Below are 288,358 nucleotides of genomic sequence, written 5' to 3' on the forward strand. Positions count from 1 at the left end.
ACAGATTAGATATATAAAAATTTGTTGTTAGTTTAGTGGGCATTACTTTATATTTTTATTAGTTTGCTCACACTTTTTATACCGCAAAACCGCCCTAGCTTAGTTTGTTTTAGTTTTATCTTTAGAATGAAATGGCTTTTCCCTTAGACACAGTTATACCAAAAATATTAATAAATTTTGCCGCCATACTATTTACTTTATAGCGTAAAAATAAAATTATGAGCCAGTTTAACAGCTTATGGATGACTGTCAGATTACCTAACTGCTAGATAAAGTGACTGTTTGACAACACCTGTCAAAATTCTTGACAATTATTTCGTACTTGTGAAATAGGACCATATCATTGGGCAGTATAACTCAGTAGTGCAATTGTGTATAGTCTGTGCCATCGAGTACCAAAAGTTTGACATTTAAATTGTTCTGCCATAATAGTTCCTGCGACGCCCGCTAGGGGCGCTGATCGGATTTTCATACAAAATTTATCGATAGCTGGCTAGTTGACTCTGGTTGATAATGGTAGAAAATCGAGCCACAGTAACGCGATTTTCTACATTCGGCACTGTCGAGTTTCGAAAGTTCGAAATTTAAAATGTACTGTCAAAATAGTTCTTACGGAGCCCGGCAGAGGCGCTAAACAGATTTTAGTGTACAATTTCTCGATAGCTAGCCGGTTGTCGGTAGTCGATAGTGGTAGAGAATCTAGCTACAGTTGTAGGTATTTAGGTGAATAAGTTAGCAACTGTATGCGACTGATACAAAACTTTAGTCGCGCCGAGTACGTTTCCATTTATCATTGTTGCTAACTTCGCCACGTTCGGTTATCGCGCTCAAGAGCTTTTGAATCGACGGCGAAAACCTAGTCAGTTGTGTGAGAACTCGTGGAAACTAAAAAAAAGAAACGGAAGGTAGATAACGCAATATCCAGTGCGACTTTCCCTAGTCACTACTACTGCACAAGAGGGGCACTGGGAACAAAAATTTGTATTAGCCACAATGTTGATGTTTTTTTGTAAGAGAAAAGGGACGACTTGTTTAGGGTATCCAAGGTACTATTCTACATTTTCCAGTTTTGTGTGTATGAATATGAAATTGAGGGAGTTTTGAAGCCGTGAGTCCAAAGACTTTTCAGTCGGTGAATCTTTGTGCTTGGAAGTTTTGCAAAAGACGCACTTGAAACACTGTGAAGGATGAGAATTTATTATACTAAGCAGAGAGTTGGTTAACTGTGAGATGAAAAGTTAGTATATTAGGCAAAGATATTCAGTGTGCACGAGCCTGGGTTTAGAACTATAGTATACTTATAGTACTGAAACTAGAGCATATTGGCAGTCATCATTGTTTACAGCACCCTGTACATTGGTAGTTGGCACAGCTGTTGCTCAGAGGGGTCATTAATTCCCATCTACCTTCATACTTTACGAATATCTATGCACAGTCTACTTACTAAAGACAAGAATTATCAATTAGTTTATAGTTACCGTTACTTCGTTTTCTCTAACACCATATTATGGATAGCGATCTCTACCGTTACCAATTGCACAATTTTCTGCCACAAATTTTGTATGAACATCTGATCAGCACCTCTAGCGGGCGCCCTAGGAACTATTCTTGCAGATTGTTTTTAATGTCAAACTCTCAATACTCGATGGTACTGTAAAGAATCATAGGTCAGATTGATGTAAGACCTATTTTAAGATAGCTATCTATCTGCAATCTTTGACAGAACATTGCAAATAGTTGAAAGTTATAATATTGTGTTGCTGTAATAGCAGTATAAATAAGGATGTTTATACTAAAATACAGACATGCTTTTTATTTTCCAATAAATCTTCTAGTTTACCTGGACTTTCAAAATTAGCCTTGTATTGATCGACTGACTAGATTGAAAATAAATTTATGAGCGTACTTACGTTTGTTTATATCGTAACTAATATCTCCACTTTATGTTATTTCAAAATATTTTTAGGAATTATGTGTGTGTAATGCAACTGTAAATACTTTGGTGTTCCAATGGTATTTTGACGTTTCGTAGGTGTAGGCGGTAAAAGTAGATCATCATTATTTTATAGTTCTGGACATTGAAGATTTTTTGGGCCTACGTGTAGATTGGACAGTTTTTTTTTATTATTGTGAAATAAATTACAAAGTGAAATGTAAAAAAAATTGCCTCCGTGGCGCAGTGGTTTAGGTCGCCACGCCGCTACCATTGCGTCGGGAGGTCGTGGGTTCGATTTCCACACGAAACTATTTGTGCGGTCCATAAGTAATTGTTTCGGGTCTGGTTGTACTTTGTGTCCGTTGTTTGTATGTTTGTAAAAGTCCCCGCGACAAAAGAAATTCTTAGTGCGGTAGTTGTCTTTAAAAAGAAAAAATGTCGAATGTCGATAATGGTTTTAGTTCTGGTGGTTTTAAAATATTGGACTTTTTAATATTGTTGTTTGAAAGCAGCTATCTGTAAAGTAGATACCTACTAAAATGATTGGAATTCTGTGAGTGTCGAGAAAAGTACAAATAAAACTCAAAACATAAAATATCCATAAATTTTATTTTTCAATTTCACATAGAGCTCTAAACGTTCATTACAAGATGGCATACATTTCAACATAAAAAAATATTTACACATAGCTGTATTATTTACATTATATACGTATACAAGTATTATGGTACCACTTAATTATACTTATTGACTAAGTACACTGGTTAATTAGAATTCTTATATAAATATGTACAGTTTTAGGTTATATTAGGCTCGTGAGTACAGAGACGAATGGTCCTGTTATATCAGTCAGGCATTATAAATCACGTTGCCTTAGGATACGGATAACAAATTATAATAAGTATATTTATATTCTTGTACGAATTCTCAAAGACAAACATTTTGACCGAAATCTTGAAAAGTAAAAATATTCGTATAATTTTCTATTAGCTTCAGCCCAGTCCTTGCGACTACTTTTTTCGGCTTTAAAATGTCAGACAATCTGAGAAAGATTCCGTAGAATATTAGATATATAAGAAATGCAACCCATAAGTTTGAAAGTTATGAAGTACAGTTCTATTCTAAAGAAGCGATTTATGCAGCATCACATTTCAAACACATTGTTTCGTAGACGAAGGCAGGCAACTATTTCGGAGTATGACGAAAATTGAACTTAGTAAACAAATATTCTGTCTCGAAGGCGTAATATTCTTTGATAGAAGTTCTAGCTTGTAACATAGAGGCCTCATTGTGTTGTATACGCGTATCGGGAAACAATGAAGGAAGATATTACGCGAGCCTCGTCCTTGTCGATATATTGGCTTCAATATCGATGGCGTACGCTCAACACTCGCGCTTTGAGCTTCAAATACGACTCGTATCCGTCGCAGTTATTTGTTTAAGGTCTGATGCACATTGCATACGAAATTCTCGTTTGACTGTGAGAATGTCTTTATGAAGTTGCATGATAGAAGTAGAGTATATTTGTCACATACTTTTGAAGTCGTCGAAATAAGTTGCATTGGGCATCATTGACTCAAATTCAAAATATCTCTCATTTTGTACGTACAAATTATTTGAAACTGTCATTTATTATATTTTTTTTAACGTTTCGGAAAAGTTACTGGTTGTTCGTGATAAGAAACGATGAGAAACTCACGTCATGCTCTATTTATTTACTCTTTTTATTGATTTCAGAGCACGTTACTGACTTAAAAAGATACGTCAATTGACAACGGTAACCTAATGCCATATAAACAAATTGCGATGCTCAAACATGCAAAAGAATTCGCAAAGAAAAAGAAAATTTGAGATAAAGCGGGAAACTTTTCACACTGTAGTACCGACTACTTGTTCACATAGTTCACGAGCAAACTTTTTAAAATATGCACGTTGTAAAAATCTAGTTTAAGTGACTTGCGATGACCGTAAAACAATTTCTAACAACTTTTACACTTAACACGTTGTAGTTTCGTTCCTTCGCAAGCTGCTGAAGATTTTCAACTTTAAAACTAACTTACAAATAAGACTTTAAAAAGCGTGAGAACTTAGCCGGAACAAAATTTCAAATATAACATGTGACAAAACGGGAGACTCACTTAAAATTCTGAATGCACACGACTGAGACCATTTTTAGTCGTGGAAAATTTCATGAATTGTGAACGTCGTAAAATGTTAGTACGTGTAGTCGTGTACCAATTACTACGAAAATGCAGTCTTTTTGAAGTGAAATTGTAAAAGATAGACGGTGAAGTCCGTTTAGGTTGCATTTCAATACCATTATAAAATTACAAAAAGTAACTTCCAACTTTTTTTTTTAAAGATGGCCGAGCGATCTATAAATAAACGGAAAAGAACTGACAGTAATAGACCAAAGAAGGAGTTTGAAAGTCTATGGGAAGATCAGCTTTGCCGAGATGGTGACAAGAGATAAATAAAGATATTATTATACTTTTCTTTTAAATTGTCACTAAGATTAATCTTCAAAAAAAAAAGCAAGTGAGAACAAGTCCCAATCTGGTGAATTTAGCCGTTACTTTTCTCATTTGGTTCATTTTATACAAAACGGCTGCCGGCTATCGGCTACGCGTCGTGTAATCTGGCACAATTAGGAGCATCCGTGTTCATTAGTATTATACTCGGGTGTATTCCAAATGAGCTCAAATTATCTTTTATAAGGTTTCTGCCGGATAGCCGTAGATAATTTTCTGTAAAAGGGGTTTTAGATAGAAATGCAGAATAAAGCAGACTGAATTACTACCTGATAAAATAGTTTGGAGTTTTATGCACTTCGTTTAAAAGGCTGTGTTGTGAGTTTGCTACATTTTTTCTCAGAAATTGACGAACTGATTTTGACAACATAAACATTTGCCTTGGTGGGATGATATTGGTCTTTGGTCAAATGGGCGTGTTACAAAAATATTGAATCGGAAAAAAGTTTTTAAATTAGGGAAGTATCTTATAACAATTCTGTACATTACAGTTATTCTATGACTTTATTTACAATCTTTACAGTTTCGAGTTAGACAAAATAAAAAGGATATTTATTTATATTAACAGTAGGCGTTTCGTGAAAGTAAATGTTTTTACTGAAAACAAGTAAATAATCCGTATACAATTTATAAAAACCTGTGACTTTTCAGTCAGTACAATAAAATACATAATTAACTTATAATATAACAGATCGTTTAGTAACAAACATTAATACTTTTAGTTATACAACATTAATATAATTTTTTCAGGTAATCCTATATACACGTATAAAACATTTACATTATGACTACAAAATACTCTGACTAGTACGTCGGTACACCACTGTTCACGAGAGTCAGTTTACTGTAGCGGTGGTGTTGCGCGGGCGCAGGGGGCGCGGGGAGGCTAGGCGTACAGGTCGTGCGGGGTGCGGGGCGGGCGGGGCGCGCGCTCGCGTCAGATCCACGTGCGCTCGACGGCGCCGGGCGCGTCACTGGCGCACGCCGCGCCGCCCGCCGCTCCGCCGCGCCGCTGTCAGGCCGTACTCACCAGCGTCTGGTTGTAAGTGCTATGCATCGAAATTCGAATGGTGCCTGCGAAAAGGTTCCCCGATCAGATTGCGACTCTCCACGGACTCTCACTCCGGTCGTTAACGGTATTAGAGTTGCGTGAAACGGATTAAAATGTAGTCTGGTCTGTAGAGACGATGGGGAAGCCGTTCATAAGTTAGGGAGAAGCGGGCGACGGGGAGGCAAATCAAGACAGTAGGATACGATGAACATAATATTATGCTTAACTACGGAGAGGTTGAAGCGATCGCGAGTGCGTCATGTCTGATCGTTTTATAACATCGATAAAAATAACAGAACACGGCTCCTTAGTTCTTACTTGTGTATTTTATTTGCATGAAGCAAGTGGGGAGAGCCAGGTGGATTTTTGATGAATTTTGTCGTCTTGAATAAACCTACGAAGAAGAAATACTCATCTATGAATTATATAATTTTTCGAAGTCGTCTATCTGAAGCTATAGAGGAAAACCAGGGTAGCAAACTCTAGAGGTTTAAGATAAGAAGATATTAGAAAGAAAAAAGGGAGCAGTAACTAATTAATTAAGTTCAGACTAATAGCTAGAGGGATAAACGGTACATAGCTATACTTAAGAAAAAAGAAGGTGTTATAAAAAGTCATGACCCAGCCTCCTTACGGTGCACGTTAGTTGAATAATGATCAATATTTACATAATGTCGACGACTGATGTTGCTAAAATTACAAGAAAATATGTTAATGCATGTTTTAGTGACAAGTTTACGATCACACGATGATTAAAATCGAAGTATTAGTGATGAGTATCTACATAAGCAGAATCCGGAACTAAAAAAGTATTATGAGCTTACTGGTACCATTCTTCCGACTCGGTGAAAGTGAGCGAACGGACCGATCCATGCGGTCTGTGCCAAAGGCTCTGCGCCTGTCCAAGCCGCCGTGACCAAACGCACCACAACACCAAAAGAACTGCTTGAAACCTCTTCTAAACCTAAAAGAACATCTCACTTGAAATCAGACCTCAGAGTATTTCAACAATGTTTTTGCAAAAGTTGTTCAAAGTTCGTTAAACATTTCATAAGCATCAATTTACGAATTAGACACCAAATTATTGTTCGTAAACTGTGTTTAGCGAGGGCCATTACATAAATGAGCATAACTTCCAGGTATCTTTAACGCTGACCTTAATACCTATAAAGTTTGCTAAAGTTTCGAATCGCGGGTCATTTATCTTAGTCACCTGAACATTTGATATCTCTATTGATTTATAGTCTTACGATTTTCGATGACAAAGACTAAAAAATATTTTTCTTAAGATATTTCAGACAGTTTTGACAAGGAAGAATCAATCGGCCTTGTCTTGAAGGTAAAATTTTACAAGCCGTTTATTCACGGTTGGAAAGATTTAATTGTGCTGAGATGATAAAAGTTTAACTGTAGCGCGATTTTCTACGGTCGGCACTGTCGAGTATCGATACTTTGACATTTAAAATTTACTGCAAATATAGTTACTACGACATCCGCTAGAGGCGCTGATCAGATTGTCATATAAAATTTCTCGATAACTAGCCGGTTGTCGATACTCGATAGTAGTTAGACAATCGGACTAGTGGTTGCGAACTTACTTGGAGTTCATCCAGCAGTAAATGATGGGGTTGTACATAGAGTTGCTCATGGCGAGCCAGTAGATGGCCAGGTATATCTCTTGTATGTGCGAGTAGTTCACTACGTCGGGATAGTACGAGGTGACGAGGAAGTACACGTGGAATGGCAACCAGCATACTGCGAATATCACTACCACCACTATCATCATTTTCACTACCTGTGGACAGAAAAATATACTTTCAATACAAAAAAAAAATATTGGAATTTAGTCATAAAATAGAAAGTTAGTTCAAAACTATAGTCTTTCAAACTAACAACTGAATGCTAATTTCTAGGCTAATGGGTAAGTTTCGGATTACTATTATTATGACAGTGTACTTAAAAAAATACAACATTTCTGATAAGCTAACTTATCTTGGAGTAGTGAAACCGGCTATAAGACATTCAAGCTCTAATGTCATCGTACATTAAGGTTAAGTATTCAATAAAATATCTAGGCATCCAATAAACCCCACTAAGAAATTCACCGCCTCGTTATCGTCTTTAAATTATTACTGTAATTCACGAACTAGTTCGATGAATAATATTTCATCGGCAACTTGAACAAGCCGACAGTAGGTAAGTGTAAGTTGCTTTTAGTTCCAGAAGCCTGTCAGTAGCAACTTTCACCTTTGTCAGAGTTTAACACATTATTTGTACCGACCTTATTATGGATTATTCCTTACAACTTCCAATAACTTTCAAGTCACGATTTGATGTATGGGTAGTCCCACAATATGTTGCCAACTTTGTCCACGCAACATAAACAAATCATCGCGATCTGATCACGAACACTACAGAAGGATGTGTTGTCCTTTGGGAAATCAATTCTTTAAAAAGGAAATAAGGAAGGTACGAATGAAATATCCCAATCCCATAATAGGAACGGGAGATAATGAACACGGATTGGATGTTTAATTTACTTCGGATATAATATTTCAATACGGCTCTAAGTGGATACTGGGCCCTTGAATGCGGTCGTCGTAAGCGCTCCAGAGTTTAGGAGTGTTTTAATAAAACGAGGATGAAATGTATTCCCCGAAGAAATTTTAATAAGCTTTGAAACTTTTAAGGGTGCCGCCAGAATTGATCACGGAGGTATTGGAAATTTATTCTATTAGGAGTTTTATTTACTGATGTGTTATAGGCTTCCGTAACCTGGAAACAGGCACGACATTTACTAGATTTTCTCTGATCAGTTAAATCAAAGTTTTTATTTTGTGATTACATTTACATTTTTCTACATTCAATGAAGCCTTTCTTCATTATGATTGGCTTTTCAATATTTTGATTGTTTGTTTGTTTTCCTTTCCCTAATTTGAGTTTTATTCAAGTTTATGATTAGTCACAAGCTACTACCTCTGCTAGGTATATATTTATTTTTCTGTAAATGCGTGCGAAGTAATTTACGGCCATTATTCTATCTGTCCGCATGCAGACAATGAGGTCGAGGTGAGAGCAGGATATAATATGGCGTCGAGCTCATAGCTTAAGCGAAATTGCTTTTATCGTTATGGGAATCCTATGCATTTATAAATGGGAGCTTTAGGAGTTTTGAGTTACGTACGTCGTATTTTATATTTATATGCGTTTGGAATTTATGCTATTTTATGCAAAGAATTGTGAATTCTGTGGACTACTTAGTGAATAATACGAATATTTCATTTTATAGTTTGTATCTTAAGTAAATGGAAATAGTTATATGTATAGACTCAGAACTTGACAAGTTATTTATAAAAATCATATTCGATTTTAATTTAAAAAGAGCTAATTGAGTATTATCTAAATATATTATTTTATCAAAAGGAAACAAGGATGATTAGAGATGCTATATGTACAAACAAATCCTGTATGCATATTATTATGTAGTTTCACAAATCATTTCTAAAGACATCACGCTCACGCGATGTTTAGTAGTTTATTTTCTTAACTGAATTTCCTATAAACGAATCCGTTATAGAACGAGTTCTTACCCTCCGTTTACTCTTAACATTGTCAAGTTGCCTCTGCGTGCATTCTCCGATGGACTGCGAGCCCCACAGTTCGATGCCGACCCTCGAATAAGTGTACGTCATCGACATGATCGGCAGAAAGTACGTCAGCACCATGAAACACACGTTGTACCTGAAAACACATTACTTAATTACTTACAAACACATTAATTAGGTATTGTTTGATTTTAGGGAGCTCGCCGTTTGACGTCCCGCCCTCTGCCGTTTTGTAGTTATTCTAGTTTACTTGTGTACATTGGGGATCTTAAACTTCTTAAAATATTTAAGAAGTTTTTTAAAACTTTTTTTTTCTATGTTGTCACGAAGTAGGCAGTTGGCTAAATATGATAATTTTAATCCTTGTACTATATCTCGCCCGAAAAATAACTGATAGAATTGCGTTAAGAAACAAATGAAAGAAACGGCCTCTTGTCTTGGGTGACAGACATTCAATTGAGTCATAGTTTCGTCTCGGTTCCGCAAAGTGTTACTTCGAACTTAAATATTACCTTACTTGTATCGTCATTGGGAGAATGTGTTTATGTTATATAATTTGTACTTGAAATAAAAAGGCCTTTATCTTTTGTTTTTATGTGTATAAGTCGCGATAGTTTTAATCTTAAAAATATATTAGCTAATTTAAGTACACTAACAATTAATCAGTTTCTCATTTATATTATAACGAGACATAATTAGAAATAATTCTTGAAACAAGCATCAAATTAAACGACTACAACACTAACGAGATAGACAATATTTGTATTACTTAATTATTCTACAATTAATTCTAAATATCAGATATCCTCATTAGTACTAACGAAATACTTAGTTAGGGTCAAGCAAAGTGCCTTTGGGTCTTATAGTCTTTATATTAAAATATTAGAATAGTCCGAAGTTTGATAATGTACCCATTGTACCCAATAAGTGATAATAAGCTCGCCCCCTATTACATGGGACTATGAAAATTGCGATACGCGGGTGTACCTAATTCATACTCCTCTGTCTCATACACTTTTGTGTATAACAGGCTTACATTTAACGGTAGTTTATCTATTCAATAGCGTCAAAATTCATTCAAACAAAACGCTATTGATTAGATAAACTACCGCTAAATGTACTCAGAAACCGGTGGTTAATGTAATAAATAAATATGTTGTATACTCAGTACTCACCAGTATTCAAGTTTGGACCTCGTGGTCATACCGTCAGGCCATTCAGAGAAGCACACCCTCCTAAAACATAATTAAAACTAATTGTAAAGTATAAGTACACGATACGTTCCGTTCCAGATTTACAGAAAAAGGCAGTCATTTTAGAAGTTTTTTTGGTGGCAAGGGAGGTTCATTTGTAAGCCTCGCGTTCCGGTTTTGTTACTTCATTGAGGTTGTTTGTGCTAAGAATTATGATTTGAATATTTTTATTGGAATGGAAATTGACGTCTTTAGATGTAGAATTGTGGTCGGTGGGAATAATACTTTCTAATTTGAAGCAAATTTTATTGTGAATTCAAACTTGTAACTCAATTTGAACCGTATTTATTGATTTGAATTGGGAATTGGGAATATCAATAATCCTTATTTATTCCCAAATGTTATTTGGTTTTGCAATTTTGTTGGACTTAGTGCTATTTTAATGTAGCAGTTTATTGTATAAAGCTTTATAAAAATACATATATTATATGAAAAACCACCGTAATATCGTTGCTGTTACATCGGTGAGCCAATTCGAGGTTGATGACTAAAGCTATCTATAAATCTCATAGAGCAGTTCAAATACTATTTGGCGGTCATCCATCTATAGACCTGAGTTATTGTTCACCCATGTATCATTAGGATTTGTGATGACAACCTTGAGTATTTACAAATCATTGCAATCGCGTTGGCTATAGAGTAGGTTTTATTTATTGAAGTTTTACTGTTGCATTGCATACATTGCAGCTAACAGATTTTGTTTGCTATAAGTCTCTCATAGTTCTATGTCACATCGTCCCATATTTTGTAAAAGTTTAGACTGAGCAATGGCTAAATTTACATACGACAAACAGCCGAGTATGCAAACAAAAATAACTAAATGAAATGAACTCAACATTAGAATATTTCAGCAGTTTGTTAACATAGTTGCATCTTTATTTTCTCTCTTTAAAACGACAGCTCCCGCATTGTAAATTGCTCTTGTGTCGCAGGGATTTTTCCAAACATACAAACAACGGACACGAAGTACAACCAGACAACAAACAGCTGTTTGTTGATCACACAAATATTTGCCGTGTGTGAATCGAACCCACGACCTCTCGAGGCGATAACAATAAAATTAACCACTGCGCCACGGAGGCCGTCGTTATATTTTTAAAAGTTAAAATTGTGAAATTGTGCATACCTTACAGTTCCGTCGGGTAAATCATAGCTTTCAGTAGAAAAGTATATAAGGTTCGGACTGCTAAGTATACAGCTTAGCACCCAGATAGCCGCGGTGATGCCCAGAGTCGCTCGCTTGCCCAGCCGTGGCCTTAGCGGGCTCATGATGGCCACAAACCTGTGAAAAGACAGCAGATTTAAAGTTTCAACAGTAAAGATTGAAGTATTACTATGTTTTTTGTCTATAGATATAGTCTTTACGGCGCCGTAATGGTGAATAACGGCTATTAGCAGAAGTTTTGTATCGAATCCGGGGTCAGGCAAAAATAGTGATTCAAGTTTTTCACTCAATTTTCCGAAATATGAAAGTAGGTAGTTCGTAGAACATGTAGATAGTTTAATGTTTACCGTGACTTGTAATATAATGGTTTAATTAATGGTTGCTCAATTTAATTTCGTAATGATATAGGCATCTGTACCTCGATTCTCTACCACTATCGACTACCGACAACCGGCTAGCTATCGTATCTTGACATTTAGAATGTACTGCCAAAATGTTTCCTACGACACCCGTTAGAGGCGCTGATCAGATTTTCATACAAATTTTCTCGATGACAGTTCGGTTGTCAGTAGTCGATAGTAGTATAGAATCGAGGCACTGTAGCGCGATTTTGTACAGTTGGTACTGTCGAGTACCGAAAGTTTGACGTTTAGAATGTACTGCCAAAATAATTCCTACGACGCCCGTCAGAGGCGCTGATCTCGTTATCATAAAATATTTCTTGATGACAAGTCAGTTGTCGGTAGTCGATAGTAGTAGAGAATCGAGCTACTGATATGGCTACAGACGCCCGAAAACATTCTGGTATTAATGGTTGCTCGATTTAATTTCGCATCTAGTATCGCTAAATACGCCCGAAAATATTTTGGTTATTTCTCTTATGTGCAGTGTTAGCACCACGATGATGTTTTCTTCCATTAATTAATTCTCATATCCATTTCCTGATACCATGACCTCTATCTACTCTTGCCATATCTTGGGCATGCTTCCAAAACTGGATGCTAGGAGGTATTATCATAATAGCAATACCACGAAGCGCAGTTATTTATGAGCCTAATAAAACCAGGATGTAATGTTACCTTGGACAAGAAAAATACACATACTGACTGCGTTTGTTCTACAAGTTGTCTTAGATTTGAGATAGTCAAGATTAACGAGCATGAACAAAATTATTGAACATTTTTAGCAGACTTGAAGTGGCTTTTTGAATAATAAGTAGTAATAAATAAGTTTCTTTGCCACGGATTGTAATATATACTGCAAAGTTTACTGGTCTTAGCACTAAGTCCCTATCTGATGTGATATATTAAACTTGAACGTTTGTGCCTTTGTGAGCAACCAAGACAAAAATCTGGCCACTCTATTATTGAGCAAAATTGTAACGGCATTAATTACGCCTATTATACTTTTTAGAGTACAAAACAGCAAAATCATGTATTAAAAATAAATATCGTTATTATTCGTATTACATATTATTATGTCGGTAATAAGCAACTAATACAATGCTATATATATATAGGTCGCCCATTTGAACATAAGTCTATTGTCAGAAAAAGATGAGAAGTCAGACTAGAATTTGATATATATGTAACAATAGAAGGGTCCAATAGAAAAGGCTTTACGATGTGAGGGAATCCTAAACGGCCTTAGAAATGGTCGGAAAATCTCGGACGTTTCATGGCAATAACTTTTAATATTTGATTTTAACGACTTGCGTACGAAAATAAAATTCATGAATACAAAATTGTTCAGATTATTTACGAAAGATTTATTTCGTCGCAAATGGTGAAGAATGGTTTATTATTAAAAAAGGTTTTAATGTTTTTTTGTTTTGTGTTCCGAAATAGTAATTGGCGAAAGAAAAAATAAAAATGTAAGTCGTAGCGTAAGTAAAATAAAAATATTTTAAAATGTTGCTTCGTACTTTTTTGCTTAATAACTATGAAACAATTTTATCATTAGGCTATAATGGTAACTTACAAAGTTAATATGTGTATCACGTTTATAGTTATAGTAGATTGTTGCTTTAAGATACTTATATGTACCATAAATGTGGTCAACAAAGTAATCAATCATCCCATCAAAAGTTCCATAAACTGGTAAGAAAGGACAAAGTCTATACAAGACATGACCACCTCACAAACCGGTAATGGAGTTTCTATGTCATGGTTTATAGTGAGAAAAGCCGGACAATGTTAAGTGATAGCCTAATGTAATGGACACGATATACTAGGAACGGGCGTAAGATGGAACTGTTGTTTAAAACTTCACAAGATGTCATTTCCGCGAACGCGAATACACAGAAACTTCTGTAATAGATTTTATGTATGTGCCGGTGATTTATTGAACTCCCAGTTACTAAGTACACTTAATGTTTAGTTTATTTAGTGAAATAATAGTATTGTTATGTTAGCAATAGTCCTAGTGAATAATATTAACATTAAGGAACATATTTTAAGGAACATAATTAGGTACATAAGTCGTGCATGTCGAAACTCTTTATAAAGTTGTCGGACTATATCGTATTGATTGCATAAAGCGATTTTAACACTTGAAATTAAGCAATAGTCCTAGTGAATAATATTAACATTAAGACACATATTTGTGGGATTTTGTTTCATTAGTGTCGTACTTTGGTCTCTGCCAATCCCTAGGACAGTAAGGCTCAAATTTAAGTATTAGTTAGTTAATTAAAAAAGTTAACACACCACACAAATATATATCTTGATCTATATTTCTTCTTAGATATATTATTGAAAAGTGCTTCGCAAAATAGCAAAGTAGAGAAAAACTAAAAGTGTTTTATAGCTTTTATCACACAACTAAGTCTTCCAATAAAATATTGTGTATATCTTAAAATAAATACAAATGCCAATAGTGACAGATACAAAGCCTTATCTAGTTGTTTACGTCTGGTGTATTGTGTCGGCAATATAAAGTACTTATGAGAGAAAAAAACTAGACGGCTATATGACTTATTACGTATTCTTAACGTCTACCTAAAAACCTTTTATTTTATTTCAATTTCATACGTTATTTCGCATTATTTATGCAAACGTTAAAATGATCTTGGTAAATGATATTTCGTTGTAAGTTTTTCTTTTATGTGTAGAAAAGTCATATTACTTTCTTTTTTCTTTTGTTGTGATGGGATGTGTGTATTTATTTATTTTTTAGGCTTACGTTAAATTGATGTAATATTTAGAATGCGCTTATAAAGATATTTGTAAAAGAAAAAAAAATCACTAGTAACACAAATTCTATTTAATTTTAAATGTGCATACATTAAACTGTCTTTAGGGTCAAATTTTTCATACTCTTAGGCCGCTAGCTTGAAGATATCATTACTATGATCTAAATATAAGGCATCGTGACTGATTTCAGACTGACTGCTCTTATACAAAATATATACATACATATATTAAACGGGAATGAAACCAACGAAATATAATTGTAGTATACCAGGCTTATTACGTATCTCAATTGACAACGAGTGTACGTCAAATTGATGATAACTGTCTTAGACGTAACCTGTTACTCACTATAATTTAAGGTAGAAAACAATGTACGGCATAGTGGCTTTCAAATAGTTGTCAACTGAGAGCCCTCCGGTCGTAGTAGTGCAAGTCCTATAGTCCGATAATCACAACTCACCTGTCTACACTGATTGCCAGTAGCGTAAACACAGAAGCAGATATACTAAGCACGGCGATGAACTGACAAAACTTGCAGTAGAAGTGACCGAACGGCCAGTCGGAGTTCAGCATGTAGGTGAAGTTGAAGGTCACGTTCAAGGTCGACACCATCGCGTCTGCTACTGACAGGTTCACTGGAACAGAAAGGATGTTGTTCATTGTTTTGTTATAGCAGTTTGTTGATTTGGGTTAGGATTTTGTTGCGTCATTTGTTGATCTTGGTGCTGTCCAACAACTTAGGAGAAAGCTAGTCCACGGTTGGCGGAGGTATACAAAATTCAGAATTTGGTTTCGATGACAGGAACTTTTTTTTAGAAACTAGCTTTTGCACGCGATTTCGTCTGCGTTGTTTGTGACTAAGGACAGAATTTTCATACAAATTTAGACCCCTATTTTATCTTTTTCGGGGAAGAATTTAACAAAATCTCTTCTAGTGTTTTTTTTAAATTAGTTCCATTAGAAGACGCCAGGGGCGGCTTTTCAGTCAATACAATAGTTTCCGATACTCGATGGTGAAAATTGTAGTTTTCTGAAGTATCAATGTTTTGTGTTAGTATATTAAAGTAGAATTTTGTTATTATGTTTTTTCTTGTAAGTATTTAGAGGTCAGCAAATATTCTCTACAGTGCCAGTGCTGCCTCTGCAGGCAGGAGAAAATTTGCATTTGGTTGAAGCTTAAAATTATGGGTAGAAGACAAATTCTTATTATTGATTGCAGTAACATAAATTTAGAAAATGGTGACACATAAGAGCATACAGTTATCATAAACTTCACCTTACTACTGCATTGCCGATAAAACCGAATGGGGAATATAAATTATAGTCTTTTAAAACTACGTGTTATTGCTCGAATTTCATTTTAAATCGGTCGTATACTTCTGCATTTATGATATAAAGCTATACTAATGTTATACATGTGAATGTTTGTGAGTCTGTTACGAACTGCCTAACAAATTTTGAAGCAATTTTATTTTTATTACTTTTCATATTTACTACATTTTTCAAAAATTAAAGCCTCAGCCTAAGCTGCAGAAAAAAGGCATGAAACTTTATATGCCGTGTATGCCGAGTAGAGCCGCACGTGTAAAATATAAAAAAAAAAACAATTGTCATGCTAAAACATCAAAAAAACCAACAACACTTTGCCAGGATCAGAAATCTACTAAAATTTCGTTGTACATCTCCTATTTTTCCTCTTTTTAAAAGTCATCCACAGCTAAAAAGGGTATGAACTTTTGGGCTAGTTTGTAAGCAAAACCGCATAGTTTCACAGTATCATAATAAACAGTAAAACTGTTGTTTTGAACAGTTTCTGTTAATGCGTGGGAGTTCGATGTTCTAAGTGCCAATACATCAGCGCTACGAGTTTTCAAGTATGCAAGAAATAGTCGATGAAACATGGAGAGTGCTACAATACTTCCAGGTAGAAAAGTACCGCTATTTCTCCTGGAATTGTGCCTGCAATTGACACTAAACTACAAGGTCTTGAAAGTAGAGTAAGAAGTTAAAATATTTCGAACACAGTAGTGAATAGGTAGCTAATTTTTTGAAATTTGACCTGTGTTTTTATTATCAAGCTAAATTACAAGCAATGCTTGTGACTTTTCGCAAATCTATACTTCTATACTAATATTATAAAGCTGAAGAGTTTGTTTGTTTGATTGATTGTTTGTTTGTTTGAACGCGCTAATCTCAGGAACTACTGGTCCGATTTGAAAAATTCTAATATAACATCACGTTAGGAGCGGAGTAGCAACGAAAAATGTTACAAAAACGGGGAAAAATTTGTCTCATTCTCTTAGGTGACGCAAGCGAAGTTGCGTGGGTCAGCTAGTGATGTATACATATAAAGAGTTATTTTAATTATATCTGTTCGTTTTTAATTGCATTGCATTTGAATAGATTTATTACTTTTTTGTCGTTATTCACTGCTTTTTTGTAGATTTTATTTGCGATTTAGATTTTATTTTATAGATATTTTGCGGCAGTAGTAGACACAGTGAATCTTACGGAAGGTATGTCATTTGACTTTGATTATGAGTAAAAATTCTTTACTCTATTTTTAGATATAGAAAAAAAACGTACAGTTAAGTAGTAAATAGTAATTTGGAAAAATCGAAAGTTCATCAGCAACTAGAGTTTTGTAATTAAACAAGATGTGAATTTAACAAAACTAGAGCTGTAATTATTATATTCAGTCAAGTCACGAGCGCAAAAGTTTTTGAAAATTTAATGAAAAACTTTTTTTAATTCAGACAAGTTTCCTTCTTGATGTCTCTCATTTCTCAGTAGTTTTGTTTAAGAGCTAAAAGCGTTCTGGCTATTAGCAAAGGTGTATAAAATTGGACTTTCAAAATGAGAGCCAAGCCTTGTAGTCAAACGAGATATAGTAGTTTGTTACAATTAGTTCAGCCTTGCATGTTATTATTATAAATATTTAATACTCCGTCAGAATTATGCTTTTAGCTACTCTAAATTATGCAACACACTAAATTCAAATTTACTGAATGCAGGAAGTATGTTCAATTAAACTGGCATCTAGGGCCAAATGTTGGTGAGAAGGATGTTGTCATATAATAAAATTATGATGATTAATTTACGTACTAAAAAACAGCTGTAACATTGTTTGTTACTCAGTTGATAAAAAATCTGTTAGTTCTATCTTTTACTGAACTATTAGTTATTATTGCATCCGTTCGACAGTGAAAGCAAGGGGTTGTTTTTCACTCAACATGGTTAGAAGGTAAATTTTGGTTTTTCTGCTTTTCAAAAAATGTTATGTATGTTTATTGAAATACCAAAGTAAAAAAAACTTCATATATTTAAGTCAGGTATAGAAATCTAGTTTTATAAGATTTAAGGTAAAACAAAGGTTTGTAAATCTCACCCAAGAAGTAATTGGTGACGCTCCTCATGCGTTTGTTGGCGAGTACTATCCATATGACGACGAGGTTGCCGACGGTGGCGACGACCACCATGCCCGCGAACAACACCGTCCATAGCACTTGCCGCCACCATGGTAGGATGAATGACTGGTATACCTGTGTACAGGGAAATAATTTATCCATTTTTAATTATTAAACTGTTTTCCTAATCTTGTGGCATTTTTGGGTTGCTATATTTGTCTATTACTTTTTCTCTACATTAAAATGTTCCTTTCTAAATAAATAAATATAAATATATATCATTGGACAACTCACACACGGTCATTTGATTCCAAACTAAGTAGAGCTTGTACTATGGCAACCAAATAACTACATATATAGAAAACGGATTAAGTTAGGATCAACATAACTTAAGCTGTCACGTTTCGACACTTTGGCAAAGTCCTGTAAAATAATTAGCAAATTTAACGAAATTTTCTGTGAGATTATTTCACAGTAAAGTGTGTTCATTTCGTTCAGCTTCAGCGAGAACTCAAATTACTTTGACAGTAAATAATACAATTTATACAATCAGAATAACAAAAATACTAAACAAAATGTATTAGATTTGTGACTACACATTACGGTTCGTACAGATCGTAGGTACTGAATTGTTGTTATTTCTGTATAATGTTGATCCTATTGGAGGCACAACTTTTTGGCTATGTTTTTGTAGACCCTTGTTTGGCTTGAACAATAAAACATCTCAAATTCTATGTTCGTGGAATTAAAATGAAAGAAAAATATACCAACACTCTGTTCGATAGCGGAATCGAACTTAAGTCCACGATTATTACCAAACAAAATCTATTTTTTTATTCAATTTTACCAAACTAGTTTCTCACTTGGGTAAGTGTCAAATACCTTATCAGAATTTTACAGTTGTTTTTTGTTGTCACTTTATCAATTACACAATCTATGAAACTATGTCCAAAAAGTGGTAAAAGCAATAGTTCTTTTTAACAATCCTGTGGTCTATAAAGATACTCTGAAAACACAAAAAATGTATAAAAATAAAACCACCTTTTATAAAACCGGCAAAATGTTCCGGTTTCCTTCCAAAGTTTTTAAATGTAGTAGCCCTTTACGTTTCTTATAAAGTAAGGTGAAGGGTTAAAGGTAAAATCCGTAGTGTAAGTAAGCGGAAGATGGCGGCTCGTGGGGCACCGATCTGTTATTACGTAAAGGTCCAACAAACCTATTGTGTACAGCTTACACTATCTGTTTTCCTTATACGTTGAGAAAAATATTGCTTCTTTTCTTGGGAAAATTGTGCTCTTGTTATAGCATTTTGGATTCTTAGTAATTTTGTATGCAATGAACTTTTGAAGCATATTCTAATCTATAAGATAAATAAAAAATGTAAATATAACACCTGTCTTTTCAATTCATTACTTGTCTATAATTTTCAGACAAACAACTGTAATTCAGATTTCAGAAAATTATAGCTTCCGGGGCGCTGGATTCGTTTCCTACTCATCATTATGATTCATTTGTGTCAGTAATTTAAATTGCGACAAAAGAACAATTCATCGTACGGGAGTTAACTTCTTCAAGATAGTAATGTATTTAATACGTTACCTCAGTGTTATTATGTGAGTTGTTGACATATTTAGTGCTGGCCTCATAGTCGAAGGTGACATAGAAGTTGTGCTCGAAGCCCGGAGCAGTGGTCCTGTTGGCCGCTACCGTAGGCACTAGGTCGTCGAGCATCCTCGCATCTGTGACAACCTGGGAACGAAAACACATCTCATTAGATCAAGTTAGAATTAAACAAATATGTTTCGTAAAAGAAGTGTTAAGATTGTTTAATATTTTGGGTTGTTTTCAAAAGTGAAGATATTTACTTATGTATCATGAATTTGGGTTAATTATTAATGTCTAATTATTATTATTGATTGTATTTAGGTCATCAGTACACGATGCATTAATACAAAAATAATTAGGCATAATTTAAAATGGGTGATATGGGTAGATATGATTATATCGCTAATTAAATTAGTTTTCAAACGCAATATGTATTTCTATACTAATATATGTACGTACTGTGAGTGTTTTTATTAATAATTCGTCAATATACTCTAAAATATCGAACACTTTATAATTTGAAAGCATAGACACAAAATGGTTTTGTACTGGTACTTTATCTGTGTGAGCTATTATTGCTTATTGGGAAAAAATATGTAATAAAAGTAATTTTTTTTATTAAGTAAAAATGGCTTTTCTGTACTATTTGAGTTAGTCGAAGTCGAAGGCTTTACGTATTCCCATTGGAATGAAGCGTGTTTCTATATTTATTAAAGGGATCTTACAACGCATCCGGTGGGTAAATAAATAGCATTCCGCAGTACAAAATGTTAAGGTTCGTTGTAAAATCGAACGGTACATAAAACTTGATGTCTAGTACTTGGCCGGTAACGACGGGACCACAACAATTTTTGAGTGTACCTTAACATTCGGGCGACAGTAAATGTACGACATAAAATAAACCATTAGAGTGTACACACGGGCACAATCGTAGTCACTGAACAAAGGATAAAGCATAAGGAAAAGAAATAAAAGAACTCGTAGCTAACTGCTACGAGAGGCTACGGCGTAGTGTCGTAGTTGCGCGTAGCAGATAGCGTAGCCTTTTCACGTGTGACTATTTGTCACGTGTAGAGCTTCACTTTCTCATTAGGTCAAACGTTTATTTCTAATGCTGTTAGTTTATAGAACCTCATTGCAGATATAGGTCTTACAGAAAATATAAATACGTACATTAAATTAAATAGGTAGTGTGAGCTCTTAATGTACTTTTTATCTCTTATCTTATAAATATTAATACAAAAATGAGGGCTCAGTAATTAGGACCTGTATCTTGAAAATTTGGATTAAAATATTTTATATGGAAGAGTTTAAAACATAGTAAGTTAGAAAAGGTATTTTAAAAATGTATGACGATATTTATGAAACATTTTAAAAGGCGGTTTACAAAGGCAGTTGGTTTTATAGGACGACAGTATCCGTCGGATGGCGCGGACGTTTAATAGATAAACGGACAAAGGGTAGGCCCCATTATCTATATACGAGAGGGTTATGTCTATCCGTGTCACTTGGACACACAACAGTGAAAAGAGCAGTACACAAACTCTGCGAGGTCTTCTAATAAATAACCTTCCTGCCTTCAAACTAGTAAGTTTTGCCATTTATGAATGCAATATCCACTGCAAAACAATGTAAAAATCTATTCAGCTATCGCGGTACTTCTTTAATACACACGGGATGTATATATTTTTTTATCATGCTCTCATGAAATTAGGTTGTAAATATTGCTCATTAATAATTTTTTCCTTATTACATAGACCCGACCATAGACTTACATATTCATATTTTTAAACGTAAGTACATTAAAGAAAAGCCCGTTTTAAATTCTTTACTTGCAAGTTTTTGTATTATACAGAATGTGTGTAGCCGGATTGGTTAACACAATCGACCGGTATTACTGTCCCTTAACTTCCTTATGTCAATGTATCGAGCCCTTTGCGATCGACCCTTGATAATATCGATACACGCGCGACTTACGCCGTTCACAAGAATTCGGACGAGCCTCCAATAAGGTTTATTTTCCTTGAATATAAGGAGTTAGAGAAAGGCGTTAGGTTTTTTATAGTGTGGGCTTCCACGAGTTTATATTGAGAAACACATGTTTTAGTTTTGGAGTGTCTGTAAAATTTGACCTTCTGATACGATTGTTATTTTAGACTAGCTGACCCGCGCAGCTCCGCTTACGCTTTCTTGTTTTTATTTAATACCGTGCATTTTCAAATTTATTCACCTTTTACACCTTCTCTGGACTTCCACAAATAATTCAAGACCAAAATTAGTCAAATCGGTCGAGGCGTTCTCGAGTTTTAGCGAGACTAACAAACAGCAATTCATTTTTAGATATATATATATATATATATATATATATATAGATTTAAAATAAGGATTACAGTAAGTACTCTTTTTTAAGGATATTGGGATTATGATTTATGTGTAAATGGTCAACGGAAATAAAGCAATGTGTACAATGAACAAAATATTCTAATATCGTATTGACAGAAAATCTCACTTCTTTATATGTCACGCCGAACTTTGATCAAATTTCGAGTTATATGTAAATTAGTGTATCTATTGGTTATTAACTGTCACTTACAGAAATGAGTTTAAAAATAACGTTTGGTCTTATCATCAAATTAGAAAGGTTTCCGAGAATCTGTTTTTGTATAAAAAGGTTTTGAGGACTAATTTGGACTAATTGAACTGTGAACATTAGCCTAATTGTGTGAACACACACATTGTTGATGTATCACTTACTGAAATTCAGCAAACGTTTTTATACAACGGAACCAAGCTCTTTCTTTCTTTTTTTTTAAGTATGTTTTAATACTAAATATTTATTTTTCATTAGTATACTTTACTTTTTTACTTTGGATTAGTTACATCGTTATATTTTATAGTAGGTTGTGTTTACTAATTCGAAATTTCAGTTTGTTCCTCAAAGGATCCCTTTATAAAACCTGTTATGGGAATCGCACTTGAAACTTGTGATACAAACATTGATTCCATAATATAAAAGCTCGTTATGTAAAAAAACAAAGTGACATAAACTTCCCTAAACATCAAAAAGCTACTTTAATATAGTTAGGTGTCATAGTTAACCTATAGATAATCGCTACTCGATACAATGTTTCCATGCAAATCGTAGTGACATAAATCTGATCCTCACAAATTGATGACCCGACCAACTGTTGCGCTACTTTGTTTAAACTGTCCATGTATGTTTACCTGATACTGAAGTTTGATTACGTTTTACGTCTCTGTTGATTTCGGATAAGCATTAGTTAAATACACGGGTTGAGTCTTGAACGATATCTTTTTAGATAAGTGATTGTCACTTGTTGTTTTGGATAGGCTGTAAACAATAAGATAATATGCTTACTTTATTTATAGCATTATTATAAGCATTCTGTTTATTTTTAAAAGCTTTTTACGTCTTGAATATAGGAACGTGTCCCAGTTGTAATACTTATATTGATATTCTTTTTTACTTAAGTAAACTACTCAAAATAAATTGGTAAAACTACAAACTACGTTATTGCATTCGCGATACATTTTATTAGTAAAACTACATCAAAATTCAAATTTAACCATTAGTTCAATTGATCAAATATAATTTATGTAAATACTTGGAAATACTTCTATCATTTAGCGAAATTTCAGTTCTATTGTTGCGGATATTGCGAATTGTTAATACATTTGAACATTTTCGACAGATTGAACTGGAATTGTGTACAAACAATTCAAATTACTATTAAGCGAAATAGTAAGTAGAAAAGGTTTTGAGTTAAAAAATAGGCAACTGTATTTAGTATAGTAATTTTTAATTTTATAGTCATATAATGTACATAAATGTATGTCTATGATTGACTATTTTTCGCGCTTAAAGTTATTATATTTAGCGAAATAACTTTTAGACATTCCTAATGCATGATTGTCAACTAATAATGTAATTATTAAAAGTGATTACGCGCTCACCCACTTATCTTTGAATTGATAGGTTATGACTCCTGAAAAAGTTTACCTTTCGTTTTCAAGAACTGTAGTAGTTTCAAAGCTTTTTCAACAGACAAACAGCATTACCGTTGAATCAGTTTGCGTGCGTCGCCATTGTATCGCGACTTGACTTCTGTTGTGTGGAAAACGAACAAGTAGCGCGTTATGTGATTCTAATGTTTCATTCGCATGCAATACCTAGGACTAAGCGGAAAATGTTAATGGAAATACTGAATTAGATTCCTAGATTTAGTCAGATTGTATTTGTGTCGCATTGTGTGTTATTTCCAAGTAAAATGTAGTGCTATTTTTAAAGTCTAGTGTGCTTTTCTACAAGCTACTGCATTTAAACTGGCCTACAATTTTGCAGTGATATAAATTTATAAATTGCGAAAGTGTAACAGTAAACTATAAGATATCTAGAATAATAATGATTTAAGTTATTTAAAGTCGTAGTAAGTGTCGTAACGACCTGATCAAACATGTAAAGTAGGAATGATGTTACGGAATAAGTCTCGCGAAAAGTTAAATAATTGGATATTTTAAATAACATAAAACCATTTGTAAGCTTACAACTGACCGCAAACAAATCCAGGAGATAAAAATGAACCCCGGGACTGCACTCGAGCACAAATCACTTGCTCGCTTATTCACAAGCGGATTAAAATGGACTTGCAACACAAAATTAAAAACCTAAAAATTGTTTCGTGAACATGAGCATAGTTTCTATCTAGCATTGTACTCAGTACACACTATAAAATTTTACGACCACAACTACAGCAGCAAATTTATACTAATATTATAAATTTGTAGATTTTGTTTGTTTGTTTGTTTGGTTGAACGCGCTAATCTTAGGAATTATTGGTGCGAATTGCAAATATTATTTTTTCTGTTAGAAAGCCTATTTGTTGAGGAAGGCTATATGCTATATGATATTACGCTACGAGTGCTAGGAGCGATGTAGGAACGAAAAATGTTAGAAAAACGGGGAAAATATTAATTAATTCTTTAAAAATTTAATTCTTTAAAAAGACAACTCCCGCACTAAGAACTGCTCTTGTGTTGCGGGGACTTTTACAAACATACAAACAAGCAATTATTTGTGGATCGCACAAATAATTGCTCCGTGTGGCAATCGAACCCACGACCTCCCGTTGCAGTGGTATCGGCGTGGCGACCTAAACCACTGCGCCACGGAGGCAGTCATATTATATGACGCAAGCAAAGTTGTACGAGTCAGCTAGTGTTTATATAAAAAGATCGTACAAAATAAATTACATTTAATAAATATAAATTTTGTGTAACGAAGGCTTATTATTACAAAAACTTTTCATTACCAAAATGAAACGTGTAATTAATATCATCACGAAATAAACTTAATGAAAGGATAAATGTATATTTGGCGCCTTTCTTCATCAATCCGCCATATTGAATTCGTTTGACAGTTATTTTATCGTCCAGTAATTTACAAGGGTAATACTTACAAAGACCAGCCTAGCCTTTCTTCCAACTATGTTGAAGTCGGCTCCCAGTCTCAGCAGATGCAGCTGAATACCAGTATTTTACATGGAACAATTGCCTGTCGGACCTCTACAACTCAGATACCTGAGTATAACAGCATACCTTTCGGTAAGACTGGTTGTCAGACTTTCAAGCTTCTGACTGCTATTAACGACTGTCAAAGATTTTCGAAAATGACAGCCGAGACGCACAATTTAACGTGCTTCCCGAAATATGAAGAAACTCGATATGTCATCCAATCAATAACCTAGGCAAGCGTAGCTTATCCTTAGAGATCAATCCGCGCGGCTTTTGTTACTAAGCCACGAGTTTATCGAGGGTAATGCTTACAATGCCTATGAAAAACCTTTTACAAAAATTAAAATAAAGGTTAGATACACAAATGAATAATCGTTATTGAGCCTAAGTACATGCTCGTGCGTTAATTTGCGCGTGTCGTTTTTGTGTGCGGATAAAACAACGGATCGATGATGTGTAGATAGCCTAATGGAAGAAATTTAAGCCGTTAATGAAATAGCTGGGCGTGTCAACGTGCCGCTTGTCTAAACACATCTGACGGGCGATTTAGTTATTAACAGCTGTTGGTGTTTAAACGTTTTTGTACTATAATAACGCGAAAAGTAAGTGACAGTCTCTCTCTGTCTTTTAAAAATTATATGTCTTCTAAGAAAGATAAAAACGACACACTGTAAATTAGAAAACTTAGGTTTTACAGGTTATGAATAAGTGACAGATAACTTATAATAATGTCCTCCTAGCCGACATACGGCTACGGCGGTCAGTTTCATTGAAACTGACCATCTGTGCAGGACTTTGTTTATAGTGTCCAAGTGTGTGCACAATACACAGGTACACTCTCTATTCCATCACTCTCATAGTTTGGTGGGACGGATAACCGACACGACCAGTGAGAGGTCAGGCGCAGGACCGACGGCTTTACGTGCTCTCCGAGGCACGGACAGATAACTTACTGGATAAATAACGTGACATAAGTAAAATTGCATATAATGTGATGACTGATATTGATTTGTAGAGGGTTTTATAAATAACATGTTTGTTAGGTACCTTAGCAAAGTGAAGGATAATCTCTAGCTAAAAGAGATTTGTGGATATCCTCCAGTTACTTGCAAGAGATCTCTTCATCGCGATAAGCCTAATGGTACACGGCAGTAAAATTTTCTTTTCTCGTGTACTTCTTGGTTTAAAGTCCAGTGTTTATTATAAGGCGAATCTTGGGCTTCGAATATATTATAAGGGTACCTACTTTTCTAGGTACCTTATTACCTGTCTAGGTACAAGGTACCTACTTTTGAAAATTAATACGCAAACATGGGATTTCTTTCTCTACATTAAACATATATCATACTATAATTATGAATAAGAAATCAGATAAACATATTGTGATCTAAACAGATGATCCCGGAAGGCTGTTCTATTGTTAATAAGATTTACAACCAAGCATTCTGCCAAGAAAATGATTTCCATCGTCATACTGACTTGCAGTTTTGTAGATCATAAGATATTAAACATACTGACGCCTGGCAAAGTTGGCAATCGTAATCCCATTATGGTAATGTAAGCCTAGTTCAGGCGAAGAGCCTTCAGCGAAATAAAAAAAATGTACAATCATTGATTTTGTTAGATAATGTTTTTTATACGAATTATTTGTTTATCTGTGCTTTAATTATGTAAACACGTCTAACATTAAGAATACTATGTAAGTCGAATTTACATAAATATAGTTTAGTTAATATACCTTTTATTAATTGTAAATTTACTTGTGTAATTAATGTATAGTTAAATATAGTCTAAATGAAATGAATACAATAATTAAAATCAATATTTTAAAGTTTGTTTTATCCTTTTTTAAAATCACCGTATACTTAATAAAATGACAGGTACTGCTGCTAGTTATTTAAAGACAATTCTATGAAACATATGAATTACAAGTATAACACAAAAAGTAATTAAATTGAAATTAAGTAGTCAAAGTAATGTTCCTAGAAAACTGTTATGAATTTGCCAGAATTTTCATCTCTGTGGCAGTTTCAAAGGGATCACTGAACCTCATCTTAAATCCGCTTTTTATCATGAATAGAGAACGCACGTACAGTCATAAGCAAAAATATGTATATAATGTCCCATTTTCAGTTTTACTTTTCTATCTGAACGTGTGATTTAATTATTGCTATCAATCAAAAATAAATTCACTTCGATTCAAAGACTACTTGCAAATTATGGTGTAAATGTGATAGTAAATAAGTACATATTGACGTTTTTAAACTATCGCGGCTAGTACATATAATACTAAGATAAGAGTCAGCCCGTGACCCCGGTCGATGTAATTCGTGTAAAACGTCGGACAGTAAATATCCGTAACCTTCAAAATATTCACCCGCGTAACACCCGTTTTGCATCTTAATATTAAGTGGACACATATTTTTGCTTTTGACTGTACGTTGTGACAAAATTCTAACATGCGGTGAACCCGTGCGTCCGGCGAAGGTCCGGTCCGGCGCGGGCCCATGTGGCCGGCTTCCGTAGTTCATTAGTGTGTCTATCTGAAAATTGCGACCGGCTTAATTATATTTCACGTTTACTGAATATTGTCAAAGGAATGGGATTCCATATATTTTGGTTTGGTTCTTTATTTGTAATGAAAAACAGGTCCTTGCAAGCTTAGCTTGATTATCTGATATATCAAATAATATTATCAATCAAATCAATATCAAGTTTTTCGACCCAGGCTTAAAACTTTGTTTATTGAAATTTATTAAACGTTATGCACCTATTGAGTACGTATTCATTTTTTAAATATCCGTGGAAAAATAATTTTGGAAATGTTGGCAATAACATCAGCATTCGTTTTTAATGTAAATTTAACTGACGGAAATCAAAAGTGCCTGTGAGTTTCTTGCTAGTTATTTTCATAATTTTCCCTCTTTCCGAGCTAGTAGAGCTAGAATAAGTAATTGTAACGACTATCATAAGTGTCAATATTTGACCTAAATGAATAAATGATTTCATTTTGATTTGATTTCGACTAGTTAGCTAGAGTGACCAATTAGCAAATATCTAAACAGAGTACAGTAAATAATTGTAATAAAACCATAACTTTTACGATACATAATAGTTATTAGGCAACTGTCATGGCCGCCTACTGGGCACAACTACTTACTCCATATAGCATTTATATTAGCCTTCGTATTTATTATTTACTAGCCGCCACCCGCCGGTTTGTTCGCGTGGTATGTTGTCATAAAGTGTCGTGAGTTCATCTCCATTAAACAGGCTGACTTTCATGACAAGCTGAGCTGTTAGGCCTTGAATACAGAAGTTACTTATGTATTGACGCAAATGTTGTGTTATGTACTTTTTGCGTTGTTTACATTTGTTTTCATGTGAAGCAGTTTGAGTTAATTAATGACCTCAATTGTTAAAAATAAAAATACTAATTAGTCCACTTAATTATAGGAGTAAGACAAAAATATCTTCAAATGGATGAAAATACGGAAGTAAATGAGTGGCAAATAAGGTATATTAAGGTGAGTTTCCACTGTACGTACGAATTGTGGAGGAAATACGTCAATAATTTTTGATCAGCCAGTAGTTTTACCTATAGACTGAAAGCTTAAAGTAATCCGGTATTTACGACTTCAATCGACATTCACGAATCACAACACATAAAGCGAAGTTAAGTTCAGTTAAAACCAAAATTTGGGACTAAAACCTTGGCGTTTTCAAATTTTCTTAAACGATTAAGGCCTTCAGTTAATAGGTATCTAAAGATAGCTTAGCTTTAGGTACCAATAACTATTTCTAGATAACCTAAATTATTTCACGTCTGAACTATAAATAACTAAATTTCCGTTATATAATCTTCCAAACTAAGGGTTTACCAGTCACGTGAAATTCGAACTTATAAAATAGGTTTTCGTTTAAGGCCTGAGGAAATTGGTTATCATGTTGCGAGCAAGCTGTTGCTACTTAAATCTGAAAGTCTTTACGTAATAGTCCTACGTGATTCCTAGAGATAATATTACTATTATAACTTAGTATATACTTAGGTGTTAAAAATAATGACCTATAATATAATAATATGTTGTAATGTGAAAATGTAGAGGAAATAACAATAAGAAGTGGAATAAAGTTTGAAATGAGTTCATTGAACTTTATTTTTAAGGTACTTCAGAATGTCTTAAGAAATTGATTATAGGGGTAATTAATTTCGTAATGTGTAGTAGCAAAATAAGTAGTCATTCCTTCATACATATATTATATATTATTATTTAAATAATTACCTTTAGTCTGGGTCTTCCTAATTATACTATTTACTTATCTAAGTAATAGTAAAAAAAAATCAGTAGCAAGTGTAGTATCAAAAGTAACTTACTTTAGACGGCTAGTATTTAGATAAAAAGACCTTAATTAAAATTAAATATGTTACCTGGATTTTAACCACCATGTTCTTTTAAACCATTTACTTACAAACTACTTACGTTATTAAAATATCTAAGTACCAACACAAATGGATAAGAGTAATAGATATCTATGGACAATTCGCCACCATTTTTCTCTTCCTAATCCCTTGTATTGATGTTACGTCACATCACGTAACAGAAACAATATAATAACATCAGTATGCATTGAAGGCTATTCATAAAGACATCGGTTATCCTCATCCGAACATTGTATTAAGATAATGTGTGGCGCTTAATGAGGATACAGCCTTATTTCTTAGGCTGTGTACGTATTTGGGCAATATAACGATTGGAACGACTTTTTTTAAGTTGTAGTGTTATATTCATATAAAAGATAAAATAAAGATATTTTTCATAACATTGCATTTCTTGTGTTTATGGGTTGTGGTCGCTTTTTGTCACTTTGGGCCCATGTAACAGTAACCTGATTTTCTATAGTCAGTACTATCAAGTATCGGGAGTATTTCACATTAAATGTACTTAACAATTTCTTTCTACGGTATTAGTTAGGGGTGATGATCACGCTGGCGCTGGTTTTCTAATAAAATTTGTTGGAAACTAGTCGGTTGATGATTTTCCGCGGTGGTATGGAATTGTCAAAAATCCTTATTATCATTACCAGGGACACAAAGTAAAGGCTGCTGATATTCTAATAATCATAAAATCTCAGTACTATTTTGTACGATCAGAGATTAGAACCACATGACTCGTGCACTGAACTGCACGTTTGGCGCAGTGGTTTAAGCGGTCACCTCGCCGCAACAACCGTAGCGCCGCGTCTGGTGGGTTCGAATCCCAATCGGGACAAATCTTTGTGTGATGAGCACGAGTATTTGTTCTGAGCCAGGATGTTAATGTATCTATTTAAATATGTATTTAGAAGTATATAAGTATGTTTATCAGTTATTTGGTTGCCATAGTACAAGCTCTGCTTAGTTTGGAATCAAATGACCGTGTGTGAGTTGTCCAATAATATTTATTTATTATTTATTTATTTTTATTCAATACTTTACGAATTATAAGTGCAATTAAATCTTTTACTGCCCTTTGTTTACTGCGTTACATGTATTATTTCACAACATGTTACTACGCAACGATTTCTAATCTACAAGTGTGTTTTTCGCCGTAGTTGTAGTACAACGACCCGTTAACGCCCACGTATATGACACGAGTAAATACAAAAACAGTATTAGTGTTATTCTATGTCGTATAACACGTCTTTATGTGACTGAACGGCCATCAATAAGGAAAGTAAATCTATACTAGTAGTATAAAGCTGAAGAGTTTGTTTGTATAAATGGGCTGATTGCAGGAACTATTGGTTTGAATTCAAATAATAATATGTTTGTGTAGAGTAGGCCATTAATTGAGGAAAGATATAGGTTATAAAGCATCTCGCTATGACTATAGACTGACAAATGCCAATTTAGTAAAGAGCCTTGACATACACTTTATCTGGATTAAAATCAAATATTTGTTTTCTGTGTATTTCCTAAATAAAATAGGTGTATCAAGCAGACTACCGTCAGCTGCATAAGCCTGTGAAGTCATTGGTGATCTAAAATCTGAATTTCGTATACGTCCGCTAGCCGCAAAACTTGCTCGCAGGCTTACCTCTAAGTGAGGTAGTCCATCTAAAGCACCCGTTCGAATAACACCTAGCCTTGCTCACCTATATTTGCCAGGTTATCTCGTGGACTAAGCAGTTTGGACTATAGCAAGAGTAGAGTATCAACATAAAAGGCTGCAAAAACGTGAAATATCTACGCAGACGTAGTCGCGGGCGACCGCTAGTAAAATACGCGAAGGCTTAAGTTATGACGCGATGTATTGAGGACTTAGTTGATCGGAAAATACACGTTTTGTTCCCAACCCCCTTCTTTTTGCTCCATTGAACATTTGAGCATGTATTCTGATATTGGTAGTTCCGGGAAACCTTTTGTTGGTGTACTTTATACCGTTTATAGGCCTTTGATGGTATTATGTTTTAAAAAGGTTAAGTGTAGGGTAGGGTTAATATACTCGATATCTAAATGCTTAAGATTTTCCTTATTTACATACTTATATTGAAAAACATGATTTGGTATGGTAAATATAATAAGAAAAGTACTTACTATTAATGGGTTACTTGAAAAACATCCCAGTAAACATTTGTATAGTTCGTCCACAACTTTATAATTATATACTTTTTTATTCCGTGTATTTAGATGTGTATTGTATCCTTTGTTGGAGATTCATAACAAATGAATGAATATATAATATTATGCGCATGACAATAAACTGGCCTCCTATTACATTGGACTAACATTGGTTAAGGGAAACTGTGGGTTTATTTCATACACATCAGTAGCTCAATTCTCTGCTACTATCGACTACCGACAACCGATCTGTCATCGAGAAATTTTGTATGAAAATCTGATCAGCACCTCTGACGGGTGTCGTAGGCAATATTTTGGCAGTACAGAATCGCACTACAGCTTACACCTTCAGGTAAAACAGGCGTAATGCTCTATAAACTGTATGTTATATTGTATTTCCTCCAAAACCTTGATCAGTGTCGGTATCCATTGTTTTTTATGCATGAAGGGATAAAGCAACACTTACCCCATGTCTATGCAAAATGTATTACGAATGTACAGGATACTGTTTCCAAAACAGTTGTGCGTGTCTCTATGTGGAAATAAAATAGTAGGATTTATTATAACGTGTGTTATATGGAAAATAAATAGTTTCGAAACGGTTTGTTGTGGTTTTAGGCAATGTTTTTTTCCTAAAAAGTATGGTAGCCTTTCGCATGTTTCATCAAAATAAAAAGTAACATTGATTTAAAATTAACTTGTTCACGATAAATTAAAAATACTTACTCATATAGCTTTCAATATTTTAAAAAGCTTATAAAAATAGTTGTTGTTTGTTTGTCGTATGGTTAGTGGTCAACCCAGTGTCAAAGTTGTTCAAGCCGCCCGAGAGGCCTTTGACGTGGCTTAACGACTGTTATCTTAGTAGACAACAACCGGGACCGACTTTTAACGTGCCCTCCGAAGCACGGAGACGCCCAGTTCAAATACCACTATGCGGTCACCCATCTATGGAATGACCGCGCCAATGGTTGCTTAACCCACAGATCGTTTACCGACCGGTGAGCGCAACTGGCTATGGGCGCCAATAGTAAATCTAACCCATAATTTATTTGTTCCACTGCTGGGCAAGGGTCTCTTCCAGAATTAAACGAGGGACTACTGTCGAAATTCCTAGAGTAAGTATATAGCTGTAGGTATATTATGCCTACATCACACTAAGGTTTACAGATTAACTTTGTCACACACTAAGTTCAACCCTGTCTTCTTTTGATCCGAATAAAAATAGCTCTTATAGAACCTTTTGAACGAAATTTATGAAAACAATTCTGGACTCCGGGCAGTTTGATATATAAAATGGTAGTAAAGTTAATGGTTATACATAGCTTCAGGCGTTCGCATTCACTTCGCTTCTCATATCTATACTAATATTATAATTAGTTTTATGTTTTCTTGTCATTGAATATGGCTTTTCGTATTTCACTATTTGTGGAAGAATTTGACTTAAAAAGACTGATCACATCTATACTTATCTATACTTACTTATATTATAAAGCTGAAGAGTTTGTTTGTTTGATTGTGTGTTTGTTTGTTTGAACGCGCTAATCTCAGGAACTACTGGTCCGATTTGAAAAATTATTTCAGTGTTAGATAGCTCATTTATCGAGGAAGGCTATAGGCTATATATCATCACGTTACGACCAATAGGAGCAGAGTATCAGTAAAAAATCTTACAAAAACGGGGAAAAATTTCACCCATTCTCTTTAATATGACGCAAGCGAAGTTGCGCGGGTCAGCTAGTGAAAAATATTATCGGAATTATGCCGCTTTTTAAACACAAAATAATAATGTTGTGTCCATTCAATCATCTTGCTAATGTTCTAACAAATCTGTATTGCGATTTTCTATAGCAGGTGCTACCGACTAGCGAGTGTTAAACGTTGAAATGTTTTTAAGGAAGTTAACAAACAAAACAGTTTTTTTCCGGTAGCTAAGTAATCGGTTGTCAACAGTCCATAGTGGTAGGAATATTTCACAAAAGATTAATAGAATATTGTAACTTCAGCTTTCATAATATAAGTATTAAAATCATCTTAAGATAAATTGCCTCTGTGACTTAATTGTTCCCTCAGTTGGGATTGGAGTAATAACATAAAATTCTCTTGTCAGTTTTCATTAACATTGACAATACTGAAAGTACCGAGACTAATATATCTAAAACTTTATCACCTAGATAACGTCAACTAGAACTAAGTTAGACACTAAACTAGCTAAGTTTATCAGCTAAATTATTTAATTCAGTCATTGCCAATTAGGCTAAGGACGTATACACATTTGGCGTACATACTGTGAACATTCGAAACTATACACTTACGAGTAACATACGTAACACATATCGCACTAATAATACAATAATGTAGTAACTCAAATACATCGTCACAACTGCAACTAGACTTATCACTATAACCATACCGTATTTATTATATTTACTACTATCAAAATTAGTATCTATTTCATTTTTAAAACACAAAGAGCATTTAGTTTTTTTTGTACCCATAATAGGGAGTGATAAACTAGTTATTCGTCGATTCTGATAAAATTTATATTTTGAGTACTATTGTATTATTAGTGCGATATAATATATCTCGGTGTCTGATAAATTGTAACTCTCCAATTAAACACAAATATCTTTGTATCAACTACACTGTCCTATTGGGGGGCAATGATATCCCAAAATTTACTCTGACTTTACATGCCTCACGTCATAGAATTTAGATAGTAAACAAATAATTTGTTTTTAAAATATAACAAAATCTGCAAAATCGTCTGATATGCACAAGCTCTTAAAGCAAATTTTGTCAGCACAAACAAGAGCCATAAGCGTCAGAAAGATGAGTCAGTAGTTGATGCAAGGCAACTTTAACTATCGCTTTGTTCCAAGTGGCCTGGAAACTTTATAACCGCGACTGTCAGCGGGTTTACGAATTGCATAAGTTTATTCGCTTATTTGCTTTATTTTAATATCTTTATTTACTTGGTGTTAAAACTTGGAGGATTAAGTAAAGTAGCGTGGGGCGGCTGTTTGTAGCGAAGGTCGGTACTATGCAAGTTCAGCTTGAAAATAGTTGTAGTCTGCTCTGCTGACGCTTTAAATAAGCTGCGTAAGCTTATTGTACCTACTCTGTATTTACTAGAGTTGCATTGGAGCATTATTATGTAAGTAAAATGTAGTGAGTTAAAATACATAATAATTTACCAATAATTTAAAATATATATTCAATTTTTTTTTATTTATTGTTTCTAAAACAATAAAAACAAATAGCTTATAAAAATTGTATCTCTACTAGTTAAACAATTAAGAAACCTTGTCAGGACAGACAGATTTATTATTTGGTATGAGTTTTGTGATCACATATACAACGTGTTATAAATAATAGCATTTACAAATGTAGCAATTAAATTCTTGGTCATGCAATCACACAATTGGTATTTGAAATATTCTAATAATTCTAAGCAAACTTCCATTAACCGTGTAAAGCTACACTTAAGAGCAAGTAAGTTGTACACCACAGCAGACAGTCGCTATGTGTCACGGCGGGCTAATTAGCGAGGCATTCAGTCTGTGGCGACAACACGCCTCGTTTGTCATCACATGCCATTGATATGTGATCTCTGTAACACACCGAGTTACCAGTTATAGATACATAACGCTTTTTTACCAAAAGGTGTATGACATACACCCTTATGCCCGGTTTCTGAGGTACATTTAGCGATAGTTAATCTAAAACTCCTATAAAAAACGCTATTGAATAGATAAACTATCGCTAAATGTACTCATAAACCCGGGGGATGGAGCCATTGATATGTGATCTCCGTTACACACCGAGTTACCAGTTATATATACATAACGCTTTTCATAACCGAAGGAGCAGGCAGAGGTGTATGAATTACACGCATGTTTTGCCGTTTATAATGTTAGTCTTATGTACATCCGATGCGCGTTACCAAACTACTATCGATGAATATTCTAATAGATTTATACATAGCATACTTTTTACTACGGGAAACCTATTCGCGTGGACAAAGTCGCGGGCGGAAACTAGTTCTAATATAAATCAGAAAATAATAATAGCTTTTTGCTTCACCTGGAAATTGTAAATTGTGATTAGCAGTTGTATACACTGCTGTTTGGACCACAGAGACAAATTATATATTATTATGTACCAGTCTTAAAATAAGTGAAAAACAATTGCTTTACTCCTTTTTTCAGTGAGTGATCACCATCGTCACTGGCCTATGTTTATCCACTGCGGATGATTTAGGTGACATCAGATAAAGGATAGTTTGTAGTGAAGGTATATCTTCGTTGGTAGCTAAAAAGGCCTACTCTAAGTAAGAGATACGACCGCATTTTTGGCAAATGTAAAAGATTAAAGTCAACGAATACTGTGTTAATGTACAGTTTTTTAAAAAGGATTCGTATTATAAAACATTCTAAGTTAACTCTAAAATTAAAACATACCTACGACTATTTTGTCGTTTAACTTTTAACACGGCACGTGTACTTAATGTTCTGTATTTGCGTTGTTGAAAACATGTATAAAACGTTGTTTGTTGTTTCAATTTGTATAATTTACCAGCCGGAAGACTCACAAAGAACTATGAATCTTCCAGTCTTGGGTATTTTTGTTATGAAATGAAATATAAAGATTTATATGTTGGAATCATGAACAGTGATTCAAATTATGCGGTTAATTAGTATTGTTCATATACAATTACAATCTTAAACGAAAATCTACATCAACAATGATTTCTTGTTCTTTTTACGTCCCTATTTATTTATTTTACAGTATTTTCGTAGCACTTTGCCCAACTCAGGAATTAAACCCGAGTCCTCGTGATCGTCAGTCGTAAACGCTGCTGTTTAGACTGCAGTGACAGTAAACTATGATATAATACTCAAAATGTTAACTCCTTCATACACTTATCGTTTCAATAAATTAAAACTTCTGTATCTCAATTGTATGTAAGAAAGTTAACATCTTAAACAGAAACTAATGTTTGCAATTATCTTAAAAGATGTGGTCATTAAAATTAAACACAATGTGGATTCAGATGTTTGTAATTTGAAATAACATCCATACCCTTTATTTCCTTCAAGCGCAAAATAATTTACTGGAAATGATATGCTAGAGTCTTTCTCTGTTGCTCAATTCATAAACTGTCAAGTATATGTGAATATATTGTTATGAGACGAAAAGATGGGAAAATAAAATTAAGATGGCGAAAAGGAATTTATAAGGAAAATTGTTTGTAGGTCGTTATAGAAGTTATTGTGAAGGTGCGTGACGGGAACACGTTTAACTTTTTTCCTGTATGCGACGCATTTGTACCTAATACATTTTGAATTCTATATCCGGTCACAATTTACAAACATGGTGAATACATGGCATATGTGAATTTCACGGCTTTGTAGTATGAAAATTTGCGTCACAGCAGAGAGTAGAGGAAGATTACTAATTGACGACAGTTGTTGCAACGAAAATTATTGACGTCCATGTTTAATAAGTTTAATTGGTACGTTTACCATAACACAATATACTAACATTTTTAGGCTCTAGGATCAAAATTATTAAGATTTTTAACGAGAGAGATAGAAAAAAGTAATAAAACAAAACCAGACCATAAATAAATATTGAACGACAAGCGCTCTCGCCAAAAGTGACAATCGTGTTATCATCTGACACTCAATTTATCACCCAATGTCCGTTTTTCATTAAATCACTGTACTATAAGTCAGATCGATTCCGGAAAGAGGAAAAAAAGGATAATAGGATTTGCTTATCAAAACCCAATTTACGAACCGTCGATAGATTTAATTAAAAAATGCGATAAGGATGTGAAGACGAAGCTGTTTTTTTGTAAATTAATAAACGCCGATAGCTTCGAACAGGAAATATGGTTTCTGTTTGATGAGAATTTCTTGTTTGATTAATGCTCACGAAGATAGAATAGTTTTTAATAAAACACTTTTTACGCTTCCGTAGCGTATTTCTCATTTTTTTCGCGACTGATGTATATCTTTCATCTGACTTGTTTTAGAATCTTGAGAGCGTTGCCTGAAGTCACAAATGATGTAATCCTTGCAATTAAGAATCATACCTGCCATACCTAGTACTTTATGATGAAAAGGTTTAATTAAAAACACAGCATATTTTTTAAGGCAATCGATGACTTCAAAATGTTATTAGACACCTTAAAGACGATTCTTTACTTACACTAATTTACTACAATCTGAACGACCAATCACTATAACATCTGCAAAGTGTGATATAGGATTCAGACATGTATATTGTAGTACCCAATCATCCCAGTGATAAATAATCCAATCCCTACGGGCCGACCTTAATTTATTTTCCTCACTAATCGCCTAAACCTAGGCCATTGTGTAAAAGTTACTTTTAACCTCATGTTACGTGATAACTAAGTTTGAGTCTTTACCCTATTAACGCTTAATTGATATATTAGAGGCGACAACAAAAGCTTGGACCTAAACCCGGGTACTAAGATAAACGGAGCGAGTAATGCGAAAACATTTTTGTTTGGAAATACACGTGTATGTCGAACAATTCATGCAATGATAAAGTTTCCTAGTTCGTATGTGTTCGTATAAAGTTGGTATGTGTATAAGCTTAAGAGTGCTCCGCTTCCCGCTCCGTATTACAAAGTCCTCAGTCTGTACCTTAGAGAGTTGAATCCAAACCAAAACTATTGTATCGCTAGAACAAGTTAATTAACTTTAGGGTCGGGACTTTTACCCCGACATGTTCGCACATCGATAGAATGCTTTCTAAGATAATAACGTTATGTTGTTTTAATAAGTCAATTTTAGAATTTTGATTAACTTAATATGGAGAATAAATGTGGTAATTTATTTAGAGATAGGTTGTGGAGTTTTTAGATTAGAAACAATTAGGTCCGGTTTAGTTTTGAATACTCGGGACAATGTCCTAGCTTTAACTAGTTCTGAAACTAATTGCCGTATAATTGTGTCTGCTGAGACGTCCTTCTAGCGCAGCGATAGTATTTAGTTCAATAATTTTAAATTGTTATCTTGTTGGCAGTATTAGAAATTATTATATGCTACTAATATTGTAAAGGCAATAGTTTGCGAGGCTGGCTGTATGTACGTATCTATGTTTATTACTTTTTCATGGAAAAACTACTGAGCAGATTTTAAATAAATTTTATACCTATAGGTATAGTTCATTACCACATGAGATATGGACCAAGATCCCAGAGCTGCCAGACCTACGTCATTTTAGCAAAGCTGGAATTTTGAGGATTGTTAGTATAAAGGGTCTGTTAAGAGGTATGCACATCCACTACCTTGAAAGCGGGGCCGTTTCGGAGGTAGCGCGGAGTGAAGGTGCGTAAAAAACGACCCAACCTACGTCATAGTAGCAAAGTTGGTTTTCAGATATGTTTTTAATGATATTATGTAGAATTAAAATTTACTATTGCCAGACCGTTTCCCGGGGCCATTACTTCTGCCAGACGTCTTAAATGTTTCAAAAAATTAGGTAAACTACGTTATAGTTACAAGCGTTAATTTTATATGTTATTTTAGGTATAATTTTAAGACCCTTTGTATGCGGACAGACCAATCCGAAGGGCCATTCGTCTTTAAACTTTCCGTTTTATATGATTTCCAGCAAATGTCCAAACGTCAGCGCTAACCCTTTATACTAACAATCCTCAAAATTCCAGCTTTGCTAAAATGACGTAGGTCTGGCAGCTCTGGGATCTTACTCTAATACTTACTGCCACTGTAAATAATTTTGGGGTGTATCAAATCTTATATTAACGTAAACAATAACTATCCGAATTATAGCTAAGTACGTGTATTTAAAGCTGAGACCTTGCTTTGTTCTAATCACTTTAGACTCTTTATTAAGATACATTTGTACGTAAAATCAAATTCTGAAGCACAAACGAACGCATTAGCGACTGTACACAAAGAAATACAAACAGAAACGTACACAAATTCAATAAAGTGAAAAAAGTGCTCGCACTACAACAAATGTATTTCGCTATGTCAATTTAATAAATGCGCCTAAAGCCGGGGTTACACGAGTGATGGAATAAGTCGGCCGTTGACACGTCACATGTTTACCTTCGTAGGCTTTATGAGATTGGTGGCTGGAAAAATATGGCAACAGTTTTGCATAGAAACTACAATACTAAACTACAACAATTCTTTTTTTTTAGGGTGAAGTTTAGCGTATCGTTCTGCAAAGAGAAGAAGCGTTAGGACTTCGATATGGATATTTCAATGATTTTTCACTCTTGGAGTAGAACTGGCGGTACCTTTATCTGTATGTTAACATGACTGACCCGTGATGTCATCAACAGTTTAGCTTTTCTTCCAACTATGTTGAAGTCGGCTTCCCTACTGCTGGATGGAACTGAATATCAGTATTTTACATGGAGCGACTGCGTATCGGACCTCCACTACCCACTTACTAGGGTTATATCACGATAACTCTTTAAGTACAATATGGTCACCCATCCGTTGACCAACCTCAGCAAGCGTAACTTAACCCGAGAGGTCGATCCGCGCCTGTGTACTTACTTAGTTACGAACTCCTCGCCATAAGCTTCTCGACGACTCATGTAGGCCCACAAAATTACTTCGTTTCTATATATAGATTCGAGCATATTAGACCGCGTCACTGAATTTCCAACACTTCGATACCTACCAGAGTTAGTGGTATGTGTTCATTATGATAATGAACAGTGATATCAAAACTGTATTAATTAATATGTATGTAAATGACAAGATGAGAAGTCACACCATGTTCAAAGCGTTGGCTTGAAGCGCAGTGGGCATGACAACACGCTCATTATCCAACATTGTGGCATTGTTTGTGGAATTTGAGAGCCCATTACGTGTTTAAATCAGTTTCGTTTGAATTAGTTGGCTATTTTAATGACACAATGATCCCATTCATGGTTATTGTTGATAAAGTATGAAAATAGAACAATGATAAATTTGATAGAATTGGAAACGTGCAAATTCTTTATACTATTCTGTATTGGACCTGCCCTTATCATAATTTCTTAGAACGGACTAAGATTCGGTCCTAGGTGCCACAGGAACTCTTAATTCTCCACAAATTTTTTCATGTAAAATTTGTCGTACTGACTGTATAACACATAGCTATTGGAAGATGGACCAGATTTAATAGCTACCTTGGCATCACTCTATGTGTTAGGTCGGGGAAAAAGTCTTTTCGCATTATAGTATGTATGAACCTGTAATAAAATCTTTTCTCTACACAAAAAAGTTCGATATTTGGGTACCTCACGAGCTCACTGAAAGAAACCTAATGAACCGTTTACTCACTCCCACTTTGTACAAAGTAAGGAAGCCTTATCAAAACAAAATCACTTACGTCATTCTCCTCTTGAAAGTGCAAGTCACCTGTTCAAGTAAATAGTGTAGTAGAAAAAGGTGTAAGAGGAAATTAACATAAGATTATACTTATGCAAGGTGCGATAAAGCTTCGAATAGCTTAGTGTGGATCTTTGCGCGGGGCTTAGCGAGGAATTAAAGCGGATCATCGCACGGGGTTTACGCGGCGTGTTGACGTAACGCGTTAACTTCCTGACACTTGAAATGTTTTGTTACGTTTTCTATTTAGTGTCATGTGATAAAGTTTTGGTAAGTAAGTTTCTGGCACACTATGTGGAATAGTTACCCTTTTGAATCCACCGAATAATGATATAATAATATATAAGTATAGTTAGAATTGGATTAAACGATAACCTACCCCCAGTTTCTGAGGTACATTTAGCGATAGTTTGTCTATTCTAATTAATAAACTTAATAAAAAATGCTCAGTTTGATTTCCTTATGGTGTTTTCCTTGGTCATGACACGTGGTAATAAATTTAATGATACACATAAAACTTTGAAAAGTTTAAGCTTGAAAACTAACTTTTCGACGCACATAGATATTACCGTTTTTAAATATCTATCTTAATAGTAGTAAGCAAATAAACCTATAAAGTGATATGCTTATTATTTCATGCATAAAATAAGATAGCAATTATCCCTCTCTACTCCACATCTCCACGATAGTATCAAATTAGTATAAGCTTCAGTTTCAATTATTTCAATGCGATCGTTTACCGATATTTCTGTCCGCAAATCCTAGGTTTACAAATTCGATTTTAATTTTATTTCGAGCAAGGATTTACTTTCTCGTTCTCTCAGCTGTTCGTGTCTCTGATCGGTTTATTCGATAGAGTTTTGAGATGCTTCAAGTTAATGAGTGTATTGGAAATCGATTGGTTCGCCCCGGTTCTTGTTCTGGAAGATAGTTCTTCGTAAATTACGTAATTACTATAAAATTATGAAGAGGATCAAGATAATTTTAACCCTATTTCGTAAAATTGCGAATTGCTAAATGGGTCTTAAGTGCTTAATACCATATTTGTTACCCGACGTTTTGAACGAAACGTGTGGGTTATGTGACGTATGAGGCGAACTTATAAAAGTAGAAATGATAAATAAATTACCCTTAATGTAGAACCATTTTGAAGAATAATGTGTAAAGGGAAATGTATATAAAATCTTTCAAGATATATTTTTAAAGAGGAATCACGTGACAATTTAAACGTTCAGTATAAAAATACAGAATTTGTGTAGACTTTTAAATTTAATATTCATCCACTTTGTTGATACTATCGTAATTCTACCATCAGTAATATCAGATTCAGCAATATTTTACAATTCAAATTCAATATCACTTAAAGTTGTAAATGTATAAACCTTATTTCTTTAACAGCTGTTATTTTTATAGAACCATATTTTTACAAGAACTTTATTGGACATCTATGACGCCAATTTAATTTTTAATTCTATGAATTTATTCGGGAAAGCATTCAGCGCGATTTTCTTGAAAAAAACCCGGTTTGTACCTTTTGTAGAAAACTGTACTTTTGTTAAAGATCAGAAAGCTTCGTGGTAGTACGAAATGATTTGTGGAAAAAACATCTCAGAATGCTATCTCAACCTAGATTCACTCACTTTTGAATGTAAATTTGTCCTCGTTGCAGGCTAATTAGCTTAGCCTGACTTTCAAAATTAAGGCCTTTTCATTTTCCGTGCCAGCATTGAAACAATATGCGTCATCGCATCTACTCAGCAACAGCTACATAGTTTTTTGATAGATATAGTGATAGTAAATGTATTAAAATACATAACACGCTTTTTTATCAGTTAAACAGAGACCAAAGAACACCAAATGGTACATTACAAACAATAAAATAAGTATTTTTTTAAACCCATTAAAGTCCCACTGCTGGGCAAGGGTCTCCTCCCGTAATAAGGGAGGGGTAAGGCCTTGAGTGCAACACGCTGGCCAAGTGCGGGTTGGGGATTTCGCATGCCCTCAATAAATGTATAAAAAAAAATTTAGGCATGCAAGGTTTCCTCACGATGATTTTCTTCACTGTCTGACCATGTGATAATTATTTCGAATACACACATAACTTCAAAAAGTCATTGGTGTGTTGCCTGCTGGGGACACACCTGAACACCTTGCCTTGGGTTCGAACCTGCGACCACTTGCGTGGGAGGTATCAACTTACACCACTCAACTATCACTACAAATAATGTCTACCAATATTTCTAGTGATAAGCTTACCAAAACTTATCCGTAACTCCAAAACTGGCCCTTAACATAACATCATTCTTATACCAGCACTCGTAAACCCAATAACCCTATATTTACATTCCATTACTCACATTGAATTTGCGTCAAAAGATCCGTTATTTTTCGTGTTAAAGACGTTGGTGAACCATCCTTGAAGATAGTCTTGCTTTAGGAGTAATCCAATTGGATTCGTTTCTTATATAACTGAGATAAAATTTGCAAATGCTTCCATTCACTGCGAGAATTAATGGTGGTTTCTGTGATCCCGGGCGCGTATTGAGAAAACGGAGCGGAATTATATTGCGAACAATCCTTGCTTTTATATGAATAAAGTAAAGGAAGTTTTTTTTGTATGTATCAAAACATAACACGTATGATGATGTTATGATTCATATCTTGCAATACCTACATAGTTACGAATTGATAATTAAGACAGGAGTTGGTTTTTCGTCATCGTTAGGAAAAGTTCTTTTTCGGCATTGCGTTCTTTTAAACAGAAAAAGTATTTCAGAATCCTACTAAGTTTTAAGCTTTCACCTCTCATGTTTATTATTTAATACTTGCTTGAGTAGTGTAATGTGCCTAAACGTCCCTTATCCTTTATATTATTACATATCTATAATATTACACAATAAATAGATTTAAAAGCATGACTATTTAGAATTTCAATGCCATTTTTATTTTGTACATAGAAATGGCTATTTTCATATGACATAGACACAAAACATTGTTGATATTTGTCTCCCAACCACATCAAACGAGTACATTCGTTTCTCGTTTACTACAAAGCGATTTAAACTCAAAATTGCTAGAACTTTTAACAAATAATCGTTGTGTACAAAAAGTTTCGAACAAATACAATTTTTAAAAATATTTCTATTCTGTGCATTTTCTGCATGTTAGTTTCAAAACTATTTTTCATATAATATTTTGAAGAGTTTTATTTGTAGCTGGATTTGAGTCTTCGTAACGTTTATTGCATATACAGTAGTGCTATAGATTGGTCAGCTTAATACCGCTTCGATATTTGTATGGGTGAATATAGCGCTAGCGAGTATAGTGCGATATTCTATGCCCAGTATTTGTTTCGCTCAAAATAGATATATACAGGCAGTGTATTGCGATTTATTCGATGCTAACGTATCGCTTTTGTATGAAGAGTTTATAAAAAATGGGAAGCCGTGGGAAATCCTACGGATATCATAAATGAGAAAAAATGTGAGTTGTCAACTGAGAAATGTACATGAGAGCCGAAGCTAGAAACTCCGCGCCGGTGAATGTGAATGGACACTTAGGAGAGCAGCAGGTCGGTGATAAATCACTTATGGCCTGTTTCATATTAATAATACTCCCTATACACAGGTTACACGTAAATATTATTAATATTCACCTAAAAGCCCACATGCAGGAATTTCAGCAATTGAGCAATTAATTATATTAAAGGTCTCCGCCCACTAAAGTGTATCGTGTTCGCGATTGTTACGACGTGCACTGTACTGCTAGGTTCCCGTGATAAATGATCGCGGATGACACTTGTAGGTCATATCGTGTATTAGCAAGGGTTACTTTTGATAAATGGTACCGTGCATTCTAATGGTGTATTTTTGTTGGTGAATAAAATTAGTTTTGAAGTTACGTAACGGGAATGACATGAAAAATTACGAAGAATTGTGTTTGAGGATAGTGGAACAAATTCTAAATGTATGTTTTTTAAATATATTTTGCGTGAGTAATGGCCTTTCAGTAACATTTATATTTGATAGTATTTTAAAATAGATTGGTGTTGACGTCCATGATCCTAATATATGACTTCTGACTAGTAGCGAATACTTAAAATTCATACCATTGAAACTAATAAGCTTTTAGCAAATTATTAATACAGTTTTTTAAAATTGTGGCTGGTAGTCACAAGATAACTTTACTTCTTCACCCCATCCACTAAAACAAACCATACGATTGCAATTTTTTAGCATTTCGCTCCTAAATTTTCATTTGCTAACGACTTCGTTTCTCTACACAAATCATTATTACTTCACCTAAAAAAAATACCCAAAATCTAGTCGAACAAAAGCGTCAAAAGTAGACAGAATTCATCCAGTGATTTGACTCTTCACAAAAAAATCTACTTCTTATTCTTATTAGTCAGTTAAGTGGGGTGTATCATTACATCAACGACGTCGTTTTACTTAACAAAAGAGCCTTTGGTACTCACAGCCTGTTATCGGAAGCTTTCCACACTATTGCCCAGAGTTTCACCGGTATTTTTATACTATTTGTTAATAAAGATGATTAATTTTAAGGGTGACAGTTTTAGTAGTCCGGAGTTTTGTGTTGCGGGTTGGCTTAGTTATGTTTTTTGTAAATGCTTTGGTGTAGAAGAGTTAATAGTTAATGGGGAAACAAGTGAATAAATTCTACATGTCTTACTTGCTTCTTTGAACTTTTAAATAAAAATAAATAAATATTTTTGGACAACTCACACACGGTCATCTGATTCCAAACTAAGCAGAGCTTGTACTATGGTAACCAGACAACTGATAAACATACTTAAATACTTCTAAATACATACTTATATAGATAAATTAACATCCAGGCTCAGAACAAATACTCGTGCTCATCACACAAATATTTGTCCCGGGTGGGATTCGAACCCGCCACACTGCTAAATGTTAAACTGCTCTATCAATTTTTTTTCACGTAAATGTGTCGATGTACAGCTTTGCTTTTTAGGGTACGATGGGATTGTAGTAATCATGTAAGATTTAATCTCGAAATATAAATGAAGATTTTAACATTGCTGTATTACGAACGAATCTGATAATAAGAAATAAGTAACGTAATTACTATTTTGAGGAGTAACATAGTATCGTTACGAAAGAAAACATGTACGGCAGCTGGGTAAGCTAAAGCATGAATATAAATTACTATTTTTTGTATTAAATAGAGAGGCAATATGTAAAACTATGTATGACCCAGTGACTGGCGGTGACACACCTCATTCTACATATAATCCCTTTACAACATGAATGAGTAACAAAACTAAATTTAACAATATAATATCTAGTTTTCATTTGGCGCATAAATCAAGCTTTATGTGCCCACAGCGCCTATTCCGCGCTCGCATTTCCGCATGAATACTTTAGTCACTGGTGTTTATCAACAAAATGTTCACTAGTTATTAACTGTTGTACCCTTGTAAAATGACCTTGGGTTTGTACACTCTCACGCCAAATGTGGGCAGAAAAGTTGCTTTTACAAATATAGTATAGTAGGAGATAAATAAATAAGCATTAAAAATGTGAAGATGCTTTAAAAGTCTAATTACTTTCCACAAAATATTTTGTAGTGGTTTTTGTGACTGTCTATCTCTATGGGAAGATGATAAAGTTATTAAGTATGAGTACATATTTTACTTGTATGAATTCAAATGGATTTTTAATAATTACTTATTACTTATCGACGTCGAAAGGCGAAACGAGACGACCGAAAAATTAAAGGAGCATGCAAGGTAATTATATTGAATCCATACCCTAAAGCCTATAAATTAAAGTAAGTTCCGAGAACAATTAAAATGTGTATTTAAACCAAATTATGAATTCATTTAACCTTCATTTTATTTCAATTAATTCGGTCACACCAACTAATTTAACATTAAAATCTGCAATAATAATCCGACCGAAAACGGCTAACGGGAAGGCGGCATCGGGTTGAATTTTAATACGTTTTATGAAGGATTTAAAGTTAATCCACGAAGCGAGGGAAGTAATTAACAAAACTGGAAAAGGCTAAATGATTTACATGAGAAAATTTGCGTGTGTTCTTAGTTTTCGTAAAACATATTAGGGCGTTAAATGTGGCTTACTGTTACTTCATTAAGATTTATTAAACTGTTTAAGGCACTTTGTAATTCCTAGCTTTATACTTTATTAAATTAATTTTGAATATTATAATGATATTAATTGATATTATATAAATATTAATATGGTATTTTCTTAAAACAACAAAACAAATTAAAATTCTTAAAACTTAGAAAGCTTATTGCTTTTCAAATCAAAATGCAACTAATCCTTCTAAAATTCGAATTTCGAATGTCATTTATTTTTATTCTTTCAACAAAAAACGGCCAGTACCTACAAGAAAGTCATTCGCGTTTTTGCTCGTCAAACGAAAGAAAAATAAAGTGGTCTTGCAAACAACAAATGTAGTGTACACCGAACCTAATCCACAGGAACACGCTCACTCGACTTTGATAAATGAAACACTTTTCTACTTTAAAAAAAATCTCTAAGAAAACAGTTTCCTAATTTTTCGCTGTAATTTGTATGTTCTATGCGCGAACAAAGGTCTATGAGGAATTTTTCTTTAAGAACCATTTACGGAACTTCGGTCGGGTGCTCATTGATGGTATACTTAAATCCACTCGCATATTGAACGATATCAGTTTGTTTGAAGGGTCTCTTTTGTATCTGGATCAATTTGTAATGCTTTCCTGGTTGGAGGGACTACCAAGGATTATGGGCCCTCTAGTTAAATATTCAAGGCTTAAAAATATATTTAATTTAAATGTGGAAAGGCTAGTGTGATTTCAGTGCAAGTTTAGCTTCTTCTTCCCATAAAAACAAATTATAATTGATCCCAGAATTCGTTCGGAAAACAATCGAAAGTATTCTTATTTCTCACGGATATCGTTGATCGTTAAGACATTCCTACATACGTCGAACGACAGCTCTTATTATATAGAATTCAATATCTGTACATTCCAGTAAGCGCGGAAAATTCCAATGTACGCAATAATGCTCGGTTTGATTGTTGTGGGTAATCTTAAATAAGCCATATTCAACAATATAGAAGGAGGGGAGCGTAATAAATAGGCGTGCTTCACGATTTTTTGCGTGAAACGGATCGGATCGCCTGTTTTTCGGGAAACGCTGCTTTCGTGATTACAATTTGTGTTCGATATTCAAATTGAGATGAGACTTAGGAACGAGTACCTACAAAAGAAGATTGGTTATCAGAAAACCGGTGTTGCCATTTACTGTGATAATTTAGCATAAATATAACCTCATTTTACTTAAATGTCAAAATTAAGCCGCCATGTTTTTGTTTTACATCACAATATTTGTTGCCTTGTTAGTAATTTTGTTAGTCTTTGGAGTTAATTATACGAGTTTTGAACTACAAATAGTTTAAAAGGTGAACAAGAATGACACAGTCGTGTTTAGGCGCTAGTTTCAACTTGTTTTCTAACTAAATAATTTAAGTTGTTCAAAGTTAGTCTGTTTACAATCTGAAATTAATTTGGTGTTTATTGTCTGTTAATTCTTTATTGAAGTGGAAAACTAGGTACGCTTTAGAAAATTTGTGTAAACAGCTAATTTCAAGTATTGTTTACTGTACCGTTCCGTGACTATATTTGGAGTAATTAATTCTCTTAATGATCTTTATCTAAGTATATGTAAAACGTCGACGAAAGGATTATCTCAAATCTAGACTTAATACTTTGTTTATTTGATCACACTCACCTCAGAAACTAAAGGTTCGGATTGAAAAAATGTTTTTATACTCAATTATCTATACTAATATTATAAAGCTAAAGAGTTTGTTTGTTTGTTTGTTTGTTTTGTTTGTTTGAACGCGCTAATCTCAGGAACTACTGGTCCGATTTGAAAAATTCTTTCAGTGTTAGATAGCCCATTTATCGAGGAAAGCTATAGGCTATATATCATCACGCTACGACCAATAGGAGCAGAGTACCAGTGAAAAATGTTACAAAAACGGGGAAAATTATGATTCTCTTATGGGACGCAAGCGAAGTTGCGCGTGTCAGCTAGTTATTACTAAAGGGAGATTGATGTATGTATAACGCCTCTAGCGTTTTCCGAAGCAACTAATTTTTCATGTAGATTTGTGCGTCGATTATCGATAGAACTAGGTCTAAGAAAGTAACAATAAAAATTGTTTTACCTCTACAAGAAAGTTTGCAGTAACAAACATCTATTAATAACTTTATCTAGTAATCTGTGGTTTAATCAAGATCTTAGTACACCGTGAAGAAAGAATAAAAGCGTAATTGTGTTTTTCTATTACTTTTACTGTCTCTGAACAGCCATTATGTAGGGAACAAGCTTTGCTTCGTAAGTGGCAATAACATCATCTGATATTACTTACCTACTTAAACACTTGGATGTGGAAAATACGTTTTGCTTTTATCCGACTGTGGAAAGATAGTAATGTTTTTTTTATAGTTTGTGTGTTTTGCATTTTCTAAAAATAATTATGGAATGTGTAAAAGTCTGTTGATTACAAGATCTCGGGTTCATTTCCTAGGTCGGAAAAAATCCTATTGGGCTCTTATAATTTTACAAAAGAATAAACATCTCAAAAGCTCGGAGTTCGGTAAAAAACGGTTCCAACTACTATCGCCAACCAACTGGCTATCGTGAAATCTATACTATTAATATTATAAAGCTGAAGAGTTTGTTCGTTTGTTTGTTTGAACGCGCTTTTCTCAGTAACTACTGGTCCGATTCGAAAAATTATTTCAGTGTTAGATAGCCCTTTTATCGAGGAAGGCTATAGGCTATATATCAGTACGCTAAGACCAAAAGGAGCAGAGTACCAATAAAAAAGTTACAAAAATGGGGAAAATTATGAGCCATTCTCTCTTCTGTGACGCAAGCGAAGTTGCGCGGGTCAGCTAGTTTTCTATAAAAATCTAAATAGCGCCCCTGGCGGGCACCGTAATAACTGATTGTCTAGTACATTTTAAAAGTCAACGGAACATAAAGTATCAGTTCCCTGACCTCACAATTCATCAATTGATTAGTAAGACTAGCAGTTTATGTAATAAATGAATATCAATCAATCAAGAAGTGTTGATATTGTCGTCATCATCCATTATCATCCATCGTGCGGTCGACGCCAATAAGCATCGTGTCCGTAGTAAAAGCCTAGTCTGTAATATACTAGCTAATTACTACTTTATTTTTTTCATAGCTTAGCTTTTTTTAGCTTTCACTATAATTTTGGTATAACAGGGCATTTAAAACAACAACATCATGATCTATTTACGTTTAAACTTGTCGCAACTCAAACGCGATCGAAAATTAAAGGTTTTAATTTCGATCGTAACCTTTGATTTTCGATCGCGTTTAGGCAGAGGTGTAAGAAATACGCAATCACGAAAACATCTATATATTTTTCACCATAAAACATAAAATGGACGACAAGTTAATACAACAGACCTCCAATAAACCAGGATGAACTTTTATTTACCATCGTATTGGGTTTTAAAATGCGGATTCAATAGAATGGAGTGGGCAAGTTTACGAGTCCGACCGCAATGAAACAGAGCGTTCCAGACGCGCTTTAAAATACCTATAACGTGCTGTGTGCCAATAGGATTTATCCTGTAGGGAATACTGCCAATGTCAATATGTACCAAACGTGTAAACAATTGGTTTTAAACATGATTGTTTTCAATTTTGTTCCTGGTTAACTGTTTACGGAACGCATGAAAACATTAAGGTCAGGTGTTTCCAAATATTATATACCATTTCTAAATATCTACATTCATCATCTTATCAGGTATATAAAATGTTCTTGTTAAAAAAGTTTTAAGTTTATTTAATATGTAAGTGGATTATATTGCTAAGCTATGCTACACCCAAGATTTAATTATCCTTCCTTTTTTTTGGTTTCCGACACCGATTTATAAACTGTGGAACTTCATGAACAATGGATCTTCGTTATTTGTTAAAATAATGTCGAAAAAATACTGTTAACCTTTTTTCGTGAAAGAGTAACAAACATACATCCTTCTTCACATATTTTCGCATTTACGAAATCAGTGGGACTGTAACAACTTCCATTATTTTGAGACTATTTTTGCTTATCCACGCCAACCGCTTAAATCGTTTTCGCGGTTAAACAAAACGTGATTATAATGAATTATGTAATGAGGTAGAGTGATAACGGTGGTCATAACAGTATCTGTAGTTAATATCACTGTGTGGTCACGGTGATTATGGCTCAACACAACTGAAAGTGAGCGTAATTGAAAATGAATATTTAATGCGATATTCATTTAGCATTATTCATCGGTATTGGACCGCTAAATGGGATATACAATTTTAAAAAAAGCCAACATAAGGGCGATTTACTGGGTTTGTGGTGGGTGCCTCTAGGAACTAATTTAGAACGACACCCTAAATGTCTATTCGTATAAATACTTGATAGTACCGCCTGTAGAAAATCGCGCCTCGGCAGTGCTTAGCAAAGATAGTGCCTTTTATAGTAGTCTAAAAATAATAATAATATGCTTATCTATGAATACAATAGTAAATACGCTGTACCATCGGATAGTATTTCCATTTCTTGATAAGTAGTAATTATGTCAGATTTTTTTGCACATTTATTTGCTTTACTTAAACGATAGGAAAATAAGTGCAAACAACGTTGTTCTCCCTTACATCGAAAGCCTCAATTTCATGCGTTTTTCAATATGTTTAATGTACCCCTATAAAACAGCGAGGGATAGTATTATCGTTATATTTACGACGGCTAGACCGATTCGCGTGCGAGCGGCCATTATCAACATGATTTTAATTCCGTTAACGCATACTATTTATACAACGTTGGGTAAATAATTTGAATTTCGACGCTCATTAATTGTTGATTGTAATTAATGCGTTTTGGGTCAGTGAAAAATATTTGTGCATTTCACTAATATGTTTGTGGTTGGACAAATAAATAATGGTTAAAAAGGCTATTGTTTACCTAATGATATATAATACCGACATTATACGATACGTAATAAGACACGGGCTTGTTTTACTTTTGTAGAGAGCACTTACTACTTAACCGGATATACCTACTAATTGCTATTCATAAATGCAAAACTTGGGTTTTCGAATACAGATCAATGAGATATTATGAACTTTATTAATTGTGAACTATAACCAAGACTTCGCTTTTCTTAGAATAGAGTTTTTTATATTTAATTGTACATAGTTTGAGTTTCCATAAGAGGCTGACATAGCCTCTTGCTGGCTAAAAGCCTTGCCAATAAATTTTAATAAAATGAATTAGCCTCGACCTCAACAGTTTACATTTGATTGTCTGTTAAACTAGATTTCCTTCATTTGCTTTTTGAGTTACTAACTTAACTTTGCACTGTGAATTAGATACAACATAAAAGAGAAGAAGGGAGTACAAGTATTTTGCGGCAACAATTCAATATTAGTAACAAAACTAATGACATTATAGCAGAACATAATCTAGTAAAGTTACCCACTACCTATAGAACATGTGTGATGTAGATTAACAAAGTAAATTGAGGTTTTGTCTCCCACACGCGGCCCGTTGCAACGCTTTCAACCATTTTTATCTGCCAATATGAAGCCTGAAATTTATTAAACCTTTTAAAAGAGATTACAAGGTTTTGAGCAGTTTTATTGGAAATCTGCTTTAGTTATTGAAATATCTGAAATGCTAGTGTGTAAAATGTGACGTGGTAGATAGAAACTGTCTTAATTGAAAATCTTTTTATTTTTGAGATGCGAAAGACAAATAGATGCATATGATCGAATATCATGCTAAAGCATGTTTGAGCGAAATGAAATATTATTATTTAAAACGAAAACTTTAAACTACCTACTTAAATGATTTGGATAAATTAGTTACACAGATTCGATATATAGTTAAAACATTAACAAGTTTTAGAGGTTTTAACTTGGCTTAAGACACAGGATACTTTTTATGCCGGGAAATCTTTCAATGTGGACGAAGTCGCGAGTCGAGCCTACTAGATATACACCAGAAAAGATACGTAAAGTGACTTGCGGTCATTCGTATAAAGCTAGATTTAACCACGTTTGACATGCGTATGAATATTCTCTGGGTCAATGTAAATACATTAATCAGAGTTTCAAAGGAAAGAAACGTCCAATATATTATAACTAGCTGACCCGCGCAACTTCGCTTGCGTCACATAAGAGAGAATGGGTAATATTTTTCAACGTTTTTGTAACATTTTTCACTGCCACTCTGCTCCTATTGGTCGTAGCGTAATGATATATAGCCTATAACCTTCCTCGATACATGGACTATCTAACATTGAAAGAATTTTTCAAATCGGACCAGTAGTTCCTGAGATTAGCGCGTTCAAACAAACAAACAAACAAACAAACAAACAAACAAACAAACAAACAAACAAACAAACAAACAAACAAACTCTTCAGCTTTATAATATTAGTATAGATTTATAGTCGGAACCATTCCTTTACTAATTGACGAATTATACTTTTTGAATTAACTAGCATGCTCTCCGACCTCACCGTTTAACTTTAATTAAACGTATTGGACTTTCACCATGTACTAATATCGCATTTTCTACAGTCGCTAGGTACTGTCGAGTATCAAGAGTTTGACATTTAAAATGTACTGACAGTCCTCAACCCGCACTAGGTCAGCGTAGTGTACCTACTCAAGGCCTAACCATTCCCTCGTTCCTAGGCTATTACCCAGCAGTGGGACAGTAACGGGTTACACAAAAATTTAAAATTGCGTGTAAATCGTAAATGGGTATATTTAGGATATTTGCTCTCCAAAATAGTTTAAAGCTATGCATCAAACATGCGGCATTTGAGTGAATTGTTCACACAATTTTCGGAAATTTACGTCACAACATTGCATGCAGCGAATTAGAAATATTCTGAATGCAATAATATTCATAATTCAACAATTTTGTATCTAAATGAATAATCATTGGTATTTGGTGGGCAAATGTTGTCGAAATTAATGAATGGCGTTTTTGGGTAGGGCCCTAGTTCTATTTTTGTTATTTCTGTTGCGTGTTGTCACGTAATGTGAACTGTCTATTTGGATATGTGTTAATTATATAAGTTTGTTAGAATATACGGGGAATATGTTAGAATATATATACATACAAAGAATGTCAAATGTTTTTTTGCTATTCATCACATCACTCTAAATGATGATAGTAGATACGCGGCTTGAATAATATAACTTGTTAATTTTCTATGCAACTAATCATTTATCGTATAATATAACGATGCCTTTTACGAACTGATTAAGCGACTTCAAGCAAATTGAAATCCTTATACGCTTGGAAAAATATATTTTCTGTTCATAAATGTTATACGTGACGACTAAGGAAGGTGTTATTTTCTCAAATTTGAAGTATCTAATTGAAGTAAGTGCTTTTAAATTGTTCGCATAAAACAAAAGTTTCTTCGTTGTACAACTCAGACATTCACGTCTGACCTATTCATTTCTTAAACTCACCCGTCCGTTGGACATCCTACGTAGCTTTTACAATTTATTAGCCGAGCTTCCTTCCAACTGGCTTCACTTCTATGAAGAAACTATTTCCGACACTGAATTTCAATCCATAAAGTTTTGAAGTATGAATTGTTTAAAATGGTGTATAAATCTAAGGTCTTACTATTTGCAATATGCTATAATTGTAGTCAAGTAAAAAAAAACGATACTTTAATAATTGTTATGTTTAGTTATACCATATAAAAAACAGTTCAATTGTGCCGTTTTTTAACAACACACCTATTTTTAGTTTTCTATATAGTTATGTACGCATTTAGTTCTAATCTAGTATAGATTAAGCTGAAGAGTTTGTTTGTTTGTTTGTTTGAACGCGCTAATCTCAGGAACTACTGGTCCGATTTGAAAAATTCTTTCAGTGTTAGATAGCCCATTTATCGAGGAACGTTAAATCATCACGCTACAACCAATAGAAGCAGAGTACCAGTAAAAAATGTTACAAAAACGGGATAAAATTTCACCCATTCTCTCTTATGTGACGCAAGCGAAGTTGCGCGGGTCGGCTAGTAAACTTATATCGATCTAACATCTGGATTGAAAGAAGTGATTAGCATTTAAGTAACTGCTCCAAACCTGGGAGCCACAAATAATATTAGAGACAGACCAATAATAAATGCTTCAATAGACTTCTTCAGATACATTCCTAAATTAGTATGTATGCAAATATTGTTGAATAAACAGAAGTGAGTACAAAGACTGAGCTCAAAGGACCACTCTCTCAGGTTTGAAGTAACAAACAATGTCGTTACAGACTGATACATTTATATTAGGACTGTTGCTCTAAATACGAACTGACCCTCATAGTTTTGCTCATGTGGAATGATATACTATACCTAGTAGTGTTTACTATTTTTTTTTATTAAAAATGCAACTCCCGCACTAGGAATAGCTTTTGTTTCGCGGGGATTTTTGCAAAAATACAAACAACGGACACAAAGTACAACCAGACCCGATCATTTGTGGATCGCACAAATAATTGTTCCGGGTGGGAATCGAACTCAAGACCTCCCGACGCAGTGGTATCGACGTGGCGACCTAGACCACTGCGCCACAGAGGCAGTCAAATTTGAGAATAAGTTATGGGTGTCATATAAAATATTTACCTAAGTTTTCTAGATGTTTCAATATGTGCTGTATTCTGGATACACGAATGGTCTGAAACAAAAAGACAAGAGATTAAGAATATATTTCACCACCACAAAATTTTCATCTGTCAATTTAGTCTAACAAAAATAGTTTATCTATACTAATATTATAAAACTTTAAAGTTTGAAGTTTGTTTGTTTGAACGCGCTAATCTCAGGAACTACTGGTGCGAATTGAAGTATTATTTTACTTTATAATAATATCTTGTTACATACTAAGTTAATACATCAAGAAAAATTGGTAATGCCATGAATCTATTCACACGCTTGTAATATATTTGGAAATATTAAAAAAATACATCTATACATATCCACCCTTATGTGCAAAAGCAAGTGCTATTATGCCAAGACAGGCTAATAACCCACATGACTTAACTTGATCGCTTGCTCATCAGGCTAAGGTTAAATCGAGCAATCAACAATAGTCGAGGCAATTGAGGCGATTGCCTGTACACTCCACGTATATAATTGCTGCTCTGTTGGACATTCCCAGATATAATTGAGCCTCTATTAGGTTTATAGTATCGGAGCATGGCTCCGAGAAATTCGTAAGAGGCTGCTTTGAGGGTGGCATTAGGATGGAGTATGGTTGGCTTATTTGTGTCTAATTAAGGCAAATTTTATGTTAATCGGTTGCTAAATAATCAAAAACACATAGAATCTTTTATAATTTGATTTAATCCGATACAACGTTTAAGTAGGTATTAATTCGAGCAAGTATCAAAAAGTAAGGTGTTTGAGTTACCGGACTATAGTTTTAAATATATAGCTTTTAAGTCAAAATTACGAACCCTATAGCTTAATAACGGTCTGTTTTAATTAAATTAAAAAATCTCAATCTTTCACAAAAACCTACACACTACCAGCCCACACGGTTTCTTTATTCGAAATAGTAAATTAGCTTTTACATCGCTAGAAATTCAGCACAGTTTCAAGGATATCGTACAAGAACAGTCATTTATCAGTGGGTACCTAACAATAGATCTCGGTGAACACAATATGTTGAATTATTTAACGCGTATAATATTCCAACAAGGGGTTTGTACCACCTGTCGCGACGGAATGAATTATGAACACGTTCAGAATACATGTTACAATTAGAACAGATTAGAAACGGCACTGACCGAGATTGCCTTGTTCCTTAGGCCTGTTTTCCACTAAAACGAAGACAGAACGAGAGGAGATGAGATGTGTTTGAAACAACCATTACTGATTTTGTTATTTACTTGTATTGCTTTTTTGTGTTATTTCGAACTTTCCTCCGGCGTTAAAATTACTGAAAAAAATTCGCTTTAATTTTAGTGTTTAAATTTAATTATTTACTTGATTTAAGGTCAGAGGACGGCCCAAAACTAGATGGGAAACTGTAGTTCAGAAAGATATGAGTGAGTGTGAGGTTACCGAAGACGATGTCCAGGATAGAGCGAAGTGGAGGAGAAAGACCAGGAAGGCTGACCCCACTACCATATGGGACTCATAGCATGGAAGAGAGAGAGAGAGAGAGATTTAAGGTCAGAGCTTATGGATTTAGGGCTGAGCATGTAGCGTTAGAATTGTCGATAACTATTTAGTAGTTGGTAGTACTGTATGTAGAAAACCATTTTAAAGCTTCAGCCAAAATGGTAGAGCAAAACTGAGAAAGCATTTCAATACAAAGTCACTCTCTGTGTGTCTGTGTTTCTGCGGATATTGTAACGCTCATCTCTCATTTGATGGAAAACTGCCCTTACAAAGGTGTCGTAGGTGAAAAGTGATTATGGGGTTTACTAAGTAAATTAATTCATTAAGGGACTACGTAAAGCCGTTAAATGAGGGATCAAAGAGATACGGAAGATAAAATGTAACTGTTTAGGTCTTGAACAAACACATTATGATTATTGCCGTGTTCTAGCAAAGGTTACGAAAATAGACATTACTTAACCGTAGTTCTCAAATGTCGTCTTAGCAAAAAGTGCGCAGTTCAATCACAATTTGATGAAAAATCACATAATCGGTAGAGGTGATAGTTTAGTTTATGATTAAGAAAACGATTAATCCGTTTCTTTTGCAATTGTAGCACTTTTCTGTTATAACTGTCATCAAGTTATCACAGTAATCTGATTGATAATCTGAACTAAAAGTTCTAAGAGGTTATGTCAAACTTAGGTTCACATTTTCTAGAATACAGTGAAGTTTCCAACGTTTGGGACATAATTTTCGAATCCTCCGCCTCGACGGTTATTCTTACATCGGAAAATGTTGGAGCGAACAAAACGGGTTATTATAATGTAATCCCTAAGGACAGCCTGAAAATACTCTACTTATCTGATACTCGAGGCTTAATCGAGAGGAAACTTTCCAAGTGTTATGGATATTGCTTTCTTTTTAATTTTTATTTTGGTTAAGTGTCGTTTAGCTGAAAGAAAATTTACTGGGAAAGGTTTTTGTGTACCTTTTTTAACTTTTGTCGTGACCAAAATTGAGCAGAGAGTATCGTTTAATTTTATAATTCAATAAAATGTATTCATTTCGAAACAACACGCAGTAAAGTTTTAAATAGATTGAGAATTAAAAGAAGTGATTGAACTGGTAGTTTATGGCAAGAGTTCATTTATACTAAGATCTATCTTTATATATTTTTAGAGGTTTTCGTTCTACAGAAAGCAGCAGTTGAAGGTTGGCATTTAATTTAATTAAACCATCAACACACAATTATTATTAATTTAGCATACCAATCACTATAACATCATTAAAAATTCATTCAATATTCTAAACGAACATAATTATCGTAATAGTGTTTCATAATACATGTATAACATCCGTAGCCATAAAGCCACGAACAATTTGCTTGTATTGTGCCGTGAAATACATACAGTTTAATTGATTCAGTGGAGCAACAGGCACATGACAATATGCGGTCGTTGAAGCGTTCGTTCCTATGACATGTATTAACAAGGATTATGGGGTTGATGCTATTGATTAGGATGTGTTTGTTTCGATGTCAATAAGGCAGTAATGTATTTCGGTCGCTCGGTATCGTGTACCCCTGTGTTTAAATGTTTTAGGTTTTAAATTACTTAATACTGGCGTCTTCGGCGATTTCGTTAGCGTATAGTTAAGTGTAAGTTTGTGTTATGTTACGGACAAGACCACGGGTAAAACCTAGTATTTGTGTAGTTCAAAAAATATCCTGCACTAAGAATTGCTCTTGTAACTCGGGGGCTTTTATAAAGATACAAACAACGGACACATAATAAAACCAGGCCCGAAACAACTATTTGTAGATCGCATAAATATTTGTTCCGTGGGGGAATCGAACCCACGACCTCCCGACGCACTGGTGGTGACGTGGGGCCACCTTAACCACTGTGCCACGGAGCCCGCAGTCTATGAGTTATTTGAATACATAAGCTAAAACATTGCTAAGATTCATGAAAATGTGTTCAATCCTTTTGGTGTGATTGAGTAACTAATATCGAAACATTAAACCTTTTTCATTTTGTATTATAAGTATAATAACTGCTGAATTCTTTTGTCTGGCAAAGGATAAGACGAAATATCCAGAGCTGATTGCCAACTTTCGTTAGTTGGAGAGGCACTATAAGAAGAAGAAGAAGAAGAATTATTAGTACCTATAGATTGACTTTGATGTTTCAAAATACTCAATTGATTCAAATCAATCTCAAATTTCTACATGCATTCGAGAATTCAATAATTGTGCATGTTTACCGTTATACAAATTAAATTCCTCTTATTTCTAAAATGTTCCAGAAGAACAACAAATGCGCTCTATGTGTTTTAATTTCCGGTTTGTGTAACGGATTTTTGGAAAGGTTTTTATTATCTTTTCAGGTTGTGCTGTAACAGGGAAGTGTGAGGAAGTAAAGCATGTAAGACACGTTAAAAATCGTATTATGAAGGACGATTTTTAATATATTTTTTGGTATAATTATATACTCTACCCTACCTGCATGTCCAATGTATGATATAAATAGATGTTTGTAAGTCTTACACTTAAAAACAGCTTTACCTCTTTTGAAGAAACATGACAGCAGTAATTAATTGTAAGAACGTTAGATTGGCACATATTATTCTTATAGGTAGGCCATGATTTATATAGTGGGAACGAAAGCAAGGAAAGTATCTAGTAATTTTGAAATGAAAATGAAATAAATAAATGTTAATTTATTACACAAAACAAAATGACAACTTTACTTATATTTTTTACTTGAATTTGAAAGGAATATAACTGTTCTATATCATAACCAAAAGTCAACCTTACTGTTACCTATCACACTTTGTTTCCCTTCTAGACAGATTTATAGCAGATACATAGATACATACAAACAAACATAATATATGTAAATAGTGGGTCGTTTGTCAAGTTGTGTGGAGTACAAACAAAATATTTTCATAGCCTACAGGTGTTTGTTTGACGTTCAGATGTTTACGTAAATTTATTTTTGTTTCTGTTTCGGCTACGTTTGAAGTGCCTTGATGTTTGGTAATATAACTAGCCTTCGTGGTACTTGTGTGAATAAATGTATTTACAGGTTCTGAAATAATATCTCTTGTATAAAGTGAGTTTTGTTTGTAATTATTTTATTACGCATGTTTTTATTATATCTTTGCTATAAAATTAATTATTATATTCACTACTTCTTTATGGGTGACAGTTGGTTGTATAATTTTTGCTAAACCCATTTTTGTATAGCTACAATAATTGCTTATCAACTCGAAAGCGGGCTTGAAGGTTGGTGACAATAATGTAGCATATGAAATAAATTATTTTGGAGAGTAAGGTCCGGTGTGGCCACTTCTGGATAAATGGCATTTATTTATAAACTGTGAAATTTTCAATAGATAGATTTAAAATTTCCACCGCGAAAGGAAGCGCTACTGTACTACAAAACTTTTTAACCACACTTACTGTACGATATTAAGCGAAAATTCCCATACAGAAACTCCACGCATTTAAAATGAAACAGAAAAATAAAAGCAGCAAAGTGCAGCAGCTTCTCTCAAGTGCACGTGAGGTATTCCAGGTCACCTGTTGAGTGTGAACAGGCAAATATATGAGCGTATCAACTACTTGCCACTATTTTTATCTTTTATTACGGCTTTAGAAAGGTAAAAATGAGGTAAGGAGCTATTTTAAACTTGTTATGGACGCTCTTGAATTGCTTTGAAGTTTAAGGTTGAGTTTGTATTTGGATCCTTTGGTCTCTACTTATCCCTTTGTTTTGGTGCAGTGGTTAAAGTGGTCACCTCGCCGCAATAACCATAGCGCCCCGTGTGGCGGGTTCGAATCCCACCCGGGACAAATATTTGTGTGATGAGCACGAGTATTTGTTCTGAGCCTGGTTGTTAATTTATCTTTATAAGTATGTATTTAAAAGTATATAAGGGGGTTTATCAGTTGTTTGGTTACCATAGTAGCTTAGTTTGGAATCAGATGACCGTATTTGAATTGTCCAGAAATATTTATACTTTATTTATTTATTTTATTCCAAAAGTATATACGTGTAAGTATTAGGGTTGACCGTCGACCGCATTTGATGATGGAAAATTTACCAACGTAGTGAAAACCATCAATCAATATCAATTATAAACTTATGGTACCATCAATTGATTGATGTGATGCCGTCCTGGCAGAGATAGTAATTTGGCAATTCGAAAGTGAATATTTTACTCTTATGGTCCCAGTAGTCAATAGAAAGCCGTGCATGCCGAAAATAAAGTAGCTGATGCAAACAGGACACCGACAGCTGCATTAGACTGCGTAACACATATGTCGAAAATAAAAAATTCTGTACAGCTTTCCTAGCTACAAACCTTTCATCAATGTCTCTCTACTAAGTCAGATTATGGTAAGACACGTAAAAAATCCATTAAAAGATTTGTAAATTAGCACAGCTGCCTCTACAAATAACTGTATTAATTATGATTGTACCTCTATATTCTACTTGGTATTTAACTTCTTTGCTACAAACTAACTAGACGCTGACCTTCGAAATATCCGAACCGAACTTTTAAATGAGAAATTCCTACTAAAAGCGAAAATAGCTCTAATCTTCTGAACTACGGCAGTCGAAGACTAAGTAAACCGCAACTTTAAGTTGAGTAAAACATTATCAATCAATTAAGAAAACTAATATATTAGGTAACTAGGTTCTAGAATTACCACATACATTTATATTTATTGCTACGGTAATCAGCCCATATTTTTATTACTATCGAGTACCGGGCGCTTGACATTTTAAATAACTCAAAAACATAGTTCTTGCGCACCCCGCTAGAGGCGCTGGCGCTGATCAACGCAACAGCCACTCGTTTGGCAATAGTCGATAGTGTGTCTATAAGCCGTGGTTAAAATCTAATTAAATTCAGTCGCAGTAAAATTAAAGTGTTTGTGTGTGAATCGTGTAAATTCTCGTATAATTATAACTCCAAACTTTCGCGTTGTATGTTTATTATATAATAGAATACAGAAATTAACGCGAACACGCATTTTACCTAAAAAAACCTTACGGTTCGGCTCCGTTTTTCATGAGCCGTGATCTTAGGCTGGCTATATGTCCTATAATTAGTCGATAATCAAGCAACACAGCTATATTTTAGAAATAATGTAAATTACTATATTTTAAGAACAATTTGAGACGGCAGCTATCACATAATGGATATTTTATTGTGATTGACTGCGCAGTATTCAGTCCCAATTGTTCAATAGTACACGCCAATCACAGTTAGCTGGCGTCGCGGTGCCGATGCTAATGAGTCGCCGTGACTGACAAACGGAAATTAACTTAACTTTTAAACGGCTTTTGATGGTTAAAATTTCATTTTTTATGGTGACGGTCGTAGTGGAAAATTTAATTTAATTGCTATGAATGTAATTTTTTTGGTTCTGTTCACTGGTCGGTAAAAGATCAAGTCGGTTAAGTGACTTTTGACACGAATTGCATAGACGGATATTAGTAGTTTGTAAGCCGATAACAATCGTTAAGCCATGTTAAAACCTGGCACACCAACAAATAAATATTGCAAGCCGTTTGACAATTTACAGCAGCAGAAAGCATTTTTTATAGATTGTAGTATCAATCACATTTTAAAGGTGAGAAAATTAAATAATAGTCTTCAATTATGTTTAAATTTCTTTTTCATGACCAACACGTACATATTGAAAACCATTCTTTACTTAAGAATTTCTTGTAAGATCGTTCTATGTTTGCAATTGCTGGCTTGCTTTCTTCCGGCGTATATTTGTTGTGTTGTTAGTTAATTAATCTTTATTCTAGTTTTTACCATTTCCTATTTGTCTACTTTTTACGTTTCTTTTCCACATTGCTGCAGGAAGTCGGTTCTCTTAGACTTATATTTAATGAAAAAACCTTACTTTTAATTAAAAGTTGTGGTGCCACAAGCCGACATTCGAAAGTGCAAGAAAGCGTGCTTGAAAACTTGGAAGATTGACTAGTGATTACAAAGTACTCATTCCTGTACATATAAATCGAAGAGGGATTTAAGGACCTATAGTAATACAAGAAGAAACAAGAAATAGAAATTAATATTTTTGAGCAAAATTTGCGTGCTCTAATATTATATGTTATATAATTAAATTTAAAATAGTTTTATTGTATTCTCTATATTTGCTACAGTACGTCATTTATGTTAGCGTTGCTTTCCTCTCTCCATAAAATTAGTATTGTAAATTGCTCTGTCCTAAAGAATCAACTAACATGTTCTTTTTTTCGTCTTTTTACTATCCTAACACACTTGTGCTCTTATTTTCACGTAAGTAAACACGACATTCTGCGCTCTATCGATTTTCCATCAAAACAAACCACATCTGTGCATCCAAAACTTCGTTTCCCTTCAGTACATTTATGAAATAAACTTATGAAAAAGTAAACAAGCAAGTTGGGCCGTAAATCTGGTGAATCTTTACGGCTCCATCAACTTCTGAGTTAGTAACATCTTCGTGGTTCAATGTTCGCTGTTTTATCGCTTTTCAAAGTAATTCGCGGTGAGTTTAAAAAATGGGGTTTGAGTGTTTCTTACAAAAAGTTCTTTGGTGTTGTTTGTGCGCTATGAGAGTGTTTTCTTTGTGATCCCGAAGAAATGAGGTGCATTGAACTTGTATGCTTTTAACTAAGTGCTTTTGACAGTAATTATTATTTGTATTCTTACAAAAGTAACCGAATTTATCTTTATCGAACGTTTTGTTCAATAATACTACGACGCCGGATTTATTGCGCATTCTTATGTATAATTTTGTGTTGTCATACGAAAACATTGCATTAATATCTACACGTTTTTAGACATCTTTATCATCATTATTAGGTAGTAACCCAACTTTCTTTGCCCTCCCAGGTCAGCCTAACATTTTATAAAGGTCTTACAATAGTTCATTAACTTTTTTGCTATAGGTATAAAGTATATAAATTCTACGACACAATAAAGAAAGTCATTACGTAAATCCTCTTCGCTATTTTTCCTATTCAAATTAGGTACTTATTATCTTCCAGAATGCCTGTTTTGGGAATTTATGAAGTGTTTATATAAAGAGAAATGACTATCATGGGACGAACTGAGGTTGACACGTTTATGTCCTGTATCCAGGATAATATTTTATATACCTACTTACATACACCCGGGAATGTACGATGTTATCATAGAAAATGTTATGAAAACGAAATAGCTAATTTATTTTGGTTATGAAACAGTTTATTACAGCTCTTTGTGAATTGCGAGTCTTGAAATATTTTACGAGCGAGCACTTTTAGTGCTGAGAGTAAAATGAGTGTATTGTGAACTAATCTAAATCTAATTTGGTATTTTGTGCTATACAAATATTGAATCGAGAGATTTTTTATTTAATTTATTTGATCCTATCTTGGTTATAATATTCTAGTTATCTTTTGCAAGACAACATGTATGGGTGTTAATGAAGCAAAGAAAATTGGAAGGACACTTACGGCAAAAAAGCGTGATTTTATGTATGCAGATATACTTTGATATTTAATATTCTATAATTGCTATAACATTTAATTTCATATAATTTTAGATGAACCTTTTACGAGTACAATTTTAAAAATTATCGTTAACACAGAATACCATAGATTTATTCGTGTTATATGAATCATATGTGCAACAGTAAACTCGAGCTATTCATACAAAAACCAGGGAAGTAAAGTATTTCCCATCTGTATAAAGAATTAATCTGATAAAAGTGCATTAAAATATTTCTAACTACGTAAACCAGAGCAAAGCGAATCGTGCTAAGCTTGGAAACTATCTTAATCATACTACACGTATCTATTTTCTTTCTCTCCACATTTTTCATTGAATTTCTTCATCCAGTTATTAACATCGTAGCTATGCGGTGTGCTTGCGAGCCATTACTACTGATGAGGCAGGGGAATTCTCGGTTGGCAAGTTCAACAGCTTGTTCTAAGTGTAACACAGCTTTAGTTTATTAGTTCATCGAAGTTCACACGAGTATGGGTGAACGTTATGTGTGAATAAACGGTATATTAGCTAGCTCACGTGATAGTTTCATTCAGTTTGTGTATCCTTAGGAAAATTATTGGATAATTATTGTATTATGGAGTTCAATTCTGAGTTCGAAAAAGATGCAGTTGAGAGAAATAAAGACAAACTGAACCTCCTTTCTGTCTGTCAATAAATAGTGCTGTAAAAACAAACGTCGAAACTTCATCCTGTTTATGATGTTTGTTATTGACGGCTATAGCAGGTGGCACAAAAGTTAGGTAAAATCTAGTGAGAGTAGGTGTACAGCTATAATTTTTATAATCCTTTACAGCGGAGATTGGAAATCACTTACGTCTGCGTTATTAAAAAGACTCCTACAGTAGACACTTGTCAAAATATCATCATTTCATGTAAATTCAAATGTCAAACGTTTGCCTAAGACACGATAGTATTTTAACTATGTAATAACTTCACGGCTGGTGCTTTCGTTTAATTTGATTTCATAGACTAATATTCGTCTACCACGTTTTTACAATATGAAAATGGAAATTGGTGGAAAAGCTGCGAAAGGCTATAAAAAGAATAAAACGATGAAGCATTGATTGGCTAGGGAGTAATAAATTCGAATGGACCAATTAAAAGGGATCACGTGTCCCAAATATAGAATTGATACGTCATAAAAATATATTGTAAATGGACTGGATGTCGGTCAATGTGTAAGCTTTTAAATTGAGGTGTCGTAAGAGATCAGCGGTAGTCTTGGGTGGGATTGATCTTACGCAACATATTGTGTTGTTTTACAACGTAGTAACGTCAAAGAAACTGCATTTTGAAAATATTATATAAATTACCTATTATCCTATTGTATTCTCCATGTTCTTCAATTTCAAGTTTACTTGCATTGTTTTACGATTTGACAGTTAGTTAAATTGCAATCTCTCTGAAGAAAACTGCCTTTGCAGTTGCAGCCTGCGCCGAAAGGTCAGCAATTCTAAAGCAAAATGGGTATTCGTGTTTATCTCCGTATTCTATAGATAATATAAACAACTTGCAACGCTAAAAAATAAAACTTATCACTCTCAGAAAAAGCTTATATTTTTGGCGGGTATTGTAGATGGTTACATTTAAGATATCAAGATTTTTGAGGCTATATTTTAGAAATATTTACCCTTATTGACTTGAGATAACGGATACAACATACACAGCAATAAATTGTCACAGCATAAAACGTAAAGAGTCAGGTGAGTTAGATATTATCGTAAACTCATTTCGTATAATGTGATCCCGAGGGATCGATAGCATGTCGAATATGAGCCCAGCCCTATACAAGGGACGTACGATAAAATCATTTTCACATGTAATTATACGAAAAATGTTTGGAGTTAATTAGATTCTCAAAAAATATGTCGAAGTATTTTAAAGTACACGTAAATGTAGATAGAACGTTACTCGATTAGTCTTTTAATTATCTTGATTTTAGATAGCTGTATTTTTTTCCTCTTATATTGGAAAATATCAGCTTTAAATTAAGTCTTTGAGCAAATTAAAAACCATTAGCTTTTATTCGCGGAGTATATTTCATAATGACTATCAGGCCAGTCTGCTATCTAATTAGCTATGGACAAATTTGAAAGCGAAAATTAATCTTAACTTTTACAACGAATTTTAAATGACAAATTTTAATTATTTCCTAAACTAAAATACCTAATTTTCGGAATTATGCGACATACTGCTAATTTAATTACTTACTTTGAAGTTTTGTACAAGAAAATGTTTTACAACACATAGAAAGAACATGCTTCAACGTTTAACAATATTTGTTAGTGCAATACAAAGTTATCAGTGCAATACATCAATATCAGGATCATAATTAAGTTTATCGTAGCCTTAACAATATGAACGACACTTCACTAGATTTAATAATTTTGTTTCACAAAACAAATCGAGTGTAAGCAAACTACATAATGAGACTAGCATTCTTTAATTTGGTAATCATCAATTCCTACTTCCGATACTACACACTAACATACATACTATCACACCTCGCTCCTTGAATACAAAAGGGCCACAAATCGAAAACTATAAATTTTACAGGACAGCCAAAACAAATTTTTGAAACAGTTTTTTTATAATATTTTATATATTTATTAATTAAATATAAGATGTTAATATATCATTAGATGCGTATTTTTTAGCTCTATCTGTCTACAATATAAACTTTGTAATAGCTGTTACCTATTAAGAAAAAAAAGCATATAAGTCCGTTTTGCATTCAAAATTTGAACCAATATCATGAAAAATATGTCAAAAATTAAACACAGTTTTGCAAATAAAAATGGTATATTGTAATTTTTTTGGTAAAAAACCGTATCAAAAAGTTAAATCTTATTAGTAAATAAAACCATAAGTGAATAGACACCAGGAAAACATTGTATTAAACAATCTTAATTAAAAAATCTTTACTTATTATTAAGTAAGTAATATAATAGAGATCAACTTTGTGCGTAACTTTCATTATTTAGTCAAATTAAACATCAATCATCATCATCAATCAATGGGTAACGTGACGGGTAGACTGAGTGGGTTAGTCCCGCTATGGTATGGTCCCGGTATGGCACCCTCTTAAAATACCTATCAAAAAGTCCCGCTATGGTACCCTTCAGTTTTTGGTACTGTTGTAAAGAAAAGTTATACAATGCGTTAAGAAAAAAATAGTATTAATAAAAAATATCTTTTCTTAAACGATTATAGTTAAGCAAGATAATATTTATTGATACTATTTTTTAAACAAATCACGCTCGGTAATTGTCGTTTCACTTCAGGTAGTTACCTGACCAACCGGTTTTTTCGTAAAACAATAGAGACGAGCCCTTCCTCGAATTCGTATCTAGCTCTTCCCTTTTGTTTTTATGAAAATAGAGAGAGACAGTATTATTCCGGGTTTAGTTTGCTATTTAAAGAACAACAATATCAGTAAGGACCTGTTAATTTCATTGCTTTACAAGTACGAACGTTTAATAAGTATTTTTTTCAGTTTCGACGATGAAGCTATGACCAAATTCAATGACTATTTTGTGACTCAGTGGCTTGAATATCCAGACCTCATTTGGTGTTGCCATAATGAACGCCATAGAACAACTAACTTGGCGGAATCATGGAATGGCAGATTCAACAAAATTATTGGAAAAAATCCCAGTTTATTATTGTTTCTGCAAACAATTGGCAACGACACATGTCACTTTGATATAAAACAAGCCAAGTAAGTTGTATTTTTTAGACAATATTTTTAAGCAGATATAATATTTTTAAAAGCAGATATATATTTTTTTACGTAATACGAGTACATAGAAGAATTTGAAAATGGATTTGATTTTATTTATTTTGGTAGATATTATTGGTTGTCGCCTTCTATTACAGACGATTACTGAAAAAAATATAGCTTAACTTAAATAACTGATGATTTTTGTTATAGCTTTCGACTAAAAAGATCACCTATAAATTCAAGAAAAAGAACAAGTATAGAAATCGACCGCCAGATTCAAAAGCTAACAAAAAGTTACGAAAATAAAGCTATCTCCATTGGTGATTTTCTGATTAACATATCAAAGTCAACATTTCGATCAGAACATTTAAAAAAATAGTTTATTTTAATTTTGTTTTTAGCCTATTAAAATGTTTAATACTTTTCTCGATGTTGATTATTTTTTGTAGTTTATGTTTACAATTTGCGCCTTTTTCTCCATGTTGATTATTTGTAATTAATATATTTGTCTAGTTGGTTGTTGATTATTTTTGTAGTTTATATAAATTTACAATTACTGCCTTTTCTCAATGTTGATTATTTGTAACTAATATTTATGTCTGGATGTTGTTTTTATTTGTAGTTTATAATATTTACAGTAATACTTTTCTGAGATGTGGATTTTTTATATATTTTTTATTGTTGATTATTGGTAATTAATATTGTTGATTATTTTAAAAATTACATTGCAATTAATATTTCGTTTTACTGTTTGATATTTTTTTATAAATATTTTGAATTAATAAAAGACTGATTTAATATCGCAAACAGACGTTTTATTGATGCACTCCTAAAAGTATTTATTTATAGATACACTTTTCTTTTCAGTTGTACCTTCTATTGTCTAACGTAGATCTAAAAGATGGGTACCATAGCGGGACTTTTTGGTAGGTATTTTAAGAGGGTGCCATACCGGGACCATACCATAGCGGGACTAACCGGACTGAGTGCAGCAGGAGTATTAAAGAAATAAGATAATAGAAAAGTTTTATGAGTTTAATAAACCTTTATATTTAGCATTCGTGGATTATTCCAAAGCTTTTGGCAGCATCAGTCATTCCGCCATAGAATCATCACTCCATAACCAAGACCTTCTTAAAGATACTATGAAGAATCGAAGCTACATACATCAAACTCATCAAAGCAATATACAACAATCTCTCTAAATCCAAAGAAGCGTGAAACAGGGAGACCCACTATCTCCAAAATTACTTACTAGCACCCTCGAAAAAATTTCAGGAGCCTAGCGGCAATCAAAAGGCATTGTTGTTAGTGGCAAACAGTTAACAAACCTTCGTCTTGCAGACGACGACATTGTCCTATTCTCTTCCTTTGCATTGGAACTCGAATCAATGCTCAAAGATCTGAGCACGGCAAGCCTTCAGATTGGACTAAGTAAGAACCGTACAAAAACCCAGGTTATGACCAACAACACAAAACGTAGGGTCGAGGTAGGCTGACACGTCATACACTATGTCGACGAATACACTTACTTGAGCCAGATAACCTCTTTTAACAACCGACGGGACAAAGAGTTGGACAAACGTGTCACAAGTGCCTGGAAGAGCTCCTGGTCCATGAAAGAGCTAATGAAAGGTAACCTTCCACTGTCACTAAAGCGGAAGCTCGTCGAAATGTTTATACTACCCGTCCTAACCTACGGTGCCCAAACATGGTCCTTTACGGAAAACCAAAAGTAGAAACCGAAGGTTTGCCAGAGAGAAATGGAGCGTAGTATATCAGATGTAAGAAGAACAGATCACGTCCAAAATTCTATACTGCGCTCCCAAACTCGCATAGCCGATTTAGGGAAGAAGACCGCCAGGTTGAAATGGAACTGGGCCGGCCACATTATCCGCATGCAGCCGGAAAGGTGGGCCCGCATATCTACCAACTGGATGCCAGAGGATAGTCATCGCAGACACGGGAGATCTAAACGGAGATGGCGGGATGACCTAGACGCATTTGAAAAGGACTAGTCGGATCTTGCCGCTAAAAGGGCGATTTGAAAGGGAAGGGTCCCCCCTTGCCTTTCCCTGCATCAAAATGTTAAATTTTATTTCGAAAATTTTAACGAAAACTAAAATTTTTATCATGCCAAACGGTCATATTTATGGCCTTCCCATTGTAGCATGCTAAAAATAATTATTTATTCCACAATAATTTATTGCAAAAAGGACGTATTTCAAAATATGCTACTGTTATATTACAAAATATAATAACAAATACTAGTGTTTGAATGCAAAACGGTCGTTTTCAGAAATATGGCATTTTTGTATTACAAAATATGGTAATAAATACTATAATTAGAATGCAAAAAGGACGTTTTCCAAAATATGGCAGTTTTGTATTGTGAAATATAATCACATGAACTTGAAATTATGCACCCAACACAGACGTATTTTGGATTGTGGCACTTTTTCACGCAACTGACGAGCATTTGCGTTGAATCTCCGGGCGCAACTCACAAAGTGGCTGTTTTGCACTGACATTACCTGTGAAAGTGAGCTAATGCAAAAAGGGCAGTAAGTCAGTGCAGCCATAAAATAAGCAAAAATGATGGGGGTTTTTTTTTACTATAAAATATAGTCGGTTCAGGTGTCATTTTTGCAATAAAACGATTTTCATTTTTTTTTGAGTTGTGGCCCTTTTGCATTGAAGGAGCGACCTAATAAACCCGAATGTGTAGGCAGAGGTATATGGAGTATACACACGCTTTGCCATTAATAAAGTAAGTACCATATGATAGGGAGGTGAGCCTATTGCCATTTACCGAGCATACTATCAAAATAGGGTCTACTGTTGATACGTATTGTAGTATAAATTAGAAAAGACCAACTTACTTAGTACTTTGCGCGACCCGGATATTGAAACCCAGACCTCACAATCAGCGGTCGGGTACACTACCGAGGCAGACTGTCTTATATGCATTGATATACATAGATGAAAAACTGGCATCAAACGTAGGTTACTTTTCTTTCATGAATCAACCATTAACGAGCTTTTTATAAATGTGACCATCTTCCGCTCGCGATTTCATCCGCGTGAAAATGTATCCCGTTGTAAAAACAAAGTTTCATACGAAATTTCATCCCCTATTTTATCTCTTTAAGGGTAGAATTTGTCAAAATCCTTTCTTAGCAGATGCCTACGTCATATTAGCTGTGCGTTGATAAATCACTATGTCAGTCAGCCACCACTGAGTTTAAAACATACATAGATGAAAGGAACCGCGAAACCGGGAGTAATTAAACGTATTAATAAGTCTTAACAGGTCAATTAGTCTTAAATAATAAAACACGTATCATCTCCCGCCCACGCGCGTGAAGAACGTATGTAATTGTACATTGTTATAATGTCGCAGGGCGTAGGCAGATGGATACAATGATTAACTTCTAAATACTTTCATTTGACATCTTAACGTGGGACGTTATAAGATTGATCATGTCTTAATTAATATAGCCGGGAACTGTTAAAGATTTCTTTGCTAAACTTAACTAGGCTTGTCACAATTTAATTTGTTCATTAATTATACAATTTTATGTCAGTTTGTGCTTCTTTAACGTCAAAACGATCAAGTTAACTTTAATAAAATTATAGCCTGGTGGATAGATTGTGAAGAAGAAAATAGGTTGTATTATTTTTAACAACAAAACGCTGGTACAAACTATAATTTCTTTTTGCCCAACATTAAATAGGTTTTTTATGAAGTTTGTACTTATTGTTTAGGTAACAAGAGGTACCAACTGCTTATTTTCAACCAGAGAAATTATTTATTCACCAGGAACAGTTACTACAAATATATATTTATTACGTAAGAGGCCAGGAGCAACTATAACTAAGCTGAATTGATGACCATTCTAGTATCACAAATACCCAGGCTTCATATTCTCATGTTTTTACTAAAAACAAACGAGGAAAAATTATATTCAATTTGTATAACTTAGGAAAAGAAGTCACTTTAGTAAATAAAAGCATATTTGATAAATTATTACCATATTTTAGGTCTTTAATTAATAAAATTAGGTGCCATTTTCATTATTTTGCTTAGTCAAATTATGTGAATTAGGTAATAAATAAAATATATTAACAGACAACTCACACATGGTCATTTGATATGGTAACCAAAAATCTTACTTCTATCGATAAATTTATTAGTTTAATCATTGTTAAAAATGCAGGCAAAAGATTTGTTTTAGTATTAGATATTTTGTTTTAAAACCTACTCCTAAGATGCTTAACATGGAATGAAAATATGCTCATAAGCGAAGTCCTACAGGCAGATATTGTGGGGTTAAAACATTTAATTCCTTTAGTAATAATATTTAGGCGCCATACAGCTTATCAAGTTATTTAGAACAACTTGCCAGAACACATTTTACACCTAATACATCCTTAATTATGGATCTCAAGATAAGATTAAACTGTACTAACTACAGTGACCCTAAACTTAGCGTTTCCTTGTTTTGAATTACTTTGGGGTCAATTACTGAGACAAAATGACCGAACTCTAAGTGACTAGTCATTTGTGTCTGTTTTGATTTAGAAGAAAATGTTTTGCATCGCTAAATTATCTTTCGTCATCACTACATATTTAACATTTATTTTTTTTGGTTTTCTCACAAAGTACTGGAAAGACTTTCTGGAGGTTTTTACTAATAGACACAGTGATTAATTAGTAAAATTTTAGTTTATAATTTGTTTATGTTTCATGAAAATTTGCTGTAATATAATGCCAACTGTTGAAGATGTCGAAAAATATCACTGCGATTTGCAAAACATTAAGAAATAATTGAGTGAAAGTACGAACTGTAATAATAAAAACCTGGCAGAATTTGCTGATATAATATCTTTTTATTGACGCATAAACTTTCTAGTCGCCTTATGGAATGAGTAAAGAGTTAAAGTTTGAATTACGAGAGCGATGACGTCACCAAAAGATGTGGGTAGTAGCAAATTTAAGTAATTTCATAGATATTTTAAGCCACGTTACGTAACTAGCCCGAAGATAAATTGGTGATCGGAGAATATCGGTAGTACGGCATTTTATCAAGTTATTACTTAATACCGGTCGGTAGCCAATTTTAAGATAAATTTCGTACCGATATTACCGACAACTTTTTTGCTTTTTTACGTTTTTGAAAGGAAAGTGGTCATTTTACTAGAACATCATAAATTGGCTGCGCTCAGATTGCAGGAAACTATCATCATTATAGATGCGCAGAAGAATTTAAATGTTCATGATTTAAATTATTCTGCGCAAGTGTTAGGTACTTTGACCACTTATAGCACAATTTGAATAGTTTTAGTTTTTTTAAGATTAGTAATGAACTAAAGCATATTTTAACAAAATAGCTCCTTGCACTCTAAAAGGTTTTCACTGAGAAAAGGCGCCCAATAATTTGAATATATAATATCTTATTATTATAACAAAAGTTTGGAAATGGAAAAACGCACAAACAGATTTGATAAAATTTTATACACACAAAGTTTTGACCCTCGGCTAACGTATACTTTAAAATCCAGGAATTTCTTTTCACACAGTCAAAGCCACAAACAGAAGTTAGTATCAGTAAATACGAATTAAAACAACTTCACATTTCTCCACAAAATTGCTCCCGCACTCTAAAAGCTTTTCACAAAGAAAAGTCCCGACAGTTTTATAAATATCAAAAAGTATACAAATCTTAATATTAAAAGGACGTATAAGTTGTTGTCATTCCTTCGTTATTATTAGAAAGCTAATAGCTATGTCAATAATATTACTAATTCATTGTGTTTGTCTAGACTGGAGACGTCTCTTTATTAAACACTAGCTGACCCGCGCAACTTCGCTTGCGTCACATAAGGGAGAACAAAATTTTCCCCGTTTTTGTAACATTTTTCACCCGTACTCTGCTCCTATTGGTAGTAGCGTGATGATATATAGCCTATAACCTCCCTCGATAAATGGACTATCTAACACTGAAAGAATTTTTCAAATCGGACCAGTAGTTCCTGAGATTAGCGCGTTCAAACAAACAAACAAACAAACAAACAAACTCTTCAGCTTTATAATATTAGTATAGATGTTACTATCAACGTCACAACTTCAATGTGATATCTTAATTTTAGATGAGACATTTTTGCTGCTTTATTTTTGTAAGAGTCGCTTAGAAAGTATTAGTTTTAGCTCGCAACTCTGTCCGTTATTATAGTTCTAAGGCTAACTTTCTTCTGCTTGTGTCTTTGTCCGGTTAGAAAGATTTTACGGGGTAAATACAGTGATATTTCAGGTTGTAAAATATCTACGAAAATACGAAGGTTCTTCAAAAACCGTTCAGACGTTTTTGCGTTAAAAAGTATGAAATATACCCGGCATACTTTGACATTTATATATCGTAGGATGTTATTTTTTAACGTCACGTCTATAATGTAATAGTATGTTATTTTTAGATAAGACATTTTTTGCTGCTTTATTTTTAGAACAGTGATTTATTAAACACTTTTTAAACCACTGGAATAAACTTTCTAATATATTTGGTTGCAAATAAGTGACCTTTCCTGCATTTAAGATAATTAATTAGTAACTGTTTTAAATCTAATATTGGTCCTTAAAATTAAAATTTAAATTAGGCTCTATTTTAATTTCAGATTTAGTAACAGCACGGATTCATTTATGTAACAAATATTGTTGTAATATTATTCAAATTTTTATAAAAGTATTGTTAAAATATAAATAAATAATTCATGGAAATGTAGTTAAACTTTAAAATTAATAAGTTTCAGTTTACATGTTTTTGATTATTTTATTTGTAGCAACAAATAATGTTTGCTCACTTAAACATATTAGCTTATGTTTTCAATGTTTAATACTTTACTCACATATATTTTAAAGAGCTCCAAATAATAATATTCCATTTAAATAAAATGTAATTCATTAAACTCGTGAAAAAGCTCCATACTTTACTAATTAGTCAGTTCATTAAATTTATAGAAAAGTATAAAAAATCTCAGCAACTTTCAAACTAAATCAATGATTTTGAAATCGAATGAGCCTTAACTGTGTTCGCTTCAATTACGCCAATGTTCGCTTTTATCTTACTTATAATAAACTTAGAATTATTCATAAAGTCTCAAGCAATTTCTTTGTTATAAAATGATTTCCAATAAGCGAAAAATAAAGATTTTCGTCGTTAGCCCCGTAAAATATGATCTGATTAAAAATAAATATGATTAAGTATTCCTTTCAGGGACTTTGTTATTACCGCTATCGGAGAAAATGGACAGTAATCAAGGACAATTTAGCTTTTTTCTACTTTTTTGCTATTAGCTAGTTGAGCTCACCGGTCAGTAAAAGATGAGTGGGTTTAACCCTTTGACCGCCACGGTCGGCTATACTCGACAAACCAGAACGTGCTCACGACGCTATATTTTTGTCCACATTAGCCGATGAAAGCGTTGTGAGCAATATCTGATTTGTCAAGTATAGCCGACCGAGGCGGTCAAAGGGTTAGTAATGATAGCGTAGATATTCTACAGATGAGTGGCCACATATTGTATTGTGTGCAGAGTATCTCTTTGCTTCGAAGGCATTTAAAAAGTAGTTGGACCACGTCTAGGTCTTCGGGCGGCTTAAGCAACTATGACATTGGGTGGACCAATAACCGTACGATTAATGAATGTATGAATTTCACTCTGTTATCGTACAAGTAAAACAGTGTGGTATTTATTAATATATATGAGTAAAGTTATGCACATTAGAGTTTGACACTCCATTAACTTTAGCGAACAATTTCGTTGAACGCGTTCAAAGTTTATCAATGCACAATTGTTTATAGAATATTAAGTATCTCTACACTCGACACTCGAAAGGTGTTTGGTAAAGTAATGTGCAAGCTGCCAAGAGCCTACAACGACGAATCAAAAATGTATTAATCAACATTTAGGTATGTAGGTTTAATCACGATGAATTCGTTCACTGGTTTTCTGTGTTCTGGTAGCCAGTAGCACGAGTCTGTCAACAGTCGGTACTATCGAGTACCATAGGTTTCACATTTAAAAAGTACTACAAAAATAGTTCCTACGACGCCAGCTAGAGGCACTTATTAGATTTTCATACAAAATTTATCGATAACTAACCATCTGTCGATACTCGATAGTTGTACAGAATCGCGCTACAGTTCAAATGTAGTAACATTACAGTTGTGTAGTATACAACAGTTTATGAAACTATTGTGCATACGAGATACGCTATAATAACATGTAAGAGCAAATGTTTTCACTAACTAACTCGATAAAAACGAATTCACTTGAAGCACTTAGCTATCGTGGAAAACAGACAAATTTGATCAACATCGCAGAGTTAGAATATTGCTCCTCTCGCGTGTAGTCGCGGTACCGTGATGGAATCAATTTTGTTGCGTAAACCGAACCGCTGAGACAATTTAGTCGATAGGCGTTTAGCAAATTGACCCAGACTGCGAACAAACCCGTGTTATTGAGGCACCACGTGAAACGGAACGTTGTTTTATTTGGACTATACTGAGCTATTGCTTGCTTTGGTGGATTGCATTTGTTTAACCATTCTACGACTATTCCGGGATTATAATGATATATGCTAAGATTATTTGTGATTTACAACGATGACGTCACAATAAGCAGGACTTTGTAGCTTTTAAATTATTAACGCTTTTTATTTTACTTACTCCAGACATGTTTCCCGTTCTTGAAATTGTCAAGTTATTTAAAAATTCATCAGAAGTAATAACAAATTCCTAAGGATACGATACACCTTATTTATTCACGTGTCAATTAAAAACCTTGTGAAACTGGGACGATACTACGACATGTTTACTTTTGCCGAAGACGGAACTTCCGAGCGCTTCAACGTCCATCTACCATCTTCTATCAACGGACTATTCCGCTTAGCGAATGTAAACAGCAGTGTATGTAAATAAATAGCATCAGGACTTTGGATGCACGCCAGGAAATGGGTCTTCTTTGTTGTGTTTTAGATAGTGTAAACTTACAACTGTAGTTCTTGTATTACGGGTGCTATGAGTTGGCAAGATAAATACAAATAATAGATGTAGAAAAACTCAGTAAAGGCCGGAATATCACATTTAAACGCGGAAAAAGTTGGGGATAAATGATGACGTGGCGCGTGGTTACTATGTTGTTTTCTTCCACTTATAACAAATGCGTAAGGGCATAATTTGATATTTTTGTGTGTTCCACAAATAGTTGTTTCAGATTTTGTTGTTATTTGTCTCCCTAAAATTTTTGTTTTTCATGGAGCATGAGCCGACAGCAATTTTTTTCTTCTAAAAACGCGTTCGAAGGTCCTAAGTCAGACCACACTGCACAAATTTCTGCTCGGCGAGTACTCGGCTCTTCTAACATAAACGCAGCTCAAGAGAGATATATATATATATATATATATATATAATATATGTACAACTTAAAGGTTATACGAACATTCTAAAGTTCATACATCTTTAGATAACAGTAGGTCTTCATATCATATCGTTGTCAAGTTTCGTCTTTATTCTAGTTACTGAAATGATATTTGATACTATATGTTTGGTAACTGAGAGTCCTATTGTTAATCTTATTACGAAGACATATGTGTTTGTGATATGTACTGAATTTAGGATTTAACTAAAATAAAGGGGTATTGTCTGCTCTGTGTCGAGATTTAAAGACGTATTTTAGTACAGAGATATACTAAGTCATAGTAACTTAAAGTTCATATTATATTTATCGTTTGACTGCTTCATTTGAATGTAAAGAAAATGTTTTATGATGAACGGTTTATAAATTGTCTACAAGAACTTTTCAAACACATCTCTTAAAATCTGCCAAAAAACAGAAAAAGTTTTATTAAAAAAGGATTCTCCCTAAATTATAATTAGTTGTATCAACTATGATTCAAATACATCCTCACTGAAAAATTATAAGGTGTTTATTTTTTTTAACGTCTCACTTGACATCTTTGCAATCATCTTCTTTATAATGGGGAATCAAAACAAGTAGCAATAAAAGAACGAAGTAACTTTTCCTTCACAGACACTCTTGGCTGGTACCATTATCTGTTCTATGTCTTGGCAGTCCACGACACATTAATCTACTTCAACAAAGCACTGCATTTATTTATTTTTCCGATGTCGTTGCCAAATTGTCTGTTTTACAAAAACACGCGGAGTTTTCTTTTAGTATTTTCTACTGGTACAAAGCGTACAAAATGTGCCAAATAGTTTTATAGTTTGGAATACTGTACAAATGGCACCTGATAAGATTTCTAAAAGTCTCTTTAATGGTTACTATTATAAACACTGGTAAGCGTAGCAAAATAATTTTTAACAGTTGCTTTTCTATCGTCAGAAAACTTACGTTTAAGAATAAAATTATTAAATTCTTGACAAAAAAGGTTTGGAAAAATTGTTAAAAACTAACGCATTTTTCTTCAAAGAAAGTTATCTAACTGTGGAAAAATCGACCCAAAGACCACTTAAGCTAAAGAACAAACACTTAATACTAACTTCGACACACTTTATAAAACCGATCACCATAGTTTTTTCTTTGTTTAAATGAATAAGATATAAGATAATGTTCTGTATGACAAGATGTATGAATGTGAATGAGGCAAGGTAAGTTTGTAAAGATCGTACTAAGTGGCGTTTTTTGGACTCTGCCTACCCGTATAGGAAAAACGCCTGATATTATGTATGTATGTAGATGGAAGAGTATGTAGATAGAGTTGGTTTCTTTCTATGAATCTATTTTCAAGTTTCATCTTCATAAGCAGCTTCAACGAAAATAGCGTGTAGTAGAAGTAATCGATGTATAGTAAACACAGTTTTTGGCACGTGTACATCACAGAACAAATGGTGGTAGTTATAAAATATATGTACGTAATACATTATGTGTATGAAAGTTTACCAAACTGCCAAAGCAGATGCGTGGCTTTACGTAGAGCTGTGGAATAAAAATAACCAACACATACATTTGTCAGTATGTATTTTAGGTAAATCCAGGATCCGGTTCAAAGCCTTTTTTGTGGTAAAGAAAATAATACGTCATGCAGCTGTGAGCTCAAACAATTGTAAGTCTTTGGAAATAGTAAAGTAAAGTTAACTGCGATCGCCATATACTTCTTAGGCCCACGGTAGCGATATGCTTTATGGTTCATTTTAATGAACAAATACTAATAAATACTCAAGTTACCCCGCGGTACATAACACTTAAGAAATCATAAAAAGTCCCTCAAACTACTTTCTAACTAAAAGCTCATTGTCACCAAAAGAATCTCCAAAAAAAACCCTTCACTTATATGTAACAAAAATCATCAAAATTTATAATCAGTTTTCACCAACTTTAAGGGCCAGTGGAAAAGTCATTTGGCCATTTGTCTGCTCAAATCGTCATCACTTTTATAATATTCTACGCTGTCATCAAATTTACAAATCATTACTGGCATTAAGCATTCTCATGCTCCTAATGTTGCTCAACCTTGCGTACCTGAAAATTGAACTTTTTAAAACCGTCTAACCTAGACATATCCTAGACCTACATAAACCCGGAATAACTTTAAAACATCCAAATACATTACGAAACATATGATAAATAGCACTATAACTTAAAACCTGTATAATATTTGATAGGAATAGATTTAGAGTAAACAGAATAGAAATTATTGACCGGTGAGCTTCGTATAATTCAAAGTTATATCTGATAGCTTTTAGATGATCGCGTTAATGCTCTGTTGATGTGTTTATAGTTGATTTGAGTTACTTGGGCCTTGATTTGGAATTCATAGTATCGTTTTATTGTTTGCACTAATGGTATATCGGAATTTCATAAGTTATAAGATTCCGTTACGTACTAGAATAGATAATAATCGATTCTATAACTATGTATCTATTTGCTGTTACAATGCTATCAATGTTTTTTTTATACTTTACCCAAAGGCTAAGTTACTAGGTAAACACAAACTTGGCCACATAAAAGTTCGCATCACTTTCGTCCTATTTCCTTACAAAACCATTTTCAAACTCATGTTATATCTATACTAATATTATGAAGCTGAAGAGTTTGTTTGTTTGTTTGAACGCGCTAATCTCAGGAACTACTGGTCCGATTTGAATATTCCAATAGAAACAGAGTACCAGTATAAAATGTAACAAAAACGGTAAAAATTTTGACCCATTCTCTCTCATGTTACGTAAGCAAAGTTGCGCGGGTCAGCTAGTATAACATATTTGTACATTATATTATACCATTCTTTATGATATTACAGTCTTATGTCGACCACAACAACAAGCATAAAAGCATGTTCGTTCTTGTTATTTAAACAATATTTTTCTCTGGAATTTTACAGTAACATTAAAATTACAGAAAATTTCTTGTTGTAGAATATTTTATAAATTCTAAAATAAAGGAAATGATCTTTTTACACAAAATGTACAATCTCTAATGTTGTTTTTAGTAAACGAGTTTCCGTGTTTATATAAAATTCTATCATACCAAACCAAATCTTTGGACATTATTATCAATATTTGTCAAAAAGAGGTCTTGTTAATTGAAAAATTAAAGCTTACAGCTAACTAAATGACAATCTCATTTCCGTTTAAAATGTACGCAAACTCTTCCCTGAATTTATAATAATCACTGACATATTTTTTGAATTAATACAAAGAGATACCTATACAATCTATCGACTTTTTTCTTGGATAAAATATGTATTAAAATTTTGTGAAGTAATGAGTAAAATTTACTTTTTCTTGGAAATAAACCCGGGGGAAGAAAAACATCTTTGTAAAAAACACGACATAAAAATCTCGGTTAACCAAGCCGAGTTAATTACTTACTTATTCATTACTTTCGGTAGGAAGTTTTAAAAAGAATCTTATCTGGGAGATTGATTAAATTTACCAAGAAAAGGATTAAAATTCCCTTAGAAACGGCGAACAAAACCACCGTTGATCAATTTATTATAGAGCAATTGAAGGAAAACAGACGTGTTCTCATTTTGCGAGGAATACATCATCCATACTAATGCTTGAACCAGGAAGAAAGTCGGTCTGTTACGTACTTGCGATCACATTTCTGATTTTGATAGTGATATATTTATTTGGTTGATCTTTGGTGCACGGCTGCAACAACAGGCTCAAAATTATTACTTGAAGTGTACTTTACGTTTTTAAGAAGTGAATTGCTTTATTATTTCACCTGAAACAAAGGGTGACGACAGACTCAGACTATAAGTAATGTGTACTTAGATTTTTTATAGAACAGAAACTCAAGTTTGCACCAAGAACGTACTACAATATAATCTTTTACAATAACAAAAGACGCTCAGTTGTCACTCATATTGAGGTTTGAAACTTGAGTTCGATTTAGATTAAGTAAAGATTGTTTGCTACGTTTCCGAACGAAGTCGTGGGCAAAACTACTGGAGTCTAGCTCTGTAATCTAGTGTTCGCAAATCCGATGACGCTTGAAGCAATAATAATTAATAATAGTTATAAATCAATCTACGCTTATATTTCTCCATACTTGTAACACTTCAGTGTTGCCATTAATTTCCTGCGAATAAAGTTTATTTGCTTACTATGATTAATGGTTTTACTAATCGTTTTTAGGCCTATTGAAAATATAGTAACAGTTGTTATTAAATGGAGAAAAATAATGTTTTATTATTTAATTCTAAAGAATCACGTGCTTTTTGCACGTGCAATATACAACGTACAAGGCCGAATTTTCATCGTCATTTTATACTATCAATTTCTTACACAGCTTTAGGCAGATATAGGTCTACCTTAGAAAAAGTGGAGTGCGTCTGCCGTCTATGCTATCTTGCATTTGGACTACTTGTCTTAATAATACTTTTACATAATTTTATTCGGAAAAAATCTATAAACTATCAATTATTCCTTCATAAGATTAATTTTTCAGTAAAAAATTGATTGTATAATTAGTCGTAGTAAAGTCACAAAAGGTACAATGAAAACAAACAACTTCTACCTGTCTGTCATAGTAATAACTAAATACGTGTACATTTTCGAAAATACATCTCGATAGAAGTTTCACTATAGTTTATACAGCATAAACTTTGTTCATGCGCATATCTCTAAGTTCCTTGACATTGACGAATAAACCCACTAACTATCGGATCCGGCCCACGCGGCGTCTGGCCAATATGCTTACGTCATAACTGAATAACAACATTCATATTGTATAATATCGTTCCCGTATTCTTTATGATGGGTATCAGTTTTTGAGATTGTTGTAGTATTTTTACATTTCCATTTACTCAGAAGTAAACAAGTGAAAAGTAGCCCAAAAACCTATCAGTGATTTCGTTGGCGCAGTGGTTTAAGCGGTCACCTCGCCGCAACAACCGTAGCCGAGGTTTGACATTTAAAATGTTCTGCCAAAATATTTTCTACGACGCCCGTTAAAAGCGCTAATCAGATTTTTATGCAAAATTTCTCTATAGTTGGCCGGTTGTCGGTAGTCGATAGTGGTAGAAAATTGAGCTACTGGCCGCTTGCCGGTAGTCTTTAGTAAGAGGAAATCCCCCCTTTATAGCAATGATTGTTACCAACAAAAGCGCAATTTTTATCATTCACTTTACAACTGCAGAAAGCACTTAAACGTTACAGCTTACATCTAATTTACTTTGCGCAATCATTTACTATTCTCTCAGAAAAATCCAATGACTGTAATAAGAAGGAATTTTACAACGGCGACCCACAGTTTATGGCGAGATATTCCTCAATTTATTACGTTCAAACTTTTATACCGCTTCGTGGTTATAAAGATTCAAATACCTGTTTACTTGTTATTCAAATTGGTTATTGTTATTAGTCAATCTCAGTTACGCTATTGTTTGATGGAGTATAATGAAATTGCTATAACAAGTTATTAAGTGGCCTGATATAAAAAGGCGGTACTCGTAATTGTTTGAATTTTGTTGATGTTCTGAAATGGTTATTGGTGCATGTATTTGTAAAAGGTTATTTGGTTGGTTTACTCTTAAATTTGAACATGGTTAATGAAAATAAATAATATGATGAACTTTAGGGCATTTTATGACTTTACTGGCTTTGCTTTACTATTCATAAATACTAAAAAATAAAAGACCTTGAAACAATTTTCTGTTTTTGAAGCATTAGATTATGGAACAAATTTAAAAAAGTTGTTACAACTTATTGCGATGCTCAAAAATTAAATCTGTTGTTTAATTTTCTATAAAAAAAATAACAGAATCAAATATATATGTAGCTACATACTCAATTGCAAGTTTGCTAACTAAATCAGTGCAGTTAAACTGTCACTTGAAATGCCTAGACTACGAGAACTTTGCTGTCTGAATCGGATTCCGGGCAAATTCCTAAAGCATCAATATTCATAGAATAGAGAGGCAATCACGAATAACTTGCGACTCAGTTATCGAGTCGCTGTCGACAAAATTTGTATGAAAAATGTAACCTCCAGTGAACTTTATAGGAACTAATTTAGTTCGTGTAAAAGCCTGTCTAGAGTATGAACTAGAAATAGGTTTATTTTTTTTCTATAAATCTTATTTTGTATATTTGTAAAATTACCGGTGTCATACTTGTAATTTTACAAACATTCAAAACTAATTATGTAAATTTTATAGTCAATATTATAGTCAATTAAACCGGTGTTGGTTCAGAGCGACTAAAATACGAATAATAGGATACAAATTACATCTAAGTAAATCCAAAACAATGCAAATAGTTGCGACCAATACCTAGACATTTTGCCAATATTTTCTCCGTGAAGAAGAAACGGATTCATGAAATCAGTCTCTAGTCTCTCGCGCCATGGCAAATCGTCCATATTGAATTGAAAATTATAAACTACGTCACGTCCCATCCATTCATAAAGTGAGACAATTTGAGCAAAGTTCTGTTCATAAAGTGACAGAATTATTTCACCCTTGAATATGAATAATGTTAATTTCAGGAAGCAAATAAACAAATAAATGACCGGTTGTTTGAATTAAAACTTTTGTAATGTGAAACGTTAAAACAATAATTGTATGACATTATACTCAATATCACTACACTGCATATTATAAAAGGTTACCTCGCTGCGTCCGTCTGCCTGTTCGCGATAAACTCGAAATCTACTGAACAGATTTTCATGAGGTTTCCAAAAATAGTTGGAATAATCCTCAGGTAGGTTTTGAAGAATAATTTGTTAAAATTTTGTTTAAAAAAACTTTTAAAATAAAGTGCCGTGCATGAAATACATGTATCCAAGTTGAATCAACATTATCGTCGTAATATAAGGGACACTAAGTCCTCAAACCCGCATTTGGCCACCGCGGTCAAGATGTTGTCCTTCGCTCATTTCGGGTGAAACCTTTCTCCAGCAGTAGTACTTTAATAGCAATAATCGAATTTGATCCGGTGGATTAAATTAGTTTCTGTACTGAACTTTAAAGACAATAGGTTACGATTACTATTATATGAACGAGGGAATTCTTGTATTTCATATCCCTCTGCCTTCACATTCGGATATATCAAACGTGAACAAATAATAATAATTATGAAAGTACCTAAGCGTCTCCAAGTTCCATTTCTTCAGCCCAATTACGCTTTGTTCAAAACATTTTCATAATAATATGTTATTTGATAGCACATTACGCGTACAACATGTTATAGATTGTTAATTATGCCTAACTTTTGTTTGCAATTAAAATTTGACACGTGTTTTATTACATATTTAATGATACCTGGAAACGACGACTAACAATCTATACATCTATACCATTTTATCATAATAAATGCGAGTGTTTGTGTGCTACTTACGCCTTTATGGCTAAATCACTCAACTTATTTTGATTATGTTGATCATAGAGATAGAAAACCAGGGTCCAGCAAAAACCACTTAAAAACCGTACTGAAATGTCTGTTTTATCTGAATTTAAGAAATATAGTGAAAGTGGAAATTCGCTTATTATGTACGTTTATATCACTGTCTAAACCGTTGCACTTCTCTAAAATTTTATATAGTTACCGTCGAAAATCAGGGGTAAAACTAAAACTACTTTATGACTGATTTTTAACAACTTTATTTTCAAACATTCACGCGAACAAATTCCCAAGCACAGCTAGAAACATCACCATTTTAAAAAGTGACTTCAGCAAAAAATCCCAACTCAGTACAGTCGAAATCATTATTATAATGTTCGTAGCACATCGAAATTGAAGAGCCCTTAGCTTGATATTGACGTCACGGTACAAGGGCCCTCGTATTTATTGCCTGTTGAGTTCTGCTTTATACCCGACTGTGACGACTCAAAAGAATGGTAATTTATACGGTGTGTTTGTTTTTTATAGCGAGGGGACACCGTTCCTGATTGTAAATGAATTTTGAAAATCGTTTGACCAAAGTTTTCCCGGAGTTTTATGTCTTTTGCAGATATCAAAGAAGTCAGTTTAAGGAGGTATTAGAATTAGTTATTTGATTATTTTTACATCTACATTTTCAGGTTCTTCTTTGTTTTATTTGTTAAGGCATTTTGGCATTAAAAATTGATTTCACGTGTACAATTTTGTTTATCAATAAATACTACAGCAAAAATATGTTTTAATTAAACAATGAAATGAACACTCAAAGATGATTTTTTCTGACTCTATCGTATTGTATGACAGTTTACTATTTTTTTTTATAGCTCATTCCGTATTTCACCAAAACAATTTTTACGCTAGTTATTTAATTGTGATGTTTCTTTATGTGTTACAAAAATAAATGGTTTAAATGGTTTTAAATGATGGCTACTATCTATACTAATATTATCAAACTGAGGAGTTTGTTTGTTTGTTTGAGCGCGCTAACCTCGGGAACTACTGGTCCGATTTGAAAAAAATTTCATCATCGAGGAAGGCTATATTTCATCACCCTACGACCAATAGGAGCAGAGTACCAGTGAAAAATGTTACAAAAACGGGGAAAATTATGATTCTCTTATGTGACGCAAGCGAAGTTGCGCGGGTCAGCTAGTATTAAATAAAGCTATTTAGCTAAAGAATATACGAAAATCATTACGTAGAAACCAAATATACCTTCAACTAGGAATGCGAATAGAAATGTAGTGACATTCTAAGATAATAGAAACAAGATCTACCGGGTTGTTGAGACGTTACCGATGAAGATGCTGCATTCAGATTCTACGAAGCATTCTGATAATTTACAATTCAGTAGACGGAAAGCTGGGTATAATATATCTAACAATTAATTAATTATTAAAGGTTTCCATGTGTATTAAGACACTAGCTTAGTGTCTGCGGCTTCACCCGCGTTAAGATTGATTAAATGTTATAAAAAGAATATGTTGAGTTGACAAATTCAAGTAGAAACCGAAAATAAACATTTTCATATGGGCATATGCATGAAAATGTATTATTTCGGTTTCAAATTCGGTTTAATTATTACTACGAAAACATTAAATCCGTTTTTTCACTTCGACAAAGCCCATAGCAACATAACTACTACAGATTTACAGTAGCCCTATCTTCTACCACTATCGGCTATCGTCAACCGCTTAGCTATCAAAAAATGTAGTATGGAAATCGGATAAGCCCCTCTAGCGGGCGCCAAAGGAACTACTTTAGCAGTACATTTTAAATGTCAAACTCTCGATACTCGACAGTACCGACTGTACAGAATTGCGCTACTGATGTTGATTCTACAGTGCGAGTCTTTACAGTCCGTACCATCGAGTATCAAAATTTTGACATTTAGAATGTACTGCCAAAATTTTCCTACGACACCCGTCAGAGGCGCTGATCAAATTTTCTTACAAAATTTCTTGATGACAGTTCGGTTGTCGGTAGTCGATAGTAAAAGAGAATCGAGCTACTGAATATAAAAAAAAAAACAATACAGAACATTTAACTAAGTACCTTTATACAATAAAACGTGCCGCAGGTGGTTTATGTCCAGTATAAATAATTCAAAGTTGGTGAAATCCGTATCGTATGAAAACGGTTCCGTTTGGCCGTGTGCCTGCAAACGTCCATTTGCAAGAGATCAAACACATTAAGCGGTTATCTCTACTCCTCACATATAAATTCCATCGAGCTATAAAGATAAAACCGTCAATAAACAAAACGTAGATTTGGAATGCTTTTCACAAAAATAATAATAAAATCTTAAGAACATTCTCAAAAATATAAAAGACTGACTACAGTGACTACCTTTGTGGCGCAGTAGGTAGTGTATGCGAAGTCATTGGTGTTGGTTGATCATGAGTTCTTGGGTTCGATTCTCAGTTCGGGCAAAGTGTTTAATTTTAATCTAATTTATACTAAAATATTTATCTACCTTAACCCAGAGTATATGTCAATAGGCAAACCGCCGATTTCATGAACGTCGAAAATGCGTAAAGTGGGTGTATTCATACACCTCTGCTTACAGCTTCGCGAACAGGCGTGATTTACGTATGAAAATTTTGAAAAGAACGTGATCATAAATTTTTAAATAGTGCTAGTATCTATTCATCAATTTTACGACTAGTTTTTGAAGCTCTCTTAAAAGAACAATTTATATTAACGACTCTGTTAATCGCACTATTTTGAAAGTACTTCGTAACTCTTTGAATGACTCATTGTTCAATCTCGTGAAAAATGTAGAATATATTTCGGTATTTTGATACTGAATCTTATTATTAAAACATATTAGATAATCGACTTTGTTTGTTTAGCTGATTTTTGAACGGTTAACATGTATTTTTCAGACCTACGTACTTTTTCACTGATTGATGTTGTCTAATGACGAACATTTAAAAGTGATGCGAATTCCATTACCCCCTAGTCAACCGTGCAAACATAGTTTCATTACGAACCTAAGAATGGACTTAGGATTACAGAGTTTTTATCTTTGAAAATTCCATGGGAACGAGATCTATGCGGTTAATGAAATTATAATAAGCTATATTACTACTTACAGTTATTAATGCGGACGGATTGGCGGGCAAAAAGCAGTGTTCTAATAAATGTATTGCACCATTTTTGCTTCTTAAATTACTCTTAAATGAACTGTGAAACTGATAAAATGTGGATATATCAAAACTAAAATGTCTGCTCTATATTAATAAATTATAATTTTTATTTTATATAAACCACAATTTATTAATACGATTCCACGTAAAACGTTGGTTCACGAAGAGAGTTATTTGAGTTATTTCAAATATCAAGGCTGATCGCTTGACAGAGTACGGTTGTACTTGGTCGAACGTTAACTTGCAATATTTGATATTTTACTGCAATATCAGCTTATATTTTGTTTAAGAAATCTCAGTTATACAGTTTATTGGAATTGTAAGGTTTTACGGAAGATGAGTCATTGACCCTACACACTTTATAGTATCATTTACCGATGCATAAATATACCTGAAGTTAATGTAACATGTATTAGAAACAGTATAATTTTTAAATAATTAAATCTGTAGCTCAATTCTCTACTACTATCGACTACCGACAACCGAACTGTAATCGAAAAAATAATGTTGTATGAAAATTTGATCAGCGCCTCTGACGGGTGTCGTACGAAACATTTTGGCAGTACATTCTAAATGTCAAAATTTCGATAGCTAGCCGGTTGACGGTAGTCGATAGTGGCAGGGAATCGAGGTACTGGTCAATTCTCACTAATCATAGCTTATATAAAATTGTAGCTCAATTCTCTATTACTATCGACTATTAACGTTGTAGTAAGTAACTTATTCCGACTGATCTTAATTGTTTAGATTAATCCTATAGTCTTAACAATATATATTTCTTCATTAAGCGCATTAAAACTATTCCTTCCCCTAGATTTGTTCCCGGATACCTCATTTTTCTCTTTGTATTAGAGGGTAATCAAAGTTTTCTTCCGTGGAGTAATTAATCTCTCAAGTTTGTCACGTCCATTAATTTCTTCTAAGTGACTTGTGATCCTAACACCGGTTGGCTCTTCGTATAAAACCATTAATTGAGAAAGGAGATACATACGTATATTGCAATTGGTTTAGGTACAGGCTTTAGGAGCAATATTCCTATTAGTTTATTAGGTCTATAGTCTACAATAACTTTATTATACGAAAAATCTGCCCTTACAAAAACTCTAGTTATATTATTATTATTATTCATTCGTAATCATCTGTAATCTGAACTGAAGAGAAATGGAGGGCTTGTGGAAGAACGAGGTGATCATGTTCCTCCAGCACAAAGGGAGGATCTTCCGACCAGGCGAGGTGATCATGCCTGGTGGGCCTAGGCTGCCCGACTGTTGTAGTCGGGAACTTGTATATATAGTCAGTTGCAGTGCAAACTTCGATAGCGCGATCTAGGACTTGTGACGTCAGTCACACTGCGCGTGGTGGTTGGTTGCGCGCTGGTCCCAGTAGATGTCGCTGTATCTAGCGAGCCGCTACAGGCTTTTAAAAAAGTTGAATTAGGTAGGTACTCATTTTTTGTAGGTATTAAACAGTTAAAAATTCAATTTGTTTGTGGTCTAAAAACAGGAAATAAGATCTTTCGATTGGGATTTAAACTACTACAATTATGACTTAGAGTGGTCACACAATGCTAAGCGCAAATCGCGTGACTGCTATTATTAACAGTGAGTGAGTGAGTGAATTGCGACCACATAACAACCTGCTATTTAACGACTAATCGCAACCGCAGCAACTAGCTAGAGCGAGTGGAATAAGCAGTTACTATTTAGCATAAATAGCGTTAATATTATGCAAATAGTGCTTAGTTTGAGTGAAAAGTAGTGACCGGGGGCTTGTGACTGCACGTGTGGTTCTGGCAAAATGGTTGAAGTTTTCCCGCGATATTTCCTACCGTAAATTTTTTGTATGATGGTTGAAAAGGAACTGTCAATAATTATAAACTTGGTTTTATACATATAACTATATCAATAAAATTATATCTATTCGAAGTTTCGATATAAAGTTTGAGTTTATAAGTGTAATGCAAAAGTCAATGCAAGTAGTTTTTACGACTAGAAGTAGAAACGATTCTACATACATTGCATCACGCCCTTTTTCCTGTAAGTGTAAGCAGCTAGGCAGATACCAAAAAACAAACTTGATTTAATTATATTCACGCTGGTCAATATAATGCTTATTCTCATTTCCAGAACATTAAGTTAAGCTGTTTATATCCATCTACACTAGCGTGATTCTCTACAGTCGCTATTATCAAATGTCAAGAATTTTATATTTTAAAATGTACTGCAAAAATAGTTCCTATTGCTGATTGAATTTCAATAGCTAGCCGGCTGTCGATAGTCGATAGTGGAAATCGCCTCTATATATTTGGTACAAATTCCATCCAAACGTTTAGGAGTTAAATCCATTGCCGGGAGTGTTCATAACGATTCACGGATTATGTGCGAATCGTATTCGATGAGCTCCACACCTGAATATCGATTGAGCATTGATGAGCCACGCTAATACTACCACTTAGGAAATTGATACTGTGTGAGTACATTGTTTAAACATTGGTAAAGTTTTCTTGTTCCAATGGATTCCACGTGTACGAATATTTTTACAATTTCAATCATTTTGGTGATAAAATACACTTCTGTGCGGAAAATGCATAGAGTTTTACATTTATGTTTCAAGTTTTTATTGCGAACGGCCCAATAAAAGCAGAGCAAGTTACTCAGTTCCTGTTAAGGATTAGCACAGTTTTACATAGTCATATAGTCCAAACAAAAATGCAACGACTACGTCACTGAAGGGTAAAGGCATAGAAGTTTGTCGTTTACAAACAGTCTCTTATTTCAGCTATTATTTTCTATCTATGACTTTACTTTAAAAAGTATGTTACTCGCAATCAGTTAGCTGATTTTAAAATAAAAAACCAAAGATTTTTGCCAAAAAATATTACAAAAAAAATGCCCCACAACGCTAAAATTTTGATACTAAAATACATTTTAACTACAAGAGCTGTCGTAAAAAAGATTTGTCATTTTCCTCCAAACTAGGGTTATGATCTAGCTTCATTAAGGTCACGAAAACATTTAGCGAAGCTCGAATCGAACGATGACTTTCTTCTTACAACGAGAGTGACTTTTGAGCTGTTGGTAAATGAAGTGTGTGGTGTGGGCGGGACTGATCGATGTAACATTAATCATGTCGACGACGTATCAACGCTGACCTAATATCTCGCGGAATATTTTCCGAAGTCGCTAAGAAAGTAGCTGTGTATTTTGAGTGACAAAATGCATCCATAGTGGAGAGATAGACAGGCAAATAGGAAAATTTATTTGTTGATATTTTGTGTTAGTTTTTTGCCGATTTGTTGCTTTTGTTGTTTAAGAGACTTGTCTTGAAATTATTTCATTGACACTAGTTTGAAACTAATTTGTTGCAGCAGATGAAATCGATTAAATTTATTTATTTTGTGCTTAAACTTCGGTTATATTTGCTGGCCCAAAAGACAAAAGATTTTCGCTTTCAAAACGTGACACCATCTCATATAATATTATACTGTGTTTATATCAAATAATTTCTCTAATAAAAGCGTTTATATTGTTATTATCTTCTCATATCAAAACAAACAAGACACGTTTCAACGACGTAGAATATTCTTAACAATAGCTGACACTGCTGACACTTCACAGTCTAGACACTATAGAAGTCCCATCAAATAATTGACACGAAATAAAACAATACCCGCCTACTACGTTGCTTTAACTCGAAGTTTCGTTACAATTTCGAATACAGTAGATTCAGTAACACTATCGACCTGCGACACTCGGCTAGCTATCGAGAAAATTGGTATAAAAATTTGATCAGCACCGCTAGCGGGCGTCGCAGGAATTATTTTGGCAGTACATTTTAATTGTCAAACTTTCATGGTGTACATTATCGCGATTCGCAACTGTACAGAATAGCGCTACTGTTATGCGTGTTATTGAATTTTTGGTTTTGTATTTTCGTGAAGAGTTTCAATGTCAAACTAATTTCGTTCGAATGAGACTTAGAAATGAATGCAATCATGGTAAGAAACGTCCAGGCATCTAACATTCCCGTCTTCATTGTCACTTTCCATCAGAAGCGATGGGAGTCAAATGCCAAAAGTTGTCCAATAATAAATTATTTAATATTTATCCATAATTTCGTGCCATAAATTACTGAATTATAGTAGTAGGCCTCCAGGAACAATGATGTCAATAGCACTTGTAATATTTTGTGAAAGCGACACGATATTTACCCTCTATTACATTATTGGCTCGGTAGTAATGTTTGCGATAAAATGGCCGACATTTGATGGGATATTCGTTGACGTCAGCTTTCTATCATTTGCAAAAGCGTATGATCGAGGAGGCTTTGTTTGCATTGACTTAGGCTTTTGCTGTGTTGAAATATATGAAAAAACAACGGTGATTTTCTACCACCATCGATCAGGTATTCAAAATGAATAATAAATCAGCGCCTCTAGCGTATTCCGAAGTAACTAATTTTCAAGTAAAATTTAATGTCAAACTTTCGATATGAAACTTACTTGGCTCTTTGGCAATCTCATTAATGATTAAAAATTTCGTAATTAAATGTGAAATTAAAAAGTATTTTATATTGGTTTATAGAATGTCGACTTCATACACCATCCATCGTATATATTATACAGTTTACTCATATACAGTATACTTGTATTATTATAGCAGTGAAATCAATGTCTAAAACACGGTTTCCGTATATTTATTTATCCTTGACCGTTGGCAGCTAGACAGAATATCATGTAAACAGCAACACTCATAGTTTCGTAATATAAGATCATACAATATATTGCCAATATGTGTTCAGGCAGACTGCATTCTGAACCAAATATAAATATTTTGTTACAAATGCTATAATGTAAAGCAAAATACTTCTTTATGCAATACAAAAAATCTCGTTAAAACCACTTTAGTGTAGTGGCTAAGGTGATAAAACCGCTACTAATGTGTGCGAAACTATGCCCGGTCTGCAACCAAACATACAACACGAAGAACTTTTTGTGTCCGTAGTTTGTATGTTTGTGAAAATCTTAACAACATATTAAGAGCCAGCTTTACAGATTATATATAAGTGTCAGGTAGCTTATCTCCCTGATAAAGTGACAGCAAAAGGTATGGAAAAAACTCTTAAAATTCAGTTCAATAATTAACTGTAATTGGTCAAACCGGGCATAATAAGTGAGATAAATTCTTTATAGAGAGAGAGAGAGAGATAGGTTTGTTGTCTTTAAAACAATTTGAATCATTTTCAAATAACAAAGTCACGTGTATATTGTGTTGTATTTTTATAATATGATTAGTCAGAATGCAAGTTGTAAATTCTATTAGTTTAAACTGTGAAGGAAAATATACAGTCGGTGTACTATTTTCAATAGAGCTGAGTGTGTTTGGATACAGATATTTGTGTGAAGATGTAACTATCATAATTTTTGTGTACTTTTAGATTATCTGGGGGCACGGAAGTGCCCCCGCAAGTCGAGCAAAAAAAAAGCGGCACGGCCGTAACATCCTTTTCTCGAAGCAATTCGGGCTATTTTTGACACCCCTATAATTTCGTTGTGGATAAAACAAGAAGCCTGGATTTTCAGCAACTAATCAGTCATTGTATAAACACGGTATATTTAAAATTTTAGTCAATTTGAACCAGTAGTTTACGAATGACAACTTGTTAAAATTTTGAATTTTGTCACTCACTGATTCACTGACTCACTGACTCACTGACTCACCGATCATCAAAAGTCTAAGGTACTTCTAGCAGACTTAGAAGCTTAAAATTTATAATACAAATAGGGTTTAGTGTCTTAATCATGGGAAAAATTTAATATTTTCTAATTTCGGTCCAGTTTTCTAAATACACCAACTGCAACAATAACTTTGTAATCCCATATAAATGTATAAGATTACAAGGTTATATTTGCAGTTAATGAATTATTATTATTGTAGAAAATAAAATAAATAGGTGTAAATAGGTACCTACTATATGAAGCATAACGGGAGGGGGTATAGGGTGGGTAAGGGTATTTAGACCATGAAACTTAACAACATTCCCATAGGAAAATATGTTGAATTATGAAAAAAAAACGTCTTTCCATACGAATTGGACTTATGCTCGCTCTACAAAAAGAAGTGAGATGCCATCAAAAACATTCTGTAAAAACCTCAAGTCTCGCCGTAAAAAGTTGTGAGATCTATATAATACCAAGTCGATTAATCTATTTAGTCTCTACTTAAAGGACCTTCTGTCTTAAGTTATTACGTATGTTATTATCATGCAAATTTAAAAAAAAAACCTTTAAAACAAATAGATCGACTTGGTCATCGCAAGAAAACACAAATTCGCCATTAACATTTCAGGAGCATTAACTTCTTGTCGTGCTGTGTAGTGTGATACATACTAATAATCAAATCATGCGATGGCCAGGTCGGTCTATTTGTTTTAAAGGTATTTTTTTTAAAATTTGCATGATAATAACATACGTAATAACTTAAGACAGAAGGTCCTTTAAGTAGAGACTAAATAGATTAATCGACTTGGTATTATATAGATCTCACAACTTTTTACGGCGAGACTTGAGGTTTTTACAGAATGTTTTTGATGGCATTGTATATACAAGAAGAAGGTGGGGTTTAAGGAAATGTTATGACTCATGAAGTTTTAGTTAAAAGTAATATTTGATGTTACTTTAGATTCTGCATTACCAATTTAAAGAAACGTGTAAATGTGTAGTGTAGTTCTATCTTATTTTACCCGCTACTAATAGCAATTTTTATAGTTTTCAGTGTAATACATGATGAAAATGGTGATAAGTTATTCCGGTACAGGCTAGCTTTATAAATATACAAAATTATCTTAAAAATGTTAATACTTTGACAAAATATACAGTGTAAACTATAAAATAATTAACCTCTAGTACGAGAATTGCCGCAAATCGTCCATTTTACCTTTACCATTTCCTTTAACGTTTCAGTACAAGTTGCAGAGGCGGTATTTGCAAACAGACTATCATGCATAGGTCGGCGTTCTATCAATATTTCTGCGACAAGATTTCCGAAATACCAATCGGAATTTCGAGCCCAAAATACCTCCATCTAGTTTTTAAATAACCCTTTGCGTGTGGACCCGGATTACTGCAAACGTTTTTAGTTTGGATACAAGCCCGTAGCACTCCGGAATAACCACAAACCCATTTTAAATTGCACAAAACATTCAACTCGTCGTTTTCGTAAACATTTTATAGCAGCTGTTACCATACGAGTACTTTTTATCTGTATGTATTTCACAACTGTTGAAAATAAAGTACCTAATGGCGGTTGAGTAAAGTTGATAGTTACATCATTTACGCAAAACACATCAAGGAGAACAAATTTAAAAAAAAAAGTGTTTTTTTTTATCAATATGCGTTTTCATTAAAAAAAGCACTGTGAATTATTTCAGTAAAAGTTGAAAAATAAAATAGAAATTAGTAAAAATAGTAAAAACAACTAGGTTAAGCGATCAGATTACAACATTTTTGTAATAAAACATAATTTAAAAATAGAATAGTAATAAAAAAACAAACACTTCATAATGGAGGCAGCTCATATTTTTCCGTAATATGCTTTTAAATTACGTTTTAAATTTGGAATGTTTTAATTAAACTTTTTCCGCATTACGTTCCGTATCCATGGCAGCTGTTGTAGTTATTCGAAAAATTAAATATTTATAAAAGTGTGGTTTAATGGCGTCGCTTAAATATCATGTGAATTTGATCATTAACTAGCGTCGGTAATACAGGTGTAATCGTCTGGTAAATAAATGTGGCGAATCAATTACTTTATCGCACGTGCAATAATCTGTTTGGTTATTCATTTTTGTAATTTGTGCTTGTGATTGGTATTGTTTTACATATTTAGTGCGTAACCATTTATTTTGAAATCAACCATTATTTACAATTCAATTTTGAAATGGTTAATGATTTTTACATCAGATGAATACTGCTCGCTATACTATGTTCTATTGTATTGCTATCGCTTACAAATTAAAAGAATCAACATTTAAATCTACTTAAAAAGTATTTTTTTCGCAATATATAATTAAGTAATACTTTTCTCGATTACTACTCGTTAGTTGATAGAGATACAAACTATAGTTATAAATGAAATCTATACTAATATTATAAAGCTGAAGAGTTTGTTTGATTGTTTGTTTGTTTGAACGCGCTAATCTCGGGAACTACTGGTTCGATTTGAAAAATTATTTCAGTTATAGATGGCCCATTTATCAAGGAAGGCTATAGGCTATATGTCATCACGCTACGACCAAAAGGAGCAGAGTACCAGTGAAAAATATTACAAAAACGGTAAAAATTATGATTCTCTTATGTGACGCAAACGAAGTTGCTCGATTCAGCTATAAAGTATAAAATCTTCATACTTAAATAGAAAAAAACTAAACAATGTTTCTTTTCTATTTTATTCACTACAATCTATTCATAGAACAAGTTAGTTCTATAGTTGTTACGTAGGTAAGTAATGAGATGCTTTCTTAGAAAGGCAGACGAACAAGGCATTTCAATGTAAGACCGGACGGGAAACACGATTGTTATTTAAAACGGATTTGCGTACATCTGTGCCACTGTAAATATATTATTTGTGTATTTGTATAGTTTTCTTTTAAAGGTTAAAGTCTGCTTGTTACTTTTAAGTATCAAGGAAGTTTTTGTTACTGAAATATTTCAGTTTTCTGCAACTTAAAATTGTATTAACAAATAAAATCGATTAGCAGCTTCTGTTAAGAATGTTCCTTTTTATTTTAAAGGTCGTTAGTATCTAATACGTAACATCACATCTTTCACGGCAAATAATCAAAAATGTAAGGAGATAATGTGTAGTAAATAATAAAAGAATACGTAGGTATTGTTATTGATTTTATTTATGTATGTTATTGTAGTACCGAACAGCTTTTCTGAAATACATTGTAACGTTCAACGAAATTTTTATCTTTTCAACCTTACAAAGTAATAAAGAACTGTTATATACCAGTTACATCTGTTGACGATAGTTCGATTGTTGTAAGAGCGTCCGAGTTGTACAACTTTTACCCAGCTTGCTATTGAAAATACTGTTTGTTACAAAGTAGCATGCACCTGTATCTGAACTGTAGTTTACTACATTATTGCAGTTCTTGATTCTATGGAGAAAAACTGAACTATGAAATAAAAGAACATTTAAACTATTAAGTCGGGGAAAAAGTCTTTTCGCATTATAGTATGTATGAACTTGTAATAAAATCTTTTCTCTACACAACAAAGCTCGATATTTCGGTAACTCACGAGCTTACTGAAAGAAACCTAATGAACCGTGTACTAATTTGTGATTCTTGAAGCCAAAGAGATTTTATTACAAGTTCATACATACTATAATGCGAAAAGACTTTTTCCCCGCTCTAATATGTTTAAAGAATAGAGATTAGGCCTTGAGTCTCAATAGACAGCTGAATGTGACAAGACAATCATATGATAACAAAGCATGTACTAAAATATTGGCCTATTACGAGCAAAGTTGATATAACATTGAGGTAGTTGCTACATTTCCCTTAGATTAAAATTGTTATCCACACATTTTATTACTAAACGTTAATATGTTTGTCATAAAATCATCATGTTCTCATACACCAAACAACAAATTGTAATCACATAACAGATGTACAAACCGCCATTTAATCGAATCCATTTCCACCTGCATCCGAAACTTCGGTTAGACGGTAAATGGAATTGTGTCAAAGTTTGCCTCCAACATACTCCCAAAGAAACTCCGACTGCCTATCAACTGATAACTTAGTTGGTTAGTGCTCAAGTGAGTTGTGGCTTTAAATAGAGCTACGACTATGTCGCGGCTTTTTAGACATGTTATTGGTAGCTGATAAATTGGTACGTCAAACCATGTGAGTATTGACTTACGTACTTCGAAGAATAAGAGAAGCTTGTGCTTTGCAGTCATCGTATATTTCTTGTTTTTTCTTATTGATAGAAGATCTGTAGTGCGATTCTCTACTTCTGGTGGCTATCAGCTATCAGAGTTTGTATCAAAATCTGATCAGCGCCTCTAGCGGGTACCGTAAGAACTATTTTTGCAGCACGTATTAAATGTCCAACTCTCGAAACTGGTAGTAGCGACTGTAGAGAATAGCGTTAAGAGGACATCATATATTTGTAGCAAGGTTTTTTTTGGTACGTTTGAACTATCTATACCTCTTGTAGATGGAAAGAAAACTAATTATGTAGAGCTACCAAATTCTTGAGACTTCGACAGAGCAATGAATTTTGTTGATTTCAAACTAATTTTTAATAATAATTAGGTTGGTGGTAGAAATTCCTAGTATCGGGGAATGCTCTTTTGGTGTGTATAAAAGTTCAATTCACTTCAAAGCATCGTAATTCTAAAATATGAAATATAAAATTCAATAAATATTTTACAAGAAAACTCTCTTTGAGTGATAAAACTAGTTTTATAGTGGCTACTTCACTCTCGTCTCTTTTTATTGGCCACGTATTTGGAATGGTTTCAGAAATTTCTTGAAATAATATAACGTAATAAAATATTTCAGGTTAAAGCTCTGTGTTCTTATATTTCCAGGAAACTTGAGTAATTCTTGCGAATTTACGGGTAAGCAAAGTTTGACGTGCTTTGAGGTGCTGATTAAATAATTATAAGAAATTTCTCGATAGCTAGCCGGTTGTCGATAGCAATTCACTCAACAAAGACTACATTACCTCGATTCTCTACTATTATCGACTACCGACAACCGATCTGTCATCGAGAAATTTTGTATGAAAATCTGATCAGCGCCTCTGACGGGTGTCGTAGGAAATATTTTGGCAGTACATTCTAAATGTCAAAATTTCGATAGCTAGCCGGTTGTCGGTGGTCGATAGTGGTAGAGAATCGAGGTACAGAAGCTCGATTCTCTACCACTATCGACTACCGACAACCGAACTGTCATCGAGAAATTTTGTATGAAAATCTGATCAGCGCCTCTGACGGACGCCGTAAGAACTATTTTGTGCAGTACATTTTCAGTGGTAGAGAATCGAGGTATTGTTCTAAGTACTTTCCAAACTATCAATAAACATTGAATCCATTTCTATCAGTCTCCAATAGAAATGTGCGTAATTTTATAGCTTTTTAACGACCTTTGTTCGTTCATGATGAACATAAAGTGACTGTAATGGACTATCTTTATTAACTTACTATTTGATGTGGTAAATCATTTGGGTGTTTAGGTGCAGATGTCATGAATTTTGTCAGAAGATTTGAAGTCAAAGAGCTGTGATAGCTTTTACTTAAACCAGCCATACGTCTTCCTAACTCTATCTGCTACACTTCTCTATTTTTAATCACAATAAAGTAAGAAACTACAAAGTTCATAGCCTAATGTATCGATGCCATTGTATTACTAGGTTTCGACCAAAATAACGTCCAGATGAAACCTTCAAAGGATCTTACTATATTGAGGAGTCAAAGACACAATAGCTTTAGTCCTTTCCTTTCATCAGACGTATTGAATCTTATTTATAGTACAAAATCAACCGAAAATAAAGTAGAGCAAACTGTACTAAATAGTGTCGGACTAAAGGTTAACAAAGTTATGAAAGTGTGGATTCTGTAGCCCTTTCAGATCATCCCCTAGCTGCCCTTACAATTGGATTGAGGGGAACTTGTAACGATCTTGTGCTATTTTCCAGTGGCTCGATAAAGTCTTCGATGTATGTTGGAAAGAAACTTTTATCGTAGTTTACACGTATAAGCAGTTGTTGACGAGCAAAAACGGTGTTCAGATTGTATAAAGATCACAAAGATATCTCCTTACAAGTTTTTATCGAGACTTTTGTAGATCAAATCTTTTATGTTCGGCCTTACTTGCTGATAGTAGTGTTGTAAATTTGAATAAGTTTGGTGACCCAGTTGCTTAACCCTCATTTGGTCAGCGAGGTCTTATACTACTCTTAATTAAGGGCGAAGCTTTAGTTTGTAATCCTCTGCTATATAATAATATTCTGTCCTCTCCTTGTAAATGTTTTTCGGCAGTTCTTTTGCTTGGTTCGTTCGTAAACAGTAATTCATTACTTAATACAATATTTGTTCAATGCTTTCCAAGAATATATCATTTTAACTCAACAGCGGAAATCGATCTGAAAATTTTCCAAATCATTTTATTTGTACAAATGTCAATATTCCTTTGAAATCATTTATAGATGGGTGCCGTTTTATAATTGATTCTAAGAATCACTTACACTTGCAAATTCACATTCGGTTCTTAAAATAACCACACACGGTTTTCTCGTAAGCGAGTATATTAAGGAAATTTGTTATGGGACATAAAATCATCTCTCGTGATGGTAATAGCCAATTTTATTAGGTTTGGTTGAAGGACATTAATTTGTTATGTTGATATCAACCTCCATATAGCGAAGATCAGTTAATATCTTTATAGAACATGTCTTATACGAGGAACCTTGCAAAGGTAGTAAAAATTTACACAGCACACTGAAATTTTAATACTGCACATATAATTTTAAAACCTAGACTAGACTGCCTCCGTGGCGCAGTGGTTTAGGTCACCACGCCGCTACCATTGCATCGGAGGTCGTGGGTTAGATTCCCACACGGGACAATTATTTGTGCGATCCACACATAATGGTTTCGAGTCTACTTGTACGTTGTTTGTATGTTTGTAAAAGTCCCCGCGAAACAAGAGTAATAATTCATGTCATTCAGAAATGTCATTTAATAAAAAAAAAACAAATCTAAAGTAATTTGCAATACAGCAAAGATATGGCGTTAAATCTAAAGGTATAGAATAAATTACATCAATGGATGATATAAAGTTAAAACTCTCTGTAGGTATATCTCTTTAGAACTATAAGCTATTATTATTTGGGGCTCTAGGGCATATAGATCGAATCTCAGTGATGCACAGATATTTATGTTATATTACGGCTTATTTATTTACATTATATTATCATACACAAGGGATGTTTTTATTATCTTTATATTTCTTTTGTAACTCATTAATAATCATCCATTAATTAAGATTGTTTTTCGAGATTAAAACAGATTTTATTACAACTTTTCAAATTAGAATTTAGATAAAGGCTTCTCCATTATTCTCTTGAGAATGTGAAATTAGTAAAACAGATGAATCATTTTGTTAATTACAACAAAAATGTATTCATTTTTGTTACTTAATAATGTACTTTTGAAAGCCCGTATTCCGTATGGGGCTTGCGAAACCTTCTCCTGTTATAATCTTAAAAATAAACTGTAGTTACGCATACTACTTTTTATTCAATCGTTTGTGTTATTGTATTTTTATGCATTTTTTCTTTTTTAATTTTTATTAGGTAGGCTAAATCTCAAGCTATTTTTCGCATGCAATAAATGAGAGTATAAATACTTTTTACTCCTATAATTGTACTGTTTTCAATATGTGCATTAGTTTCCGCATTTTCGTCCGTGTGAGAAGATTTCCTAAGGTAAAAAGTATTTTATGTGTTAATCCAGGTTGTAAACTACTAGTATCAAATTTCGTCAAGAGCCGTGGAGTAGTTTTTTCTTGAATCGTCATCCATTGTTACAAACTTTCGCTTTTCTAATATTAGTCGACACGAAAATGCAAGAAAAAATCTCATCACAAGCTTACTCAGCCTGTTTTACTGCTAAGTATGCAAGAAGTGGAGATGTAAAGATAGCGAGTTGTCGCCATGGTGGCATTTAAGACGAAACAACAATGGCGTTTCACGTGGTAGATAAAATAATTACCGTAGATTCAAGTCTTAAGAGATTGCGGGAATTAAAATATGTTTCGCTGATTTTAGTTCTGGTTATTTATATTACTGGATACTTATCGAGATAATGCCTTAGGAATTAGATAATCCTGTTTGATGGAGAAGTAAAGTATTTGCTATATAGTCATTTTAGCATTTGATAAAGTAGAAATGGATTTCTAAATTAGTACATGGATAAAATTTACTGTAGGGCAATTCTTCATGGTCGGTACTATGGAACATCGAGAGTTTGACATTTAAAAAGTAGTTTCTATGCGCCAGCTAGAGGCGATTTCCACACCGATTTTTTCTCGATAGCTAACCGGTTGTCGATAGTCGATATTGGTTGAAAATGGCGCTACAGCTCTACTTCAAGAATATCTAGTCATACTACGTACAATTTTATAAACAGTAGCGCAATTCTGTATAGTCCATTCTGTTGAGTATCGATAGTTTGATATTTAAAATGTATTGCCATAATGGTTCTTACGGAGCCCGCTAGAGGCGGTAAACAAATTTTCTTGTAAAATTTCTCGATAGCTAGCCGGTTGCTGGTAGTCGATAATAGTAGAGAATCGAGCTACAGTTTCATTATTAAAAAGGTATAAAAAATATTTTCTCACAAATGATTTCAGAGGAGTTTTTAGACATTATTTATTACTGTGACAGTTTAGATATCGAATCGATTACATTATTAACGAGGCGGCCCGGCGTCACGGAGAAGTAACTTCATATTTAGGTAGTCATGTCATTTATCATTTTTATTTTGACAGTTTCGTAAACACAAATGTTTATAATTTTATTTTTCCGATCCATTTGCTTTTGTTTTGATTTTGGATACTCAATTGTTAGATTTTTTGTTTTATATTGTGTTAAATTTAAAAATGTTATCCATGGTATAGCCTACACATATTCTTTGATTGAAGTCATTGCTTGTCATAAAAAAAACTATCATTTGTTTACTAACTTTTTATAATGAACATAACAGTTTTTATATAATAGTTTTGTTTGTTTGCCGTATGGTCAGTGGTCAACCTAGTATCAAAGTTGCTCAAGCCGCCCGAGAGGCCTTTGACATGGCTTAACGACTGTTATCTTAGTAGACAACAGCCGGGACCGACTTTTTACGTGCCCTCCGAAGCACGGAGACGCCCAGCTCAAATACCACTATGCGGTCACCCATCTATGGAATGACCGCGCCAAGGGATGCTTAACCCACAGATCGTTTACCAACCGGCGAGCGCAACTGGCTATGGGCGCCTAATAGTTTTTGTATCCTAAGGTTAAGAAAATCAACATTTAGTCGGCTTTTACAAATAATGTTGTCTATTTGTCTATATTGCTTGCCTGTTACGTCACGTATTTGTTTGTATGCCCCGCTCATATCTTTCCCCTTGCACCTTATTAGGAAGTTAACGTACATTTTATAAGCGGGCTTTATTAAGACGTAACGCGGTGACGAGACCCCGTCACGCATAACTTACGTAAACAATTAAACGTTGACAATGTTATCGTTATATCGTTATAACACACGACGACTGCTTTAATTATTATATTGTTCATCTCAGTATGGTGGTTCCGGGTAACAGCTTGTGTGACCAGTAGGGCAATTCTGTACAGTCAGACGCCACCTTAATCATCTGCAATAGATGTATTCAGGCCAATGATGAATAGTACTATAGAGTATCGAGAAATTGACATTTCAATAATTGTACTGCATAAATTGTTCCTATGGCTCCCGCTAGAGGCTCTGATCAGATGTTCGTATAATATTTTTTGTTGGCTAGTCGGTTCTCAATAGTCGGTAGTAGGATGAAATCGCCGTTCAGTTCATGATTTTCTAAAGTTATCGAGTATCCAGAGTTTGACGATTAAGGTGTCAAGCAGAAATATTTTTTGTAGCGCCAGCTAGAGGCGCTGATGGAATTTTCAAACAAAATTTGTCTATAGATAACCATAAAGGTCGTTGGTAGTAGATAGTAGTAGGAAATCGCCCTTTAAGTCATTCAGCGAACGCTAGGTTGGCTGATTTAGTGTTCATACACATTAGCATTGATTGCACTTGTGGCTCCGTTGGAGTTGTTAAGTTCTACTTGCGACGTCGTTCTGCGAGTTAGACGTAAGTCTTAACTGATTATGTAAACTATCTTGTGGAAAATCGAAATGTTTTCAGTATTTTCCGGTCAGTTGTTATCATTGATTATTTTACATTGTCGTCATCATTGGCTAGTGTCTATTGTATACTATTATAATTCACGTGGTGTCAGGTAAAGGAATATATCTCGCGAAGAAACTTCTTTGTTCTGTATATGTATATTAAACCAGAATACATTAATTTAATAAAACCGTTTATTCATTCTATAGTTATCAAATACCACTCCAATAATAAGCACTATATTAGTATCTGCAGTTTCAAATGTCAAGGATAGATATCAAAGAGTCCTACAACTAATTGGGTCATCACACAGCCTCAGAGTACCAGACAACAAACATCCTCGCCAACTATGAACCGGATGTCCCTCTCAATTTACCGACACTACAAACATGGAACTTTAATGTCACCTCTTTGATATTAGATAGTACATTACTCGAGTGTCCTTTTGTCACCCTTGAAAATGTGTTCATAGATTATACGGGTGAATGGAGGTATTTAGTGGCTTGTGTTTGTGTTTACAGGATTTGAGTCGATTCTCTGTTGGTTAGAGTCGTGTCTCAGTTTTTAAAGCAGACTAGGAAAGCATTTCAACTTGTACAAAAGCATGTACCTAGAATGGTGGTAGTTAGTGGCGTGGAATCTTATCTCGATTTCCTAAAGCAGACTAGAAAAGCATTACAACCTGTAGAAAAGCATGTGGTTATGTTTTTACATTTTAACTCTCTAATTGTTGAAATATCTAAATATAGAGTTACTTATTTAATATTATTTTATTTTTATAAATCCTACTATAAACCTTAGAAATATTCCGTTTTTAAACCAATGTTGTTCCACTGCTGGGCAAGGGTCACGAATTTTATATTAATTTATTAAAAATCATTTTATGTATACAGTTTTGTGCCTATAACTGTATCATCCTGTTAAAAATAACATACGCAAGTCGTTTATTTAAATTGTGCGATTTTGGCTACGAACGATAAGTTTAATATTATTAAAATCACACGTAATATCGAAAAAATGTTGATTAGAATAACCTTACGTTTGTAAAAATCTTCAAGAAACATTAATTGCTCCAATATTACGAGTATTACGAGAGATTCATAACATATTCTTGTAATAACTATTCAGAAATACGTAAATCATAATCTACGTAATGTGGGCGCTGGCAATCTTAAAATAAATTGTTTTGCGAATTTTATAAAGTGAGGTTAAAAGCCGTGCATAGGTTTGCTAGCATCGGATTGAATACCACCGAAGTACCTGATAAAATAATCGTAAAGTAGATTCCTATGTTTCTAGGCTTCAACGTTTTGTAAAAACATTCATCGTTAGACATTTTTACAAATGCAAGCAAAGAAAGGACCATCTCGTAGCACATTTTAGGGTACTGCAATTCATGTTTCTGTACCCATTATTAACTGTACACTTTACAAAAAAACATCGTTTATAAAAAACATCGAGACATTGGATTAATATACATAGTTAATTGATTGTTTTGTAAAAATCCTGCATTCCGACTTTGATTATAGCATATTTACATTCCCATGGTACTGTTACGTAGTTTCTTTGTATTTGTGTAAACCTTTAAACACCATTATGTACGTAGGCGATTGATTTAGAAGAAGCAACAGGTGTGCGAATAATAAAATGGTAGTAGGCGGAATATATTTTTTCTTTCATTTAAATCCGCTTCTACTGTTTCATTCTGTAACTATGAAATAGATTTTAGAAGCAAGCTTTTGTCCGAGACTTCATCCACGTGGTAACATTTCCTGAGGAAAAGAGTATCCTATGTGTTAATTCGGTTTATGTACTATTTGTCTACCAAATGACATAAAAATCTATTTATATTTGGCGAGACATAGATAGACGAATATCCATCATTACAATCTCTCGGATTTATGATATTAATAGGATTCGTTTGTAAGCACTAAAACTACAAATATATCGTAAAAATATTTACCTAATACACTTATTTACTGCTTTTAGTTTCCTGGAAAATACTAAAAGCAAACTACGATAATATGTAATTAAGATTATTTCGTCGTGAATTCTATCTAAATATACACACATTACGTTTCATAAAATTGAAAATTCCGTTAAAACGATCAAATAAGACTGAATACAGTATGCAATGGAGGGTTTATAATATTATAATAACTACATCTATTAATTATATGTTTGTGTAAATGATCACATTTACATGATAATTAATTGATATTGGTTTAAGCCAACGATTTCGTATTCAGTGCACAGTTGCCGATAACACTGCGACTTGACTCTGCTTAATGATAAATAAAGCTCAATAAATATAGGGAAAGGACAGTTTATATAGTTCTATTATTTGTTTCAATGGATTATATGAAAATTACTGTTATAGTCACCTAATCATACAAAATATTTAGTTTAAAGATACCATTAGAAACCATTACCGGGTAGTCCTAATTGAATTACGAATAAACTAAACTAATAGTCAATCCCGCAATTAATTACTTCGGTTTCGAATCCGTCTCAAAGAAAATAATCAGCTTTCCCAATAGAATGGTTAGTACATTTTCAATTTTCACGAACGAAACTTATCGTAGCTTGCAGATGACAGTGAATCATTTCAAAAAGAGATATGAAACAAACCCTGACTGACGCTAAACCAAACTTTTTCCAATTTTTCAGGACCCATGTCATAGGGAAATTTATATGAATTCGTTTGAATTTTTGTTACAATACGGGCAGAGAACAAAAGGTTTCTGGGAAGGGATTTTAAACGGACGAATATTAGTAGACACTTATATTAGTGTCTTATGTTTTATAGGTAGCCTGTTAATATCGCTGCAATCCGCTGCATACTTAACAATTTCTATAAAGATTTGAAAGCTACATCCATATTGATAAAATGGAGATAGTTAAAGGTACATTAGTGAACCTACATTACATCATATGCCAAAAATGTTGTGTGTTATTTCATGTGCCTTTAACAAAATAAAATGCTTGACATACTGACCTTTTTTCGGAAGCTTAAAGTCAACGGTTTTAATAGAATTTCAATAATAAATCATTTATCTTATCTCCATATAAATTCCTCAAAATCAATTGAATTATTTTGTTTGTGTACTCCTCTAAAATGAGAGCAAAGCTATTTGAATCTTTGTTTATTTATAATTTGAATTACTTCAAGAAATGAAAGGGTTAAATGTAAATATTTGTTCAAGTATCTCTTCGCTAAGATACAAATCAATTCCTCGTGTATTGTGAATGGGTTATCACGATTTCGACAATTCCCTTCAAGGAGGAAAACTTAATGTTTCTTTGACAAGATATTGATATGATATTTTCTAACCTAATCGGGTGAAAAAGGGACAATTTCGTAATGCTCCCTTTGACTCGTACAAGCAATTTTTGATATCATTTTATATTGTTTAACAAAGACCCTATTTTAATATTGAATTGTAATAAATGAATAAAGAATTAGGTCTTTGAAGAATATCTGTTTTATTTTGATTAAATAGTTTGATATTTACTATTTTATCAACGCAATATATACTTATTAATTACTCTTTGGTTTCGATGTCAACTGGTTAAACAGAGTAGTCTAAAATTGCGAAAGTAGTGTTTCTGGAACTTAGGTCCTAACTATAAGCTATTAAGTTATACATTCGTGTTTCATTTATATTTATAGATTCGAACTTACAAAGTAAACAAGCTAATAAATCATTACCTGCCGTGTGTTATGTGTTTTCTATTACAATATATGGTACAATATTTCTGTGGAATTTAATCATTAGGCCATTATGAAATGTTAGCGCAATTATTTATATATTCAGCAAAGCAAATGTTTTCACTTTTAATTGTTAATGGTGATGTATGGAAGTTAAAAACCATTGCCTGCTAGAAGCGCTGAACGAATTGTTATAAAACAATTTTTCGATAGCAGGCCGGTTGTCGGTAGTCGATAGTGGTAGAGAATCGCGCTACAGAATTTCACACGAATGATCACTATTTGTTTCCTAAACACGCGACATTCTCTTGTCAGATACATTAGGCAAAGTTTGGATTGTTACAACTGTTTGTCGCTTCGTAAAACTTTTTAAGTTATTCAAGGAAATTGTATCATATTTTTGTTTCTATCTGTTATACTTTGACAAATTTGCGCAGTCTTGTCTTTGAAAGGTTTTGCAAAAACGTGCACAGACAACTAAAACGTTTCGTTCCAAGTGAAAATTTTCAATTAACGGCATATGGCGTTGCTATGAAAATATAATCTATGCCAACGAAAATAATAAAGTAAGAGGTTGCAATGCAAAGTTGAAATGACAACAGCAAAGTCTTCATTAGCTCGATTCTCTACCACTATCGACTTTCGACGACCGGCTAGCTGTCGAGGAATTTTGTATAAAAATCTGATCAGCAATTCTAACAGGCATCGTAGGAACTATTTTGGCAGTACATTTGAATTGTCAAATTTTCGATACTCGACAGTAGCGGCTGTAGACAATCGTGCTACAGTTTTTTCCTATTATCGTTTTCTACTATTAAAGCAAGTGACATTTAATATACTTAAAGATATCAAGAGTAATTAATATTCTAATTATAATGAATTATGTCTCTCTACTGTCGTACTTTCAGGAGATACGCAACGGTAAGGCTGTGAGACCCCCATTTAAAACAGGCGGAAACTAATAAATTAATTTTTGTTGCTGTCTTTTGTCCATATAATTTGTTTACCTGCTTTTCCTCTCTGTGTTTATTGTTTGTGTATATTGAAAATGCATTATTTGTAAAAAATGATATGTCGTTTTCCTACGTGAAGAAAAGGGCTAGCGTATTTGGTTTGTCGATATAACCGTCGTACAAGATGTGCTAAGTTTGGAATCAAATGACCGTGTGTGAGTTGTCCAATTATTTTTTTTAAGTACTAGTTTTGCCGCTACCTTTAGTGCAGTGTTTCACATATTTTGCTCCCGATTAGGACTACTAACTTACTTAATTTTATACTTGGTCTGTAGATGAAATAAATAAGCCCCCTTACGCACTAGCGGTTAACCGCGGGAGCGGCTAGCCGCGCGGTTATAGTTTAATATACAACCGCCTGTGAACCGCAACATAACCGCCAACAATTTTGTCAGGCAGTTGCATATTTAACTGTAACCGCGCGGCTAGCCGCTCCCGCGGTTATCCGCTAGTGCGTAAGGGGGCTTAGGATGAGGTGAATTTGTGTTCTGAGCTTTTGAGACGATGAAATAACTGCACAATCTGTTTATGCGGTCGTCATAAAATGCTCTTAAACATGACTAAATCATTGCAATTGACTTTCTACGACATTGTACAATCAGGCCAAATGAATAAAAAAACAATAAACGCAAGTATATCATGTATTACTGACCTCCTTGTTCAACAATAGAAAAGCTATACATTAACATAACTCATATAAAACAAAAAGTATGTTGCCAACTTCAGCCCCCGATGGCTTCCCTTTACTTTTTATATTTGTATGTGAACAATGCACACATTTTATCGTCTATATTACCCCGTTATGTTGGTAACAACTACGAGACTGCAATTTTAAATAAATGTAAATTAACTAGAATATATTGTAATATTATTAGTATAAGATTTCGTCCCTGATTTACAACTTTAAAGTTCTTTTACCAGACTTTTCAAATAATCAGGTAGATTTTCATTAAACTTAGTTAATTAACGATAGAATATGGTTTCCATTTTGAATAATATTAAAAGATAGTGCGGCATTATTTATTTAAAGTAAGACTACTTATATACGTTTCTTAAAAAGTGTTATTTGGAAATGCAAAAAAACATATTTTAAAGATAAACACTTATTTGAAGTTTTTTATGTGTAACACTATTTTAAAAACGTCAAAATATGCCCTTATGCAATTATGCCAACAAAATATACAGATAAATCGTATGTAAAATGTTATATTTCTTTTTATACGGCGTAAATGTAATTTTTCATCATATTTCCTTTTTTATATAAATGAGCCTTTAATTCCCTTTTTTATAGATAGTAAATGTATTAACTGAAATTTAAGGCTGAATATATTATCTAAAAATACAAGTTCCAATCTAAGCACATGATTCAGCACGAAGCTAAGATAAATGATTTTTGTTTCAGATCTGACGATAACAGGCTCATTGTTTCAAGAAACCTATTAAGGGGTGAGTTGATTTATAATAACTTAGCATAATACAGCTTAGACGCCGATAAGTAAAGGATTATGGGTTTATATAGAATCCCTTTAGACACTCTCCGTGGCACGTTAAGTATGTATCCGACTGCCGATCTAAGGTCTTTGGTTCAACCCCCGGGTTAGAATATAAGTAGATTCTAATTTACAGTTCAAATTGTTATCAATAATAACTTTGATTTTTTATCCTCCTAAACTCCCTTTCATTGAATATTTTGTAGATATATTAAGGGAACAGACACGCCGTAGTTGTTATAACGGCAATGGAAATACATCTTTTGTGAAAATATCAGCTTTCTAGCTATCGCGTTTTATGAGATACAGCCTGGAGACAGACAGATAGACAGACAGCGGAAACTTAATAATAGTGTCCCGTTTTACCCTTTAGGTACAGAACCCTAAAAAGGGGTTTATGTTATATACTGGCTACACCTTCGGGTATAAAAGGCATGATATACCGGAATGTATGTATGCCCCTTTATCATAGCAACAGCTGTGACAACTGTTATAGGTACTTAAATGATTTTAATGACTGTCTAGGTCGTTGCTTAACAACTTTGATCTGTATCGTGACCTTAGCGAAGGTTGAAATTTAGGACGAAGTAATAACAATGTTATAACGTGACACCCTTTGTGACTTTCGTGTAATATGATTTTTTATGATGAAAAGCAGTGAAAATACTTACTTGGTATTTGCTTTCGATGATTCGTCTACGTGAATTACCAGTTCTTTCACCCAATCTCAGTTGGATAGTGGGTCAGATTTAAGGATATGGTTTTGTGACTTAACTGAAGACCTATTTCCTACTAGTCTGTAATTGTTGGGATTAATGCCTGAAAGAACGAATTATTAAAACTTTAGTTATGAAAACAATAAGACTTACAAGCTTTAAATAATCGCACTGATATCGAATCCCATGATATTATAGTAAATACAAAAGCCAAAAAACCTTATAAGAATTGCAAAAGAAATAAACTTCCTACTTCGGCAGCATTTCTAACAGCCGACAATATTTGGAGACGAGGATATCCCTGATTGATTTCACGAAAATTGTACCGTTTATAATTTCCCAATGGAACTGAAATTTTATGAATACAGCTATTGATATTCGATCTGCCTAACTTTGCCTATCAAAATCGCTTCTCAAGACATTACGTTTTACGGATAAAGTCTGTTTTGATATTATTTTTCGATAAGATTATTAGATATCACTTTTTTATTGTTATGATACTGACTACACGGTTATTATTAATGACAATATGATGTTTACTTTTATTTTGTAGGTAACAAGGTGCTATGTAAAAATACTTTTTATAGTGAGTTTTTTAGTTCGTGCGATTTTTAATATAACGGCCTGAACTAATTGGATAAAGATAATAAGGTCCATGATAACTTTCTATAAATAAGCATTAGTCGTGGCCATAAGCTACCATTACTAGAAAAAATAAATGTCAAAATCATCAACAATCATCTTTATTTTGGTGTATGGAGTAAACTTTTCATTATTTTTACGATTGAGCTAAGGAAACTAGAAGCGTGCACTGCACTAAGCCCTTATCTCAACCACTTGAGACTATTTATTTCCGTTCTCTTATCAAACGAGCTCCTTCTCTTAGTTTATTTTATGCAAAAGTTGTTTCCGAACAAACTATGCCATGATAGTTTTTATATAACTATCCATACACAATCTGTATAAATACAGGAGCCAAATAAACCTTAAAAACATATGTAGTTTATTTTTATAGCAAAACGTAAACATTCGATTCGTTATTAAAACAATTTTTATGACCTCATTGCCCATGCAAGGTCAGATGTTATGTTATTTTGTACTCGTAACCTTAATAGTATGTTGTAAAGAAATATTGTTGAATAAAAAGCTTATAAAAGTATAATTTTGAGGTTTTTGTGGCCACGAGAACTTGGTGTCGTAAAACGTAAACAACGGTTTGTGGGGTATTAAAGTATAATGGCTCAATCAACAAGGTAAAGTTGTTATTATTTCATTTTGAAGTAGAAAAATCTTTGTCTAAGGGATACTAAAGTATAAATTTTCATACATGTATTTGCTTATATGCGTAATATGTGAGTAGAAAAGCTGTCTGTGTCTGAATACTACGATATCTTGATTAATGCGACTTTACTGTGACGCGATGTTCTACCACTATCAACTATCAACCACCGGCTAGCTATTGAGAAATTGTGTAGGATAATCGGATCAGCGCCACTAGCGGGCACCATTAGAACTATCTATGTGGAACATTTTCAACGTCAAACTCTCGATACTCGATAGTACCGACTGTAGAGAATCGTACTACAGGAGACCAGTGTGTAAACTTGAACTCATATGATTGTACGACCATTAGAAATTATTACATGCCCTTAATCTCTGTTTCAATATCAGATATCCCGTAAAAAAATGGTTTTCTGTACTACATTATTATAGCATAGAACTGTTTTGGCCATACGTTCATTTTAGTAGGAGTAAAGGCGTGCCGGTCTGTTCATAGGTATCATTATTAATTTAGTACTCACGAAAAGCGTGTTACAACCAGCTAGCCTCCGAGGACAGTAAATTCTCAGAAATAAGCCATAAATTGTACTTAACCGCGTATTACCTAGTGTGTACTAAAATTATCTAACTAGTCTAGTGTGTTCGTTTGTTAAATATAGTTGGTTGTATGTTGGGTCAAAGTTTGCAGATCGCCATTTGCTTAGCAAGTATTTATTTTATTCAACTACGTTATAAATTATGTGCAATTTCTTGGAATGATTTTAATTACGAATAATTATAATTATTAGGCATTATTATTTTTCCGTAAACAAATATATTTTGAGATCTATTAACCATTTTGGGAAAGATTAAAGTTTAGATTCGAATCCCACCCGGGACAAATCTTTGTGTGATGAGCACGAGTATTTGTCCAGAGCCTGGATGTCAATTTATCTATATAAGTATGTATTTAGAAGTATATAAGTATGTTTATCAGTTATTTGGTTACCATAGTACAAGCTCTGCTTAGTTTGGAATCAAATGACCGTGAGTGAGTTGTCCAATGATATTTATTTATTTATTTATTTAGATTTTCACTAACAGTACCAGCACAGCTTTCTGACTATCGTTGTTTAAATCAGCAGAAATTTTAGTCAATGATGCAAACTGTTGATAGACTAAATTCTAACACTTTTTTGTTATAATAACCTGTATAAACTTTGACATAATAATAAGTAGCTTGATATCCTATTATGACGATCGAGTTTGTGGTTGCACGAGCTCGTAACGTACCAGTTATTCGATTTTGACTAAATGTTTCGGCCAGGTTTTCTAACTTTAAAACATTCTAAAATATGTTTTCATAACTGAGATAAGCACAGTTTATACTTAGAAGTATTAAACACTACGATATATTGACCTATTTGGCAACATTTACTAGGCAGGCGTATAAAAATGCTGAAACAGGCATGCAATTTTAAAGTGAATCGCATGCCTGTGTCTTTCCCAAAATGGTTAATAGATCTCAAAATATATTTGTTTACGGAAAAATAATAATGCCTAATAATTATAATTATTCGTAATTAAAATCATTCCAAGAAATTGCACATAATTTATAACGTAGTTGAATAAAATAAATACTTGCTAAGCAAATGGCGATCTGCAAACTTTGACCCAACATACAACCAACTATATTTAACAAACGAACACACTAGACTAGTTAGATAATTTTAGTACACACTAGGTAATACGCGGTTAAGTACAATTTATGGCTTATTTCTGAGAATTTACTGTCCTCGGAGGCTAGCTGGTTGTAACACGCTTTTCGTGAGTACTAAATTAATAATGATACCTATGAACAGACCGGCACGCCTTTACTCCTACTAAAATGAACGTATGGCCAAAACAGTTCTATGCTATAATAATGTAGTACAGAAAACCATTTTTTTACGGGATATCTGATATTGAAACAGAGATTAAGGGCATGTAATAATTTCTAATGGTCGTACAATCATATGAGTTCAAGTTTACACACTGGTCTCCTGTAGTACGATTCTCTACAGTCGGTACTATCGAGTATCGAGAGTTTGACGTTGAAAATGTTCCACATAGATAGTTCTAATGGTGCCCGCTAGTGGCGCTGATCCGATTATCCTACACAATTTCTCAATAGCTAGCCGGTGGTTGATAGTTGATAGTGGTAGAACATCGCGTCACAGTAAAGTCGCATTAATCAAGATATCGTAGTATTCAGACACAGACAGCTTTTCTACTCACATATTACGCATATAAGCAAATACATGTATGAAAATTTATACTTTAGTATCCCTTAGACAAAGATTTTTCTACTTCAAAATGAAATAATAACAACTTTACCTTGTTGATTGAGCCATTATACTTTAATACCCCACAAACCGTTGTTTACGTTTTACGACACCAAGTTCTCGTGGCCACAAAAACCTCAAAATTATACTTTTATAAGCTTTTTATTCAACAATATTTCTTTACAACATACTATTAAGGTTACGAGTACAAAATAACATAACATCTGACCTTGCATGGGCAATGAGGTCATAAAAATTGTTTTAATAACGAATCGAATGTTTACGTTTTGCTATAAAAATAAACTACATATGTTTTTAAGGTTTATTTGGCTCCTGTATTTATACAGATTGTGTATGGATAGTTATATAAAAACTATCATGGCATAGTTTGTTCGGAAACAACTTTTGCATAAAATAAACTAAGAGAAGGAGCTCGTTTGATAAGAGAACGGAAATAAATAGTCTCAAGTGGTTGAGATAAGGGCTTAGTGCAGTGCACGCTTCTAGTTTCCTTAGCTCAATCGTAAAAATAATGAAAAGTTTACTCCATACACCAAAATAAAGATGATTGTTGATGATTTTGACATTTATTTTTTCTAGTAATGGTAGCTTATGGCCACGACTAATGCTTATTTATAGAAAGTTATCATGGACCTTATTATCTTTATCCAATTAGTTCAGGCCGTTATATTAAAAATCGCACGAACTAAAAAACTCACTATAAAAAGTATTTTTACATAGCACCTTGTTACCTACAAAATAAAAGTAAACATCATATTGTCATTAATAATAACCGTGTAGTCAGTATCATAACAATAAAAAAGTGATATCTAATAATCTTATCGAAAAATAATATCAAAACAGACTTTATCCGTAAAACGTAATGTCTTGAGAAGCGATTTTGATAGGCAAAGTTAGGCAGATCGAATATCAATAGCTGTATTCATAAAATTTCAGTTCCATTGGGAAATTATAAACGGTACAATTTTCGTGAAATCAATCAGGGATATCCTCGTCTCCAAATATTGTCGGCTGTTAGAAATGCTGCCGAAGTAGGAAGTTTATTTCTTTTGCAATTCTTATAAGGTTTTTTGGCTTTTGTATTTACTATAATATCATGGGATTCGATATCAGTGCGATTATTTAAAGCTTGTAAGTCTTATTGTTTTCATAACTAAAGTTTTAATAATTCGTTCTTTCAGGCATTAATCCCAACAATTACAGACTAGTAGGAAATAGGTCTTCAGTTAAGTCACAAAACCATATCCTTAAATCTGACCCACTATCCAACTGAGATTGGGTGAAAGAACTGGTAATTCACGTAGACGAATCATCGAAAGCAAATACCAAGTAAGTATTTTCACTGCTTTTCATCATAAAAAATCATATTACACGAAAGTCACAAAGGGTGTCACGTTATAACATTGTTATTACTTCGTCCTAAATTTCAACCTTCGCTAAGGTCACGATACAGATCAAAGTTGTTAAGCAACGACCTAGACAGTCATTAAAATCATTTAAGTACCTATAACAGTTGTCACAGCTGTTGCTATGATAAAGGGGCATACATACATTCCGGTATATCATGCCTTTTATACCCGAAGGTGTAGCCAGTATATAACATAAACCCCTTTTTAGGGTTCTGTACCTAAAGGGTAAAACGGGACACTATTATTAAGTTTCCGCTGTCTGTCTATCTGTCTGTCTCCAGGCTGTATCTCATAAAACGCGATAGCTAGAAAGCTGATATTTTCACAAAAGATGTATTTCCATTGCCGTTATAACAACTACGGCGTGTCTGTTCCCTTAATATATCTACAAAATATTCAATGAAAGGGAGTTTAGGAGGATAAAAAATCAAAGTTATTATTGATAACAATTTGAACTGTAAATTAGAATCTACTTATATTCTAACCCGGGGGTTGAACCAAAGACCTTAGATCGGCAGTCGGATACATACTTAACGTGCCACGGAGAGTGTCTAAAGGGATTCTATATAAACCCATAATCCTTTACTTATCGGCGTCTAAGCTGTATTATGCTAAGTTATTATAAATCAACTCACCCCTTAATAGGTTTCTTGAAACAATGAGCCTGTTATCGTCAGATCTGAAACAAAAATCATTTATCTTAGCTTCGTGCTGAATCATGTGCTTAGATTGGAACTTGTATTTTTAGATAATATATTCAGCCTTAAATTTCAGTTAATACATTTACTATCTATAAAAAAGGGAATTAAAGGCTCATTTATATAAAAAAGGAAATATGATGAAAAATTACATTTACGCCGTATAAAAAGAAATATAACATTTTACATACGATTTATCTGTATATTTTGTTGGCATAATTGCATAAGGGCATATTTTGACGTTTTTAAAATAGTGTTACACATAAAAAACTTCAAATAAGTGTTTATCTTTAAAATATGTTTTTTTGCATTTCCAAATAACACTTTTTAAGAAACGTATATAAGTAGTCTTACTTTAAATAAATAATGCCGCACTATCTTTTAATATTATTCAAAATGGAAACCATATTCTATCGTTAATTAACTAAGTTTAATGAAAATCTACCTGATTATTTGAAAAGTCTGGTAAAAGAACTTTAAAGTTGTAAATCAGGGACGAAATCTTATACTAATAATATTACAATATATTCTAGTTAATTTACATTTATTTGATGTAAATTAGATTTTTTACTATGCATTACTTTTGACCGCGGGTGCCAAACCTGACTTGCATTTGTAACTAGTGTTTGACTTTATCAGATAATTGACAACATTAGACAAGAATGATAAATTACTTTAAAACATTGTTCAAGGCCAAAATGTGACTTTGACCAAAATAATATGGTAAGTTTAAACAGATTACCTAAAGACATAGGATTTTTAACTTTAGTTAAACATTATTAGATTATTATAATGATAACAGTATTCTGGAGATTGGTATATGGCAATAGGCTCGCCCGCCATTACATGGGGCTAATATAGTTAATCGCGAAACCGGGGTGTATTTCAGACACCTCTGCCAGCACCCTCAGGTAGAAAAGGCCTGATAATATGTTTGTAACATAACTATATTTTCGTTTCCCAACGTCGTAATCCCAAAAACTAATACGTAACGTTACCATTACCTGGTCAGTTAATGAACAGAAAAAGCAATTATGTGTGAAACCCTCATTCTATTGAGTGTGTGCGACAGTTACAGTTAATTCGGAATAGCGAGCGCTCTCGCAAATAACGAACACTACTTTATTAGACCACGTGACGTCACATGGTAAATATTAGGCTGTGACGTCATTGGATACATATTGGGGGAGGTGAAGGTGAATTGTGGGTAATTGAAATTAGTTGGATGGATAAAGGAATTGATAACATTTGGGCGTATAGCTAGTTAAGTTAAAAGTTGCGATTTTTTTATCGCTGGTGTGCAAGAGTCAATGAGTTTTCTCATATTTTGTTATATTGGAAAGCTCCTAATAAATACGTGAGCATACATAGTCGCAGGAAACTTCACAAAATGATATAAAACCATCCGCTTTCCGCTCTATATATGCTTAGATAAAGCGATTCAAGAGAAAGGTTTATGTGTAAAATTTGTAAAGGTTTTTTTTTAAATAAAATAACGCTTGTTGTCAATAAAGTAAGAAACACGTACATAAATACATAACTCAGACCCGAAACAAAAACGTATAAAAGAAACAAAATAAAAACCCTTTCTAATCTTGAATAGCCAAAACTCTTATTTTACTAGATTTCAATTTTAAATCCAGTTATTTTAATAAGAAAACGACAGAATCCCGTTCGCTTTCTTTGACATTTATGGCAATTTATATTCTCTGTTAAAATGTTCCCAAGTCGAGCATCTTCGGCTATAAGTATTACCCAAATAATTCTTCCCAATAATAGCGACTTTCAAGGTCCTCCGAGAGTGGAATTTCAGTAGAAAGATAGAAAATAGTGGCTTTGAAATTTAAACTATTGCTACTTTAGAGAAGTTTTAAAAGCAGTTGAAATATACACCGGTCTATCGGACATTTATTTTTAAAAGGACATGTAGTCTATTGAAATGATTCATTTTTAGGCCTTAGTCTGCGTTTTTCAGAGGATGTTATTTTATTTTTGAGGTCAGTAGAAACTTTAGTTCAAATGTGTACAGTCGCCACCTTGCTCCCTGGCCGACTTTTAAGAAAAAGGCGGGCCGGGAGACGAAAATGTCTACCTGACTACCTCACTTGAATTAAGCTTCTACTTGCTCCATGAGATCTATTTTTAGGTGAAGATGTGAAATGGTTAATAAGTACTTACATACCATAAATGATTACTCGATATTCTTTTGGGGATTACATAGTCTTAGTACAACATGCTTTGTATAATAACAATCGAATTCATAACATAAGAAGCCGTTTTGATACTGGCAAAAAAGTTTACATTCAATACATAATTCGAGTAATAGCAAGTTCTAAATTTAAAACAAATTGTTCTAAACTAAATCTACCAAGGCTCGCAATATTTTTCCGCGGGAACCATTTATTCTGCCCATAGATTTTTCAACGTTTATTTTTAAAATTCGAAGTCAGTAGGCATAATGACGTCACAATGTTTGTTTTCATATCACCTTCGAGTATTTGTGTAACGTAATGTTGCGAATAGTAAAATGTTTTACAGATTTTGTTGAAAAAATAAACAAATTCGACCTAAAGTGGATTGATTTAGCTGAAGAATTACAAGGGCAGCCTTGTCAATACATTTTTGGCGGTGCACGTGTGGCACGTGAAGGGTACCTTCGTATTTAAAACTCGTGATATTTTGTAAAGAATATTGAGATATGGCAGACGATCCTGAAGTATTACACAAATTAGTGGTCGCCCAGTAATCGAAATTCGACTACAATGAACTTATAATTAATTATATGTTAGTTAATATAAAAAAGTATGACATTCCGTAAGACCTCATGAAACATATAAGTTTTTGCTTCACGCATTAATGTTTATATAAGGCTACGACTATTTTATTCTGATTCCGAATTTTGTTTATTCTTTAGGTTTGTTTATTATATACTGACGTTTAACATAAATATAACCTTCATAGGAGTGGTCTATCGTTTTTTACTCTGGCAAGCTAAGAAAGCAAAGACTTTACATATGACATACAAAATTCATAACGTATAAATTAGTGTATAAACAAACTTCATTTTGCTTTGACTAAGATTATGTACATGCATGCATAGATTGCATAGATGCAAATAACGTGAGAAAGTTCGCTTTTAAATCTCGTTGAGTATAAAAGCAAGTTAGTTCATAAATACAAAGTTTTTAAACTCTCTTCTACGTTTGCCTCGGAGAGCACGTAAAGCCGCGCGTCGGTCGTGCGCCTGACCTCTCACTAATTTTGTTGGTTATCCGTCCCACCAGACTATGAGAGTCATGGAATAGAGAGTGTACCTGTGAATTGTGCACACACTTGGACACTATAAACAAAGTCCTGCACCGATGGCAAGTTTCAATGATACTGACTACCGTAGCCGTATATCGGCTAGGAGGACATTATTATTACGTTTGACTGCCTTTGTAGCGCGGTTGGTGGAGCATTCAAGTTCGATTTCCAGGATGGACAAAGTATTATCTTATTCTAATTAATATTAGATTATTTACAATATTACAGGAGTTCGGAGATTGGTAACGTGCCCGCCATATTGCTACAGGTTCGCCCTCTATTGATACGACATGCAACTAATATTGATAATTGCGAAACCTGGGTGTATTGTATTCACCTCTGGTTATAACACGCGTATATGTATGTTCAATGTTAACAAAGTTATTTTATGTTCTTTTAGTTTTTCATGACTTTATAAAATACTAATGTTTGCGTGAGGTTTCTACCGGGCAACTTTTGTTAGCTTTTGCTGTTAAGTTTTTTAATAACTGAAGCGTAGGGAATAATTAATTTTGTGCGGCCTGTGTATTTTGAAGAAACTGTGTAACTTTCATTTTAACAGGAAAATATTGTTAAGTCTTTAAACCTTTGAGTTACGTAGCTTCTCATTTAAAATATTATCATAATGTTTTATTAATTAACTTCATTTATAAATTGAATATTTTTGGGTAATATTTTTTCATGAAATTGATTTAAGTTAGCAATTAGTTTTATGTTATAATACCTGAATTAGAGGAGTTCGAATTACTAATTAAATATTTTTTTATAAAGTTACCAAACTATCTTACTGTAATACAGCATAAAATTGTTTTTATAAATTCTTTATTTCACAACATAACATACCAAATGAATACACATAGACCTATTTCATGTAAGACAATAAATATTTTTTATAAAATAGAAATATTTTATAAAAAGATCAAGTCGTATAAAAGGAGATTGTTCTACAAAATATTTGAAATTCTTTGTTCCACAACGTTTTTAATACACTAAACTACATAAACATATATTTTTATGTCAAGCCACCCCATAATCATATAAAAGCACATTGTACTACAAAACATCTATGTTAAATAACGGAGTCTGCACCTACCTAATCCTACTATAACACTACACTTTGAACAAACGACATTTCGCGGTTAAACTATAAACGCGAGTATAAAATAAAGGGTTCTCTAAAATTCCAGTGTTAATCCGTTTAATAGAATTTTAAGAGGCAATATCGAGGTACTAAGGTTCTTTCAGATTCAGCTCCCAAGAGATGCCGCGGGCAAATGTCACAGTTGACGGCTAAACGCGTATGGAATATTAATATGATAGGGTTCTACGTTCCACGAATATGTACTTCAGATATAACTATTATTATGAAGAGCATTTCTTTAACGTCTGTCTTGAAAGAGAATGTTGAAGTAAATCTTTTAGTTACTTTTAACTAAGGCAAATTTTGGGACAGGATAAAATTATATGTATTGTAGAGATCTACTTGAGTTGATTTTTTAAGTATTCAACCCGACATTGCCGTATCTACTGCATCCGTACATCCGTTAGCAAAGATTACCTGGATTATAAGCATTATTTTTGCCCATCTGAGGTAATTAAGTACCTATATGCGTAAAACGTATCTCAGTTGGCAACTAGTTTATGTCAAATTGATCGTCACTTCTCAGTACATTACTGCTTTGACGTAACGTGTCCATCACTATTATCTAAGGGAGAGTACAATGTACACCATTGTGGCTTTCAAATAGTTGTCAACTGAGATGTGTGATAGACCCCTGGAAGCGGAATGCCACCAAAATCTATTCGTTTCTTCAGTACTTTTTCCGTGACAGGGTAACAATATCCATATATTTTCTAAAAAATAGTAGTAAACATCCAAACATAAACACACAAACTTTCGCACAAGCAAAAGATTTTAAATGCCGCTGCATTATGCAACCAAGCAAAATAAGTTTCCGTACCTACAAAAGTATCAAAACAAACCAGTAATACTCGAGCTTGACTCTATTTTTTTGTCTCATATTTATGAAAAAAAGGTAACATAATCTGTCGTCAAATATTAATGCTAAATCGTATTGTTGTTCCAGAGCCCGTTCTGCTTTGTGACTTTTATTTTATTTTCTCATACTGAGGATAAACGGAATAAAGTTACTCTTCCTTGAATATGTATTTGAGTATGGTTATCTTATTACTGTGGGAACTTATGACTTGAATGTGTGTTTAAAAGATAAACTCTTTAACTTTTGTTAAACAAAATTTTAAAAGTATACACAAGACTATTATAAAAACTATACAATTTTTAAACAGAAAGCTGGTTCAATAGTTTTTTTGTTGTATTACCGCTTATTTTAAACAGAGGCGTGTGTATGTATAACCACACATAATACGATTAAACGACAAATTCAGAGGAGTGATTTCCTGAGTTAGGGGACAATTGAATATTTACCGATTCGTCAACTACTACCTACTATCGAAAACCTATTAGCTAACTGACCAGCATATTCTACAATAACAATTTTAAAGTATTTTTAAATGTTACACTCTCGCTTCTCAACAGTAGGTACAAAGATTCGAAAATATAGGTATTCATATTAGGTTGACATTAAATTAATATTTTATTTTGAAAATAAATAGTCCCTATCGTCGTATATTTTTGCAACCCCCTTATAAAGGATCATCAAAAAAGGCGCTCTTCTTAAAAAGTTTACCGTAGCATAAAGTAATTAAACTTAATCGTTAAGAAGCAGTGGTTTACAGAAACCTCTTATACCAGTGAAGGTATTACGTAACTTGATACTAAAGATAATAAGAAACTGAATATCTGAAGAAAAAGTTCACTGATAAGAGGATAGAGACGCGACGACGACAATTTTAAAGGAGATTTTTCATGATTTTTTGTAGACAAGATAAAATTATGCATAAATGTAGTATAATAATATAGTGTAAGTGATATTCTATTGTAGTAGCCTTGTGTCGATCTTGAAGTAACTTCTTAGAACCGAACTATGTTACGTTTTTAATCAGACTAAAAAAAGAGAATGTTTTCAATTTGACTTGAAGGTTTTTCATTAATATACATATGCCTGTTAGTCCTCAAATTCATTTTTTTAACCTATTATTGTCCCACTGTTAGGTAAAAGTCTGCTCTCAAATGAGGGAGAGGTTAGGCTCTAAATTAATAAAAGAATGGAAGGTAAATTCATTTTTAAATTGAAGACAAAAAAACAAACGTTGAAAAAGGACAGGTGCTGTAATTGCATCGTGTCCTACAAAAAGTTCGAAATTCGCCCGAAGTGATGAGAATTCCCAAAAAAATAATTGCAACTTGAACGAAACTTCCTCTGCGCTTGAATTAAAGCCAAATGGTATTTGCTTTAAAAATTTAATAACTTGTACTCGTTACACGAGGGATTGCATCTGAGTGCCAAATTGTGAAACCAACGGCCCAGTTCCTATAATGGAGAAATATTGTACATCGCGACGCAAATTGGACTTGTCATTGCGAGCATAATGGATTTTTTTATGAAATGTCATGTTTTAAAACGGTTGCGCTTTTCTCTGCTTAATACTTTGCATAGATTTATTAGCTTAGTATTTGTGCTATTAATCTGCACACTCGTTTGGGTTAAAAGTTTCAGTAAGTATTTGGTATGTAGGTATGTTAAAAACTTGAAAACATAAGATTAATGAAGAGTTTTCTGGATTTAAAAGGCCTTAACTACATCATCAATGTATTGTACATGTCAAACAATTTTTAGTATTATTCCTAATTTTATAATATTTTTTTTAAGAAACATGCAAAAATAGTACACGAAATAATAATGCTAATGAGTACTAATACCATGTAAGTACATCTAGATATCACCAATTAATTCCCATCAACACAGGACTTATTAAACAGGCTCCGCTAACAGCCTCGCGTAAACAATGTCCAAAATTCGTCAACTATCCTAACGGGGACAGGCGTCTGTCAAAAACAATGACAACAATTTAACTGAAGGACAAGCTGGGTAAATTAAAATTATTGCAGGAAACATGGCTATACAGACCGGTGCTATTCAACAGCTTGTTTGCTCAATTTCATCAACAGTACGCAATTTATCATCCTTCGCAAATGTATTGTACGAAAGGTACATGTTTAGTTAGGTTATGTTGGTAGAGCCTTGTTGCTATGTGATTTATCGATGAGTTATTGGACGTGTCTCTATAACAGTATCGAATACATCATTTAGTTCGGCCATTTAGGCGTAAATGTGTCACAAACAGAACAAATAGACAGACAGACTGATTTTTGAATAATGTGCGGATAGGCTGGGAATTTGGATGTGCTAAGTTTGTACTTGAGTTCAGAAAAGTATTGCTTCCATCTGTATAGTGTAGTACTTAATCTATTGATTTTTATAAGGCAATATCACTATCCAGCAAGATTGTATCTAAATATCTAGTTTCGTCCAAGTATCATTTACATACAAAAATTTGATACAAAATCGACATGATTGTAAAAGTTCGTGATTGCGCTACAGATAAGATCATAATCTAGGCATTTTATCTGCAATGTACTTTGTTTTGACTACTAGAGCTGACTTACATCTAAAACTCACTTTTGTCTACTAGTATTCCACTTCAAATGGATCTTAGATGGTCACAATGCATAAAACAATAATGAGCGCAAAAATGCCACACATTTTTTTGTACGAAACCTTTATTTAAGGACGTCGGAGACATCCAACACATTATTTTTTCAGGCGTAAAGACAGCTAGAACTTGTGGAGCTTTAGTTATAAAGGTAAAATAAGTTTGTGAATTTCTTCGAACTAATATTGGTACGTCAATATTTGGAACTAGTTGCTGTCGTTGTCGAAAGATTTCTCGCGATTAGCTAACTATTTTATGCTATTAAAGGTTTTATAATTCAGGATATAACCTGCATGAATACTAGAAATTATGTTACTCAATTTTTCTTGTGTTTCAGGGTTCTATTACAATAAATAAATTGTCTGAATTCAACCTTACATATGAACATTTTAAATGTGAAAGTCACTCTACCTGTGTGTGTATTACACATACATAACTGAGCATCTAATTTTTTTTTAAATACATATCGCGGAGCGACAGAATACATAACGGTGAAGGATGCTTATTGAAAAAAGGGAGATACGGACCACAGACTAGTCTGTAAAAGACAGGATCATAAATGTTAAAAACTTTAAACTTTGCTACCAAAAGAAGGATGCTACACTACATTATTTAAATAACCATGCTAGAAGTTTCAAGACTTACAAGTCATAAATATTTGCATTTTATCCACAGCTCAGTAGTAGGCTTGGGCACGAGCCAAGTCCAACAAACCGGATGCAAATCGAGACGAAAGCGTACAATTTGATGTTAGAATATTATTGAATATGCAATTTCAAAAGGGCATACGTATTATATGTCTGTAATATGAGATGTGCTCTTTTTGCATATTTTTGATATTGCCTTTTGGGATTGTTTTGAAAAGTTAGATATTATATTTTGCAGACAAAAGAACTGGTTCAGGCATTTAAATTTTTCAATTAAGTTATAATTTGTTTTTCACATTATAATAGAATTTTTAGGCCTATGACCGATCCGACCGATTGGATATTCTAAGTGAATAATTATATATTTATCTATGATATTATTTGTAACTCGTTATTCATATGAAAGTTATATCGATTTATATTTTATGTTGTTTCGATAATATGAAACCAATATTGACGCCTTTTCCGAAGGTGTCTCTCTCGAGGGAAGTCAATTGACGCCTGTCAGTTAGATTCCGGGAAATATTAAAAATAATTCTTTTCAGGGAATCCGACCATTCCGTCGATGTTTTAATTTCGGTGTTTGACCTTTCAAAATATTTGGGCCAAATATACCTTTTTTTATATTGACAGTATTTTTACAGACCCCAAAAAGTCACGATTGATAATTTTACATCAATCAAAAGCAAACACAAAACTAATATTTTTGATATTACACGGTAATGAACGCGAACATGCATTTTACTTAAATCTTAGAGGTCACAGGTTTATGATCACGACCAAACATGCAACGCCAAAGTAAAAAGTTGTGAAACACTTAAATTATTTTCACAACCATTTTCGAGTTTTATAGACCCTATTGTTACCTAACCTTTAGTTGTAACTTTTTAATTTAATATTAATTAATAATAAATATCATTGGAAAAATCACACGGAGTAAATTGATTCCAAACTAAGCAGAGCTTGTACTATGGTAACTAAATAACTTGGGATTGGAATCTTTAAACCCTTTCAATTTGTCGCATAGCATACGCTTTCAAACTTGGTACCACATTGTTCGTATAAATTTAGTTCATCTATCTCACCTAGAAAACCAAACTTTTCACTACCGAACAACACATCTATCAGCTGGTGAAAGAAAAGGAAAGACGGATAAAAAGTGAGTGAAAAAACCAATGAAAAGAACAAAGCGAGCGTCGTAGTTTTCGATTTATTCAGCGCGGCAGGCGTGCAGGCAGAATAACGATTGCACGAACAAAATAGTCCCCTTCGATAACACTTTGCGGGTGCAAATTGATCTGTATTCAGTTCGAATGTGTTCCAGATTAAAGTGATTTAGCTTTGATACGGAAATCTTTTCATGGAGTCAGCCTTTAAAGTTCTTTGTTGATAGTTCAACGCGTTATTGTTAAGTGCTGGGTGGCATGTAAGTAAGGAAGAAAAGTGATAGTGATTTTTGCTGTAGGTGCATTTAAGTAATATACATAATTATATTACTTAAATGACATTCCATTACACATAATAATATGATAATGGAATGGAATATCCTGCACGTAAGCCATCAAATAGGCATACAAAGATTTTGTCAATCAGTTATTTGTAACATGAAAAACGGTTAGGTGTTTTGGTGTTTCCGAACTGCAATGCAACTGAACCGTCTAAATACATATTTTACTAAACTAGATATATTTTGGGTGGCTTATGACACTGTAATATAAATAGAGGACGTAGGCGGACAAGAGATCTCAGATGTCATCAACAAAACTTTTAAGCACGAGTTATACATAATTTCTTGATACTGTTCTATTCTTTTTTCTTTTAAGAAGATCCTTTTAAATACTGTAACGCGATTTAACAAGTGATTGACATTTTAAATGACTTAAAGCAAATAGTTATACCGGAATACGCCAGGGGCGCTGATCATTTATTTTCATACAAATTTTTTGTATAGCTCTAAACCGATATAATTCCTCCTCTATTGTGATAAAGTTAGCGTATTTTTTATTGTATTAGTAACTATGTTTCTAGAACTTTCAGAAATGTTTAAAACGTTTACTTTAAACTTTTGACCTTTGATGTCGTGTAGGCGTACTTGATGTCGTGTAACCTTCACCCGACATGCATTGAAAGCAAAGTGCTTTCGCTTCTATCTCCAAATAATAACATACTATGTCATGTTCGCTCTTTGGCTGTATTGACTTTTAAACTATAAAAAAAAAAAACTCATACTACTAGTAAAATAATTATTGATGAATGTAAGTTTAACTCGCCTCCTTCTGAAATAAGACCGCTGACAGAACGGTAAGACTGTATTCTAAGGTAGAGATTAGGTTTATTTGTTAAAAGACTGGTCTAAAGAAAAAAAAAGGCATTGTAAATACCATTAAAATTTCTATTAAAAAAGAAAAAAAAATGACTAACCTAATAGTTTATGATTAACCAACAAACGTAAAAACGGATTCTCCGTTACACGAGTTTTCGAAACAAAACATTCATTTACAGGAATTAAAATAGGCTAATAATATAACATTTCCATATTTTCTATTTAAAGGCTAGGATTTAATGCAATATTTCATAATGAGAACAAGTTATAAAGTGTGGTATAAAGTTGGATATTAGCTGGTTCCGTGAAACCGAGCATTCGGCCAGTGACGTATTGTGGCGAGCCTTTTAGACGAAAACTCACAAATGTACCGGTACTCCCAGGGCTGCTAACTTTTGATTTTGTGAAACGTTATACTGTATTTTGTGGAAGGACGTAACAATTACGAAATTCTGCATAGTCTGTGCTGTCGGTACCTCGATTCTCTACTACTATCGTCTACCGACAACCGGCTAGCTATCGAAATTTTGACATTTAGAATGTACTGCCAAAATAATTCCTACGACGCCCGTCAGAGGCGCTGATCACATTTTCATACAAAATTTCTCGATGACAGGTCGGTTGTCGGTAGTCAATAGTAGTAGAGAATCGTGCTACTGATTGCGAAAAAATTGTAAAAAAGAACAATTATTTAATCGAAAAAGATTTTGTTGTTTAAAAGTTTCGTTTACTAATGTCAAGTAATGTTTTTATAATTAAGGCTAAATGATTTGAAACTTAGAAGTTTTATCACCAGGATATTTTATTATGACCATTTATGATTTTTCATCTTTGCAATTTTTATATTTGAAATGATTTTAATAAATACGTTGCCTAGGCCTACAAAAAGTTACAATAACACTCGATACTTGAGTAGACAGTGGGCTCAATTACAAAATTAATTAAATCACACAATAATTGTGACAACAACAATAATAATAGCAATAATTGAGAACCCTACATGAAATAAGCCAATGGATTGTTCCACCGGGGAAATGCAGTGAAGTGGGTTTAATTTCACTTCCATTGTGTTTGACCTGTTTTGTGAACGTATTTTGAGAAATTATAATAATAGATTTAGCGTGAACATCAGTCATAATAAACATTAAACTGTCTAGCCCGAGTTGAACTTGACCCTTTATAAAACTACTCAGTGCTCATACGACGGATGGTTTACATACAAAATTGAGGCTTTTTAGCGCCATTATCACAATATTGTGCTTGTTTTTTTATTTAACTCATTAGTGTCCCACTGCTGGGCAATGAACTTCTTCTAGAATAAGTGACAGGTTAAGCCTTTAGTCCACCACGCTAGCCAAGTGCGAGTGGTGTAGACATTTTTCTTTTACCTAGTGCTCTTATTCGGTGAATCGTATCACGTTATCGTATACGGTTTATTTTCATAGCACGATTTAAATTCAAAAATATTAATCTGTTTTTTTGGCACATTCAAAGTTATGTCATGTTTACTGAAGCGAAAGTTTGTGTTTTTGTCCTTTACACAATTTGTACGTCCGAATGTCGCCATTAGCATATCTTCTGGCGTTACGAATTCAAATGAATATTTTATTAAAGAACTTTTAGAAGTGACCTATTTCCCTTAGAGTTTAGCAACTTATTTAAAATGATAAGTAGGCTGATGATCTGCTTAGTCCGTACATTTCATACTAATACTAGCGGCCGCCCGCGACTTCATCTGCTTGGACTTTAGTTTTAACATTGTTTTTATTGCTGATTTTTCAGGAGTCTTTCTAAGGAATCTTCATAACAAATTTCAAGTTTCTAAGCTCAGTAGTATCGGCTGTGCGTTGTCTATCAGTCAGTCGGTACTTCCGTTACCGACTGACTGATAGACAAATTTTATATATTACAGAGGTAGATCAAAATCTCTCATCCTTTGCGTTGAAAAAGTTGGTTCTGTACTTTCATCTACAAATGGTTTCGAGATAAGATGTAAAAGTCTATTTAAGTTACCATTCAGCTAACACTAAGAGTTCTCTTAAAGATTTTCAGACAAAAATCAGTTCAAAGAAGTTTATCCAAGTGGATGAGCGCTGTGAAGGTGACACAGGTTTTCTTTTGAAAGAAACACCTGTGCGACTTTTAAACTGTAACCAATAACTGCTTACTTTCTGTACCTATGTTACTTAATGACTCTAAAAAATAATATCGCAACACAATTGCAATTTAAGCTGGAATTAAACTGTATTTATGGAACTTTCATTGAGATTTCTGTTAAACGAGCGGTGTCATAAAAAAATATTAGTTAAGGTTACTATTGTCTAGGTTATAAAACTCATTATAACTGATTTTCAATTCAAATAATTCGTTTCATATTCGAGACAAGCCTATAGAATAAAATTGGTACTAATTCAGTGCAGTTATTTCAAAACCGAACTAGTACATTATTCGTAAACTAGGACTGACCCGTGTTGCCGACGTACTTTTTCTATGTCAATCATCGCACTCGGACACATTTCAATCACAGCGTCGTCAAATATAAAGAGGAAACCCCTGACCTATCCGTTTGTATAAATTGATTAAATGCTTTTACGCTCGCGGGGAAGACTCTACATTTTTTATAAAAAGGTACACAATTAATTAGGGCGGTACATCCTTACTCGAAAACCAGTGAGACGTGGTTTCGGGTATTTAAGATTTGAACGCTATTAAGAGAATAAGACATACTAATATTAAGTATAATCAAAATTATGCTAATTTCCTCAACTCTTATTATCATAACTACAGACTGACTATTCAAACATGAATAGAGCAAATTTATAGAAATTAACATCGTTTGCTGTTACTATGCTAGACATGAGCCATATAACTTTGTGTATATGAATATAGCAGCAAGTGGCTACCTGGAAGGGAACAGATGAAAACAAGAGACGCACATGTATGTTTGTCCGTGTCCCGTTGCTAATACTCCTCTATCGTCTCTTGTTTTGATTTTTTACCATCCTAGCAGGGGTTTGTTGCTATAATCGGGCACACAAAGTTATTCGGCGCGTAGGTACTATACTATGCCTGAAACTAGCTGAAGTGAGAAAATTTCATATTTATGTTGTATGATTGTAAATTATAATAAATAGTATATATCATACAATTTGCTTTATGACATCGGATTCTCCGTATTACCAAATTTGCTTTCAAAATATTCAATTTCAGCATTTCACAGTCGAATAGCAATGATAGTCAAACAAAGCCATATTGTTTTAGACATTATTGGTATTGATGGTATCAAAGTAGCAAATGGTGATTGCACTAATTAAATTCATTAGCAAAATTGAATATGGTCTAATGAAAATTGAATTAGTGTTTTGATACTGTATGCTCATTAGCTGTTAAAATTATTTGATATGAGTATTTATTATAATATATTTATTTTATTATAATTCGAAATTTATTTACTTTTTATCTTTTGTACCGCTTGTTAAATAGAAGCAGAAATAATGATTATCACAACAAATTACCCAAAATAAGCAGTAATCTAAACTAGTATTATAAAACTGAAGAGTTTGTTTGTTTGTTTGTTTGAAGTGTTAGGTAGCCCATTTATCGAGGAAGGCTATAGGTTATATATCATCACGCTACGACCAATAGGAGCAGAGTATGAGTAAAAAGTGTTACAAAAACGGGGAAAATTGGGATCCATTCTATCTTATGTGACGCAAGCGAAGTTGCGCGGGTCAGCTAGTTTGTTGATATTTGTAATTCATGCTTATTAATTTGCTTCAATTCCTACTATATGTGTTCATATTCGTGATTTCTTACTCTGTCCAAAACTATGGCATAATAACACATAGATACGATAATATGTATAATACTCTTAATTGGCTATTAGATATCAATTCGGTCAACAGTTCATGGCTAATATCGGTTCATGGTAAATAATTGTGTCAATACGAAGCCACATGATGTGCCTAATTATGATGCCTAGACGATTGTCGTCACTGATGTAGGAATCGATTTATTCTTACTGCTTTTATAGTGTTCTTTTTGCTGTTGCTATTTCCTGCGATAATTTGTTAAGTACTCTTGAAAGACGTACATGCATACATATAATTACACTTTCTCAAATGGGGTAGGCAGAGGCCTACTTCTATGGGAGAAAGTGTGAATTCATGTGATTTTAGATGCAGACGTTCTTTGGACTCTTCCAAATAACGCAACTTGGTAAACGTACCAAGGATCGCCTTACAAACTTCCCTTACCTTATTCGCATCCATACATCTTATCACACAGGGCTGCCTGTTACGAGTACTACGCACCTGAGCTTTAACTTTCGAAATATTAATGCCTAATGGTTATAATGTTCTTCTCCAAGTAACGCACAGTTACACTTTTATACCATAAGGTACTTTTGTAATCTAGGTGATAGGAGATCGACAACTACACAGCACTCGGAAAGCGATAAGTTTTATAATATAACGTTAATGCAAGCAAAAGCTTTGAACGGAAATTTAGAAAAATATTATAATTACAATAAGATAAATAACATACTTCCGGCGTATTTACTTTTGTTTCTATACACAACCCACAAAGCTACCACGGAAAGAATTTAAAATTTTATGTGCCTGTGATTTAGAGCTCACCAAACTGGTCTACTGGCCAATGTTTTTCTTCAGATATTTTATAGGCACTAAAGCGCTAAAACAGTTCCTCTTTAATTTATTTAAGTAATTAACTAGAATAATAGGCTATGAAAGGGGACAAAGACCGGATAACTTCAGTGAAAATGTGTGTTTTTAATGACAATGAATAACGAAAATAAATGTGAGTTAGATCAATGATTTATCAGTGGGTGTATTGATTTCTTTGTATTGGTTTTATAATCTGAAGGCAATTTCAAAGGTGCACCACATTTATGTAGGTATAGTCATTATTATTTTATGAATAAATATCTAGGAGCTTTTTGAATCGAAATAATTTAAGACTAGTTAAATATCACATGAAAATGCTTTTAATTACCTACAAATTGATATATCGAAGATGTTAGTTAGAAAATAAATTATGCTATCTCTTTCCATATTACTATACATAACTACGTATAAATGTCCTGTTGTTATTTGATTAAAAGAGTTAAGAGTGTCTCATCACAGGTACATACACGGTACATTTTTGTTGAATGTTTCTTGTTCAGAATTCAGCAGAAGTAATAAAAAGTAACATTTTAATGGAAGACATAACAGAAGTTAACATCGCTTCGCTGAACATGTGACAGTCAAAATAAATCACGTATTTTATCATTCAAGTTTACTTGTATGAAGTTTTTTATTGGTTTTTGTTGAAATTGTTCCTGACGTAGATTGTTGTTGGGATTTCAAATGACGTAAACGTAATAAACAAAATTGTACCTATTGATTGCAACTTGGCATATATATTGTGTAATTTGTATCTTTTTATTTTATGTTGTCATACATTTATTTTTTTTTGTTTTTTGGCTGATATAATAAGATAATAATGGTCCCAACTTCTATGCAAAATTACTAAACAAAACATGTTACTATAATGTTTAATAACAATGACATTCTTCAAAATACTAGTTTGCTCGAAACGAGATCGTTATTTTTTTTCACGCATCTCTGCCTACCCCTTGGAGTTTAACAAAATGTTACATTATGTACCTACTATAGTTTTAATAAATAACATCTGTGACACCTAGATATAGTTATAGACTAAATCAGGGGTAGTAAAGTTTCAGTATTACATAGCGACATTATAGCTTTCCTTACTTTTACTCAATTCCCGGTCGTAATATCAGTGTTGGCAGTGACAGTTGACAGTCATTAACTTTATAACGTGTCAGCCGTCGGAACTTACATTAAGACGTTACACACCTTAGCTTTGCTATAGCCCCTACCTTATATCATATTTGTCGTTGATGAGAAACGACAATTTTGTGTAGGAATTTTGATTTCATCAACGTGAAGTAATTTTGAGTTAGGTACTCTAGTTAATTATGCATATGCTTTAAGTTTCAGGATAATAAACGAAACGAGTGTTTGTATGTGTGATACGTTTTGGCCCCAAATTTATTGCAATAAATCAAATATTTTGTGAAAGGCTATTATATAAGACTAGCTGACCCGCGCAGCTTCGCTTGCGTCACATTAGAGTGAATGGGTGACATTTTTTCCCGTTTTTGTAACATTTTTTAGCGTCGTAGCGTGATGATATATAGCCTATAGCCTTCCTCGATAAATGGGCTATCTAACACTGAAATAATTTTTCAAATCGGACCAGTAGATCCTGAGATTATCGCGTTCAAACAAACAAACAAACTCTTCAGCTTTATAATATTAGTATAGTATAGTATATATATCTAAGATAAAGACATAAGCATCTTAAGAAGATTGTAAAGAATGAAGCGAGCATAAAATTTTTTTTCATAGTATGAAGTTTAAATAAGATGATAACAATAATAATGCCATATTGTAACTCCTAGGCAACTTTAATAGTACGTTGCACGTGCCGTTACATCCCTACTTTATACAAAAAATACTTGAAAGTCTATTTATTTGTCTCAAGCTCATTCCTCAGTAATAACCGACCACGTTCACATTTTACAATTCCTAGAATGCGGTTCCAATTGCACTTAGCTACGGCAGTCGCACAGACTTTGTAGAAAGAAAGTATATGATTCTTAGCTGCCACGGAAATCTGCCCTTTTTAAGGTTCCATACTCAAAGGGTCAAACGGGACCCTATTACTAAGCCTCCGCTGTCTGTCTGTCCGTCTCTAGGCGATATCTCATGAACCGTGATAGCTAAAAAGCTGAAGTTTTCATACGAATTTCATACGGATTCGAACTTGCGACCACTTGCGTGAGAGGTACCAACTTAAACCACTCGTTTCCCCATACAATAAACGCGTATTTTTCGTATTTTCTTGCTCAATATTATTTCTAATTTAAGATGTCGGTGCGGAATCCTTCGTGCGCGAGTTCGACTCGCATTTGGCCTTCTCGCATCGGTTTTTATTTTCTGTTATAGATTTTCTAAGAACATTTTCTCCCGTCGCCAGCGACACCTGGCGGAGTGTACCATTAGTTACAATGAAAGGTTCCCCGATTAATCTGCGGCGTCCGAGCGGTGTTTAATACACATCTCGAGAAAGCTTTCGCTGTCAATGTTGAGAGTTTAAGAGTTGAAGCTTTGTAGAAATTATTAACGGTACTTGGAATCTACTTTTTATGTGTTTAGGAGAGCTGTAAAAGGTGTTTTATAATTTTTTTTTTCTATTGAAGTTACTGAATGCTATCAACCACCTGAAGTCGATGTTTAACAATTTTAAATGACCACAATCTACTATTTAATTATACAATAGTGTTTTATGAGGACTACAAGAAAGACTCTATGTTAAAAAAGTGTTATATAACAAAGTTTTACAGCATGTAGTCATACATTGAAGTGCAATATAACATATTGTTATCTATAGTTGTAGTATTTTTATTTATTTATAGTTTGTATGCAACATTAGAAACAAACATTGAAGCCAGAATTTTGATTTTGGCTTGAGGTTTTAGGTTTGAAATTTTAATTTCCCGAGACTCGTTACCAGTATACTGAGTAAGTAATGAACTGAGATGATTTTAAAGATGCTTTAGTCCTCAGGCTTTACTCCCCGGAGGCCCTAGTTACTGCCTACGGTACTAAGTACTTAGTAACTTGTTTTTTTGCCACGGTTTGTTTCTTCCACGGATTTAGTACAAACTTTTCTAAATAACAACTTAAGTATACAAGAACCTTCGTCTTGTACTAAGTACGGTATTCAGGATTTTAATTTTATCTGTCTACGAAAAAGTACATCACTATGAAAATAGTTGGAAGTTTGTACATTTAGGTAAATTAGGAGAATGTTTTGAGATGATTTTACATAGGAGATGATTTTTTATGAATATTTATAATATACTTTATTTTGAAGTTATTAATTAGTACAAGTCAAACATGTTTTGCCTAGAAAAATCTCATATAAAATAAAGAAAACCAAATCACTGACATTTCCATTACTTTTTATAGATGTTCAGCAGCACTTATTTAAAAATAAGATCTTACATTTCACTATTTGGCAGTAATAACAAGAATTGATGTCCCAATAATACAGTCATACGAAAATTTGTTAAACGTGTCCGCAAGTCATTACGTCGCCGGTAGCTTTTCATTGAAACCACAGTGCAACCGCAAAAGGTTCGTAATAATGCGTTCTTGAAACCACGCTAATTACTTTGAGTATACATAGGCGGATTAAAAAAAAAATCTTATGTATGACAATTGACAAGATGTATAAATGTGAATGTAGCAAGGGAAAATTATAAGGATCGTACCAAGTACCAAGTGATTTATGTATGTATGTATTTTATTCCTATTCCAAAAGGAAATGTTTGCGGGTACATATAAGATGGGACTGGATATTATGTGTAGCTCGCTTGCATACTGTCCATTTGTAACGGCGACTCAGCTAGACGAGAGTCATTCAACTACAAATTGATCGTTACGACGCAATGGAAACGCGGCCTAATGAGTCATTTTGGCAAGCGCGCGTTAACCAAACCACGCTGAAAGTATTTTACGCACCATTTACTGCTAATTAACCGTCATTGTGATGTAGTATACTATTATGCCTTATATACTCACCATAGCAATCAACGACATTTCCTACTATCAACATCCGAGCAGCTATAGACAAACCTTGTATGCTCTTAGCATATTCTGGAAGCGGATTCTTTAAGTAATTTTGCATGCCGAATTATCGTCAGTCAGTAAAAAACTAATGGATAAATATAAATTTAATAAGCCGGTTATAGTGTGTTAGTGCTTGTGAATGCAAAAATTCAGTCGCTCTAGAAGTGTCTACGAACAATTCTCATGTTTGAAACCCTGAGTGTCTCAGGTTCTCTGGAGCATATAAAACAGATTTTAGTATTTTAAGACAGTCTTTAGACAGATTTTAGTTGTTCAAGACTTATGCTTTCGATTGGAAAGAGAAATATAAAAAAATACATAGTTGCACAGTTTAATATGTAATATTAAAATCTTATATTACGTCGTAATTCCATGAATGCTGACTGATTTACTGAGCGTATTCAGTCAGCTTGCAACTACAGCCAGTTTAATGAAACGTCAAGCAAACCAAGTGATACAGATGATGCACACAATGCAATGTGAAGGTTTATAGATATGAAAAAATTGTGGTATTGGTGGTTTTTATTTACTTTGTTAGTTAGTTAAATCTCTACTATAGAATATTATAAATACGAAATGTTTGTTTAGAAATTTTGTTATGCGACTTTGTCCTTCATTAAGCCACTCGGACGAAGTCGCGGGCAAAAGCTTATAGAGTATAAAAACGAAACCATTTATTTGAACGAATTATTTTGTAATACATACTCAGTTTTGTATTACCAATGTGACTTTCAGTATGGTTTACTAATTGGCTTGTAGGCTTGCTAGGTATAAGGAGCATGAATTCACAGCCTTAGAAATATTGTCAAAAGATTTTTTATCAAAGATTCATATGAAAGACAACCTTGAACTGAAACCTCGACTATCGTTGGGTACTGAAATGTAACACACGTCGAAATAAAACGCAACGAAACTTTACCTAGACTTTTTTTAGAATGAATGAAAGAATGAAATTTTTGATATGTTACTGTAACTTTTCTTTTTTTGTATTTTGCATGCATCATATCACGCCAGCTATACCCAAATGTGAAGGCAGAGGTGTATGAATTATGTATTATATTATATAATGTATACAGTTTTAATCTCATGTAATAGTACCGAACCTATTGTCATTTACCGGACACGTTACTAAACTCCGGGCTACTATTGAGAAATGCAATTCTTAATATAAATAAGGAAAGACCAATAGCACTTCGCCCGAGCATTTTTTGTCTGATGCTGTAGATTTTCTAAAATCATTTCACCCATGGTCATCATAAAGCTTTTATCTATTTCCGTTAAGGAAGGGACGGGTATCATTCTCCCTGCAGATACAAAAAATCATGAATCATTTTTACCCGTTTTCCGACAAACTACTTCATAAGTGTATATGTTATACAGACAACTCCACAATTTTACGTACGAAGCAAAATATAATGGTTGTCAATTTATCTTTGTAAATATGTATTTAGAAGTATATAAGTATTATCTGTTATTTGGTTACCACAGTACAAGCTATACTTAGTTTGAAATCAAATGGCCGTGTGTGGTTGTCCAATGATATTTAAGTACTAAATGCATTATTGCATCATTGTCTAATAGTAATATAAGAAAAAAAACACCTAATTTGCTCTGGTTTGCTTGCAGTTTCGGCGCATATCATAAGAGCAAGACAAACCCATTTAATCAAATCGCGTAAAGAACCCGATACCATATACCCAACATAATCATATCTCTGGTATTCACATACTAAATATTAATGTTATTACTTACCGTGAAGGAATATTCTCACCTGCTTTCACATTTTAACAAGGCATGCTTGACTCCAAAGAATTTAATAAGGAGTGAATTAAAAATTCCGGAATATTTGCCCTAGAACATTTTGTTAGTTATTATTTTAAATGCTTTACAATATTACATAGTGTAGGTTCTATTCTTAGAAAGTTGTCAAAGCATATTTTAGTACACATTCTTTTAGAAACCGTTTTATCTATTTTGTTATTATCTTGAAGTATATGGGTATGCCTTGTGAAAAATTATGTTTGACGTAGCTAAAATAATTTAAGAATTTCTGAATTTTATACGTGTTAGCGGTTCAATTAGCTTACCCTTTTGGTTTTATAGTATCCTTTCGTCCATATTTGCCATGCCAATAGTGTGTAAGTACCTATTAAAAATTAACTTACAGCCATAACACTTAATGGCTTCTACTATAAGCCAAAATTTTCACAACTTTTATATTTTCGCGTCGCATGTTCATTATGTTAGTTAAAATGCGTGTTCGTGTTAAATCTTTTATCTTATTATATAATGAAATTCTCACAGATTTGATTGATTTATTTCCAACAAGAATCTGATATAAAATAGTTCATTCATATTCGATACGGCGCCTTATTATGGTAACGCATCTTTTGATCCTTCGCTTACATTTATATTGTTACTTTGGTACAATGCCCGTGTATTTTTAGCTATCGTATTCTTGGTTTTATACCTTATTCCTTATTTTTTTGGTATAAGTGTATTGTCCTACTTGACCGTGCGGGTTAAAGCGAGGAATAATAATAAATTACACTTTATTGTGATTGTAAATTCGGCTACTTACAGGTCTTAAAGCAATTTTTTTGTTATTATTCGGAAACCATAAGATCACATTCATAAAATTTTAACTCTTCCACATTCTAAAAAAAACACTGCTTTCTAGTAATAACCGTACGCAGTTTTTAATTCATAAAAGTGCACCAAATACATTTTACGTCACAAATTAAATAAAAAGCATTGTTTTACATTGTTACTCCACTATGGATTTACAGTCTTTTATATTTTTATTAATTAAAGCAATTAACAGCACTAATCTATTGTAATTGATTATACTCATAATTAACTCCTAAAACGTCGATGCATACAACTCTCAAAACCATTCCTCCATTTTAAAACGCAGAATAAAAAAAAGTTCCACATTCAAAATTCCCTCCAATATTTGACATCTGGCATCTCCCATAACGCATAACAGCCAGTTCGTACAAACATATCCGAAGAGAATTCTACACATTCTCCCTTCTTGTGTAGAAGGGCGTGTAGCGAACATAATATGCCTATCTATTAGTGCTACCTACTGTTTATCTGTATATTATTTTATGTTGGCAATACACATCAAGGAGTCGTAACTTTGTATGGGATATAACGCGATATGACTGACTATAGGAGCTATCGTTTGGGCATTGTGAGGCATGGTTTGTTTAATATGAAGGAAAGGGAAATATGGTATATGCAGTCTGTGTGTATCTAAAAGTGTAAAATTTAATTAAATGGTCAATAGGTGACCCACGTTGTTCTGCTTACGTGTAGTTTTGGTAAAACAAAAAGGCGTTTTATAATATTAATCGTGTGTTTTACCCCGGGACTTCTTATAGCATTATTTGTTTTAACTGAACGTTTGGCGCAGTGGTTTAAGCGGTCACCTCGCCGCAACAACCGTAGCGCCGCGTGTGGTGGGTTCGAATCCCACCCAGGACAAATCTTTGTGTGATGAGCACGAGTATTTGTTCTGAGCCTGGATGTCAATTTATCTATATAAGTATGTATTTAGAAGTATATAAGTATGTTTATCAGTTATTTGGTTACCATAGTACAAGCTCTGCTTAGTTTGGAATCAAAGGACCGTGTGTGAGTTGTCCAATGATATTTAATTATTTCTTTATATATTTTTGGATGACATAAAATCAGTCAGTGCTGAAAAAATTGTCGCAAAAAGACGATTACGTTTGGTTTTCTTTTTAAAATGTAGATAAGTGACGGATAATTTTGGTTTTATTGTTAAAGTAGTTGTAGTGTCAGACAGCCAGGCCGACTATACATTAGTATTTGTAAATTATAAATTCATAGAGGTCGTTTAGAGTGCGTTATGTTGATAAAATCTATTCTTAATTATTGTATTGTGCGTCAAAAGATTTTTGAAAACGCGAAAAACTCGTAAAATTTGTACCTAAGTAATTTGCTTTTTGATTATAATAGTACCTTTGTATTTTGTAAGGTCAAATACATTAGGGCTTGGTGTTAGAATTTAGATATTTAATCTTTATTTTCTATCTATACTATACTAATATAATAAAGCTGAAGAGTTTGTTTGTTTGTTTGTTTGAACGCGCTAATCTCAGGAACTACTGGTCCGATATGAAAAATTCTTTCAGTGTTAGATAGCCCATTTATCGAGGAAGGCTATAGGCTATATAACATCACGCTACGGTCATAAGGAACGGAGTAGCAACGAAAAATGTTACAAAAGCGGGGAAAATTTTGACCCATTCTCTTAGGTGACGCAAGCGAAGTTGCGCGGATCAGCTAGTTGATTAATATACCTTAACGATGTTAGAACTCAGTTCGTACAATAGACACGCAACACTGATCGTGAAAAATGTTAAGAAATTAAGAACATTAAAGCTGTAATTTTACTTTTAGTGTGAAGAAAGTAATTGTTCCATCTATACCTTTAAAACTTTTCAAAAGGTGCCTTTATTTTAAAAGCTAGCTTGATCGACACGCGTGTTTTAAAAGGAAAAAGTACTTAATAGATCTTAGTTAATTTTAGTATCATATACTAGTTATAAGGTATAAAGTGTAGAAAATCACACTAATGTACCAACTATATATTTTGGGTATAATAAAAGCATCCTAAAATAAATTGACTGCCTCATTGGTGCAGTTGGTAAAGTGTATTGTAATACGACTGCTGATCTTTAGGTTTTTGGTTCAATTATCGGGTCAAACGAAGTGTTGGTCTTTTCATTTTAATAGTACAATAATATATGAAGTAGCTCGGAGTTTGGCAACGTATCCGCAGTAAATGGCAATAGGCTTGTCCATCCTGCTTCTACCTTCGGGTATAACTGGCGTTATAATATGTATGTTTTATTTAACATTAATAGCCATACGGTACATAGTGTATACAACTATTTACACCAGTCCATTACTCGTGACAGTCTGGTCGTCGTTCACGATTTATTGGTCCGGTAGGACGACACGAAATGTACGACATATTTCAAGCATTTTGCTGCCTCTTTCATTTTTGTACTGGGCGTTTCATTTTAATTTATATTACTTTTGATTAAATTAAAATTAAAAAGGTGGGGAATGTTTATTCGTATTCCTATTAGACTACTAGTTTGCGTTCAGGTTGTATGCGAAAATGTGCCTGGATAAAAGTATATATAAGATATAACTATAAGTTTTCCGCGTTGCATGTTTAAACTATACCTACGGGTATCAGCGCGGACACGCATTTTACTTTGAAATGCCTTGCGTTTTGGCGCAGGTTACACCGGCCGTTAACCAACTTGCGAGAGTAAATAATAATAGCGAATCTTAAGTTTGTCTCTTTTGTGTAAGAATATAAATAGATTTGGTCAAGTAATTTAAGAGTTTACCTCGACAAACACGAACAAAACCGGTTTCTTTTCTATAATACCTACGATGGTTATACTATTCAGTCCCCAAATACTTTTAAGTTATCGTCAAATAAAAAAGTACTAACCTCGAGCTAACAATTCAGACTTTTCCCGACTTCTATTTAAATGAGAACAAAAAAGTGCTCTACTAGTCGACAAGACGCTGAATGGATTCAGCCATGACATAAATCTTGAATTTGGAACCACTCCACGTTGAAAGCGAGTCCTGTATCCACGAACCTTTGATTAGCGATTGACGAAGTTCAGTCATTTGCCATCAAAGAGGAGCGTGGAACACTTGATCACAACCTACATTAGTCTGATTGCACAAGTTCAGGCCGCCATTACGTATTTATTAAGATGTAGACGTTTAATGCTTCCTTGTTTGTATGTTGAGGAAATGTATGACGTAAAGTACAAGTTACCAGATTAGAGAGAAACATTTAACTTTGGTTGAGCTCGCGGTAATAATTTTAGGTTTGAAAGCACTGCCGCTATTAGCATGAATAAACTTATAAATTCTGTTTTACGCAATTGTGTTACTTTAGGAAGTATGTTTAATTCATTTTTTAAATTTGTCTTTGTGTTCGGATATAGCTAATCTTTATATATATAATTCTTCTGTAAGTGTGTATGTCATTGAACTTCTTTTAAACGACTGGACCAACTTTGATGAATTTTTCTTTGTGTGTTCAAGGGGATCTGAGAATGGTTTAGATTCACAATTTTGTCCGTTGGACAATGTTTTTTAATTAATTTTTAATTTATTAGACAGGACAACATCTGTCGGGTCCGCTAGTATAATATAAACTTTATGTTTGACTCATTAACCTACAGTATGATTATCAGATTGATTAAATAGCTTATAACGATTCATTTTTGAAATGTGTAAAAGTTACGATTTAGCTTTGGTTGATAAATCGTAACGATCGTTCCATCAGTCTTATTAATTGGGATTTGATAATGTTACGAATCATCAATTGCTTTGGGATAAATTGAAGGTTGTAGGTTGAAAATTATTATCACTGAGAATACCATCATAAGCTTGTAATTTATATTTTGTGACACACTTATTAAGTTAGTTAGCCTATTGCGTGTGATATACACCTATTTCTACCTAAATAATAGGCTAGGTGTTTTCACCAGTAAAATTAACATACGTACCTTTATTTTGACGTTTAATATATTAGGTCGGGGAAAAAGTATTATCGCATTATAGTATGTATGAACTTGTAATAAAATCTTTTCTCTACACATAATAGCTCGATATTTGTGTACCTCACGAGCTCACTGAAAGAAACCTAATGAACCGTGAACTCATTTGTGATTCTTGAAGCCAAAGAAATTTTATTACAAGCTCATACATACTATTTATGACAAAAACTTTTTACCCAACCTAATGATAATAAAATCGGTTTTATGTAAACCGAAACACGTCCGCGATCGATTTGTGATTTATAGGATACCAATAAACTGTAAATATCGTACCAGTTAATACGTAACTTCTATTTTTGCAAGCAGTTTGTTTAAAACGTCCATGGTAAGTTCCGTAGATGATTTAAACAAAATATGCGGGAACAAGACGTTTCCTTTGATATCGTAATTTGCGTAAAGGTTTATTTACAACAACATCGTTATTGAGATATTCTGTATGTACTAACAAGGTGTCGGGTATTTTTAGAAGTAAGGGTAAGTAATGATGTTTGTGTAGGTACCTACTTTTCACAAACCTACGTATTTCACAAAGTGACACGTTCTTGAAAAATATCTTTAAGTATATTAAAAAGAACTTGCTTATTGTTATTCTACATCGGAGTTTTTTGAAGTCAAATTAATTTGAATTCACAGGACGCTAGACTTTGAAAGACATTTAAAAAGTTGTCTGAACGCCGACAGCTGTTGCAAACAGTGGTGCTTAGATAATTTAGTAATTCTAAGTAAGTGTAACTTTGTGTCATTTTAAATAGTAGTAAGCAGCGTATTCCAACCATGAACTGAACGCAGCATTATTTAATTAACCTTATATTATATGGTTTAGTATTTTTAAAGGCTGTCTTATCGTAATTATGTAATGGAAACTTGTAGGTATATCTGAAACAATGAGTTATACAAATAATAATACTTGTCTATATATAAAACTCTGAGTTACTGAGTGACTGATTGACTGACAGATAATATAACCGAAACTACTGAATTTTGGCATGTATGTTCTTTGGAGAGTGTAGGGAAGCACTAATCCTGGGGCTATAAGTAAGTACATTACATTATACAAATTCATTCCTTAGCCTGATGTTTCAGCTAATAGCGGTTCATATGTAAAGTAGTTGTAGACTTTACGTATCAAAATTCAAAGTCATATAAACCGCACGTGATACGTCCCAAAGTAACAAATAAACAAACAGACCTGCCCTACTTCACTGTATTATACAGATGTGTTCTGCATCCGTTGAAATTAACATTATTTCTATGACTCATAGCCAACTTTTATATCGTTTATTCAAGTTTCGTAGATATCCTAATAGTGTCTTATTTGTTTTTGTTTTTAAAGGGCTTTGACAACGGTTGAACAAAACCAAGTACATGTCCAATAGTTATTGGAAAATCTGCAACGATTTTTACAAAATTTTAGCATAATTCAAAAATTGCACGTTTTATTTGACGTTCATGTTAAAGAGTTTATTTTATATTCTTTTCTTGACTGCATATTTTTATTCTTCTACGTACTGTTTTCAATTCAAACTTAATCCTTTAAAAGTATTAATTCTTCATAATTTAGTTTTTGTAATATGCCTACAACAACGTATTATTATATACATCACCCATAAACAAAACCCAAAACTTCGTGTATATTTTCACGAAAAATCTGAGTCTTAACGACAATCATTCTCACCCGGATACACTCGGTAAAGAGCAAGACATAAACAGTACGTTACTCAAAAAGGCCGGAGTTATTATTAAATCCCTGTCAAAGTAAGTTAAGCTAAAAGCTAAGTTGACGGAGCTTTCCCGCGCTCCACATTTTATGTTGCCAACTAAAATAAAGACTACCTCTGAGCCTAAAATATTTAGGTGTTGCCAGTGTAACAGTAAAATTTGTTTCAAAGAAGTGTGTTTCGGTGTTAAAGTTTTTTTATATTTTTTTCTTGATGTAACTTTAGGTTAATTATATAAAATGCTGATAATTGTACAAGAAAAACCAAGGTAAATAAGTACGCTATATTTAGTTCCTTGAGCCTATGAAAATTGTGATGAATTTTCATTTTATCACCGCACTTTCGTCATTTTATACGAATTGTGTAATAATATACATAATATCCAGTTTGTAACTGGATATTATTGCATTCATACATAAATTTACACTTTTAGTGTTTTTAATAAAACGTTCGAATGATTTATGGGGAACAGTCGTGAATGACACATGCGTAAACATAGTTCAATACTGCTAATTGAAATGACATCGTCATGGCACACATTTTATAAAAAAATGTCGTATGTAATGTATGTGCATCGGCTGGTTCAGAGCAGTTACACTATTTTATGGCCGATACCGCTTTTATCGAATAGCTGTAGGCGGAATTTTGACAGACTTTTCATACGTCTGTTTTCGATTTAGTTATCAAATAACTTAGTCGACACCTTAACCTAAATACTATGCCAGTTAAGGCACTCAATAGAAAAAAAACTTTATACATAAACTGTCGTAGTTATGAACGTCGTGGTGTCGTGAGTGTAAACCATAATTAGTTAAACAAGTTTGGTGTAACACTACGTCACTTTCAATCACTTTTGCAACGTTAAATGAGTTAAAAAGACACAGCACTGTATCACTTATCACCCCTACACGCTATGACTTAGTAAGACTGTAAAAGCAATAGAAAAAAGGTATTGGTTGATTGCATATTCGATTCAGACCGGTTATAGCGATATATCGCATAAATGTCACAGTAGCTCGCGCTGGACAGCCTGACAATAAAAATGGGAAGTGGGAATTATCAATTTAACTTGGCACTGCAATGACCGGACAAATAAATTTTGAGAATCTGACAAGGCTAAGTATTTGATTTATGAGCTCTACTTTTAAATTGCAATTTAAGTTTGAAACGAGTATTTCATTAACTGAATTCAGTATCTTTGAAAAATATTGGCACATAACTTTGTCTGCGAACTAGACATACTTACTAGAATTAACTTTTAAGTTCTTTTACCTAGCTTTTGACTAAGAGCAATAAGGCAATAAGTGTGTATTTATGGCCTTGGAACCAATCTTTAAACCCGCTACTTTGAAGCGGCTGATAAGAAACCTATACATGTTGTAAGTAATTTAAACAATACTTTGCCATATTTCACGTAACAGAATGTTAACATACAAACCAAAAACCATTGTTATGTCCAAAGTAAAAAAAACTCAAATAATTCAAATATAATTTTCTGTCGTCCGTAATGGGGACATAAAATTTGGCCCGAATATTCGTTGGAACTTTTCCCATTATTCAATAGGACAATTCCTAACTGTGTTATAAGCTTAATATTAAGCCAAATGTGTTACTGGGCTACCCAGTTATAGTATAAGGCAATAATTCAATAGATCGAGAAAATATAATTATAATAAACTGGCTAAACCACGCTTACGAATTTTCATTGCACATTTTCACGTTTTTTTCTGTTCATTAAAACCTTTCCCTTGTCTTAAAGATAATTTTACAAAAATAATAAGTAGAATTAGTTGAGCTGTTTATGAGTTTTGAGCTTAAAACATATTTGGTGATTTTTTTTACGTATGTATAAGATCTGTCTTTACACAGGTTTAGTAATCAGTTAAGTAATCTGTGTAGGAATCAAACCCACGACCTCCCGACACTGGTAGTAAACACTGTGCCACGGAGGCCACTATATTATTACTTAAACTATTACCAGGAAATACAAACTTTAATACCTTAATCAACCGTGTTTTGCTAACTTCCCTCTTGTTAGACCCTTTTCATAACCCGTGTACCTAAAATAGTAACGCAATAAGCCTAGCTGAAACAAATGTTCGTTATTTAAATATTAGGTCGAGGAAAAAGTATTTTCGCATTATAGTATGTATGAACTTGTAATAAAATCTCGTCTCTACACAAAAAAACTCGATATTTGGGTACCTCACGAGCTCAATGAAAGAAACCTAATGAACCGTGTACTCATTTGTAATTCTTGAAGCCAAAGAGATTTTATTACAAATTCATACATACTATAATGCGAAAAGACTTTTTCCCCGACCTATAACACCGTACGTAGGTAGGTAAATAACTTGTATTTCGTCAGTGGTTTGAGTTTCGCCCACTAATTTACATATTCATACACAGTCCCAGTCTCACTTTAAAAAATTACGTTACTGGAAATGTAGGTAATCTGAATTTAAATAAAGCCGGGGGTTTACCGGGATATAGACACGAAAATCCTCTGTAGAGCTTGACGACCTAATTGTAAGGTTATGCCTCAATTTACGTGTGTAACTTAGACCTTATTTTGGTTAAATAAACTTGAGTGTATGAGTCTTTGAAAACTTAAAATGCTATTTAAACAAAGAGACAGAAATAACAGTTGTTTCGCGAGAAAATGTCGACTTTACAAAGAAACTCTAATGTATATAAGAAGATTATGAAAACACCTTATACGGAAACCCACAAATGTAATAATGATTTTAGAACGTATATAACATCACAATTTTTATACCTGATATCAAGGATAGGAGTTTCAAATACACTCGCATTTCGTCATTTATATTGTTGGTCCTATAATAAGAAACGAGCCTATTGCCATATACTGAGCCCATCACCTTCAAGTTTATAAGTTATATTAACACTATTATAATATAAATTAGGTACGATTCAGACCAACCGGCTAGCGTCGCGCCGCCTCGGAACGGAGCCGTAGGGCCAGGCCACACGGTGCGGTACGGCTCCGGCGCGGCGCCTGTGCGGTGCCGCAACGGTTTCCTACATATAAAAATGTATGGTATGCCATACGGTACGTCCGGCACCGCTCCGGCGCCGCACCGCAGGCGCACCGGACAACGGCGCGAGGCAGACGAGGCGGGGAGGGGTGCAAGCAGTGTGATACCGCAGCGGCGCCGCCGCGCCGCTCAGTTGTTTATACGGCGTATAGGCAAGAGTAATAATAGCAGCAACACACGTCTTTTTCGATCCATTGTTTATTGTAGACTGTCGTTAACTGGGCAAGCCAAGCTAAGCCTGTTGCGGTGCCGCAACGGCGCCGTAAGAACATTGCGACGCCGCACTGCTCGTGTGGCCGCCAGTGCGGTGCGGAGTAATGCGTTGCGGTGCGGTGCCGCACCGTGTGGCCTGGCCCGTACGCGTGCCGCGGCAGCCGAACGTGTGCCGCGGCAGCCGAACGCGTCCGTCGGAGCTGTACCACTACTGCGGTATGCGTACGGCTGCCGCGGTAGCCGCACGCGTGCCGCGGCAGCCGACAGCGTCCGCTGGAATCCAATCATTTGTCTGGACTAAAGAAATTAGTTTTTCTTCCGTATCCATTTTTGATTTTAATATGTTAACTGTCGCTTGAAGAACACAACTTCAATGATTCGCTAGTTGCTGCACCGTAATCTCCGTTCGTATTTCACGACGCACAGCTGACCGGCTCCGAACGGACCCGACGGCAGCCGATTGGATGCCGACGGCGCCGTTCGGAGCCGGTCGGGGCCGGTCGGCTGTCGCGACAGCCGAATGCATTCTGCGACAGGTCGCGACAGGTCGCGACGCGTCGCGGGATGCCGACGGAGATAGCTATGCGTAAGTTGCTTGCAAATATGAACTCTATTTACTGTTGATACATTTCAATGTTCTTTACCGCATTGTAAAATGCCGCCCGGCCCGGCCCGACGCGAGCCGGTTGGTCTGAATCGTACCTAAGAAAACCCCTAAAACACTTTTCTTACTTTGGAAACCGGGCCCACTTCGTCAGTAGTGGCATGCACTACCGCATAGACCACAGAATTAGTACAGCAAAGAGTGACTGTAGAATAAAAAATGAAGTAAGTTGAGGTATAAAGCCGTTGTCTCATAAAACTATCAAGCAGAGAGGATACGTGAACATCCTTGATAGTAAGCAGTTCTCTACGCTTATTCTATAGGAAGAAGGCTATAATTCATAATTATTGCTTACAGCTTGACTTTTATAACCAGTTTGGTACGTTTATGTCTGATGAATTAATTATTTTAACGATAACTTTTTACTCACATGAAAAGGTTTCTTTTTTATATTTAAGGTCTGTTTACTGCTTATAAAAAAGTGATGGATGAGATATCCGACAAATAAAAATACAAGAATATTTCAAATTGTGAGATGTACACGAATTCTACTCTGAGGTTTTAGACAAACACATTGTGTTTTGCTTTCCCATATTATAGTATTTTTACTTGACAAGGAAAAGCTTAAAGTAAGATTTATTTCTTTCTAGACTAAAATTTTGTGTTCTGTTATAAAGTGATGAGCAAAATCTATATGCCACGATCTAAGTCATATAATACGCGGCAATATTAATAGATTTCTCGCTCCAATCTATGCTAATATTATAAAGCTGAAGAGTTTGTTTGATTGTTTGTTTGTTTGTTAAAAAAAAACGCGCTAATCTCAGGAACTACTGGTCCGATTTGAAAAATTCTTTCAGTGTTAGATAGTCCATTTATAGACAAAGGCTATAGGCTATATATCATCACGCTACGACTAATAGGAGCAGAGTACGAGTAAAAAATGTTACAAAAACGGGGAAAATTTTGACCCATTCTCTCTTATGTGACGCAAGCGAAGTTGCGCGGGTCAGCTAGTCTATAATAAATAATTAATATCATATCCGCATATGCTTCGTATCATCGAGCATTTGTTATTAACATGTTATTTATTCTCGGTTTCCGCCGTCTGTACGCGATTATAAATATTTCAAATTCATTTCTCTGCTCACTGTAGAATATTTTAATCTAAACATGTTATTTTTGGGTTCTAGTTGCCATAAGTAACTATTGGTATAAGTTCAGAATGCTTAATCCCTAAATTGTTGTTGTTGAAAATTGTGTTTCTGATTGTGATTCTTCCGTTTTGATTCTGAAGTATTATTAAAGTAGTTTGTATAAAACGAGATTTCTAAAAAGCTCCTCGCAAGTAACACGTGATAAGGTATCCCAGGGTAAACAGAATACTATGTGCTAATAACAAGCTATAAACTATCCGTGTATCATATGGCATCAAAATAAGTTTTATTTGCAAACATATATTAATACAGACAAAGATACATTCGTATTTATAATATTAGTACGATAAGACATCAAAAAAGTAATTGACATAGTACGTTTGAAAAGATAGAGACTCACTGCAACGTGCTTATTCATCTGTTTATTTGAGTCCATTGAGATTCAAAAGATGGGATAAAGTGGTATTCTCAAACAAATGATACAGTAAATAATATTACTGTCAAGATAGCAAATACATTTTTCAGATATGTCAAATATAAAATTGTAAGCCTAAGACCCTTATCCATTAGAAACGGATTACTATTACGTATTCGAATTTAAGGTTATTTATTTAAAAGTTACAATAAAACATAGCTTTGGGAATAAATCTGTGTTACCCATGTCGTGAGCGAGATTAATCTATCTATACTAATATTATAAAGCTGAAGAGTTTGTTTGTTTGTTTATTTGACTGCGCTAATCTCAGGAACTAAGGGTCCGATTTTAAAAATTCTTTCAATGTTAGATAGCCCATTTATCGAGGAATGCTATAGGCTTTATATCATTACGCTCCGACCAATAGAAGCAGAGTACCAGTAAAAAATGTTACAAAACGGTGAAAATTATGATCCATTCTCTCTTTTAAGCGATGTTGCGCGTGTCAGCTAGTGAGAAATACAACTTTTAAAGTCGTGGTTTTCGCTGTCGCTCCTTCTAGGGAAAATAATGAATCCAGGATAAAAGAGCGGCTCTTTAATCTACCGTTCTATGGACCACTTGTACGTATTAAGATAAGTACATAGAGATAAATGCTAGGTGACGTTTGCGATTGAGATTATACCGGCGAAAAAACTGAAACGGGAACGTTTGGCGACGAAAAGAATTAAGAAATAGGTACATAAAATACTATCTTTAGATCGATTGATATACTTATTCTTCTTAACAACAAACTCTCTATCCATCAATAATAGTCATAGTTAACAGTAGAGAACGTAGAACAATTAAAATATAATAGCTTATTTTTATGGCAGTCTAACATTAAAATCACTGATAAAATTATAGCTATTTTTTTCCATAATTATCAAAATCAGCTCCACAATGACAAGATGAATGAAGCAAAGGAAGATAAAACGGATCATACCTACCAAATGGAGTTCTCTGGTCTCCCTGGCCGCTGCCTACCTATGTTTTGAAAAATAGGCGCATTTTATGTATATGTATCGGTTCAACAGTTTGAACTAAATAGCGTAACAAAGTAACAAGTATATTTCAAATATTATTATAGATGCAGATAGTGTAAACGAATGGTACTCCCAGGTAGAATTCTTTGAACATCTGTCATGATTTACTTGCTTTGTTTACGCTCCTTCTGATGGATGAGCAACGATTTTATCTACTGTTTCGTGTAACCCACATCAGATTTAATTGTTTTTGTATTTCGTAATGATCCACAAGGTTCTATAAACTACTCTTTCATTTAATGAATAAATATTTACGATTCTGTGGTCTGTAAACTACTAGTACAAAGATGTATCTAATTTTGTGGGCACAGATACGTGTGTGATTTTTTGTTTGTATGACCTCGAGTAGGACGAGAGTAATTTGTTTAGTGTATTAGGTAGATGAATTGCTAAAACTAAATGTTACGGAATGACTTAACAGTGAATACCTTTAATTTTAGACTCGTTTAATTAGTTTCGTACTAATATATTCATATTTCGATACTATAATATTATAAATTCAAAAGTTTGTCGAGTACGCTTCCATGAACTATTCATAGTTAAAGATCCGTGATCAAACATAGGCAGTATTTTCAAAACCTAAACCTTGGATGTCTGAAATAGGGGATGAAAGATAATACACGAGGCCACACGGGTCAGTTAGTCATGAATAAATGAATCTGTGCAGTTTCTCTCTACAAACTTCTATGCTTTTTCTCAAGTATCAACACTTTTTCTTCAGGTATAGTACCTAGAACTTATAGTTGAACATATAACGTAGTACAGACAATAAGCGGTGGGTCGCTGTTTAATTCCACGGGACGAGTAAGAATTTAAACGGTCTCTAGCACCCGCGGTGACGTACCTTGAATACTGATGGCAGAACTTTAAATATGGGGTTTGTATCGCTAAGTCTCTTAATTTGTTTAAAGACGAAGTACTTTGAAGAATCCACTGTAATGTAGGAGATTAGCATGATTATGCATTTGTGTGTTTATCGCGGACCTATAAAGCTATAATCGTAATTTGTAAAAAAAAATATCATGAAATAAAAATTACGTCTAGAGATATAGTAAATAAATAGCCTTATCTTTTACTTTGCACCAGAGTTAGTTCCACATATTTTAAATTTTCTTATTGTTAACCATTTAAATTTTCGAAACACACTTTTTCGTTAAATTAAAGTAAACCCAGTGTTTGTTAACAAAATGCTTGACTATCGAATAAAAGACTACTATATGTTTATACGAAAATTATAATATTTTATGTTTTTGTTGAGTAATTCATAAAAAGTCTTTCATTCCTTCGCATGGATAGTAAACCTAGTCTAGAACTTGTTCAAGGTGCTCGACGTTTAACGAGGTTTAACTACTTCTGTAACTGACAATTACCGGGACCAACTTTTAATGAGAATGTGAGTGCGCTCTCAGATAGTTCGCTATGAGCTTTACAATGACTTGTGTAAACGAAACCATGCAGCCTAGTTCCTCACTACTAATACCATTCAAGTTTGTAATTAACAACCCATTATTATTCCACTGCTGGGCTATTCTCTCGTTATGAAGGGAGGGGGAGGCGCCCATAGCCAGTTGCGCTCACCGGTCGGTAAACGATCTGTGGGTTAAGCAAACCTTGGCCATTCCATACGGTCACTCCATAGATGGGTGACCGCATAGTGGTATTTGAGCTGGGCGTCTCCGTGCTTCGGAGGGCACGTAAAAAGTCGGTCCCGGCTGTTGTTCATAAAAGATAACAGTCGTTAAGCCACGTCAAAGGCCTTTGAGCGGCTTGAACAACTTTGACATTAGGTTAACCACTGACCATACGATAAGAAGAAGAAGGGGATAGACCTCGAGTCCACCACCCTGGCCAAAATGCGGGTTGGGGATTTTGCATTCCTTCAAAAACTATGTTAAAGAACTCCCAGGCATGCAAGGTTGCATCACAATGTTTTCCTTCACCGTTGGAAAAAGTAACAACTATTACGAATACATACATAACTCGGAAAAGTCATTGGTGTGTAATCTAGGGTTAAAACCGTCGATCACTTGTGTGTGGAAGGAGCATTCTTAGACTATTCGGCAATTACTGCTCAAGTAAAAAATTGAAAAATAAACGAAACTTGAAAGTACGATTACGTGAAACTTTATGTTTAGGAAATAGGTGTCGTTTAAAACTAAAAAGAAACCTTTGATTTATATCTACGATTATTTTTACCGACCTAAATGAGTGAGTACAATACATTTTAAGGCGAGATTATCGAGTGATTAGAAAACAATCTGTCTATAAAGTATCAATTGGGTAAATATATTTATTTATTTTTCCACTGTAGCGGTTAAACTGTGCGAGGAAAGACACGTAGTTCTAAAACAGCTGTATTATTCTACTTCAATGCTGAATCACTTCTCTGAGTAAATCAGTATTTGTATTTCTTTAAACTGACAATATTCTACGCCATTGATGGATATAGGTATGTTAAATTGTGTTGATATATGAAATAACATATTTATTTATGAGATATTTAATTGTGTGGCTTTATATCTTTTTCAACTCGGAAGCACCTATTTAATAACAACGGCATATTTTAAATCAGGGGCTACACGAAATGCAAGTAGGAAATGATCAAGTCACCAAAACATCTAATTCCAACAGATTAATCAATTAAAAGCAGTCTTAATAATTAGTTATGTTTCGAGATTTAATAAAGATGATAATGAGATAAAAATGTACCAACAAGAAGCTCTAATCTTCTTTCTTAGTAAGAATATCCATCATTTTATTAAAAGTAAGATGAACTTGGCTAATGTTTTTGTGTTTTTTATTCTTGCATAAAAAATCAGACTTCCCAAAAACTTAGGTCAAAACCCTTGCAGTGTTTAGTTAATATTAGTTATGACTGAAAGCATTGCTCTTGGGGATTATGAGCCGTGTCTAGTTCATTATAGAATTATTAGTTCAAAAGTCTATTACGAAAAATACTACACCTCATTGTTGTCGGTGTCTAACTCGGTGCAAAGATTTTTTGGAATTTTTATTAAGAAAAACAAACCCTTTCATATTTAGTTTAAATTAAGATTTTTATTAAACTTGCGAAAATGTATTTGTAAAACAAATAAACCGCCAGCAGCTCTCGTTCTTCTGCATTTGGGCGAGTGTGAAGTTTAAGTCGTTTGTGCAAAATCCCTTATAAAAGGCGGTTTCCTATGGTTCACCCTTGTTTGGTATAACAACTTTTGATGTAATGTTACTAATTCGAACAACGTTTAAGAAAATAATCAATTTGTATAATATCGATTAACATAATTTTCATTTCATCGAATATTTATTTGCGATAACAACATTTGCGCTATTGATCAAAAGGTATAATGTTCATTTGATGTAATGTTCAGGTGGTATAACATGTATTTTATCGAATATTCAATTGGTGTAATGTAATGCAGAAAATAAAACATTGTAAATATTTGCAAAATATTTATTTTGAAAAAGAAAACACTTAGACTAATCTTAAATTAAATGCGATCGCTTTAAGTAAATCTAATTCTGTGTAAGTTTCAAAATTACGTAATATGGTCTCAATGTTGAATTTTGTTTGCTACAAACCTCACGGAGCCCGAGACCTTTCCAACGAATGCAAAACCGTGGCAATCGGTTCGTGCGTTCTGGAGTTATAGCGTCAGGAAGGAAAACCCGACTTATTTTTATATTATAGATGAAAGGAAACGAATTAATAATGAACTTAATATTCGATACGATCTTTCGACTAAATCATTATTAGTTGAGTAAAACATTCGTTTAAATAAAACTACTACTTTTGAAAATTCGGTCAAATGACATTATTCCAAAGAAATAAATATGCTAAATAAAAATCTGCCAATTAATTATTCGGTCAAATGAATAATTATACGTAATGACTTTATTGTAACTAAAATTCGCCGGAGCGATTTTCGACAAAACGTTGTTATACCAAACAAGGGTGAACCGTTTCCTATAACTATCGACAAGTGAGTAGCTGTCGAGAAATTCTAAGTATATGAAAAGCGCACCCAGCATATTCGAATTTTTTAGATTTAAATAATTGTGAACGTTTTTTCTGCCTGTTAAAATAATTGCCAGTTATTTAAGTGTTATAAAATAGTTCTTGAATGTACACTATCCGCAATTTGTCAGCACATACTTTATTCAAGAAGAAGACCCTTGGATAGAAGTAGAAAGGTAGCAAGATTATTACATGTATAATTTACGTAAAACGCATACTACTCGATAGTACGTTACCTACTGTAGAGGCGGAAGCCAATATTACCAACTGCAATGCATTATATAGGTGCATATTATACCTACTTTATCGTTTACAATTCGCAACTAATGATAAATGTGTATAAATAGTTACAAAACGGCAAATATTGATATCGGTCGGTTTACAAAGATAAGATTATTATCAAATTCAATGTTACTGAAGTGTTTTCAATTACAAATATTAAATAAGTATCACGTTTAACACTATTTTGAACAAACCGTACTTTATCACACACGTGGTGTTGTTATTTTTTCTGGTTAAAATTGAACGACCATTCTCGGGCAATGACAAACGTGCGAACTACGTCATATGTAATTGCTATTGGACTTCTAGCTCAAAGATAAGTGTCTTATACGACTGCTCTTATGTTGAATGTCACAATAATGCGCTGTACCTAATTGTTATGTGGGGAAAAGACAAGAAGGTCTTTTAGTAATTGCTTCTCTTGATCTGCCGGTAAAGCCATAGATAACAGCTAGTATGTCATATTTTTTGTCAATGGGAGTGATGGTAAACAAGCATAAACATATGGTAATATAATTCATTTACGCCATTTCTTGCATCAATTTTGAATGGCATATTGAATGTCAAATACGATAACAATTTCTCAGAACTGATACAAAAATAAGAAAACGAAAAACAGCCATTCATACGTTCATTGAGATTCTCAAAACGTCTGTTTGCAATACGTAAACATGTTACCACATCTTCTCAACAGTATGTGATTTACTTCTAAAATATACATACATGCACAAAAATTTTATACTAATTACGGCCAAAAAGTGGGTCCTTTTTTTGCTCCCGCAATGCAAATAATGTACCTTTTTTTTTTAAACCTTTTACACTAAATATGAGTTGCACTTGTTTCGCAGGGACTTTTACAAACAAAACAACGAACACAAAGTAGGTACAACTAGACTCAAAACAGCTATTTGTGGATCGCACAAATAATTGCTCCGTGTGGGAATCGAACCCACGATCACCCGACACAAGATAGCGGCGTGGCGACCCTAACCACTGCGCGTCGGACGCAGACAAAATATCGTTGTTTCGATGCATTGATGTTTATATTTCTGTAAGCCTAGCATTAACAACGGAAACTTGGTGACTATACTGCGCTGTCGCTGCGGGCGGATGTCGTAGCTACGTATGCCACACGATGCTTATTAGAGTGATAGATTCTTATTTGTTTCAATTGTGTACATGTTTGTAAAAGTCACTGGGACATGGTATTAAAAAGGTACGTTTGACGAAAAAATAAGACTAGAACAGTGCCTCGATTCTCTACCACTATCGACTACCGACAACCGGCTAGCTATCGAATTTTTGTCATTTAGAATGTATTGCCAAAATGTTTCCTACGACTCCCGTCAGAGGCGCTGATCAGATTTTCATACAAAATTTCTCGATGACAGTTCGGTTGTCGGTAGTCGATAGTAGTAGAGAATCGAGGCACAGACCGAATAACTTATTATTTTATATCATAAAAATATTTGAGTGTTTAAAAGAAAATACCGTCGGTAGCTATTCCTGTCCCCGGTTTCGTTTGAATAACTGATGTCAAAGGTTTTCATGTTCGTTGGCAACAAATAAGCCTTTTGTACGAGTCAAGTTAGAGTGCAGTCACAAAAGCAATTGTAAAGGAATGCTTCACAATCCGGCTTAGTTCGAAACTCTATAAAGTATTCTATAGTCACTTTTAGAGAGGTTTTCAATAAATTGTATGAGTTTCATCACTAGCATACGATATATTAGCTACTAACAAAAAAAAATGGGTTTCGAGTTCTTTAGCAAGATTCTCAGTTGGTATAATTGAGCATCGAGAGTTTGATATTCGAAACGTACGGAGAAAATAGTTCCTATTGCGCCAACTAGAGGCACTGATCATTTGACTTTCATACAAAATTTGTTAGTAGACGATATTAGCATAAAATCACCCCTCTAAACTCTAAGTTATGCAAAGCTCCCAATCTACACTTGGTCAGCGAAGTGAGCTCAAGATCTAACCTCTACCTAATTAGATAGATTCCATCTCCCTGATAGAAGAAGATTAAGTATTTAATACATTATAATGTATTAACAATTAGTTATACTATTATATACTATTTGGTCGATATCGCTTGCAGTTGAATAATAGGAAATAATATAATCTATAAACGGATGTCGCAGTTAAACACAATAGTTTTGCAAAAATAATTACAATATTTACTTATATAATTTGTTCGATAATTCTATCAATTCATATTTATCTTATAATTCATAACATGATTATTATTTAATAATGCATTAGTCAACGTTAAAGGCATCTGCTTGTCTAAATTAGCATTAAAATTTAATTTCAAATATGCTACCTAATGCTAATAAATTAAATATCATTTACATATTTAAAATCTATATAATAAAGCTTATACATATTATAAAGCTGAAGAGTTTGTTTGTTTGTTTGAACGCGCTAATCTCAGGAACTATAACTTGTCCGATTGAAAAAATTCTTTCAGTGTTAGATAGCCCCTTTATTGAGGAAGGCTATATACCATCACGCTACGACCAATAGGAGCTGAGTACCAGTAAAAAACGGGGAAAATGACCTATTCTCTTTTATGTGACGCAAGCGAAGTTGCGCGGGTCAGCTAGTTGTACATAAAAAGAACAATCAGACTTTGCACCATACCTATATGTTTATTTATAAATTTTTAATCAAGTTAAACTTTTAGTCAGTCATATTTGTATTTTTTTTAATTTTTCGAATAAGATATCTGACACTTATTCGTGAAACTGGCATTTAGTAAAATTTAATACTATACAATAAATACATTCATAATACGCCTTTTTAATAGGTATTAAAATTTAATTACATGAAAAAATTACATTTTCTTGCCATATTTTTCTGAAAGCCTTAGGAAAAATATTCTCGTAAAAGCTGTGGAAAATATTTTCAGATATTCATTGTTTCATTTCCCCGACGCCTAGGTTTTGTCATGAGATAGTGTCATGGGTTTTCCCTAAGGCCATCTGAAAACTATACCGCCCCTGATATGACATCCACTGTAATAAATCTTGTAATAAATGCCTAAAAAGTTGCAGATATTACGTAATACCCTCAGTTGGAAGTGTATCCAACTGCTGGTCATGAGATCTTGGGTTTGACTTCCGGGTCGAGCAAAGTACGGTATTTTTTAATTTAAATTATAATATTTCACAACAGCCATTTGGTAATGTTCTCAGTTTTTCTTCTTCTTATCGTATGGTCAGTGGTCAACCTAGTGCCAAAGTTGTTCAAGCCGCCCGGAGAGCATTGACGTGGCTTAACGACAGTTATCTTAACTGACAACAAACGGGACCGACTTTTCACGTTTCCCGACCGGTGAACGCAACTGGCTTTGGGCGCCTCAACGTGCCCAGTTAAATAACAAATGGCTTGCTATTGGGACATTGTCAATGGCGAAACATGGGTATATTTAATACACCTCTGCCTACAACTTCAGGTAGAATACGCGTAATATTATGAATGTATGTTAACCAAAATATCTGAGAAAATGTAAGTGTTGGTCAAAATTTATTTAGTTGCGAAATATTATTTAAAGTTTCTATCCTTGCATAATAAAAGCTACATATAAATTGAATTTTAGACATTATTTGTGTCTTTCGATACTGATTTGTATTATTAAAATATGCAAAAATGCTTTTAAAGAAGATCGTGGAATTTTGTACATAAGAGAATAGTATTAATGTATTTCAATATGTATTTATGAAATATATTAAAGGACATTAAAGGATTTTAAACTAAGACTTAGTTTAGAAGTTTGTGGTAAATAAGAGTAATAACAATTCTACTTTAAGAACATTAGCTCTATGAATCAAATAAATTAGGTATTAAGTCCTCATCAAATTACTCTCAAATACAACAACAAATTAACTCAGTTCATCGATAGTCCCTAAAAACCGAAAGTCTAAAACCTTTTAGAAAGACAAAAGAAAATAGATGTTGACTAGAAACATATTATTATAATATGCTTCGCTAGACGCGAGCCTATCAGCTAGTTAGTGCCTGACTAACTAAATTATACTGTTAATAAAACTAAACGGGAAATTATTACAGTTAGTACCTATTTATTGTAATGTTCGGCGTTCCCACTGAATATGTCCTAACTAGATGATCTAGAAATGTGCTAGAATTTCAATTTGAACAGATCTCACATTAATAAGGACGTCATTTAAAATGTTTGTGGTGTATAACTCTACAAGCTAATCAACCTGTGTTGACAACCATATGTCTAAAACTATGCATAAGAATTTTGATTTATTCAATACTGAAGAGAAAATACATTTTTTGCCTTTTAGTTTTAGCACCAAATACGTCATAATCTACTATTCTGAACGACCTTAAACACTTACATATAACAGTTAATAATACAGTAGAAACAAGCCAAAATACAGCGTAATTATTTAATGCCGAACAACATTACACCGCGAAAACGTTGGAACGGAAAACATTAAATGTTTTATTTCAAAAGTTTTCGCGAAACTAAAGTGGACATTCCACTCGTAACAACAAACTTTTGCGAAATGACGAACGTCAATTTAGCCCACACAAAACACGAAAACCTCTTACTAAAATATTTTACGAGCAAAATTCAACTTCTTTAAAATATTAAAGACTTATTATTTTTTACAAAGAGCCTATAAAATAGCTGAGAGTGTTAAATTATTATAACGCTTCAAAGACCATAAAAATGGATGTCTATTTACGCAATATTTTATCTTTATTCAAAAGCTCTTTTGTCTTTCTTAAAATAGACGAAATATTATAAAATATTAACCTTTATTTAGGAATAATCAAAGGGTTAATCTTATTCTTTTATCAACAATGGTAACCCGTTTAAAGAACAAAAGGTTATTCAAAGAAAAAGTCCAATATCGATGAAGCTAGAGCGACTGAAATGCGGAGAACAAAATACAAAAGTTATCATTAAAAAAACTATGCGTGAAGATGTCTTCGCGCTCATATTTCCATTGATATTGATATTTCCGACATCACAGACACAGTATAATTATTATTAGTAGTATCAAATTCATATTCAAAATATCTTATATTTAAACGTAAACTTTATACAAAGTATTTGCAATAGTCATATTTATTGTTTGTTTTCTTTTTTGCTATATCGTTTTGCAAGTATTTCTAATAGACAAACAATTAAATAAATCAATATTTATCACTATTTAATAGATAAGGAAACTACAGTACCGGTAAGCGAATATGCATCAAGTTTCGTTTCAGATTCCAGGCAATAGAGGAAAATATCGCGACGGGTACATTCACGGTTCGCTCGCCTCAAAGGGTTCAGGCACTCATATTTCACACTGTCACGCTTTTTGTATGCTCATAACTTATGATATTGCTTAGTACTATAAAATATTATTGATATTAAGTGCGCGGGACGTGAAGATTTGCTTTTGCAAGTTTACGTGACTCCGACAGGGAATTGTGTGTCACGTCCTTTAAGTGTAAAAACTTCTTGGAAATATTGTATGAGTATATTATTTTTATGAAGCGTCAGAAAGTACTTATTTATGTACAAAAATCGTGTGCTTTTGAATTGTATTGTTTAGCTAGAAAAGTAGAGCTAATAACTACCTATAAGTAACTTTTTGAAAATTACTCCTTACTTTTAGATTCGCAATCTTAAAATAACACGAAGTGGTTTATTGACAACTTTGAGATGAACACAATTTTTCAAATTTTTACGTTACTTTTACACACAAAGCACACAGTAACTACTTGGCAATTATGAGACGGTACAATTACATCCGTCAGATGTCCAAACGCATGTATTTCTTACCCAGGAACTTTATTTACTCATAATCCTTGAGCCAGTGACCCAAACATAAATTTCTCATCTCGTATTCTTGATAGATGTAAGTGCGATCTCATTTCCCGTGAACGCTCGTAATACGTGGTAACTGAAGTGGTTACACGGTTGCTATGGCCGATGTACGTAATTAGGCGACGCTACGTGCGGTCACAGACGGGAACATGGTGACCGTATTGAGAGAATTTTCCTTCGAGTCAAGTTGTGGATAAAAGAGTTTTACACATTTTAGTTACTTACATTCGGCCGAGATACGTAGCGTGGTTCTTTATAGTCGTTACTATCGAGTATCGGGAGTTTAACAATTAAAATGTATTGCAAAAAAAGTTTCTACGGGGCTCCCTAGACGCGCTGATCAGATTTTCATACAAAACTTCTCGATAGCTAGCCGGTTGTAGAGAATCGCGTTACTGATATTCTCAAACTTTAGAGCAGTGTCACACAAAATACTGAAATATGGATTGTAAATTGAGTAAATATTTAATTCCAATTAAATCAGTTATTTAAATCGTCTTCAAATAAGTAACAATTAATGTAAGTACCTATTTTATTGTAGTTGCATGTTAACCCTATTTATCCTTTACAATTACTAAAAATATTTTTGCAAACAAACATTTATAACAACAGATAGGAAAAACACAGAACAATCGAATTGCAACGATATTAATAATAATACCTACAAAAATATATTCACTAGCCAATTTTAAATCACTTTATCCTATGGAATTACCACAATGCAATAACTTCAAAATGAAATCATCAACTTTTATAATTGTTATTGTTAATGATAAACAGAACAACATAAAATTGCATTTATACCTACTGCTAAGACGAAGACGACGCTTAACCAAGATCGGTGTAACTCGATCAAAACATCAGGCAACAAAAAAGGTATCGTAACCTTAAAATTCTTATCACATTTAAAACCCCTTTGCCAATTTCGTATTTTCAAAACCAAAATTATTATCACGGTGATATTCTCCATAAAAAACGTTTACTAACATTTAATTGCACTGACGAATGGCGAAAAGCTACAATGCCGATCGCCTGTCTAAAAATCCACTAGCCTGACATAAAGGTCCGCGACAACGGTACAGATACAGGGTGTAGCCGATTGTCCGGCCTCTTTCGTTTGCCAACGAACAAAGAAAACGAGGTTTCTTTTTATTTAATTTTGAGGGAAAACAAAGGCTTTGCTATCAGACAACAAATCAATTAAACTGTCAGGATTCACACCTAATTTTGTAATCGTTCTTGTTTAGCAATCGGATTCCTGTATTTTTTTTCACACCTCGGATAATAGAGAGAAGAATAATTTCGTGTAAAAGCTATATATCGAAGCAAACTGTGACTTTTTACGAACCATCTCGTTAATACGAATCGAAAATTAAACAAACTAATTAGCACTCAACAAGACAAACTTCGAATACCTATCATAGATTAGATTCTAAGAAAAACACATTATATTTATCTACAAAATCCAGGAACGACGAAACTAAACCAACAATTTGATCGCACTCTTTGTCGTCTTAAAGGCGCCGTCTTTTTCTTCCTAGTATCACGGAGACAAAAAAGTACTAACCATGGAACAAAAAAACTAGTGTTTTTCAAAGCATTCACGGTCTAAATGCCTCAAAGACTAGGCTCTCATAATCATGCAGCTTTTCTTCCGACTTTGCATTCTCGTATCTACTTTACACCGTCACACTTTCTTTGTTCCTATGCCTCTTTGTAGAATGGAAGTGAAAACGGGTATTAACCCCTTTTATACTTCGACGTGTGTGGAAATCTTGTTGCTAAGAGTTCCTGAGCCTACTTGTTACGTATGTTCTCCTGGTATGTTGTATCGCTTTTTAATTACCTAATTTTCATTTAACAATAATTTGATTGTTGTGTGTAAGAAACGAGTTTAATATCTTTACATTACATTTGCCATGTCGTACATTTTCGTACGCCATTTGTATTTGTCTTAAATTTATTATCATAAAAATGTACTAAGTTTGTAAGATTTTCTAAGACACGAGAGCCTTTACCCTAATAAAGATTTTCGACAACCTTATCGTCGCCCTGTAAAATAAAAAACGTTTCATTTTATGTGTAGTTCCTTAAAAATTTGGCAAGGTTTTTGACTAAAAGTAGTAACTAACTATAAATAAATTTATTGTCTTTGTAACTCTAAAATAAATGGAAATAGAATTTATTTTGATTTAATTTTAAAACAAGAAGTTCATTTTATTAAATCAAGAACCAATGACATTTTTTATCATAATGAGCCGTTGCATTGTTTAAATCGCTAATGATTACCCGTGTAAGAGTAGCAAACAAGGTACTCTTTATTATAATTTATAGTATATTTTTAATTAATAGTTTCTGGATATAATACCATGGAATACATATATTAATAACATATTGTGATTTTTTCTAGTTATAATAAAAAGGTGTTATTTGTTGCAATAAATACAGAGAATGACTTTGTATTTATCATGAAGTAGATAAGTAGATCAGTCCGACAATAAAATAATGAATATTAACGTCACTTAATTTTTAAACTCATTAAAAAAATCTATCAACAGTATACAATATGTCGATTAAAATCGTATTATAACATCACATACCTGAATATGGAATTGATTTTTTTTACCAAGTTAGCGTGTTTATTTTAATAAGAAATAAAATAATAAATAATCACGTATAACTTACCGGTATGAACGAAATTTTTATTTTTCTACTTTATATGCACTGACACTAATTAGTTCCATCACTTAACTTTTATAAAACAATGCTTATTAAATATATTTTAAAATAATTACTGTTAAATTATTAAATCTACTTTAGATTACGCATAAAACACTTATATTTAACGAATAGAAACACTTTAAAAACTAATTTAAAACTTTATTCACAAACTATTTTCACATTATTTTCCCACCATTTTCATTCAAAAAAATACTCTAGATAAGTCACAGAGTATAAATAGTTTTTTAAAAGATTTGAAACTTTTTTTTTGCTACGACAACGGTGTATTCAGCCAGCGCGAGAGCTCGACTCGTGTTCATGAGCGCTAAGTCGGAGTGACACTGCTGACCCGACGCTCTCCGATCGCGATTTTAGTTTGGAACGTGGATTCGCGCAAACGTCAAAATGTAATCTTCACGACTCTCGTGTTGTAAAGGGCTAGATAACGTTTCGAACGATTGTTTAAATGAATTATTACTGTTTTTTATTGATATAATCGTATAAATTTTATACTTTCTATTGAAAATTTTAATAAGAATACGATATTATTTTCTATTCGTGTTTTTACTGTTCTTTTAAAAAATAAATTTTCACTTAATATTTTGCGTTTTTCTTCAGAAAATTGACGACACGCAAAGCAGCTTTTCATATTTTTCAGGATTAAAATAAAATACAAAGTTAATAAAGGCAAGCTGTTGCGCTCGCCGAGGGATGGTTTCAGTGATATCGGGTAACTTAAGCCTGTGGAGGATTCAGGAATACTCAATTATGATAATTTTATTGGTTCCGCCGTGAATGTGTTTACGTATGGAATTGAGCAATGCGTTAGATAGGTACTATTTTAGGAATTTAAACTTAAAGAGAACTTGAGATTTACTCTAAAAGTACTTACGTGATGAATTAGGTTCTAAAGAAGTGTTTTAAAATTTTTGGCATGTTTTGGTTGCTCTTCTGTGAAATTGTAAACAAATTTTATGCTGTAGTAATATTATTTTAGCGATAAAATTTTGATGATATAACTATTTTTTTGATGACATCGATCCTTTTATTTTGATCGATGGTTGGCACTACATTTTTTTGGAAATAATGAATTAATTAATTTACTGACAAACAAAAAGGTTAGTATTAAAGGTAGATAGATGTGTGTGCTTGAGGTATATTTGATAAAGATAAAGACGACCTCCTAAATGTAAATATCCGAAAGTATTAAAACTAGTTTTTAACACCGGATTGTAACATCCTTTGCGGATGTTACTATAAATCAGGTGTTATATTCTATAGTGTAATATAGCGAGGCCAAGATTATTTGCTCAGAGACGTTATGTGTTTTTTTAAATAAATTATTTGATATTATTGCATAACAATTGCATCTTATTTCACCTATATTTAGAATATCGTGGGAAACCTGTAAATGACTCCAAGCAACATGTGTGATACGATTAATTGAGCAAAAACTTATTGTTTTAATGTCGTCTTTATTGTTTTAGCTGCAGCGTTAATTTGACAGTTGCCTGTAGTATGACGCACTTTTGGAACATTTATATTAAAATAAAAAAACATTAATGAAGTTTATTTATCTACAAACAAAATTCCGTTTTATTCACAGCTGCTGAAAGACAAGCTATTCTGAACTTATCAATTATTACTCTTATGGTTGATTTTTCAACATTCTAACTTCCAGTTCATCACGTCCGTATAAGTAACGACTCTCTTAACTGTGACTCTTATCTTTCAGACACACTATCCGACACTTAACCTTAAGAAAATGGCTTATAAGTATATTTCTTTGGGAGTTTTTGATTGATTTTATACAGAATACCATAAAACCTGAAATATCCACCAAAAATATCCCTCCTTTTATTGATATAGTAACTATGTACCTTTTCACAATATGAGTTCTGAACAATACACGTGCAATAAATGTCATTGCCCTGTACTCACATTACTAGATTAATTTGATTGATAGCCTATCGAGGATGGGCCAATTCGTCACTAAGTGGACTATTTCAATTTAAAACAGATACAGCTTATAGGATTACAAATTTATTAAATTTTCAAGTGCTGTTGATATCGTAATCTATGTTGTCCATAATCAATTAAGCTTTAATGGTTTGTTGTGTTCCTGGAAAATGGACAAAGAAAGAGTTATATAATAATGGTTATTAAGCTAGATGCTTAAGAAAGTGAGTTTTACTGTTCACGTTTTAAGTAAATTCAGTTATTGTAACAAATAAGTAGAGAGTTAATCGTTTGCAGTCAAGCATAAGGAAGAGCTAAAAAAAGGTCTGTATTAGCGGAATAATCTTGATTGCTAGTTTAGTGATATAAAAAAATCTAACTAGACTAAAGTGTTTTATTATAAGGTTATATTTGAAGTTAAAACATAAACATAGGATACCGAGAACTATCGACAGCCGACTAGGTATGCAGAAATGTTGTATGAAAATCTGATCAGCGCCTCTAGCGGGCGCCGTAGATACTAATTGTGCAGTACAATTTCATTGTTAAACTCTCGATACTCAAGATTACCGACTATAATAAAATTTCCCTACTGTATTGTTTATGGAAAAGACAAAGTATCGGTCGTATTATACCAAGAATTTGACATTTAAGCAAGAGGAGTTCAATAATTTGTAATCGTACAAAAGTGCAACAGTGCTTGAAATACGGAAAACAACTCGTTTGTTCAATGTAGCGTACAAATGAATCAGATAAAACCCTGGACACACGGCTTGATTAACAGATAAAGGTTGCAAATCAAATATTTCTATATCTCTCTATCAGTCGTGATATTAGACAACAAGTACATAAAGAATTTACAGGAATTTGGTTCGGTCGCTAAGCCGTCACGTTCATTGCACCCTAGATTATAATAATAATAATACTAGCTGACCAGCGCAACTTCGCTTGCGTTACATGAGCGAGAATGGGTCATAATTTGCCCCGTTTTTTAAACATTTTTCGTTGCTGCTCCGCTCCTTATGTTTGTAGCGTAATGTTATATAGCCTTCCTCAATAGACAGGCTATCCAACAGTAAAATATTTTCTTAATTCGCGATGAGCCCGTTCAAACAAACAAACAAACTTTATAATTTTATAACATTAGTATAGATTGTAAACTGTAATCGTAGTTTAAGTGAATGCTGTGTTCACCTGCCACAGGTATACATATTAGGAATGTCTTTTTAAGTTACTGTACTTTACAAAATGTAATAATATGTCAACTGCGCATTTGGTTTAGTTTTTTTTTCGTAATTATTAATGTTAAGTCATATCGCATGATCACGTTAGTGTTTTTATTAAGAAGGTAGGTATTGTTTTTGTTAAGTATTAATACATACTTTTTACTTACGTCTTTTTGTCGGATAACATTATCTTTGATGTCGAAGGCCAATTGAGATTTGCAACTTGAGATTAACTGAGTGTTGCTAAAAAAACAAAGTATAGTGCAAAAAAAAAAACAAATTCTCAAGCTTACGTTTATGTTGAAGATTTAAAATTTTTGTGTTTTCTTTATTATTATTATTATAAGGATTTATCGTCGCACTGTTGTGCAAAGACTTTCCTCATGACTTTACACTGTAACTGTTCTTCGGCGGTCTGTATCCATTCTGCAGTGTATTAGCCAAGCTTGTTTTTGCATCATTTACCGGTAGCTCAATTCTCTACTACTATCGACTACCGACAACCTCTCGCCTCGCCTCGCCGCCATCTCCCAATTGTCATCCACTTCGTAGTTATTTTGGCCAATGAATCATCCAGTATTCGACATACACCGCCCGCCCAGTCTCACTTCAGCTAACGCTACAAGCAAATTCTATTAAATTGTCGTTGCGTTTTTTATTAAATCTATTTTTGATAGTCAACTTTTATGTTTTGATACAATAAGAGTCAAAAGTTTTAATACGATTAACTGAAGTACAAAGCCTATGAATAATTCATACGAAATAATTCACCCGTTTTATTTATTCACTTAAGTGTATAAATATTGTGAATCACTGAAAACCAAATCGTATTTTGAATACATTTGGGATTGACAACGTTCGTCTACATTCTGAGCGAAATGTGTGCAAATAAATATGTTATAATCTTCTCTCTTTTTTATAGTTCGATAGATTTGGTATTTGGAATACAAAATTGTACAGAGTTAAAACTTGCACAGTTTTTAGTACCATATTAGTTTTTTTGTATTTTCACTATCATATTAGTTTATGGAGTAGGACAAAACATAACAAACGAAAGAAGTATTGGGCGAGTGTTTTAAAAATGAAATAGAAATGAAAAAAGTAAAAGTTTCTAAACATATAAATTATTGTTGTCTCCTTTTTGCTTGAATGTGCTGGTACTACTACTCGTATAGGAACAACTTCAACATTAGACAAATTGATTAGTTGATTTATCTTATAAAACTAAGACACATGAAGACTTGTGACCAAACTTTTATACTAAGGCAATCACTTAAAATCTCTTGACACTACTTGAGAGCAACTTCTCGGTCCATGCCGGAACTTGAAATCGACTTCTTTCCACAGTAGTTGTATTTACTTATTAGTAAATAGCTCACAAAAACCTAAAACAATAGAAAATACTAGAAATGTTCGCGAAAACCAACGGGCAACTTTATAAATACTTAGAACAACAATATATTTTTGGTTTTTCATTCGCGTTGTTACCTCAAACGTTGGTGTTTCTGCTGTAGTTCCATTGACTAATATAGTACCCCACTATTGCCCGGTTTCTGAGACAAATTTGGCGGTAGTTTATCTATTCAAACTGTCATGTTTATTTGATAAAACTACCGCTAAGTGTTCCTCAGAAACCGGGGGTACGTAAAAAAAGTAAAAGCAACCATACTAATTATTGTTAGAAACTGGTAGAAGAAGACACTAGTATAATAATATTTGTAGATCTATTTCGTGGAACCAAGATATCCTGTAACATAAGAGGGGTAAATGAAATATCTCCCGCGACTCGAGTCGGTCCTAAGCAAACTGATCGAGATGTGTTGCAAATTAATATAGAGATAACACTTAACACTCTTGTATGAATCTCGTTGTTAAGGAAGCTTGTGTTAAACGTTGAAGTTGTTCGAAGGATTATGTGGTGAGTTAAAGCTTATTTAAAAAATGTATCTTTTTTTTCATTTTACTTAGTTTTGTAGCGAGATTTTATACGGTTGTCGGTACTATCGACCAGCAAGCGTTGTGGGAACAGTAGAATGATTCTCTACCACTATCGACTTCAAAAACCTGCCAGGTGTTGAGAAATCTTGCATGAAAATTTGGTTAGCGCCTCTAACGTAGTCCTCTAACTAGTCGTAGAGCATGGCACTTTAGATGTACCGCAATTTTAAATATACCTACCTATGGATGTTATCGGTGGTGCTATTAATATTTAATATCTGTAATAAAACAGTGTTCTTCTTTTGGAACACAACTAGGAATATACAATTATAATGAGGTGTATATTTGCATTTTACGATTGACACCGTCTGTAAGACAACGCTTGATATTGTCTAGACAAAGAAGCTCAAATTTTAATGATATCCTTTACAGTACAACCTTATTTACATCTTGTAACAAACTCTGGTATACTTGTACTAAGAAGTAGAAAATTGCTTATTTTGATATATTTTGTGCAGTCAAGAAAATAGTCCCTTTGTGTGAAGATTGAATTCAGTTAATAAATGCAAAATATTAAAGGTTTCCATTAGTCTCCCTTTTTTAAAAAGTTGAATATTTTGGATTAGCAGTAGTAGTTCGTTCGGAAAATTGAGCCACTGAAAGAAAACTAGCAAAGCTCTATTTAGTTTTTAAATACCTCTGCTACAACAAACGACCAAAGCCGTACAAATAACGCAAATTTTGACGCGTTCTATACGGTGCTATGTGCGAATAAAAAGAAATTGCCCCTTTAATTGTACATTGTTAATAATTAACAATTAAATCACGCATCTTTACCCACAGTGGCGTCATCAATGAGATAATAACACGGAGTGATCACCTAGGTATGCGTGGCGCTTAATAAAAACATACATAAAATTACATGACTTCGCTTACGATCAGCTTATTTGGTTGCAAATTTATTTCAAACCTTTAGCGATACAATGAGTCGTAAATTATGATCATCAGCATCCTGTTATTTTTAGTGTCATCACGAATTTGCAATAGTATTAAAAGTGCTGCGTAATGTGGAATGAATGCGTATTTCAATATGTGGTTTAGCAAATTTCGTCTTAAAATTTTGTGCGAACATTACTTAGTTTTAAGTTGCTTGAGGAGCTCGTGGCTTAGTATACAGCAGCCGCACGGATCGATCTCTGAGGTTAAGCTACGCTTGCCGAAGTTGTTCCGTGGATGGGTGACCATCTTATACATATCGAGTTCCTCCGTGTTTCGGAAGGCACGTTAAATTGTGGGTCCCGGCTGTCATTTTCGAAGTTTTTTGACAGTCGTTATAAGTACCTAGTCAGAAGCTTGAAAGTCTGACAACCAGTCTTACCGAAGGATATCGTGTTAATACCCAAGTAACTGGGTTGTGGAGGTCAGATAGGCAGTCCATGTAAAACACTGGTATCCAGCTGCATCCGGTGAGACTGGAAGCCGACTCCGACATAGTTTGGAACAAAGGCTAAGCTAATATTACTTAATTTTAATATGTGGTTGGTGGTAGTTAGATAATATATGTACTATTTGGGTATTTTTTTCTTGATCCCTGCTGCTGAATACTCTCCTGTGTACTTTTACTCTACCTCTGTCCAATTCATCCCATTAACGAGTTTGTGGCTGATGTTTCCGTTGTCTTCCTCCAGGCACCAGATGCTTAATATTAGTATAATTAATAATTAAAGATCTACAAACATCTTTAACTCAAAATGCTACACGTAACGTACGCCCTGTGCCTTGATCTCAGTAGCGCGATTCAGTACAGTCGGTATTTTCGAGTTTGACATTTAAAATGTACTGCCAAAATAGTTAGAATAGAGCCCGGTAGAGGCGCTTTACAGATTTTTATACAATTTTTTTCAATAGCTAGCCCGTTGTCGGTAGTCAATAGAAGTAGAGAATCGAGCTACTGGTAACGTTAGCTTGGTAAAACATTCTGACGTTCTTTATTCATTCATCTCTTAACCCTGCTCGCTTCTACATCCAGCAGCATAGTTTCAGTCCACGTCACAACTTTGAACTATTTGCTAATTGATATTTTGCAGCCAATAAACGAGTTACAAAACCAATTAGATACTAATGGAAAACTCATTACTAACGTTTGTTTGTTGCACTTAGAGAAAATTGAAAATTTTGGGGCGTATCCCTCTAATGGAGTTTGTGGAACTACTAACTGGTCAAAATCAATTGTTGTAACTTTTGTTTCCTCTTGTTTCGTTTTAATACAGAATACGGGAGATACATTGTTTTATTTGACGATTTCTGTGACGCAGCAATTGAGGTGGTCGACACGCCACTAACATTGCGTCGGGAGGTCGTGTGTTCGATTCCCGCTTGGAGCAATTATTTGTGCGATCTAAAAATAGTTGTTTTGGGTTTGGTTGTACTTTGTGTCCTTTGTTTGTATGTAAAAAGTCCCCAAGACACAAGAGCAATTCTACGTCCAGGCGTCTTTAAAAAAAACAAATCTATATTCTACTTCTATTGCTTGTTTATTAGTCTGCTATTTTATTATTTGACAGAAGAAGGCTCTGGATACTTTGTTGTGTCGTCCGCTACAATAATGAATGGGGCTACCCCGTAACTAATTGCATCGGGTGACGCGCTTGTATCTTGACTAATAGTAGGGTTATGGTGGTCAGCATGCCGCTAATACCGCTCGTGGGTGTCATAGGTTTGATTCCCACTGGGAACAATTATTCATGTGTTTTGAATTTTAATCTTGGGTTAGATTAAACACTGTGACCGTTGTTGTTTGTCAGTGATAAAAACATACTTAAATATTACCCAATGCTTAATAGAAATATTTAAAGTTTAATTATACTCTCTTTTGTATATTTGGAAAATCTCCCATAAAAGATTCATATTTAAAATAGACTCTGGCTTTGATGATAAAAATCATGCATAATTCTTTACGTTAAGTACATTCACTTCCTACGTGACACAGTATAAACCAACTTAACAGTCACCCCATCCCGTCGTATTAACCGTGCACGGCTAACCATGAGCCTGTGGCTTTATTTCACTAAAAATATCCAAGTAAAACCAGTATAATGCAGTAGACGTCTCACTTCAAAAAAACACCCACAACCTTAAAGTCTTAAACACAGTTTTACGGAACAAAGACCTCATTGGAAAACTTCCAAATATGTTTTAGCTTCATGTAGCTTGCATCATATGTAACATAGAAATGCACTTTGGATAACACAATTTCTGTTCGTCTTGAACCCAAAAAAGTAAGTTTTCTGTCTGCATAGAAAATCCTCGAGTCTTATTTGATTTCGCTAAATGGTAACTTTAAAATTAATTCATATTTTATCGCATCTACTTTTAAATTGTATGACAAATGCAAAAGTTTGTGGCAATGTATTTATATGTAAATTTTGGCCTCCGTACAGCAATAGTTAAGATAGTCGTCATACTACTCGAAGTAGGTATATGAAAAAAATTGTTCCTCTTTCAAGCAAAAGCTACTAAACAAACTGTAATTAATGACTTCGATTAACACATTTTTTTTTACGTGACGTAAAATGATTTGTCGCTGGTCGTGGTCTCGGTAGGCAGGTGAACTAGCATTTATTATCTTGCAAAAAGGTTAGGTTGTACGTCTCCACTATAAAGTTAAAAGAAAATCCTTCCGAACTTGTAGTCAGTTAAATCACAACATTTTTCGAATATCGAGTAACGACTTAAAAGCTATTCGTTTTATATTCGAATGTTAGTTCCGCTTAAACTACATTGTAGGATGCGTTCCCACGGTACGAGTTATTTGCTCTGAAAATAAACTATAACAATAAAATTCAAATAGATCGTTCGGATTTTTCACATAGCAACCTATTGATAGATTTTCCGAACACCGAATTTTATACTAAGGATGCAGCCGTATTTTGAATAGTCGATTAAATACTTTAAAAATTGATGCAAGTTCCTGTTGCAAACTTGCAAAATTCACAATACTGACACTAATGATTTCTATTGTCGGACAGGTTATTTTGAGAATAAGTTAAAACACATTATTTTTTTTCTTATTAATTCATAGTGGCTAATATAACTATCTCAATGATCATTATTATATTAATAGTTGTCTTTTGGATGAAGTAATTACAACGTTCAAGGTAGCTGTGTATGAGTTCATAAAATCTTCTAACTATAAACACCGACATGGTGAGAATTTGTGACTGGAGCAAGTCGTACGGGTTAAAGGTCAACCCGGATAAGACCCAGGTGATTGTTGTTGGCAGTTCGAGAATGGTGTCAAGAATCGACTGGTCACTGATACCCCCCGTGTCTTGTGACGGTATTGATATCCCATACAGTGACAAAGTCAAGAATTTGGGTATCTTTATTGATAAGAAGATGTCGTGGGCTCCTCAAATCCAACATGTCAGTCGCAAAATATTCGCTTCGGCGGGGTCTTTGCGCAGACTGCGTAATTTTCTTCCCATCACGACTAAAGTTGCGTTAGTACAATCCCTTCTTTTTCCCGTTCTTGATTATGCCGATGTCAGCTATCTTGATCTCACCGAGGACCAATTGAATAAACTTGAGCGACTTCAAAACTTCTTTATTAGATTCATATTTGGTTTACGCAAGTATGATCATATTTCTGAATACAGACACAAGCTCAAGTGGTTACCCCTACGTTCACGCCGGAATGCTCACATTCTCTTTCTCTTGTACAATATATTGTTTAATCCCTTTGCACCCCCATATCTTAAAGAACGTTTTGATTTCTTACATGACACACATTCAAGACTCCTGCGATCATCAGAAAATTTAAGATTGAAGATGCCAGTGCATTCCACAAAGTTTGTAGATAGATCGTTTTCTGTAGAAGCTGTGCGATTGTGGAATGCACTACCAGTGTCAATACGACGTGCTCCATCCCTACCCATCTTTAAAAACCAAGTTAAGGAACACTACCTTTCGCTACAAAATTAATTATTTATTTTATGTATTTATTAAGTATGTATTTTTAAATATATTATTTGTGTATTGTGTATCATTTATATATGTATGTTTATATTCTTCTATTATATACGTATATGTCATTATTTATATATTTACTATTTACTCTCATTTGTACTGCCCTCCTTCATTCTACTGCTTTTATATCTCTCCATCCAATGGTTGCCTGGAAGAGATTGCCACTGTGCGATAAGGCCGCCAATTGTACCTACTTTTATTTATCTTATGTTTATTCGTGTTTCTTTATGTACAATAAAGAGTATTCATTCATTCATTCATTCATTCATTCATTCATTCATTCATTCAATATATTAAAACTACATCATAACTATTCATACTCTTGAGTTACAACTTTCAATCTGGATTCAGTTTTAATTTTCTCGGATCTCTCGCTTCACAATTAATAAGTTCTAAAACTTTGCTTGTACCAAATAAAACCGTGCTCTAACATGTGCAATATATAGCAATCGCTTTACCACGAAGTCTTTATGACGAAACTTCTAATTAAACCGATATTATGAAAGTTTTGAGGGAAATTTTAAGAGGCTTGCTTCATTTGGTGCATATTATAACACGAGAACAGAAGTTTACTAAAGCTTTAGGGGTGATCACGAACCACTTATTTAATTTATTGTAGGTTTATTAATTATTATAGGTATATTATCGAAACGATCAACAGTTTTTACAAAGCAATAAAAATACATAGGTAATACGATCGTCACTCATGTTATAATTGTTTTTGTTAAGTCACGTCTCTTCATCTCGAGGTAGAGTGTATCAAATCGACGACGCCGACGTACTGAATGATGATTTACGGTCATTCAGCTTATTCAAAAATATCGGTCCTGTAACCTAAGCCATTGGGAAAGGTAAAAAAAATCTAGCTTCATTTTGTTCAGGAATCAGAACTTATAAAGATAATATAAGATTCCAGAGTATAATTGTCCGTCAGTAAAGAAGACAATATTCTAAACGACAATTTCAAAAGTTTGTAATCACTGTTTGGTTGTAAACTGGGCGACTTGTTCAGAACGTTACCACACCAAAAAGTAAATCTTTGCGTAATAAATGATTCCCATGGGAGCACTTTTACTGGTAAATTACCTGTTTGCCAAGATTTACCAAGCGAGATTTCTGAGATAGAAGCAAATTGCAGGTAAAGATAAAATGTATACGATTTAAGCTTATTATAAATACAATAGACTTAACTCTCAGTATAAAGGAGCTAAGCTCCTAACTTGGTTGTTATTAGTACTCATACTTCTATTTAAGAAATATATATTTCACTTGATAGCTTGATGCTTATAAAATTCCGTAATTTAGAAAAAAATATTCTTCAACCCGCACTTGGCCAGCGTGATGGACTCTAGGCCTAAACCCCACCTCTTTACGGGAGGAAACCCTTGACCAACAATGGAACATGAATGGTTTTAATATATATTTTTTTCATTAAACAAAACCTCCATATTACTTTTTTCTTAATGTGTCACGAAAAAATATCAAAATTGTTCTTCGATTTTAATTTTTGGCGATCGGGAACTTCGTCCTGATTTCAAATTTGTGGAACAAAACTTTAAAAATCCCTACTTACTATGCATGCTGGTCATCTCAAATATCCAGGTAATTCATTTGAAGCACATTTGCTCAGAGATTTCCTAATACATAAAAGATTATTCTTTTAGTATGCCTCGTCACGTTTTCGAGCGCGTGTGACCTAAATTGATGCAGGATTACTTCCCCCAATCTAAGCTCAATTAGATGAGGTCATTAATTTTCGATTGATTTTTATAATAATGTTTGTGGATTTGGTCGTTAGCGTCACTGAGATTTTATAGTCATTAAGGACAAGTAAGTTTACATTTTGTTTTTAATAGCAGCTTACTGACCCCTGATCCCATAATTTTTGCATCTTTGAGAAAACCTTTTTATAATGTTGTTGTCATGTTTTACGTTGTTAGAATGTTAGTTTTAACTAATATGAGACGAGCCTGTTGCAATATATCTATACTTAATATTATAAAACTGAAGAGTTTGTTTGTTTGAACGCGCTCATCTCAGGAACCACTGGTCCGATTTGAAAAATTCTTTCAGTGTTAGACAGCCTATTTTTCGAGGAAGGTTATAGGCTATATATCATCACAATACGACCAATAGGAGCATAGTACGAGGAAAAAATGTTATAAAAACGGGGAAAATTTTAACTTATTCTCTTTTGTGACGCAAGCGAAGTTGCGCGGTTCAGCTAGTCGGTTATATTACTGAACTCCGCTTCGCTGCAAAGAATATTCTAATAAAAACGCTTTAGTATACACTATACCTGATGCTGGACTCAAACCTAATATCTCGTGAGCAGTTACATACCCAATCGCTCCGACTTCAGTACAGAATACGGCACAGGAAATTTTGAATGAAATACGAATGTTACTAACCAAAAATATTATTACTCGCGATATATTTTGTTGAACCCATCTCTCCCAATTGTTTCTTTAGTATAGTTATTGTTTGACAACAATACATTAATAACAGAATTTAATCTAATACAAGAACTGCAATTTCTCAAAAGATAGTATTAAACCCATAAAGCACTTGAAACAATGAACCATAAAATGTAAACTTAGTTACATTTCGCGGTTACAAGTAGTTTCATCAATGTTAAATTGAAAACAATCCTTGTTGTTTCACTCACAAATGCAATTTGTATTCTCAACTATTTCTAAATTGCTTGTTGTATTTTCGTACACATACATTGATATCTGTTTTACTAAACTAACTGAAATGTGGCTCTACCCGTGAGTTATCTTTTGTGTAATTTAGTCAATGTTTGACCCTATGTTTTGCTTGCTCAATGCGTTGACCAATCGCCATTCAAAATTTAATCAAAATGTGTCCGTAAAATGAGAAAAAAAGCAGTCTGACCGACTCTTCGTTACTGACGTTTAAAATGTCATAGTATTTCTAGTTGCAGGAAATAGTTTTTAACCATGATTTACGTTTAACTATGGGTCTTCAATATCGAGATACTATACTACTATCGACAACCGGCTAGCTATCAAGAAATGTTGTTTAAAAATCTGATCAGCACCTCTAGCGGGCCCAGTAGGAACTATTTTTGATGTACTTTTTAGATTTAAACTCTATACACTTGACATTACCCACCGTAGAAAATCGTGCTATCGGTTTTCATGCAAAAAAAATTTCGATAGCTAGCCGGCTGTCGTTAGTCGATAGTGGTAGAGAATCGATCCACAGTTCAGCGGTGAAAGTGTAACAAACAGACAGACATTTACATTTATATAAGTAAATGGATGGATGAATTACTTTACCTTAACGATACGTATTGAAACAAAGACTTTTCGTAACAAGCTGTTTTCAAAGATAGATTTGTTTTGCCAATCGTATCTTTTATTTTGTCTCTAAAGTTTCTGTTGACAATTTGTTTGGGAGTTTTATTCGTTAGTTGCGTAGGTGTTTAATTTATTTGCGTCTACCGTGACTTAAAATAAAACCTTGATAAAAGTTTTACGGCTTGTGGACGCCATTTTATTGTGGTTTGAGTGCTTTTTGATATGATTGAAAAACTTTAATAGTTAATCTGATCATTTATTCACTAATTACGTTTTTATGATTTACCATCAACTAACGATTTTGACAGATATTTTTATGTTGTAGCTAATTCAGGGCAAGAATAAATTAGATACTTTATTGTCCACAAACTTTAAATACTAAAATGCAGTTGGACGTAGATATCACATAATAATAAGTTTCTTCCTTCCTCCTTCATACTAGAGACCAAATAATGCCACCGTGGTCCCTACGAACTTATTGACGGATGTCAACTAAACTATCCTTACTTTGTTACAACATGGATGGATATCCATTTTGTTACAAAGTAAGGATAGTTTAGTTAAACAAATATACCGCTTCAAACAATACTGAGGCTCCATGTCTCTATCTACAAGAAAAACATTTACCTCGCCATCTTCCTCCCAATAAACCAATAAGTATATCGCATAACAATTCTCTCGCGAATCCTGTTGACACTATCCTCATTCGATTCCCTAAGCGGTAATCTGAAGACAGATATGCGAGTATCTATAAAGCCCAGTTCCCACTGCGAGCGGAGCGGACCCATTAATGACTGTGCTAAACTCGCAAGCGCAAAATGCATACTTGTATTTCCACCAACAAATAGTCGGCAAGTACCTATGCAGTTTGCGCTTGCGAGTTTAACGGAGTTGTTTTTTTTATTTCTTTTTTTTTACAGCTCCCGCATTAAGAATTGCTCTTGTGTCGCGGGGACTTTTACAAACATACAAACAACGGACACGAAGTACAACCAGACCCGAAGCAATTATTTGTGGATGGCACGAATAATTGTCTCGTGTGGGAATCGAACCCACGAACTGCCGACGCATTGGTATCATGGTCACTAATGGGCCCGCTCCGCTCGTAGTGGGAACCATGCTTAACAGTCGGTAGGTATCGTGAACGTTTTGTTATTGCTACCGAAGCTGTTTAGACGTGTAATGATCGCGAAGGGGGCTATCGACGGTTACGGAAAACATCGCGGTGATGTTACAATGGTTTAGCTCGCGCAATCTTTGGTATGTATACGCTTGACACAGTTACACTTGTACTTTTTTACGGTTGTTTTGTACTTGTATTTCTTTCACACATTTGTTATGTTTGCTTACATCTTTGCCTAACGGTGACATGTTGCTGAATGTTCTTATTAGCAAAAAATCATCATTGTTGCCCGGGCACTTTTTTTTTTTTTAATCAAATTTATTGTCAAGGCCTTTAGCCAACAAAAGGCTATGTCGGCCTCATAGGGAAACTCAAATTACAACAAAGTGTACAGCAAAATCTTTAAAAAAAAACTAATTTTCTAACTGAAGGCAATTAAAATTTTCAAAAAACATAAATTAAAAAGAGAAAAATAAATTGAATATATTTTAATTTAGCATATTTACAGAAAAAACATAACTAAAAAACTAAAAAAAATCTTAATCGCCTTTTCAGAAAATGGATCACTCAAAATAACATTTATACTACCATTATGACAAAAAAAATGCTGCAATTGCAACTGTGCTCTAATATTGTTATATAAACTGCATTCTATTAAAATATGCAACAAATCATCGATTTTCGAGCATGAATTACATATCGGTGACGATTTAACACCCACCAAATTCAAAAATTTGCCGCAGGGCACATGACCTGCCCGGGCACTTGAAAAATATTTTTTTGATGGTTAATAAAAAGGCGAAACTTTTTCGAATAATGTCCAAACTTCGCAATCTTTTATCATTTGTCGATAAATAATTGTTTAGAAACGCGATTCTCTGCCACGATCAACAAACGGCTAGGTGGGTATTGGGTATCAATAAATTATTTATTATAATCTGATCAACGCTTCTAGCGGGTGCTATAGAAACTATTATTGCAGTACATTTTAAATGTAAAACTCTAGCAACTGTACAGAACCACGCTACAGATACTAGTACTATCACTTTTTTATTTACCATACACTCGTACAAAACCGGATTAAAATAATCATGAGCAATAAAAACAACCAAGGTTTAATCTCGGTCAGAGGTCCAAGTAAAAATTAAACGCACATTCGCACCCAGTTCTGTGTAATTGAAGGAAATAACTGTCATTGTGTGCCGCAAATGACCCGGCTTTAAATGCAACGTTATTTTTAATTCCAATGCCGTGTTGATAGCAACGATGATGGGGTTTGTAGGATTTAAAAGTAATATGAAATTTGTGTGGTAATTAGTAGGTACTGTACAATTGATTCTTTGTCAAGTGTTAAGTTTAAATGATCTACAATACGAAACAAATAACAGCTTTTTAAATTGAACATAGATAAAGTCACGCCGTTTTCGCATAGGGGTAGGCAAAGACCAGAGAACGCCACATGCTTACAAATTTTTGGAACGACTTCATTTAAATTACATTTTCTGGTAATTACACTAGCAGCAATCGTTCTTATTTAAGTCATTAGTAATAGAAGAGGTTGACCCCGTAAATACACACCAATAGAATATTGCAAATAATCGGCAGTCGAAAATTTTTAAGGCACTTTATTTAGGTAAGATTCGTTTTCTACGGTTATTTATTATTATTATGAGCCTGTATCGTCCCACTGCTGGGCAAAGGGCTCCCCCTTAGCTCTCCACTGCAAACGATCTCCGGCGGTCTGTACCCAATCTGAGTTGTAGGAGTCAAGCTCGTTTCTCCATCTTTCATGGTACAAGTAATTATAAAATGTAGAGAAGTAAAACAGTTGGCTGTTTACGTATCTCAGTGTAAATATAATAATATCTAGCCAATACAGTTTTGTACGAATACAAATCACCCATTTCCAGGCTTTATTATTCCCAATAACAATACTGGACAAATATCCCAAGTAGCATCCAACTTGTTTGTTATTGTGGTCCAGTGACCTATCCCTAGTGGGACCTAATCATTCAATTGCCAGCTACAAGATAATAGTCCCTACGGAATAGAAACAATTGACCATATCGCTGGCTGGATGACCTCAATGTTTTGGTTACAATACACACTGGAAATTTCGTTACAAAATTATAGTTTTTACACACTAACATCACCTCAATTATATCTGAAAGTGTAGGGGCAGGAGTATAAAACCACGTCCACTCCACGTTTTGCCATTTACAAGGTTCGCAAGGTAAGCCAATTGCCATATACCGGGCAAGTCACCACTTTCTGCGATTATATTGTGAATATGTAAATGTATATTGTGCAGTACACACATAATTTTATTCGATAATTCTCATTTTATAACTTTATGTCTACAGCGACACAAATAAGACCACGCTATTATGTTTTTAAATAGTTTTTTGGAGTGAATAAATAAATTATAGACATGTCCTTGGTCATTAAATTCATGCCGCAATAGTTTCGGTGTTTTTATATTTAAAGACATGGTTACCAAAATATTATATATGTACTTATACATAAGACTATTGACGTATTTTCTTTCAGTAGGACAAAATAGTTTCCTTTCCTCAATTTCCCTTCATTTATTGAACAAACGTGTCCAAACTTAGCTCAGTTACGCATATGACTTGCATTCAGCTCAAACTTCGTGATAACATCTTCAAACAAACAAGTACTCGGGCTACTTATTATGACTTATTCTTCCGATCAGTGGCTTACTCCCAACACTCGAATTTGAATGAGTCGATTTCGATCTTGTGTCATATCCTCCTGTTGGTAAAAAGTTACGGTCAAAGGTGGCACTGTTACTTGGCAGTAGCCAGTTACTTTGCTTGAACTTGGCTTGACACACTGTCGCGTGTTAACGCAAACATGCATTTTGCCTTAGAATTTCTAACGTTTCGGCGTAGGTTTCACAAGCCGTTGTCGCAGGTTAACTACGAGAACGGCCAGGGTAACCATGTTAAAGTAAAAATGCAACGCAATAGTTCAAAAGTTATGATCGTCCTTTGAAACAAATAAAATTCTGGTTTTAACTAAACTGTTTCATAATGCGCTAGTTTGGAATCTATTTTGACTGAAATTCGAGTCCGCCTCGATCGAACTTCGAATTCGAGTGTCAGAAGTAGGCCAGCAAAATAATATTGTTGGAAAATATAGAATATGACTTTATTTGTATGGTACAAGTTGTGTAAGTGCTCTCAAGATGTAAGGATGTTACTGTCTTGTTCTGTTTACGTCACGCCTTCTTTGATGGACGTCAAGGACGTGGTCGAAAAAATAAGGAAAAAAATGTCTTGATATGAAATATAATATTAGGCTTCAGATGGAGATGAAAGTAGGTTAGTTGAGGTACTCACTCTTTGATATTATTTATGCAATCATTAACCATGGTTATCTGTACATTTTGATTGGCAAATTATGGGTTCGAATCCCACCCGGGACAAATATTTGTGTGATGAGCACGAGTATTTGTTCTGAGCCTGGATGTTAACTTATCTATATAAGTATGTATTTAGAAGTATATGAGTATGTTTATCAGTTGTCTGGTTACCATAGTACAAGCTCTGCTTAGTTTGGAATCAGATGACCGTGTGTGAGTTGTCCAAAAATATTTATTTATTTATGGACATGCCATGCTATGATTATAGTTACGTACATTATTTAAGACATAATCCCAGGACGCGTGTACTTTACACAATCATATTAAATGTAAGAGGTTTATCGACACCATTTCCAAAAAATTCAAAGTAATTCAGTTTCCAAAAAAGAAGTGGATATTTAAACAAACATACAAAATATACCTACTTCTATAAATTGTAAAGCTCATCTCGAAGTAAGTAGCTAGTTATTCGCGAAGACGAATGAGCCTCACTTTACTTTTTTCCCGAACATTTACCGTCGGGGCCCGCGGTCAAGTCAAAAGATAATTATGCCAGTTCCCACTGTCCTTCAAATATACGAAAAGATATTTTTTCCGGAGCCGCTTAGTGATAACTAAATAAATGTATAACAGCTGAAATTTTTAAACCTACGTCGACGCTGCTGACTGAAGATTTTCACTGTAAACTTCATAATTATTGTTAACTAGCTAACCCGTGCAACTTCGCTTGCGTCAAATAAGATAGAATGGGTCAAAATTTTCCCCGTTTTTGTAACAGTTTTTACTGCTGCTCTGCTCCTATTGCCTATAGCCTTCCTCGATAAATGGGCTATCTAACACTGAAAGAATTTTTTAAATCGAAGCAGTAGTTCCTGAGATTAGCGCGTTCAAACAAACAATCAAACAAACAAACAAACTCTTCAGCTTTATAATATTAGTATAGATTAGTATAGATTTGTTCTTTCAAGTAGATAGTAAAATGACTGTTATTATTTTATCTGAGAAAATAACTTTTGTTTTTTTTTTATCATTTTAATTATACATTGTCCAGTTTGTTCGAAAAACACTAATTATATTTTCTTCCAGAATATATACCAACATTTAACCAATATATGATAAAACTATCTATTTGTGGCAAGCTAAGAACAATAAAGTTTCATTATAAACGCGTTTATCTTTCAAATATACCGTCGTATGTCTCCTTTCGTTAGTAACTGAATTCTTTTTCGCAAACTCGAGTTTGGCGAAGTGTTTTCAAAATGTTTGCGGTCTTCCGGACTGATGCCTACTTCTGTTATTCACTCAAACTTCTTTAAGTATGCCTTATTGAATTTTTTATTCACATTATCATTTATTCCTTCTAGTTTTATTATTCATAGTTGAATATTGAAGAAATCGCGACGTTTTTCGTTGAAATAAGAACAAATTTCTTTGAATTGTAACTTGAAAAATGTAATTTACGGACAGAAAATGGTTATTACAATGCAAAAGTTTTCGAGGTTGAATCGTTAAGACTATTTTAAAGCCATCTATTACGTAGATGTTGAAATAAAGACATTCTTTGAAATAGTTTGGATAGCATGTTAGGTTGCAATTAACACCAAGTATGAAACAGCAGCTCTATTCTCTACCACTATCGACTAACAAGAACCAGCTATCTATCGAGAGATTTTGTATGATCTACTCTCGACTACCGACAACCGGCTAGGTATCGACATATTGACATTTAGAATGTACTGCCAAAATGTTTCCTACGACACCCGTCAGAGGCGCTGATATATAGCTCAATTCTCTACTACTATCGACTACCGACAACCGAACTGTCATCGAGAAATTTTGTATGAAATTCTGATCAACGCCTCTGACGGGTGTCGTAGGAAATATTTTGGCAGTACATTCTAAATGTCAAAATTTCGATAGCTAGCCGGTTATCGGTAGTCGATAGTGGTAGAGAATCGAGGTACAGATTTTCATACAGAATATCTCGATGACAGTTCGGTTGTCGGTAGTCGATAGTGGTAGAGAATCGAGGTACAGATTTTCATACAGAATATCTCGATGACAGTTCGGTTGTCGGTAGTCGATAGTGGTAGAGAATCGAGGTACTAATCAGCGCCTCTAACGGGCGTCGTAGGAACTATTTTGGTAGTACATTTTGAATTTCAAACTTTCGATACTCGACAGTACCGACTGTAGATAATCACGCTACAGTTATATTAAAGTTTCTAGAAATGGTATTTCGGGGGTACTGACGCAAACAGTGACGTCATAATATGTATCAAGTGAAATATTTTATGTTCCTTTTACTCTTATTGATATGATGTGATTGGACTGCTTTTACGAGTTATTTCATACTGTTCTGTAAGTTATAGTTTATCATTTACGATTATAACCTTAATGTAAGGTTAATAATATCTGTGGCCTTGTAGGGTTTTAGTACCTATGTAATAAATGCCATCAAAGTGTGACTGTATCACCTAAAACTACTAATAAAAGTGTAGCCTTTAGTTGTAATGTTTATGTTAATCACAGAAAAGCGTGACAAAATAATTTAAAAGATAGAGGTAGTAAACTCTACTTTCCAGGTGTAATTAAAATAATTAATTTGCAAAAGCGACAAGTCACTGATGATGGACTTAAAAACTAAGTTCATTAAAATATTATATACATACATATACAAACTCACGATTTTTAACTCTCAAATCTTTAACATCGGTAAGTTTACTTACCGATGTTATAGATTTGAGAGTTAGTTAGTTATAGCTAATAAGTAGAGTCATCTCTTTCCATGCTTTAAAATTAGAACGTCTAGTTGAGAAACACGACTTATAACTGTCTCTTTATTTTTGTTTTAAGTTCTTTTGACATTTGAATTAGGTATTGAGACTGCCTCCGTGGCGCAGTGGTTTAGGTCACCACGCCGATACCACTGCATCGGGAGGTCGTGGGTTCGATTCCCACACGGAGCAATTATTTGTGCGATCCACATCCGATCACATAATTGTTTCGGGTCTGGTTGTGCTTTGTGTCCGTTGTTTGTATGTTTGTAAAAGTCCCCGCGACACAAGAGCAATTCTTAGTGCGGGAGTTGTCTTTAAAAAAAACAAAAGAAAAAAAAACAAACAAAAGTATTTATCATACTCGCATCACTATTCAATATACATATTTTAAAACTAAGTCGTCCGCCACCTTTGTCAGTCTCTCTGCTTCCAATTAACTTAAAATCAAATCGAATGAACGTGTGTTTTATTCACGAACTATTTGCTACTAATCGGAATTTAATTAAAATAAAATATGTGTCACAAACGACCGAATAAAAAGTCCTTTCATAACCTATTCATTTATTCTATTTTGTAAACAAGATGGTTACTATTTAACTTATAATAAGTGGTTTCGGTTGTCAGTTGTTTGATATTTAAATAAATAAGTTCGTGCAAAGGTTATAACGAGTTCAAACAAGCAATCGTTTAATGAGGTTTGTCAAAGTTTGGAAGCAATTTATTACGTTAAACTTAATCATGGTAAAAGTTGCATTCGTTTCATAGAGATTAAATTTTAAAATGCGATATTTGCTAAGTGAAGTCATGGTTTATTTAAATGTGCTATAATTAAGAGGTAATATTTTAAAATGTTGAATGAAATCAGTTATGCCTCCTAGCTATCGTCGTTTTTGTTGGTTGAAACTAGCTATTAAATTATTGCTATTAGTCAACAAGTGCGCAATGATTGTTTAATTAATCAGAATTTTATATGCAGTTGTATTTTTGCTGGTGCTTTTTTAGCGAATGAGCGAGTTAATGAGTTTTTGAATGTCAGTAACACAATCGAAATTTAAATTGTATAAATGTTCATGCTATGAAACAGGTTTTCGTGAGCTTTGCAACTATGATCCCAATTTAGAGATTCGTAGAAATTGAGTTGAATGTTGTTTCTATTTTTAGTACCTTTGTTATACTTTTAGACTAGCATGCATTGTGAACAAATATAGTAGCTATCATATACTCGTAAATGAATGGAATTTGTATACAGAATGTAATTTGGCACTGATTAAAAATCATAAAAAATCTAAGTAGTTTGAACTTAAAATACCACATCTCTATATTATTTTGTTTAGCCGTCGTTTCTGCAACTGAATTCTCGCTGATTTATCGGACTATTGTCTTACCAGTAGCGCGGTTCTCTACAATCGGAACCTTCGAGTATCGAAAGTTTAAAATGTCTGCAAAAAGAGTTTCTACGACGTCCACTAGAGGTGCTAATCAGATTTTTATAAAAAAGAAATCGCTAGCTACACGGTTGTCTATACTCGATAGTAGTAGAGAATCGGGCTACTGACTGTAATAGTAATAGAGGGCACAATTAAAGAAACATACTAACCTCAAGCCGCTTGTAATATCAAGTACATTCCGAGTACCCTTAGTTATGATCTTGTTAACACGGTACTTTAGCCATGTTCATATTGAAATATGACCTCCATATTCAACAAAGTCTAACTTGTATTATGCTCCTACTGACTATCCACTAAACTTATAAATCGGCCCAAATTACAATGTAGGCATCAATATATTAATAAATTAGATGAACCTTTGGTCACCCAACTCGGTGGGAAGCAGGTCTGGTTCTATGTATGATTTCATGTATGTGCGGTATTATACCGTATGCTATGATAAGAATAGCAGAGATAGTAATAGTTTCTGATAATGATAATTCAAGGATTCATCAACATAGAGACATTTTTGAAATTATTATTATATTAGCTTTTACCCGCGACTTCGTCCGTCACCTTAATTTTCCCATTATGCGTCATTTTCCCGGGGTAAAAAGTAGCCTTTATACTTTCTCGGGTATCGAAATATCTTCATACCAAATTTTATGCAAATTTGTTCAGTAGTTTAGGCGTGATTGAGTAACAAACAGACAGACAGACAGACAGAGCTACTTACGAGAAGATAACTGCGACATTGTATTTTTATATCTTATATTAAGACGTAAAAACAAGATTTGCGCACGTCAGAAGAGGTCATAATTCAGCGAACTATCAAATTCAATGTACACTGTGCAATTATTATACCTGTTTAATACAAATAAGTATCATTATTCATTATTCATAACATAATATTTTTAAACACATATGACTTCGAAAGGTCTTTGGTTTTTTACTTTGCTAACAGTATGACAACTTAATAAAGAGCCGTAGTATGCATGATTTAGCTGGATTGTGATTAATATAATTGATGATTATGTGTATTTCATTCATTACGGGAGGAGAGCCTTGGCCAGCAGTGGGACATTAATGGGTTAAATTTATTTATTTAATTTATGTGTATTTTGTAAGAGCCGTAACAAAAATATAACTGTCTGCTGCATTTGCATGTGGATCACTGATGTTCTTAATTCAGAACTTTGTTTACCTCCGCAAGTCGCGAATCTTGCACCTAAGGCTTTCTACCGAGTCGGGGGACTGTTGTAGTAGCAAAGGCCTGAATTATTTATGTGACAATTTCTAAAACTAAATGGTTGCCCGAAAGAGATTGCCACTGTGCGATAATGCCACCAATTGTACTTTTATATTAAGTTTATTTTATGTTGTTTGTGTTAACTTTATGTATAATAAAGAGTTTTCATTCGTTCATTCATTCATTCACTAAATCCGCTACCGATTTTTGGCATATAAAAATACGAAACAATTGCAGTATTTTGCCAGATCATAGCAGTTTCCATTTCAGCACACACTATCGGAACTCAGAATGAAATGAAAAAAGTGTTCGGTAGCCACACTGACACAGTTTGGAGAGCTAACTTCAATGCATGAAGATTTCACAAAGGCTATTTTCAGCGTAGTCCGATGTACGACGCGTGACTGAACTCTCTACTTTTTGTTTAGAAGTTTTGAATACTGAAACCTGATATTTTGATTGAATTGCTAAGTCAGGTATGAATTTTTATTTTTAGGAATTCTGCAGCAGAATTTTGTGCTATTGATATATGCGGGAAACGGATTGTGGTCGACGGTTAAGCAAAGTCTTTACCTTTCTGAATTTGGCAATATAAGACTGAAGGTTGAGTGGTCTGGGATTTGATTTTCGCCTCGGTTAAACGCAAAGTGCTACTGCAATTTAATAATAATTGTTTAATAAACTATTCTTAATACACAGTACACATTGAATTAAGTTAATCCAATGTTTAAATTGACAAAGCTCGAAGTTCATTGACATCTAAGCTTCAATATCTATTAAGTCTTAAGTAACGAATATACTAGAATTAAATTTTAATCTACACTGTATTAGTTCAAATATTGACATTCGCATTTGAGACACGTTTTAAATTATTCTATTTATTTAAACGACTGGATGACATCAGATTATATTGTTCAGCTTTTGTTTGTACTCGCAATTTGCATAGGAATCTTGACTTATGTATTTAATAAGCTAATATTTGAATTATAATACAGACGCGCCGACTAATCGCACAATGGGATTTGACATTGAAAAATAGTGAAAGAAAAATAGTCACTGTCGTTAAACATTATAAAAATAATTTTAAGCCATTAATATCCCACTGCTGGGCAAGGGTTCTTTCAATGTAATGTTGGGAGGATTTAGGCTTTAAGTCCACCACGCTGGCCAAATGCGGGTTAGGAACTTTGCACTTTCAAGAACTGTTCTAAAGAATACTTAGGCGCCCAATGTTGTATCACGATGTTTTCTTTCACCGTTGTAACAAGTGATCTTTTTTTAAATTCTAATACCCACATAACTTCGAAAATTTATTGGTGTGTTGCCTCGGGTTCAAATCATCAACCACCCAACTATCACTGCTCTCAAGTATACATATTTTTTTTTAAACTCTTGCGACTTGTACACATAATATTATAATGCAACGATTGATTACTGGATCAAGATTAAAGAACTTGGACTATACTTATAGTCCAGTAAACGTATTTTTGTCGGCAAAAATCATAACTACGATAACGTTAAATTAATCTGAATATGAACATGCGCATACATAAAATCTCGTGAAAAAGGCAAGATTTATGTATTTCAGTATTCAAGTCAACCGGATTTTATATCTACACACTTTTAGAGTCATATATCATTCAAGCCTTTCGGTTAGCTTTAATATTTGCCTACCAAAAGGTCAACAACCTATACAAGAAAAAAATCTACGAACTACTTCGACATAAATATACAGTAATAACATAAATCGGAAGTGTAATGTAAGAGGCAAATATTGGTGTGAATACCCTCTAAAAAGATGACACCCGAATTCAATAAAGAAATGTTATTAGCCTGTTTGAGGACAATGACACTATTTACTTTGTATAGTTCGAAAAATATTTTGCGCTATTCGTAAATATTGTTTCTGCACGAACAAAGGTTATGTAGCATAATATATATACATATTATACATGTATGTTATACATAATATCGTGTCTGTTAAAGTCTAAACTGTAGGTAGAGGTGTATGAAATGCACTTGCGATTCGCTAATATATTAGTGGGCGAGCCAATTGACATTTAAAGTACAGGTTACTAAACTATTTTTTATACTTCTGCCTACATCTTTGGGTATAATAGGCGTTATATTATTTATGTATTCACATCAATACACCATTATTTTTACGTCATGCTACTATAAGAGAAGACAGAGACTAGAGAACGCCACTTGGTAAGATCTTTACATCAATTAATAATTTGAAATAATTATATCATTATGTTCTGTTCTTAAACAGTTATGTCAGCAGAATATTGAACTGTATTCTCTGTAATCAATTTTTTCTACACCAACAGACCTAATCAGTAGATTTCTATCAAGATAGAGAGCTAATGTAGCAAAAACTAAAACAGGGACAATTTATAAAGTCAAGTGTTGAATATGAATGGAGAACTTAGATCGTTATCAAAGTCCTTCAAAGAATACCGTTGACCTACGACACGCGTGCGAGGTTTTGCCTTTATGTAAACTTGTATACTTTCACAAGGGTAAAGACGGTTATAATGTTACTAGCTAACCCGCGCAACTTCGCTTGCGTCACGTAAGAGAGAATGGGTCATAATTTTCCCCGTTTTTGTAACATTTTTCGTTACTACTCCGCTCTTAATGGCCGTAGCGCGATGATATATATCCTATGACCTTCCTCGATTAATGGACTATCTAATAGTGAAAGAATTTTTCAAATCGGACCAGTAGTTCCTGAGATTAGCGCGTTCAAACAAACAAACAAACAAACAAACAATCAAACAAACAAACTCTTCAGCTTTATAATATTAGTATAGTATAGATTTATAGTAATACTTAGATACATAGATAGTAATCGTACAGTATCAAGTTTTGTGAAGTTAAGTTCAATGATTGTTGGCATCGCAACTTAAACTTTGTTTAGCTTATCTATCTATTGCTAAGCATCGATTTATAGTTACTTTTGCTACTTCTGTGTAATCCGCCACCAACCATACTCAAATTTAAAGTAATAATAATATTTACTTGTTTTTCCTTAGATAAACCATTAAGACAATACTTGTGTTAATGGACTGCCATTAACATAAACATTAACATTAGACATTGGTCTACAGAAACTACACACTATTTTTTTTTTTTAATAACCCATATCTGTCCCACTGCAGGGCAAGGGTCTCCTCCCGAACGAGGGGGAGGGGTTAGGCCTTGAGTCCACCACGCTGGCCAAGTGCGGGTTGGGGACTTTGCATGCCCTCAATAAATGTATTAAACAAATTTTAGGCATGCAAGGTTTCCTCACGATGTTTTCCTTCACCGTTAGAGCAAGTGATCATTATTTCTAATACACACATAACTTCGAAAAGTCATTGGTGTGTTGCCTCGGATTCGAACCTGCGACCACTTGCGTGGGAGGTGCCAACTTAAACCACACTATTATCACTTTAAAAACGCAGAGGAACTGAGTGACCCAACTAGTCCTTTATTAGTCCAGATACCTCGGTATGGTTCGTTACAACAACTTATTGTACTGACAAGTCTCCCTCCCATTTTCATAGTTGTATGAAATCCTTCATCCTATTCGTCTCTCGGAGAGCACGTAAAGCCGTCGGTCCTGCGCCAGACCGACTTGTCGTGCCGGTTTAGCCGTCCCGCAGGGCTATGAGTGATAGAATAGAGTATGCCTGTCACACAGTTGGATACTACAAAACAAAGCTTTGCACAGTTGGCTGGTTAAGCAATGAATATAGCCACTGTAGCCGAATATTAGCCAAGAGGTCATAAATATTATGAAATCCTTCATGTAATTTCTAAGAATCTACAATGGTATTTATACGACAGCACTAGAAATCTCTAAGACTCTTAACCCAGTGCCCTTCGATAAGAAATTTGTAAGACTTTTTGCTCAATAAATCAACTAGATCCTTGATATTGAAGTCTGTAAATTGATTTCATTCAAGTACCTACAAAAAGACTACTTGCTGTGAGTACACCAGTGACTGTAGACTTTTTGTACTCGTAATAGGATTTATTCATTGAATTTTCTGCAAATACATGACTTTTTCCACTTAAACGAGAGAAGAGAAAATCTATATTGCTGTCTGCTAACTTAAAAGTTTAATATTGTTTCAAAATGGTTTTAAAGCAGCCGAAAGCCTTTAATTTGGCCCCTTCATATAACATCCTCTTGGCCGATTAAGCAATTTACTAAGCATTTTGTGATAGAAAGAAATACAGGAATACATTTCTAGCCCGCATCGGAATTTGAACCTGATATTTATTTGAACTACTGCATGATTATACTACTGACCGCGTCACAAAGGCAGTAAACCTGAAGAGGTCTCTTCATATACACGGCTACATTACAACCACTTAGTTGTTTACTAAGCCACCTCATCTGTGCAAGATTCCTTTGGCGTCATTTTCATAAACAGTGTTGCATTGCATTGCATTCACTTCAACTGTGCTCTTAAGTGCAACTATAACTTGGTGTGAAATACGCCAAGCTTACTAGGTTAACCGAGCGCAAACAAGAGAATCATATAAGCAAGTTATATACAAACATAAAATCACGTATTTTCCCATAAAGGCAGATAGAGACCAAAGAACGCCACTTGGGACAATCCTTACAATCTTCACTTGCCTCATTCACAACCATACATCTTGTCACACATAAATCTATAGGTTTATAAGCAGTGCTCATAAAAAAGATTTTTACGTGCCCTCTGAAGCACGGAGACGCCCAGCTCAAATACCACTAACCTGCCTACCCACGAATGATCGCGGCAACGGTTGCTTAACCCACAGATCGTTTACTGATTCCGAGCGCAACTGGCTATGGTCGCCTCATATAGTACCTTACAAAGCATATTACAATTCGTAAAATAACCATACGAATAAACTTTTATAAAACCAATAAGGTGACCCGGAACAATCGTGGACGTCTTTACGAGTGGTCTTAGTCCGCAATACTCTGCAACCATAATTTGTAACGCGCCAATGAAACCCGTACTTATCTCGTTTATGGTGTACCTTAGAGAAAAGCCTCTGTCGTAAATTTTAATACATTTAACTATCACAATCAACGTGGATCTAAACGGTTATATGAAGGTATCGGAGGATAATTGAACGCGAACAAAGTTAGGGAGAATGTAGTACTTTAATATTGTTGGCAGGTTGAAGTATTTGTACAATATTGCGGGTTTGATGTGGAGGTCGATGAACTCGGGAACATTGTCTTAGACTTTACGTCTTTACTTATTCGTTCTAGTACGTTTTTAGATCTAAATAGCACTTGCGTATGAGTAAATAATAAAACATTTCAGGATGTTTCCTTTATAACAAACTAGCTTTTTGCTCGCGTTAAAAGATTTCCCGGGGTAGAAAGTATCATTTGTGTTAATTCAATGCTATGAAATTTACTGTAATTTGATCAAAATGAATATCAAACATCCATATAAACATTTAAACTTTCACATTAATATGTTTAGTAAGATGAAGTTACATTAATCAACCATCCCTCGGTTTCTGAAGTACATTTAGCGGAAGTTTATCTATTCAATAGCGTTTAAATTGATATAAAAAAAATTATTGAATAGATAAACTATCGCTAAATGTACTCAGAAACCGGGGGTAAGTATTGCTTTATTTTTTTTCGGAAAATGCTTCTTTCTCCATTTTATATGAAAATATGTCTACTAAAGTGTACTATTTTTTTAATATCGTAAACTTAAGCTAACATAGAGACCTACTTGCATAACAAAGTCGTGGCTGCCTAGACTTTTTAGCCCGACATGTGCGAATTCTAAGCCTGGGTACTGGAGTCGCGCCAGCTATCCATTTATTAAAGTTTTCTTACCTATTTCTATACGAAACTTTATCCGTCCTTATATGAAACATTCTTGGCTGTATTCATATTTTGTTATTGGCCGTTATGCAATGGAGTTTTTGTTACATTTTAGCGTTGAGTTTTAATATTACTTTAGCAGTTATTAAACCATGTATAAAAATACTAGTTGGCGTAATGATACCTTGATTTGTGAGTATTGCATAGTCTACATGTAAGGTTTTTTATAATTATTTTCAGAAAATAAAAACGTTCGTTTAGTTAAATAATTTATTTCATCACTTTCAGACCGTGATATTATTATATGTACATACAAACACACATACACATAAAACGTGTAATACACAAACAAAATAATACCTTTATTACCTTTTAGCGCCAACTTATACATGTACAATGTAAAAAATAATTTAAATGAGAAAAATGTAGGACAAATTACATAAAAGAGAAAGTAAAAAATATCAAAAAAATGAAGAGTACGCACATGGAGGAGAAAACTGATTGACGATGATGATTGATGATGATGATGATGATGATGGTTGATGATGATAATGACGATTGATGATTGATGATGATTGGTGATGATGATATGTCACATAGAATCAAGAAAGGTAGAGAGTATACTCATTTCTATGGACATCTCTGTTCCGAATGATTAGTCAGTCTTCTCGTATCTACACGCACAGCAGACGGGGATGCCAGTCTTAGTCTTTGCTCGCTCCATCTGCCACTTGCCCTGGATATTAGGCTTCAAGCTCAAGACCAAGAAGTCGTAGTTCATGTATTTGTTCTCACAAGTCATCTTGTAGTTGGTCAGCGTTGACTCCAGGAAATGCGAAGTTTTTGTTGTTCTGCCTGCTTTTCTGTAAATTCAAGAAGAATTTGAATAAGAGAATCAGCGCTAATTACATATTACTCTACATTTTATTGTTTTCAGAGCAAAGACGCTTAACGTTTCAATTGCAGCTGACAATAGATTCAATGACTGCATCTTTGCATCTTAATTAACTTGAAAACGTTATAAAAGAAACTAATAAACGTCGTTGCATCTCTCTCTTACGCGCAGGTCAGATGAGACGTAAGACGAGGATGCATGTTAACGACAATAGAAAATAGTGCACAGACGCAACTCTTTATGCTCTTGTCGTCGTCTTTTGTTTTTCCCGAATTTAAAACTTAAAGGATTTAATGCATGAATACTCACTCGCACCACATGACGCTGTATTGCTGCTGAAATTTGCCTTCCAACTGTACAACCACGCGATCCTTTCCAGCATCGTCCACGATGTAGTAGATGGGTTTGTTCTGAAAATAATGCTCTCTTTATAGTCCTTATCTTTAGAAAATCTTGCAAATAGAGTAACATCCAGCATAAAGCTGTAACTGTCGCCTGTCGAGTATCGAAAGTTTGACATTCAGAATGTACTGCCAAAATATTTCCAATGATGCCCGTCAGAGGCGCTGATCAGTTTTTCATACAAAATTTATCGATAACAAGCCGGCTGTCGGTAGTCAACATGGAGTCAACATAATACAGCTGCACTGTATTATGTTGGCTTGCTATTATTCCCCGTATAATATTAGTCCTACACAGGATGAACACAGAGCTATTTGTACTTACAGTAGAATCAGTTTTGCAGTCAGGGTCATCGTGTTCACTTCCTTGCCGCCTTCCGTAGGATTGGCCAATTTTACCTACATCATTGGCAACCTCCTAAAAATAAGTTTATAAAAGATTAGGTTCTGGCATGTCCACCGTTAAAAATGAATTTTGACGCTACAGAAAATAGTATCTTAAATATGTCTTGGCTCTTTTGGCTCGCGGGCCCTTTACAACAAAAGCTAGCTTTCAAATAATTGTCAACTGAGATACGTGATACAGGTTACAGTAGCTTTGTATCAACTTTTACATAGGAAATCATAATGGAGCCTAATAAGTAATCTATTACTATTAAAACTTACCAAATTCGCCATATCGCTTAACAAGCCTTTAACGATGTCAATCGGATAGTTTTCATTGTCAAAACAAAATTCTGCTCCTTCACTCTTGCAAGACTTAGGCATTGTAACTGAAAAGTAAAACTATTATTAATATTCTTTGCAATTATCATAGATATTCAATTTTATTGACTTGTAAAGAATTCTTTTAAGAAGACTGCTGTCACAAAATTATATTTTATAATAAAAAGTCAATGCCTTAATAAAGTTTTTGAATAGAAGTACTCACATTCTTGAACCTCGTAAGGATCGAAGAGTACTTCTCCATCATCATATTGAGGCGAGGAAACTACTCCACCGAAGAACGCAACCTGTGAAAATAAATACAGGTTTACACATTGCAACATCCGTTGCCCAGAATGAATAGGGGGTTGGATTCAAAGTCCAGTATAAAGGCCAAGTGCGAATTAGGAATTATTACTGCCACATAGCAATTACTAGGATTTAAGATTTGCAGAATTAAAGTTCTGTGTAAAATTATTTTAGTATGAACTTTTTTTTTTGCGATTTTCACTTAGTTGAGGTTTCTTTTACTTTCAAATGTTGCAGCCCAAAAAGAAAGTTTTACCCTTAATAGTAGTACTAAATGAAAGAAAAATAATCTAATCTGGACACTACTATTACTAATTACATCTTTTGATTTAAAAAAGAAACTCACCACACAAAGATTCACAAATAAATTACACATATTGAAAAGAATTAAAATAAATTCTGTTCAATTAGTTTAAAATTTCTCTTGATAAATTTATTTATTGCTAATGTATTAGACAACCTATTCAGAAGGATGCAAAGGAGAGTATGTCTTGCTCTCAGCGTCCCTTTACTTTATATAGCACTAATAATAAGAGTTTTCCTTAAATAATGACGGATAGTTAACCACAATAATAAAACGTCACTGATATAATAATATATTATTATTACATAAAATATTATACCTACTCCATGGTTATTGCTTTCTAAGTCCTTACGATGTATATTTGTAATTTATTTTTAGTTTTTTTAGGCCACTTCCGGTTTAAGATTTGCTCTAGTGCCGCGGGGACTTTAACAAACATACAAATAAATGTTCCGAGTGGGAATCGAACCCACGACTTCCCGTCGCAATAGTCGCAATGGCGACCGTAACCACTGCGCCACGAAGGCAGTCAATTGCGATTCTCTAGGTGAACAAATGGTTGCTACGGTCCCCGCTAGAGGCGCTCTATTTTTTTTGGATTTATAAAAATAGGTATTCAAATAAATAAGATTGGCATATATCTTATTCAATTCCATTGTTGATAATTATATTTAACTGTATTTTCCAATACGTCATAATAAAAACATCAGAAAGCATTATTTTATAAAATAATTTACAAGGAAATTTTTATCTTAATTTATTGTTTCTTATTTATTGCAAAATAATTAAAACTACACCAAAGAGCGTCATAATACCTAATATTTGTTAGGTTAGGTCTGAAACAGATATAATATTATTAAAAGCCTTTTTACAAACAATCCCATGGAGGGAGCGAGTAGTTACTAAACTCACTACTTGCTACTATACCTACAAACTTGTTTTGCTTCAATCACTTTCATACATATTCTTGCCATACATGACTAGTGAATGTAATATGCATGAATACAAGTATTTGTTAAAATTTAATGACACCTTTACGCTATGCGTGAGGTTTGCTACACATAGTTTTGAATTCGGCATTACTCGACCTAACCGGGCAGAAAAACCGAATGTGCATATCTATGCACGTTAGGCTTGTGCCAATCAAGTTGATCTCAACTTGATCGGCACAAGCCTAACGTGAACGAATATGTGTGTAGCAAGCCTTATAAAATACCGGTTAAGCTATGGTATCCGAATAATGAAAAAATGAAAGGTAATATAATATAAGTTCAATCCAATATATAAAATTCTCGCGTCACAGTTTTCGTTACCGTACTCCTCCGAAACGGCTTGACCGATTCTCATGAAACTTTGTGAGCATATTGAGTAGGTCTGAGAATCGGCCAACATCTATTTTTCATGCCCCTAAGTAAAACTTTTTTTTTTTAATTTTTATGGCAAACAACAACGTTTGCCGGGTCAGCTTGTATTTTATAGGAAACACTAAATAATTTCGATGGTATGTTTTTTTTACGTAATTTACTCGTGGATGTAGAATATTTTTTTATTGTGGTATGGTGTCACTCAAGGAGGAAAATAAGTTCTAAAGGTGACCTTTTACAGTAATTTTGTTAAGACGATTCAGCGCTATATTGTTTAGGGAAACTACGTTGACGTATACAATTGAGTCTTTTAGTTAATGCTTTAAATTATTTACTGTTCTGACGTGTTTTACAAGGCCATGCATTACGGTATATACGTCAGAATATGAATCAAAATTACTTGCAGTGCGCAGGTCTTTTATAAAGTAATACTAAGAAGAGATAACCATCCCCTTTGCCTGCCGGTACACAAACAATGACATGTACATATATCGTGAGGAATAGGTAGTGCAATTTTCTACGATCGGTACTATCGGTCATTTAAAATGTGCTGACAAGTTAGTTCCTGTGGCATCCGCTTGGGGCGCTTAACAGATTTTCATACAAAAATTGTTCGAAAGTTAGCCGGTTGTTACAGTTGATAGTGATAGGATCAAATACAATAATAATTTATGTGTAGGACTCCAACAGTATTTTTTTTTGTATCACTTATTTTTTAAAGATATTACATTATTTTAAAAAACATCTATTTTTCACCATAGTATACCGGGCACACGACTATCCTCTCGATTTCTATTAGGCTCAAACATAAATTAGACGAACCCAATAGCACTTTGCCCAACCCGAGAAGCGAACCCAGAAACTCGGCATCATCAGTTAAATACAGTACTCAGACCGTAAATACCTACCGACCGTGTAGTAACTGTATGTATTAATCACTTTTTCATTTACTTTATGTAATAAATAGTTACGTCGTAGCAACTAGCTCATAGTTACAATATAACACGAGCGTTGCGAATGAAACGTCATGAATGACGTTGCATACAAGTTGACCGCGATATGTGACCGACGACTTATAAAGAATGTGTGTATCATAATACTTCCTTGTCAAGTAATGTGACGTATAAATTAAAATTAATCGTCATGACAACATTTTTATTACCAGTACCTCGATTCTCTATCACTATCTCTCTAGTATAGTCACCGACAACCGGCTAGCTATCGAAATTTTGACATTTAGCATGTACTGCCAAAATATTTCCTACGACGCCCGTCAGAGGCGCTGATCAGATTTTCATACAAAATTTCTCGATGACAGGTCGGTTGTCGGTAGTCGATAGTAATAGAGAATTGAGCTACAGGTCCAAGTTTCAGCTTATGAATAAATGGCAGGTGACGTATCTGCTAAATATAATGTGATAGCAAAAGAGTAATTATCTACAGTCAGAACAATCGAGTATCGAGAGATTGACATATATAATGTACTGCGGAAATAGTTTCTGCGGCGTCCGCTAGAGGCGCTGAAACCGTTTTCATAAAAAAGTCGTTTGTTGGTAGTAGTGGTTTTAATAGTTGTAGAGGATCGCGAAGATTTATGAAAACGATTGTCAAATTTTAAGCTATTTGATAGATATTCAGAAGTGGTGACTTAAAGCGAACCCTTAACGTGTCAAAAGTTTGTTTGCCTTTGTTATCATTAAATAATTAATTTAGCACTTATAATAAATATGTTTATTTATTCTAGCAGCCAAATATGTATATTTTCCAGACGTGAATCGTACATTATTACTTCAGAATTCATCTCAAATAGCAGGACCATAGCAACAAATCTAACCACTTTTCCGTTACATAATATTTCTATATACTTAATCATAAAATAATTATTAATTCTAAACCTAGGATAAACCGCAAGTTCAATATTGTTTTATAAAATAATATTACAATAAATGTGACGAATGAACTCATAAAATATTTAATTTATAAAACATTAATGACGTTGAAATATGACGTGTAACTACGTAACTATGGGGTAATTAGTCATATAATTTTACTATTTTCGGGAGGAAACCCTCATAATTAAGTTTTAATAGTTCAATTAGTCATTAAACTATAGTTTCCTCTTAAGATCTACAAGTGACGTAATACCTCAAGACAATGGTCACATTCTCACGACTTTACTGTTTAAGGAAAAAGTAGTAATGATTCATATTACCTTATTTGGTTAAATGAAAGGGCCACCATAGATTTTTTATACAAAAGTATGGTCAAGGATAGTTGGTAAGGAGTGATTTTAAGAAAATTTTAAATGAAATAATATATTATTTTGAATACAAAAGGATTTTCATGAAAAATGTCGGCCCACAGCATTACTGCTCTACGAGTACATCACCCCAAGTTAGACTGGCTGAAAATGCCTTTGGCATTAAGTTCACCTTTATACACTTTTGTTTAAGAAGTTCTAACAATACTTGCATCATAACAAATCACTTAAAACGATATAATACGGTAAATGGTTGAACACTAAAAAATGTCAACGTTAAGTATAGCTAGCAAAAAGTATGATTTATTAAATATTTTGAAACCATCACATCTATCTATACAAACGGCGCAGAGATTAATGAAAACCCGACCCAGAAATAGCACGTGTATTGATACTTTATGCAATCGGAAACCTAAGCTCTCAATGCATATCACAATATTGCAAACAGAGATTTTAGTCGCATTTTGAACACTGCTTTGATCAGAATATTGCAGGGAATTTTGAACGCTTTTTAATATGATTTTATTCGTATCCAAGTTTCGTACCAATGATATTTGTTTGCCATTTAATATTCTAAGTTTACTATATAACTCACGAAAGTAGTAAACCGGAATCAAACTTTGATATTATATCTATCATCTTTTTTGGTGACCAGCTTGGTTATCAACAAATATTTATTGGTGCGATCCACAAATAAATTGTTTCGGTTCTGGTTGTACTTTGTGTCCGTTGTTTGTAAAAGTCAACGCGATACAAGAGCAATTCTTAGGACGGGAGTCGTATCTGTTTTAAGAGAAAGAAATAAACAAAATTCTATGAAAATATGATCAGCACACCTAGCGAGCGCTGTACGAACTATTTTGCAGTACATTTTAAGTGTCAAACTGCAGAGTATCACGCTACAGTACGAACATCGATATTATTGACTCAACTTCGTATTAAAGAAACATAGTAGGCCTTCGTCCAACGGTGCAGTGCTTTCGAGGTAATCAATTCCAGTTGTAAGCTGGACAAATGTCGGCAACTGAAACTGCGTTTGATAAAGTGAATGCAACAGGTATTTGCGGTGTTACGGAGAAAAGCTAATTGTAATCTGCACTGCAGTGAAGCATTTTCATTTTGTAGATATCGTGACAAAGCCCCGAGTTTCTTGCCGTTTCTTCTCACGAGTAACATCTTTTTCTAAACTGTGGTAGATTAAAATCGTTTAAGTACCAATTTTAAACAGGTAAGTCAAAGGATTTGAATTTGAGTGCTGTTTTAGGTGATTTGTATAAAATTATTTAGTAGAAGTAGAATAAAATAAAAGTTCATTTGAAGAAGATAAAATACTTAAAGCTTTCCCGAAAAAAATATATCAGTAACCACACGTTTTACTAGGTATACCTAAACATTGATATAAACTTAAAATAAGCACAGCGTAAAATTAGCAATATTAACATCAAACACAAACAAGTGCATTTAAAGAGTATCATAAACAAGAACTATTTATTTAAGCGTCAAAATGATCAACATCCGCGGTAAACATTGCCATTACGAGTAATAATAACATTTAGAGCAATTAGCTACTATTTAGTCTGCTATTGAGCTAATAGAACAAAATTAAACACTTCCTTTGTTTAAACTGCGTTTAATATTTACGCAGTAAAATGGCGAAGCCATTATTTGTTTAATAAGTTGCAAACTATTGTGTTAAATAATGCATTATGTGGATATTAGACCTAAGGCTGCCTGCCCACTGACGCGAGGCGAGACTGCGGTCCAAAGTACACTAACCAATCAGATCAATTTACTGAAGAGGAACGGAGATTTTGTGCGCTTCTGTTGGTTAAAATTTATCGGTTTCTCTGCACCGTAGCCTTGCTCCGCGTCAGTCGACAGGTCAGCCTTATTCACCAACGACTAGTCATAATGATAATATTTTACGGTTATAAAACCATTGCATATTGCCATCTAGTTATTAAATTACCATTCGATAACTTACAATAGATAAGTAACTATAGTTTGCACGAATACTATATAGTCTCTAATGTCCTAAAAACGTAGTTTTTAAGTTAAACACACCTCATCCTACTACACAAAAGTGCAGCTGATGTAGACGTTAAAATACGATAGAGTCTTCACCTATATTTACTCTATGTAGATATATCGTATGGAAACACACAGGCAATATGAGGCTTCTGTCGCACAAAAACGTTCTAATGCCCAAAATGAAGTAGTATTCGCAAACTATTCATGAATATGAACGAGTTCGTTCGTCACAAAGTTTTTAGTTCAACGCTTAATGAAGATGACGTCGGCAAAACGTTTTTTGTACAGTTTGAAAATGTCGCATGTGAAATTCTATAGACATTTCAGTTTAAATCCATTTTCTAAAAGTAAGCAAAAACGTTCATATTTTTTGTTTCGGGTCGACGCGATTCGACAGATTCACGGCACGCTGTCTCATTTAAAACAAAATTCAGACCTTCTTTTCAGAAAAACGAGAGTGTACGTTTATGATAATCAAACTAATTTAAAGCAAAATTATTTTCTGCATCTTTTTGATAATTATCTTGATTTTATTGTGTACTAGCTGACCCGCGCAACTTCGCTTGCGTCACATAAGAGAGAATGGGTCAAAATTTTCCCCGTTTTTATAACATTTTTTATTGCTACTCTGCTCCTATTGGACGTACCGTGATGATATATAGCCTATAGCCTTCCTCGATAAATGGACTATCTAACACTGAAAGAATTTTACAAATCGGACCAGTAGTTCCTGAGATTAGGGCGTTCAAACAAACGAACAAACAAACAAACAAACTCTTCAGCTTTATTATATTAAGTATAGATTAGTATAGATTTGAACTGCGCAAGTGTTGTGGCTTGTATACGAGTTACTAATGCCGCTCGGTGAAAATCGGCTCTTGCAGATCCTATACAATCTAGCACCTTAAAATTCATGGCGTAAACCTATCATTGTGTAAATGAAGACTGAACTCAAAAATTGAATGATTGTTTGACGCCTATTGTTACTAGGCTTCATTTGATTTAAACATTCTATTCACGGGTCAAATCAACAAAAAATATGCATATTTTTAATTAAACTTCAAACGTGAAAGCCGGTACTTGAATGATGATCACTGACAAAAGTCAATTGACAAGGCTTGAAAGCCCTTTTGAAACTCGACAACGGTTGCGAAGTGAAATAATTAATTAAGGACGGAAATAAACCTGTCAATTTGGTTATTGTTTTCAATGAAATTGATTTATGGTGAAGGAATTCCTTTTGAGATGCTGCTGGGATGTTTTAACTTGTCTGTCAGGACACTAGTGAGATTTTTTACAACTATCGACAATGGACAACCAGCTAACAAAAAAATCATAAAAATCTGTTCAGCGCCTTGATTAATAATAATTGAGTATTTGATTGAGTAATTGATTTTAAAGGATTGTACAATAATAGCACTAAACTAACTATTATTACTAATGACCCCATAAAAATAATCGGTAGTATTCGAGTTTCCTAAAGACTCTAAAATCGTATTTGTTAGTACACTCTTGCTCACTCGTAATACTCTTACCGAGAACTTTGTTTTTCAACACGTGTCGAACACAGCCACACTTGGACACCAATACATAACTGTATAGGCTAAGGCCCTCCAACTTAGTTTCATGTCCAATCTCTGTAGTTCTGCGAACCCATTGGAAATCATCTACAATGGAATTCACTTAACGAATCAATGAAAGGACTTGGGCTTTACAACAATAGATACTATTCTCAGAAATGAGACGATTTGGGACATTCCTATATTTTCAATAAAGGCCTATAAATCTTGTCTACTTGTCATAGGAATTTGTCTCGATTATATTTCTTTGGACTTATGAATTAAACTAGCTCTTATACCGATGGCTCGGACAGCGTTGTCTTCTTTGTTGTTCAAGAAAAAGTGGAGAAACTAAGCCATAAGTGCCATAACTCAAACATTTTGCACTCTATGTATATTGAGGGATTATTTTTGAAAGAACCATAGAGGCCTTAAAGGGCACATAAGCACGATGCCTTCATTCCGGGCCAAAATGCCTTCATTGCTTTCATTCCGTCATTATGTTTTATCAAAATTGAGTCCGTGAGTTTGTCAAACAACCTATAGAATGACGACAGATAGAAATATACTGCATTATTATAGTTCATTGCATTGCCAAGTAACACAGAGTTAGCATAAAAATGTGCAATAACTACGAGTGCCTACTAATTTTGGTTGACGTCAGAGTGGAGAATACGCACTGAATGCGTTTATTGCATAGTATTTTTAGTTACCAGTTGACTTGTTATTAAGCTACGAAGAGCTTCAGAATTCGGATATTTTTTTCATATGAAGGCCATATTTGTATTAAAAAACCTCATAAAAACGATAGATTTTATCGAGTATCAAACGACAGACATGTAAAGTTACATATGGGCAGGCAGACAGACCAGTTTTAAGGTAGTCAATTTCCACCAACCATATTTTCCGAAAGGGACAAAAAGTATAATGTATGACTATTACAAATATTTTATAAGATGTTTACGAAAACGATATTTTGAATTTGAATCTGTATCGATCAGCACTGCCTTAAAACAGACTGTCTAACTATTCCCCGGTTACTGAGTACATTTAGCGGTAGTTTATCTATTCAACTGCGTTTTTTTTTTGTATGAGTTTTAACGCTATTGGGGTAAGTCTCCGCAGTGTTAAGCCAAACCTCAATGATGTCATTGCTCTCTTCATAATATTTATTGCCCTTTGTAATTTGCATCATACAAGCGTCGACCCGTCAGTCATATCATGCGTCAATAAGAATACGTAGAAAAATCAGCTTTATTACTTTTTGTAACGCAAGAAAATTACTTCTTACTTGTTTGTTTTTACTCAAATTAACTATTACAAATATCGCATCATACGCTGACGTATTATTTGTTTACAAAACAGCTGAAAACAATTGTTATTGCATATACGTAATATGTTTAAAGTAAAGGAAATAAACGAATTTTCGTACTAAAGTAATTTGATTTCTCAGATATTCCGTTTGTATTTTTAGTCAAAATGCAAATTAGTTATTTGTAACATTTTCCTAGACGACGTTATCTTTGACAAAAAATGCGAGGTTCTATAACTAAATCATTTAAAAACACACACAAAATAAACCGAATTATTCTCATCAAAAACCAAATGACGTAATACGACTTGACACAACTTTTGAAGAAACAAGCCATTATAATATCGGCTTTTCCTTCACTTTATTTTTCGATGAAAAAACAAGATTTTCTTTGAACATAATGTTTATTATCTTGATTGGTTTCATTAATCCTCTTTACATAATACTTTCTTGGAAAACTTCGTTCAATAACGAACTTTGAATAAGAATATGATTGCTTTGATTTTCAACCACGGCTTTGAAATATTGTTGGGTAACAAGGGAGGGTATAATTTTTGATGTTTGACAGATAGCCTTTCTAACTTTACTTAGTTACTTTGACTGCCGCTCTAGGGCACCGGAAGTGAGATGCCGCAATGTTACTGTTGGGTAGAAAGTTCGACTCCCATGTTGGGCAGAAAGTGTTGTTTTAAATGTGGTTATGATGAGGTATTGAGTGAATGTGTAATTATAGAAATTAGGGCTAAGTAATTAACCTCAGTGATTTATACATGTTATTAGTAAAGCTGTCGAAATATACTGCCAGAATGACCTTTGGATAATCAACAGGTTCTTTGTCCCCATATAGCAACGCAAAATTAAAAGTTTTTTTAAGATTTATCGATTCCTCTATTTAGTATTTACAAAACTACGATTTCTCGAACACGAAACACACCTAAAACTCGAAACAAAATCATAGCAGAAACCAATCCATTTACCGCACCTACATTACTTCAATACTCCGAGAACTCGCTTGTATGCGATAAACGAAAAATGTATGAAAAGCTTTTACCATAAAACAGTTTATGGTATACTTTCGAATAAAATAGATACAAGTATTTGGTGGCTTCACCTTGGCAATGGTTATAAGAGATTTGATGGTGTTATTTAATAGGTACTCTCTTTTAACGGTGGTAGAAATAGTATTTGGGACAAGTTCTTGTAAAAGCATGTATTGAGTGACCTTGATTTTGTTTAAAGAGAAAATTGTGGACCATTACAGGCTAAATAGGTGATTATGTTTGTGTTATGGTGACTTTTGATAGTGTAGCAGCTAGAGTGTGATGTATGTTATTTTACTATAAATTGAAGATATTGCCGTTCAAATGCTGGGCTTTCGACTTGCGGCTGATTGCGGGTTGCTTGACTTACCTTTATTTCAAAAACGTTTTTGAGCAACCTAGTGATTTAATATTCTTTAAACCTGGCAAAGATTATGTCACTTATATTTCGTTCGTGTAAAAGAAAGCTTTTAATGTACAAAATATGTTTGTGAGGTTTCGGTAGTGTTTAATTACAATGATGTCCAAAAACAATCGATTGTGACAAAGCACGGAAGAACAACTCGAAATATTTTTTCCAAAAACGACAAATTCCATTACTTATTCCTTCCTTCATATTTATAATAGAATTAAAAAAAACGCAGTCATCTTAAGCAGAACAAACGAAAAAAAAAAGAATTTACACGCATTTAAATAGTCAGTAATGTGGATCCTGTCATGAACAGAAACAAACGTTAAAACCATAAAATTTGTTTATTCATAATATATTTAACATTCACCATGCCTCCGAGGCTTTTCTTAAGGAAAATACGGCCTTTTCAAAACATTAGGAAAAAACCTACTGCAATATATAAGTCATACTGTGGCGCAGTGAATTTCAAAGAGACGGTAACAATCGTACTGTTGAAATATGAGTTATGAGGTAAACAAAACGATTTGAATGGTCTATAAATTTAAATAAAGTTGCTTTAAAATGATATTTATTTAAAGTATGACTTTTTATTATTTTAGTTAATACTTTGAATCATTTGTTCTTTGTTAATGTACTAGTTGAATTGCATAGTAAATATTTTTGCTGTAGAATTGCATGTACTTTTTTAAAATATGTGCGAATTTAGATAATATATGACGCGATAGAAATTAACTGACCAGCAATCATACTTTATTATTTCTTAAATTTCGTGTAAAAGACAGCACATAGACGGATTTAATGCCTTAAGCATACCTATTTCTGACAGCCTACTAGAATGATGAAGAAATAAAACAAAGTTTTACCTAGTCAATTAATTGAAGAAGACATCTTACAGTATACAAATACTTCAATAAATGAAGCAATCTGTATCTCAAATCCTTGCACAAGTTAAAATGTTGCAAGTCTGAGGTGGTTCAGCGACTGTGACGTCATTTTCATTAAATCTAAAGAGACAATTAGTGCAAATGTGTCTCTCTGCAGCGCTCGTTACCCGTTTAATGTAAAGGTTTGCTTCTAATACAACTGTTTAGAACTTATATTAATAAGTATTTTAACTAATGAGGCATTTATTTTTATTATTTTCTATAACTTTTATACTGGAATTACCGAAATTGACAATAAAGTCCAAAACTAAGATCTTAAGATTATGAAATTTTTAACAAGATTTGTAATTTTGAGATGTACGCAGATAAAAAGAAACGAAGTGTCAAACAAAAATTGCGGTAATATTCGTTTTAAAACGCGATTAATCTTGTTTTCTTTTTTTAAAATATAGTTTGGGACACTGTCTTAGTCTTAAGACGCAGGGACGCAAAAAAAAATGCAAGTAACGGTCACAAAGCACATTCATATCTCAAGTCAATGTTTTTCATCATACAAACATTGAATAAAAATCAGTTTAAAATAAATCCTAAGCACGAATTAGCAACTTCGTAACAAGTCCGCTAAGTATTTGTTTAAAGAACCTTTAAATTAGTACAAAGCCGTAGCCAGTTGCTATTTTTCCAAATAATTCATCCTCAAATTTATTACTTAATGGTGCAGTCGCCTTTAGAACCGTACTTTAAATGCTTTGAGTACAACAAATTGTGTTATGAGTGGTGTGTTTCTTCGTTCCTTCTGAGTCCTTACATTCCGCTCTTACTTCAAATTTAATCCTTACCAAAGAAACTAAATAATTGCTAGATAACTTAATGGCTCTTTGTGAGTTATAAAGGAAATGTAAGACTAGTTTTTTAATGTTATTGTGTACTAAACTAAACTAATCGAGTTACATTGTGTGGTTGTGGTTTAAAAAATATTTCTTAAAACTAGAATAACATCAAACAAGTGAAGCGCTTGAAGCCTGTTGTTCAACTTAGCGGGTTTAGATACTTTTACGATTAAAATAACAGTAGTTAAGCCATGTCCAACACCTTTGGGTGGTTTGAAGATATTTAACACTAGGTTGACCATTTCCCACATGTTTCATAACAAGTTAAGAAATAAACTAGGTACTTTGATCATTAAATATAATATTATTATGCAACATAACAGGAAAATCCAATCCTTTTTGCAATAATAGAGAGTGATAAAACTAGAGAGTGAAAACCATGTAGGCAAAGCGATAACAGAGTGTAAACAAAACCGGTATATGGAAAATAATAGAATTGTAAAATCCCCACAATAAATGACAACAAAAACAAACTTATAAATAATGAACTCTACTTAATTAATGTCATCAATATACATCTAGTTATGCAACTTATAAAATTAACCCCGAAATAAATCGCATTAAGCCAATAATAGCGATTGCTTAGGAACTGAATGACCTTTTATGCATATTTCAAGTTCAAGAGATTTCCTAAGAATATGCTAAGTTTTCTCAAAGAACCGTTAATAAAATTAGGCATAAATGGTTTTTTAAGGAAACTGCTGAAAGTTCTTTAAATTTGCTATCAAAATCATGAAAACACTAAGTACTTATAACTTGTAACGTCTTAAGACAGTTGGAATAAGACGGTTTGTACCGATACCTATTAAATTTAATGTAGTCTCCGACCACCATCATGGATCCACCACCAGCCGGCACAAGTTGACCACTAGCTGTCGGCAACTGTATATTTCAAATTAAAATTTCGACGACTTATAGTCATGTCAGTAGATTAAATATATATTATAACTCTAATAAAGCTAAAAGTTTACATATAACCCTACTCAATAAAAACCCCTATAATATATTAGCCGCAAGATAAAGTACAGTGCACAGCGATCGAGGTCAGAGAACTAATTAATAAGAAAAAGCGTAAAATCCCAGCGCTGGTGCACCGCCAACTTTATTAATGTCCCTCTTAGACTAGTGACACACTATTTTCTTCCTCACATTGTCTATTGAGTCCGTGTAGGACCTTTTAAAAGATAGAATGCTTAGTTTAAGAAAAAATATAAAAAAAACTAATACACAGATACACACTATGTCATAATAACTGTGATACTCCTAATATTATATTAGGAGGGGAAAAAGTCTTTTCGCATTATAGTATGTATGAACTTGTAATAAAATCTCTTTGGCTTCAAGAATCACAAATGAGTACACGGTTCATTAGGTTTCTTTCAGTGAGCTCGTGAGCAACCCAAATATCGAGCTTTTTTGTGTAGAGAAAAGATTTTATCAAGTTCAGACATACTATAATGCGAAAAGACTTTTTTCCCGATCTAATATTATTCCTGACACTGTATTTTTATTTATTTTAAATAAGAAGTAAAATTATTTATTTCATTTAATGATTCGATATTGATTCAGTTATCATTATTTTGTTCCTACTTCATTATTTTATTGCGAACCTCAATAAATAAAACATAGTTTAATTACCTACTAAACTAGGCCCGCAGCATGTTGATTTTGAAAACGCGTTTAGTACATAAAACGGGTTTGAAACTGCTTCCCAGTTGATATCGGTGTATTATGAAAGGCTCGAGTCTGCGTCCATTATTATTTTTATCTTAAATTCATTAAATTATATATTATATGGTTACAGTATGACCCAGGTCTAATTCTGTGTAAGAAATACAGAGAATTATCTGTGGGGATTTGATTCAATTCACGTATTTGTAAGTGTCTACCTGCTACGTAGGACGGGATAATATTCTGATTTATCGCTCGGCTCGGCGCGATTGAAATATCGTCCCGAGACTGATTCCTTGTTCTGAGAATTCCAAAGTATCTAAATTGCTTTGTAATCTATATTTGTATCTGTTATTTGAATACTTTATCAATAAACGAATGAATAGATATAAATGGCTTAACTCAGTATATAAATATAGGAAGTTTGATTTCCGGGGTTACTGATTTCGGATCTTACGAGTAATTCTTAGTAATATTTTGTGTTTCCGTCATTATAAATATAGAATTATGAAATAGAATTCATTTCTACGGAATTATATTTTTAATTTTGCGGTAACGATTGATTTTGATATCAGTGAACTGGATTTTCACAAATTATAATTATAGAAATATATTTTGATCCCTTAAACTTTAAATAAATTAATTAAATTAAATAAAAAAACTCTAAGTACGACATCTTTATCATCATTGGCCTCTGGGTCTACACATCATCATCATATGGTCATTGGTACCATCTATTGGAGTTTTATTGAAATTAATATTTAAAGTAGATGTATAATTATGACAATAGATTCTAGTACCTACATTTTATTAGTTATTGATTTAATTTAAGTGTGATTTTTCCTTATACTCGCGTCACACAAAAGCGTTATCGTTATTGTGTGCGTGACGATTGTGACGAAGGCAATAGTCACTTGTTTATTTTTTTAACACTTTTAAATATCACTTAAACTATTGAAGCAAAAATACGCGTATTTGACCACCTTCAACTTTGAAGTTGAAGGTGGTCAAATACGCGTACAAAAAATTGATCTAAGACTAAGGGTCTTAGATCAAATTTTTGTAGTATTCTTTTAACTAATTTATACCGTCCTATTGTTGAGCAGTCGCAGTAAGATAGATAAAGCCGTAACATAGTTATATCCCTAGGGATATATATATCCCTATAATTATATACCGTAATATAGTTATAAAGAAGAAGTTTTGGGCAAACCGACATGGGTAGGTTAGGTTAGAAGCGAAGCGAAGCTCCCACCTCAGCCTTCGTGGTTATTTTTTTTGAACCACCCAGAAGGAGGAGCCCCGCCAAGCGGGGCTTCGGCGACATCTTCAAACTCTCATTATAACTATGTTACGGCATATAATTATATCCCTAGGGATATAACTATGTTACGGCTTTATCTATTTTACTGCGAGATATATTTTGTTAAATGTTTTACGCCAACCATTAGTTTAAGTATCCAAAGCGCATTCGCTTCCGCAAAGGACCACCGTAAAATATAGAAGTATTATTTGAAAAAATGCGAAAGTTCACATGATGACAAAATTCCCTTGCCTATAAACCACTTTCCTAGTAATTACTTATCAATATTAATCTACCCTAATATTTATATAAAGTTTACAGTTAGTTACATTTATATTTAGCTAGTTAAATATTACGTCTATTAAGTATAATTACGTATCTTCATAAATAAATAGGCAATTAAAACATCAAAGCGATCTCATCGGATTTAGTCACAACTAGTGATGAAGCCATTCAACTTATAATCGCTTTGCTATTGACTCTGATGAAAGAATAACAGAAAGTTTGCAATCAAATGAAACTGGGTTACCAATGAGTCGACTCCGATGTCGAGTTTCAAATACTTTTACTATTAAAAACTACTGAAAGGCGGTTATTTCTTTTGCTATGAAGTGTAAAGTTTTTACTTGTGAGCGAAAAATAATAACTTAATTAAATCCTGATAATGGTCTTTCAATTTATGCAATAGGATTTAGGAGAAATAGGTTTACTTTAGTTTAAAAATCTGGTACCTTATCGTATTGTTTAATCAATTTCAGAGATCCGGAAGCTTGCATGTGCTTAAATATACAAGTTTTAGAGTCCAATTGAAAACTTTTTTTGTTTTTTTTTCAATCAGTTTAAAAACAGTCCAAATGGTAGCCTTTAAAGTCTAGAAATTTCTTACGGTATCTAGTTACACCGTAGTAAGACAATAACACAATCCAATAATAACACAATTTACTTCTAATCAGAACTAAATCAAAACAATCCTCTGTAATATTATATCCTGAAATTGAACAAGGACTGTCGGCACTTAATTAAGATTGACGGGATAACGTTTCCTTGTATTCTTGTTCATTTGGGCAATGTTACAATGGTGGCTCTCATACGTACCCATGCGGGTTAGGGGTTGAGACCCGCGACAATATTGTCCCGGGTCCCGAGCTCTTGTGTCAAGGGGATGCTTAGCATTATTTATTATGTTTAATAAGGTCTACCCTTAAGCAGTGTTTGTGAAACAATACCTATCGAATTAAGTGGTATTACGGTGTTAGATTTAATTTGATTGCATTTTGTGATATAGGTGAGGGAATTTAGTATCCTTGGCTTTTTACAGATTTTCTACTCAGATTTGTAATCTACAAATAAAGGAATAATGGGTTGCAGCAGCATAATTTTCTGCAGCGATACCATCGAGTAACGAGAGTTTGGCATTAACATATTATACAAAGAGAAAAGTTTAGAATGTATGTAATAAAGAATCGCTGATCAGTGTTTCATACATAATTTTTTCTATAGCTTTCCAGTTGTCAAAAGTAGTAAATCGTGCCACAGGGTTTCTAATTTTTGATAAATACTTTGTGTTCTTATTGCAGTACTTATTAATATTCCATATCTAAATGAACTAGCAGTAGCTCTCGCTGTTCGATTCTCTAATGAAAGGAAATTGAAATTAACCGCAGGGAACGCAATAATTATTCTGAAGTCAGTAGCTGACATCCGTTGCTATAACCATAGCTAGCTTAGCAACAACATTATCGATGTACCACAAGCGTCATCGAAGGATTTCCTTCAATATTTAAAAAAAACAACTCCCGCACTAAGAATTGCTCTTTTATCGCGAGGATTTTTACAAACGAACAAGCAACGGACAGAAAGTATAACTAGATCCGAAACATAATTTGGGGATCCCTCAAATATAATTGCTCGGTGTGGTAATCGAGCTCACGACCTTCAGACGCAATGATAGCGATGAGGCGACTTAAGCCACTGAGCCACAGAAGCAGTCATAATAAATTTTAATATATTCCAATACAATATCGGTTTAAAACCAAACAGTCGTAAAAGAGTGCTAAGCTCGAAATATGCGGGTAGGTTTCGATTTTATGAAGCTGTCATGGCGAGCTCTCGTCTCTGGAGACACATAAACACAGCACTGTGATGTGTGTCATGTCACTGGGGCAGACTTTGTTTCATGTATATTTTACACTTTTCAAATAGATTTTTTGTTTACGTATTAAATGCGATTGAGGTTACTGTCGATTCACTCTTGGAAGATAAGTAAATTATTTCTTAGATTTCATTACTTTTGAATAAGTAATGGTATAGTGGAATTATGATTAATGTTTTCATGCGCTTGCGTCACTGGGTCAAATTTTCCCCGTTTTTGTAACATGTTTCACTGCTGCTCTGCTCTTATTGGTCGCAGCGTGATGATATATAGCCTATAGCCTTCCTCGATAAATGGGCTATGTAACACTGAAAGAATTTTTCAAATCAGAGTAAGTAAGTAGTTCCTGAGATTAGCGCGTTCAAACAAACAAACAAACAACTCTTCAGCTTTATAATATTAGTATAGATATAGGTTATTTAACTTTCCTTTCATGTTTACGGTTATTCATTTCACACCTTGTACACTTTCAATTATGAATGAATTACATACATTTATTACATCGAAATTACTATAAAATAACTGTAAAGCTCGCTAAAGGCAACAGCTCTATTGTTCGCATAAATATTTTTCAAACCTAAAACTTTAATATCCAACCAGTTCGAGCCATATATTAAAGAAAGACTGCAACCATTTTTCAAATAAACGACACCATATAATAATTTTAGCATTCTTGGGACATTATTTCTAAAACTTTGTTAATACGAGTTGAAGCAAAGTTTTAAGTACTTTAAATTATTCATAACACCATCACGCATTATTTATATTTCATTTTGAAACAGTTTTAATCCTTGTTTGCCGGAAATTTGTTGGGAAATTGACATCGAAAGGGCTTAATAATAGTTTCGGACGGTCGAACACCTAAGATCCTAATATTAGATCGGATCATTCAAATTGTTTGGTTTCGATTTGATAAACTCTATTGTTACGATTGTGACTTCTCAAAGCTTTATTCATTGTGGTAAGGTATATTTTTGCCAAACTTTTTATTAATGTATTTTCATCAACTGGTAAGCTTACGACGATTGTGTATTAGATTGATTATGTAGAATTGCAGGGTTGATTAATTGTCTTTTCGTTTAATTGAGAGTCAAATTGTTTGAATATATTTTGACAAAGTAATGTAACATGTGAAAGTATCGAGGAAAGTTTTTAAGGATCGTGCAAGGGGCATTATTTAGCCTCTGCGTACCTATATTGGAAAATGGCGAGGTTTTGTGTTTTTATTTGTTATACCTAGACATTTTTAAGGTCGTATATAAAGTGACGAATACTCAACAAAAATACAATGCTACTAATTTCACACTTAGAATTCAAAATACAGAGTTCAAGCTTCCGGGGTCAACGATCTCTACATAAATTCTGTCAGAATACCTGAAGAAATAAAATATATCGCTTTTCATTACACATGTTTCGTTCCCCTCTCCTTTAATCTACATACATCAAAGCAGTTCACTCAACAGGCTTGTTCAAAATATCTAAATAAAGTGAGAACGTTGTAGATTATCTACGAAATAAGCCTTCGTTAAATTAGCTTAGAAGGAAACACGTTACACGATCTGTATTTATTTTAACCGGCACGACAAAACAGAAAATTTGTTTCGAAATTTAGATGAGTATTTTTTTGAGTAAATATACAAATAATCATTACAGTCATACGGTCATTTAAAGTGAGATATGTTAATATTAATGTTATAAAAAAAAATGCTCCTTTGAACAACTATCTAATAACAACTTGAGGGTGGCAACGCAATTAATTGTACCTCTAGAAAAGTAAAAAAATATATTTAATATTTATTCAATGCGTTTTTCTCATACAAGTATGTTTTTATAACTTAGGTTTGTTATTGAAATCTTTTCCAATAAATTGGAATAAACCACGCACCGATAATGTCGAACACAAAAACGGTTCCCGGTACTGACACGCGATCCGTCAATTTTGATGCTCCATCAAATAGGCCCGGCTCAGATTCCACACATTTTATTCTCAATAAACTATATTATTTATAAAAAATATTATAATATTGTATATGTACCGTGTTTTTTTTACTGGGCACGTAGTTTGACGAAAAGGAGTGATATTTTAACCGTGTCAATTCCTTAGCAGTCTTTCAGGGTAACGACAATATTTAGAGACTGAATATACAGATATTAGCCAGATTAAGATTGTTTTTTTTTTTATCTTAAAGTACTGTGTTGTTTTTTTTTTTCTCGTGTGCAATATTAAAGGTTTTGTTAGGAGCAGCTGAAAATCAGTGCTGTGCCTAGCACAGCGTATACTGAGCTGTAGCCCTTTGTTGCACATAAATGTACAGACTAGTTATTAAGTTCTGTATTTGTGATGTTTATTTATGTGTAACAAAAATTAATGGTTTAAATGGTTTAAATTAACACTTGATCTACTTGATGATTTAAAAACGATTCTAAGGTTCTTGTTAGTTGGGAAGGCGGAAATTATATACAACAAAAATTATACTCAGTTCCTCTCCTAACATTATTTTCTCCCTTAAACATTAAACAGAGGAACTTCAGATAAATAGAAGGTGAAAGCGCGCATTTTCAACTTCGAATCGGTTTCCACAATGAAACAAAAGACTAAAACTAGGTTATCCACACAACTACCTATCCCACGGTCCTGACGGCGTGAAATTCCATTTAGCCAGTGCCAGTCGGCCCGTGAATCGTGCTTTTTCAAAATGAAAAGTCCTAATCCCTACACGGACTGTCTATTTGACGAACAACCAAATTCACTCAGATGGTACTGTCGTTCTGTGTGATTGAGTATTGCTGAAAAACTCTGGTATACGGTAATGCTGTGACTACGGATTTGAGCATTTTACTTTTGTAGAGGGTAAAGAACTACGTATTTTTTATTTCGAGGTAACCACTTTTAAGTTTATTTTACATGTTGCTATAAACACGAAGAATAAAAAATTATATATACTTGGGACAGCATTAAGCATCTTCTAATTTAAGAATATTCTATCTAATATTACCTTTTCTGAACTGTTATGTATGACCTCGGTTGAGAGTATGGCAAGAATAGCAAATATTTAGATGTACATATTCATTAGTAGAAAACTTATTTTGGGAACACTGTCTCTGAACAGAGTTTCACAATGAAGTAAATTTTTTCTAGTTAATAATCTTAAAAAAATATACGCCTCCAATTTCCATAAAATAAATTGACCACTCATTATTTGGCCCAGTGATATACGAGACAGATAAAAACGGTGGAGGTCGGGTCGCAGGGCCGCAGTTACCCATATTTATAAACTGTCCCGATATTTCGTAAAGATTTCATGGTCATTTTCACGCAAAACGCATATCTATGCATATCATATTTATGTTAGTATTGATGAATTCTCGTAACACGATTCTCAATCACTAACGACTATCGACAACCTGCTAGACATCGAGAAATATTGTATTAAAATCTGATGAACGCCTCTAGCGGGAGCTCGAGTAACTATTTTTGTAGCACATTTTAAATGTCAAATTCCCGGCACTAGATAGAAAAAAGTGATTATAGAACTCAAGTAATCATCCTGTTCACTAAGGAACAAAACGAAATCCCCAGTTTTTGTTGACAAGGAAATCTTAGTGGAAGCTCGGATCGGAAGCACTTAGACACCTCGTTAAATCGATGAGAGCCTTCTAGCAACTAGACAGAAATACTTAGCTACACTTTAATAGAGTAGTTCGACATTTTTTGTTTTCAGTTACGGAATCCAAAGCGCAGTTGTACACTTTTAAAAGAGGTAGCTTGTTATAACGTAGTGCTGCTAAATTGACAAAAAAGGTTATTTAAAAATTTGATGTTGTTTTTACCAAATAAAAAAGAAATACATTATTTAAGGTTGGAAAATTCTCTATTCAATACAGTATTCATTTGATATATTGAAGATGATATCAAAGGGTCAACGGCCTCTGGATGATCTACGCGCGGTATTACCCTTTACCTAATTTATTTAATACAAACATACTTCAGGTAAACGGAAAATTCGATACTGTTATGTTCACGTTTGGCTACAGATGAGGGTCTACGAAGATCTACGACTCTCGTAGCAAATATCTACGAGGCGTGTGTAGCCTGTAAATGTACAGTTGCGATCGTGTTTCGTCACAAATTAAAGAAAAAGGATAGAATATACAGCCTAGTTGTTCATTATGCGAGATAAATGGGACTTTTATACATTTATCGTATAAGATGTGTACAGCAAAATTTTCACTAGCATTTATATCACTTTTTTCAGTCTCAAGTTACATTTAGAAGTAAATATAAACTATTAATAATTACGACGAAATTTACTTCAAAAACCATCGCTTTATAATAACGGAGCAGCTTATTCGCGGTATTTTGCTGACAAGATGTATAGATGTGAATGAGGCAAGGGAAATTAGTAAGGATCGTAGCAAGTGGTGTGCTCTGCTTTCTGCCTACCCTTATACGATCAAAGCGTGATATTATGTATAAATTTTCCTCAAATATACTTTCGATAACATGTGACGTATCTTCAACATTAACTACATATTTCAAAACTTTACAGCATCAAGCAATCTTGACATAAATCTGTCCTACTGTAAAGACCTTACTTGTTCAATATTTTCGCCCTAACTTTTTATCCTCCGCTCAATTTCCATAAAGAGGGTCACCATGCTTGGGGCGGGAATGTCTGCATATTTCTTCAATGGGGCATGTCAATGGCATTCTTACTTTGTGATGGTGTTTATTTAAGTGATTCTTAGGAGCCTGTTATTATGTGCGTGAATAAACAAATGCTTTGGAATATTTTGACTAAATATTGTTTGTAATACGCAATAATGTATCACGTACTACCTTCAATTCTTTAAAAATATTTTTTTCCAAAATAGTAAACCGTCAAGTTTTGTCGATTGATCTTGATGTTTTTTAATTCCTTAATATTTTTCACCTTCTGATGACAATGTGACCATAGTTAATAGTTATGGGAATTTTAAAGCAACTTTTCCCTTTAATCGATTACACGCTCACACTTTTAAGACACACATTTTTAACGGGTCAATTGGCTATAAAGACTCATTAAACTATAAGCATACAGTAGACTATACCATTTCTATACAAAGAAAAAACAACATCGCTAAAACGTCATCTCACTAAAGATAAATCTATTTACATCTACGGATGAGTAGACGCAACACGCGTTGAACTTAGATTATCTAGTAATACCTAGCGTGATAGTCACAAATAGTACCTGCGCTGTATCAATTTCAGTCTCCACAATTGGTTACCGAAAGTCTGCGCCTCTCGCATAAAAGCTAAGGTACAGTCAGCAATATCATCGACTCGAATACTTGTAACTATTAGGAAAACCTGCTGAAGGAATTTAATTAAACCTAGATTTGCGTACTAGGAATTTGAGAATTCAGGTTTATTGTAAGTATTGTAATCTAGTCAGACAATGGGACGTCTTTCCTAAATAGCAATCGGATTAGAATAATAGTGTAGAAATTGGACGTAAGAGTTCAATTTCTACAGTTGACTCGAATTTAGATATAAACTGATGTCAGTTGAATTAGTCTATATATAAATATATATTAAGCTAGATTTCACTGATTTTGTTATGTATAAAAGTAGGATATAACATACTTAATTATATGCAAAATAATCTAGATACTGAAACAAACTTCTTATGTTACCTGTTCTAACATAAAAACGTGTAATATACAACACACATTTCTACCCAAAGAAGTAAAAACAAAACCAGAAACCACATCGCAGAACTTCAAATCTCAACATTAATCTAGCAAATTGCAATTTTTTCTACCTCTTTTAATTCGAACATGATAGTTGTCGACTGTACGTCCCCGAGCACCGGTCGCAATCTCATTTCCGTAGCGTTTTAAACCTAGCTCGGGCTAAAAATCATTTATGGGATGCATTTGCACACAACTCGATTTGTTACCGTGTAACGTTGTGTTTTACGAATGTTTGTTTCGATCGAGTTATTGTGGTTGCTGTTTTTAAGAGGCTGTCGTATTTTTTTCAAGAGGTTCTTATAAGTGATTCGGGTTATAGGTATGCGATTGCTTTTGATTTTTGCTTGTTTATATTTTTCACTTGATTAAATAATTGGAAATGAATAGTAAGAAAAGGTAAAACATTTCGAACTATATTTTTTCTTGCTATGTTTTTATTTTTAGCAAGACTGTTTCCAATTACAATACACTCGGGCGAATACACAGATAGAAAGCTAGTGTTCGTATTAAACCATCAATCTATCAATAATAACTTTGCAGTTTTAAAAGCAAGCAGACATTTTGTATACCAGTTTCATTTCCAAAAATAAAGTCAACTGGTTAATGGTTATGAAGCATTTCGTTATATAATAATTATTATTTAAATAGGAAAAGGCATGCGTCTGACTTTGTAATTATTGTTAGACTGTAGCTTATAAATATTGATTTTCAAATTGTTCCGGGTTTAGGACAAAACAGCTACTTATACTATTTTTTTTTAATATAAAATTTAGGATGTGTCATTTGCCAAGTGTTTTTACAAAACACCTTAATATTGCTACAAGATTAAGCTAGTAACAAATAAACTATTCAGTTTCTAAATTTTTACTACACATTGACAGTCCTATGTAAACACGTATGTATATACGTATATGAATGTTTTACCCGGTCGATTGCGGTTTGCATTTGACTTTTATCGTGACGTCCACAACCGCAACGAGCGATGAAATAGAAATATTTGCGGGTTGCGTGTTATCCGCTCATTGCATCCGTATAGTATTACGCATGCAGTGCCTAAATTATGTACGATGGGCTTATATGATGTAGGACTGTTTGGACGAAATAATATATAAATAAGAGTACTTGTTTCTTTTCTATAAACTTATAATAATAAGACTCACAAAGGGTGTTATGCACGGTGAAGTATTTAAAAGTTATGATGCTTTCTGTTGTGTATTTTAGTATTATGTGTACACTGTACATGCACAAGCCACGATAGTAAACAGTAAACGTATAACATTGTCTAGCAATTTAAGATGTTTCTTTATTTTTTGCATTTAGTTAAATTTTATTTCATATGATCCGCGCAACTTCACTTGCGTCACATAAGAGTGAATAGGTCATAATTTTACCCGTTTTTGTAACATTTTTCAATGGTACTCTGCTCCTTTTGATCATAGCGTGATGATATATGGCCTATAACCTTTCTCGATAAATGGACTCTCTAACACTGAAAGCTTGCAAATCGAACCAGTAGTTCCTGAGATTAGCGCGTTCAAACAAACAAACAAACAAACTTTTCAGCTTAATATTAGTATAAATTTTGACATGGATGCCAATTTGTGTTGACAGGCAAATCAGTTTGCATTTGCCATAAGATTTACGCGTGAGCGCACGTCAACTGTTTGACACTGCGGTTTAAATCGCCTATTGCCTTTATTATTGTTTATTCTTATTTCTCTTTCTATAGGCCAATTATCTGCTAATAATTGTTAAAGTTACAAAACCAACTTATACTTAGAAAATAAAAATTTGAATCTTAACCCTTTTCAACTATTATCTAAAATATTTGTTTAACAATTAGTACAATTTGTTGAATGTATAAAAGTGATAGAAACAAAGGATTCTTGGGCAACAGAGATCCTTTGATATTAGACTTTGAATGCCTCAAATAATCTTAAACGTCTAGATTGAATTTTATTTGATTTTGAGTTAAAAGTTTTTATTGTTTAAGTCAAAAGTTTGATTAAACTTAACATATCGGTTTTCAAAGATCATTAACAAATTAATCAGATTTATAGGTATATTGGTTAATATTTACAACGTTCAAATAAATAATTACATACTTTTTTGTACTTCTTTTTTTCAAATAGAACTAAGTAGATAACTTTTAAAGTTTATATCAATAGATACATATTTAATTGTAATTTTTTTTAAAGTAAATCATTATACATAGATACATATGTATTTATATATTTTTTTAATTAAATTATAAATATTGATATTTTAAAACTTAGATTCCAACTTATTTAGAAATATACGAAGCTATTTTTTTCTATAAAATACCTGTGAATATGTAGAACTAACTTTCTCAAGCTACGAAGAGGACGCAGGATCGTGAAATACGATAAGTGTATCACCATAATCTCAGCGATGCACAAACATTACGTACCTGTGTACGTAGCTTCAATAACAGTATATGACTTCATCTCATTTACGACTGCTATGAATAACTTACTATGTTTATAAATAAAACTGGATAAGCACGAGTAGGGTCTAGCATTTTTACCCGCTTTCTTATCATACAAAATGCATTGCAATACTGTTCTATGCGAATTAAGAAACGAATCAACTATGTTGAATTATTGAGACGTAGGTACTGTAACTTTAAACATTAATTTAATGTAATTTGACGTGTGTCGTACTTGATAATTGCGTATCTCATCTATTTTATAAAGGTTCGTTTCGGAAAAGGCTTTGTTTACCGTTGCGTAAGTTTCGAGTTCAATTAACAAATACTAAGGATTTGTTGTTTATTGATTAGTTAGTAATTTGTATACGGAACAAACATAAGTTTTAAAGAAAATTCTTGTTTCAATAATTTTCATTGTTCCTTAAATTAATGACACAGAATAACCTGTGCATTTATATTTATACTAGTTTCATCAAGCACTTAAAAAAACATAAATGGTGAAATCAGTTGCTATCTCTCTTTAACGACTCTGTTTATATCTGACCTCTCGCTCACACAATAAAACTACACGATTTCATCTTTCTATCATTGCTCGTAAACACGTGCCACTTCTGTTTCCCTATTGTTCAGTTATCTTTAAAGATTTTTTTACGAGCTTGAGTAATGAAACCAGCTTGGTTATGGGGTTCATTTCCTTAAAATAACGGGGTATGGAGTGGGTTTGTTATCATAATATGTTAGGAATGCGAAGGCACAATATGAGTAGGTGTCTTTATGAGCAAAAGAATCGAGCGCTAGTGTTGGTAGTTCACTATAATAAAGTGTAGAATATTTTCTTCAAAAATCGTTTCTGGTACGAAGCACTTTTGAAGCTACTCGTATTATATGAGTTTCTTACAAGTGTTACATGTTTTAATACCGTTCTGATATGCTAATTCGCCAATAACACTTCTTCCTAATTTAAGTTTACCCTATGGCATCTTTTTACAAAACATCACATTATAATCCAAGCAAAGCCAATGTACGTGGCTTTAAAACATAGTTTTGTTTCTTACACTCACTATTCAAAAACCACTATCTAACCGATAAATTTCCATCCCAAACCGTCACAAGAACGTTCTAGAAAGCTTTCATTCAGTACAAAGTACAAACAAAGGCGCACTCCGCAACAAACAGCATGAATTAGTGATGACGCAGCGAGGAACAGTGCCACGGTGCTACGTCACCGTGTCGAGATTTACACCTCATTATCTAACTGTGTATTGATAACGGAGATAGCTGCGCTTGTATTGACAACCGTAGATCTGTAGCTTAAGAGAACTGCAGTTAAGAAGTTTATTTTAAAGTAGGCACAGTAATTTTGTGAAAATGGAATCAGCGCCTCTAACGGGCGACGCGGGAACTATTTTTGCAGTACAATTAAAATGTCAATTTCGATACTCGTTAGAACTTCTACAGGGCCTGTAATTGTAAAAAAAATATGGTAAGCATGATACTTTTCCGTGTGCTAGCGATATCAGAGATATAAAAAATATATGAAGCGACTGTTCAAGCTTTGAAACATGTCACAAAATCACGCTAGTTTAAAACAGTTATTTCAAAAGTACATAATCTCAATGCAGAACAGCAACAAACCAATTCTGTTCACCAAACTCATTTGTCGCTACAATAATACATGACTTAACAAAATCGTTCATTACTGTACGATAAATAGCGAGCACTAATCTCCTTGATGCGATGTAATTTCACCAACAAACGTTTGTGCGTTGTACCGGACTGTATTGCGTAGGCTTCAGGGGCCAATACCGCGGCCGGATTGATCGAATGTGTACTTCGGTAATGTAATGAAAGGCCAAAATGGAAGGCGATTGTAAAGGCATAAATGAGCTTTGTTTTGGAAGAACAAAAGCTAAGTATGTTTCATGATGTCACATAAATGTTGGTTAGCATGCGACTATGATTGAAACGTAAACAAAACTTGAGGTTATATTTATCGTATAATACTCGAATAATTACGCTTTCTTTTGGTGGCGATTCTGGCTTTATGCCTAATTCGGCCAATAACACAGTATTAAAAATATCAAAAAATATTTTATAGTCGTATTTTTTCGACTGCTAAGCATATTGAAACAAAAGTCCGATTTATAATTACGCTTATTGTGACATCCAAAAATAAAATGTAGAGTTTAGGCACCTCGGCTCACGTTTCGTATTGTTCATTAACGTGATAATTCAAAGAAGATAATATTTCCATATACGTGGCTCTTGTACATAACTGCAGATTACATTTGAGAAAATTTCAGCAGAAATTCAAATAACGTTAAAGGCTGTACTTTAGCTGCAAGATCAGGTAAATACCTATTGCTCGAGCCACTAAGGCAATTGAAAAAGCCTTATGGCTTCTGTATTACAGACTAAGCCTCTTGCTTACTAGGTAAGTCACCAAAATCTAAGTTGCTTTCAAAAAGTTTTCCTTTCGCTCCATTTGTTTGATTCAAACATGTTTGTTGCAAAGATGCATCGCAATTTCAATAATGGAATTGGCCAAAATAAAGTGAGGTGCTATTTTTATTTGTTAAAGGAAGACTGCAATGGACAGTTACGTTTCAATTTCCAGTAAAATCTAGAGAAATACACATTATCAGAATGCTGAACGACGATGTAGTAAAAAGATTGCCACGTTTTTTTTGTAGTGACGCTTTACTTGGACAGTCACACCTCATAATGTTTTGGGTAAAGTCATTATCCGTGTTTTTTGATAGTCAAACAAACAAGGCAGGCAGTAGTTAAGTACCTAGTCTTAGTAAATATTGTGCCACACCTACCTTTTATAACTGCTATACCTACAATGCGGAGAGAAAACATAAAATAAAAAAACATTACATGTCGGGGCAGTTATAAAACGTTTCCAAATAAAAAAAAGCATTTGACCTAAAATTAAAAACCCATCCCTCATATAAAAATAACCCAAATTTCAAGTCCGAAGTCTAATTAGTTCGATGAACATAATGTTGTTAGCATAATGGTATGAGCACTTACAGTAATTTGTTAACTTCGTGACGTCACGCGAACTTTTGACAACTATACTGTGTTCGTAAGTATCAGCTTACATTGGAATTAGTTCACCTCCTAACGTTTATATGAGCCTAGTACTTTTGCGAATTAATTCTAGTAGAAAAAAAAACAGTTTTATTTGTGTGTTTTTGTTATTATAGTACGTAATGGTCGATTTCATATAATCACTATGTGTGATGATCGAGGAATAATTTTGTTAGATAATGTATAGAGAAATAGTTAAAAACGTCAAGTATACCTTGACTCTTTAAGTCAAATTACTGTCTAATGGATGGAAAAATCTGACGATGTTTATGAATTCTTGGAATATTGTTAATTAAGGATTTTCTCGTATATTAAATACTTTAGAACAGTACATTAAAATGTCTTAGGTTGTTGTGAAATTTTATTTTGCCTTACCATATGTAAGATACATCAAAATTGGCCAAAAACGATATTACCATTGCTAAACAATCAGGTCAACAAATATTACTACAATGTTGGAAAAAGTAGGCCTGAAAGATTCCTTCAAGAACGTAAACAGACCACGTAACTACATATTAATGTCGTTAAAACAGTCGCGACTCGCGTCCCAACTTTGCCCAACTGAAAACATGTTATTTTTTCCTTAAAGCTTTCCCTGAACTACTTGTTTGATTATTTCGAGGTTCACATAACGTTTTTACTTGATACATAATTCATAGAGCGTCGCGAACCGATATTGAGACTACACGGGACCAACCATCGGTCTTTTTAATGAAAATTTATATGGATAAAATGTCGCCCACACAAAAATATTGCGTTATTATTATTAAGAAAGTGTTATAGAATATTAAAGCTCGTGAATTTGTTGTAGGTACTGCAGATGTCGTAATATATAAGCTTACATGTTTTTCTCGTTGTCAAATTTTATTATGAAAACCAATTTAGGGTGTTTACAAATGATATCAAGAAAGACAGATGGTATCCGTGATGTTCTTCAATGAGGTCAGATGCGTAGTACTCGTCACCAATGGTTCTATATGACATGATAATATGAATGTAACAAAAGAGGCTTCTAGGTCTCGTAACAAGTGACGATCTTCGGTCTCTGCCTATTGGAAAAAGACGCGATTTTGTGTATGTAAATATTGTAGCAATTTAATTTTATCTTTACCTAAGGCACTAGATTAATAACTATACTCACACTTTACAAGGTATACATAAGATTACTAGATATAATTTTTAAAGAATAATTTATTTCTCATAAAAAACTTTACAGTTTCACTTACAATGAGAACTTAGTCTACTTAAATTAAATAGTTTGCATCGCTAGCGTGTTGTAAACATATTATAACAGATTCCAGTTTAATATTCCTAAAACCTCGCCAGCGCAATCAGTTCGATCTCGGAGTTGAAATTCAACCAAGATCGGATATGCAATTGGAGTCCGAAGTCGAAAGTTTGTTGGAAGTGAGGACAAGTTTCATTAAACCCACCTAGGAGCTGTACTTGACTAGTTGACTTAGTTCTGTGAAAGTAAGTAGAAGTTTAATGTAAAAAGCTACTTGGATGTCGAAAAGTGTGACAGAAATTTTCTTGCCAGATCTTTTACCTTCTGAATTAAGTTGCAAATTCACTAACTCTAAGGTTTAACTAGCAGATATTGAAACTCATAGGATTAAATAACAAATTGACCGAAATTATATTCTTTTTAAGTTAAAGAGAAAACTGATATACTGACCTTGTTATAAAGGAATACTTAAAAATACTGTACTCCTCTTGGAAGATGTTTTTGTTGACTATTGCCATCATTATTTCTTCTACAAGACATCTTAAAACCTCGAGCGATGTAACTTCCACCGAATCAGTTACCACGTTTATTCCCATTTAGATATTAGATACCAATACTAATGCTCTTCTCCTTATACTATACAGAAACGCAATAGAATATATCCCATTGTAACATTCAGAACCGCATTTGTAAGGTTTCTACAATAGTCGTACTTTATTGCATTAATGCAAACTTAGCAAACGTCTGTCAATTATTCAGAGAATTCCGTTATTAGACCTTTGACATCAAAGGACCCGTAAAACCTAAGAACCTATTAAGTGCACCCGGCAGGGAAGCTTATCATCTTTAATATGTACAAGGGAATTACAACCTTAGGACAATGTAATAGAGTTGATATTACCGCTTTCGTAAAATGTGTTAGAGACCGCGTATTGTCGACTTCGGCTCATAGTAGGCACTTTACGTAAAAAAACCTTTTTGTGGGATGTAATATTGTTTTTTGAATTTGGAGAATGTCACACCACGAACATTTTGAAATCCTTTCAAATTCCGGGCAACATTGACCGCGTTGAAGGTTCCGGGAGTTTACATTCCTTTGAAAAATATACATATTTTGTGAAATATGTCTCGATTGTAATGATTTTGATACTTATTTATAGGTTTTAATACAGAAATATATTGATTGGGATGGATAAAAGTCTGAATTAAGCATAATGTGAAACGGATAGCGCACAGTACTTGCACCAAAGGTGTTTAAATTATTTATCATAAGAAGTAGTATGGTAATAGAGTCGGTAACATTTTAATTAGTCGGAAATATAACAACTTTCTAAGTCTCCATGGTTCCAAAAATTCAACAGCAAGCAAGCGGAATTTCGATTCCAGTTTTATGGCAGACAACAAAAGACGAGTGAAAACACGCACATACGCTTAGCAATACGCACAAAACAATCCCCTAAATGTAACACGCTACAATAAAACTGAGGAACATTAACATAAACGCGAATTTTGCGAACACCATATACCACGGCGGCCCGCGGCGTCTCGTAAACCGTTCAACACGTTACAGGCCCGATTTTATAAACCGCTCTCAAGGTTGAGAACGGTGACAAAACTGTTCCTTATACAACTTGTTCAAACTTTTATTTTACAATAATGGAGTTTATTTTGTAATACTTACATAACGTGATTGTGATTTACTGATATTTTTTTAAATATTCTCATAATTCATTTTTTTTTGCATACCTATATTATCTGCACTGTACATATACTGTCTTTGCTTTCCTATCAACGAATTCTCCGACTGAAGGGACTAATACAAAGTAATTAATTAATATTTACTCTTGTAATTTTACTACAGGTTTACCTAAAAATAAATATTGAAAAAAGAAATGTTTTATCAACATTGAAACGTATTTTTATTTGAGAGCGATCTCAAGCATGAGTTCGGTTTACGGAAACGGGCCGAAAATATATCCTCAAATCCACAAATTCCGACGGGATCGCGGAAATTCATTCTGTTGGAGACAAAACGAATCAACGTTTTGCTTATAAACGCTGTTTAACTACCGTAATAATTTATAGATTATTAAATCTCAAACCAAGAGATTGTTCCACAAATATTTTAATGAGATTACCAAGTTGTTGCGATTTGTCTTTCAATTAACGAGTTTAATTTAGAAATTCTGATTTGCGAGTGATTATCTTTCGAGTTTGAATAAATAAATTATCATTATGGGTTTAAACTTTTGTGTGAAACTAAACATTTACAAAATTTATTTTTGTTTGTTTGCCTTTTAGACGGATTTATAACGATTAGATTTATAACGTATTACGACCATTACTTTTGGTTTTTTTTTAAGGTTTCAAGTTCAGTAAAATGTTATGTATAGTATAGTAAAATATATAAGACCCTAACACATGGGACGAAGGCAAGAATTAGCACCGATCAATCTGGTAAAAATGGAGTAATAGCGACAACTAAAGTATTACGGTGAAGTGCCAGGGCATGGTCTTGGCAAGCAATATAAATAAGTAATTGATGTATTTTTTTTTGACCTGTGACTGTCTTACTGTTAGGCAAGGGTCTCCTTCCAACGAGGGAGGAATTAGGCCTTAAATGCCTGGATAATCATATGCATGTTGACATCATGAGATACTTGCTTTACATGCCAGTCAAGAAATATGTAAAATACTTTCAAGGCCTGTTTAGGATATTTTACCATTAGAGCAAGCGACAATTATTACTAATACACACATAACTTTAAAAACTCATTGGTATGTTACTGCGAGTTCGAACCGAACCGTTTGAGGTGCAAGCTAAGACCACTCGGTTAATATAATAATTAATTTAAATTACTCTAAGACGCTACCCTATCAAGTAATAAGCGATATGAAGCACCCACTCGATGATAATACCGTCGTCAATACAAACATCTCAAAACTTGGTGTTGTTCAAACTACTAAACTGTTCGAAGTTAGTTCAGCCGTGGATCAGCCTGACTTAAGCGTCCTCAATCACCACCACGCTAGAACAATGTGTACAGTTACGAACATATATCTGAATATGATATAATATGTATGTACAGAGTTAAGGATGATTATGATATTAAATAGTGTAGTGGAATTGACTTTAACTTTTCTTTTGGTTACACGGTTAGTTGCCTAGGCGCACAAAATTAAAGCCAGCTTTTTATAGTTAAATAAATGGACCATTAATAATCAAAAAATGGTGTCGTACAGGTAATCATTATTTACAATAGCTTTTAAAATACCGTCTATCTGACATTTTCCAAAAAAAAAATACTTCTACAGCACTTGTCTTAATAAGTTTATAAGTAAATAATCAGTAATTATATCCTCATAAATGTTTACTTAAGGTAAAAATGTGATTCGCGAAAGTACTTTTTATGCTTACGACTGTATTTGCCTACAATCCACAACACTGTCAATCACTCAAAGTTTGCACCCGGAAAATTGAGTCAAAACTTTAGCCTGTCACCTGTCAAATTCACAAAAGTAATGACCAAAACAAATCAGAATGATGGCAGTTTAAAAGTTTGATGTATTTACATATTTACCGCGTTGGTTAGCCATCGATCAAGTAGCGAGGAGATTAAAAGATCGTCGATCAAATTGCCTATCAAAGTTCACTTTAATACTGGTTTCAGATTATTTTATTGACAGACGTGTGATGGAGCCTTGTTTGATTTGACTTTAGAATGTTCAGCTATTTTAAATGACATTTTTTAGACTCTAGACGAGTTTTTAGGGTGCAATTCATGTCAAAGATATTTCAAATAAGAGAGTCTTTGATTATAGTCATTGTCTAACTGTGCTCGCAAGACGTCCTTTCAGCTTCATGCAAAAACAGCTTGAAGAATATTTACTAGAAATTAAACCTAACTTTAATACGGTGCTGAGACATTATATATGACACCTTCCGCATTCTTCCCATAGGGGTAGAGAGGGACGAGGAAACACCACTTGGTATCCTTAATTCCTTACCAACTTTCTTGCTACATTCACATCCATACATCTTGCCATACAAGACGGCCAGTTACGAGTTCTACGATTACATACAAAAATAGAGATTCTATTTACAGCAGTGACGTCACACTGAACGATATTAATCCCCTAGTTTATGTTGTAACACGTACGTAAAAAACTATCTAAAGATACCGATCTGAAGATCGTACGAAACTCGTGGAACTGCAGGTGATTTCCTTATGTTTGTAAAAGGCCATAAAGTAGGAGATTATATCACCAGTTATTTTGCTTCGTACAAGGCCAGGGAGTAAACACGACAGATATGGGACGTTGTAGTATATATAGGTATACATATATTGCGTGTGTTTTTGGTACATAGATTTTTTGGGTATAACGTCTTTTAAACCATTTTTAGGAACCTTTGTTTGGAATTTAACTGCAGATTTTATAAGTATTTTCACGAATACGATACCAATGATTTGTATTAGGCCAATATCTGCTATGTTAGTTAATGCCATTTCTAACCATTTCGGGACTGGACTTTACCGAAGATAGCGTTCTTTTTCTGGCTTTGATTGAACCGATATATGTACAATTGTACAGTCTTTGTTAGGTAGTCACCTCCCAAAATATGTCCAGTTCTATGAGAAAACGCTATGTAAATGATGGTATAAATGTGCATTCGTGCCAAAGCAACCGGTCTCATACCATTAGTAGTTCCAGAATTGTCTCTTATAGAAAATAGAAACACCAATATACTTGTTTTACTGTAGTTTCATAGAATAACGTCCTCATTGTTTCCAAGTACGTTAAATTCAGAGAATCAAATGACCCGGTTCGCCGTAAGCTATTAAATCCTTTGTACAAATACTGAGACCTCCCATTAACGGGGATTACGTTAACAGAGAATCTCATTTCTACGTTCACGACAACTCGTTTACATTAGTTTTATAAATAGAAAGATTCTGATAGACAAAGTTATGTATTTAATAAACAAATACGTAATTATCAACTGAAAAGTTATGTATTTTCTTCTGGTAAAATATTGTTTAACATCGTTGCATTATACTTTATAAAATTATATCATAATTTCCACACAATTATGTGTTGGGCTTATGCAGGGTAGAAAAAAATGCAGCGAATAAAAATTAAACTCAATTGTATTAGATAGTCTTAGCGAATTGAACCAGTACCAATCGTAAACTTGATTACATACTTGTTGTGCTTTTCAGTCAAACAGGACACATCAATTCATTTTCTGCAAACGATCCAAAAAAATAGCTCAGTACAAAAAATATCGTAGTGAAAGCCAGTTAAGCCCGCTGCATGCTTATATCGGAGTACTATGCCCCCGAAGGTTAACAACTGCGTCACGTCTCTGCATTATCATAAAGCCGCCGTTACACACTCCATTCGGCAACCGTCAACTGTAAAACTGCATTATTTATGCCGAGAAAAAATATTGTGAGACTGAAATTATTGTGTTACATTTACTTATTATTTGTAAGGGTATTCTATACTTTTAATCAAGAATCGTGAAAAGTTAAGTAGAAGCGTATAGTAAGCAGATGCTAAAAGTTAAGTAGTAAAAAGAAGTTAAGTAAATTTTCGTTGTAGCAGATACTTGTAGCACGATTCTCTACAATTGGAACCAACCAAAATAGATTCCACAACATCCGCCAGAGGCACTGATCAGATTTTCTCACAATTTTTTTTCGATAGCTAGTCGGTTGGCTATACCACATAGTTAAAGAGAATGGGTCTATTGGCTATTTATGTTTTGTTTTGTGTACTTGCTAAACTTTTAATCTTGTTTTCATGTAATTTATAGAAACAGAAAAATAATAAAAATAGTCTACTCCATGAAATTTTTTAAAAATACTATGCATAGCAAGTACTTTTCATGTAAAAGAAGGTGATTAAAATTGAAATTTCCTCACAGAATCACTATTGCACAACAGTGAAAAAACCCGGGTTAAACAGTCAGCCGTTACTGACGTAACGTATTCATAATAAAATTTGTTACAGCATAGAAAAATATATTTGAATGGCGGCAGGCGGCAGACCATTGCTATTCAACCACAAGTGATGCGGGCTGACAAATGTCACAGACTCGTGCAACTTTTGAATCACCTCGTCATACAAATGCGGTTTAAGTGGTTCCAACATTCAAACCGTGATCTTAAGGTCAGCTTACACTGAGACGTGAAACGACGCAGCTGTGTGTATACTTTTAAAGGGCGATTCAAAATATAACTTTATTTTCTACACTATCATATAGCGCGATACTCTACAGTTGCTACTGTCGTGTATCGAAAGTTTGACTTAGAAAATGTACTGCCAAAATAGTTCTTATGACGCCCGTTAGAGGCGCTCGCTGATCAGATTTTCACTGAAATCTCGCAACAAAATGTGCATCTTTTCGGGTACAAAATAAAGTAACATTTTGAATTCCTCGTTAAAAATGTGGGCGCCCAGTCGCGTCGCGTCTCGGTGTGGGTTGACCCCTAAAGTCCAACCTACGTCCAAATCCTATTCAAAAGTTGGAACTGAATTAAAATTTTGCCATGTAAATGTCGACAAATTTTGTTATTTAAGCGCGGTAAAAACCTAAAAGTTTGACACGAAAAGGTTGGACAAATCGCTGTTGACAGATGAAATTTAAAACTACGCTTTGTGGGTACGTACGCTAGAGATGTGTTTTGATTTACTATTCTGCTTAATAAAAACCAAAATTGCATAAATATATACTACGAGGAGTGCGTCAGGCATCGTAGTATTTCTTCTATTTGTACTTAATTCAATTAGTATACGTTGATGATTAATCAAAAAGTTGTTCTTTTTACTTGTGATATTAATTATTTTATTCACTAATCTCACTTTTCATGTCATTAATAATCGCTACGATTATCTTAAGTTATACGCATTGAAACTGCCTCATAGTAAAAAAATAATCGTAAACGTAATAAGTGAGATAAATAAATAAGTAAGTAGGTAATTATCAATCTATATCATAATGGGTTTCATCCAATATTTATAAAGACAATGTGTACGTTTTCTATATTTCCCATAGGTTTTCTCACCATTAAATCAAGTGAAAATATATTTTTCATGCACGCTGTATACATAACGGAATGTCTACGATGAGTCTCTAGGGATACCACGAATTTTGTCGAAGTAAATTGTAAAGTTGCATACAAGAAATTAGGTTTTTGGAAACTGATCACTTATTTACATTCAGACTGATAGAAAAATACGAAAGTCTGTCTATCATGCTCTCACCTGAGCCACTAGACCAGATAACACGATCCTTTGTTTAAGTAAATTGTCGCCTAAAGTGATTCAAATAAGAAATTACGCTTTTAAAATCTGATCACTTGTTTACATTCAGACTGTTAAAGTAAATACGAAAGTCTGTCTATCTATCATGCTCTCATCGCCACTTGACCAGTGTTTTAGAAATTGAGCATGGATAGACGTTGACCCAAGGTCAATTTACAAGTATCTACTCCTAAATGTTATAAGTTAGCCTAAAATACAAGCAGCGTTGGGTCTGTTAGTCAGAGTATCGTTTTAAAAAATAACAATAATTTTCTTCAGGGACATTCTTCGCCTTTACTTTGGTTCACAAGAACCTCTGTCAAATGTATTTCATGAAATGTCAAGTTGTACATTTGCAGCAAAACACGGCCACAATTTTAAGCAAAATTAAAACTGAATAGTTTAAAAAATAACAAAGAACGTTTCATATGTTTTGTATGAACAAGAAACCTTGTAACTTGTAAATACAATAACAATATTTTAGTAAAAGCTCCTCATTTAACTTAAAAGCTCTAAGTTCAGTTGTTCCTTACTAAAGCTGTTTTCAGAATATTATGTTTCGTTGTTCTATGAGAGTTGTGCTAACTGTAGATAGAATTTTATGTTAGTTGGTATTATAGTCAAAAACAAGAAACACTTGTGTAAAACTATTTTAAATTTGCTAATTTTTTTATAATTTAGTTAGCTAAATATACCTACATACTTTTAAGATATAATATGCAAAGCTAGATATTTTTATAAAATATTTAAATATCAAGCTACTTACAGTTTTAACTCGGACTTAGTAAAAGTTCTTGTTTTAACAGTAGAAGAAAAAATATTTAGTACCGAAAAACATTATTATTTAACGTCGCAAATTAAAAATGAAATGTAACAATTGTAAAGGAATATACATACAAATTGATAACGAGGAACTAGATTCTAGGTAATTGTAACAAAGTGGAATAAGGCTAAACACACATAAGCTGCAGCAAATACTTAGAAGAAAAAAAGGCTAATTCCTTGTAACGAGCCTGGTCAGGAGTATCTTTTACTAAAAGTTAGGAAAAGGAAAAGGCAATTACAATTATTTCTATTAGTTGAAAGATCGTCTATGACTTTACATGAATAAACAACTACGCGCTTATTTGAAATAAACTACGATGTTTTGCAGATGATTTGACTTATAATCAAATACAATATTATAACAAACAAGCTATTCACTGGAAACACCTTTTTGATTCGAAATATTTCCAACATCAAGCCAATCGTTGCTTCTAACGTGAGTGTCGCAAACGTGTATTCAGCCTAAAGGAACTAAAAAGTTAAGCTTATCCCATTAATTTATGGTTGGTAACATACAAACTAGTCTATCGGGGCGAAACATTCCAACTTTAACAATTTATGTTGTAAATTATCTGACCGGTCAATTATCAAAGCTTTTTAGTGTTTCTGCTCTAATAGACTGGTAGATTACTTCCGACAGGTTTAATAAATGTTATAAGTTTATGAAAAAAGTTTGGTGAGTTAGGAGTTTTGGGCTTAATCAGTGTACAATGAATTTCAGATTATTGTATAAAGTTATTTCGTTGTTTGTTCCTTGTTTACAGCGATGATTAAGATATAAATTACCGTAGATCGATAAAATCACTGGGTTTAAGCCACTTTTTGAATGATCGTTCTACAATCGAACAGTATTTTTCTATTGACAGTGATCAATTTTAATTACCTTTTATAATATTCTTGCGTCTAAATGCAAACTAAAAATGGTCTTAAGATTATGTCTTCATATATAAAAGCCGTTTTCAAGCGTTATTAAATAATTTCACACAGGACGCTAAAATAGGTACTGAACGCAATTGATAAAAGAAATTAGCGTCTCAAAGCACAAAATACAAATCCGATCCTGGAGGGCTATCACGTATCTCAGATGACAACCATTTGAAAGCCACTGTGTTGTCATTGTTTTTTTCCTTAGATGATAGTGATTAATACGTTAAGTCAAAGCAGCAATGTACTGAATAGTGACCATAGATTTGACGTATACTAGCTGTCAACTGAGATACGTGATAAGCCCGCTGGTAGTAAGTTGTCAATTAAAATAGCATACTTTACACGATATATTACTGAGTTTACCATAGAAAAAAGAAATATTGTTGTTTTTTAACAAGTAAATCAGCCCAGATACTTCCTTTTCTCAAAATAAACAAGTATTTCGTATCTTTTTTACTTGTTACGGCTGGCTACCGTTCGTAATAGCCTACTCCGTGATAAGCCCTCAAGGAATTAGGTTCAAGACTCTTTTATCCTGACAAGTACTATGTTGGTACATTGTAGTCTATTTAGCGGGGAGCTAAGCCTCGTCTTGTTAGCTAGGCTTTCGTTGTTCAGTTTTGTTCAATATTCAGCTAAAATACTGGTATTTGTTAGGATGTAGATAGTGTAGTTATTATGGTAATCGTGGTATGGTCTGCATTTTGTAGTCAGTAATAAGTATATTTTGTAGGTTTGTTAGTTTAATTTTCGCGATATACATAATTGAGTTGGTTAAGGCTATTTAGCTTTTTTTATATTTTTTTTTGTCACTACGGCGTGTAGCAAAGCAATATAGTTTTTTATTTTTAGGGACAATAATAGAATTAGCTTTAAGATGTACATATTTTGCATTTTTGGAATAAACGGACACAAAGTACAAAATCCCTTATAGAGATATTTATAATATAACTCTGCTGCTATATAAGCATTTATTTAAGTGACGGTTTTCCATTTAAATTGTAAAAACAACAGACTAGGTACAACCATTTAAATAATTCTTTAAACACACATATCGTAAAATACTAGCAATATTTTCTGTATATGCCATGTATTGTTATATTTATATCGCACGTTTTGTGTCAAAGCTATATGTTCCGCTTCGACAAGTTTACATTACACTTTTATGATTTAGGAATCTAATAAATAAAAAGGAATCATACGAAAACGCCAAACTTATAAATCGCCAATATTAAAATTAAATGCTGTCTGCGGTGTACCATACACATACATAATGTATAGTTTATCATGGTAAGATCTACTTATCTAAATATTAATGCATAAAGTATCATTATTCATATTAACGATGAGCTAGAATTCAGCAACTTAGTATTGTTGTGAATATGTTATTTCTCGTAATTATTGGTAATGCACTTCAACGAATGATATAATCAAAATTTGACTACTAATAAATGCATGCATACAATCAGACAAAAAATGCTAAGGTTATACTTCTAAAATGCCCGTATTTCACAAAGTCTATTTTTAAATATTAGCTTCCAAACTACAAAGTTCAGTTTTTTCGTTCATTTTATGCGCTTCAATATTGCAATACCCAGTGGTTGTCAAAGCGAAATAACATGGAATAAAATATTTGTAGAAATGCAAAGTCGTTTATTTTTATAGTATGTATTTTTCCGTTATTAAAGTCTAAGATTTTCCAATCCACTTGCCGTTCGTGTTCATACGAAATGAGTTACGTTTCGTCTTTGATGCTTCATGTTTCAAATTCTTGCACAAATTGTATTTTCAATACGTAATTTACATACTTGAATGAAGCGAGAATACGAACATGTGAAATTGTCGTTTAGCATAATTATCGTACGTGCCTTTTCTTACACGAAAAGAGTTGTTTAATATACGCGATGACATTTTTTGTGAAAAACGTATCGCCATTTTTTTATCAGCTCTTAAGTTCAATGTTCTTGCTTACATCGACTATTCATTAGTTCTTTGATGCTTATTCAAATGTAAAACAGTCATTAAAGAATTCTAATTAGTGCACTAAGAGGTACTCAACTAATTTAATACTTATCACTTCTTATCTATGGTAATTACAAAAAAAATGATGATTCTAACGAAGCTAACTTTATATTTCACTAAACGCCCGCTTCGACTTCGCCCGCAAATAAAAAATGTTCTACAACTCCTTAGCAAATGATATACCTTTATCGGGAATCGTTCTAAAATTACTTAATAATATATATGTATTATTCATTTGAATTTCAACGCGTACAGACATACAGACAAACGCAACAACTTCAGTTTACAACATGTAGTGGTGAATTTAGATTACCAATCCTAATGCTTTCAAAACAAGAAATAAAATTAGAAAAAGATACCCGATCTTACAAGATCCTGTGCCAAGAATAATCAGGTACACACACTAAATAAACAAGTACAAAATAAACTAGAAAAGGCAGTGAAGGGAGGCACTCGTTCGTCGACGTGTTAAAAGCTATTCCTTCTTCAAATTCAACACAGATTGGAAAGCCCTAGCTGTTGTCCAGCTTACGATTGAATGTACATAAGTTGTACATTCGCTTACAGAAGCTTTAGGTAAAAGTATGAAACATTTTTTTACCAGAATTAACGCGAACACGCATTTTACCTTAAAATGCCTAACGTTTCGGCGCAGGTTGCACTCGCCGTGGTCGCAGGCTGACTGAATTCCCGTATTCTATTATACATTTAACATGCAACGCGAGAGTTTAAGAGTTATGAATTTTTTTATGGTTCTAATTGTTTTTTTTCTTTAAAACTTCTTAGCAACAGAGATAAAAAAAGGGACGTATGTTTGTAGTCGTACTTTCTAAGAAGACAACGATAAATAAATTGTAGTTCGTCGCACTCTAATTTAGCATAGTATTGTTACGCTAACGTTTGTCGATCTATAGTTTGTCGCAAAAACGTGATGTCGCACTGTCTTTTAAGGTACATAATTTTGAACTCTTGTGTCGGTGTTTTAGGCAAACTTTCATGTGCATTTACTGACACCGTGTCTTTAAATATTCAGCCTACAATAAAAGGTTATGATGTTGATCTATACTAATATTATAAAGCTGAAAAGTTTGTTTGAACGCGCTAATGTCAGGAACTACTGGTCCGATTTGAAAAATTATTTCAATGTTAGATAGCCCATTTATCGAGGAAGGCTACAAGTAAAAAGAGCAGAGTGCCAGTAAACAATGTTACAAAAACGGGATTTTTTTTACCCATTCTCTCTAATGTGTCGCAAGCGAAGATGCGCGGGCCAGCTAGTTAAAAATAAAAGATCAATTAAAATGTTTCTAAATCTTTCTATTTAATTCATACAAGCAAAAAACTCACATCATTAAAATCAAATCCACAGCTTCAAACATCGCGATCAGAAAATAAAATATATGTTTCATAAAACCGCAGGTCCACAGCAACATAGCCTTGCACCTAATTAGTCTAAGTCTATCCAAACCGACCTTTTAAAACCATTCAATTCGTTTAAAATAAAAATAGCAATCGGTTCATTTGAACGGATTAAAACTGAACTCCGCTCTTTCAGTTGTCAAAGGCCTCAATTAGGTATGGTTTATCTCGACTCGACGGAATCAAATGAAAACGAACATTAATTTAAAGTTTAGAAACTTATATTGACAGAGTAATTGAGTAAGCGGTTTGCAGAAGGCTGTGGGTGAATGCAAATCTAGAAGCTCAAGATGTAAAGAAAAAATTGTTTAAAAATAATTGGATTAGGTTTTTAAGTATTTGATTTAAATATATGATTAAACGTTTAATTCGAATGTGCTGTTGGAACTTATACTACCACGTTTTGAGAGAGAGTGCACCAAAAGTTACAGAGAGTAATTTCGTGGTTTCACGTTTCGCAAAATATGCACCAAAATTTTTGAGCGAACTGGAAATTCACTCGAATTCATGACAACGACCACGGTAGCGCGATTCCGTACAGCCGGTACTGTTGAGTATCGAAAGTACGACACATAGAATGTACTGCCAAAATAGTTCCTACGACACCCGTCAGAAGCGCTGATGAGATTTTCATACAAAGTTTCTCGATGACGGGCCGGTTGTCGGTAGTCGATAGTAGTAGAGCATCGAGCTAGAGCAAGTGAAACCTGTGCCGAAACGACAGACCCATTTTCCACTTAAAATTGAATTACATTCTTACAACTACTAAAAGTAAGAACTTTTACAGTGGTATCTATTCCGGGGCAATGTATGGTGCTCAAGCCGGTAACGAAATAAAACACGTGCACGACAAAAATATCTATTTCCATACGAGAGAGCACTAGTAATAGAATTTATTTAAAACGGATGCCTTCACACGTAGCAGTTTTGAAATTCAAACACTATTCAGTTGATTGATGCTGGAATTCAATAACCAATATGAAGTGTCACGTGGAATTGTAAAACGTGTGGGAAATTTCAAGTCGTGTTTACAAATTTACCTGTAAACGGTGGAACGTGTTCGTGATAAAAGTGAGCTTTTGTGAATTTGTATAAAGTTGATGAGTATTTGTATGATTGTAGGGATTAGATGTTCACCAATGCCGTTATACAGTATAAATAGTAAGAGAGAAAAAAAATAGAGACAGATTAGTAGCCGAAACTTCGGGTATATCTAATTCTTACTGGACCATTTTTATAGGTACAATTTTTTTAGGGTCATACCAGTATACATGAAAATATAATCGGATATAAGTATTTGTAAGTCTTAGTTCTGTATAATAATATAACAAAGTAGGAAATTCAGTTAACCTTAAAAATATTTCTACTACTATATAAAAGAAAAATAAAATAGAAAACCGGAAATATGGTTTTATGTTGCAAAAAAATAACTCAAAAGAGAGAAAAATGCATTTGGTCGTAATGGACATGTCCAAACATGTCCGGGTTTTAATACATTTTAATTTAAAAATCCCCGTAACAGTATTGTGAGTGAATGTACGAGTGCCAGCGGGCAGGTGCCAGTTCCTCTCACGACGATCCCATTTAAATTCTTTCGATCTGACCTCCCCGTTGCTCACTTGACGGAATTCAATTGATTCCGCTGAATTGCTTGATCTTCTTATTATTTCGCTTCAGGTAATTTGTTCGGGCTTAAAAAGGGTTAGGAATTGTAAAATTTTTGGAATTTAATTTATTTTCGAACTCATTCTAAAGCAGTCTTTGGGTATCATCGCGAGAAATTGTCATAATATTTAATCAGTAAAATATCAAAATGACTATGCAAATTGGGTCTTTGTAATGTGTTTAATATCCGAGTGATTTTCTCTAGCAAAAGACGTTCTAATTTTTTTTCGCACTTGAAAATTTCGATGGTCTCATGACATTTTCATACGATAAAAGATTAATGTTTTCGACTTACTTATGAACCCTATAACGAACCACACTATTTGGTATAAGTACTATTCTCTCGTTACTATTGCCTAGGTTTTTTATGGACGCTTAAATGTACCTACATCTATTATTTAGCAGGAAGTTAGAGTCTATTATATTGGCTTCCTGAAAGAAATAGGCTTTAAGTGCCTTGTACAAAACGATGTATTACCGGAATATATGAAACAGGTAACTAATGGTGGTATACAAACAATTTACGATTTCGTGACGAAAGCCGATAAGCCGGTGTGTGAGAACGAAAGCCGGTGTACTAAACATTTTATTTATAACCACTATTAACACTTGACAAATAATGACGTCGTAAACATTTGTAAATTATAATATACTTGCGAGAAAAAATGGCTACCGGCTATAGTTTTGTTTGCGATATAATGGTTCGGCTTTTCATTTTTTTATATGTGTGGTTTTATTATAACTTGTCTATAAACTATTTTTAAGTTAATAATAAAATTGATACGGCACTGTACAAATATAACAAAGATTCTCCGTTTTCATTTAAAATTGAAATTACGTAAAATTATTATGCAACGGGTCTTAAACGCAATTGAAAATTAAAGGTTAGGATACCTCATTTGTTTACCAGACGGTTTCACGGGCTGAATTGAAATTACGTGTCTACAAAAATACTAAACTTTTACGTAATAATCTAAAACAAATCTAATTAAAAAAGTAAAATTCAGAATACAATTTTACAGGTTCCAATCTTGAACAATACCTCTGAAAAGGTTATTACATTCCTGAAATAGATTTTAATAAACAACTCATTACATTTATTACCCGTAAAAGAAAACGCGTAAAGACAATCTCTTAAGGAAAAAGGACAATAATACTGTTACGAGTGGACAATATTAAAGATAATATAGGATAATACGGCTTTACAATCAGAACAAGCTTTAATGAAAAATGCCCCTAGCAGTATTTATTAATCAAAATCAAATTTTATAACATGTGATGGTCATTATAATTTAGTTTTGCGTAGATATCGTCGTAGGTAAACGATTTGCGCTAACGTCAAATTTAGCTATAATCATCGTGAAATAAATTACCTAGATTTCTTCGTAATAAAATTATCGATTATAGTCTGAAAGTGCAGCCAAATGCAACCTAAATTACTTGGTACAATGTTAGTGGCTTGGCAACCGTTACGATGTTGTACGTTAATCAAAGTAGTTGTTATGGAGAATCAAATTAATAATAATTATTACTAGACCGAAAGATATTAATTAGGCACTAACAAGGAAAATTCTTAAGCAAATATATTTTTAATGGATAACACGCGTGAATCGTTACGATATTTCCAGAAACTACTCAAGTCGACTGTAAGGAAAATTTCATTCTTCGAAATAAATTATGAGCATAATTCACAATATTGTCCTAACTGTTACATCAGACCCTTATCAAATTATATATTTTTATTTGTCAATAGATTTAAATAATATTTGTATATTTTCCAAATAAAGACTTGGTTCATTCTTTGGTTGAGTTTGAAAGTTTTATGCATCCTACAGCGCCCGCTAGAGGCAGTTAGAGAGAGTTCGAGAATGAGAATTCGTGAGAGATGTTAATACATACATGTTTTGGTATAGTTTTAGGCATATTATCAAGGTTTCAAAAAAAAACTTGTAATTCAAATTATACTTAGGCTTATTATGCCTGGGCTATTCAGTAAGATTTGGCAAAGTTCCAAGTTTCCCAGCTGCCAGTAAGAAAGCTAATAACTCAATCGACACTTTTCGAGACCAGGCAGGCAGCATTTTGCTAACTTTCACTAAAGCAAGAATAATTATTCATAATTAATAATTGCTATTAGAGCTGCAAAAAGGTACTCGTAAGCCTACTATAATATAAACGATAAAGAGCATGCATTGAAATTTCGCTTATTTCGTATCAAAAGTCTTTCCTCCATAAAATTTCAGCCAACAACATGCAAAAGCATGCTTTATTCGTGTAATACTGTTTGAAAAGTTAAACAGAGAAGGGTCATAAGTCTGCCTTTAACATGTTAACGTGTATTATTTCTAACGGGAAAACAGAAACAATTTTTAGCAGACTTTTTTCTTAGATAAGATATTTCTCGTATCGTGGTACGTCATCAAACAAAAGTCGCCCAGTTTATCAAAGGAAAACGTTCGAGAACATTGCGTGCCACGATTTATTTACATTGCCGAGTTTTAAGGAAAACACTTAAAAACCCTCCACTTTGACTTGTAAATGTAACGTCTTTAATATTGGGTAAGTTTATGTACCACTGCTAGCGATTGGCGGGTTTATTTTATTTATTTAAACTTAAAACAGAACAGGCAAGATGATTCTTGGCACTGAAAATAAATTTGTCTTGTAAAAGTAACATTTATTAAAAGTCTGTATACACAAATTATGAACAGTGATTTTAACAGTGTTAAAGAAAAATATAGAGGAGAGATTGCAGTTGTTTCAAATTCCTTTGAACTGCTTCTCATATACTTTTTATAACCAGTTGTTATAAGTATTTTTAATTAATTATAACAAATCGGTGTCTAAATTAATTACCTACTTTATAACTATTTATTTCTAGGCATTTTATTGCAAAATATAATACAACGCATAATAATAATTGAGTTTCACGGAAACTTCCGAAAATAAGATTTCATTTTCATGTGCGTTGAACACATTTTACATTCCTCCAATTACTAAAAACATACTAACGTACATATTTTTTTATAAGAAAAAATAGCTCTTTCAAATAAATATAGCAGTCATAAAACAAAATAATGAGCATATTTTAAATAGCACGCTATTTAACTAAAGTTAATTTATTAGTAGTAAATAACGTTATGTTATTTGTACTACGAAACACAAAATGGGTAAGTATAATCTCAAGCAAAAATATGAAAATACAACCACATTTTCAGTCTTATTTTATCAATGAAATAGTAATATTATTATGTCTTTTGTGGACTCTACAATAAGAACATGATTATGACATACAAATTAAATCAATAAATATAAATCAGTTTTAAACATTCGTTTGAAAATGTGACATAGTGTATTTTTTGTCGTTGACTGTACCTTACATATATCTGAAAATATATAGTTATAGTAATAAATGCTCATTATGCTATTTTTAAGCAATTTCTCTGATAATTTATGGTAGTAATTATTTACATAACAAAGAAACGTTACTAGTTTGAGTAAATAAAGCTCACCTGTTATAAGTTATTTGAGTTAATTTATATTTTGTTTACAAACGTTGCTTTTTATTGCTTTCCTGAAGTCCACTGATTGGGTCGTCAGGTAATTTTACGGTAAATTATTATATATAAATTATATATACATAAAAATAATTGTACTTAAAATTTAGTTAATGACGATGGAGAAGCTGTAGTAGTAAAAAAAAAAAAAAAAAGGAGCTGTAGTATACACATATTATTGTTCTAATGCTTCAGAATGCGCTTCAGTGTCTAGAAAATACGTAGTTTTTAAACCGTTAAGTATTCATCCCCAGTTTATAAAAATAAAAGTTATTAACAACTATTATTCGCAGCTATCATAATGATTGTAGGATTCTTAAAATCCAGAGGCCACTTGAAAGAGCGAGAAGGAATATGACATGTGCTATCCTTTTTTCACCGACTTATTAAGGTTAAGTGACATGCGAGTTAGTAACCCACTGTTGGTAAGGTGCAGGAAAGACTAAGGTTGATATTAACGACGTATGAAGATTTATGGATCTTCCCATGATGAAGTACATTTTCTCATGATAACTAATGAACCGTGATGACGCCATTGATTTTCAACATTTTCGTTCACGAACTTAAGGTGCATATTGCATGATTTTAAAACTCAATTTTGTAACTCAGAAACCAAAAGTGGATTGCAAGAGAGACCGTAAGCGCACTTATCTGCCACGACTGACAATGAGCAGCCCCGTGGCCATCGACAAATTTTTGTATGAAGCTCTGATAAGTGGCCCTGGCTGATTTCACAGCAACTATTTTATAAAATAATTTCAAATACTCAATGTTCGCTAGTTGATAACACAGACTGTAAAGAAATCCCTTTCCTTGTATCTTTATTGTGTACAAATAAAGATAGTTTAAAAATGCTAAGTATATTCTGTTATGTCATGACTTAAGATTTATGTTCCATGCTCACTTTAGTAAAATGGATTTTAAATAGTCAGCTTTATGATTAATCGTACATATTCAGAACAATGTTTGAAATTTTGAACGTTTCTAGATAATGGCGTCTATTTATGTATGTTTATTTTAAAGTGTTGAAGATCTATCATTTTGAAACTGAAACATTAAGTAAACGTCACTTTGTTTAACCAATTTTTAAATTCTTAAAACACATTATAATAATAACTATTCTGTGCCCGATTATAGGGGTCGAAACCTTAAATACTTAAATATTTTATAGATAATTCAATACTTTTTTAGAAAGGTCACTAGTCTAAGTAACGATCACTAAATTTATCACTCAGTAGCTCAATTCTCTATTACTATCGACTACCGACAACCGAACTGTCATCGAGAAATTTTGTATGAAAATGTGATCAGCGCCTCTGACGGGTGTCGTAGGAAACATTTTGGCAGTACATTCTAAATGTCAAATGTCGATAGCTAGCCGGTTGTCGGTATTCGATAGTGGTAGAGAATCTAGGTACTGTACCTCGATTCTCTACCACTATCGATTATCTAACGGGTATCGAGAGTTTGACGTTTCAAATGTACTGCCAATATAGTTCTTACGGAGCCCGGTAGAGGCGCTAAACAGATTTTCGTTTAAAGATTCTCGATAGCTAGCCGGTTGCCGGTAGTCGATAGTAGTAGAGAGTCAAGATACAAATCATAATCGGTAGTGTCAAAATACTTATAATTTCGTAACCCCATAATTTTTATCTGAAATCGCGTGCAAACTATAAAATACTTTTTTTTTTGTTAAACGTACGTCCAAACAATCGTATATCATCAGATTTGAGCGTAATCACCCATACTTTTCTGCTCAATTTAAAATCAAAGAGGCTCTATTCTAAGGAATATACGTTCAGATCCAAGTGGCTTAAGGCTACGGTCTATTAATTTCGTACAGCTTAACGCTGGCGGGCTGACCTCGGCTCGAATAAGTACCTAATTATCTACCATGACCCCACTTACACAGACAAAAAATTTGGATATACTTACTTGAAAAACCATTTGTAAGGGACCGAATTTCGACACGTTTTCCTCGGTCGCTTGGTGATGTATAGGGATGTCACTTAGCTACTGTATTACGTTACGTTTATTTAAAAATATATTTTTTGCCTAATTCTATGCGGTAAAAATTGCTACACAAAAATACACAAAATTTTAGATATTATGAATATTTTCGCACACGACTACATTTCTTAAGTACATATATTGATCTTAATTGGCTTGGGGATTTTTATATCTACACACTGGATACGATATTTAATGATATATTTACTACACTAATCAAAGTCGTGCACTTATAGTTTGTCCAACTTTGAAAGCAATCACTGCTTGCAGTATGCTATAGTCCGTCAACTTTGTAGAGAGTCTTTACGCGCACGATATATGTAGATTATAATTTGAAATTATATGTATTTCTAAATAAAGTAACTTTATCAGACCACTGTCAGCTGCATAAGCCTGCGGGTTCTAGAAATTTTAAATCCTAGATTTTGTATACGTCCGACAGCAACGAACCTTGCTTAGAAGGCTCTCTTGCATCAAAGCATGTATAGTGCAACTACAATCCCAGCACTAAAGAAGTTTCATGAGCTGCATTTCCCAGAAAATACTAACATACTGGCACTCTAAAATACATGTTCACGTACGAAGTAATTGTCGGTAATAACAGTAACTAAGTAGTAAGCACCTAGTAAAACGGTTTATGTTTCTTTAATGTAAGTGGCAATGTACTCGGTATGAATACGTTCGATTGTTTCGCTCGTACGCTAGTTGTGTGCTCGTAAAATATGAACGATTGAACGGGACGTTGCGTTTATGAGCCGATAGAAATTATTGGTCAGCTTATTTCTGCAGCTTTGTGGGAAATAAAATAGCTTTTAGTTTATTAGTTATAATATTTTATCTTAAAACTATCAATGGACCCTATATATTTAGGACTAAACCCTTGCCAAGCTGTGGGACAGTTTATTATGGGCTATCGCAAAAATGTAGAATATTTTTCAACGTCAATAATGAAGTACCTGGTTTCTTCGAAATTAAATACCACTTTAATATCCACCACTATTTAATTTAGCATTAAATTATAATGTACGTAATATAAGTATCAAATACTAAATTTAGTTCAGGTACTAACTACGTGGAAGAATTAAGAATAAGAGTAATAAATTGCTTAGTAAACTTGTCAACCCTGTTCATTTGTCAAAAGCCGCGTAATGTTTGAGTCGTGATTTCAGCCCATTTCATGGCAATTAATGGCTCACCTTTAGAAACATTTTTTACAAGTCAAAGGTTATCTAGTTTAGTACGTTTTTAGATTATTTTTTAGTCTATTTTCGAGGTAAATTTGACCTACAAATACCCTGATACATATGGGTCAAAATAATGATGACATTGTACTGCTGTAAATACACAATGGGATATAGTTATTTAACTTTTTATTTCAATTTATGTTAAAGTACATACATACATAATATCACGCCGGTTATACACCCGCGTTTTGTCATTACCAATGTTAGTATCATGTAAAAAAGGACATCATGTCACCAATCTCCGGGCTACTATTGATATTAAAATGCCTATACAGTAATAGAATATAAGGTTAGTTCGCAGAATTCTTCTATAGCAAGATAACACGTAAAAATATATACTTCAATAAAATAAAACACATCGCATGTTCTTACCTATATTCAATGTTAATACGAAATATTTTATTACATGTCGATAATACAATTGATATGGACTGGTATTTGGAAAATATAAAGGCACTCGTGTACCGTTCGTGCCGTTATAAATATTAAGGGAGAAGGGTCAAAGTCTATATAAATAGGGAATTATGGACGTAATGCGACGTTTCTGTTAACCCTTCAAAGAAATTCCACATGTTATTTTCACTAGTATTTTTTGCTAACCTTGTTTTTTTTTGTTGGCAAAGGTGTTTCAATTCAAATAAAATTTTCTTTAATTCTCATCGAATCTTACATTTGCTTTCGTTCAACTTATAGTTACTGGTATTTTTTGCGAAATTAAAACGGGATTAACTCGGCGTTTTATGCATTTTCTGTTGCCAAAAACCATACTCACTGTTTTAAACTATCGAAGGTAAAGAATGGAATATGTAATCTTAGTTGATTATGAAGCTTTAAAAAATGTTATTTTTGCAATTAAAATCATTACCTACATTTTTGTCTAGACACAAATCCTACTAATCCTAAGTTATAGGATCTAGCCGTTTGGAGGCATTAAACAATTTTAACAAAAATACGAGAGAAAATTATATCACTCAAGTACTCCAGCCTGTTTCAATATCATAGCGGACGGCTGCCAGTCGACGCAATGAGCATTGAACACTGAACAGTCCTCGCCTTATCTGATATTCTGTCTTTGTACAACTGATATTGTACTCAATGTACACCTTGTAACACCGTTCGCTTTGAATATTATGATTAAGGATGAATACTGATGAATTTAGCATACAAAGGACTTTTTGTGAAGTATTTTTTTCTGATGTTTAGACTATCAATCATTTATATCGAGGAGTCTATAAAGTTAAATAAGTTGACAGAAAATGAATTGTGATGAAAAGATTAGCCAGCCTTGGTTCTGCTTCTGTTAACCAAGACACTTACACAACCAGCTGCCTAAAAGGAAATTAGGAATAAGAAAAAAATGGACAAATGAAATCTCGAGGTAAAGAGCCTCGGTCCGCGAAGGTGGTGACGGTGGGCTATATGATAAACCTACTTTATTTTGCCAAACACAGAATCCTTTATTATAATCTAGATAAAGCCAAGGCACTCTAGTAACTTTTCTGACTATAATACGTCATCAAAACATATTATTCTACACTTACAACTTAAATACAAAGAAAAAACCACTAAAAGTCATTGATAGTCCTCATAAAGTGTTACACAATCTTCAATAAACTCTGTATTCAATCCTCCGAGTCGTCAAGTAAAAACAAAAGCCTAAACTGTCAGTGAACGTGGCACTCGTAAAACTGATCGTAAAACACTATGTTAAGAACATACGGAAAGAGGGCAGTGGAACAATGGAAGTAAACAATCGGGATAATTACCTGTAAGACAGAAAAGATTATTATGTAATTATTGTTTGGAAGAGACGGTTTGTTACACTTCTTTTTTTAACATGTTACTCAATCAATATATGTATGTACAAAAAACTCTTCCGTTACTAAGTGACTGATGGACAACGGCCACGACCAAAACAACTGACCGTAGAAAATTTACAATTTTTGTCATATTATTTTTTTCCTTCATTAACGTTTTTAAATTATCTAAATTTTTACTAAAGTTCTTATGCGCAATGAATATTTAAAAGGTTAATATACCTTAAATACTGCTAGACGTTTCGATTGAATTATATAGGAAGAAGGGGACAAATTATTTTCATTTCACTTGGAGCTCTGAATGCATTGTGAATTTTAGCAACAGCCATTAACGACTTAGCCACCGCTATCCAACATCGCAGCTTAGACTAACTTAGTTTTATTTATGTATCCAAATCGCTCGTTTCAGCGACCGCATCGGTGCAGCCGTTACCAAAACACTTTTGTAACTGTATAGATGTTGCAAACGCTCAAAAAAGTACCTATTTGAGCACTAAAACTGTTTCTTAGTTGCTAAAGCGGAATTTAAAATACAGTGTTTTTTTTTTGTTTTTAGCCCACTACTGTCCCACTGCTGAGCTAGGGTCTCCTCCCAAACGATGGAGGGATTAGGCCTTGAGTTGCGCCATGCCTCGCTGTCCAAATGCGAGTTGGGGATTTTGCATGCCCTCAATAAATGTATTAAACAAATTTTTGGGCATGCAAGGTTTCATCACGATGTTTTCCTTCACCATCCAAAATATACCTTCAGAAGCGAGTACTAAAATTAAACAAGTTTAATACTCATTTAACACTCATTCTACAAACACAAAGTACACTATTGTGGTGTGGATCACTCAAATATTTGTCTCTTCTAGTCACAGAAGCAACCACCTCCTTGCATAGTTTAAACGGCGGGCGTGGCAACTTAAACCACTGCACCACTGACAACGACAATATAGATGTGAATTTGCGACTTTTTAAAGTCCGCTTCTGCTTCATTGGCCTTAAGCGAGCAAAAGGAAGGAAACAGGAAGTAAAAACTTATATAGTATATCTACGGTCATTTTACTGTTTAATAAACATATTTCCTTGGCTATGGTATTCCATGCATTTTATAGAAACCTCCATTACATTATTAAATTCACGATAGGGTTCATGATTTCGCTGGGTAGGTGCTATGAGGAGAATAGTAATAAGATGTTCTGCATAGGCGTTTTAGTTGGATGTAGTGCTAAATGCATTTATAGTTCTTTACTACACCGTACCTACTAATAGTAACAGTTATAAGTTAGGTTTTTCTTTTAAAGAAATTCGAACGTACTATTTTTTTAACCCATTACTCTCCCATAGAGTAGGTATGTCACTAAATTAGTCCCAAAAAATATTTTATAAGTTAGTATGCCTTACGTCCTTTATTCGCGAGATACATAATAAAAGCTGCGTACTTTATTGTTTTTAAAAATACAAGGTAGTTGCCGGTATTAGTATTCCAAGGACAAGCAGATAATCAATACAAATGCATACATCTTTGAAATTAACTTACGCAGAAGTTGTGACGTCACTGCCAAAGATTATAAATATTTATAATTTCCTGTGGCCCCTAGAACCTTCACTAGAAAATATAACGCAGCGTCATCAAACGAAAGTAATACACGAACTTGTGCAGTTTGCTGATTAACATGTAAAAGCGAAAAATTTGAAATTCCGATCGAGTTAAAGTGAAAGTTCCCGGAACAACAACATAGTTGCTGCATCAGCGTTTTGCTTCATATTGATTTGTTTTGCACCAACTTTTCAGTTAACTTTAGCAATGACTTGATTGATTTCCGATGATAGAACCGCAAGGACAGAGGAGACTAGAAAACGTGTAATGTTTCTTTATTAAAATAAAACTTTTTTAAACGTAATGTCACAATATTCGAATGATAATTTATACATTTCATAACTTTTAAACTTTCGCACTGCATGTTTAATATTTACCTTATAGCATACGGGAATTAACGCGACGACGTATTTTTACTTGGTGTCCAACGTTTGGGTGCAAGTTACACTCGCCGTGGTTGCCGACTGACTCTTGATGTCATTCTAAGGTAAAATGCGTGTTCTTGTTAACTGTCGTATCCTATTATATATTCATTTTGATTTATAATGGATAGCATAATCTATTTCCAATCATAATGGACCTAAATAGTATTTTCTTGTTTAACAACCGCAATTTTCGATTCTAATTGATACATTTATTTTATTTAATAATAAATCTTGAGCTTTGTTGTGTTTTAGATTAAAGTACCTCTATTTAATTGCTAATAGTAATGGTTGATTAATCAAGAAAAGATGTGCGTGAAATAAAATGTAAGGTTTTGAAACACTCTATTTTGAAGTTAAGAAGAAAATGTTAATTGATGCTAAAACAATTAATGGCTCTGTGCTGAAAGCTTTTTTTAAAAGCAAGTACGTAATTAAATAAACCTCATATTATTTATATCCATTCTAATGTAAAAATGTTGTAAGTTTATAATTTTTAAACAACATTGGATTTGGGTACATTTTTTTTATTTCCTAGGAGTATAAAATATTATTTATCTATATTTTGTGTGAAATCCTACTCTTATTAGCGAAATTCTGTAATTATGTATGTGTGTATGTTTGTCACTCTTACATGCAAAAACTACTGAACGAATTTGGATGGGTACAATTTTACAAAGTTTATAAACTGGATTAACACATTTTTAATCCCCAGTAATCCATTTCTTCTTTGGTCTCGCTAGCTAGTAAATCCATAATTTAACTCCGCGATTCCCGTATACAGAAATACTCATTTTTCATCCCTCGTCCATCGTCAGTATACGAGTGAACCCGAAGTTATTTAACTGGGAACTTGTTCAATATAACTCGTTGAACGAACCCCGTCTGCCGGCCATCTGCCGCCCAGTATCGGGAAATGCCTTTTTCATATAAAACCTTCTTTCTATACAGAATGCAGCACTATTTATGATTCCTTTTTCTAGAACATTCTGAATATTTTAATGCACGAAATAAATGTTAAAAACAAAATTTATTAAAAAATGCTTAACTATAAAAAGTATGTAGTTGTGAATATAGCATCGTACTTCTAAACTTTATGCTATCGCTATTTTATTTACTAAATCATTGCCACAGGACAACAGTAACAATTAGTACCGGAGAAGGTCTACGAAGGGTTCTACGGCGTAGCAAACAACGGCTACGACGGCTATGATATCGTAAAGATTAAGTTGCTACAAAAATAATTTGTTTCTATTTGTTTAACTTTTCCGCCATCATTAGATAATCTACATTTTCTCCAAAATACACCTACAAATTTTCAAAGCAGAATTCCAAAGCATATGTAATAGTTACAAATGTAAATTTAACGAGTAAAACTATGAGACGAGCGAAATTCCCGCAAAATGAAACGTGCTAAGTTTTATGTAAGCAACGCGACGAAGACGCATAGAGCATATTCATTACCGCGCTGACACTCGATTTACTTCGCGACTCGAGCTTGCATACGTAATGCACTGCGACTTATTTTACCACGAATAATTCTCCACATTAGAACTTAATGTTGAAATATTGTTATAATATGTTGGTATTATGTGTGAAATAATATTAAAACCTGCTTATGATATTGTATTGACACTGCTACACTTTACACTTGAAATAAATATAGCACGCTGTAGCGCGATTCTGTACAGTCGGTACTGTCGAGTATCGAAGTTTTGACATTTAGTCGGTAGTCGATAGTGGTAGAGAATCGAGCTAGGAGGTGAAATTAATTAGTTTCAACTGTAATAGTCTTTGTAGTTTTTTTACTTGTCTTAACGACGCACATGTTTTCTGCACGGTGCATACGTTGAAATTATTTTCAGGCAATCATAACACGTTATTGGGTTTAATTCATATTCAAAACTAGATATTTGTAGTTTGTTTATGTAAATCGAAACATTGTAATCAATAATGTTCTTATCCGTAAAACACTATAAACACCAAACAACATTTTCAATCATATATATTTTTTCAAAGGATACTAATTAAAACGCCCGTACTCTCAAAACCCTGACCATAAGCCTAAATAACCAATATGCAAAACATAAAATACACTCATAACCCAAATATCCTATGTTTCAAAATAATACAAAATTCCACACACCCCATTTTATCAACCAGATATTATATTCCAAACCAAAATATGCAAACACTCCATTTCAAACTGAGTAGAAACAGTTTACATCACACTTGAGGCCACTAACGAACATAGTTCACTAATTACAATGTTTAAGTTCGCTTCTAATGAGTTGAGCCTTGCTTCATTATGAGTTAATATCTACTATTAAGTAAATCCAAGTGCTTACTTAATAAGTGATATTCTAAGTTCGGGTGAAAGGGAATTTACTGTTTGTGTTGGATTATGTAACTGATGTTTAAGTTTCAGTAAAATTTTAGGTACTGTTTGGACTTTAGTATTGTCTAGTAATTTGACAATGAACCTGCTAATATGCATTGAGTATGAAGACGTTTTAGACTATGTATGTAATTTAACATTAGCATAGGTATATCAAGAGTCCAGCAGATATAGTTCAGACAATATTTTTTTATATTCTCATTTTGGTGACAGTAAAGAATGGTACGAAAGATGATGTTTCAAAAACCCAACAAGAAGAGTCTTTAAAAAAAATTACATTTCTTAATAGTAAACTCTGCCTTTTTATTCAGTTTTTTTACCGGAACTCCTCTAACTACTCTCGCTAAGGAAGAATCGTTTCAAAACTTTAGGTAAAAAAAATAGCAAAAAACTATTCGCTACAAATTTTCCCCAATATGAGAATAACGCATTACATATAAAAGTACATACTCAGCGATAATTTCTAACACATAACAGATAAGATAAACTGAGCCGAATGTGCCGGAAGTGAACTTATATAAAATGATAAATCCCGCGAGAACCTGCCTCGTGACGTCACGTCCCCTCTATTACGTCACGTACCACTAATGTGCTCTCAGCACTGAGAATTCTATATTAGTTTATTTATGGAACGTTGCAGCGCCTCTAGCGTATGGGAAAGAAACTAGTTTTGTGTACATTCTTAAATTAGTATGGATTGTGCGATTATCTTAGAAATAAATATTTGTTGCATGTTACACAAATATTTTCTTTTTGTGTGTTGTTATTTATAATTTCTGTGAGACTGCACCGATTCCTGCCAATACATGTTATTAAAGTGAAAAATTTGCTTGAAACAATAATAGTTAGAAAATTGCATTAGGTTTCTTAATGCAATTTATGGAGTCCTTTTATCACGCGCTTACTTAAAAAAATATTTTTTAGTCATTGTTACTATGTACATAAAACGACTTGTGTCGCCTACTACAACCTTGAATGTAAAGTCATTGACCTCAAAGACAAAGCCTTCTACCGGCTATTGAACCTAGCAATATTCATCTCGAAGCTTAACAGATTAACCAAAAACGTCTTCATACTCCACCGAGATGTTTACAACCAAATATTTGAGCTCTAACATCTCTCTTAAGTAACATAATTAAAGAAAATGTCCCCAAGAGCAAAAGCGATCTTATAAAATGAAATTCTTGATTCAAAATTGCTTTCGGCCATCTTAAAAGTAAAGGACGAATTAATTAATGTATGTGTTTATTGAAAGACGTCTTTGAGTTAAGATTGGAGGATAATATGTAATTTAAATGTCATGTTTAACTTTAATATAATAAGTAAGATTGGGGTAACGGTCAAAGGCACCCACATTATTTTTAGATAGTTCAAGTTGAAAGGATGAGATATGAATCCTAAATTTAGAAATGACTATCACAAGTTCATAATCTCTGTCATCGTAAATCATCGTATAAATGTCATAAAATTTTATAAAAAGCCTTTTAAAAAATAAAATGATATAGCTATCATAGTGTTATTGACCGGCAGTCCAGTGTGACAAGTTGTATGGATGCGAATGAAGCAAAATAATTTTGTAAGGATCGTACTAAGATGCGTTTTCTGGTCTTTGCGAACCCCAATAGGAAAAATCGTGATTTTCTGCATGTATGTAATATTGTTGACATTTAGCAGATATAGAACCAATATACCTTATTATATCGAAGGTCGTGCAACATAGCAGTTTAAAAATGAACCTAATCAAAATCAAATCATTTATTCATATAGGTCAAATGCTGACACTTATGATAGTCAATGATACAGAGAGTGAATGATAATAATCATTAAAAAATCAGTAGATTAGTCTATAAGCAGCATATAATACAAAGAAAAACTTATATAATGGTTTGTACTATGTATTAGTATCGATTTATATTCGTACAGTAAATGTTTAATACCCAAATTTTACAACTTTTCTTTTTGGTAAGGAGACTATGGATTTTATCAGTAACGTCTCAAATCTATCGCTATAAAAACAACATATTATAGTGACCAAATAACCTAGATAACTGACCGACTGACAGTCTAATCGTTACTTCCTCTACGACAAATCCAAATATCTTCACACATTTACAGCCTAAAAGTTAGAGACCGTTCCCAAAGTCTTCGTAAACAAATAAACCGTTTATTTTTATATCCCGTTTATTATTACTCCTAACTGGAACAAACTACTAGTATCTGAATATCGTACAGCTTCAGGCCTATAAAAATACTCTTAAGCAAAGATATTCACAAACTGTGACTTGCAATTGAGAGTAATAGAGTATTATGAAGTATACTCGTAAAATTTCGAAGTGTGCGTACTGATCCTAGCTGCCGACGGGTGAGATGAATTTCTCCTTTGATATACTCGTAAAATCATTTCCCTAACAAATCTTTCCGCATTTTCATGACTTCCCATAATTTTGTGCAAAGAGTTACCCAGTTCCCCGTAAACAGTTAAACGTAAATGCTTATCGCAAACATTTAGAAATGCAGTTGAATAAATACAGGATTCTAGAATAATATTTTCATCACTTTGATAATTCAAAGCAAAAGTGAGAATTTGAATAAATTTCGTATAATATTCTGCAATGAATGTGACTGTAATTTATGTTGAAAGTCGTTTGAAACAGTTTCGCGTTGCAAAATTTTGTGGAAATATATTTTTCGCTTTTTAATTCTAACATTTTGAACTAACGTGGTTCAGCAAAGCAAAATGCACATAGGTACACAGACGTGAGGTGCTGAAAAACTTCGCTGGAAATTTTCAGAATTTTAAAATATAATTATCTGTATTTTATGACAATGTACACCTGCAATAAAAATGCCATTAATCTCTTAAATTTATTATTAGCATATACATACGTTCTTGTGATGTACAATATTTGGATTATAGTATGAGCGCACAAATATAATTATATATTTATCGAAGTTGTTTTCATTAGTAAGGACTACGTATAAGACCTAGACATAAGTCACATCAAATAAGATTTGATTTTCTTTTCAAATTTACTAGCACACCAATCGTTTATACAATATAATAGCATAATAATGGCCAGTGGTCAGTTTTGTCGCCATGCCAAAAAATATTAAAGCAATATTTTTGGCCCACTGACAACTCATTATTGTCCACTAAGCCTTATGTTTCGCAAATAATTCCCTGTGGTAGTGCCTCTAAAGTTAATGCTGAAATATGTAACTATTTTCTGGGCATTTTTTCTTTTGGCAGCATATTTAGCAAAATTGCTGTGATGGTAGACGCTACGAGTACCGTACTATTGCTTATTGGTTGTCCTTTAAAATCCCATCCGGGACAAATATTCACTCACATGCTTTAATCAAAAAATAGCATGCTGTATAGACGCGGCAAGACGTGGTTAAAAAAAGTAACAAATGCCTAACATAACATAACATAACATAACATCTGCATCTTATCTTATAACGTCTGCATAACATTTTTGGTCCTTTTTAATTTTTCTTTCTTTTTGTCCTACTACGCAATGTAAAGGAGTATTATGTGTTTATCCTAGCTTTATATATATTCATTCGAGATTTTTTTTCATTTCTGTGAGCCAGATTACTTAAAAAAGTATAGCTTAAAGTAATTAAAAGATTTTGATAAAAAAGAAAATTAAGAAAACGAAATGTAATTACAAGTCATCTCTTTTCATTTCTTAATTGAAAGTGATACGAGGTTTAATTCAATAATATTTTTTCACAAAGTTTCTTCAGCTTTACTGAATAAAATGATCGTGACTAAGATATTTTCTATTCTGGAATTTGAATGAGAACATTTTATATTTTAAAGCCAGATTGGCTACATCATAGAAAGTGCCGTGTGACATATAATTTCCTTTACTATACAAATAATCTATTGCCAAATACCGTATTAAGTAAATAGTACTTTAAACATTTTGATGATTGATTTTTTGATTGATTTGCTAACTTTGACCATATAATATCCAGTTTTCTATTGTCATTTCGTACCTCAACAACTTCCACAACAAAATGTCCCGAGTAATGGAACCGTCATCAAGCAATTTTCGCCCTTATTAACCTGTACAAGAGTCATTAAAACATTGTTTTTTCGTTGAAACTCCTTGTCAACGAGTTGGCCCAGTGGATACGGAGTGACAAATTTGATTACAAGCCTGCCTTAACGAGGGCTACGGGAGCAAAGTGCTTTCGACAAGTCTACAGAAACTCTGCGATGTTTTACATTTGATGTGGATTGGCGTTTGGTTGATGGGATCATTATGAGCGATATGAGGGATTATTTGAAAATTTTGCCATGTTATGGTGCACCTACAGAATTATGTAAATGTTAAATTTGATAGGTGAAGATCGCTACGCAGTCGGGAGGACGCAGATTCGGCTTCTATACCGAAAAAATATAAGTTTGCCTGTACTTTATGTCTGCTGTAGATTTTAGAATTAGTTCTCTCACACAAGAGCAATTTCAATAATGTAGGTAAATTCAATTTTTTGCCTTTATGCTTTTTGTATTACAGTAATAAAAAAAATGATAACACTTATTGGGTATTTTATATGAGTTTCAATCTTTTTTATTGGTCTGTTTTTGATTTATATGCATACTCAGCAGAATCGAAGCCGAGACCTTGGGATCATACCACCTTTTACACCACCGACGCAGTTAGCAATACAATATGGCAATTAAGCATGACATAGTAATATCCTCACACACACAGTCTATGGAATATTCACAAACAATTTGCACGTACACTGTTAAGACAAGTTGCAAATGGAATTCTCTACGACACTACAGAAACTTATACCAGTTACTATTATCTGCGTTCCTTGAAACTTGTTAGTTATTATCACGTTACAAATAAGTACTAGTACAAAGTATTTGTAAGATACGTGTCGTATTAGGTAGAGAGAAGATTTTTTTATAAAGAAGCCAGACGTCCTTGGCTAGCTGAAGATGTCCGCTGAAAAATTATTGAGATTGTTTATAAGTATTTCTATTTTCAAATATTGCTTAAAATAACCGTGTTATGAATAAAAACACATTGTTGCATGGTTTTCTACATTCTGTATTATAGTCTACAGTCGTTTGACGCTTAAAATGACTTAAAAAATGTATCTTGCAAAGGACGGATAGGTAAGCTTGTCAGATTCTTATGCATATGTTTTTATTTAATTCTTATGCTTATATTATGTTTTTAGTTACTTAAGCCCTAGAAAAATCGCATTTCATTCGTATTCTTATTGACGGCTTTCAGTATTTTCCAGCCGGGTCAATGACCTGTCTCCTAAGTAAATACTAGGTATTCCCCTATCGTCCCCAGGGACTATACAGAGATATAGAGCATTCAATGCTTAATTATTCAAGTCCTTTTAACTTTTCAAAGATTTTTTAAAAAGAGATATCTTTTCAGATTTCTTTCTTACTGCAGTCTTGAATATTTATTACTTTTCTGTTTCGATATCTTTGAAAATTTAATTAACATTTTTAGTATTGATTTGATTAAATTATAAAAAGTTATTCGTTGTGGTACACGAATATTGATCCTTTATAGTTCAAAGAAAGTTGTAATCTTCAAATTTTAAGATTAAGGTTTCTGCGCGTGTTTTAGTTAACATCATTAGACATTCGTACAAAAAGAAGCACAGAGTGAAAAGTATTCTGTATGATAATCTGGTCTATAAACAACATGTGTGTCATCAAAATCTTTAAAGCAGTTTCTGCTCGGGAAAGTAACAAACATGCATGCATACATACATCCAACCATCCATCCATTCAAAACGTTCTCATTTAACTTTAAACAACATGTGTGTTAATTTTTTTTCTTTTAAATTATATCTGTTCAGAAGAGTAACAAACATGCATACATCCATCCAACCATCCACAAAAATTTGTAGGATAGTAAGATGTTCAAATTGACCTCTACAAAATATTCGAGGTTTCACCGCGAGTATTTGTGAACAATTTAAATAATAATTTGAAGTTCTCACAATTCATGAATTCGAGTAAGTTATGAGTTTATATGCACATACGTTTATGAGTGCGGTCTAGTTTATAACGATATTTGAAATTCAATGAGCCTCGTTTGATTTTTGGAACAGGACGCTACGCTAACTGTAGTCGCATTTCCTTTGATAGTAAAGTAAGTGAGGTGAAATGCGCGTTTGGCACAGTGGTTAAAGCACCGAATGTGGTGGGTTCGAATCCCACCCGGGACAAATCTTTGTGTGATGAGCACGAGTATTTGTTCTGAGCCTGGTTGTTAATGTACCTATATATATAAGTATTTATTTAAAAGTATATTTGTATGTTTATCAGTTATTTGGTTCCCATAGTACAAGCTCTGCTTAGTTTGGAATCAAATGACCATGTGTAGGTTGTCCAATGATATTAAAAAAAAGTATGTTGACGTTGGTTCTTCAATGTATCAGTATTCTATGTACATAATATTCCCCAACATGTTGTTAGGCGTAGAAATTTGATACGGTCTAGCGCTTACTTTGGTTTTGCTGTGTATGTGTTAGAAATAAATTGATGCCATTGTATTTTTTACAAGTTTTTACTCATGTCACCTTAATCGAAATTGGCTTATTTTCTTCCTTGGAATATAACACAATTACTGAACCAGAAACGGAATTACTTTTACCGATTTACTCATCTGAAATTCTTTTACTGTGTTTACGTATATAAAACCGACAGACATATTAATATCATATATTATATGGGCCTATTTTGGCATAATAAAATCAGTTACATAATACAATTGTATATATATGTTACTGTAAAAGCCCGAACTGTGGTACATCCTAAGATTTTCCGGTAAAACCTAAGATTTACCAACTCGCAATGGTAAAAGTCCGAACAAGCCAGAGTTTAAAAACTATGTTACGATATATAAAAAAATCTTCCTTCATAACTATGTTTATAACTATTTCACGGTATAATTATATACTGTGACATAGTTATAAAGAAGGAGTTTTGGGCATAGCGACATGGGTAGGTCAGTTCGCTCGCTCCCACCTTAGCCTTCGTGGTTATTTTTTTTTAACCACCCAGAAGGAGGAGCCCCGCGAAGCGGGGCTCCGGCGACATCTCGATATCATCAAGTGAATACAGGTAAAAGTTCGAAATAAAAGAATTGTTCGGACTTTTACCATTGCGAGTTGGTAAATCTTAGGTTATACCGGAAAATCTTAAGATTTACCACCGTTCGGGCTTTTACAGTAACATATACATTCCAAATATTCGGTTATTCTTTAAACCATACTCAGAAAGCATTGTTTAATAATTTTCATTAAGGTGTAATTTTTCGTAGCAAATGAAACTGTACTTTACTGTAGAGACAACGTTATTTTAGCCTAGAAATAGAATCCTTTGAAGTTAAAAGTAGTTTTATATGAGCCTAAAATATCCCGGAGCCATTGGACTAGACCCTTTGTGGGTAAAAACTAGACTTACAAAGTACAGTCAGCGGTAAAAGTCGTTCAAAATATTCTCAACGAAATTTTACCTTCCACTTAACAATAGATAGTATGATTTCGACGCATTTTACGATTTTTCTCATAAAACAAATCAAAAAAAAAATCATGACGAAAAGTTATTGTTCTGCGTCACAATCACAATAATATAAAACCAACTATTTCGATGGACCTTCTAAAAGTTAACCGTACCACGAAAAGATTTTGAGTAAGATCAATTTACAATTTTTTTGCGACGCTTACATACTTATTATTAAAAGGTTATCATGTTTGACTTTTGCCAATGACTATACGATTTTAATGTCCTAAAATAAGGTTTTACAAAGCCTAAAGACCGTAGACATGTGGGTCTGTTTTCTTTTTGAACATGAAAGGTTGAGAAATCCTTAAAGGTTTTGAGTAGAGCAAACGGTTTGTAAGTTCTTTGTCATGGCTTCAAAGTTGATGGCCTCACCTTACGGCACTATTACTCAGTCTCGTGGAAGTTAAACAGACATAAAATGTACAAACTGACGGTTTAGGATTAAATAGAACTTATCATCTTTACACATAAGATTTATAGTGGTTCATTATAAATGTCAGGAAAGTAAAATAACTATCGTATTCTTATACAGAACTTACTCTAGTTTTTTAGGAATGCTGCTTAAAGTGAATAAGTGAGAACGTAGCGCCACTATGTGCATTGTTTAACTAATAAACGTCCTGTAAACTCTTTGTTGTTGCACAATGCTTTTCCATTTTCACTCGAATACATTTTCAAAATTGATCCAAGCGGATAAAACACTGTATAACTGATCAAAACTTTCACGACATTTATTATTGAGACATTTGGTATTATTAAGTATTAAAAATGCTTCGACCGTAGTTCCCGTTTCAATATAATCTAGTTTATTTCTTAACTTGCAAAAGGTCGCTAATGACGGTTATGATTGAAGGCAGAACCCCTAGAAATAAACTCAGAACGATGCTTCACTTCCAACTCATCTAAAAGTTTGAAAGCGCAAGGACGAGAGTGATCGGAGTTGGGAGACCAACTGATTTTGCTTATATTTTGCTTCTTGCATGATCAAGTGCGAAGGCTATAATAGTCCCACAAAATGTTAACTACTGCTATTATAAATAATACTGCACGTTTGGAGCAGTGGTTAACACGGTCACCTCGCCGCAGTGACCGTAGCGCCGCGTGTGGTGGGTTGAAATCCCATTCGGGACGTATGTATATGTGTGAGACGTCCAATTATATTTGATAGTGATATTTAACTATATCTTCATGCATAATCGAAATATTATCGTCTTCATAAATGTGATCAATTTAATTAAAACTAGCTTTATTTCCCAACTTAAATCTGTTTTGGTTTTTTAAAGAAAATGCTATCACATTACAAAATCAATTTGAACTTTCCTCAAATATTAAACATAATATTTTTTTATGAAGGTGCTCCCACACAGCAGTTATATAACGTTATACAACATTGTGTAACACGATAACAAAACAATTTCAATAAAAAATTTAAACAAATATGTTTAAAAACAAATTTTATAAGTCAATTTCTAACCATATATAACGGGAGGACCCTTAGTCAAAAAAAACAAAATAATATTTTTATAAAAATGAAAGAACTTAAAGCTCTTGAAAACAAAGATAATCTTACAATAATATTCCTAAATCCAAGAGCTCTCTCTAATATATAAAGAGCCAGGAAATCGTAAAGTTTCCTTCAGGTAATCGCCGTAATTAGCGTCATATTTCTTAGAGGTACGAAATGGAGCTGTGATTTATACTGTCCAACACGTGTTACCGTTAGATAAATTATTGAAAATCTATACTTTTAATAACTTTGTGAATAATGAACTTTTGATACCAGAGTTTTTGTGAAGATAGGTAGCATTGATTTTATTTACTGTTAACATTATTTTTTCTTTAGACACGTAATTCATTGAAGTGAAATAGAAAGAAAATTCAGGAGCAGGTTTATTTTGAAAAGCCTTGAGTGATAATATAAATGTACAGATTTTATAAGGTTTTTATAAAAAACTGATTTTATAACTTAAGGCTGAGTTCATACGACCGCGCGGAGCCGTGCGGAACTTTCGACCGCGCGGTACAAGATCGGAGTAAACAGCTAGTATTGTCTACATCACCGTGCGGAACCGAGAAACCGCGCGGTTCAAGAACTAGCACGCGAGTCGGAGCGCGACGCGCGGCATCGCGCGGTGATGTAGACGATAAATGGCTTAGCAACAACAACCAATAGATAATCTGAATATCAATCCGTTTGTTCTTTGATGTGGTTTGTCATTGATCTCAAATGTAATTTGATAGACTGAATTACGTGCCAATATTCATCTCCGAGAAGGCTTGAGCCTTTTGAGTAACAAGACGTGTAGGCCTCTCGTAATTATTCGTACATTCTAGTAATATAACACTGAGTATTGCTGGAATTATATCCATAGCTTGATGTTAATTTAAATTTTGTCGTGTATGATATTTACTATATGATTTGTGGAATGTCTAAACTAACATTTTTCCAGCAAATTTAATTTCAGAAAAACTGTAGCTTTGAAAGTCGTCCCTAAGATTTTTTAAAGATGAAATGTGTTTCAATCATAATCATCTTTTTGATCATATTGTTGCGCTTACTAAAACTTCAGACTACAGAGCATCGTAACTTTTCGATTAATTTTGAGTTAAGTGCGTAAGTTAATTCATGAGAAGAACACACAAAACCTACCGCTTTGGTAGCAAATAAGCCAGATTATATATAACCACCGACCATAACAACCAAATAAAATAAACTAATATATTTTTTAGTAATTGTATTTAATGTTAATGTAATCATATTCCACACTAACTCTATTAACTAATACAACGATATCACAATACTAGCCAATATCGTATATCACAGCATGCATTAATGACATCCGAGAACAATACTTTGTGAACATCAAACGAACATAATATATCAGTTTCCGTCGCCAAATTATATCATTGTTGAATACGAAGGGTACATACATTTGATTGTGGTCCACAAAAGGTATGCCACCTTTATGATTGCTTGAATATTTGACTGTTTTCTCGTGTCATTTTGTTATTAAACAACATACTTTAAAAAAAACTGTTTTTTGTCATCAAACAACATTATTAAAACTTTTTACCCTGTTTTATTAAAAACATATCTAGGTGTTTGTATTAATGGCTCCTATAAATGTATTACTAAGCAGTTAAATTGATTTTACTAACCGAAGTTATTGTACACTAGCTGACCCGCGCAACTTCGCTTGCGTCACATAAGAGAAAATGGGTCATAATTTTCCCCGTTTTTGTAACATTTTTCATTGCTACTCCGCTCCTGATGGCCGTAGCGTGATGATATATAGCCTATAGCCTTCCTCGATAAACGGGCTATCTAACACTGAAAAAATTTTTCAAATCGGACCAGTAGTTACTGAGATTAGCGCGTTCAAACAAACAAACAAACAATCAAACAAACAAACTCTTCAGCTTTATAATATTAGTATAGTATAGATATCAAAGTGCAGCGCATTAACTTTATGAAGTTGATAAAAAGATCTAATTTGCAAAACCTAGCATGTCTATTGTTTTACATGAAATACGGTGAAAAACATACATTTTACCTTGGATTGTTTGATGATTCGGCTTATGTTACACAGGCCAAAACGTCAAGCGACACGCTTGTAACTACCGTTAATTAGTAACCTAATAGTAGTAGAATATTAGATAATAATATGTGACGCGAAAGGTTAAAAGTAATGAAATCTATATTGGCTGACGCTTTACTCACGATAATTTATAAGAAATGATATTGATAAAATAAATACAACCTATTCTAAGCTATTAATCATTATATTCTATAAGATCCCACAATATATTAGAACTATGATATCGAGTCGTCATTAATCTCAATTTTCAGTACAACACTATAGTCCAACAACATAGTAAAGAGCCATGTTATATGGCGGAGGTATACAAAATTCAGAATTTAAAACATCTGTGACCCGCAGGCCTCTGCACCTGACAGTAGCCTGTTTGACACAGCTACTTTGTTTTGGAAATACCTAGTAAGTACTATTAATAACAAACATACATACATAAAATCAAACTATCTTCCCATAGAGGTATACAGAGGCAAGAGAACGCAACTCGGTAGCGCCAAGATACATACATCTAGTAACCGGCGGACCTATATGACAAGAGCCACTACTACGTAACTATTTTTTTTATTTGTAAGGTACAACTCCCGCACTAAGAATTACTCTTGTGTTGCGTGGACTTTTACAAACAACGGATTAAGCACAACCAGACTCGAAACAGTTATACGTGGATTACAATCGAACACACGATCTTCCGACGCAATGGTAGTGGTCTGGCGACCTAAACCACTGCACTACACGGATGCAGTTGAAAACTATGAATTATAAACTAGTCATAGATGCCCAGGCTGTTGACTAAGTAGTCGTACTATAATCACATTCGTCTAGGTAAGCTTCAGAGCAGTAAACTTGTGCCAACTGACGCTCGTATATAACCGCCTTTGTTCCCGATGTTAGTACCACATTTGTCATCTCTGATATACAACTTTACGTTTTAGTTAAATTAATTGGTAGCTTTAAAGATCATTTATCTTAGAAAATAATATGTTATGACTGACTTGTAGGTGAAGATAAATTAGGGATCTTTTTTACATAAAAAAGGTGTGAAATACAATAAAATAAGATTGCTTTACAAATAGTCTCAAATGAGACTGAGAAAAAAACAATCAAAATTGTAAAAAACAACCTTAGTATAGCTATTCTGCAAATAACAACGTTTTTGTCCGACCTAATCTGAGGCTCAAAAAAGATCTTTTAAGTTTGCAAAAAATCTTTTAAATTTTAGACGGTGACATTATTGTCGGACAATTAAATATTAGTTTATCCATTTTTTTTAGCCCATAACTGTCCCAATGCTGGGCAAGGGCCACCTCTCAATCGAGGGAGAATGTAGGCCTTGAGTCTGCCAAGCTAGCCAAGAGGATAGAGACTTTTGACAAGACGGGATGGAGAGATTAAAAATGCGCAATGGTTTGGTATCGTCTCTTTTATACCAAATCAAACAAAATTAGTAGCATTAAGGTAGTATGAACCACTCTCTCAGCACGTAAGCTATAATAAATTCGGTAATATGGATAACGAATGTCTTACTACAGTTCACTCTTACTAAAAACCTACTAAATGGAAAGATGAGTATAAACTAATTTTTACAGCAAACAAACTAACATCACAGTAACAAGTCTATACTAATATACTAATAATAATATTATAAAGCTGAAGAGTTTGTTTGTTTGTTTGAACGCGCTAATCTCAGGAACTACTAGTCCGATTTGAAAAATTCTTTCAGTGATAGAAAGTTCATTTATCGAGGAAGGCTGGCTATATATCATCACGCTACGACCAAATGGTGCAGAGTACCAGTAAAAAATGTTACAAAAACGGGGAAAAAATTACCTAATGTGACGCAAGCGAAGTTGCGCGGGTTAGCTAGTCTTCAATAAACTTTAATCAGCTACGAAGCCACTCTTTACAAAGTTCTATCATTGGCAAAGGCTTACAATTTAGTATACAGTTGGAGTAGCGAGCTTCAAGTTATATGCACCATCACTGCGCCAAGTCACGGATATGTGGAAGTGTTATAAGTTTAAAACTCTTTTGATCTAAAAGAATATCAATGGATTTTCCGTTCCGATATTACGATCTTTAGTAAACTATGTTTTACATGAGGTGCTAAATTTCTCTCTCTATTGAAATTAAACTATTAATTAATTAACTTGTAAAATACATCAGATTTACTATTGAACTAAACCGTACAACAACACACTCTTCATTTATGGTTTTCTTAAATTTTACCCATTAAAGTCACACTGCTGGGCAAGGGTCTCCTTCCGAAATGAGGAAGGGATTAGGCCTTGAATCCACCACGCCAACCAAATGCTGCTAAAAACAAACTCTATTTAAAAAGAATACGTACTGCCACCGCATAAATGTCTTTTATTATCACGATACTCTCTGAAAAGCAAACAAACGGGAAATCCTTAATACAAACAAAACTTTATAAATTGAGTAACAATAATTTTAATCAAAAGGTTTATCATAATAATCAACAAGAAGAGTTTCAAAGAGGGATTAATAAACCGTCTTAATTCCCCTCAATGAGACCAAACTCTTAATCAATATTGAATCCTCAAAGTGCTTGTGAAAGCCGATTTTCTCTTTAATTAAATATATCTTCATCAGTTCATTTATTTTTATAAATCCATGAATAATCCGCTTCATGTAATTGTGAAAAAAACGTTGAAAACTGGCGAAAATTCTGTCTCGTTTTAAACAAAATCGACGCTTCAAATTTTACGTAACATATTTCTGAGAACGGAACGTTATTTAAGCCACAAAAATAGCCCGCAATACTGAAAGCTTACCAACTTTTAAAATCGCTGTTTTGTAAATTAATGATCAATGTACCTTAAAAATTCACCTCAATTTATTCCGTTTTTCTTTAACAACTTTAAATAGTTTTATTAGAACATGTTATATTTGGGTTACTTAATCACTAACTGAAGCAAACAGAAAAGGTACAATGTTGACCGTAGTTTTGGCACATTGAGCATAATCATACATAAAATTCCGCCTTGTTCCCATAGGAATAGGCAGAAACCATAGAACACCACTTACGACGATTCTTACAAACTTCTCCTCATAGCTTTAAAACTTTCGCGTGAAAACGAGATCAACGCTCTAGCTGATAAAAGTTACACCGAAACGTAAGGCATTCCAGGGTAAAATATGTTCCCTTCTTTCATTGAGCATAATCACCAGAAACATAAAACTTTTATTTCATTTACAAAAAAGTAAATGGCATTATCAGAAACGGGAAATAGAACGCAATAAGATAGCATAATTCAAGCCAATATGCCGCGCGTTTCAAAGCCACGTAGATGCCGCTGTGACATAGTGATTAATTCAATAGCACCGACCAGTATATCATGACCTATCACGGTATAACGATATACCTTGAGTTATAAGAAGAGTGGGGTTCAAGTTGCAGTGGGTGGGTGACGCAGTCGTAGCCCATCAATCAGTCGAGTGAATCACATCTTAGGGCGACCTCTAGCGAAACAATAGCGTAAATAAATGGAGTGTTTATTGTGCGTTCGGAGGATTTATTGTTAGCAAACAGGAAGAAATTGTGCAATGAAGTAACATAATTGTTCTGATATAAATCACTTTATAATTTGGGGGTACACACTTGATTTTATTAGATATATTGTGAAGAAACATCGAGTTCGTTGTCTCTCATTGCCGATATTCGGCTAGGGCGGCCAGTTTTATTAAAACGAATCAACTGGGCAGGACTTTGTTTATAATGTCCGAGGACGCACAATACACAGCATATCACATTTAAAAGGGATTGAAGTTTTGCATAACTTGTGAACACAATTATGTAGCCATCGCAAGATGAACTGTCTTTTTTTAATATAGAGGTATGGATAGACTGCTGGGCACTCAAACAGACGAAGAAAAAAATGTATAGACAGGTTTTAATTGAAGATACCTGCCTAAAATTAACCAAACTTGTAACGCTATAAAAAGTCAATATCATAAAGTATTTAAATCCGGTAATCGACCCCGTCACCCTGTGGTTAACAATCACGTTTAACCGTTAAAACCACCGATGCAGCTGAGCGAAAAACCGCAAATGAATGCGATATATTCGTAATTAAAATGCTTAAATTGTTCGTTAATGTTACCGAAAAATAATATCTGCAGCAATTAATACGAGGTGCATGACGGTCATTATTTCAAATGAACGATTTGATTGCAAAAATCCAATATACGGTGATTAATCAATCGTTTTTAATGAAACGTTTTATAAATGTGTTATTTTGTGGATTAAATTCTGGGAACACGTACTGTTTCCAACATGTTTTTTGTTAAGGAATTCGTAGTTTTAGAGAATAATTTTTATATTCGAAATAAATTGTGCTCGTTCCAATCTCAGAAGGGGTTATGTGACCAAAAAACATTTTCGAAATGTCCTTATTTACGACAAAAGATTTTAGACTAAAAGCTTAAATTATGCAGAAATTGGGAAATTTAGAAAAGCACAATCGGGTCCGAAACTTTTATTTAATTTGATCAATGCGGCAATTAAAGATATTATTATGTAAGTCACGCAGATGCAAGGGTACTTGATAATATTTCTCATAATTTTAGGGGTGCGATATTTCTATCGTAGAATACTGAACATCAACAATCAAACTTTACCATTGTATGGACCCAAACATTTGATTCTTACCTCCGTACATTCAATTTTCCTTCTGCTCTTGACAGATATGGGTTTTGAACCCGTGAACATTTATTGGGAGCGATAAAGACCCTTGTCATATCATTATTTATTTCACTTTCAGTAAACTGTGGCGATTCGATAACGACCCATGTTGACGGTTCGGACACCTTCAATTATGGACTTATAAAATATTTTTACGTAAAACGGAAAGCATTTTTTCAACACGCACGTTTTCGGTCACGGGAAATGTTGGTTCTGATAAAGTTATTATATTGCAAGGTAGAAGAAGGAAACAGAGGTATTTTCTTAAAGGAAAATAAACTATTATTATGTAGCATAAAACAAGCGTTCCAACCTGTAATGGCCAATGTGGTGTACTTAAGGCCTGACCCCTCCCTCATTAGAGAAGGAGACCCTTACCTAGCAGTGGGACTTCAACGGATTGAATTTATTAATTTAAAACAAACGTAACAGATTTGTAGCAGTAGACCAAGCAGTGAGACAATCATGGGCTTAAAATCAAAAATCGTAGTCCTATTATTTTCCTTCTAAAATAGAAGATTAACTAAATTGGCAGCTCATAAAGGTTTTATTCTGGAAAGTTCTCCTAAACTAAGATTCAGAATATTGAGGTCCTTAACCGAAGATATAGATTGGCTTTTCCATTCGAGTAGAGTTGCGAGCAGACTCGCTAATAAATAAAGATGGGTTTTGCCGATAATGTGTCATAGCACTCCCAAAAGTATGGCCAGTATCTACTAAATATTTTTATCTATATTGGTCACTAACTTTCTTGAACAGTCTTTGGGCATACATACTTCAGTATTTCCTATTCATTATATGGATAGGAACGGCTACTACATACATTATAAGTACGAAAGGTTTTTAATGCGATAGTTTAAAAACTTTAAAAGTTAATCGTTTTTAATTAAACCAGACACAGATACAGTTTATTACCTAATTTAAATAAATATTTTTCCCCAAACTAAGCAAAGCTTGTACCTACTGTACTGTTTCTGTATTGTAACCAAATAACCGATAAAGAATTATATACTTCTAAATACATACTTCATCATTAGTCTAACCTTCTTGCCTAGTTTTTCTTGTAATTATGTTGGAGTCGGCTTCCAGTCTTACTTGATACAGCTAGATACCAGTATTTTACATCGAGCGACTGCCTAACGGACCTTCACAACCCTGCTACGTGGTTTATAAAACGATATCCTTCGGTGCGCCAAACATTTTTTTTATAAACCCGTACTGTCCGATTGTTGGCCAAAGTGGGATTGGGCAGGTCTTTAGGGTGCATCCAGATAGGTGGCCAAACGCTCAGTTATTAATTTATATATTGTTATAATTCTACCAATGTATTGATAGTTATCTTCTTAATCACATGTAACAGTGAGATCCCACATGTCAATAGTCTCATCAGCGTTTCACGGCGCTGGTATATGTTTATCTACAGTATGTCAACATGATCTTAATCTAACGTGTATATTGTAAATTGTTGTTATGATGTAACACAAATAATATTATGATAAGATGCCGCGTGTAATTTCGCTTCCCGTATTCCTGCTGTAGTTTGTAAACTATATTTGGTAACAATAAAATGACAAAATTAATATAACCTGTAATAAGTAAAAAAGGGACATTTTTGTAAATCTGAGCTTAACTTCAATCAGCTATTTATATACAACTAACCGACCCGACAGACGTTCTCCTGTCTACACGTCTTTAATTTGCAAAAAATAATTAAAAAAACATTATCCAGCGGACAAAATTGTGAATCTAAACCATTCTCAGACCCCCTTGAACACACACAAAAAATTTCATCAAAATCGGTCCAGTCGTTTAAGAGAAGTTCAGTGACATACACACTTACAGAAGCATATTATATATATATATATATATTATAAAGATAATCAAGGTACGAACGAGCATGCATTTGCACTTTGGATAGCTTGACGTTTCGGCGCAATACGCACTAACCGTGGTCAGGTATTAGAAAATTATTAATTATCCTAACTTCAAGTTTTCTACGATGATTATTATCCAGTTCTACATCCAGTAAGTGGTAGTGTTCCCCTACGTACGGTATGTACGTTACCATGATACAAATGAATTTCTCTGTCTAAAAGTCAACACAAAATTGACTTATAGTATTTGCTATTGTAAATGTGCTGTCAAATTGTTTTTAAAATAAAGCTCTGTCCATTTGATGAAAAAATAACAAATACCTAGGATTTATTTCTACGAAATCTAATTTATTTGAAGCTCAGAGACACCTACAAATCGTAGTTTTTTTCGTCGGTTGTAAATTACGTCGTTTGGTTTATCCTCTTACTAGCTGTCTATCACACTGACACGTAACGTTTAAACTAAAATCTTTCTTCTGTCACTGTAATTAGTACTAAATAAATCATTTTTAAATGGTCTTCAATTACACAAGCTTCAAAATAGCAGATGCTATATCACACTGATCACTACATATTATAAATATCACTATCGCAAATAGCGATAAACTCAAAATCCATTAAAAGTGTTTTCCCAAATGATAAATAATTCCCAAAGAGTGTGCTACTACTCATTTATGCACAACATTACCACAATGTAGTTAAATTGCTAAGCTATAATGTACAAAAATATCGAAAATTCTTGTATATTATTTTCATTTTTGCGTAATTAGGTAACATTAGTACTTCATGAATTCCTTAACGATATCATTAGTCATCAGTTTGGACAAAAATACGCAACCACTGTAATAAACGAGACCACAAATCAACAAACAACGCAGAAACAACCCACGAACTACGAACAGAAACCATTTAAAATTCATAAATTTTATTTATTCGATCATAAAGTGTAGGCAATATGTTACGTGACGGTGTGATGCACGGCCGGACCTTAAAATGGCCCACTTTTTCACACCGTCCACGTAACGTTTGATAAAATATTTCAACTTTCTGTGTACATTTGTTAAGTATTTATATATCGATGTGTATACAAAGATGTATGTAAAAACATTACGATTGTATGTTTTCGCGCGTATTTTATTGTTGTATAGACACGGTGATTTGTTGAAAGTAATAAATGTGTAGACTATAGTAATATCTATTTTGAGAATGATTGCTTGAAACTTCAAAACTATTCTGTTATGAACCGTTTGCTAGTAGTTCTAAATATAGCCTTTCTAGATTTATTTAAGAAATATATTTTAGTCCTTCAACATCTTAATTACGGCGTACTCGGTAAAATGTTTTTCATTGGAAGTTTTAAATATCAAACGCTCGATACAAATGCTCGATGCAAATAGTAAAAACTATATTTTTGTTTCTGCTGGGCAACGGTACCCTCCCGTAAGGAGGGAGGGGTCAGGCCTTGAATCCATCACGCTGGCCAGGGCGGTTGGACTTCCATCGACTACCATTGTTTGTATTTTCCTGTATACAAAGCATCTATAAACTAAAAACTTTTGAGTATGTAATATGTAAATATTTATATACATCCAAAAATGTGAGAAGGAAAACGATTCATCTAACCCTTCATCTTTTACACAAAAGTGTACAATAAATTATTGTAAGTATACAATGTGAGTGAATCTCAGTTCTTCCTCCTATATATTATTATCCTTTATTCCATTCTACTACAAAAATAGTGCGAATAATCCAACAGCGTATCCACATTGAAAAGCTTTTATGTAAAGAACTATACATGAGAGAGAATCGCGTAACGCACATTATGAATTACAGCTGGAAGTTGTGCCCTATAGGTGAAATAAATTGTTAGTTACATTGTTCTGACAGATGAGTAGCGAATTTAGGTTGAGTTATGTCTTATTTATAGTGACAATAGACTTCTTTGGACTCTTCTTACAAGCTTGTATTTAGTCCAACCTGTCCTGTAGTTTTGTTGGTCTGTAATTAAATCCTTCAAGAAAAATATTCTTGTAGAAGTTTAGGTGTATTTGGCTTAATACAAAAAAAGTAATACTTTCGTTTTTTTAGTGTAGCAAAGTACGTTTTTACAGCTAACAATAATAACAAGCACATTCAAAACCACTGTTACTTGATTAGACAAATATTTAAAGTGGAAATCGAACTCAAAACCCCCCGCGCATTAGTAGCTGCATCGTAGTCACAAGATAAGTTCCTCCCAATCAATTTACAATCCCCTTTAACATCGCTTCATTTTAACCAAAGATTAATAGTCTAACGTTTGTCATATTCTACTGCATATTCTGACTTATTTACCGTAAACGGTGCACAACATTAAAGGCCGGTAGATAGTCAATTTAGTGCGCTTTGACGCTAACGGTACCACAAAATGTTCCGTCAAAGAAGCTTTTAGTCGTGACACCGACTTATTAATATTCCCAGTGACGAAGACAGTCATTTATAAAATTATCTTCCGAGAACTATGATAAAGAAAACTTTAAAGTTTAATGGCTTACTTTGAAAAGGCGATTAAAGAGAATTCGACTGCAAGAACTACATTTATTATTACGTAGTTTATAATTCTTCCAAACAAATATAATAAAATAAAAATTTCTGCAAAGACCGAAACATTTGAATTTAAGCTTAGTTACGAAACAGTTATTAAATTAAGTGTTAATCAGTAAAGTAATAAAAATGACGTACTTGTAGTTAAACTTTGAAATAACCTCAGAAGCAGATCCCTACCTAAAAAAATCTTCGCTGGTGTGACGTAAAATTACTGTTCTTGGCGGCTAAACTTTAGCTATTCCGTTCTGGTATTGCTCATTGCAATATCTGTAGTTCAGTTGATCTTGTTAGATAACAATGTACTGTGAGTTTGAATAAAAAAGAAGAAATCTTATATTGTAATCTGTGACAAAATCGGAATGAACTATTCAGTGATAAGAACTTTTAGGTACGAATAGAGTTCCTTCACTTTATCTGGTGCCACTTGAGTCATCTGCCTTAAATAAACGCAAGCCAATGATGATCGTGACAATATAGAAATCATGAAAAGGAGTTCGATTACCGGGTCGAGCAATAAGTTAAAAGGTAATGCAATTAATAAAAAATATGATCAATGTATTAGTATAGCTTAAATTATTATTATTAAGCCGTAGTTGCAAACGAAACTCCTTTAAAATAAATTTGTAAACCAGACATCATACACGATTCTGAAGAATTCTTAAGAGAGTTTTTCAAAAAGTTCTGTACTCGTGAACGGGAGAGAGTTCGTAAGAATGCCAGTACACTTTGGTTAAAGTACTACTGACGAATACACTAAGGATCTTAATTTGTGAGTTCTTTAGAAATTGCTTGGTTTCACATTCAGACGAATGTGAGCTGTATAAAAATGTAGTAACACAGGTTTTTTACAGTCGGTACAACTTGGTACAGAACCTTGTATGTAAGGTTTGCAGTCTTCAGACCTTTAAAATGTTCTTTTAAATTAGTTCCTACGGCATCCGCCAGGGGAACTGATCTGGTTATCATATGTACATTTATCCGTAGCTAGCCAGTTTTTGATTTATTTATTTATTTATTTATATAATTGATGGTCGATAGTTGTAGAAAATTGCACTACCCAACTTTACAATTCTAAACTTTCAATAATTTCGTCTACCTGTATCTGCCTATCGAACAACTGTCATATCAAGTGTGTTTTTTCGGTATTTTTTTTACAATATTTCTCATCTAATCGATGTGATTTAGGAAATAGGCTTTCAGAAGTTCACACCAAGATTGCGAAAAATCTTCAATAATTATGAGGAAACAAACGTTTTGTTTTGTTAGACAGACAATATCAGTCAGTTACTTTGTTTACGGGAATAAACAGCACTTAATTATACTAATAGGCTTATTTTTGTTCCTGTTTTCTGACCATAATAAACGGACATAAATAAATGGGTAACTTCGTAACATGTCCTACACATATAACTTCTAATTCACAGCGATCGTGTATCAAATATACGGTGATTCGCTACAATTCTGAGCAAATTTCTGTAAAACAGAAACTCAATAAAACTTTACATAATACTAGGAATTGATATCAGTTTTGCAGGAAAATAGAAGTTAGAACTTAAATGATTATTGTAGTTTGGAACTCACCAAAGTTCTATTTAAAATTTTAATATCCTTGTAATATTATAAATGCTAAAGTTTGTGAGTATGTATGGATGTTTGTTACTCTTTCACGCAATTACTACTGAAAGGATTACAATAAAATTTGGTATATAGGTAGCTGAAAACCTAGAATAACACATAGGCTTTTTATCCCGGAGTTCCCGAGGGATTGGGATTTACACAGGAAAGGTTTCGACGAAGACGAAGTCGCGGGCGGCCTCTAGTAACTAATGTATTATTGTAATCAAATTCTAGTGGATATCTATTTGAATGATTAAAACGAGGAAAGGGAATACCTATCGTCACAACTTTTATCTAAATTTAGAGTTTGAATATAAAACTAGGATCTAATTTGATGTAGATATCTCACATTATTTAAATTCGAGGAAATAAGTGGGAGTTTCAACTACCTCATATTATTCCTTTGACATTGCCCCGGGATGTTATTAGAAATACTATTTTCAGACAGACTGTAGATTGTTGAGACAGTTTTTTGGAATTTTGTTTTCCTAATTTCAAAGTTTTGATTAAATTATGATTTGGGAACTATTTTTTAAACCTGTGTCTTCTTGAAAGGTACAGCCGCGTGACCAGTCTGCAAAAAACGTAAATACACTCTTTTCAGTTTAAAGTTCAGGAATATTTAGGTGGTTGGTTAGTCGCCGGAAAGCTGCGGAAGATATTCAATTCCTTATGTCCAGTTTATGAGGCACATTTATCGATAGTTAATCTATTCAAACTGTATTTTTTGTATAAGCTTAAGCGCTATTGGATAGATAAACTACCGTTAAAATTGTACCTCAGAAACCGGGGTAAACAAGCATTTGTATATTCCATATATTTATTAGCTTGCTGCAACAAGAATTATGTTTTAGATGCCTAAACGAAATATTCCAAAACAACGTTACTCATTCTCACTCGTATGCCATTTTAAAAGGCAGAAATCCTTTTCAAACGTAGTTTACTTTTAGCCTTATCACTCATCCTGTAGTTTGACTAGCACACGTCAACTGCGCTGGCTACTCTCCAATTTTCAAACAAAATGCATAAAAGCAAGGTTTTTCGTGGCTTCCTTGTGGATTCTTTGTTGATCGTATGTTATATTAAACAATGCTCTTTTGTTTTTGTTTGTTGCAGTGGAGATTTAAGCTTCGTACCACATATGCATGTTGCCAAAATGTTGTTTGTGTGTGACGTGAAACTGAAAGAAGAATCAAAAGAATAAATTTACAAGGCGCTAAAGTCTGCCAAGCAATGTCTAGAACTATGTATCATTCGGAACACAAACAAACTTTTTCGTGTCATATTTAGGTATTTATTGTACAAAATTATCTGCATTGAAACCTTAGAATATTTTATTTTATATAAGTTTTGTCCACGACTTTTTACGCGTGGCAAGATTATCTTATATCTAATCCAGGTTATATACTATACGTGTAACAAATTTCATTACAATCCATTCAGTAGTTTTTGTTTTGATAAGACACTCACAAATTTTCGCATTCATTGTAATACATAGTAGGTTTTAAGTTTAAAGCAACTACCAACTTGCTTAATTACCACTCCATTTGAAATGATTGTTAACCATCAATTAATAAAGAACATAAACAATCAAACACTTCAACAAGTTTTGAATCACGAACTTTTGTAAATTCTAATTAACAACACTTTTGTTCAACCGAAATTCAATTAAATATACCAAACTACTTGCGATCGAAATAATTGCTCAGCAGAATATAATTACTTAGAAAACAATACCAACATCATCTTTAAGTACTGACTACTGAGTACTGACACTAAGTATGAACACTCCTAAGTTTAAAACTTTCGTACTTCTTATATCATACGGGACAAAATTATACATAAACATACTTGGTTGGCTTCGGTTTGCCTGTCATGTCGTTCATATGCGTACCTTATTTATGAACCCAAGCAGACTGTCTAAAGGACTTTCCACTTATGCAAGACAAATGCTAATTAGACTTCACCAATACTACTTTTCTTTTGCATAAAAAAAATGAATTCCTAGACTTTGTGACCTTTGTGCAGGTCAATGTTTTCAAAACTATTTGATCTCCCAATTTGTGGTTTTAAAGCCTATTATTTCGGTATAAATCTCGTATAATATATGAACATGTGTCTCGTCTTAGACCGTAGCACTTAGGAGAGTTCGATGACATGAGAACTTCTTGGAATTATGTCTCGATATGTCGTCCTAAAGCAACTGACTTCGTAGATGTAAACAATAATGTACTTACAATAATACAGTATGCTTAAACAAGAATTGACTTGTTATAGCCAAGGTCGTGGCTAAAGTTATTATCTTAGTGAAAACATTAGTGGAATAGGTTCTAATATAAAATTGTCGATTTTACTTTAATGCTCTTGATATGGATTTTATTTCATTCTAATACTCATTATTGTAAAGCTCTAAATTAAACTATTTACAATACACTATCTACTACTGTAGATAGTGAATTACAATAATTGTAGCTTATTCTGCACTCGGCTCGAATAATACAAAGCGACTATTGGTTCTTTAGAGAATTCACAAAACTGGTTGCTTAGTCATTATTATTATCGAAAGATGACTCTCCACCGCCCAATTCTAAATCTATACGCAAACGTTACCAAGGTTTCTATTTATTAGGATACCGGAATTAACGCGAACACGCATTTTACCTTGAAATGCATAACGTTTTGGCACAGGTTGCATTCGCCGTGGTCGCAGGCTGACGTTGCCAAGGTTTACAATCATACAAATAATTAAGCCGCAGTACAACAAAAGTCAAATTAGTCTCACAACTACTAGTTTCTTGAGGTAATCAAGTTTGCAATATTAAACTAAAAGCGCAATGGCGTATCAACTATAGCAATAATTACATTACGAACACTGCGTATATCTTCAAATCGCTTACAATTACGCCAAGTAACATTGTATTGACTAATCGGATTAGATTCCAGAACATTCACAGTACAATACAGCAATCTACGTACCACTAATGTAATAGCCATTAATTAATTGCGTCACAAACGCACTAATGTCATTCGGATACGGTAACACGATTAGACGGGTAACTTACGTTTAATATGGTGGAACGCATAACTGCCAATAAGATAATGTATTTAGCTTGGCGTGATAGTCAGATAGGTGATTGACGTAGATATTATACCGGTCAACCATTCAAATTGTTTGCAAAAAGTGAAAAATTAAAACAAATTTAACCCATTAATTTCCCACTGTTGGACAAGGGTTTCCTCCGGAATGAGAGAATAGAATGGAATATAAATATTTATTTGCTCATAAAGAAGGTACATATTTAGGTGACATAATATTATTTTAAAATCCTTTCACAATCTCTTTGAAAATAGGCATGCAAACGACTTAAAAAAAATTAAATACACTATATTCGCCAAGAGAGAGGCCCATGAGTCCACCACACTGGTCAAGTGCGAGTTGGAAGCTTAGCATACCTTTAAGAACTGTTCTAAAGCACTCTCAATCGTACAAGTTTGCATCACGATGTCTTCCCTTCACTGTTGCAACAAGTGATAATTATTTATTATAATTAGAGGGGCCACCATAAAGATTAGTATCTTATTCCAATATTACAATACAAGAAAATTCTCAACCTAGTCTGTACAATTTATTGCCAGTTTTTCCGTTAAATGAACCAAAAGATTCCAAGCCGGCGACATCAAAAGTGAAATACTGTTGTTAATACTTCAAAAGATGTTTAAAATATGTACATTTTACAATAACGAAGGCGCCTCTATTATGACAAGAGGCGAGAGGCGAGACATCGGAATAATAAGCGTGGTACTATAGGAACAATATTTGTATACCTTTTTGTAGTTATTAGTCTATTTTCTTGGTATTCTCTTATTGGTTTTATGTTGAGAGTGTATTGAGGGTTTATAGTTAAGTTTAATTATTAATGCTTAGTTAAAAGATTACTTCTTCTTTTCGTGTGTTCAAATTAAAATGCCGAAATGTTGCTTATATTTTAATCCCAAAAAATACTATGAAGTAGTCACATCACATTAAACGAAAAAAACCTGTTCAGTGGTTTGTCCAATGTTTATTTTACTCATCATCATCAGCCTGTCCTCTATTCCAACTATGTTAGAGTCGGCTTCCAAGTCTATGGTACGTGGGCCACTACTTATATTTTGAGCCTAACTATGAAAAACGGTAAATATGTAGGTGGAAACTACTTTATCGTGTTCTCAGGTATTCTTATGCATGATCTAGATAGATTTTTATCCGATCGAAATATTTTTTTAATATTTTTTTTTCTTTCCCGAAGACCCCTCAAAAACAGGGTGTTTAAAAGCATAACCTGTTTCTTGTGCCGATGAAAAATCAAGGTTAATGCTATTTATTCTTGATGTTTTGGAACTAAATAAAGTCATTTGATGTTAAACTGTAGTGTATGGCGAGAAACTAATTTATTCGATTATTTTCGTGCACATAACAGCCGGTTGTTTAACAAGATGTGTTAGGGCGGGCATTGTCATTATAGCACTCGACCTGTAGGATTTTGTGGTTTTTCCATATTTTAAACCAGTCTTTCGGTAAACTTTTGATTGTAAATCAATAAGAATTAACCATTCAACATTTTTCTAAAAACATTTTGGGCCGTGACAAAGTTTTTATAAAAAATCAAGGGCCTATTGTTTCGAAGTACTTCGAGCGCGAAAATCTTTTTCTGGATTTGGTTCATCTTAAAGCATCCATTTAGTCGACTGACGATTACTTTTCGGCTCATGCGCATAGATCCTAGATCTGTGGTCTGTCACAATTTGATACATGTATTTTGAAGCAAAACGATAGAATTTTAAAGCATTTGTTCGCACTAATCAGCGCGAGTACCTTTGCGAATTCTTGTAGAAAAAAAATTGGCTCGTTCAGAAAAAAACTTCTAAACGGAAATGTTCTCTCCAAATATTTTATATCTAAGAGTGGAAATAATGTATAGGATCGTATCGATCTATTGATGTGTCAGGAAACGGAAATGGATAATTAATTTTCGCACAGCATCGATTTTTACGGACACAACTGGTGACCTTGGACGACCTTCAGGAATTTCATTGGTGAGGAAAAAATAATCATGATAGAACTCTACATATTAGCATTTTAAATTTTCAAAAGATCGGACTTTATCATCAAAATAATAAATAAGTCGATATAGACACGACTGTTTCTATAAGTCACGTCGAAAGTCGTAAAAAATATTTGTACAAAAATGTTAACATCCTCATACCATTTTTCCGCACACTTACAATTTTCGATCGACGATATTGAAAATATTTTCAGCGCAGATTTCAAAACTTTCTTAGGAATGTAGTAGTCAAAAAGGTCAAACTTAACGATGAAAAAACCAAATGGGGTCTTAAACAATCAGATTCGTCAAGGCTCAAAATATAAGTAGTGACCTAAGTATATATGCCAATTATGTGATTTTATTTGTAGTTATAAAAATGCAACAGTTTTATGAAATTATCTGTTTACGATAGGCATAAAATCAGAAGACGATCCATCGGCGTTTTAATCATTTCCTCTTTAGTAAAATATTTTAAAAACCATCATCACTCACTATACGTCTTCAGAATATAAAACCACGATACACGTGATATATTCCCTGGTGACTGGTATCAAGTGTCAAATCGTTGTCGACGAGCTATACTCGTGAGGCTTTCCCGTGTTTCCGCATAAAGCCTTAGAGGGTTGATGGATTTAAATGCGAGAGGACGTGTCTTGATCTCATGAGTGACATGAGATACGGAGGCTGTAGAAATATATTTCGTATGCGTTTTACAACACAAAAGAGCCAGAAGGTTTTATATAACATTTGAAACGGCCTAATCTTGTCAAAAATAAAGAAAATTATTGATATCATAAGGCCATTGCGTATTGCGCAATTTTATTGATAGTTTATCGTCTAACCTTTTGCCTTATTTTCAGAAGTTTTATGACAGGGCAACGTTCAATCAAATTATGTAATAAAATTGCAACCTATTACGCAATACTATTGCAGATCTACGTCTTATAAAGTACGTTTGAAAATTGCTGTTAAGGTTTTACTTAACTTGAATGTTAAGCCAATTTGTATACAATTTTATCAAACAAAGCCTATCGTACTAAAATTCGTAGCAAACTGTAGCACTCCTTAAATGTCTACACAATACCTACGACGTAGCGTCTGACGTCAGTGCTACGCGACCGTAGCATTATCATATTTCGCCTACGCGTCGGCCTGGTTACACAAATTGATTTTTGTTGTTTTGGCAAACCTGTGTAGTGGAAAATGATCATATCGTGTTACTATTTTGTTCATCCAATGTTTTCTTCACCTTCGTTCAACACAGTTGACCAGGAATAGATTACTTAACGAGTAAAGTGCCTTCCTAGAATTTTATAATTTAACCTTGCTTTTTAAAAATATGAGGCTGTTGAAAAAATTAACAGCCCTCAAAAACATAACAAAGGTTATCCAAAAGTATGATATTTATAGCCTTCAACTCTCATACATCTAAACCACAAAGGACGAAGTACCCGGTGTAATACGAACGCAATTTGTGCGTAGAAAAACCAATGGTGGCAAGAGATTGGCCTCGAAACCCACAAATAAAACCGCTACAGTTTTATTTACTTTGAGGTCGTTGCACACAGATCCTGAAACTGATCTTCGTTGTATTGCTTTTAGCTACATTGTAAAACGTCATGTCATTGTTAACGCCGATAATGGACAGTATGCTCCTATGGAGATTCGAACAACGGTTCAAGAAAAAAAATCAGTTTCGAGAAGTAAATGTCAAATTTTATTTAGTGTTCAGTATCATATTGACACTAGCACAATTCTGTACAGTGGGCACATTACAGTATGGGGAGTTGGACGTTTAAAATGTACTCCAAAAATAGTTTCGAAGGCGTCCGCTAGAGGCGCTGAACATATAGTCATACCTACATATGTTTTACCTGATACAGATACTAGGTGACTTTGATCACAGCACTGAAATGTCAACTGGATAATGAAAATAAATTTATTATTATTTATTATTTAAATGACATTGTTCGATAGCTAACCGGTGTTTAGGTAAATGAAAACCCGTTACAACTTTTATTTTGTTTTGCAGCGATGTGCAAATAATTTATTGGAAACTATAAACATATTCCTACATACATAACTTTAAAACTATGATCGGTTTCGTATCACGTCAGCTCGGAATCTTGGTATAAAAACTTACATTATTTAGTATTTTTCTACGTGTGCGACAACCGTTATACAGGACGATCCTATTTCAGTCGGGAAGACACCTGTCTCGTCTTATGAAACGTACAACCGATCCCTCACTTAACAAACTGTTCCCTTAATAAATCCATTTCGTAAACTGAGACGTGGTTCGTCATTTAGATGTTTGTTCCGTTTTGTTTTTAGATTTCATTTACATTATGTTATAAAGTTTTTTTTATATTTTTGTAGGATTGCTGTAAGGAGAAAGGGGTTTAAGGCACGTTTGGATGGATAAGTTATCAGTTGTGTTCGTATAAACTTGATATACTCGTAGTTTACCAACGGTATATTATTATATTTTTGTAAATAAAGTTGCATTTGCACTGCTTTGTTATATCATATTGTTATAAAATCTTGCCAAATTTCATCTCATTTTATTTCGACGTTTAGCTGATAAAGTATGGATAAATTTCCAGTAAGTATTTACTATTAAGACTCAAATAAAAGTGTTCAATAACAGTCGCTTAACTATGTTTGAAAACAACTGACGGCTACTGCGTCATCTTATATGTAATTTTTTTCCGGAAACACTTATCAACATTAGGAATATAGGAAATTAAAACATTAATCGCTTTACGATCTGTAAAAAAAAAAAATTTCTTTGTCATCTTACATTTACAAGTTTTATCCACAAACACTACAACATTTAAACATCAAACACTCCAATAGTAACACCATTAATGTCAATCAACCGACAAGACCATAAACCCATTGTTTTCCACTTTCCTATTCCGGGAACAAGTGAATTGGACAGGCGAACCGTCATCCTAACTTGTTTCATATAACACAAAGTTCCCACACACTCGGTCACGGCCACAATCGCAACATATTTTATTAGAACGACATTGTCGTTATTAGTGTTATTGTATAATTACGAGCAAAAATATTGATACAGCGTTACATTTTTATACACTTTTACCTGCCCCATAAGGCATCGGTCCCATGGGGCTATAATAGTGATGAAATATAGATTTAACTTGCGAATTGTTCAAATAATTGAATAACTTTAAAGCCCCTTCATTGGCTTGTTTAATTACAACTACTTCACTTGGGAAAGACACAACTATAAATAATAATATACTTTAATAAGTTGTCAGACTATATCAGATTAAAGCAATAGAACATATTTATTTACTACGTAAAATAACATTATTATTGCTGCTGCAACTTAGGTTAATATAGACACAGTAGTCGTTATTTCATTATTTTTACCTATAATAGTAAATACAGACTCTTTGAAAAAAAAATGAGACAGCGTAAATAAATAAATTTAACCCATTAACGTCCCACTGCTGGGCAAGTGATCCCGTAATAAGGGAGGGGTTAGGCCTTGAGTCCACCACGCTGGCCAAGTGCGGGTTGGGGACTTTGCATGCCCTCAATAAATGTATTAAACAAATTTTAGGCATGCAAGGTTTTTTAGACAGCGTACGACACATATTTTTGCTCGTGTCTGTATTTGTATTATATTATCGTGAAGGTCTAATCAATGCCTCGTAAGAGTCCCGCTGAGTCACGAATACAATGTTGACATTTATTGCGTAGGAACACAAGTAAATATGAAAGTTATGGCCGAATGTTTTCCCTGTTTGAAGGCAACAGGAAAATTGTAATGCTACTATCATTACAGAACTTTTATCCACACTTATGTATCGTTTATTAACTGCTATTTGTAAATATTTCGTTGGGAATAGTGCAAATCTGCGTATCTAGTATTGAATAGTACCGCGTATCTGCTTTTGATCAGATTCTACACGAGAAAGTTAAAACTCTGTAATATAGTTGAGCAGTGATAGCCGAGTGGTATAAGTTGACACCTCCCACGCAAGTGGTCGCAGGTTAGAACCCGAGGCAACACACCAATGACTTTTCGAAGTTATGTGTGTATCAGAAATAATTATCACATGCTCCAACGGTGAAGGAAAACATCGTGAGGAAACCTTGCATGCCTAAAATTTGTTTAATATTTTTATTGAGGGCATGCAAAGTCCCCAACCCGCACTTGGCCAGCGTGGTGGACTCAAGGCCTAACCCTTCCCTCATTACGGGAGGAGACCCTTGCCCAGCAGTGGGACAGTAATGGGTTAAATTTATTTAAATTTATTTAATATAGATATATTAAGGGCAGTGCACTTACACTGGATTTGCCCCGACGATTTGTAGAAATTTAGACTCGTGATCCACTTAAGACTACTTTTTTGCAAAAATATAAAACTGTTTGTCATAAGCTTGATCATATTATTATACTTGTTATAATTGGCTTTCGATACTGCAGGGGACAGAATTTATTGCTACACACTGCATCTATTTTTTTACGCCACAATATATTAAGGTAGACCAGAATTAAAGGGCTGTTCATCTGAAAATCGGCAGGCAAAAGATCAAAAACTAAACAAAAATGCTACGTGACCTAAATATGTACCTAGTTATTATTCATAGCTAATAAAGACTTACCGACTAAACTCACTACCAATTCCCATTTATTTTCAGTGACAGTACAAAGCAAGAGTATAATGGGTTTTCGCCAGTTAAAACCAGTCAGATCTAAATAGAAGTAACAAAATGCTTGATAAGAGAACGTTAACTGTCAGGAACCACAATTCAGTGGACCGGTGCAATTAAAACGTTTCGATTTTAACTTCGGATGCACAAAGAGTATATTATTCAGCTATTTTAATTGCTTCTGTGGGACTGTTAGAGAATGCTTTAGAACAGGCTTTTCTGGTTGTTGATTAAATGCAAGGAAGTGTAATTTAGATGCTTTTAATTGTACCTACTCGTATGCTGATGCTCGTACTACTGAAAGGAATACTGCAGTGTTCTATTCATATTTAATAGTTATTCTATTTGTATGTAAAAAATGTTGTTCCTTTAGTGTTAATTATGTGTAAGTTATGAGTAGTTTTCTTCTCGCCGAAGCGTTATATAACTCATAAATACTCATCACCATCATCGTCATAATCATCATAAATACTACCTAACTATAAAAATAATCACGTTGTTTTATTGTTTACAGTACTAAAAATCAAATATTAAATAGTGCAAAAGTAACAGTAGAAATAAACCCTAGAATTTCTACTATGTTAAAAAAATAACACACCAAAGAATCAAAAGGACAGCAAATCTTTTTAACAGGAAAGTTTTTATAAGTAAAAGTTTCTTTGAAAAACTGTAAAAACATTTTAAAAAGATGAAAGAAACTCGAATGGAAGCCGATTGCCTTTCATAACGTCGTGTACTACTGGACACGGTTAGGATGTTTTCACAGTAAAGTCTGGTTTTAATCTGCCTGATATGACCGTTGTATTATCTTATAATAATATTATAATGGATATTTACTTGTGCATAAGATGTTGTTTACTTTTACTTGCCAAGGATGACTGAGAGTCAACAATAAGCAGGTCAAAGGACAATGAAAATAAAGTTAGTAGTAGGAGGACCACAAATAAAATAAATAAAATATAATTGGACAACTCACACAGGTATATAAACAAACGTTGTGAATTGTTTTCGTGGGACTGCAAAACATTATATAAGTTAATGCTCTATAACTTCGTATTTTTCTTCGTGAAGAAACAAAATAAATTATTCTTGCCTGGATATAAGTACTATTCATTATAAACTATATAAAATGTATTACAGGTAGAACGGGGTTACGTTTTAATACAGGAGTTACCAAAATATTAAAAGAAATGGGTATATTTAAAGTCAATTACACTATTTGAAATACTACAATTTAATTCATAGCGATATTAAGTACCAACAACCGGAAAACTGAACTCGTCGCTAGTTTTTTATGTGATCTATGTACTTTTCTATTATCTAATTAACCGCAATTTTTCCTTAACTAACCCCTCTACTACATTGTTTTAGAAATGGAAATTATTTAGATATTACATTACGCAGTACATTTTCCCGCGTTTCATTCGGATGCAGAAGACAATCTGCAAATAAAACTGTTGTCACCGTAAACTCGGTCTTGGAGAGATTCCATAGAACTAGTGAACAGTTTATCTGCAAGTGGAGTGAAAGTTTAACAAAAGACTCACTATTTATTGTTATTTGTACAATAACTGTTGCACGGATATTTATTGCTTGAATTGAGTTTTTTTCTCGTATTGGCTACTTGAGAATTTATCTACGACTTTAAATCAAGACGTCGCGTATTTGTTGTTGTTACTTCCGTATAATGTATAATAATATTATAAAGCTGAAGAGTTTGTTTGTTTGTTTGAACGCGCTAATCTCAGAAACTACGGTTCCGATTAGAAAAAATATTTCAGTGTTAGATAGCCCATTTATCGAGGAAGGCTATGAGCTATATATCATCACGCTACAGTTATTAGGAGCGGAGTAGCAACGAAAAATGTTACAAAAATGGGGAAAATTTTGACTCTTAAGAGACGCAAGCGAAGTTGCGCGGGTCAGCTAGTAATGTATAATAGAATACGGGAATTGACGCGAACACGCTTCCCGTGTTCTACTATACATTAAACATGCAACGCGAGAGTTTAAAAGTTATGGTTACTTCCGTATGTTTTGTAGAAAAGTGTTGCATTCATTCATTCTTTTTTAAGCATCGTTTAAGTACAAATTCTATAGAATATTGATGTTTCTTTCTAAAGGTTATGTAGAAAACAATAGCCTTAATCTTGCGATTAAGTTAATATTCTGGTAGGCTGGGGTATTCACGCTACATTTCCTTGGTCACATTAGAGAAGCGGAACAAAATCAATAAGAATATCAATAAAAAATCGTAATGAGTGGCTTTGTATAAAACGCGTATTTTATCGGTAGTAAACAACATTTAACAACTTACAATGCAGAATGAACCAAACTCTATCAATAATAATTATGTCTAGTTTACAAAGCACTTTTCCTTGACGAAACTTTTAAATGCTTGAGATACAAATAACTTATTCTCGCGTAAAAGGTAACCAATAGAACTTAATATAACAGCCCTATTTTCCACGTGTATTTAAACAGATCCGACATAAATGAATCGTCGTTTTCCTGTTTACCAGACCGTTGGTAATTGAGATTGATGTCAAACAATCCCGCTGTGATTTGTTTATTGCATTTCATTTTATTACCTCACATTATGATGAAGAACGTTCGTGTATTATTTTATACCTACTTAATTTGTGAAAGCACGTGTAACGCAATTAGAACATAGAAACTACTCACAGCCTCTCGTAAATGCATAAAATTGAATCAATTACTACAAGGAATATATTTACATAATTGCTGCTTTAAGTAGTGCTACATAGTTCGTTCGTTGTTTTGTGATTATTAATACTGCAATAAAATCATAACCAAAAAGCTCAAGGCGCTAAACATTTACGTGTAAATAATACGATGCGAAATCATTCGGGACTTACATTCTACGTATAGTTAGCTAGTAAATATAAGTGAGAAAATAAAGCATCAGTGACCATTTTGATAAAAGTAACTATGTGTCAAATAAGAAAAAGCCACGACGCAACGCTTATTTTCATTGTATTAAATCTATACTTACTAATCTATACTAATATCATAAAGCTGAAGAGTTTGTTTGTTTGTTTGTTTGTTTGTTTGAACGCGCTAATCTCAGGAACTGGGCTATATAGCCTATATCATCACGCTACGACCAATGAAAAATGTAACAAAGACGGGGAAAAATTTCACCTATTCTCTCTTCTGACGAGAGCGAAGTTGCGCGGGTCAGCTATCCTTAATAATCAGCCTTAAGCCTTAGTCCTACAATCTTATTTTGGAAACTTAATTACGAATATTAACACACAC

General features: G+C 33.6%; 2 protein-coding genes across 5 annotated transcripts; both read right to left on the minus strand.

Moving 5' to 3' along the window:
• Positions 1-2,537: 2,537 nt before the first annotated feature.
• LOC142973500 (tachykinin-like peptides receptor 99D) lies at positions 2,538-165,201 on the minus strand. 4 transcript variants are annotated; one of them, XM_076115265.1, is made up of 12 exons: positions 165,042-165,201; positions 56,011-56,062; positions 19,742-19,891; positions 18,124-18,277; positions 15,196-15,370; positions 11,503-11,658; positions 10,299-10,358; positions 9,109-9,259; positions 7,117-7,313; positions 6,343-6,482; positions 5,837-5,912; positions 2,538-5,541 (listed from the first exon to the last, which is right to left on the minus strand). In XM_076115265.1, exons 3-12 carry the CDS (start codon positions 19,871-19,873, stop codon positions 5,517-5,519), a joined length of 1,266 nt encoding a protein of 421 aa, XP_075971380.1. In that variant the 5' UTR covers positions 19,874-19,891; positions 56,011-56,062; positions 165,042-165,201; the 3' UTR covers positions 2,538-5,516. The 4 variants fall into 4 exon arrangements, with proteins under 4 accessions (XP_075971380.1, XP_075971379.1, XP_075971383.1 ...); XM_076115264.1 differs by lacking the exon at positions 165,042-165,201 and adding an exon at positions 117,384-117,428; XM_076115268.1 differs by lacking the exons at positions 5,837-5,912; positions 165,042-165,201 and adding an exon at positions 117,384-117,428 and having other exon boundaries at positions 6,349-6,482.
• A 29,198-nt stretch (positions 165,202-194,399) lies between these two features.
• On the minus strand, positions 194,400-196,917 carry LOC142973903 (uncharacterized). Its single transcript, XM_076115937.1, has 6 exons — positions 196,794-196,917; positions 196,365-196,446; positions 196,100-196,206; positions 195,759-195,851; positions 195,342-195,442; positions 194,400-195,000 (listed from the first exon to the last, which is right to left on the minus strand). Exons 1-6 carry the CDS (start codon positions 196,821-196,823, stop codon positions 194,793-194,795), a joined length of 621 nt encoding a protein of 206 aa, XP_075972052.1. The 5' UTR covers positions 196,824-196,917; the 3' UTR covers positions 194,400-194,792.
• Positions 196,918-288,358: the final 91,441 nt, after the last annotated feature.

Source organism: Anticarsia gemmatalis, chromosome 6 (genome assembly GCF_050436995.1).
Source record: "Anticarsia gemmatalis isolate Benzon Research Colony breed Stoneville strain chromosome 6, ilAntGemm2 primary, whole genome shotgun sequence".
Taxonomy (NCBI): Eukaryota; Metazoa; Arthropoda; class Insecta; order Lepidoptera; family Erebidae; genus Anticarsia; species Anticarsia gemmatalis.

Excerpts from the sequence above, each read along its gene's own strand:
- LOC142973500 (XM_076115265.1), bottom strand. The coding sequence starts at position 19,873 with ATGCTCGACGACCTAGTGCCTACGGTAGCGGCCAACAGGACCACTGCT. Across the intron at positions 15,371-18,123 it reads CGTCACCAATTACTTCTTGG|TGAACCTGTCAGTAGCAGAC; the intron begins GTGAGATTTACA and ends TTTCTGTTCCAG. Across the intron at positions 10,359-11,502 it reads TTACCCGACGGAACTGTAAG|GAGGGTGTGCTTCTCTGAAT; the intron begins GTATGCACAATT and ends ATTATGTTTTAG.
- LOC142973903 (XM_076115937.1), bottom strand. The coding sequence starts at position 196,823 with ATGTGTAATTTATTTGTGAATCTTTGTGTG. Across the intron at positions 196,207-196,364 it reads TCCTTACGAGGTTCAAGAAT|TTACAATGCCTAAGTCTTGC; the intron begins GTGAGTACTTCT and ends TTTACTTTTCAG. Across the intron at positions 195,001-195,341 it reads TACAGCGTCATGTGGTGCGA|AAAAGCAGGCAGAACAACAA; the intron begins GTGAGTATTCAT and ends TTGAATTTACAG.